Source organism: Acinonyx jubatus, chromosome A1 (assembly GCF_027475565.1).
Source record: "Acinonyx jubatus isolate Ajub_Pintada_27869175 chromosome A1, VMU_Ajub_asm_v1.0, whole genome shotgun sequence".
In the NCBI taxonomy this organism is placed as follows: Eukaryota; Metazoa; Chordata; class Mammalia; order Carnivora; family Felidae; genus Acinonyx; species Acinonyx jubatus.
Window position 1 is genome coordinate 89,317,340 of NC_069380.1, and position 205,552 is coordinate 89,522,891.

Below are 205,552 nucleotides of genomic sequence, written 5' to 3' on the forward strand. Positions count from 1 at the left end.
TAGTGCTCTATTCTAGATAGATAGATAGATAGATAGATAGATAGATAGATAGATAGAGCTAGAGATAGATATAGATATATCACATTTTCTTTACCCATTCATCTTTTGATGGACATGTTGGTTGCTTCCATGTCTTGGATATTGTGAATAATGTTGCAATGAACATGGTGGGGGGCAATGCAGATATCTCTTCAAGATACTGATTCCATTTCCTTCAGATGTATACTCAGAAATGGGATACCTTGATCATTTCTGGTAGCTCTATTTTATCTATCTATCTATCTATCTATCTATCTATCTATCTATAGGGTGTGAGTAGGGAAGCAACAGAGGGAGGTGGGGGGAGAAGATCTCTCCGTGCTGAGCATGGAGTCTGACACTGGGTTTGATCTCATGTACTGTGAGATATTGATCTGAGCCAAAATCAAGAGTTGGACGCTCAACCAACTGAGCCACCCAGGTGACCCTCTGCCCCTCTTTTAAAATTTAATTGCATTTTTTGAAGAACTTCCATACTGTTTTCCACAGTGGCTGTACCAATTCATAGTCCCAGCAGCAGTGCTCCATATCCTCACCCATATTTATCTCTTTCCTTTTTTCACAATAGCCACGATTATAGGTGTGAGTTGATATCCCTTTGTGCTTTGGTTTCCATTTCCCTGATGATTGAATGTTGAGCACATTTTCATGTACCTGTGGGCCATTTGTGTGTCTTTGGGAAAATGTCCATTCAGGTCCTCTGCCCAGTTTTACATTTGAGTATTTGGGGTTCTTTTCTTTTGGTGTTTGTTTTTTTGCTCTGGAATTATATGAGTTCCTCATATATTTTGGATATTAATCCCTTATTAGATGTATGTTTTGCAAATATCTTCTTCCATTCCATAGGATGTGTTCATTTGTTGATTGTTTCTTTTGCTGTGCAGAAGCTTTTAGTTTGATGTAGTCCTACTTACTTATTTTTGCTTTTGTTGCTTGTACTTTTGGTGTCGTATCAAAAATATTGCTTCAAAGACCAATGTCAAGAGGCTTTTTCCCTATGTTTTCTCCTAGGATATACGTAGTTTCAGGTCTTGTATCTGGGTCTTTAATCCATTTCAAGTTAATTTTTATAAATTGTACAAGGGTCCAATTTCATTCTTTTGCATATGAATAACCAGTTTGCCCAACATTTATGGAAGAGTTTATCCTTCCCCATTGAATATTCTTGGTTACCTTATCAAATATTAGTTGACCATATATGAGGGAATTTGTTTTTGGATTCTTGATTCTGTTCCACTGATTTATATGTCTGCTTTTATGCCACTACCGTGTTGTTTTGATCACTATAGCTTTGTAATATAGTTTGAAATCAGGAAGTATGATGCCTCCAGTTTTGTTCTTTCTCAGAATTGCTTTGGCTATTCAGGGTCTTTTGGGTTCCACGCAAATTTTAGGACTGTTTTCCTGTTTCTGTGAAAAATGCCATTGGAATTTTGATAGGGTTTACATTGAATCTATAGATGGCTTTGGGTAGTATGGACATTTTAACAATGTTAGCTCTTACTACAGACATTTTAACAATGTCAGCTCTTCCAATCCATTAACACAGCATTCAAGATTTACTCCCTGTCTTTAGTTTTCCATCAGCTTGATTATGATGTGTTTGAGCAGAGAGGTTTTTTTTTAATGTTTATTTATTTTTGAGAAAGAGAGACAGAATGTGAGTGGGGAAGAGGCAGAAAGAAGGGGAGACACAGAATCTGAGGTAGGCTCCAGGCTCTGAGCTGTCAGCAGAAAGTCCAACACGGGGGTCTAACTATGAGATCATAATCTGGGCTGAAGTTGGACGCTTAACTGACTGAGCCACCTAGGCGTCCCCGAGCGTAGTTTTCTTTGACTTTATCCTACTGCTATTTGCTGTAAATGTTGTCTTTCATCAAATTTGGGAAATTTTCAGCCAAATTTTCTTTAATTTTTTTTCTGTACGAATCACTTTCTCCTCTCTTTCTGAGACTTCAATAGCATGAATCATGAACCTTTTGCTATTGTCCCATGATCCTTGAGGATTCTTTTTTTTCTTCAAGTTCTGTTTCTGTATATTTTTCAAATTGAATCATTTCTTGATGGTTTACCATCAAGTCCACTATTTCCTATGTCATATCCATTTTGGCACATATCCCATTCAGTGAATTTTTTTATTTCTTATTTTTTAAAATTTACATCCAAATTAGTTAGCATATAGTGAAACAGTGATTTCAGGAGTAGATTCCTTAATGCCCCTTACCCATTTAGCCCATCCCCCCTCCCACAACCCCTCCAGCAACTCTCAGTTTGTTCTCCATATTTATGAGTCTCTTCTGTTTTGTCCTCCTCCCTGTTTTTATATTATTTTTGTTTCCCTTCCCTTACGTTCATCTGTTTTGTCTCTACCATTCAGTGAATTTTTAACTCAGATACTGTAATTTTTTGGTTCTGAAATTCCCATTTGTCTGTTTCCATTTCTCTGTTGAGAATATCCATCTTTCCAATTTTTTCTTCCAAATGTGTTCACCTTTCCCTCCTGGAGCATAGTTCTAATAGCTGCTTCAACATATGGGTTATCAGGAGGTTGGCATCTTTTGTGGGTTGTCTTTTTACTTGAGAATTGGTCACATTTTCCTTGTTATTGGTACTTGAACTAATTTTGGGTTGTATTCTGGATGTTTTGAATACCATATTGTGAGATTCCAGGTACTATTAAAATCCTTTGGAGGATGAATTTTGTTGTGTTGGTTTTAGCAGTCAAGCAATCCTGGTTAGGTTCAGACCACAGGTTCTGTCTTCTCTTCTGTCATTGGTAGATCCAATGTCATCTTAGTTTTCAAAGGTTTTGCTTGGTGGGGATGTAAAATGGTACAATGCTCTGGAAAATAGCTTAACAGTTTTTTATAAAAGTAAATATGCACTAACCATATGACCCAGCCATTGCACTCTTGGGCATTTATCTCAGAGAAATGAAAACAATGTTCACACAAAAACTTTTACATGAATGTTCATAGCAGATTTACTTATTTACTTACTTATATGTGTATGTATGCATGTATGTATTTACTTTTTAAGTTTATTTATCTATTCATTTATTTACTGAGAGTGAGAGAGACAAGAGCATGAGCAGGGGAGGGACAGAGAGAGAGAGGGAGACAGCAAATCCCAAGCAGGCTTCACACTGTTATCCCCGAGCCCAACATGAGGCTTGATCCCACAAACCATGAGATTATGACCTGAGCCAAAATCAAGAGCCAGAAGCTTAACCAACTGATGCACCCAGGCACCCCCATAGCAACTTAATTTATAATAGCCCCAAACTGGAAACAATTCAAATTCCTTTCCTAGGGTAAATTATTAAAATGAACTCTGGTGCAACCATACAATAGAATATTACTCAATGAGGAATAAGCTATTGATACGTGTCACAACTTGGATGGATCTCATAGGAATTACACTTAGTGGAAAAAGCCAATCTTGGAAGGCTATATATTGTATGATTCCATTTATACGGCATTCTTGAAATGACAGAACTACAGAAAAGGGAACAGTGTTCGTTGTTGCCAGAGGATAGAGCAGGGGATGGGGGTGGATACAAATATGAAGGGACAGCAGGAGAGGGTCTATTTGCAGAAATGGAGCCATTCTGTGTCTTCATTGTGCTGTTGATTCCACAAATCTATATATAAGATAAAATTGCATAGAACTACACACACACACACACACACACACACACACACACACACACAAGTGCATGTAAAAACTGGTGAAATCTGCATAAGGCCTATGTTGTGCCAATGTCAGTTTCCTGGTTTTGATATTACACTACAATTATTTACGATGTCATCATTGGGGGAGCTGGGTGAAGGGTACAGTCCTATGAATCTGTAATTATTTCAAAATAAAAGCTTTTAAAAAAACTTAGCCATGCTGCTTTGGATCTGTTCTGCACAGCTTGGAGGTGAGCCTGGGGATTTGTGTTGGCTTACCCACAGAATTAGGAATTCCTCCTCCGACTCTCTTCTCTCTGGGATTCACCCCACCTTCTCTGGCTCGCATGGGCTTCCTCTTAGATCTGTAGGTGTTCGTGCTGCTGGTACCAGAGTGTAGGTCTGCAGCTGGGGCTGTCCTCAGGACAGGGGCAGGAGAGAAAAAAAAAGATTAAATAAAGTGAGATCAAGAATTTCTCCCCCTCCCCCATGCTTCATCTTGCAAAGACCCCAGTCCCAGTCCTCTGGCTAGAGAGTTGGTTTCTCTGCACATTCTACCCTGGAGTTGACCTCCATTCAAAACTGGGAGACCAGAGAGAAAAAGAGAAACTGGGAATCTCACCCCCACGATGGGTCATTCTTCAACTTTTGACTCTTCTCTTCAACCTTCCTGCCACTGTTAGCATGTCAGAGTTATGTATTTACTTTGTCTTGAGTTTTTAGTTGTAATCAGTGGGATAGATAGACTGTAGTGGTCTTCATCTTAACCAGCATCAGAACCCAGAAATACAACTTTCAACATTTCCAAGTGCCATGTGAGAGCAATATTAATCCCTTCATTTTAAAGATAAAGAAGTTGAGGCTTAAGGAGGTATAGCCACCTGCCCTGGAGAGGTGCCTGGGGGCTCAGTCAGTTAAGCATCTGATTCTTGACTTTAGCGCAGGTCATGATCTTATGGTTTGTGGGATAGAGCCCCATGTCTGGCTCTGTACTGTCAGCGTGGAGCCTGCTCGGGATTCTCTCTCTCTCTCTCTCTCTCTCTCTCTCAAAATAAATAAATAAACATTTTAAAAAATTACCTTATGGAATAGGCATATGGAATGGAGTTTGCAGGAGAGGGCAAAAAGGAAGCAGGAAGTGGAAGGACAGAGTCGTAGGGAAAGAGAGGACGAAAGGGAAGAGAAACAGAAGAAGAGGCAGAGAAGGAGAGAGTAGGGAAGTCGAGGTGGTCTCTTGCACATGGGTCAGAGCAGCATCAAACAGCAGCAGCTCTGTACTGAGAGTACCTACACACAACTCACCCCCCTTTACATGTATCCCTTTCCTCCGTGAAGTTAGTGCAAGCAAAGCTCCAGCCTAAGCGATGATGTAATCCTAGCTCCCTTTCCGTCAGGGCTCAGACTTAACCCAATGAGCCTTGGCATTTCCTTGTTGACCTTATTTGTCCAGGGGTAACTGGGCAGGTCACCACAATTGGCTGAAGATGAGGATTTTTATTCTACAGTTGAGGGAACGCATTCTGTCTCCCCACCCAACAGGAACAAGGAAATATGTTGTTCCAGTTACTGCTGGCATCCTTCAGCAGCTGTGAGAGATGACAGCCTGGGGATAAAGCCCACACAGGATAGCCTGCCTGGCACCTCCTTTTCCTCCAGATTTCCTTCTCAAGTGAGCCAGTTTAAGTGAAGGCTTTTGTTACTTGCAGCCCAAAGCATCCTAAATGACCCCTCTCAGCCTGAGCTTCTCTTGGATGTGTTCCAGGAGCCACTGTCCCTAGGTTGGTGCCAGAGAACTACCTAACAAGAGCAAGCCTACCTCTGGTCATAGGTAAGGATCCCAAGTGTATCAGTTATTGTCCCTGCCCAGATCTATGTCCTGTAAGCTTGTAAGTGCAACCTTGGGTAACCCCTCTGGTGTGTGTGTGTGTGTGTGTGTGTGTGTGTGTGTGTGTGTGTTTTCCACACCAATAACCAATTCTTCAACTCTCTAGACACCAACTCTGACATCAACTGGGTGTCCTATAATCCAATCCAATTCTGACACTAACTACCTGGAGTTAGCATCAGGCTCCACAGGTCACAGGCTCCACAGGCTCAGTCACACAAGACTGTCCCCACTTCAGATGCCAGAGTCTAAAGTATCAGGTTCCCAGCTCACCTGTGCTTCAGGTCGACTTAGCTACAAAGTCAGGCATTCCCACAACATCCCTCTTTAAGGCTTAATATTTTGCTAGAATGATTCATAGGACTGGGAAAATACTTCACTTATTATTACCAGTTTGTTATAAAGGATACATCCAGGAATGGCCAAATGGGAAAGAAATGCATAGAACAAGATATGGGGAAGTTATGGAACTTTCATGCCCTCTCCAGGTGCACTACCCCTTCTAACACACTACCCCTTCTAACCCACCTGGGAGCTCTCAAAATTCTGTTGCTTAGGAATTTAATGGAGTTCCAGCACATAAGCATGACTGATAAAATCATTTGGCTATTGGTGATTAAGTCAGTCTCCTCCTTGGAGGTTTGGAGGCTGGGGCCAAAAGTTCTAACCCTCTAATCATGCCTTGGTCTTTCTGGCAACCAGCCCCCATTCTGAAGCTGTGTAGCCACCAACTCCCCAACCCCACCCCAGCCATCTCACCTCCTTAGCATCCAAAAGACACTCTACCACTCTGCAGATGCCAATGGTTTTAGGAGCTGTGTGCAGGGAACCAGGGACAAAGACCAAATATTTTTTGTTTTATTATGCCACATCTTCATTCTCAGTTCACAAGGTTGGATCAAGTAGACTCCATCTGCCTCCAGGGGTGAGCATGTGGTAAGGTCTGGCCAGTCAGAGCATTTTATCCACTTGGTCACAGTGGTTGGCTTAGTGCTGAACTCATGACATGAGGCAAATGAATGGGACTCAGAATACGGATTGGAAAGTCCACTGATAAAGAAAAGGACTTTCTTACTGTGCCCTTTTGGGACTCTGAAAGAATAGAACGTAGCCCCCCACCCCAGATCCTGGGGATTATCTTGAATCCATATGGGGAGAGCCCACCTGAGAACGAACCAAGGCAACAGAGAACAAGGTCAAGAGGGGGTCAAAGGAATTCCAACTCTGATTATCACTTGACCTCCTAGATTCACTTGTGCCTGAGGTTAGACTAAACCCTGGACTTTTCATAAGTGACCAAATATAAACTTCTCTTCCACGTTGAGTTGGATTTCTGATAACTGCCACTAACATGGTCCCAATTAGTATATACTGCCCAGTGACTACAGGGCCACCAACCTGCTGCAGGGCCCTCCTCAACTTCCCTTTTCACTCACCCCAAATTCCAAACTCCTTCATCCTTAGAGTTGCATCCCCTCAGTCAGGAGGAGCTCCCTTCTCTAGGCAAGGCTTAATTTAGGAATCTTTTAAAATGAACTGTATGGGGGATGTTTCAGGATGCCAAGACACACAGTACCCAGGAATAAAGTTTTTCTGTGCCCCCTCTTTTCTCTCTCTCTCTCCCTCTCTCTATACCAGTTAGGGCTGCATTCAGATGCAAATAATGGGAAATCTTTCACACAGTGGTTTAAACAAAGAAGTGCAGAAGAATGCAGAGGGTACACACCCATGCTCCTACACCCTTGTTTCTCCAACCACCCTTGGTGTGTGGCTTCAATGCTTATGACCCCGTGTGGGCAGGAGGAAGGGGAAGATGTGGCAACAGCAGACCCTCCATCCCAGCACCCTAGACAGAAAGTCATCCTAGGTGGAATGTGACCTGAGGGTGGGGATATTTGATTATTTGCTTAGGTATTCCAAGTACTTAGAACTGCTGCTCAATAAACATACTGAATGAATGAATGAGTGAGTGGATGGATGAGTGGATGGGTGGATGGATGGATGGATGGATGGATGGATGGATGGATGGATAGGTGGGTGGGTGGGTGGGTGAGTGTGTGGATGGATGGATGGACGGATGGACGGGTGGACGGGTGGATGGGTGGATGGATGTGTGGATGGATGGATGGATGGATGGATGGATAGGTGGATGGTGGGTGGATGGGTGAGTGGATGGATGCTCGTATGGGAAAATTGAGTTTTTATCTCCTTATAGCCCCTACCGTGGAATCAGGCAAAGGAGAAGGGACTGGAATGGTCACCAAGTGATCCCTCACATCATCTGCCCCCATTCCCCACCCTGGCACACAGTATCCTGGCATTCATCATGGGCCTTCATCCCCCACAGGTGAGATCTCTTATAAGATTTCTTTTTTCATATATCTGGGCAGGTCTGGCTGCCTCCACCCCAATTTTTTAGGGGATTCTTACCCACCACAATGTATATGCTTCACTGGGGAGATGTGTTCCCCACTTTTTGTAACTTCTCCTGGGGCAAAAATGAGACCCAACCGTGACTCCAGTGGGGGTAATGGGCTGGCCTCCTCTGCTCTCAGTAAGAACAAGCTGGCACAATTTTTGAACAAGAAATATTGCCATCATTCATATCCCATTATGCTGTAATAAAGTGAGATTTCTCTTTAGCAACAGTGCACACAGTCAATATATCCATTTATATCCATCCCCCCCCCCCCACCAAGGGATGGGGATAGAATCATTAAATGTACAGAGGGTATCAGGACTGTAAAGGAGAATTTGACTGAGGGTCACCAGGAGCCATCACCCCCAATTCTGCTAGCCTGACACCCCATGATACCCCAGTCTCCCTACCCTTGGCTCTACCTGCCACAATCCTACTACCTCAAATAAGCTCCTCAGTGGTCTCCTGATGGATCACCAGAGAAAGCTCTTTTATAATTGCAAAAAGAACACCACATTTTTGAAACTAGGGGAAAAAAAAGCGGAAGGTAAAAACAGTCACCCATAATCCTCCCAAATAAACCAAACTCTTTTCATTTTGCTAGTTCCCTGCTTGGCCTTGTTCACATATGTGGACTTGTTTTACAGAGTGACAGCCAGAGATTTATTTTCTATTCTGCGTCTGCACTCAGCGGTACATCATAAGTGTTCCTCACACTGCTCCAGTTTGTTTGATGTATTAATAGCTTCATAATCATCCTCAAATTTGTTGTACCATAATTTGCTTAACAAATAAATGAGTTTATTTCCAACTCTGTAGCTAATGCTGCAATAAACATCCTTGTGCACATAGCTCATTTTATTTTATTTTCCTTGTTTGGAATGTTGGATTTGTAAAAATTTTTTAAGTTTATTTATTTGGAGGGGGGGGGCAGGAGGGGTACACAGAGAGGAGAGAGAGAATCCCAAGCAAGCTCCACACTGTCAGCACAGAGCCTGATACAGGGCTTGAACTCATGAACCGTGAGATCATGACCTGAGCCAAAACCAAGAGGTGCATGCTTAACCAACTGAGCCACCCAGGTACCCCTAGAATGTTGGTTTAAAAGAGCATGAAGGCTGGTGTCAGCTTTGGGCTGGCAGTTTGTATTGCCTTCTCCACTTGAATCCCTAGTCTTCTGACCATAGAAAAACTGCCAAGCCTCTGCTGTCAGTCTCTAGGCCGGCCACAAATGAACTGGAAGTAGCATGGTCCCCTTGCTGGATGACATGTCTGAACAGAGAGATTTGGAATCTCACCTCTATTTGTGAAAGAAACAAGCAGGGTTCACCTGGCAGGTGGGGGGATCAGGCAGCCTGTCAGTTTCCCTGCAACAGATAGGGCCACCTCTGCCTCTTGTGCTCACCAGGCTATGTCGGCTGTTGGGTGCTATCCTCCTCCCTGGATGTTCCCAGGGCAGGCAGACAGTCAAGGTGCCCTGTGTTTCTAGCATCAACATATGGGCACCTGACTCAAACTAGACAGGTCAGATGCTTTCTTCCCGGAAGAAAGCCACACTGATTCAGCCTAACAGCCAAGCCCTGATGAAGACACTCCTCAGTTCCAGCTGCCCAGATCCCCAGAACCTTCCGGGTGCTATTCTTTCTGAGCCCAGCCCTGTCACCTTGTCTTCACCCTGCAGGGAAGACTCACCTTCCGGAAGAGTTTCTTTCTGTACTCGTCTCTCCTGCCTATGAGCAGAGAGCCCTCCCAGACACACCGAGGCCCCCTGGCAGAGGGGTCTGGAGACCCAAGGGACTACTGCTCCAGGCCAGCCTGAGGGTCAGACACGTGGGCCTGCCTGCCCAGGCCATCTCAGCCCAGCTGGCGTCTCCTCTCTCGGCTTCTGGCTCAGTAATTCATCACTCTGACCAAACAAAAACTGACAAAGGACGAAGTGATGCCTTCGATCCTGCTAAAAGGCAGCCACCCCAGCAGCCTGTGCCCACTCAGCACTGGCCCCAAGTACCACCCGAATTCCTGGACAGAGACTTTGGCTTCCCAGGCTGGCTAGTTGAAGTTCCCAGGCTGGCTAGCTGGAAGTTGAGACGTCGTCTGAATCCTGAGCCTGGTGCCAACAGGCAGGAGGGAAATGAGTGAGGGGCCTGAGGCCAGGGGGGGCTGGGTTTCCATCCCAGCACCACCCCTCACTCCTCATTAGCTGGAACAAGTTCACTGGGCAAAGAGTTCACTTCTCTGAATTTCACTTTCCTCACCTGCAAAATGGGTGCAATAGTCCCTATTCCTGGGGGTCCTCAGGGAGAATTAAATGCCAGCTTCTGGACCATGACCAAACCTGAGCTGGTTTGTCTCTCATTGTGCCTCTCTCGATGGGGATTTTCACAGTACCGCCTCGGTGGACCCCAGGCTCACTCTCACCTAGGTGGCCCCAGGCTGGGCCAGAACCACAGGCCTGTGCTCCCCATGCCCCTGCCACTACTTCCCTAAGGCCACACTGCCAGGAAAAGGGGGGAGGACGTCTGTTTCCTTCCTCTAGTGGACCTAGAGTGGAGAGCAGCCTGGCCACTTTCATTTTCAAGGTTCCCAGTATATTAAAAATGAGGAAAGTTGCAGTAATTTGGATGTAATTTAAATGCCCACACACACAAAATCATGATACAATACTTGTTATTGACAAGATAATCGCAGTACTCAATACATTTTCTGGTGGATCACTAGCGGTGCAGTGTGTGTGGGACACACACTCAAAGTCGCCAGACAGCCATCTACTTCTTGTAATCTTCTGAAGCTGGGGCTGTACCCTCAAAGTCTGAGTTTCTAGAAAAAAAAAAAAAACATAACCAAACACAATGCAGAACAACCTTCACCGGATCCCATTAAAAGCAAAAACAAAAACAAAAACAAAAATGGGGAGTGCCTGGGTGGCTCAGTAGGTTATGTGTCCAACTCTTGATTTCGGCTCAGGTCATGACCTCATGGTTCGTGAGATTGAGCCCTGCATTGGGCTCTGTGCTGACAGCTCAGAGCCTGCTTGGGATTCTCTCCACCCTTCCCCTGCCTCTCTCCCTCTCAAAATAAATAAATAAACTTTAAAAAATTTTAAAAACAATTTTAAGTAGGGACCAGGGGACATTTTTAGATGTTTGGGAATATTTGAATAGGGTAGGATATGGGATTGTTTTACAGAATTACTCTGTATTAACTTTTTCGTCATGATACAGGAGAACAGCCCAAAGGGTCATCAAATGATTCCCCCCAAAAAATCCTTAAAATTAAAGCAATAGATAAGTAAAGGATTCATGACCAAGTGTTAACCACGATTCAACTCAAGTGGTGGGGTGCAAGTGCTCATTGTGTCATTCCTTCAACTTTTTCTTTTTTATTTTAATTTTTTAATGTTTTTTTAATATTATTTTTGAAAGTCAGAGTGCAAACCAGGGAGGGGCAGAGAGAGAGGAAGACACAGAATCCAAAGCAGGCTCCAGGCTCTGAGCTGCCAACACAGAGCCTGACATGGGGCTCGAACCCACAAACTGGGAGATCATGACCTGAGCCAAAGTTGGACGCTTAACCAACTGAGCCACCCAGGCGCCCCCAACTTTTTCTTATACTCAGTTTTCTGTTAAGAAAGATGAAAAGTTTGAACTGCCAATTCAATGTTTTGTACATTTTTCTACATAAGATGCTGTTATGCTGTGTCCCTGCTGGCAGTGGGTCACCTGGTGCCTGAGTTTGCAAGATGCTGGCCAGCCTGGGCATCCACGCATTCAGGACAGCTGGCTCTGGATGATGCCTGGCTGGGGTGGGGAGTGCACGGCAGTCTTCACCCAGGCCACAGGTTCCTGTGCTTCCACTAACAATAACAGGGAAAGGGGGGAGGGATGGTGGTAGCTACAGCTTCCAGGACCCCAACATCCAATTTGCATATCAGAGCTAATGAGGGAGAGGTCACTAGGTCCACTTCACAGAGGAAAACTTACCCCGGAGGGGACAGGGGCTTGGAGCAGTCACACACTTAACATGTGTCCAAGCAGGGACTTGAGCCAGGAGCACTCTGGTAAACCACTCTCTGAAAAATAAGAAAAAGAGAGGGAAAGACAGAGACAGAGAGAGAGACAGAGAGAGGGAAAGGGAGGAAAGGAGGAAGGGAGGAAGGGAGAAAGCCTGGAGTCATAGTGTGCCAATTTCTGTGGTGTAAATATTACCTTCCATCATGGCCAGTTTCAAGGGATCGATAGTTTAACAAGAGGCTTGCAAAATCCCTGAATACTTAACAGTCAGCAGCACTGATGTCAATCCAGTCCTGGGTGTCTGTCTCAGAAGCCCCTACTATTTTCTTTGTCAAGATTTGCTATACATTGGGGTGCCTGGGTGGCTCAGTCAGTTAAGCGCTGACTTCAGCTCAGGTCATGATCTCATTGTTTGTGAGTTCGAGCCCTGCACTGGGGTCTGTGTTGACAGCTCAGAGTCTCAAGCCTGCTTCTGATCCTGGGTCTCCCTGTCTCTCTGCCCCTCCCCCACTCATGCTCTGTCTCTCTCTCTCAAAAAAAATTGACATTTAAAATAAAATTTAAGGGGCACCTGGGTGGCTCAGTCAGTTAAGCGGCCGACTTCGGCTCAGGTCATGATCTCGCAGTCCGTGAGTTCGAGCCCCGCGTCAGGCTCTGTGCTGACAGCTCAGAACCTGGAGCCTGTTTCAGATTCTGTGTCTCCCTCTCTCTCTGACCCTCCCCCGTTCATGCTCTGTCTCTCTCTGTCTCAAAAATAAATAAATGTTAAAAAAAATTAAAAATAAAATAAAATAAAATTTAAAAATATTTGCTATACATTGGTTATCTGCACACCACTTCTACAATTCTGCCACCTCTGTGTTCCACCGATTATAAAATATTTTTCTCTAAGACACTACACTTTGAAAAAACATTTTTTAATGTTTATTTATTTTTTAGTGAGAGACAGAGAGGCAGAGTGCAAGCTGCGGGGAAGCAGAGAGAGAAAGGGAGACACTGAATGCGAAGCAGGCTCCAGGCTCTGAGCTGTCAGCACAGAGCCCGATGTGAGGCTTGAGCCCGTGAACCGTGAGACCATGGCCCAAGCCAAAGCTGGACACTCAACTGACTGAGCCACCCAGGCACCCCAAGACACATCACTTTTCAATGGCAGTTGACATTACTATCATTGAAAAGCAAAATCACTTGCTGAAACAAATATGATAATATTAAAGCAAACATTTAATTATTAAAATAAAAATGTTTTTTGCACTTCCTGAAATACCCTTTCCATGTGCTGGCCCTGGTGACCCAGAGGCTGTACTCTGGGGACCTGGGGACTGTCCTTCCACCATCTTCCTTCACAGCCATTGCCATGGCATGCCACTGGGTCCTTCAAAAGCAGGAGACAGCAAATCTGATATGAATGTGAAAATGCCCAGCCAGTGTTCAAACATGTCTCTTATACAGTCCAGATGTCCCCAGCAGGGCTCTTCCCCTGTAGCATTTCTTCGGACTTCAGGATCACAGTGTGTTCCTTGTGGATACTAGAGGATACTAGAGGATACACTGTGTATCCTCTAGGTTAGCGTGTCCCATGGGGTTGGACTGCGTTTCCACAATTTCATCTGTGGCCATAGTTTGGCAGGAGGGAGGGGACAGGATGTTGATAATCAGTAGCAGTGGCAGGGACAGCCAATATGGACCAAGACCTTCAGGGGACAGAGCCCCAGCAGGGAAACAAAAAGAGAGGCTCATTCAGGGCTAAAGGGAGGACCAAAGCTAACTCCGTGCCTACCCTATGATGCAGTCATTCCACTCCAGAATATACACTTTCAGAGAGGCGTGCACCTGTCCACCAAAAGATACACACATTCTTCAAAACAGCTCTGCTCAGAATAGCCCCAGATGGAAATCAATAGAAATCCCCACCAACAGGAAAACGGACAAATCAATTGCAGAATACTATACAGCAAAGACAGAGAGGCACCTCCTACTACTACATGCAAAAGAAGAAAGAATCTCACAAACATAATGTTAAGAAAAAGAAACCAGACAACAAAGAGTATGCATTGTGTAATCACACATTGTAATCTATTTCAATAAAGTCCAAAAACAGGCAAGCTACCCTATGGTACCAGAAATCAGAATAGTGGGGTGCTAATGACTGAGAAGCCCAGAAAAGCTTCAGCGGTGCTGGTAATGTCCTCCACCTTGATCTTGATGTGGTTACAATGGCATTTTCACTTACTAAATATCTGTTGAGCTGTATATACAGATTTTTTTTTTTGCAAACTTTGGGGCACCTGGGTAGCTCAGTTGGTTGAGCATCTGATTTAGGCTTAGGTCATAATATTGCAGTTCGTGAGTTTGAGCCCCGCATGAGGCTTGCTGCTATCAGTGCAGAGCCCATTTTGGATCCTCTGTCCCCCTCTCTCTCTCCCCTCTCCAGCTCATTCTCTCTATCTCTCTCTCTTAAAATAAATAAAAAGTTAAAAAAGAGATTTTTTGCACTTTAGTAGAGGTATGTTATATTTCAATATAATATTTAATAAATAAGTGTAAGAAAAAGGCATAAAATACCAATATAGTGCTAGATGAAGAGAATGAGAAATAGAATGGCATCTATAACCAGCATTGTTGAATGATTAAGAAGCACATGTACACCAAACAATACCACACATTTGGGGAGAACACAAGAGATCTACATTAAGCGCATTCATATGGTTACCTGTGGGGAGGCAAGGGGAGTGAGGGGTAGTGATAAAGGAAACCATAAATAATAAGTTAAGATCAGGGCCTTACTAGGACCAGAGGGGATCCTGTGCCATTAGAGAAAGAAAAGGAAGAGAGGGGCACCTGGGTGGCTTAGTCTGCTAAGTATCTGACTTCAGTTCAGGTCATGATCTCACAGTTTGTGAGTTTGAGCCCTGCGTTGGGCTCTGTGCTGATAGCTCAGAGCCTGGAGCCTGCTTCGGATTCTGCGTCTCTCTCTTGCTCTCTGCTCTTCCCCTGCTTGTTTTCTGTCTCTCAAAATTAAAAAAAAAAAACAACATTTTTTTAATTAAAAAAGAAAGAAAGAAAGAAAAAGAGAAAGAAAAAGAGAAAGAAAGAAAGAAAGAAAGAAAGAAAGAAAGAAAGAAAGAAAGAAAGAAAGAAAGGAAGAAAGAAAACGAAAGAAAAGGAAGAGGAAGAAAAGATGGGGGAGGAGGAAGAAGAGAAATTTTGGACAATCCTTTGAGGTTTCCAACACTGCCCAGGGAACCCAGCTTGGGCTCTGATCCCTGGAGCTGCCCCCCCACCCCTGCTTTACCCCCCATGCTATGTAGTATGTTTTATACACAGGCTACCCCTGTTTATGGCCCTGGGAAGGTAGACATTGCTCCCAGAGGAGCCAGATACATTTCTAAAGGACTGAAGCTCTTCCTTCCCAGCACCTGGAGATGGAAGGCTGGGAACTGGGCCCGCTGGAACTCTGAGGAGAAGGGGAATTTGAGATGGGGCTTACGGGTGACCTGGGATTTCTTGGGAGATGGGAGCAGAGGGAGGGGAGAGTCATGTGTGGAGCCAAAGAAAGGGCTCCCTCCAGAGGAGGGAGGCCTATGGGTATCTCCCTTCTAGACCCCGGTGGGCCTCAGTCAGACCTCAACACACACTCCTCATGAGATCTGCCATAGCCAAATACCACCTGTGCTTTTATTTACTTGATACTTTTCATCCACTCACTTTTTTTTCACTTAAATGTTTTATTTATTTACTTATTTATTTTTACCTGAATGTTTTAAAAGGTAGTTTTGTCCCAAGTGTTGACGTGGATGTGGAGAAACGTGAGCCCTTGTGTATTGTTGGGGAGACTGTAGATGGTGTAGCCACTACGGAAAAATGGTATGGCAGTTACTCAAAAAATTAAACATAGAATCTGTTATATGATCCAGCAATCCCACTTCTGGGTATTTATGCAAAAGAGTTGAAATCAGGATCTTGAAGAGATATTTACACACCCGTGTTCATAGCAGCATTATTTGCAGTAGCCAAAAGGTGGAAGCAAGCCAAGTGTCCATCAGTGCTTGGATAAACAAAATGTGATGTATACATACAATGGAACATTATTCATCCTTAAAGATGAAAGAAATTCTAACACATGCTACAACATGGATGAACCTGGAGGACACTATGCTGAGTAAAATAATCCAGTCACGAAAGGTCAAATACCAACAAAACAAAACAAAACACTCTAAGGGTCAAATACTGTGTGACTCCATGTATGTGGGTCTATAAATGTCTGTATGTATATGCCCGGAGTAGTGAAATTTTATAGAAACAGAAAATAGAATTGTGGTTCCAATGGGCTGGGGGAGGGGGCAGTGTAAAGTTATTATGTAATGGGGACAGAAATTCAGTTTTACAAGATGAAAAGAGTCTAGAAGATGGATGGTGGTGATCCTTGCACAACAATGTGAATGTACCAAATGCTGCTGAACTGAACACTTACAAATGGTTTAAGATGATTTGGGGGTTTTTTTTGTTTGTTTGTTTTTCATATTTTTACTGCAATTTTAAAAAGGTAGCTTTGTACCACAACTATACATGAAAAGACCCTTTTCCTAAAGGAAACTGTCCATAAAATTAAAAACAATTACACTCCCAAATGAAGGTGGTGTTACCAATGCCCTAGATGTCCATACCTGCTGAGGCTATGCACAGAGACCACCTCATCCCACTCTATTTTAAAGGGCGATTGAAAAGTGCCAGAGAAGTGTTGTAAGTTCTCTAGAAGCAACTCTCTACTTGACAAATTCAAAGTATGGGTACCACATGCTTTAAAAGACCCTTTTAGGGGAGCCTGGGTGGCTCAGTCGGTTAAACGTCTGACTTCAGCTCGGGTCATGATCTCACAGTTTGTGAGTTCGAGCCCTGCATCAGGCTCTGTGCAGACAGCTTGGAGTCTGGAGCCTGCTTCAGATTCTGTGTCTCCCTCTCTCTCTGCCCCTCCCCTGCTCACACTGTCTCTCTTTCTCCCCCAAATAAATAAATATTGACAAAAAAAAATTTAAAGAGAAAGAAAGAAAGAAAGAAAGAAAGAAAGAAAGAAAGAAAGAAAGAAAGAAAGTCCCTTGTAAGGACAAGGGAGTAGAGTGAATGAGCCTGGCAAGCAGAGGCAGGCCAGGGCATGCCAAGTAAGAGCAGAGCCCAGAGACCCCCAGCAGTCCTGGGGCTATCTGGGCAGGGAACTCCCTGTCTCAGGTGCCTGAACATGAGTACCTTGGTCCCAAGAACTCTTTGCTCTGTGAGAAGGGAGTCCAGCTGCTGGAGGGCCAAAGTAGATACCTCTTCAAGCACTAGGCCCAGGGAGGAGGCCTGGTTATTTTGGTCTAGGGGCTGTACATCCTGGAGGCAAGTAAATAAAGCCAGCCTCAATATGGCCAGGACAGACTAGACAGATGATTGCAGTGAGGAAGGAAGGGAAGATTTAGAGGGAGAAATTGTGAAGGACATTGCTAAGAGTCACCCAAGGACATCTGATATTTTAGCCAACACTGCATCCACACCCTTTGCCTGGAAACAGTGCCTCAGTTTTCCTTTGGGAAGTGGCCTCTTTCTGGGATACTCAGTACATTTGGTTGGGCAAGGCTGACTCCACCCCTTCCCACTATAGGACGCAGGGAATCCAGGCAGGGCCAGTCAGAAGATGCTATCCTACTATTAAGTATTGATCCAAAGGATACAAACACACAGATTCAATGGGACATATGCATCCCAATGTTTATAGCAGCATTATCAACAATAGACAAATGATGAAGAGAGCCCAAATGTCCACCAACGGATGAATGGATAAAGAAAATGCGGTATACACACACACACACACACACACACACACACACACACGTAATGGAATATTACTCAGCCATCAAAAACAATGAAATATTGCCATTTGCAACAACGTGGATGGAACTAGCAAAAAGAAGTCAATCAGAGAAAAACAAATACCATATGATTTCACTTATATGTGGAATTTAAGAAACACAACAGATGAGCATGGGGAAAAGAGAGGAGAGGGAAACAAACCACCAGAGACTCTTAATGATAGAGAACAAATTGAGGGTTGACAGAGGAGGTGGGTGGGGGATGGCCTAGATGCGCTATGGGTATCGAGGGCACCTGAACACTGGGTATTGTATGTAAGCGATGAATCACTGAAGTCTACTCCTGAAACCAATATTGCACTGTATGTTAACGAAAACTTAAATTAGAAAAAAAAGATGTTATCCTTCCTCCTCATCAGGGAGCAATAATGAGTACACTGCCTGACATTCTATAAGCTACTGGATTCAGCCACACCTGACTCAAGACCCATCCCACTCTTTCGTTTATGCTTTAGAAGGGTACACAGCTGACAAGATGTGTGTGTGTTGTGGGCTGGGCAGGTCTCACTACAATCTCTTTATCCAGAGAATCTGGAGGTTTCATCTCCTGTAGACAGCCTTCTCAACCCCACAGGTGTTCTTACAGTTCTTACAGTGTTGCGGCCCCCCGAGTGCCATTACAGAGGCACATCCCCTCCCCTGCGTTCCTTGGTGTCAATTATATGTGACTGGTAGTTGACCAGCTGAAATCTGAACTCTTCACAGACATTTAACTTTTAAAATTAATTGTAAAGTTTTAACTGTTTTTCTTTTTGCATTTTCGTCGCAAACTTTTCCACAGGCCTTTATAAAGCTCCCAGGCTCCGCACCCTGTGCCCATCACGCCGAGACTAACGGACATGGCTGTGTAAGCTCCGGCCCTCGTGCAGGCGGGCGGGAGCGAGCAGGGCATCGCACGCAAGCGCGCGGGGGCGGGGCTGAGCCCCAGGCCTGCGCGTTGCCGCTCGGCCCTCCGGGAGGGGGCTGGGCAGAGCGGCGGCGAGCGCGCCGGAGGTGGCAGCCGGGCTAGCGGGACTTTGTGTTTCACAGACCCTGCTTCAGGCGCATCCTCTTGGAGCCGCCTCCCAAACCCCGCCGCTGCCAAGCGAGGCGCCCCCGAGTCGGCGGGACCAGACCCGTGGGATGGAGTGGGCCCGTCCTCACGGCCCTCAGGGGGCCCCGAGGAGACCACCGCGAGCTGCCTGACCCGCCGTCCTCGCCCAGGGGCCCATGGGCGCCTCCCCGCGGGCGGGCCGCAGACGTGAGGGCGGCGAGCGGCGGGGCCGCGGCGCCGAGGAGGACCGTGCTCGTGCCCGGCCCCGCGCAGGCCGCGCGCGCGCGCTCCCGCCGCAGCGCCGGCCGCGCCCGCCCCGCCTCTCCGCGCCGGCCCTGGAGCCCGGTCCGCGAGCGGCGGCGGCGGCGGCCGGAGGGACGATGAGCGGCGCGGCGCGGGCGGGCCCGGCCCGGCTCGCCGCGCTCGCTCTGCTGACCTGCAGCCTGTGGCCGGCGCGGGCGGACAACGCGAGCCAGGAGTACTACACGGCGCTCATCAACGTGACGGTGCAGGAGCCCGGCCGCGGCGCCCCGCTCACGTTCCGCATCGACCGCGGGCGCTACGGGCTCGACTCGCCCAAGGCCGAGGTCCGCGGCCAGGTGCTGGCACCGCTGCCCATCCACGGAGGTGAGTGCCGGGGCGCGGAGAGAAGGAGCCGGCGCGGGGGCGGGCGGCGGCCCCCGGGAGCCGGGGCGCGGGGGCGGCGGGCTCAGCGCCCCCACCCACCCCGGCCGGACTCGCAGCTCCGCTCCGCTCGGCCGGCGGCCCCGGGGTCCAGGTTTCCGTCGTGTGCAGCCCGGCCTGCCCACGGGTGGGAATGAGGCTCCAGACGCTTTTTTGGGGGTGGGGGTGGGGGGTTCCTCTTCTCTTAGGAAGACTTAGAAAACGTTCCTTTTCGTTTAGGTAGCTTGTTTACAGGAGGGCATGGGTCTGCGAGTTTGCAGGGACAGTTCAGACAAAGGAGGTGGTGGAAGAGCGCAAAACTAATTCATGGTGGAGGAGGTCTTAACCTGCATTTCGGAATCGGCAGGTTTGTTCCCGAAATCCCAGACTTAACGCTGAATTAGATCTCGAAGGATGAAGGCCCTTTTCTAACGTAAAAACGTGCCGTTTTTCTTAAGTGGCAAGTGGGAGGAGGTTGGTAGAGGAAAATGGGCATCTTCCCTGTTGCTTTTGGCTCCTGTTCTGCCCCAGTAGTTTTTACTGTAATTTGACGCCTGAAAATCTCACATTATGAAGAATCTGATACCAATTGGAACTAGTAGCCAAGTTTTCAGGGCATGGGTGCTGACCGAAGGGGAAATAGATAAAATTTTCAAGAATTGTCTTTGAAGCCATTTGGCGTATGCTCATGCTTTCCTATAAACACTGGCTCCGTTTAGTTATTTGTATAAAAACGTATATTTATATAAATTACTGGTCATGTTTTAAAGGAACCTTTTTTTCCTTTTGATATTTTTGGGGGGGTTTTGTTTTTTGTTTTTTTGCTCACTGCGAACTTTTTGGAAAATGTCTGCTATCTTCTCCACCCCCGCACTCATCCTGAGAATGCTGAGAGTGGATTTTTTTTTTAAGCTGCTATTCATGTTAAGATGACCTAAACAAGGCAGTCTAAATAAGGTAATGATGTTTGTTTTTATACTCTAAAATATTAAAACATGATGCCTCTTCTGAGATCTGTGTGTGCTAAAGTGCTAAGCTGTCTGTGTACTGAGGAAAAAGAATCACGTGGGTCTTTCACTCTAGTTTGCCCCCAATTTAGAAATGCCTTGTAAAAGTTCATTTTTACACCAACGGTCAGGTGCTTAAAGTGCATTCTCATCTCCACTTTGTTAAAAATGGCAGTTAGGGTCCCAGCTTGCGGGCAGAAACAACTTTGGTCTTTGGTTCATTTAGTAAATATTTGTGTGCCTGTTCTGTGCCAGTCACTGTAGTTGGATCACATAATGTTGCCAAACTATGGCACTAACAATGGTAGCCTATTTTCTGGTGCGGAGAACCGTGAGGGTCACGTGGAAGGGGAGGAAGAGGAAGAGAGAGAGGCAAGCTGTTCTGGAGCAAGAGTTGGCCCCGTGCAGGGTTTTGAAATACTTGGTTTGTCTTTAGGGCTTGGTTCCCTCGGGCACCCCAAATCCACGATATTCACTTTAGATTCTTGCCTCCAAAGGGTCTCATGTTGTAAAACTACGTGTTGCTTGCTTGTCATCCCCAAACAAAAGCCCGGTCTTTGAGAACTCTTGTTGTAGGTGTTTGAACAGAAGAGTATTGGGAACTAACATGCAACTGATGTGTAGAGGAAGGTTAGTCCTGTTTCCGTATTCCTGGGGAGGTAGCATCACTGTACAAGTAAAGGTTCTGAGTTGTGCTGTGCATATGCTATGTGACACCAGGAGAGCATTGCATAACCCTGGGAAAGTAAATTGGCCACATAACCTCAGTATCCTCCACAAAATGGAATGATGACATATTTACCTCGTAAGATTGTTGACAGGTATGAATGGTCCCTGCATTCTTAAAACGAGACTTGTCAACCTGAATGAATGTCTAAATTGGTGAGGTTTTAGACACCCCTCAATGTGAACACGTCAGGGCAGTGTGTGAACGCTGAGTCTGGGGTCGGTTCCCTTCAGTGTCTGTCTTCTCTTCCTATTCTCCATTCTCTAGGAGCTCATTTTCTATTTGCACAACATGAGATTGCTGCATGTTTTCTCATGGTGTGAGTGGTGAGGTCCTACAGGTGGTTTGAGTCTGACTTCCTACTGAGGGGTCTGCACACAGAGGTGCTTTCAGTTCAGCAAATACTAATTGAAATCCTGTGTACCACTGGAGAGGTGGTGGGGCAACAGCAGTGAACAAAACAGATGAAAATTCCTCTTCTTCCTGAAGTGCTAGTTAGGGCCTTTACACATCCGTATACCTGTAAATCATGAAATCCAGGACATTTTCCTACTTTTGCAGCAGGAACTTGGGAATGTATCTTAAAAACAACAATGGTGGTATAAGTCTGTTACAATTACTTGCGTTACATCCATTATACCTCAGTTAAAAAAAAAGTGGCTATTCTTGATTTAGTGAATTTCAAAATTTTATATTTTAATAAAAAATATTACAGTTCTTATGACCTTTTATGCTCTTATAATTTTGAATTGAAGAGAATCTTAGCGTGTTTATTGAGGACTTCCTGTGTGTTGACAGTAAACAAAGTAATGTTCAAATTACAAAGCAAAAAATGTTACGAGACGGGAATTCCTGGCAGAAGTAGCTGGGCCCAATAGATGTGAAAATTTTTTTTCTTTATCTTTTTTTTTTTTTTTTTTTTTTTTGAGCAGGCTCTACACCCAGTGTGGGGCTTGAACTCACAACCCTGGGATCAAGAGTTGCATAATCTACCAACTAAGCCAACCAGGCACCCCTAGATGTGAAATTAACAAACGTGCATTTTTGAGGATAAGTGTTTGGTAGTAATGAATATAAAGACAAAACAATTTCACATTTTCCTAGAGCTTAACATGATGACTCATTTTAAATCACTGACTTGGTTTGTGAAATATTAGAAACCTTTCTTATTTTGTAGTGCTACAAAATTCATACATGTAGACATGTACGAATAACTGAATGAAATTTATTTATTCTACACCTTTAAAGGGCAAATAGACAGCTTTTTCTTTAGATTCTTTGGTGTTTTAAAAGTACATTTTTAGAAAGTGTTAAACTTTATAAAACAATAAGTGTTGTACTTTGAAAACGTATTCTTTGTCACTAAATAGGATGCAGATTGAATAGAATGGAGATTCATTTGTTTGGTGTTAACAGATTTCATATGTTTACTGATAATTCATTTTTAGGAATGGGCCTTTGAAGGAACATATCTTGTATTTATTTGCAGATTACAGTTGCTTACTCAAAGGGTGAGCTTAGAACTAGAAACAAATGTAAACTAGCTAGTACCTACTGGGGAGCAGACATTGTAAATGTGCTCTGTGTTTGTGCACACTAACTTTTTGTCTGAGCCTGGAGTGGGGGTTGGGCAGGAGAAGGACCAGTGTTGATGATGTCATTGTATATGCAGATGTGCTGGTGGGAAGAATCTGGTATCAGCCACTTTTTGCTTTGCATAGAAATTTTGAGGATTGGATGTTATAGCCTTAACAGTTTTACCAAATGATCAACTTTTGTGGGGAAGGGGGAAGGGGGGCATCTTGCTGACCGTATGGATACAAAAAAAAAAAAAAAAAGCAAAACTTAGGTTTTTAGGTTTAAGAAAGTGGTTCTTTTGGATGAATCCATTAAACTTGAACATGGTTTTTTAAATTCTGATAAAGAGTAAAGGATATTGATGTGGAAAAAAGACCTTGGATGAAAGCCATCATGTAATGTTAGAATTCATAATGGCAAAGGCAAGGACTACTAGATATAGAGATTTCAAAATATTCAGAGAAATAGTAGGTATGATTCTGGGAACAGGGACTCTGAAAGGAAAGAGAATTCAAAAGGAGCTGGAGGTTCTAAAAACCAGATCTTAACATAAATAAGCAAGCAGATAAAGGAGATATATACAATATATTTATATTGAATTTTACAATTGAGAAAATGGTTTCACACACTGTATTTTTCCTTCACTTTTGGATGATCCATTGGCATATAAATATTTGAATATTTTTAAAAAAAACATTTGACCTTCCCACCAAATACTCTTCTGCTACCATCCCATCCTCTATTTCTCTTAATGGCAAAGCTTCCCATAAGGGTTGTGTTCATATTTGCTGCCTTCAGTTTTTCCTTCTGCTGTTCTTCACATTGTGAAGATCTTTGATTGCTGTGCCAGTGATTTTGGTAAAGACATGGCATATTTAAATGATCTCTTTGACCTGCTGAATCCATAGGATCTCAGTGTGTAGAATGGTGGGTTGAGACTAAGAAAAAAAGTGAATAGGAATAAATACATAGCCCCGAATTGGGGTGTAAAAAAAAAACCACCTGCATTAAAAGGAGTTGAAGGGAGATAAAGCTTAGCTGCCTGTTGCAGGACAGACCCTCTCTAGTCATCTTGAATTTGGGTGTCTGGTTCCTGGGCAGCACTGGTCCTGCTTCATGAGGCCAGGTACACCTCTCGTTTATGTTTGATTCTGAATGTGAGTTTTAAAAGATGGACAAACCGGGGCGCCTGGGTGGCTTGGTCGGTTAAGCGTCCGACTTCGGCTCGGGTCATGATCTCGCGGCCCGTGAGTTCGAGCCCTGTGTCGGGCTCTGTGCTGACAGCTCAGAGCCTGGAGCCTGTTTCGGATTCTGTGTCTCCCTCTCTCTCTGCTCCTCCCCTGTTCATGCTCTGTCTCTCTCTGTCTCAAAAATAAATAAACGTTAAAAAAAAAAAAGATGGACAAACCACAGAGCACTGTTGAACGTTATAAAAGAAAAATCCTTCATTTGAAGGAAGGTTAGATTAAATGACTTCTAAGTTTCCTCCACCTTGATTGAAGTGTGACTGTAAAGTGGTAGGACAAATCTTATTTTTTTATTTTTAGAGAATGTGCATGAGCAGGGGAGGGGCAGAGGCAGAGAAAGAGAGAAAAACTGAGACTATCCCGAGCTGGCTCTATGCTCTCAGCACAGAGCCCGATGCAGGGCTCCCTCCATCCCACAATCCTGGGATCTTGACCTGAGCCGAAATCAAGTCAGACACTCAACTGACAGAGTCGTCCAGGCACCCAAGGACAGATCTTTTTGAACAAACCTGCCAGAATATACCTATTAAAGAGAGTGGTCGTCTTTTCAAACCAGTCACATCACCGTCTGTTTATCCATTGTGTGTACGTATATGCACACACATATTGTGCAGCAGTGAAAACAAATTGAAATACTTAGCATTTATTTTGTAAGATTTATTTTGTAAGATCTTTTTGATTGATCAATTTTAAAAAGATGTGCAGTGTATCAAATCTTTGTCTTTTCTAGATAGACTTGAATTTTGACCACAATTGAAAGTTCTTTTGAGGCCATTCTTTTTTATGTGCTTGTGAACTCGCCCTTTAGATATTTTTCAAGAGAGAAGTCTAGTAGTGTTTTAGGCCATCTGTGGGATGAATGGGTAGTCCCCAGAGCAGATTCTTTTGAGTATTTAAGTATATGGTAGTCTTGACTTACTTGCAAAATGAAACTGTTTTTCAGGACCATCAATATTTGCTTGTTTTATCATCCTTATATTATGCACTAGACATTTATTATTTTCTATGAATTGTTGCAAATGCAGCTTCGTTTACTGTTGGAAGCAGTTTTAAGTAAAACAAAGGGAGCTCTTCAAATGCAAAGCAGCATAAGTTAAAAAAAAAAAATAGTAAGTACCTACTCTGTGCTTGAGTTGTTGTACAAGTGCTATAGTTTGTGCAGAAGGCGCTGTATGCACTGCCCGCCTAGGAGGGCCTTGTCTGGATGGCACAAACAGAACATACCATTGTAGAAGATGGTGCAGGCTGTTTTGGTGGATGTTGTTCTAAAGCAGGGGTGTGCAGACTACACCCAGGGGGCCAGCCACCTGTTACTTTACACAGTCATGGAATACAGCTATAACCGTTTGTTCACATGTCTTTGGCTGCTTTTGAACTGAGTGGTTGTGACAGAGGAGTCTATGTGGCCTGCAAGCCTAGGCTACTTACTCTCTGGCACTTTAAGAAAATGTTTGACGATCTTTGTGCTAAAAGTTCATTTCTACCTTAGTTTTTCCCCGTTGAAAACTGTGTTATGGATTTATGGCTGAGAGTTTGATTTCTACATTGCCACAAACTGTGAGCTCCTGGCAGTTAGGGACAATGTCTTCCTTGTTTCAGTCCAGCACCTAGGACTGTGCCTGGCACTAGCAAGCCACTGGAATCTGTGATTGCATTCAGTCTAGCGGTGTTGGGTCTGGTAGTGAAACTGATGGCAGGCTTTGTAGGAAGGTGTTGGGGGCGGGGGGGGAGGGGCTTGATGGACAGAGTATACTGTAGGGCCTCTGTTAGTGTGCTGCGTCGTGAATTGCATGAAGACCAGAAAAGTGGAAAATGACTTGGACTTGTAGTCTAGAAGAGTTTCATTGAAAATGTGGAAATTCGAAGTCAAGCTTGGTTAGTTCTGTTTCTAGCCATAATTGAGTAAAAGGGACCAGTTCACTTCCCCACCTTAAATGACTAGAAAACATGACAAAGTTATGAAACAGCAGTTTTAGAAATAGGTCAACAAAGAGTACAGGACAGTGATCCCTGAGAGAAAGGAAATAAACAGTGGAGCTGTATGACTGCCCCAGCTTACTTACGGCCTGGAGAGTTGCCATGTTGCAGTGCAAGGAAGGGGAATCCAGAGGGAACCTGGTGTTGCCGAAACAGAGTTCAGAGCTCTAGGAGGCCAAGGCAGTTGGAACGGACTTGAATATGCAAGGAGGTAAAATACGAGAGAGGAGAGAGTCGCGCAGGGAATGAACTCTGGAGAGCCGTGAGGGGTCCCCACGGGTCTTTGGCCAGAGTACTGATCTGCACATTTTATGAAGAACTGTCAGAAATTAGCAGGGGGAATTCTTGGAGTTCCCACAGGGCTTGGAATAGTTCATACTCTTACTGATCAGTGTAGGGAGACTGCCTAATGCACGCGAGGCCAAATCAGCCCTAAATAAAAACCTGTTCTGGACTCCACTTAACAAAGCTTAGGAGCGAACTTGAAAAGGATCAGACTGATTCCAAGTAACTGGTCCAGAACAAAGCTCGACAATATTGAAAGGGATGCAGTGACATCTGGATCCCAAAAACATAAAATCTAAGACCAACATCCAGTCAGAAATAACTGGGCATGCTAAGAAACAGGAAACTATGACCCATAACCAGGCAAAAATAGGCAGTAGCAACAGGCCCAGAAATGGAACAAATGCTAGAGTTGCAGATAAGGGTGTTAAAACAGCTATTGTAGAGATAGCTTGTTTAAGGAGGTAAAAGAAAATAACATGCTGAGGAGGGAAATGGATATAGAAAAGACCCACATCAGATGTCTAGCCATGAACTCAGACTTGAGAAAGTGTAGGATTTCTGTTGATGAAGGAAAGAAGAACACACTGAGAGAGTGTTTCCTGCTTTGGTGCTCTTGGTTTACCCCAGGCAGTGAGGTACTTAACACATATTGTTTCGCGTATTGTGGGCCGAGAAGGGTGCCAAGTACTGTACTATACATGGACTGTCACTTAATAACAGCCCTGAGTGGTACCGTGTCCTCATTTTGTGGATGTGAATTCAGGCTTCTCCAGTCTCTCACTTAGTGTCTTTTTTCTTGAGAGCCCTCTATACGATTGGAAATTATATATCTGGTTTGTTTGTTTATGAGGGCGGGGATGCTGTTGCTGTGTCTACTCGTGTGTACACAGTGCTTGGCGTGGCACCTGGAACATAGTAGGGTGGCACTGGTTATTAGCGTTGGGTGAATGAAAGTAGGAGAGGTAACCTACCAGCTGTATAGCTGTCGGGATTCAGCAGAGCTGGGATGTGTTGGAGGTCTGTCTGACTGCAGCATCCATACTTTAACCACTTTTTTGTACTGCTTCCTGAGTGGGTTTAATAAATTATGATACATCCACTCAGTGGAAAGTTACACAGCCATTAAAGGGGATTGTGAAAGCAAGGTATATCCTACAAAAATAAACATATAGTGATTGAACTGTGACTGTGTTAAATTTGTTTACAGTGGATTAAGACTCAGAGTAATGTGCAAAAATAAAAATGATTGTGTTCTATTGATTGGATCACTGGGGGACATTTTTCGTTTTCTGTCTCTCTTTTTTTTTTTTTTTTTTTTTGAAATGGTTAATTTTCAGTACACAACCTTCATAGGGGAAAAGTCATACTTCCCGAAGGGAACAAGTAAGTGTGTACAGGTTGGGTGTTTGTTTATTCCCAAAGCTTAAAAAAAAAAAAAAAAATGGAGTGAATTCCAAGCCAAGGTCAGAGCAGCAAACTGGAAGATACTAGACATAAAATTAAAAGGACATGTTTTTCCCTAGTAAGAGAAGAGGAACTCCAAGACCAGGGACAGTTGGTCCAATTGTGAAACAACTAAAATGTGACACAGTTGTGAGCAGTTAGCAGATCCTAGAAAGGGAAGTGGAATCCAAACACAGGCCGTTCTGTAACATTTTTATAATGATGATATTAGTGCTTTAGTGGTTTTGTTGGTTTTCAGTGTTTAAGATCAATCTGTAGTTAAAGTGTGGAAGGCCCTATTGGTTGCAGAAGAAAGAGAAAGCAAACATTTCGACCTAAGCATCTGTAACTATAAATAGATGACAAAGGTAGAGAAATGGAAGAGAGAAAAGACATGTCAGGAGCTGGTAAGGGCCAGTGACTTCATCTCACTGGGTGAGTGTTCAGGAGGTCGGCTGTAGTTGCAGACACTGGGAAGGTTGAACCACAGAGGAAAATAATGAAACAATGAAATCAGGGAAGAGGGAAAATGGAGAAGCCTAAATGAGCAGAACCTTGATTTGTAGCCTCATAAATCTGCAGATAATGTCTTACATTGACAAACCAGGAAACAATGGCGATGAGCCTTTGTGGAACTGTAGAAGGTGACCACTAGAAGAACTAAAAACGGTTGCTTTGGGGGACCTAGGACAATGGAGTGAATGGGACAGGTATACTTCACTGTAAGCCATTGGGTGAAGTTTGTCTTTTCTGTGTGTGTACAGTAAGCTTCCCACTCATTCCCCCATCCACACTGCAAATGAATTCTGTGCCCACCCCTTTCTCTTTTCTGCAGAAGCTCCCTGCTTTCCCAGCATCTGAGGTCTCCTCCAACTATAGTGACTTGCTATAAAATGTAGGGTTCTTTAGAAACTAAGCACTGTCTCCAGAGAGTTCATGCTTAGTAGCCACTGATGGACCACGAAATCAGGAAACGCTACCATTGAATTAACTACTTTTATTTTATAAACAGATCTAAGTCTATAGATCCTAAACTAATTTATGATAGTAGCTACTATGTTGGCTCATAGTGTTTCCCTTTCTTCTGGCAACTACCTTCCTCCTTAGTCAGTTGTGATAAGGCCTCAGCATTAATTGAATTCAGCATAGCATGACCCTGTCCTTTGGCTGATTTTGGATAGAGGAAGCTCTTTCAGCCCCCTCTGGCTTCTCACTTCTCTCCTTATTTGATGTAGAGTCCATGATTCTTCACATTAATCATCCCTTTTTCCTCTGTTCTGTATCACACTCACTTGGCAAAATGTCAGTCCAGGGTGAACCACTACCATCCGTCTCTGTGCTTCCTGTCACCATGCAGTTGAATGTGGCTGGAGAAAATCTGAACAACGCAGCTGACCAGGGTTTGAGAACATAACATTTAAGCAGAAACAAATGGGCACTTAACTATGCTCAGTAATACAAAAATATTTTTTTAAGTTTTTTATTTATTAAGTAATCTCTGCACCCAGCATGGGGCTCAAACCTATGACCCCAAGATCAAGCGTCACATGCTCTTCTGACTGAGCCAGCAGCCAGGTGCACCCCCAAAATACTCCTAAAGAAGTGGGACAACTCTAAGGCAACAGTTTTCTTTTTCTCCAGTGCCTGCTGTTGTGTCTTCCTCTACTTTCAGCCTAGTCTTCCCTTGTGAGCCTAGAGTCACACATTCAACTCTGTCTGCATGGTATCTTCAACCTAAATGTCTCGAGGACATCTCCAGATTTAGAAACCTCAGATGGAGCCTTTGATACATTTTTTTTTGCCTTCCAGCCTGCTACCGCTGCTCCCTGATCCTCCCCATCTCAACAAATGACATCACCGTCCACATTTAGGGTCATCCTTGCTTCTTCTCCTCACATTCCACATCTGATCTTCCCTCCACAGTTTAACTGCAGGATATACATATCTCTGTGTGACTTGTCATTTTCACTCCTGCCTTCTCAGTATGGGCAGCTCTCCCCTCTTACCCTGTCTTGGTCTCTGCTTTTCTCTTAACTTCCATCAGTCTTTTCTCCCTACAGTAGCCAGGATAATCTTGAAGCTTCTACAGGAAATCGTAACACTCCTTGCTTAACCCCCTTCCGGGTCTTCTCATTATCCTCAGAATGGAAATCTGAGCTCCCTCCCTGTGGTCTCCTCCAGTGGCTCCAGCCACTTATCTCACCCCTGCTTACCATGCTGAAGCTATATAGCTTGATCATCAGTGATTCCAAGTCAGCCACCCATCCGAAGCCTCAGCATTCCTATCCGATGATTGTACAGCTTAAGCTTGAACAAATGAATGACAGAAATCTATCACATTCATCTCTGGAAAGCAGTGTTAGAAAGTTTTTCATCTGGGGAAAAAACTTGGTTCAGATATTTGTAGGCAATAGTTAATTTCCTTGTTTGACTCAAGCCCTCTAACCTTTTGGTTTTATATCTCTGTTTCTTTTGATTGCTCTTAAGAATATGGTATCGTAGGGGTGCCTGGGTGGCTCAGTCAGTTAAGTGTCCAACTTCGGCTCGGGTCATGAACTCGCGGTTTGTGAGTTGGAGCCCTGCATTAGGCTCTGTGCTGACAGCTTGGAGCCCGGATTCTGTGTCTCCCTCTCTCTCTTCCCCTCCCCTGCTCATGCTTTGTCTCTCTCTGTCTCTCAAAAATAAATGTTAAAAAAAAAATTAAGAATATGGTATTGTAAACTTCAGAGTGTATTTGTCTGTCAGTATTCCACTTAAAGGATGCAGTGGGTTGAATAATGTCACATAAAAGTTCATGTCCACCTGGAATCTGAGTGTGACCTTATTTGGAAATAGGATCTTGACAAACGTAAGTAGTTGAGGATCAAGATAAGATCATAGTAGTTTAGGATGGGCCCTAAATCCAATGTGGGTGTCCTTATAAGGAGAAGAGAGGACTCAGGCACACAGTGAAAAGAGCCACAGGAAGATAGAGGGAAACAGAGATCAGGGTTACACTGCCACAGCCAGGGAACACCAAGGTTTTCTGGGCCCCAGAAGCTAGGAGAGAGCCATGGGACTGTTTTCCTTTTGGAGCCTACGGAAGGAACCAAGACACCTTGATTTCAACTTCCAGCCTCCAGAACTGTGGGACAGTACATTTTCTGTTGTCTTAAGTCACCCAAGTTTGTGGTCATTTGTTATGGCAGGCTTAGGAAATGAATACAGAAGAAACCCAAAACTGAACACAGTAATGCATTTGGTTTCACCAAAGCAGAAGAGAGTAGAAGTGTTTTTTTTTCCATCATGCTGGACACCTGCCGAGAGTCATATAAGTTATTTTGGTAGCCCTAATTACTGACTCATACTGAGCTTACTGTTGATTAAACCTTCTGAGTCTTTTCCAGAGGCTGCCCTAAGCTGTGTGATTTTATCTTCGCTGGATGTAGCCTGTTCATTCAACCTTTCAGGATGTTTTTGGAATCCTGATTTGTCACTGCAGTCTTTACTCTTTCCAGCAGCTTTGTGTCACCAGTGAATGTGATGAGCATACCTTCTGTATCTTCATTTAAGTCAGGTCATAACCTTCTGGACTTATGGATCCCCTTTAAGACTTTAATGAAGGCCATAGAGCTTTCTGCCAAAAAATAAAAATAAATTAAAAAAATTAAAAAATTATGTAGGTAATAACAACATTTTCAGTAAGGTTTAGAAGGTTCAGATACTTTTTGCAGTCCCAGGTGGTCCATAATCCCAGAGTTAAGAATCCCTGCTCTAAGTTATTGATAAAAGTATTGAAGAATGTTAATGAACAGACCCTTGTAGTGTGTTGCTCAGAATCTTCTAAGATGGCATCGTTCCATTAATCAGCACTTTGGGGGTGTGGGCACTCCACAGAGTTTTCTAATTCACTTCGTTGACTTTGCCTTTGGTGCATATTTTTTAGTGTTATGATATCTTAAATGATGTAATCAAGTGTTTTGGTGGAAAAAACAAAGACATCTTATTTACTCTCTTCCTGATTTGCTAGGTCAGGAGCTATGGCAAGGAAGGAAAAGAAGTGAATCTTCCATGGCTTAGCCATAGTGTGTTAGTTTTCCGTTGCCACTGTAACCAGTTACCACAAACTAGATGGCTTAAAAAAAACACAGATTTATTGTCTTACAGTTCTGCAAGTGCAAAGCCCAAAATGGATCTCATTGGGCTACAATCAAGGCATTGGCAATCCTGCATTCCTTCCGGAGGTTCTATGGGAGAATCCATTTTCTTCACTTTCCCAGCTTCTGGAGGCTGCCTACATTCTTGCCCTTCCTCTGTCTTCAAAACCTGTAGTGAAGCATCTGCAGAGTGCTCTCTATTTGACTTCCTGCCTCTCTCTTCCACACCTAAAACCCCTCTGATTACCTTAGGCCCACTCTCACAGTCCAGGGTAATCTTTATTCTAAAGTCAGCTGAAGAGCAACCTGAATTGCCTCTTGCTGTGTAACCTAAGGAATTCACAGGTCCCAGGGATTAGGATGGGGACATGCGGGGGGGTGGGGAGCATCATTCTGCCTCCCATACATAACCAGCTTGTGCCAGCACCCCATTATTACAGCTTTCTCTTCTCAGTATCTACGTTATTCCTTTAATAATAACGTCTGAAATTTTGCCAAAGATCAGCAGTTTCCTAACACGTCCATAACTTGCACAGTGCATCTTCATCACTTTGCAAACATTGGAGTGCTATTTACACAGGTTACTTTTCTAATATCGTTCTGTGATTTCTCAATGACCACTGTCAGTGATGCTCTTTCTCATTTGTGTGTCACCAAACTGCGATTCATCTCGATCAGAAACCCTAAACTTAGGTGGGACAGCTGCTTCCATACTTACTCAGCAAATAATTATTAAATACCTACTGTGTGGCAGGCAGGACAGGAAGTTCCAGCATGCCGTCTGGTGGGGGAGGCAAGGTAAGTCAGCGCCTGTATATTGCATATATATTGTCTGGTGTATATTGTCTGGTGGTGCAAACAGACACTAAACAGATAATAACCCAAGTAATTGTTAATAATTCTTGGGGAGGGGTGCCTGGGTTGCTCAGTCGGTTAAGCATCTGGCTTTGGCTCAGGTCATGATCTCACAGTTCGTGGGGTTGAGCCCCACGTCAGGCTCTGTGCTGACAGCTCAGAGCCTGGAGCCTGCTTCAGATTCTATGACTCCCTCTCTCTGCCCCTCCCCCACTCATTCATATTCTCTCTCTCTCTCTCTCTCTCACAAATAAATAAAGGCTTAAATAAATTTAGTAATTCTTGGGGAAAGTACCAGGATGTCAAGAGGGCATAAACGAGAGAGCTGACCTGGTCTAGGATACTCTGAAGAAATACTAATGCTGAGACTAAAGCATGAGCAGATATTAAGATGGGCAGAGAAAGGAAGACCATTCCAGGCCAGGGAAGCCTATATGAAGACTAAACGGTACAAAAAAACCCTTAATGTGCTGGAGGAAATGAATGGAGGAATTTTGGAGGATAAGGGGGAGAGTGGTACACAGTAGAGGTGAAAAAGCGGGTCAGTACTTACTAGGCTGTGTTAGGATTTTTGACCGTGTCTCAAGAAGAATAAAACTTTTGAAGGGTTTCCTGGTTTGTTTAATGTTTAGTTATGGTAAAACACATAGAATACAAAAGTTACCATCTTAACCATTTTTAAGTGTACAGTTACATGCACTCACGTTGTTGTACAACCAGATCTCCAGAACTCTTTGTTTTGCAGTGCTGTAACTCCCTGTTTCCCCCTCCACCAGTCCCTGGCAACCACCCTTCTACTTTCTGTCTCTGAATTCGACTGCTCTAGGAATCTCAAAGAAGTGGAACCATACAGTATTTCATTTTGCGACTGACTTGTTTCACTTAGCATGATGTCCTCAAGGTCCATCCATGTTGTAGCATGAGTCAGAATTCTGTTAAAGGGTCTTAACCTGAGGAGTGAGATAACCAGAATTTTTTGAATTAACATTTTCGCTGTAACACACACAGAAAAATACGCAATCGTAAGTCTGCAGCTTGGTGAATTACCGTAGTGCACACACTGATATAACCCCAAACCTCGTCAAGAAAGTGAGTATAACCAGCTTCACAGAGTTCTCCAGAAGCCCCCTTTCAGTCACTCACCTCCTCCCTCCGTCCCCAGATTAACACCACAGATTATGCCTGTTTAACTTTGTGTACCTAGATCATGGTACAATTTTTGTGTATTCTTAAAAAAATTGTTTTTTAATGTTTATTTATTTTAGAGACAGAACAGTAGCAGAGGAGGGGCAGAGGGAACTGGAGACAGAATCTGAAGCAGGCTGCAGGCTCTGAGCTGTCAGCACAGAGCCCAGTGCGGGGCTCGAACCCACAAACCACGAGATCATGACCTGAGCCAAAGTCGGACATTTAACCGACTGAGCCACCCAGACGCCCCTTTCCTTGTATTTCTTGTGACTAGTTTCTTTTGCTCACATCACTGATTTGTGAGGTGAACTCATGTTGCTCTATGTAGCAGTTTTGTCAGTGACCCAGTACATGAATATATCATGGTTTATCCATTCTGTTGATGGACACCAGGTTGCCTGCTTTGTGGCTGTTACAATTACTGCTGACATAAACACCTCCTACAAGTCTGGTTACACGTGTAGCATTTTACTGGGTGTGCTTAGGAAGGGAATTACTACCTCCTGCTCAGTTTTCTTTCAGGCCCCGTTTGTCTAAGACAATTCATCATGGTTTCTCCAAAAATCTGTTCCTCCTCCGACGTTTGCTGTTTGAGTCAACAGCACCACCTTCTACCCAGTGTTATGCCAGAAACTCAGACATCTTCTTTAGACCCCCAGCCACCATACCTAATTACTTACCAACTCTTGTTGATCCAGATTCTTAAACATCTCTAAAATGTGTCCATGTCTCCCCACATCAACTGTAATCTATTCTAGTTTCTCATCTAGACTATGGCTTCCTAACATGCTTCCCTGTGTGCACAATTACCTGCTCTAACCTGTTCCCTATAGTATGGGAGCACAGACTTTCTTGGTTGTGCATATACAGGTACCCCCAATATATGTTTTATACTCATGAATGTTGTACCACATTCTTGATGTTCTTTGACATACTATCTTAAGGCCCAGCACTTGGCCTTCATTAGGCCACCTGCTGTAATAAATCTATTCCTAATAGTCTTCAGGTTAATTTCTAACTTTTTGGCTTTCTCTTATAAATCTGATTAGTTGGGTTTTGGAGTTTGGGGGGGGGGTGTTTTTTGGTGTGTGTGTTTTTGGGTTTTTTGGGGGGTGGCTTTTTTCTTTCTTTCTTTCTTTTTTTTGCCCTTTCAGGGTGGCTAAAAAAAGCTTGTACACCAGTAGAAATGTCAGTTCTGCCCAGTGGCTTTACTTTGCAGTTTTTTTTTTTTAAGGCATTTGTGTTATTTGATGAGGGATGATTTATTTAAAAGTAGATGGTCTCATCTGTAAATCCACATAATGCAGCTATTTGACAATACTGTGAAAGCAAACACACATGTGAGGGGAGTCACGGCTATCCTGTTTTCATTTGTGGGATCCTACTCAGGACACCTTCGGTACCATAGGAGACACACAGCATCTGGACGTGGATTGAGAAAAGCAGCCAGTGTTAATCCATAAGGAAACATCGTAAAGCTTAATTTCTTATTCCCTATAACAGGATGATTTTCTTTTGTTAACTCGAGTAAACTTAGGTCAGTAGATACAAGATCAGTACACATACAAAAAGGTAAATTGTGCTTCTCTATGCCAGGAACAATCAATTAGAAAATAATTTTTAAAAAATAGTATTTAAAATGGCATTGGCATTGAAAACTATAAAACATTGTCACAAGAAACTAAAGATCTAAATAAGTTGAAAGACATCCCATATTCATGGATCCAAAGACTTAATATTGTTCATATGGCAATACTCCCCAAATGACCTACAGGTTCAACATAACCCTAAGAAAATACCAGGGGGATTTTTGCAGAGATTGACAAGCTGATTCCAAAATTCATGTGGACCCTGACTAGTCAACACAGTCTTGAAAAAGAACAAGATTAAAAGGATCACATTTCCTGATTTCAAAACCTAACTACAATACAGTGTAGTACTGGCATAGACCTACAGATTAGTGGAATAGAAGTGAGATCAATTGATTGTTTGCAAAGATGCCAAGACAATTCAGTGGGTGAAAAGAATAGTCTTTTCAGCAAAAGGTGCTGAGAAGACAGACTAGCCAATAGGACTGACAAGGAGAGAAAGGGAGCCAAAGAAATGTCCATTATCTTATAAGTTAAGTGGTTAGCTACCACTGACACTGCTGAGGAGAATGTTATGCCCAGGGCTGGAAAATTTCCTTTGCATTTGATGTAAAGCAAAGTGACGAGAAATTTGGAAGAAAGCAACTATATTATTGTGGGGTTTTTGTTTTTTTTTTAAGTTTATTTATTTTAAGAGAGGGAAAGAGTACACAAGTGAGGGAGGAACAGAGAGAGAGGGAGAGAATCCCAAATAGGTTTCGTCCTGCCAGTGCCGATATGGGGCTCGAACCCACGAACCATGGGATCATGAGCCAAAATCAAGAGTCGGACGCTTAGCCAGCTGAGCCACCCAGGCACCCTGCAACTATATCATTTTTAAGTTTGCAAATCCTAGGGCAAAGAAAGCTGGGTAATTACATCTTAATGGGATGGAAGTTTTCTTGAAGAAACCAGCATGCATGCACAAGATATATTAAACAGCAGATTTACTGAAATGAAATGGAAGTATGTAACAGAGAAACCTGTCTTAAGAATCAGCATATTTGCTTTCTGACAGTCTCCACACCCATTTTCAGTGTCCTTTAGCCTTACTGGGATGGTCTTATTCTCAGGTTGTTCTCCTTAATAGAGGAAACAAAAGCAAAAAGGTTTTGAAAATGTTTTCATCCATTATTTTGTTGACCCTGAGCAGTAGACATACTTCTTTTGTTTCTGTCATTATTTGCAGTCTTTAACTCTGGACTTTTTAATTTTTGAAGATAATTTTCTGAGTCTGTACTGTCATCCTACATTTGCCTTTACAGCCCTTGTGTGAGGCTTTCTTAAACTTTATCTTGTGCATTCTTGCTGGTGTCTTCATTTTCTTTCTCATCAGGATGATTTGTAATTACCCAGCTATCTTTGCCCTGGGTTTTACAAACTCTGTGATAATGGGTTGCTTTCTTCCTAATTACTAGTCCCTTCACGTAATGGGTGTGTGTTAGGTTCTGGGTGGCAGTTTCCCCTGGTTCTCCCTAGCCATTATCGTGTTGGAGATGGAATGAATGCTAAGGCAGATCACGAACTTGTCAGATACTAATTTTAGCGGAACAAGATCTCTGCAGTTCTTTGGGTCGTTGGCACCCGTTTGGCCAGTTGATGTAGGTATATTGCCCCCATCAGAGTTTCTTTCCTGTCTCTTAGACACATTCTTGAGTTCTCTTCAGTTGGATTTCCCTATAGGACATCTGTTATCTTGATATAAAATAATCTGCTTCTCCTTTTTTTCCCCCTCTGAATAATAAATAGTTCCTTAGTAAAATATACTTTTCTATTGTTATGGGCCAGTCTCAGGACCCACTTCAACAAGGCTCATTGATTAGTTGTTATTTAAGGTGAACTTTAAAGATTTTTCTTATTACTTATATTTATTTATGGACATCTCAGATTATGAAAACTTTAAATCTCCTGTTCCCATATGTTTTCTCATGTGAGTAGTCTCCCACAATAGGCTTTTGTTCTTTTTTTCTCTGATTGTCCTCCATAGGGACTGTATGATTTTTTTTCGTGTTTCCTACCTCCTTCCTCAGCAGTTAGCTGTTATAGTCCATCATTTCTTTTTTTTCTATAGGGATGAGTCATTTCTTTTAACTCACATACCATTTATTCCAAGGTTAACAGAATCACACAACTAACACCTGTCAAATGTAAGGAATGGTGGGGAACTGTATGGATGAAACTTGCATAAAACAAGGACCCTAAGATGAAATGTTTTTGCTGTAGGAGTTCTTTATATATCTTGCATATTAGCCCCTTATCAGATATTTTCTCCCATTCGAAAGGTTGCTTTTTCATTTTGTTGATGATGTTCTTAGCTGTGCAGCAGCTTTTTAGTTGGATGTAGTCCCACTTGTGTATGTTTGCTTTTGTCGCCTTTACTTTTGTTGTCAGATCCAAAAACTCATTGCCAAACTGACGTCAAGGAAATTACTGCCTGTGTTTTGTTCTAGTTTTATGGTTTCAGGTCGTATGTTCCAGTCTTCAATCCATTTTGAGTTGCTTTTTGTGTTTGGTATAAGATAGAGTCCAGTTTCATTCTTTCACAAGTCACTATCCAGTTTTCCCAGCACTGTTTATCGAAGACACTGGCCCTCCCCTGTTGAACATTAGAGGCTCCTTTGTTGTAAATTAATTGACCATGTATGTGTGGATTTCCGGGCTCTCTACTCGTTTCTGTTGATCTGTGTGTCTACTTTTATGCCAATACTATGCAGTTTTTATTAGTACAGCTTTATAATATAGTTTGAAATTAGGAAGCATCATACTTATAGCTTTATTTGTCTTTCTCAAGATTGCTTTGGCTATTCATGGCCTTTTATGGTTCCATGCAAATTTTAGGGTTAATTCTATTTTTGTGAAAAATGCCCTTAGAATTTTGATGGAGATTTCACTGAATCTGTAGATTGCTTTGGTTACTATGGACATTTTAATGGTATTCTTCCACTCAGAATATCTTTCCATTTATTTGTTTCTTCTTTAGTTTCTTTTATCCATGTCTTATTAATTTCCAGTATATGGGTCTTTCACCTCCTTGGTTAAATTTATTCTTAGGTATTTCATTCTTTTTGATGCAATTGTGAATGGTATTGTTTTCTTAATTTCTCTTTCTAATAATTCATTATTAGTGTATAGAAACACCACAGATTTATCTGCATTGATTTTGTATACTGTGACTTTACTGAATTTGTGCATTAGTTGTAATAATTTTTTGGTGGGCTCTCCAGGGTTTTCTATATATAATGTCATGAGACCATATTACTTCTGGCTTTCAGATTTGGATGCCTCTTATTTTTTTCTTGTGTAGTTGCTCTGGCTAGGAGTCCTAGTACTATATTGTGAATAAAAGCAGTGAGAGTGGACATCCCCATCTTATTTCTGATCTTAAGGGAAAAGCTTTAGGCTTTTCATTGTTGAATATGATAGTAGCTATGGGCTTGTCATATATGGCCTTCATTATGTTGAAGTACATTCCCTCTATACCAATTTTGTTGAGACTTTTTATCATAGATGTTGAATTTTGTCAAATGCTTATTCTGCATCTATTGAGATGATTATATGATCCTCCATTTCATTAATGTGGGGCATCACACTGAGTTGTGGAGGTGGAACCATTATTGTATCCCTGGAATAAATCCCACTTGATCATGACATGTGTTCCTTTTAATGTATTGTTGAATCCATCATTCCTAAGTTTGAAATTATCTTCCAGATAGTCCAGTCTTTGTTAACATTGCCATTGTGTCTGATGGCACTTACTAGAAGTATTGTACCAGAAGAAAGAAGCAATAAATAAAGCAAAAAAGGGGTGCTCCCACATTCTTTACTTTTTCTGCCCAAGGATTAATAATGCCTTCCAGTGTTGCTAACTTTCAGTTATAAGATGAATAAGTTCTGGGGATCTTATGCACAGCATGGTGACCATACCTAATAATACTATGGTGAATACTTGATATTTGCTGAAAAGTAGATCTTAAGTGTTTTCACCAAACACAAAAAAATTAAAAGTAACTATATGAGGTGATGGATATATGAATTAGCTTGATTGTGGTAATTATTTCTCAGTGTATAGGTATATCAGATCATCATGTTGTACACTTTAAATATATATAGATTTTACTTACTATATCTCAGTAAAGCTGAGGGGGAAATAATGCCTTTGGATACTCCCCAGCCCTTGATGGTGTTCTTCCATCTCTCTGTGCCTCAGCAGTGTTGAGGTATAGTCAGTGGCTTTGCTCAGCCTTGGTGGGCTTTTTGGTGGCAGCCAAGAAAACTTAACACTCCATTTCATTTTGTCTCTTAATTGCCCATTTCCTTGCTTGTCAACGGGGATTTCAGCCTGTGTGTTTAGGTAAATGATGATGCTGTTAGGAATTCCTGGGAAGATCACATTTGAGGGGGGAAGATAATGAGTTTGAGATACTCAGTATTCATGGAGAAATGTCTAGTAAGCCATTCAAAATGACAGAATAAAGCATAAGAGAGAGGTTAGATTTGGACGGTACCCGTGTACACGTGATGGTTGAAGCCATGGGAGTGGATGATATTGCCCCGCTGAGAAAAGAGGGCCTAGGGCTGATTCTTGGTGAAACACCTCCAGCTAAGAGACTAGCAGTGGAAAAATGAGAAAGAGTAGGCAGCGAGGTAAGAGGAAAGTGTGATGGATAGGAGTAAAAAAAGAGAGCCTCAAAAAGACTTGTGCTCAATACTATAATGCTTCTGTGAAATGGGGAGTGATGTAGATTAAATAGTTTACATGTCTTTTATACTGTAGTACCACATCTGTGTGAAGATCTAGCCGCAATTTTTTAGTTATTTCGATTTGTAGCATCTCTCTTCCATGAAGTATTTGTTGTATCAGTTGTAATAGAAATTATTTTTGAATATAACTTTGCAGGTAAAGTGATTTGTATTAGCCATCATTTAAAATTGCTCCTAAGATGCTTTTTATTATGTCATGGAGAACATCCAGCAGATATATTTAAGTTGTGAGGATGTGAAAAATAATCAAAATCCATTTGAGATATACAGTAACTAAGTATAGAAGACAAACGATAATGGATAGCTATTGACAATTAAACTTGCTGACAGTTCAACTATGTATGACCCTTCTTGCAATGTTGATTGATATATCCAGCACTCTAGGTGTACAGAAGATAGCTCGTTGTTGCCTTCTTCTTATGACTTGTTGTAAAAATTTGTTTCTTTAGAGTAAATATAACCAAAGTAAAACTTGCCAATTAGAAGAAAAATAAGAAACGCATTTATTTTATTTTTTAAAGATACTAGATTTGAAAGTAAAAAGTAGACACAATAATAGTTGAGAACCTATACAATTAAAAATTTTTTTAGCTCCTCAATATAAGAAGCAGGAGACAATGGAATAATATCTTCAAAGTGCTGAGAGAAAAGTAACTATCTAGAAATTTTTACTAATTAAACTGTCATTCAAAAATGGGATCATATGAAAGATGTTTTCAGATCTTAAAAGACAGGTTTACTTGAAAACCTGACTTTATCTTTAACAGATCCCCAATAAAAGAATATCAAAAGGATGTGTTCTTACTATTCTAATAAGGAAGAAGGAAATGAAACACACAAGGAATAAGTGAGATGTGAGGAGGACTGTGATGGTTAATTTTAAGTGTTACTTTACTGGGCCACGGGGATGCCCAGATAATTTGGTCAAACATTCTGGGTGTTTCTATGAGGGTGTTTTTAGATGAGATTAATTAACATTTAAGTTGGTAGACTGAATAAAACAGATCAAAGCAGATTTGACGCCCTCCAGTGTGGGTGGGCCTCATCCAGTCAGTTGAAGGCCTGAATGAAACAAAAGGGTTTATTTTCCTTCCAGGAAGAGAGGATTCCTCTTGCCTGACTACTTTCAAATTGGGGACTTGGCTTTTTCCTGCCTTTGGACTCAAACCGAAACATTACCTCTCCCTGGGTCTCAAGCTGCTTGACTTTGAACTGGAACCACATCATCACATCCACTCTCTAGCTTGCTGACTTACCCCGCAGATCTTAGAGGACTTGTCAGCCTCCATAATCACATGAGCTAATTCCTTATAATAAATCTCTTTACAAACACACACACATATCTTACTGGTCTGTTTCTCTGGAGATCCCAAACTAACATAAAGGCTGACAAGTATCTGTAGGTAACATTTAATAAGCATTGACTGTATGAAACATTAAATATTAGGGATGGGATAATTAAAGCAAGGTAGAATTGGATGCTGGGTAATTACTCATAAGATGAAATGGGGTGGTTGGAGCTGCATTCTGTAGTAGGTTGAATGGTGGCCTCCCAGAAGAGTTGTCCATGCCCCCGAACCTGTGAGTGTAGAAACCTTATTTGGAAAAATTACATTTGCAGATGTAATTAAATTAAGATCTTGAGATGAGAGCATCCTGCATCACCCAAGTGGGCCTTAAGTCCAACAATAAGTATCTTTAGGGACAGAAATGAAGACACCATCACAGTAGAAAAGGCCATGTGAAGACAGGCAGAGATTGGAATAATGCGGCTACAAGCCAGAGTCACCCAGGGCCACCAGAAGCTGGGAGAGGCAAGGAAGGTTCTCCGCTAAAGCCCTCGGAGGGAACATGATCCTGCCAGAACCCTGATTTCAGACTTCTGTCCTTCACAACTGTACGAGAATAAATTTCTGCTGTGTAAGCCACCAATTTTGTAGGACTTGGTTGTGGTAGCCCTATGAAATTGTTATTCAGGAAGAAAATAGAGATATTGGTTAAATATAAACTCTTTATCAGGTGTACAAGTTAACATTTTAAGAGTGACCTCTAAAAAGTAGAACTTGAGGGGGGCGCCTGGGTGGCTCAGTTGGTTAATTGTCCGCCTCTTGATTTTGGTTCAGGTCACGATCTCAGGATTCCTGGGTTCAAGCCCCATGTCGGGCTCTGTGCAGACAGTGCAGAGCCTGCTTGGGATTCTATCTCTCTCTCTTCCACCCTCCCTCTCCCTCCCCGTTTCTCTCTTTCTCTTTTAAAAATAAACAAAAATTTTTTAAAAAATAAAAAGCAAAACTTGAATATATAAATGGAGGAAAAGAGGAGGAGCAGAGAAAACATGATCAGTGCATTCAGAAGTAGAGGGGAAAGTATAAAAAAAACTTAGGAATAACAGGATAAATGAGAACAAAGTAAAGTAATAGAAACGGATCCAAGTATATCATATAAGTAATATGAATTCACTAAACTTGGCAGCTGAGACTCCTTTTGCAGCCTAGTGAAAAAGAAAACCTTAGGCTGCTTCTCAGAATAGTGGTAAATGCAAAAGTAAGTAGGATTAAAGGAAACCAAGTCTCCTGAAACAGTACTGGTATTCAAAATACTTGTGTGTTCTTATGATCATATTAAGTAACGGATCTAGTGTTAGGTCTGATCATTTTGATTACTATGTTGGGTCTACTAAGTTTAATCTCTACTATGTTTTTGCAGTAACTAATGTAATTGCTGTTAGTTACAGTTAACAGATGTTTTCTTGTCTACATTCATAGATGAAGAAAACGCTAGATTTCATTCCAAGTGTAGCAAAAATAAAGATGATTTTCCTTCATTCGCATTCCATCAGCCTTTTGCGTTCTGCCCACGTGGATCCTTGTCAAGAATCCTTGCTCGACATGTTAGTCTTCCAACAAAGTTCTCCTTTCCCAGATGGATACCACATCCCTTGAGTGAGGGAAAGTGACAAAGGACTGACCTCCTGGCTGCCTCCCTGTGGCAAAGGACTTTCCCAGGGAAGCCTTCTCCTTAGGTTCAGACTTCTTCTTGGTGGGCTTGAGTAGCCAGGCGTGGATCCTGGTGAACTAAGAGAGCCCCTCAGCAGGGATAAAGCCCCAATCTCAACCACTGCTACTTGACATACACAAGAAGTGTGAATGCTCCAAGCAACAAATGCCTGCTTACACTGCATACAAATAGTGTTCTGTGTCAGAACTGGAAGCTCAAAGCTAGGGCCACTTTGAGGGATTCAACACATAACAGTGTTAGGAGGCATCTTGTTCCTTTTGATCCCTCCCCTTTGCCATCTTAGCTTTAACTTGGTCCTAAGATTGTTCCCTCTTTGTCATAAAATGACTGCCAGCAACAGCTAGAGCCACGTTTCCTTATTCACATCCCATGGGAAACAGAGAAAAGGCCTCTCCTCAAATGTAGTTAAGTTCTTCACTTCTCTGTGGCTCATCTTAGACTGCGTGTCAACTTCCCTCCCCCTGGAGCTGGAGCCCAGGTAGATGTTACTGAAAGCATATGGCTCGGCTAGAGGTGATCTGTAGATGCTCCAATTAACAAAGGTTTCTGTTTTTGTTTGGGGGGGGCGGGCAACTAACAGAATGTACTTTGGACCCCAGGACGATCCCATGGTCCTGCCTGGAAGTGAGGCAGAGTAACCTGGAAACAAACAAATCAGACAGTGACAGACTGTCCACCTGCCTACAGAGACTCCCTCCCGCGTCTCCCTCCATGGGAGCCAGTGGAGACCTTCAAGAATGCCTATTAGCTCATTTTTTTAAGTTTTTTTTTTTATTTTGAGAGAGAGAGAGAGAGAGAGAGAGAGAACACACAGAAGCAGGGGAGGGGCAGAGAAAAAAGGAGAGCGAGAATCCCAAGCAGGCTCCATGCTGTCAGTGCAAAGCCCGACACAGGGCTGAAACTCAGGAACCTCGAGATCATGACCTGAGCCGATGTCAAGAATCAGACAGTTAACCCACTGAGCCACACACGTGCCCCACACACGTCTGTTAAATGCTCATTAAATTTGAGACCAGTTTCTGCTTGGAATGGGAGGGGAATAGATCCCTTCCCTGTGTATAATTTTCCATATTTCTCTCCTGATTCTTAGCATGCTGTTGGCCTGATTTAGTTTATATGCTGGAAACTGTGAATTTATATAAGTAAAAAGTGAAAAATAGTTTCTCAGGAAAGGGCTGATTAGCAGAAGATGTTAGTAAACATCCTTGTTCCAGTAAGAAAAAAGTGTACCATCAGTGTAGAAAGAACCTCTAGCCCTTGCGGGGGAGAGGGGGGTCCTAGACCTACATCCAAGTGGTCTGAGTGCTCAGGAGTGTCCACACTGCAGGTGCAGGTGTAGGGAGAGGAGTGAGGAAAGAAGACCAGGAAGGAAGGCTGTGAAAGAGGAGGAGGAGGGCCCTGGGAGCCAGGGCAGGAGAGCGCTCAGCTGAGCTAGATGTTACTGAGAGTCCGTTTGGAGGAGGGCACTGTGTCCCAAGATAGCAGTGCTGAGGTTATTGGTACCTTTCAGGGCACTTCTCATGGAGTGGCTGGATGAAATGTGAGGAGGAATGAGTAGACACTGAGGAGGTGGGAACAGCAGGACAGGCAGCTCTTGACAGCAGTGGCAGCAAATGGGGGTCTTTCAAGAGGTCTGTTTTCTTCTTTATTTTTAAAATGGAAGGGACCAACCAGCAGGTGTAATTGAGAAGAAAAAGAAAATAGGGAATAATCATTAATGTAAGGCTCCTGAGAAATCAAGAAAGTCTAGGGTCCAGATAATTTTTCCCGGCCATTGTGATAACACATCCTACCAGAAAAGAAAAACACTAACAGAACCGCAAGGGAGTGGGGGGAGGGGATAAGAAAATTAGAGTGGATGCAAGGTTTAGAGAAAACACTGAAACGTACAAGTGAGTTAACAGGAAACTAAGACAAAAGGAAAAGCAAAACATTTCAACGAGACCAAACAACCGCTGAAGATCAGTAATGAAAAGATGCTGGATTTAAGTGGAAGTATAGAAATCGTAAGAAAATAAGTTATATCCATGGAAATGGATGAAGGAATGGAAGCGAGACACTTAAATCCAGTAGCTGAACATTAAAAGTTGAGAAACCGGAAGCACAAATAAAGAATTACATGTTATTCTTTGAATCATAAAATTAGAATTTAACGGGGAAATAAGGAAAGACAGGGTAAGAAGTGGGAAATCTGAAGATTAAAGAGATTATAATCTAATGTGGAAATAGGAAACAACCAGAACATACCTGGCCATGGAAACATCTGTATCTAGGGTAACTAATTAGGCTGATTTTTATTTTTACTTCTTTTGCAGGAAGCAGCTGATTGAACATTACACCAGTCAGAACACATGAAACTGCGGTTCCTGGCACAAACTTGTTCTTTGTATCAGTTCTTGCTCAATCTCCCTTTGTCGTTCCTCCATTTCTGCCTTCACCTAGGAGGGTAAATGTCTGCTCTGTGCCAGACATACTAGAGGAGATGCTAAATCTCATCCTGTAGGAGATACTCAGGATAAACAGCCAGCCACTGGTACAGTAGGATATATGTCCTCTCGGGATGCCATGGAGACACAAATAAAGCACCCAACTCAGCCTTAGGAGGCCGGGAGGCAGTTCCGGAGGAGGAACTTCAGCAGAATCCTGAGGTTAGGAGGTCGTCAGCAAGGAAGTGGCGGGATTGGCATTTCAGACAGAGGAAACCAGACACGCAGGCTCTGAGAGCATGAAGCGCACCGGGGTAACTGTGCTGTGCACCCTCCGTCACGTGCCCCATCCCCGCCTGACTCTTAACCACAGCAGCAGGTTGGTGGTCATCAGGCTTGGGAGGAAGCATTACCCCCACACCATAATGTGATGACCACTCTGTCCTAGATGGGGTGTTTGCATTTTCAGTAGACAAGGTCTTACTGAATCAAATGAACCAGGCTTCCTGGGGAAGAGAGATTTTATTTGTTTATTTATTTATTTACTTACTTATTCACAGAACCCTTTAAATATTTACGTACTCTGTGCCAGAATATTCTTCCTCTTTTCCTGTTTCAGACAGGGTCCTCTTTTCAGAATATCTGAGGTTTGCATAGTATGGTCACTTCAGTTATGTATCATCTTGCTTGATTTTTGGGAGAGTTCAGAAGAAGGGCTTATGTCTTTTCTGTTCTTATGCCGGTCACTCCTGCACCCCTTGTTTCTGCTTAGCAGTTTTCCAGGTTTCCATTCAGGCTCTAACTCCCTCGAAACCTTTACCGTCATGTTGCTTTTTACCTTTCCTGGATTTCTAAGCACCTTCATGCTGCTACTTTATACTACCAACCAGTATTGTTGATATTTCTGTGCCAGGCATGCCTCCCCGGTACCTTTAGAGGTTCCTGTAAATTCAAGACTAAAGTGTTTGGTTCTGTCACATTTCGCTTTGGTACTTAACTATGTTGCTGAGCATTTAAGTTATTGTTCGTTGAGGTGAGGATTCCATGATTGTTCCTGTCAATAATTATTTGGTTTTTGTGAAGGAATAAAGAAAAGTCTCATTATTGTTTTTGGATGCAACAGGAAAGATCATACAAAAAAAAACCCTGAAGTTCCATTTCTCTGTAATATAACATTTTTTCAGGTTTATTGAAGTATGACTGACAAAATTGTAAGATACTGTAATACTGTATTTTATATTCTCTGTAATTTCACATTTTCATGATACCTTCCTAAAAGTTTTTCCTGACACGATAACTAATAAATGCAAAGAAGTCAGAGGTGAAGTCTTCTTGTAAATTTGGCAGTTTTAAAAAAAAAAGAAAGAAAATGATTTTGAATTTGTGCAAATTGCTATTGATAAATTTTAATGGTGCCTAATTGCATAGATATTTTATGCCATACTATGTCTTCACTTAATAAATTGCTTCAAGTATAAACAACAACTGGTATTAAATTGTGAAGCAGGGCCACTTAACCAGTTAGTCCTCAGTCCTGGGAAGATGTTCTAGAGCTGTTAACATTTTCACTGTTGAAGTTATTTTGTAATTACAAGAAGGAATAAATAGATAAAATAAGCATGCTACAGTATTAAGTGATTATGAAAACCTCTTAACCTTCTTCTTCTGAATAATGAAAACTCCTTCCTTGAACAGGAACTTGAATATTTAATTCTTGCTTATTGTTGCATATTCTTGCTGATGTAAATGTTTTCAGAGCCTTTTATGGATGATGGTTTGGGTGAATTTAGAGAACAAGGACATTCTTTTGCTCATACAGTCTGTGTTGGACTTTGTTTGGATTGTGAAGTTGTTGGTAGAATCTCTTCTTAGTAGGGATTCCTTAAGAGAATTTTAAAGTTCTCCTTCAGTATGTTTGCTAGATTTTGCTTTGTGGCTGCACCCTTTCCTCTGTCTTTTCAGCCTTGGAAATGGTGACTGTTATTGAAATGCTGATTTTTTTTTTTTTTTTTTGAGAGAGCAGGAGAGGGGCAGAGGGAGAGGGAGAGAGAGAGAGAGAGAGAGAGAGAGAATGAATCCCAATCAGGCTCCATGCTCAGCAAAGATCCCAAGGTGGGGCTTTATACCACAACCCTGGGATCATGACCTGAGCCAAGAGTCAGATGCCCAACCACCAATTGAGCCACCTAGGTGCCCCGAAGTGCTAATCTTCTAAGCAGACAGTGACGCTGTCAGCACAAAGGGGAGAGAGAATGAGACTTGGGAACAGGAGCTGTTATGAGCCAGGGATGTGAGGCAGACATGTGCTGCTAAGCTGTTTGGATTTCACACACATTGGCACAGAAAATCCCCATGGCACCAAACTGATGGAACACTAGGACCAGATAGGATGACGCCCATAAAACTAAAGGAATTTTTTCAGTACTTAAGAATAGAGGAATTAGTATAGCCTTTTTCACATACATAACTCTTGTGAGACTAAAATTTTATTTTATTTTATTTTTTTGTGAGATTAAAATTTTTTAACTCAATCTTTGTAAATAAGTAAAAGTTGAAGATGAGGGGCGCCTGGGTGGCTCAGTCGGTTAGGCATCTGGCTTCGGCTCACGTCGTGATCTCGCGGTTTGTGAGTTCGAGCCCCGCGTCGAGCTCTGTGCTGACAGCTCAGAGCCGGGAGCCTGCTTCGGATTCTGTGTGTCCCTCTCTCTCTGCCCCTCCCCCGCTCATGCTCTGTCTCTCTGTCTCTCAAAAATAAATAAACATTAAAAAAAAAAAAGTTGAAGATGAGATCATTGAACCTGGGACAGTTGCTCAGCTAGTAAGTAAGCTGATCTAGAATGTGGACCCCACATCTTGCTGATTTCACGACCATCTTGTGTCTTCCTTGTTCCACTGTGAATACGTGTACAATCATAGGGAAGATGGGATAAGCTACAGAAAAGTGAATATTTTGCTGAAGACGGGAATACAGATCTTTTTAGCTATTCCTGATTCTGCACTTCCTTTCAGGGTTTGTGCAGCAGCATGTCTTGAAGCATTATAAATGAAACACTTAAAACCAGGTCTGTTACTGCTCTCTATTTGGATATAGTGTTGGAAGTTATCCCAAGACAGTGAGGTTATCATGGTTATCATAACACATAGCCTAAATGCTTGTGTTTTAAGGCCACATCCTTATCTGGGAAACAGATACCACTGTGGGTAAACAGTCTGTTTCAGGATTTCAGAGTTTCACGATGCCTTGACTGTGCCTCTCAATAGTTAACTACTAAAATTGTGATACAGGCTCTTTTGCATCCACTTAATTTGAGAAAGGACTAAAGTTTCTGAGTACAGAAATTGTCTAAGCAGAAGGGTGGTAGTTGTCAACGATATATATCATGACATCATGAAATCATTGATCTCTCACTGTATTAGGACACCTTTGGTAGCAAGTACACTTTCACTGCGATCCTTCACCATGATAATAAGAGACTTTCAGGAAAGATATTCTGTAAACAGGAATGATAGGTGTACCATTTCTCTGAAGTTAGTGACACCTCTACATTTTACAGCTCAGTGTAAATGTTTCATTTCTTTTGCTAAGTAGTGTGCTTCTGGGGTGTAGAAAGCAAATATTTCCCCACTGTGTCATCTTTTCATACAGTTTATTACTGGTTAATACTGAGTTAATAGTTTTATTACTTATTTGCTTTTAGTGTTACCCTTTTGTCATCTCCCCGCCAGCCAGTGCAATACTGATAGTGACTGACTCCAAGAGGCCTAGGGCCTGCCATCCTCTGGCACTGCGTGTGGTGGTCTGCAAACTTTACCTTTGTGACTTCTTTCCCCTCTCTGGACCACTCTTCCCTTTCACTGTAACCTATTAGAAATGTGAGGATGGGTAGTGGGAAAAGCAGCCAGGGGTGGCTTCTTAAGATTTGCAAAGGGTGGCAGAGCTCTGATGACCAAATTGTGGAGCTCAGCCTGACACGTTCCAGTGTACTTCCAGGTATCTGAAACAAACTCTTCCCCCAAATCCACAACAATGGCCGTGTAATTATAATTAATTAGTCCCAAGTAGTCTTGGTGTCTTCATGTATCTTGTTGGATGGGTGGAGGTAGTAAAGTTAATACAGTAAAACCTTGGTTTGCGAGCATAATTCATTCTGGAAATGTGCTTGTAGTCCAAAGCACTTGCATATCAAAGCGAATTTCCCCATAAGAAATCATGGAAACTCAGATGATTTGCTCCACAACCTAAAAATACTCATATGAAAATTATTGCAGTGCTGTAATATAATGTAAAATAATAAAGAAAATACAAAGTATAAAGAAAAATACATAAATTAACCTGCACTTACCTTTGAAAACCTTCGTGGCTGGTGTGAGGGAGATGAGAGAGGAGGGTTTATTATGTAGGGTGACTTTCACTATCACTCACGGAATCAGTGCTATCTGTTGGCTCAATGGAATCTTTTTCTGCATGGGAGCCATTGTATATGCTTGCACGGATGCTGACTACAAGTACAGTATTAATAAACGCTTGTCATGTACTGTATTTAATCTAACTGGCAATAAGGCAGCAGAAGAAAGGGTCTATATTTGCAGGCAGCCTGACCTAGAATGAAGCAAAGCATTCCTAAGCTTGCTCTTGTATGGAAAAGCAAAGGACTGTCCATAGGTACTTCCTTTGAAGTGACAAAAAATACACTAGGGCCAGTTGTGGGCACCTTGTAACATTCTGAAAAATCACTGATATTTGCCAAACACCGTGGCCTGAGACTGAGCATCCGAGCATGGGAGACCATCACCCACAATCCCTCAGAGCGAGAGAGAGAGAGAGAGAGAGAGAAGAACCAATGGCTCAGGTGTGATCATGTGATATTCAGTATCATGTACTACTCGTTGTGCAAGACATCACCCATTTATCCAGTTAAAATTTATTAGAAATGTTTGCTCATCTTGTGGAACACTCACAGAACAACTTACAATCCAAGGTTTTACTGTATATATATCTTAGTATGGAATTGTAATTTTTACCAGTAAATGTAAGAGGAATAATCTATTCTAGTTTCTAGTTTCATATTATTTTCAAATACAAGCCAAAACTTACTTTTTCTAATTTTCTTAGACACTTATTAAGAAATTTGTTCAAACATGTTTGAATTTTCAACAAGACCACTTGGTAACTGAAACAAAGTTCAGTTTGGCCTCATTTACCTCAAGCAAAATCAGTCTCTCTCTCTGCGGCGTGGAGGTGGTGTGGGGGGAGAGGGTGTAGGGGAGGGGGTGTGGAGTGAAGAGTAGATGTGACGAAAGCAGAATTCGGGGTAGATTAGTCACCTTGGTGTTGGGATTTCTGTGTCTGCTTTTTCTTCCTCCTCTCTTCACCAGCGTACCCTGGGCATTATCAGTCTTTTTTACCTTTGTCAGTCTCTGAAGTTACACAGAATTTTTCAGGGTTTTAATTTGCACCACGGTTAACATCTCAATGGAGCATCTCTCTCCTTGTACAGATACGGATGCAGGTTCATTGTATTGTCCTTCATGGCTATATTCATAGCTCTGTTGACAGTGAGCTGCTTGAAGTGCCTTGGGTATCCAGAAGATTTGGGGGAACAGTTGAGCACTTTGATAAAGATCGATTTTATTTATCCTTACTTGAGAAAAAAATTAATGTTTTTTTTTTTTTTCCTTTTCTGTTTAGTTGCTGATCATCTGGGCTGTGATCCTCAAACACGGTTCTTTGTCCCTCCTAATATCAAACAGTGGATTGCCTTGCTGCAGAGGGGAAATTGCACATTTAAAGAGAAAATATCACGGGCTGCTTTCCACAATGCAGTGGCCGTGGTCATCTACAATAATAAATCCAAAGAGGAGCCTGTTACCATGACTCATCCAGGTAAACAAAACCGGGGGGGTGTGAGTTTTGTTTTTCCTTCTAGATATTAGTGCGTTGTGGGTAAGCATTCTACCACCGCTGAATCCACATCATTTACAACATCATTCTATGGTTATATTCATTTTTTTATGTTCATTTTTGGTATTATTGTTTATTTATTGAGATGCATGTCTTTTTCCTTTAGTTGAATCCTTTTCTTAAATAATGACAACAGAGTCTGTAAAACTTGCACTTACTACGTAACTGGTTGTGACTAAATTCTTAGTCATTTTACATTTCTACATTCCACTTGATAATTTTGAAAAATAACATGTATTCTATTCAGAATCACTTGTCCAGGTTATGTCATGGACTCCCAAGGATTACCTCTTCGAGAAGGATGCTTTTTATCTTACCAGGATAAATGTTGAGACTGATTCAGCGATTAGCATTACTACAGTAGAAACGGTGTTTCTTCGTTTCTAATGTAACTGCTTTAATAACAGTAGTTGCAATTTATTGAGCACTTACTATACATATGCCAGGCAGTGGACTATAAGCTTTGGGGGGCGGGGGGATGTTTTATAATAGACTTTATTCTTTACAGCAGTTTTGTGTTCCCAGCAAAATAGTGGAAAGTACAGAGATTTCCCACACAGCCCCACACGTAAAGAGCCTCCCCCACTATCGACACCCCAGCCAGAACAGTACATTCATTACAGTCAGTGAGCCTGCATTGACTTATTATAATCACCCACAGTTCCTGGTTTACTTTGGGGGTCACTTCGGCTGTTCTCCATTCTGTGGGTTTGGACAGATATGACATGAATCCATCATTATGGTATCATACAGAGTATTTTCACTTCCCTAAAGATCCTCTGTGCTCTCCCTATTCATCCTTCCCCCCATCTTCCTACTTCCCCACCCCTGGAAACCACTGTTTTTTGTGGGTTTTTTTTGTTTTTGTTTTTGTTTTTGTTTTTTTTTACTATTTCCATAGTTTTGCCTTTCCAGAATGTCTTATAGTTGGAATTATACAGTGCATAGCCTTTGCAGACTGGCTTCACTTAGTATTATACATTTAGGTTTCCTCCATGTCTTTTCATGGCTTGATAGTGCATTTTTTGAGTGCTAAATAACATTCCGTTTTCTTTTCTTTATACTTTTTTGTTTAATGGTTTATTTCTGAGAGAGAGACAGAGACAGAGAGCGATTAGGGGAGAAGCAGAGAGAGAGGGAAACAGAATCCAAAGCAGGCTCCGGGCTCCAAGCTGTCAGCACAGAGCTGAACCCATGAACTATTGAGACCATGACCTGAGCCAAAGTCGGACACTTAACTGACTGAGCCACCCAGGCACCCCAATAATATTGCATTTTCTAGATATACCACAGTTTATCTCTTCACCTCCTGAAGAACATCTTGGTTACTTCCAAGTTTTGGCAGTTATGAATTAAGCTGGTATAAACATTTGTGTGCAGATTTTGTGTGAGCCTAAGTTTTCACATCCTTTGGGTAGATAGTAAAGAGTGTGATTGCTGAGCTGTATAGTAGAAGCATGTTTCATTTTGTAAACCGCCAAACCATCTTCCCCAGTGGCTGTACCATTTTGCGCTCCCACCAGCAGTAAATGAGAGCTCCTGCTGTTCCACATTGTTGCCAGCATTTGGTGTGACCAGTGCTCTGGATTTTTTGCCATTCTAATAAGTTGTTTTAATTTGTGTTTCCCTGCTGACATATTATATGGAGCTTTTTAATACATATTTTCTTAGTCCTCACCATAACTGCATGGTGCAGGTACTCTCCCATCTTACACATCAAGAGAATTGGCAACAGGAGGGAGACTGAGCATAGGTCCGCCAGTGGTCTCTGATCTCTTAAAGTTGAAACCTAGATGAAGTTGAGTTCTGTATTCATAAGTATTTTAATTTTTTTTTTATTTTTGAGAGAGAGAAAGAGAGAGAGAGAGAGAAAATGAATGAGTGGGGGAGGGGCAGAGAGAGAGGGAGACACAGAATGTGAAGCAGGCTCCAGGCTGTCAGCACAGAGCCTGACATGAGGCTCGAACTCACGGACCATGAGATCATGAGATCATGACCTGAGCCAAAGTCGGATGCTCAACCAACTGAGCCACTGAGGCGCCACTGTGTTGATAAGTATTTTAAAGGTAAATGACTTAAAGAATTAACTTTTAATCATATCATCATGTAATCAATTTTAGACCATTACCTTTCAAAGGCGTCCTCATCCTCACTGAGAGTCACCTTTTGTGTGTATTTTGATAGAGTAATGAGATGGATTTAAATTTCATTCTGTGATTTTTCTTCCTTTCAGGTTAAACCTTTTAGGACTGTATTTTTTGTAGTTGCAAAACTGACACATGCTCACTGCAGAAAAACTGAAATTGTAGGAAAGCATAAGTAATGAAATCGCAAGAATGAGTGATTTTCACTCTCCAGAGATCTCTGGAGACCTGTAACTTTTAATTTCTTCAGGGAAACCAAAAGGAGATTAAGGGCCAGTCTTATTCAGCTGGCCATCTGTGTGGGAACTCTGGACTAGAGACAGTGGCTTTTCTGCTCTGGGCCTCAGAGCAGGTGCCAGTTTGTTCTCCTTGGCTGTTTCAGAGTCAAGAAAAACTATTTGAAATTTTGGACCTGATCATTCCATACTGACTTCTTACTGAAAACATGGAGAAAAATGGAGAGGGAGAAACTCATCTGAGCAAAATATATTTTTCTTTTCTGGTGATGTTATTTTACATATGCAAAACTGCAGAGAAGTAGCTAGAACAAGTCTTTCTCAAATATGAGATCTGAGGATTATAAGAGAAGAAATTGATACCCTTTTTTATTTTTTAAATGATTTTTGTTTTAAAAAGGAAGGAAGCCTGTATAAATTAGCACAGATTTCCATCTGTGTTCCCTTGAAACGTAAGTTAATTCATATATGTTTGTAGATGACCCATGGCAGAAAAAAGGTAAATGGTAAAATAAATTTAGGAAAATGCTTGAAATGTAGTCTACTTGTAGTGGCTCCTGGTAGACATTCTGAGGCCTCTGAGGAGTGTTAGAGTTAAGAACTTGTTCTACCTAGATTAATCTGTGATTTCCCAAACTTACTTAACCATGTAATCCTTTTATTACAGCTTAGGGTATCATAGCACAGGTAGGGAAATTTAGGGCTAGAGTTTGTGGATATATTCTTAGGAAATGGAACCTTGATGAGGCAAATGGAATAAAAGTAGATGTATGAGCAGTAAGAAATGGCTTCATGTTCTAATTAGACACCTAAAAAATCAGAGTAAGGTGGGAAAGTAAATTGGTACAATACTTCAGAGAGAAATTTGGCATTACGTGATATTGCTAAAGAATGCATATATTGTGATACAGTAATTTCATGCCTATATACATACTCTAGAGTATTTTTCAGTACTTCAGTGTACGATAGACCACCTGGGCATTTCGTTAAAATGCAAATTCTGATTCAGCATATCTGGGGTACAGCCTGACATTCTGTATTTTTAACAAATTTCCAGGTGATGCTAATGCCTCTAGTCCACAGATCTTGCTTTGAGAAACAAGGAAGTGAAAACAGGAAACCTAGGTTTTAGTCCCAAATTTCCCACTGACTTGCTCCGTGACATAGGACAAGTTGCTTCCTGTCTGGGAAGGCCTCTTGTGACTCTAAACCTAGATTCTATGAAAGGCCATGCATCCCCAGTGTGAAGGATAACCACTGTTTATCCTTCTTAGGAGATCTCCCACTTTCTACCTCCAGCCGTGTGGGAGCCAGTGGGAGATTTCACATAGTTACACAAACATTCACAGTCCCTCTCTGTCATCCTCTTGTTACTCTGGATATGTGCATGGGAAACAAACAAGAGTATTCATAGCAGCATTGTAACAGCAAAGTACTGGAAACACCCAGATGTCCATCACAGGAGAACAGTGATTATGGCATATTTGTATAGCAGTTAACTGTCAGTGAATTAAAGCCACATGTATTTATATGTATAAATGCCCAAAACACAATAATGAGCAAAAAAGAGTAAGTTGTAGAATATGTACAAATAGCATTTGAATGTTAAAAAAATGCAAGATAGCAGTTGCCATATACGCATGTATATAGGTATGAAATAGCAAAAACACACATTAGATTAGCAAATACCAAATTTGGGGATCATGGTTCTTTCCGGAGAGGGAAATGTAAGTAGGATCAGGGAGAATAATGAGGTTCAGACATATCTGTAATGTGTCACTTCTTAAGCTGAGGGTTGAGTACAGAGATATTCATTGTATTCTCTATAATTTTTTGGTTTTTGAAATCTGTCACAATAAAATTCCTAAGAAAGAAAAGCTCTATAAAGGATCAAAAGGTAAATAGAAGGGTGGCATTTCTGGCTGTGACCAAGTGAGGAGATCAGCAAATTTTCTTAAAAGAAAGCAAGTATACAACTGAACAGAACTGACAGAAGCATCCACTTCAGTGTTCTGGAAATCAGCCAGAGGCATACAACGATCTGAGGCACGTTTATGTTTTGAAAAACTGCCAAACTTTGGGTAAGAACAATGGGAAGCTGTGGTGTTTGGCCAGGGGCTGCTTCCCACACTCCCCAGGCTATGCTGCATGGAGTTTCTGCCAGAGTGGAGTGAGTGGCAAGATCTGATAGCTTGCTCTGCAGGGACGGAAAGGTGGGTGATACGCATGCCTGACCTGTTGTCCTTGGAAGTGACTTTGTGGGGACAGGGAGATAGAGAAAGGCCAGTATCTGTCTCTCCCAGCCCAAGGTTGTACCTAGCTGTGTTCTTGCCTGAGACCATACGCTCCGTGGTGACCACTGATTTGGAGCTGTTTACACTCCTGTATGACCCTGAGACTATGATGTGCACACACATAGGAGACTCAGAAGGGACCTATAGAAGTAACCCAGGCAGGATTGGAAGTGGCCAGAACTTTGAACTTTCTCTCCTGACAACCAGATCCATTAGCAGATGACAGAAGCCTGACTAATTTGAGATGTTTGAGTACCACCTGTGTCCAGGAACTGGCTGACAGCTAGTTTCTATGAGACACAGTGGCAGTCCTTAGGAAGCTAGTCTAGAGAAGAAGGAAGAAAAGAATATTGAAAAAATATGAAACTGAGCAGAGACATCAGTGGCTGTGCACCAGAGAGGAAGTATATTTCACAGGTGTGGCCCAGTAACGTTACTAAACAAAACGAGCAAACAAGACAACAACAGCAACCTTAAAGGCAAAAAAAGATCAGAATTCAGAGTTGCAACAGTATATTGTCTGAAATGTCTTGTTTCATAATGTTAGCATAAAGATGACAGGCTGTGCAAAGAAGCATGAAACTGCAGTTCATTCTCAGAGTCTGCATAACCTGCCTCTGTGTTCCCAGCTGTGAACTTAGTAGACGCAGACCTCAAAGGGATTAATGTTAAGTATGCTCAAAGAAGTAAAGGAAAACATGATAACAGTGAATGGCACCAATGAGCCAATGCATAGAGACTCTCCATAAAGGATGTAAAACTTACCAAAAAGAGCCACGTAGAAATCATGGAATTGAAGAGTATGATTTTGGAAATGAAAAACCTCACTCGAGGACTTGAGCAGCAGATTCAAAATAGCAGAAGAAAGAATCCGTGAGCTTAAAGATAGAGCAATAGAGATTATCCACTCTGAAGAACAAGTTGTAAAAAAAATTTTGAAGAAAATGAACAGAAGCTCAAAGGCCTGTGGGACCCTCTCCCAGAGGAGAGGAGAGAAAGTGGCAGGAAGAAATATTTCAAGAATTAATAACTGAAAACTTTCCAAATACGATGTTTTGTAGAAATTGTTAAGAGAGTCCTCAAATTCAGAGTCCTTAGGGTAGCCCAGATAATTTTGAAGAACAACAACGATGTTGAAAGGCTTCATGCTACTTGATTTAAAAACTTCAGTAATCCTAGGGCATTGCGGCATTGGTGTAAAGGATAGGCATTTAGACCAATGGATCTGAATTGAAAGTCTAGAAGTAAAATCCTTCTTTTATACTCCATTGCTTTTCAGCAAAGGTGCCATGACATTTTGGTGGGGAAGAGATAGTCTTTTCAGCAGGTGGTGCCAGAACAGTTGTTTGCCAGATGCAAAAGACAAAAAGGAACTAAGACCTTTACCTTATACTGTATAAAAGTTACCTCACAATAGTTATTAGACAAAATGTAAGAAGTAAAACTATATACACTTGTACAAGAAATCATAGGAGAAAGTCTTTGTGATTTGGGACAGAAAGTTCTTACTCAAAAAGCACTATCCATAAAAGACAAAAACAGTGTTAGTCATCAGAAGTAAAATACCTTGTTATTCAGAAGACACCATGAAGAAAATGAAAAGACAAGCCGCAAACTGGGAGAAAAGATTTCTGACTCATAGATCTGATAAATGATTGGTATATGAAGAACTCATAAATTGATAACAAGACAACCTAATTTTACAACAGGCAAAGGATTTAATGATTAACCATTTCATTATTCATTAGAAAACAATCAAAACAACAAACAACAATGAGATGTTATTTCATACCTCTAGAATGACTATAATAAAAAAAGTCAGATATTACCACGTTTTATTGAGGATGTGGGTAAACTGAAACCCTCATGTATTGTTGGTAAGAATGTGAAATAGTACAATCAGTTTGGAAGACAGTTTGTCAGGGTTTTTTTTTTTTTTTAAGTTAAGCATAAATTTACCATATGACTCTGCAGTCCTGCTCCCAGGAATCTACCCAAGAGAAAAGAAAACAATGAAATATCCACACAAAAACTTGTACGTGAATACTCATTGCATTATTTACAATAGCTAAAATAGTGGAAACAATGCTAATGTTCATCAGCTGGTGAGTAGAGAAGCAAAACATGGCATATGCATAGAACAGAATACAGTTCAGCAATTAAATGGCATTAACTACAGATACCTGCAACAACAATAAGTCTCAAAAGCATTATGCCACATGAAATGCATGTATTACGCATATAGCGTGATTTCATTTACGTGAAATGTCTAGAAAAGTCACAAAGAGACAGAAGCTGCACAGGTCAGTGGATGCGTGGGTTGGGGGCTGGGTGTGAAGATTAACCATTTGGGCATGAGGGAACTTTTGGGGATAATAGAAATATACTAGAACTAAGTTGTGGTGGTGGTTGCACACCCCCATAAATTTACTAAAACCATCGAATTTACACTTTACAAAAAGTGGATGTGATGGCATGTAAGTTATACTTCATTCAGCTGTTGTTCAAAAGTTCAGGGGTGCCTGGCTGGCTCAGTCAGTGGAGCGTGTGACTCTTGATCTCAGGGTCATGAGTTTGAGCCCCACATTGGGTGTAGACATTTAAAAAAAAAAAAGTGTAATGCAGGCTAAAGTTCAGAAGCAACACAAAGATTCTTAAACTGGAAGTTTTCTTTGAGTTGTACGCCCTTACGTATTCTTACTTTGAGAAACTTACAGCAAGTATTCATGAGGTGATCTCTTGTGACTTTGGTTCTCATTTTAAGTATTTAGGGTAGGACATTAAAGAGCATATAAGGATAGAATGATATTAAAATGCAAGCAATTAAAATGTGAAAATAAAGACAGTCACTTTGCTTAAGTAGAGACATGCTAAGTGCCTGTGTGTTTGAGACAGAAAGATTAACTCTCAAGTCATGACCTAAACACAGAGGTTAGTTATATATTTTTAGAGTTAGGAAGTCTTTATTGCAACCGAACTGCTCTAGATTGGTGTAGTTTATTTAATCTGAAAAGTTACATAGATTATTTAAATGAAAGCATGTTTGTATTTAAAAGCAGTGGAAGTAAATCCATTCATTGAAAAGATTTCTGAAAAACAATTTTAATTTTTACTTTAAAAAAAATGTTAATTTTTGAGAAAGAGAAAGCACATGCTTGAGCCAAGGGAGGGGCAGGGAGAGAGGGGGAAGGGGAGACAGGATCCAAAGTGGGCTCTAAATTGGCAGCACAAAGGCCAATTTGGGGCTTGAACTCAGGAACCGTGAGATCATGACCTGAGGGGATCAGACGCTTGACTAAGCCACCCAGGCGGCTCCTAATTTTGACTTTCAATTAGAGAAAATTTAAAATGCCATTTTGTGCAAACAAGCTCATTATGGGGTGTGAAAGGGTTTGGGATGTTTCTCGATAAGAGTTTTTGCCCTTTCTTCTTTGAGCCCCTAGGCTTTTATTCTGTCTTCTGTTTTCCAAACAATTCACTCTTGGTTTCAGTCTCTTCTCCAGTGGTGGTGCATTTGTTAACATATTCATCACCTCATAAAAACGCTGTGGGCTATTTTGTCTTACAGATCTCTGTTTCTATAGGAATCCCACTCTTTTATTCATCTTTCAGAATCATATTCAAGGGTGTGTCACTGACCTGTAATTTGCCATGGCATTTATTGCGATAACGAATTTGTTAAATTGTGCTGTTTTTGTTATTCTTTATTCTTGGGCCTTGAGTGAGCACTATTTCTTTTGTAATTATGAGATCAATATGTTTCTCTAAGACTTGTACTTATTTTTTTTAATTTCTGAGTATACTTTCTTCATTCTTGTCTTAGTATAAAATAATTAATCAACAAGTATTAAATTACATTTGTTCTGTGCCAAGCATTCTGTGATGAACACTGTAGGGATCTACAGAAGAAGTATATGCAAGTAAGTACATGCTCTTAAGGAACATTTACTCCAACAGAGAGACAAACATGCAGGAAATAATTGGGACCCACTGAGTGCTGACTTGATAAGACCTAGTGATACCAAGGAAGACTTACTGACTCTGATGGCTGGAAGGAACTTATCAGAGGACTTCACAGTGGAGGCTTTCATTGTGCTGGGCCCTAAATGGTGGTCAGGATTTGACCAAAGACAGTCTGTAGGGTAATCATATGAGTCAGAAACCTGCCTGGAGGGGCAGGAGTGTGAGGATGAATGGTAGAAAATGAGGCTGTGGGCCCACTGACAGCAAGCAGAGGGATTTGGGTTCTATATGCTAATTCATCAGCATAGTTTTTTGAGCTCCTATCAGTTCTCCTGATGTAAACAGGACCCACATGATACCTGCTTTCATGGAGTCAAAATCAAGCAGAGATGATAAACACTGAATTAGAAATCATAATTATGGGGGTGCCTGGGTGGCTAAGTTGGTTAAACGTCTGACTTCGGATTTCGGCTCAGGTTGTGATCTCATGGTTCATGGGTTTGAGCCCCACTCTTTGGTCACAGTGCAAGCCTGCTTGGGTCTCCTTCCTTTTTTGTCTGCCCTTGCACTGTTCGTGTGCGTGCGCTCTCTCTTCTCTCTTTCTTTCTCAAAATAAATAGACATTAAAAAAATTATAATGATGAAAAGTCTTTATGAAGCAGACTTAAATCCACGGAATCAGAGAGGGCCACCCTGAGGAAATGACATTTGAATAGGAAATCACAAGTTGAGGAGAGTCTTCTAGGCAGAAGAATCCTCAGGGGTGAAGGCTCTGAGGTGGGAAAAACACAAAGTTTAGGTACTGGAGGGTGAGGGGAGTTTGGCTGAAGGGGTGGACAGGGTAATAGTGAATTGGGCTAAAAGGCCTCATCCTCAAAGCAGACATGTGCCCAAAGTAAGGACCAGTTATTAGTGATGGCAGGGATTTGGAAAGACAAGGGAAGTGTAGTTCTCAGCCGGCAAGCCTGATGTCACCTAACTCGAGTGCCTCCTCGGTCCCAGCGCTCTGCTAGGGGCCCTGCAGTGTGGCGTCACACACTGGCCAGGCCACAGCACTAGGCAGTTCGAAGCTCTTCTCTGTAGATGGTTGCTGTCTTGAGCAGCTAGAAAGTTCTTCCTGGCTTCTCTGGCACCTAAGTGTGGGCTTGGGAAACCCAGCAGGAGGCATAGAGGGAAGGACTAGTGGGGAAACAGGCCCCACAAAGCATGGGTCGCCTCCCCCTAGGGGAAGAGCCTGGAAGCAGGAAGGCCCTGGGAAACTGGCCCCTGGCTGATTAGCATTTCTCATGGTGTCAGTGAGACAGTGGTTACAGGAAGATCCTGTTTCAGCCCAGAGCCAAGTGAGACTGGGATGGATGGGAAGAGGGTGAGATTAAACAGCACAGGCTCGGCACATACATCATCTCAAACTTTCTCCAGCCTCCGGCATTTCAGCGCAACAATGCTCAACATGCCACAGCTCTCTGCTCTTCTGTTTCTGCTGTACTCCTTACGTGCTGAGAAGCGCTTGCTGTCCTGGCTCATCAGTGTGCCCCTGTCCCTCCACAGACCCCCTTCTCTCCCTGTGGGGTGGCACTGCCCACCTGAAGTTCCAGGACCCTTGCACCAGCGGCACTGGATGCCCCCTGCAACTTATAACCCATAATCTCCTGGAGTGGACCCAAGATCCATGTCTTAGCCCTCCCCTGCTCACACATCAATTCTGCCTACCCTCCAGTTTAGTCAAGAAACCTTAGATTTGTACCCCTCTGTGCTGTGCATTGTAATGTGAACTAATACGAATTGGTAAGAGTCCAAAACCAAAAGACACCTGGATGATGCCCTCAGTGAGTTTACAGTTGAAAGCCTCTGCAGTCTTCAGAGGGCCTTTTTTTGTACCGCTCTGACAGTACCACCCTTCTCCTTTTATGTTGTTGTTTGTGTATTTGATTGGCAGAAGGGAAAAGACTGCTCATTTCTTTATGTGAAAGTGTGCCTTTCCCGTTGTCTGCAGTGGTCAGCAGAATGCCTTGAGCAAAATAAGTGTGTACTGCATTGAAATTATTTTATTAAGATATTTAGTTTTTATTGAGCTTTTCCTTCCATTTAAGGATAGAGTTTATAACTGATTTAAAAATTACAGTGTTAAGTACCAGTATTTTGTTTTCTTCCTGTGTCAATGATGTTTCAAGAGCTTGCTTGTGTTGGTTCTAATGAATGCCCTTCATCTGCGGCCTGAAGGACAACTTTCCCAGTGCAGTGTCCGTGACATCATTGACAGGAAAGACAGCTCAATTTGTGGTTTTATTTGTTACCTCTAGTTAGTAGAATGAGTTCTTTGTAATGTAGTTAGCGGATGTGTGGTAGTATATATAAAAGGGAAGTTATGGGCTCTTGGATAGTTTAAAATAATGTACATTTGTCTCAAAGTTAAGGATTTATTTTCTTGGACTTTAAAAATGTATATAGGCTTTTCTGTTACCGTTTAACAGTCTTAAATTGTGTCAAATCATCAAGTTGGAAATGTCTTACACTTTTATCTGTGTGTCTGTAAGAATCTGTGGATAAATCTGTGGACATTCTTTTCACTGTTAGTAGGAAAATGTAATTTAGATAAAGATGTAACCAAATAATAATGTTGCTTTTCAATCTTATCAATCAGCAGTATCAGGTCCTTCTTACTGTTCCTTTGGCTGGTTGAACAGGATTTGCTGAATGGCCCTTCATCTTTTTTCCCATCATATTCTCTTAAAAAAAAAAAAAACTTACATAGCTCTATGTTTATTGTGTAGCAATAAATTAAAAAATATCACACTTTGTAAAATATCAGAAGTTCACTTTGTGAATATAAAAAAATGACTTTATGAAAGCCAGTAAAGGTATATCTAAACATCCTGCAAAATATCTTTAAATATCAATAATTTGGGTCACTTAGTGTTAATCTAGTATCTTTATCCTTTCAAAAAAAAACCATCAAGAAATAAATGATAGTCATACTGTTATTTTAGTGTTTAAAGTTTTTTGGATCTTACTGAATATGGATTTAATTGCCTCAGAAAAGATGGAGCCTGCAGTTTAAATGCACTGCTGTGGCAGGAAGTAAGTGTTTAAATTGTGTGTATCTTTTTGCCGGAGTTGGCAGATATTTCTCCATGTGATCCATACACTCTTTAGAAAATTCAGAATTAGCAAAAAAAAAAAAAAAAAAAAAAAAAAGGTAAAATTGAAACACTTAATGGAACAGAATAGAAAAACCAGAAATAAACCCACGACCATATAGTCCCTTTATCTTTGGCAAAGCAGGAAAGAATATCCAGTAGGAAAAAGACTGTCTCTTCAACAAATGGTATTGGCAAAACTGGACAGTGACATGTTGGAGAAACTGGACCACTTTCTTACACCATACACAAAAAGAAATTCAAAATGGGTTAAAGAGTTACATGTGAGATCTGAAACCAGAAAAATCCTAGAAGAGTACATAGGCAGTAACCTCTTTGACATTTGGCTGTAGCAGCTCTTTTCTAGATGTGTTTCCTGAGGCAAAGGAAGCAAAAGCAAAAATAAACTATTGGGACTTCATCGAAATAAAAAGCTTCTGCACAGCAAAGGAAACAATCAACAAAACTAAAAGGCAACCTACGGAATGGGAGACGATATTTGCAAATGACAGATCAGATAAAGGGTTGGTATCCAAAATATATAAAGAACTTCTAAATCTCCACACCTAAAATACTAATAATCCAGTTTAAAATGGGCAGAAGACATGAACAGATATGTTTCTAAAGAAGACATCCAAATGGCCAATAAACACATGAAAAGATGTTCATCACCACTCATCATCAGAGAAATGCAAATCAAAACTACAGTGAGATGTCACCTCACACCTGTCAGAATGGCTAAAGTCAGCAACACAAGAAATGAGGTATTGGCGAGGATGCAGAGAAAGAGGAACCCACATGCACTGTTGGTAGGAATGCAAACTGGTGCACCCAGTGTGGAAATCACTATGGAAAATCCTCAAAAAGTTAAAAATAGAACCTTCCCATAATCCAGCAGTCGCACTAGTGGGTATTTACCCAAAAAATACAAAAACACTAACTCAGAGGGATACATGCACCCCTACATTTATAGCAGCATTATTTACAATAGACAAGTTATGTAAGTAGCCCAAATGTCCGTTGATTGATGAATGGATAAAGAAGTGGTATATATACACAATGGAATATTATTCAACCATAAAAAGTAATGGTATCTTGTCATTTTCAATAACATGGATGAAGCTGGAGAGTATAATGCTAAGTGAAATAAGTCAGAGAAAGACAAATACCACATGATTTCAATCGTGTGGAATTTAAGAAACAAATAAGCAAAGGGGAAAAAGAGACACACCAAGAAGCCGACTCTTAACCATAGAGAACTGATGGTTACCAGAGGGGAGGTGGGTGGGGGATGGGGGAAATAGGTGATGGGGATTTAAGGAATATACTTGTCATTGTGAGCACCAGGTGATGTATGGAAGTATTGAATCACTATTTTGTGCTCCTGAAATTGATATAACATTACATATTAACTAACTGGAATTGAAATAAAAACTAAAAAAAAAACAAAAAAAAACTGAAACACTTAAGCAGTAGCTTTTTAAAAATAAAAATCACTTGGGGGCGCCTGGGTGGCGCAGTCGGTTAAGCGTCCGACTTCAGCCAGGTCATGATCTCGCGGTCCGTGAGTTCGAGCCCCGCGTCAGGCTCTGGGCTGATGGCTCAGAGCCTGGAGCCTGTTTCCGATTCTGTGTCTCCCTCTCTCTCTGCCCCTCCCCCGTTCATGCTGTCTCTCTCTGTCCCAAAAATAAATAAACGTTGAAAAAAAAAATTAAAAAAAAAATAATAATAAAAATCACTTGTAAAAGAATAACTGCTGATGATTCCATTCAGAAACTTTTCTAGAAGCTCTGAAGTTTTCCTTTACTTCTCTGAATCTTAATTTACGTGGCCGTGAAGAGCCCCTCCGTCTGCCAGAGACTTGAGACAATGTATCTACTAGCCTTCCTGTCTATCTGACCTTGCAGGCTCTGTATCCCAAGTCGGTTGCTTAAACTCATCACTTGATTTGCCTTTTTACCTTTCTTGTGCTTATCTTTTCCTCACCAGCAGTGAAAGAGAGGAGGAAGCCAGAATCATATAAGGGATTGACAGAGGTTTAGAATAGCAGCGTAGAAATCCATTCCAAAGTTTACAGGATGGAAGACACTTCTTACTTGATAGCTGTTCACATGCTGCTGACCTGGATTTGCAGTTGCAAGCTCAGAGTGAGTCCCACAGGCTAGGCTACTAGGGATGGTGGTGGCATGCCTTTGAGGCCCGATGAGAAGGCCCCAACCCTGACTGATGCCTTACAGTGTTCGTGCTCGTCAGGTCAGGGTTTTTAGGGTGTGGGGAGTGAGGGATATTTGAGGCAGGATAATTCTTTGCTCTGCAGGTTTCCCCTTGGTGTTATATAGCGTTTAGTCTCCCAGGCCCATGCCTCCCAAGTGCCAATGACACCTGTCCGTCTGTGTGGCAGTATAAAACCCTTCCCCAGAGTTTGCGGACTTGTCCCGAGAGGCCTTTTCTGCTCCTCTGAGACCCACTGTCACACTCCCAAGTCTGTGGGATGTGTAGAGGAGGAATGAAAGGGGGTCCCTCAGTGATGGTACAGGGCGGGGAAGATGGGAATGGCAAAATGATGAAAGAAAAACGATAGACTTTTATATTTACCCACAGAGTAGCATGTCTGGTGTCCTTGTTCCTCTCTCTCCCTGGTCCCAGGTTCCGTCTGGTGTCCTTTCCCTGTCAACGTAGGTAGTTTTTACCATTTCTCATAATGCAGAGCTGCTGGGGATGAAGTCTCTCATCGTTTCTCCGAAAGTGCCTTTTCTGACATCATTTTTCAAGAACATGGACACAGAATTCTGAGTTGATGGTATTTTCCTTTCAGCACCTTAAAAACTGTTGCAACTTTGTTTTCCAGCCTCCGTTTTTCCTGATGGAAAGATGTTCTTTTATGTAATGAGTCTTTTTTTTTTAAATAAACTGTATTTTTTTAAGACCTGTTTTACATTTATAAAAAAAATTGCAGAGATAATACAAAGAATTCCCATAGACCTGCACCCAGTATCCTCTATTATGTAACTAACATCTTACATTAGTGTGGTACGTGTGTTATAATTAATGAACCGATCAGTATAGGTACATCATCATCAACTACAGTCTGTACTTGATTCACATTTCCTTAATTTTTACATAATGTCCTCCGCCTGTGCCAGGGTCCTATCCAGGAGGGGATGTCGTTGTATCTCCTTAGTCTTTGGCTGTGACACTTTCATGGACTTCCCTTGTTTTTGATAACCTTGACAGTTTTGGGGAGTGCTGTTAGGTATTTTGAAGGATGTCCTTCAGTTGGGATTTATTTGATCTTTTTTTCATGATTAGACTGAGGACCTGGGTTTTTGAGAGGAAGACCACAGGAGTAAAGTGTCATTCTCAACATCCTATCAAGGATACATATTATCACCATGAATGATCACTGTTGGTGTAGACTTTGGTCACCTGGTGTTTGTCAGGTGTGTTTTCAGCCTTCTCCACTGGAAAGCTCCTCTTCTCTCTCTTCCATAAAGGAGGTCACCATGCACAGCCCACACTTAAGGAGGGGGAAGTTCAGCTTCCCCTCCTTAGGGCAGAATGTTACTTATCTGGAATTATTCTGCATGGATAATTTGTTTCTTCTCTACTTATTAATTTGTTCAGTCATTTATTTATATCAGTTTGGACTCGTGGATATTTATTTTATACTTCGTATTGTAATGTAATACTACTGGGCTTATTTTTGTTGCTCAAATTAAATTATATTTGGCCATTAGGAGCTCTTTCACTTGGCTCCTGCGTCCTTTGACGTGCACCCATTACCATGGGTATTGGTTTTTTGTTTGTCTTGTTTTTGAGCACGTTCTTCCTTTCCGGTGCTGTGAGATGCTCTGGGCTCGTCCTATATATAGTTTCTGTCCCAGCCTGAGAATCAGCCATTTCTCCCAGGAAGCCTGGTTTCTGTTTTTGGAGAATGACACTAGAAGCCAAGCTCTGGGCATTAGATGTGCTCATTACTATGAGGTTCTGTTGCTTCTGGGTCCTCTCAGCTAACAGAGCAAGGAGATCTATGTGTGTATTCCAGCCCTTGTACATACACGTATCCATAAGTACTGTTGTGTGTAACCTTCTGTGTCTGTATTAAGCTAAGAATGCATTCATCCCGATGTCACCAACCCTAATCCATGACCACTTGCATCATGCTAGGCCCTTGCTTACCTTAAACTGCCACTTGAAAAGTGAGAAAGCTGGCTCCCACCTCGCACCATCCGTTTTCTTGTTGATCACAGAGCTCTCAGACTTACAGATTCTTAAACACAAATAACAGCTCTGAAGGCTTTTAGAGTGCCGATGGTCAGCGTGCCAGCTGACGGAGGCTGCTTCCCTTGCAGGTCTTCCCTGGGTGGAACGCCCCACTCAGTACTTAACCTTTCTTTCTCCTCCCATTTAAAATTCTTTTATCAAAAACTTGTAAGAAAATACAAATGTAAGTATCTTGGCTTGAAAATGACACAAAACTAGGTGGATCTTGGAACACATGTAACAACAAAAAGAAAATACTTACTAAGTGAACCTGCAGGTGGGTTCAAAAAATTAGTAACGGGTTCATGGAGACCTGGCTTAGGTAACAGTTCCAAGTGGGAACCTTCCATCCTATAAGCTCTGTGTACACTAACGTGAGCCATGGCTGCCAAAAATATGTTGAAAACTCAGGCCGTATCCTTGTGAACACAATTTTCAGAATGTCATGATATGTAGGGAGAGGTTAACCTCATGCTGCTCTTGATATTGGATGGGTTGTATTCATTTTTAGCATTTTTAGCATTTTATTTTAATAAAAGGCATTGAAAAACTGATGTCCACAAAAGAACAGGATGGGAAAAAAATCTGTAAACAGTGTTTTACCATTTAGAATTTGAGCATCAAAGTGAATAACGCTAGTAATGATTTTAGCCCATTAAGTAAAATAAGAAACATGAGTTCATACTAATCTAAAAAGTAAAAGAGTAAATTGAAATTTTGATGAGGAATGGAATGTTTTACCTAGTCTCAAAATACCTCCTCCCCACAGAATATTTATTAATTCCAAAGGGGGAAAAGAGTGACTTTGCAGTGGAAATGCCTGGAGAACATCACTTGTACAAAACCACATGATCAAAGTGAACTTCATCAGTATTGGGATGTGTCATAACTGTCCACCACCTGGTAGGACACACCGGAAAAAGCACAGCATCGCTTCTTTTGATGTTGCTGCCAGAAGTGCGTGACCTGAATCTAGCCCTGAGGAAACACCAGATAAATCCAGAATGAGGGACATTCTGCAAAGTCACTGGGCTGTATATAATCTTCAAAAGTGTCAAAGTCATGGACATCAAGGAAAGTCTGTACCAGACTGACAGCGAGTCATGAGATGTGATGGCTGAATGCAGTGCGTGGCTCCGATCCGGGTCTGCTCCAAGGGACATTGTTGGGAATTGGGGACACTTGAATGGACTCTGAGATGAGGCAGTAGTAATGTGTCTGTGTTCATTTCCTGGTTTGAGTGGTTGTACTCTGTCCACAAATGGTTTTTGTTTGTAGGAGAGTACACACTAAGTGTTTGGAGGGGATGACCCATCACACCAGTAACTTTCTCTTGAATGGTTTAGGGAAGAGAGATTTTCATACAATACTTCCAGCTTTTCTGTGTCAGGTTCTTTAAAAATATTTTTTAGGGGTGCCTGGCTGGCTCAGTTGGTTAAACATCCAGCTTCAGCTCAGGTCATAATCTCACGGTTTGTGAGTTCGAGCCCCGCTTCAGGCTCTGTGCTGATAGCTCAGAGCCTGGAGCCTGTTTTGGATTCTGTGTCTCCCTCTCTCTCTGCCCCTCCCCTGCTTGCTCTTTCTTTCTTTCTCTTTCTCTCTCTCGAAAATAAACAAACATTAAAAAAGAAATTTTTTAATGAATAATTTGGGATTCTAGGACTAGTTAATATGGGAAAAGTCCGAAGTGGAGTACCCGAGATGTCTTTGACTATCTGAAGGACTGTTGCACGGAAGAGGAATTTTCTTCCATTCCATGATGTACAGCTTCAAGTTGGGGTGTTTCTTACATTTGCCAGCGTCTTCCAACATATTGGCAGGATTTTTTTCATGATATATATGATAATAATACACCTCACAGTTGATATTTTATGCCATCGATAAGTGAAATACAGTTTGTTTATTTGGTGGTGGTTCTTGAAAGAAGAGAACCAAGAGCCACGAATGGGCATTTAGGAATCAAGATTTTAATTAGGGGGAAGACCTTTCTCATACTTAAAACTACCTGTGCATAGAACTAGCTACCTAAAACGGTAAGTTATTTGTATTGTGTTGAAGAGGACCCCTAAGATCTCTCTTAATTAGAAGATTCTTTGACTCTGCTGACCAGTGATTGTCTTCCCAGGTACCCCCTCCCTCCCTTTCTGCCTCTAGATGAAAGAGAAAAGTGGCTTTCTCTTCCATGCCAGGCTTGTTCCTACCATCTTTCCTTTTTTGACTTGGGAAAAACAAACAGATTACATGATGAGTAAACACAGGAGATGGAGTAAGAAAAGAAACTGGCATTTGAGCACTGGGTGTGGAGCCTTTGCTCTACTTGGTGTGAGTCTGAAGAACTTCCTGCTGGAGGAATCAAGGAACGAGGGTTTAGTAGACCCTCATTCTTTCTGAGGATGGACTGCAGCCAAATATCGGTCAGGAATTATCAAGTGACTTTGAAGTCGCTCAGCAGCTCACACATTGAGCCCCTGAATGTCGGCCTCATGGCAGGAGATTCAGGTTCAACTTGAGCACAATAAGAGCTACTTATCAGCATCGTGCAACCATGGGCACCAACTGGATGCCACGACACTAATGTTTTCTCCATTCAGTACAGCTGGTTTCAAACCAGTACACTTTCACAGTGACAGAACTTCACCCTTCATTCTCGTGCCCCACACACTCCTTTCCCCCACTCACAGTGCTGCCGTCATCCTGGCCAGCCGTGGAATCCACATGAAAAGGGCCTAACCTAAAACCCCATTGTCTGGTATGTCCCAGAGGTACATCTCTGGTCTCAGGTCCAGTGTGTCCTGTTCTCCAACCATTGCTTCTTCCCTTCCCCTCCTGTCCTCCTGACCTTTGGTTTTGTGGAAGCTTCCAGTTGAGCCCTAGCTCCGTTTTCTCCCCATTCTCCTCCTCCTCTGGGTGCCGTGCCTTCATTCTGCTTGGGCCACATGAGCCACTCTTTTGGTCCCGTGACCACCAGTTTCATTTGGTCCGTTAAGAGTGCCTATTGTCATGTCCACAAGTGTAGTCACCATCTGTCACCATACAGTATTATCACAATATTACTGGCTGTATTCCCTATGCTGTACTTTTCATCTCTGTGACTTATTTTATCACCGGGACCTTGTACCTCTTCGTCACCTTCACCTATTTCCCCCATCCCCCAGCCCCCCTCCCCTCTGGCAACTACCAGTTCTCTATTTAAGTGTCTGGTTTTTGTTCATTTGTTTTGTTTTTTACATATGGGTGAAATCATAAGGCATTTGTCTTTCTTGATCTGATTTATTTCATGTAGCATAACACCCTCTAGATCCATCCATGTTCTTGCAAATATCAAAGGCTTTGAACAGAGTGGTATGACAAATCAGGTTTTAGAAAAAACACTGACAGATCTCAGCAGGATGTTTGTAATTGCTATAACCTGTCATCTGCCTCTGTCAGATTTATTGATGTATTCATTTCATAAAAGAACGTAGCATATCCTTTTTTTCCCCCTTGAGTTCTTCAAGGGGTCGGAGAAGAATAAGTACTGGGTTTGAAGCAGTGAAATATGGTAGATAAACATTTGAGAAGGACTTAAGTCAGTGAAAGGGAGAGTGAAGAGAAGGCAGACCACTTGCGAGCAGACTCACTGAGGCACAGACACGCCAGGCTTTGCCGATCTGTGCAACTTGACTGAGTTACAAAAAAAATCCCTGAATTATATCTGCCTGTTCCCTCAGCAGCAGCCATTCTAGAACTTAAAAGCAGTTTTAATTTTCACCCAAAGTATGTAGTGTTCTGCTTTACATGTAAAAATAGGTCATTGATTTCTATAGGAGTAACTCTGATGCCATTGATAGTAACCTACCAGAAATTATGAAAGTATCATCGCAAATGCTTTATGTGGGAATACAGCAGCTCCCTGAACTTTTTTTTACGGGAAATTTACTAAAATTATCTAAGAGCATGAAAATTCCTTGAAACCTCGGCAGCTGATTTGAACCTAACAAACATGTTCATCTGTTAAGGTGTAAAACCTCTGCTAAATGGGATTTTGTCCAGGGATGTTGTTTTCTTTAAAAATAAAAAATGGTAAGATTACAGTAAAAAAGTAGAACTGCTTGCTTACGGTAAAAGCACCTCTCTCCACTTGTGGCCTGATGCCCCAGACAGCTCATTTGTGTTTTCTTCCTGCCTCAGCCTTTCTCAGGTGAAAGTCTCAGCTGCCCAGCGGAACTGGGCTTGCCCCAAGGTTCAGTCCCAGGAGAGGGGAAGAAGCCATGTGTCAGTAGGGGGTGGGTTTCTGATACCTCCCAACTGGGGGACTCCCTGAGCTGAAGTACAGATCCCTGTGGAAGCCAGGAGGATTGTGGTGGTCAGCAGGTGCCTGAGTGCTTCCCATGGTGGCTGGAGAGATTAACGAGAGGGAATAGGAGTTCCAAACTTCTGTGGTAGGAGCTCTTTGGTCTCCTCCAGAGGATGCTTTCATGTGCTTTCCATGAAGAAGAATAGTAGAAGTGGGATTAGCTCAGTGAGGTGTAGCATTTCCTGAGCATCTGCCGTGAGTCCTGCAGGTAACATCTCATTTAGAAGAAACTGAAGTTCAGAGAGGTTAAGTTTTATGCTGGGGTTTGAACCTAGACATTCTGACTCCAGGGCCCAATGGAGGTTAATTCTTAGGTTTCTTTGGTCCCGAAAAATTGATTTTGTGGTCAGGATTATAGCAGCATTACCGTATTTTTCTACTTACCGTTTTTTTTTTTTTTTCTCATTAAAGAATAGAATTGCTACAAGTAGGGAGCTCTGTTTTACAAAACATTGCCCACCCAGCAGTTCTGGTTTTTAATGGGGAAAAAAAGTAAGTAGAAAAATATGCTAATGCCTCTGATTATAGAAGCACTTTACAAATGTAGAAGAAATTATACTGTTAGAAAATCACCATTTTGTAAACACTGTTGTAGTAACTGATTCAAGTGAGCTTTAATGGGTGCTGAGAGCTCTGAATAAAAGCTTACTGGAGAGCTAGATAATCTGGAAGCATCACCCCATAGATTGTTTAGTAATCTAAAAAAAATATTTTTCTGCAGTTGAAAAATCTAGCTGATACCAGATTGACCAAGTGTTAAAATTCACCATCACCAGTAAAGGTAAAACTTGACAGGTACATCCCAATGTGAACACTAGAAGGACAGATACAGTATCACCTGTGTGGCATTTCTGCCAAAAAACATTTACTTCAGATATCTAATCACAGTCAGTAATCAGAAACAATCAGACAAATCCAGATTGAGGGACATTTTCAAAACATATGTCCTGGTCTCATTAAAAAGGTCAATGACATGAACGACCAAAAGTGACTGAGGACTGCTTTAGATTATCAGAGACAAAGGAGACAAGACAACACGAGGTGTACAAGGTCTGATTGCGTCCTGGGTACTGCACTGACCTACACTAAGCAATTCTGAAGGTTTCATTAGACTCGGGCAGAGATATTTGACTATGGCCTGTATATTACAGAACAGTGTCCTATCAGAGTTCAGTTTCTCGAATGTGATAAATTAATCGTGTCCTTGTTCTTAGGAAATAATGCTAAAGTATTTAAGGAGGAAATGTCATGATTTGAAACTCTTCTGGGGTTTGAAAATTCTCAAAAGGAGAAAGAATTAAAAAAAAAAAAAGCTGTTTATTAAAGTAGCCAAACTCAAGCAGTGGAAATCTAGATTCACATTAAAAAATAAAAGTGGAGAAAGTTTTAAGCAAATAGGTGAAAGCAGGGATCACCCTAGATTTTTACTTACTTGTCATCCCTGGTAAATTAATCCTGGCTCCTGGGCATGTGAAGTGCTGAGGATTCTGAGGCCATATCCATTAGGATTAGGGTTAGTGGTGGTGGATGTTGTCTCTCCTTGAATGTTTATATCATTGTAGTCTAATTAGTCTTCAACTCTTATCAGTCTCTGCTTGACCCAACCCTGCTTTTATCTCAAAGCTTATACTTTGGCATTAGTATCCTCCTGCAAGCTGGCCAAGACTTCCCAGATCTTTAAAAGTCAAGAGTCAGAGGCATCCTTAAATCAGGGTCTTTCAACCCAGATCATCTCTAGGGGTGGGGAGTGAGGAGATCCACAAATCTCTCCTGAAATTAGTAGAATTGGGACTTCTCTTGTAGGAGGGGTCTCCTACCATCAGGTTCTCTAAGTGATTTACTGTCAGAAGTGGTTAAGAACCGAGTGATTTTGCTAGTATTCTGACATCCTCCTGTGATTCTTCATTTTGCTTGACCTGCACTGCTTTCGCCTTCTTCCCTATCCTGCTAGCAGTCTCTTCCTCTGTACTAACCTGATGAGACTACCTGCACTGGGCTCCTCTCTCCAGCCCCTTTAAGATTCTCCTTTACTCTTTTAAAAAAATAATAATAATAGGTATACCTTTTATTTATCCATTACTTTGTTTAGGCTATTTTTTTTTTTAATTGAAGCATAGTTGGATTCTCCTTTGCTCTTTGAGGGTAAATGCAGTTTTCACAAAATCAAGAGCAGGTATAAAGGAAAAAACACTCCTGTGTCTCCTGTACTGTTCATATAGTGTCACTTCTGTGACACTTCTGGTCACCGAATGTGTGGGGCTTTCCCCTGTACCGAGCAATTCTTAGCCATACCTGCTGGGTGTCCTAGAATTCCGTTGGATTCAGACCCCGTCTGCCTGGAGTTAGCATCACATCCCATAGGTTAAGGGTTCAAACCCATAAGGCTGCCCCCCTCCCTGCCCCACATAAAGCCAGCCACAAGTCCCAGGTTGTCACCTGTACTTCTGACCAACTGGCTGTAAATCAGGGTTCCCAGCAACCCCCACATAGTGTTCAAAACTTTGTTAGAATGGCTCACAGAACTCAAGCAAACATTTGCTTACATTTACTGGTTTATTATGAAAGATACAGAGGAGTGGCCAAAGATGCATAGGGCAAGGTATGTGGGAAGGGGCTTGCTGGCACTCCACCCTCGCAGGACCTGTACATGTTTACCAACCTGGAAGTTCTCCAAACCCCACACTTTTGGGGGTTCTAATGGAAGCTTCATCCCTTAGGTGTGATCAGTCATTAACTCCATTTCAGCTCCTCTCCCCTGCCCAGAGGGTGGCAGGGATGGGCTAAAAGTTCCAAGCTTCTTCTCATGGCTTGGTCTTTCTAAAGCTATCCAGGAGCCCACCAAGAGTCCCCTCATTAGAATAGAAGACTCTTGTCTCACCCAGGAAATTCCATGGGATTTAGAAACCCTGTGTCAGGGTTCAAGGTCAGGGACCAAATAGCAGAACAAAAGATGCTCCTAATGCTCTTATCACTTAGGAAATTGCAAGTGTTTTAGGAGCTTTGTCCCAGGAACCGGGGCAGAAACCAACATATTATGTTTTCTCTTATTTCACAGCAGGTAAATTTTCTGTCTCTAAAAGGTGAACAGGGGTGCTTAGGTGGCATAGTTAGGTTAAGTGTCTGACTTTGATTTCAGCTCAGACCATGATCTCACGGTTCATGAGTTCAAGCCCCGCATCAGGCTCTCTGCTGTCTGCACAGACCCTGTTTCAGATCCCCTGTCCCCTCCCTCCCCCACCACACACACACACACACACACACACACACTCTCTCTCTCTCTCTCTCTCTCTCTCTCTCTCTCTCTCACACACACACACACACAAAAATAAGTAAACATTAAATTTTTTTTAAAGGTAGACATAATTACTTAAAAATAAAATCTTTAAAAAATGTGAACATTTGGGAACCTTGATCATAGTATGTGCTCAATAAATATCGTTGAATGGATGGTTGAAATAATTAAATGCTTCTTTTCCCAAACAGCTTTCCAGTTGAAACTAGGTGGTGTTCATTTATTTAGTGTTCTTTGAATGAATGAAATTACATGGACTGGTTCCCCGGGCTACCTGTGAAGCTTTCCCTGCTCCTTTTCCAGCTTGAGTCTTCAAGAGGAAGCCTCAGAACTGGTTTCTAAAACTGTTTGTACCTGGTGTGATTATAAAGCAATGAGACTGATTGTCATGTGTGGTTTGTGGGATCCGTCTCAGTTACTTTATAGCCATACCTGGTATGTTACACCACAGACCGTTGCCTGTTGACCAACATTTTAAAAGTGCAGACCTAAGTTTTCTAAATGGAAAATTTAAATGGTTTAACCCTGTGTTATGATTTTCTCTAACTTACTGACCATAACTCTTCTTTCACAAAGATAATTAGATGTTAACTCTGTTGCTTTCTTTAATTTCGCAGTTTTTTTTGTTTTGTTTTTGGATTCTTTTAATCAGTATTCTGATAAACTGCTATTCTGATAAAGTGGCTGGCACAATTTTGAATAAGGTAATACAAAAGGTATATGTTCCGTTGGGTTAAATTTTTCAGAAAACTTTTAGTTATTGAATTTCTTTTCAGTTCAACCTGTGTTCTTTTGACTGCACATGATACGGGTAGTTCTTTTAGTCAAATATAATAAACATGTAAACCAAATACTTTAGTAGTAGTATTCATTGAAGAAGCGTTTGCAAGGGCATGTTGTGGGGTGTTTGTTTGGTTTTGGTGGTTTACATTTATCTGCAAACCCTATTCCAGTTTGAATAAGTGGTTATAATTTTCTCTTTCCTGAAATAAAATGTTTATTCTCCTTCCTCCGACCCCCAGAGTCTCAGTCTTTGCTTTGAAGTGTGCTGAAAGTTGCACGTCACCACCGGCAGCTTCAGCTTAGAACAGAGGGTCACTGGCAGCTAGACTGGTGTAGAAAGGAAAGGAAATGGGAAATTACTTCCCTCTGAGGAGGAGGAAAGGAATAGTAATTTCACACTCCCCAGGAGAGAGAGAGTAATTTGCCTTTACTGTATCACTACTCCTGGAAATTACATAAGTGGAAGAAGTAAATGACTAGAATGGTGACTTAAGAACATCCTGTAATTACCTTAAAATAGTTTGTGGCTGTGACAGAACCTCTGGACAGCTGTTAGAAGCTGGAAGGATTCTGATACCAAACTAGTCTAGGGTGTTGAAGTGTGGACTCGAGTCGGGGAGGGTTTCATTTCCAGAAGGGCTCTGGGCTAAATAAGAAAGGAACCTTCCTCTCATCAGGGCTAGACGTGGGACCAAAGTTAGCTTCAGCTGTTATTAATGAAGGTTACCCCCTTTTGGCATTTGACTTTTGCAGCCCTATTACTGGATTTGTGTCATGTCAGTGAGATCATAAAACTGCATGTCCTGTGCTTTCTATTCCTTCTACTAGTTGTACACACAATAGGTGCCCTGTAAAGAACGAGTAGTGCACAAAGTACCAATTTTTGTACTATAAATAATAGTGCTTTTTGTACTATAAATACTAGTGCTATTCTCCTTTTCTTAAGGAGCTGGGACTTTCTAAAGAGCATTTTAAAATGGAAAAAGTTTTACAGTAAAGACCTGCCATATTTTATCACATGACGTTGTTATATAATACCACGTTTAATACTGTCTGTCGTTAACATTTGGCTGATTTAATAATCCATTTTTTAAATGTAGTTGTAAGACAAGTTAATGGGACTCTTAACACTGCAATAATTTTACACTTTGTCTGAGTTTTAAGTACTACACAACAGATTCCTGTTTCCACTTGGTGCCCGCATAGCCAACTGCAGAGATTGATTTCATCTGAAAAGTTGAATCTGCAAACCCTTGCCATTAGCAAAAATTGTAGTGGTTTTTCTAAATAGCGCCTTTGTATGTTTGATGTACCTGTAAATTTTAAAGATCACTTGAGTATATGTATTTATTTTACATTACAGGCACTGGAGATATTATTGCTGTCATGATTACAGAATTGAGGGGTAAGGATATTTTGAGTTATCTGGAGAAAAACATCTCTGTACAAATGACAATAGCTGTTGGAACACGAATGCCGCCAAAGAACTTCAGCCGTGGCTCTCTAGTCTTCGTGTCAATATCCTTTATTGTTTTGATGATTATTTCTTCAGCATGGCTCATATTCTACTTCATTCAGAAGATCAGGTACACGAATGCACGCGACAGGAACCAGGTGAGCTGTCGGTCGTCTGTAATGATTGATGCTTACCAGCCGTAATTCATGGACATCTGTTATGCTCATGTATGGTACCAATAGTTTTTCACGTAAAAAAAAAAAAAAAAAGTTGTGACCCTCAGTCATTTACAGTGTGTTGAAAACCTACTAACACAAATTATTTGAGGGATTTTTTAAATGCCTAAATGGGGAATTTAAATTTACAGTGATCACTTAGAATATTCTATGTAAATGTTTAGCATAGTATCATAATATGATCTAGCTAATTCCTAGTAATTTGAGGAAATATCACAGAGTTGCATTTTTAAGCCAGTAGCATTGATGGTCATTGGGAATGGGTGCTGGGGGGAGATGGCACACGCTTTCATGCTGTGTGAATTTTGAACTGTAGATTACCTATTCAGATAAAATAAATCAATTAAGATTACCTATCCTGTGTAAGCCAAGCCATGGGGGAGACGATGAGGTGGAGAAGGACCCATAGAAGAGCAGTATCTAGTTGTCCCAGAGCCTCCATTAACCAGCATAAACAGTGCTCAGTGGATCTCGGATGAGTGGGTAAAGACACAGGAAAGACAAGACCGTGTGCTGCCCTGTGGTGGATGGCCTGCAGGCAGTGATTTTGTCAGGTTGTTAGTTTGTTTGGTGCACATCGGGGGGCTGGGCTGGAGGTGTTGAGTCCCAGTGCCAGCCCGAGGCTTCTCTAGGAGAAAACCAGCAGGGGAAGTGCTTGGAGAGTGGTTGGTAGCCAGTTTTTATGTAATGCTATCCTCTCCTTAAACAGAGTACATCCAGATCCCTGTGGGGGAGTTGAAATTTTCAGCCTTCCTCATTCTAGCGAAAGAAGGACAGATGCTGCTGTGGAACAGATAGGAGTTCAAATCCCGACCTCACCATCAGTTTGCCATGGTCCTTATAGACCATTTATTTCACTTCTCAACTTGTTTCTTCATCTGAAAATAGGTATAAAATATCTGAAAACTGGAGTTTATTGCACGTTTTTGTGCCAGGCTCTGTGCAGTATCCTGTATACTTTAAAAAAGTTTTAATATGATAATTTTTATTATTTATAATTTCAGTCTTACAGATGCTGCGTAAATAGTATAAAGTATTCCTTTCCCCAGGTTCTTCAACTGTTAACATTTACCCTATTTGCTTTTCTATGTGTACATACCTTTTTTAACCATTTGAGAGTAAATTTGAGATATGATGCTCCTCTACCCTTACTACTTCCTTGTGTATTTTTTTTAAAGCAAGAACATTTTCTTACATAATCACAATGTGATTATCAAAATCAGGAAGTTAACATTGGTACAGTACTATTATCTGATCTAGAGACCTTTCTTTCTAGGTTTTGTAAAATTGTCTTAATAATGTCTTTTCTAGCAGAGCAAACCCTGTATTGATCCAAACAGATTGAATGTTGCATTGAGTTGTCATGTCTATTTTTTTTTTTTTAATTAAGCTCTATGCCCAGCATGGGGCTTGAACTCACACCCCCAAGATCAACAGTTGCACACTCTACTCACCGGACTAGCCAGGCACCCCTGTCATGTCTCTCTCAATCTGTTTCATGGCATTGGCATTTTTTAAAATGTTTTTCTGTTTATTTTTGTGAGAGAGACAGAACGTGAGTGGGGGAGGGGCAGAGTGAGAAGGAAATACAGAATCTGAAGCAGGCTCCAGGCTCTGACCTATCAGCGCAGAGCCCAACACAGGGCTCAAACTCATGAACTGTGAGATCATGACCTGAGCCGAAGCCAGCTGCCTAACCGACTGAGCCACCCAGGCACCCCTGGAATTGGCATTTTTGAAGAGTCCAAGCCAGTTGTTTTGTATTTGAGTTTGTCTGATACCCAGCATTCCCTCATTATTATATCCAGGTATATGCATTTTTTTGGGAATACCAGTCCTTCACATTTGGTAAACTTTTTTTTCTTGTGTGTTTGTTTTTTTTTTTTTTTTATTTAAGATAATCATAGATTCACATGCATTTGTAAGAAATAATACAGGGAGATCCCAGTACTCTTCATCCCCCAAGGGTAAAATCTTGCATAATTATAGTAAATATTATAACTATAGTAAATATGACATTGATATAATCCATTGATCTTACTCAGATTTCTCCAGTTTAACCTGTACTCGTGTGTGTGTGTGTGTGTGTGTGTGTGTGTGTGTGTGTGTGTGTAGTTCTATATGATTTTGAATCACCACTGCCACAATTGAGATACACAACAATTCACCACAAGGATCCCTTGTGCTGTTTTCTTTTATACTCATGGGCACCTCCTTCTTGCCCTCCTGCCTAATTCCTGATAGCACTAATCTGTTCCCCACTCTACAGTTTTGTCATTTCAAGAATGCTGTATGAATGGAATCATATAGTACTTAACTTTTAGAGTTTGGTGTCTTCACCTAATGCAATCCCCTTACGAGTCTCCCAAGTTGTTGTGTGTATTGGTAGTTTATTCTCTTTTATTGCTGAGTAGTGTTCTATAGCTTGGATATACCAGTCCAGTGAACCCAGTTGTTTCAAGGTTTTGGGTATTTTAAAGTGGCTGTGAACATCTGTTATGGATTTTTGTGTTAACATGAGTTTGCATTTGCCTTGGATAAATGTTCGGGAGGGAAATATATGGGCCATTATGGCAAGCGCATACATCATGTTAGAAGAAACTGCCATACCTTTCCCCAAGCAGCTCTATATTCCGTGTTCGCACTAGAAACATATCCTTGAACCATATCCTCTGCACCCTTGATGGTGCATGTTGTCACTAATTTTTATTTTAGCCATTTGATGGCAGCTGTGTAGGCACATCTCTCCTGCGTTCCTCTGATGGCTGCTGATGTGGAGCATCTTTTCATGTGTTTATTTGCCATCTGTATGTCCTCATTACTGAAATGCCTGTTCATGTCTCTTGCCCATTTCCTAGCTAGGTTGTTTTAGGGTTTTTTTTTTTTTTTACTGTTGAGTTTTGGAAGTTTTTACATTCCAGATACAAGCCTTTGTCAGAATTGTGGTCTGCAGATGTTTTATCCCAGTGTCTTATCTGGGAAGAGGTCAGAAGACTTCTTCACAGGGTCTTCTGAACAGCAAAAAGATTTAATTTTGATGAGGTTTAATTTATCCATTTGACTTTTGCCGTCAAGTCTAAAAACTTTTTGCTGAACCCTAGATTCCAAAGATCTTCTCTTTTTTTTAGAAGTTTTATAGTTCTGCCTTTTACATTTAAGTCCATAACCATAATCCATTTTGAGTTCATGTTTTTAATAAATAAGAGGTTTGGGTTAAGGATTTTTTTTTTTTTTAGCCTTATTGCAGTGGCTAGAATTTTCAGTAACATGTTGAATGACAGTGGTAAATGAGAGTGGGCATCCTTGCCTGTACCTAATCTTAGAGGAAAGGATTCAGTCTTTCATCATTGAGTATGTTTTAGCTGTCATATTTTGTAGATGTTTATTACCAGCTTGACAAAGCTCATCTGTATTTCTAGTTTGCTGAGAGCTTTTATCACAAATGGGTGTTCGATTTTGTCAGATGTTTTCCGTGTCCGTTGATGCGATCATACGATTTTTTATTTTCTTCTTTATCCTGTTGACATGGTGGATAGTATTCATTGATTTTCTAATGTTGAACCAGACCTGCATGCCTGTAACAAATCCTGCTTCATCATGGTGTATGATTTTTTTGTGTGTGCATTGCTGAATTTGGCTGGCTGTTGTTTTGTTTAGGATCTTTGTGTCTAAGTTTGTGAGAGATACCGGTCTGTAGTTTTTTTTGCGGGGAGGGGGGGGAGTGGGGAGGGGTTGTTGGAAAAATGTAATTTCTTTGATGGTTAAAAGACTATTCAGGTTGTCTGTATCGCCTTTATTGAAATTTGGTAATTTGTGGTTTTTGAGGAATTGGCCCTTTTTTTAGATGTTGTCAAATCTACAGGTATGATGTTGTTTACAGTATTCCCTTGTTCTTTTAGTGGCTGCAGTGTCTGTCTTCGTTCCTGATTTTAATGATTTATATCTTCTCTTTATTTTTGTCAGTCCTTTAAAGTTTTTTTTTTTTTAAGTTTATTTATTTATTTTGAAAGAGACAGAGACCATGTGAGTGGGAGAGGGGCAGGGAGAGAGGGAGAGAGTAAATCTCAAGCAGGCTCCGTTCTGTCAGCACAGAGCCCTACTCAGGGCCTGGGGCTCAAACTCATGAAACCATGAGATCATGCATGAGTTGAGCCAAAAGCAAGAGTTGGAGGCTTAACCAACTGTGCCATCCAGGCACCCTTATTTTTGTAAGTCTTGATAGAAACTTCTCAGTTTTTTATATTTTCAAAGAACCAGCTTTTTTTGTTTGTTTGTTTGATTTTTAAAGATGGGAACTTATATTATTTATGAAAACTTTTCTCTTTCTAGGGCCCCTGGGTCAGTCAACTCTTGATTTCAGCTCAGGTCATGATCTCATGGTTTGTGAGATCCAGCCCCACATCAGGTTCTGCACTGATAGCGAGGAGCCTACTTGGGATTCCCTCTCCTTCTCTCTCTGCCCCTCCCCTGCTCACGTGTGCCATGTATGCACGCGCTCTCTCTCTCTCTTTCTCAAAATAAATTTTTAAAAAAAGAAATCTTTTGGGGCGCCTGGGTGGCTCAGTCGGTTGAGCGTCCGACTTTGGCTCAGGTCATGATCTCACAGTTTGTGGGTTCGAGCCCTGCATCAGTCTCTGTGCTGACTGCTTGCTCAGAGCTTGGAGCCTGCTTCAGATTCTGTGTCTCCTTCTCTCTCTGTCCCTCCCCCGCTCACACTTTGTCTCATTCTGTTTCTCAAAAATAAATAAATGTTAAAAAAGAAAAAGAAAAAGAAAAATACTAGGCAACAGAAATTAAAAAAAAAAAAGAAAGAAAACTTTTGTCTTTCCCTTGTAAGGATTTTGTGCCATAAATTTCTTAACACTACTGCTTTCACTGTGTCCTGTATTCTTTGATATCCTGTGCTTCCATTTTTGTTCAGTTTTACGTAATTTTTTCTTTGGGGACTTCCTCTTTGACCAATGACTTCACTTTCCAGAGTTCAGAGATTCTGCAGTTACCTTAGTGTTACTGATTACTAGTTTGGTTTCATTATGATGAGATGTATGATTTAAATTCTTCCAGATGTGTTGAGGTTTGTTTTATTACCTGGGATATAGTCTGTCTTAACAAATGTTCTGTGGGTGGTTGGGGAAAAAATGTGTATTCTGCTGTTGGGTGGCGTGTTCTGTGGATGGCAATTAGATCATGCGCTCAGCTTGCCTCTGTGAGGAAGTGGGGTGGAAAGATCCCCTTCCCACTGGGCCCCACTGAAACCATGTGGCAAAGAGGGGTGCGATCTTTCCACAGGTGTTTGGCTAGAGTAGGACAGGTAGGCAGTCCACCCTGTGTTCGTCAAGTCTCCAGGTCCCTCCTCTCCACCTTTTAGAGATTTGCTGTCCTTGCCTGTTGTGGTAGATCCAGGGGGAGGGCTAGGAGGAGGAGGCTTCTGTGTCGTGGCAGAGCTGACGGTCCCCATAGGATCTCCCACACTTGGACTGGGACATAGGTGATGAAAACAATAAAGGAATATTAGATGAAAATGTTAACATATAAAATATGCCACAACCCTAGAAAAGATTATTAGACATAATGTGCGAAATTATACATTTACAGCCTTCAGATTGAAGGCACCGGTTTTATGAAGTTTTTGATAAAATGAAAAGATGTAAAAATCGCGTTGTGATGAAATGGAAGAATAGAGTCACACCTGCACTAACAAAACGACAGCATTTGTGTATTTATCATCGAGGCACCTGGCAAGAAATCTTGTCTGATGATATTTGAGGAAAATAGATGTCAGCTGAAGTTCTTGAGCTTCTTGAAGGACAGTAGCACAGCCCTGAAGTGGTTTTTAACAGCCCACTTTCTTCAGTGATGTAGCCTTCTTTTTTAATTGAAATGTGTCACCGATATAATGCATGAACATGATTCTTAAAAATAAATAGCACCACAAGGCTTGGTTCCTTGCCCAGTCTTTTCCTAATTTTTGTTTCCCAGAGACAAGTGACCTCTTTCAACTCTGCTATCTGTTCCCTCTGTTGTTAACTCCGTATTTACATGTAGCATGTTATACTCCTTTAAAAAAAAATAATGAAGACGTTTGTTAAGTATGTTGTTATGAAACACTAAAAGTGAAGTGATCAAGAGTTGCTCTGAAATGGTGTTCTGGACAGGAGAACCCTACAATTGTGGGTTGAATGTAGTGCATCCCAAGGACTTTTGGAAAAGAGCGAGTGGTCTGGTCGGTCCCAGGAGCCTGGTATTTGATGGTAGCATTTTAATTAGCACCCGGCGTGGGGCCTGTGTGTGATGCAGGCGGCAACGCACCCACCATCTGGTGCAGGGCACAGGCGCTTGCCGTGCGGCCGATTGCGCACAGGCTTCCAAAGCCTTCTCCAGGCGCTGCTGTGGCGGAAAGTGATGTTCTGACCTTTTTTCCTCCTTCCGTTTTTTTCCTAAGGTTGAGAAACGCTTGATGAAATTTTTATGTGGCTTAAAAAGCTTAGCTTATTAAAGTTTAATAAGAAGGTGGCAACAGCCCAACTGGTTGAAACCTTTGGCTATTTTAAATGAGAAGCCAGAAGTATTGGCAAAGGAAAAACAGCGAGTTTAAGGCGAGACCCGTTTTCTCCCACAAACTGTCATCGTGAAGCAGTGCTTTGGACAGCATATGCTGCTAAAGAGAGCCACATAACATAAATAACTTTCTGAGCACAATGTAATGTACACAATTGACACCATTTTGCACGTGCAAAAAGAATCTACTGCTCTGGCTCTTTAGTTTACTGCTAAATTATCTGTGGTTTGCTCTTCCTGAAGGACTGTCAGAATGCATCTGGATACAGTGTTTATGTGCAAATAGCTCAGAGGATTGTTGCCTTCTGATAAGTCAGTGATAGTTCGTTCACACAAGGGGATAGATGTTCAATGTGTTTATATGGAAAGGGAGCCTCCAGTTTTTCTGAGAAATGTAAAACTTTTTCACACTTACATGGTCGGTGGTGCGCCTTTATCCTACAGTAATCCAATTTGATTCCCAAAACAGAACAATAATTTTTTATTTTACTATTGAGGAATAATAGGGCAGATATAAACAAAATTCCACAACCAAACCTGAGTTTAGAATGTCTTTTTATGAAAATTCCCTGTGAAAATTATACAGTTTCTAAGGTATTTAAAACTTGCTAAAGCTCCTTGCCAAAACATGTGTACCTTATTCTTAGTCTTTATAAATATCCCGAGGTTACTGAAACGAAACGGGCTTTTCTTGCCCATTTTCATCCCAGAAGGTAGCTAACTGGAGAGTGCACTTACATGTGAGAGTATGGAAGAACACCAAATGTTCTGCATAGGACAGCGGATACTTATACACAGTTGACCTTGGAAATGTGGTGGGCTCAGAGTCTTCCTTCCACACTGAGCAGGGAGATATTGCACATACTGTCAAGATTTTTTTCCCCTTGGAAAAGATTATGTAGTTGAAAGAGACAGACGGCTTTTGTCATTGTTGGATTGTACACTGAATTTTATCTGCTAGTTTTTTTAGGGATTAATAATTCCAGAAAAACTGAAGAAGGAAAGTAGGTGTCTGAGCTGAGTGTGTACATATTTATCATCTTTCTACCTTCTTTTTCATGTCCTGCCATTATGGTCAGTTTACATAAATAAATACCACCGTCTGTATGCAGAGAGTATATGCCTTCTAAACGTTATACATCGAGAGCTTAAGATTTTTTTTCTAGCACAAAATATCCTGTTGAGAACAGGGTGTTCTGAGGCATTCATTACTACCTCCTCAGGGTTTAGCATGGGGCCTGGCACATCACATTGACTCAGTGAATGCTTAAATTTAATCAAAGAATGAGCTTACATTTTATGAGGAAGGCAGACAGGTGTAATCAGAATACTGCTGTTGTATGGTGTGAGTTACTCTTTTTGGGCAGAGTGATATTACTCTAGGTGAGTCAGGGTACTTCGCAGCGGAGGTAGTGACATTTGAGCTGAATTTTACAGGATGAATAAGACTTTGTCAAATAGGCTGGCAGGAAAGTCAGGCAAAGAGATCATTTTCCACAGAGCTGTGGAGGGATGAAAGGAGGGACAGAGTTGAATGGCATCAGGAATCGTGGGGAGGGGACCTGAACCTGTCAGCCGCTCCCGGACACATGTGTTGACATAACAAGATGAAGGGCTCAAATCTCGCACTGAAGCAGTGAGGAGCCATCAAATGAGGATTTTTAGCAGTGGAGCGATAGAAAATTTTTTTTTGACAGGAGAGGCATAGGGGGAAGGAGCTCTTGGAAATATCAAAGAGCAAAGGAAAGTAATATTAATAAAGCAGGGTTATGTAGCCAACTGGGGGGAGGGGCCAGGACATAGACACACGGTATCTTGGAAAGGCGATGGGGATAGTTCTGTTAGACAAAAGGGACAAAAAGTGGTCTGTGATGAGTGACAGGCTGCAGTCTACCAGGTGGTTTCAGTCCGGGAAAATAGCTTTCATAGCACCTGGATTTCATCAGTGTTTATATCAGTGTTTAGAAGAGAACCCTGCTGCACGTTGATACAAACCTAGCTCTGTGTCTCTGGGAGACTCCTGAGGACTGAAAAGAGAAACCTGAGCTGAGTCTCATTACAGAGACCTGTCCTCGATATGCTGCGGACCAGCTGGCTGTGAACAAATTATTCCTGTTTGAGTAATAAGCAGGATGAGTTGTTTGTTGTTTTTTTTTTTTAAGTGTCGTTGATTTATTTTTAGAGAGAGCCAAGCAGGGGAGGGGCATAGAAAGAGAGAAGAGAGTAAGAATCCCAAGCAGGCTCCGCGCTGTCCGCACAGAGCCCAACATGGGGCTTGAACCCATGAACCATGAGATCATGACCTGAGCCGAAATCAAAGTCGGATGCTTAACCGACTGAGCCACACAGGTACCCAGAATGAGTTGTTTTCTACCAATGTAAAACCTTTGGATACTGTGCATCCACAGAATCATGTGAGAGCACTTCTTTTTTTTTTTTTTTTTTTTTTTGGTGGGGAAGGGGACATTGTAAAACTACAAATTCCCAAAACATCTCCCCCATAGGCTGAATCGGGAAGTCTAGGTAGGACCTACTTACCAGTTCTAATCTCTCTATACCTCAATTTCCTCTTCTGTAAAATGGGAATAATGTAGTTACTTTCTGTTAAAATGATGATGAAGATTACATGAGTCAGTACGTGTGAAACTTACTAGAACAGTACCTAGAATGTGGTATGTACCGAATAAGTCTTAGTTACTATAAATATCATCATTTCATATTATTATTATTAAGCCCCCAAGGTAGATTTAAAGCATTTGCCCCACAGACCATACCTTGAAAAACAGTGACTTAATGGCATGGTGGTCAGGTATAAGTAAGGGAATTTAATAAAAAATGATCTTCACAAAGGGATTTGTGCTCCATCTTAAGTTGTGAGTCAGCAGAACACAAATAGTATTAAAACCAAGAGGGGAAAAAGCAATGGCTTTTAGACAGATTCAAGTAAAAGACCAAAACCATAGCGGAAGCATACCTGTCACAGAGTGATTGGAAATGTTGAAGGAGGGGTCAAGAAGTATGTAGTAACATAAGCCAAGTCCCATGAAAAATACTACAGTGAAGACATTTGACGTTAATATCAAATACAGAGAAGAGATTTTTTTTTTCCTTTTGCCAGAGGAGATTTTGGAAGTTGAGAAGTGGAAGGGGTGATACATCCAAATATTCGTGGGCACTCCCTCAGACACCCTGCGTGCATTGTTACCAGCGTGCTAAAGGCTGAACCCCTTCTCCCGCCAGCACTGGCTCCTCTTTTTCTGGAATTCCTTAATGGGGTACCATTCCCACAGAGCCTGTCACCCAGCTAGAGAGCTGAGCCAGCCATCTTTAACACCCACTGTTTTCATGCCACCTCCCCCCCCCCCCCATCCCATGTCAGTCAGTCATTAGGTTCTGCCAGTTTTACCTTCTAAATCTTTCTGGATTCTGTCCTCTCCTCTTCCCCTGCACCCAATGGCCTGATTCGGGCCCTTCCTAACTCTCCGAAGCCCTAGATCCTACCAGGTCTCAGTGCCTCCAGTCTTCCCTGTGTCACAGACCTTCTCAGGAGGCCAGGCCTGAATTCTCCAAAACCCAGATCTCTTTTGTTTAAAATTCTTCAGCAGAATTCTGATCTGAGCAAGATGGAAGTAGTAGGGTATTTCTTTTTAATATCCCTAAAAGCCTTTTTAAAAAAATAGAGAGCAAGCAGGATAAAACAAGGAAAAATCCTCAGATAGCATCTTCGATGCTACCAGGCCACAGGTGCCTCCAAGAACTCCAGAGAAAGGAGTGACTCAGCCAGACAGCCAGCAGCAGCAGCACCTACACAGTAGCTCCAAAGAAGGTAGCCAGGGGAAGAAAGGGGGTAGTTCTGGTGATCCTAAGAATCAGAAGTCACAGCAACAGGGCTCCGCTCTGAGGCGCAAGCCCCAGCAGACATGTCTGAGAACCGCTGGTGAAAGCACAGGCTGTGATTTATCAACAGCCAACACAGAGACCTGAGAAGCCTGTGCAGGAGCTTCAGAGAGCACAGTAGGTGATGGGGCAGCTCAGCCCCGAGGCTTCAGTAGCACACATGTGCACACACACTCAGCCTGGAAGCCCGCATCTTACTTAACAGATAAATGTGAAGACGGAGCAGAGCTGCCCTATTTAAAGTCATGCTGCAGGTATTGGCCCAAGCAGTTTGATAAGAAAAAGCAGTATGATGAATAAGACTTGGAAAAGTAGGTCTGTTTTCAGTTGATAGGACTGTCTATCAGAAAATCCCAAAAGGATCAATGGAACCCTACTAAAACAAGGGAACAACCTAGTAAAGGAGCAGGATATAAAATGCATGTACAGAAGAAAAATCAAAAAATATAATGGGATGGAAGGCAGTGTTTATGGCTGGATGGGTAGGTGGGTGGCTCAATCCTGGTATGAGCATAACTAACAAGTACTGTGTAAAACCCACAAGAAGAAACATACAAAACGCTCCTGACATACCTTGTTCTTGTTGAAGATAAACATTCAGTACAATGAAGCTGTCAGTTCTCCCAAAGGTCATTCATACATTTAACTGCATCTAAATAAAATTACCTTCAGATATTTTTTCTGGGATTAAATATAAGGTAATTATAAAAATCACATGGAAGAATAAGTAAGGATAACCAGGGGGAAAAAAACCCTTAAAAAGAAAAGCAGCGATGGGTGCCTAGCCACACCAAGTTTTATAATACATATTAAAGCCTCTTATTTAAAAGAATGTTTAGGGACACCTGGGTGATTCAGTTGGTTAAGCGCCTGACTCTTGATCTCAGCTCAGGTCTTGGTCTCAGGGCCGCAAGTTCAAGCCCTGTGTTGGGCTGTACTCTGGGTATGAAACCTATTTAAAAAAATAATAAAAGTTAGCCTACCAATAAACACACCAATAGAACAAAATGCAAAACCCAAAAATAAACACACAACTGCATGTAGAAATTTAAGCACAGTATACAATAAAAAGCATCATCTCAAATCAATGGGGAAGGATGAACATTTTTAATAAATGGTTGTGGGGCAACTGGAAAAAAAGACAAAATCACATCGATTTCTTACATTGTACAGCAGAATAAATTTCTGATGAATCAGAGATCTAATTGTAAACGGTAAAACTACAAAGATTAGAAGAAAATGTGGGCTAAATTTTCCTTTATGGTGGGGCACATGGAAAAGTTTGAATTATGGCTCAGAATACAGTACAATAAAAAAATGATAAATTTGGCTCTATGTTTTAATTTTTTAAAGGAAAAATGAATGACAAACTAAAATGAGACATTTGTGACTTATATTACAAAGGGTTTAGCAGCCCTGATATATATAAAGAAGACTGAAATCCCAATAGAAAAAAAAAATGGACAAATAAAAAAATGGATAGTTCACTTAGAAAAATGCAAATGGTACTTAAATTTGGCAAAAAAAAAAAAAAAATTCTGAGATTTGACCACGTTCTCTCTTGACTAGGTGGTGGGGAAACCAGCATTCTCATACACTGATGATGACAATGCAAAACAGTTCCAGGCAGGGGAGGGGCGTGGGCGAGGGGGCTGGAATTTGTAATATCCAGCAGAAATGCATATGTGCTTACCAGTTGTCTTAGTAACCTCACTTGTAGCAATGTAGCCTTACAAAAGTGAAAAAAGACATCTATACAGTACTATCCATCTTGATATTCTTTATACTATCAAGACAAACCACCCAAATGTCCATCCGTAGGAGTCTGCTTGAATAAACTAGAACTCTCCACCGTGAAATAACTCTGAATGCACTGAAGTAGTAGGTAGCTGTAGAAGAGAAGGGGAATTCTGAAGGTCTTGGTTTGCTGCCTCTGGAGTGACCTCTTGGTACAGAACAGTTTTAGTGTACCAGCTGATGGTAAGAAAGAGCTTTGAAAATACATCCATATAAATGGATATTCATATCACGTATGTACACACATGCATATGCGTTTCCTTTTATTTCCAAAAGGAAACAATATGAGGAAAAAGCAGAATTATCCTAAAGAGCTCTTACGTTAGGGGGAAGAGAACTAGGAGGAACTAGGGATGGAAATGAGACTTCCCTGTACCTGGTTTTATAGTTTTGACTCTGGAACCACGTGACTGTTTAAAATAATTTAAACAGAAGACAAAATTATCAAAATTGAAAATAAATGGGAACAAATGAAGCTAAATATATTTCAAGAGGCATACCCATATGGAGAAAGGAGTTATTTCAGGGGACTGTTTTTGGACAGTCCATGTCACTGGAATATAGTCTGAGGATTCAAAAAAAAAAACAGCTGCATTTAATAGTCTTACTGTTGTATTGATTGTTATTTGAAATTATCATATATATATGTATATATGTATAGCAGGATAAAGCAAATAAGTAATTATGTTGATGATATTAGGAACCAAGATTTTCAGAGTTAGAAAATATTAAAATTAAAAACATTGGGCGCCTGGGTGGCGCAGTCGGTTAAGCGTCCGACTTCAGCCAGGTCACGATCTCGCGGTCCGGGAGTTCGAGCCCCGCGTCAGGCTCTGGGCTGATGGCTCAGAGCCTGGAGCCTGTTTCCAATTCTGTGTCTCCCTCTCTCTCTGCCCCTCCCCCGTTCATGCTCTGTCTCTCTCTGTCCCCAAAATAAAAAAATAAACGTTGAAAAAAAAATTCTTAAAAAAAAAAATTAAAAACATTAAGTGATGACACTGTAATCTTATTTTTGAATTGGAAATAGTGTGAACTCCTTCCTGGCTTATTTTCCTTTTCCTAAAAACTACAGAGCTCCTCTGTCCATGTAATGACAACCCAGTAACAGTACCTGTTTATAGAAGAATTCCAACTAATAAATGTATAAGGAATGGCAAAGTTAGAAAATTAACTAGAAATTAATTAGAAAATTAACTGAGCCTGGGTGGCTCAGTCAGTTAAATGTCTGACTTCAGCTCAGGTCATGATCTTGCGGTCCGTGAGTTCGAGCCCCGCGTTGGGCTCTGTGCTGACAGCTCAGAGCCTGGAGCCTGCTTCGGATTGTGTGTCTCCCTCTCTCTGCCCCTCCCCCACTCATGCTTGCGCGCGCTCTCTGTCTCTCTCTCTCTCTCTCTCTCTCTCTCTCAAAAATAAGAAAAAACCATTTTAGGGGCACCTGGGTAGCTCAGTTGAGTGTCCAACTTTGGTTCAGGTCGTGGTCTCACGGTTCGTGAGTTTGAGCCCCACATCAGGCTCACTGCTGTCAGCCTGTCAGCGCAGAACCTGCTTCAGATCTTCTGTCTCCCTCTCTCTATCCCTCCCCCGCTTGCGCTTTCCTAGAAAGTAAATAACTATTTAAAAATAAAGAAAATTAACCATTTTACATCCTTAATAAAACAATGAGCCTCTGTCCCATTCCATTCCATCCCATCCCCAGACTGCTCTGGAATTATCTTTTTTTTTTTTTTTTTAAGATTTTATTTTTAAGTACTCTCTACACCCAACATTGGGTTCAATCAAACTCCCAATCCCAAGATCATAAGTCACACATTCTTCCTACTGAGCTAGCCAGACACCTCTAAAGTTACCTTTAAATGCCATTTCCCTCTCAAAGGAACCAGGAATCCTTGGAGAAATGGGTTATTCCAGATTTAGGGCAGCAAATGTATAAGATGAATGTTGTGCCAGAAAACAAGGAAGACTACTGAGGTGGTGTCAAAAGGACCTGGGTGCCTTCTCAGAGGAACTCTCCATATTCAAAAGTGAGACAGAAGCACCAGGGAATAAATACAGCAGTTGATGGAAACTGGAGGCTGTTAGAGAACCAACTTGCTATTCTGAAAATCAAGTTTTAAAAACGATTCATCCTGTGTCTTCTGTACACATTATGTTATTACATCATAACCAACTAGTTGGTGAGAGGAGGTTCATTATAGAAGAACGCCAACTAATCAATGAATTAGAAAATCACCATTTTGTAACCTTTGGTGAAATGACAGCCTGAGGCAGTGATCATCAGTGGACGCTATAAAATCTGCTGAAAGACTTAGGGAGCTTTTTCTGAACTGACAGAGTCTGAACCCACTGATTGTGCTTGATGTCAGTGAGGGCAGGGAAGCCTAACCCTATGTCCTCACGTTGGGATACGTTGGGAAGCACACAGCACCACCCAGGACATACTCTGGCCAGAGCAGTTGAACCTAAATCTAGCTACTGTTTCATAAGAAATGGACCAAGTAAAGTGACACCAGGAAGAAACAAGCAGTCAAATTTAGAATGTGGGACATTCTATTAGAAAAATAACCCAGTTTTGCCGTTTTAAAATGGCATTAAAAAGAAAAAAAGTATGGTGGAGACTTCTGGTTTTGGCCAAAATAGAATCAGATAATGAACTTGGTTTACCCTCCTGCCTGAAACAGCAGTTAGGAAGGAAAAAGACAACAGCAGAAATACATGAAATCATGTTTTCAAGAGACTAGACAACAAACGAGGGTCAGTGATCCCTGAGCAATGGCAGACAAGAGATGAGGATTATCCAGCTTCATGTGTTTAAGAGTTTCCAGGCCACAGTGCACAGAGGGGAAACTAAGGCAGAGCTGAGTGGACTGCCTTATTTGAAAGTCATTACTGAGAATCCAAGAAGAACAGAGTAGCTAGCATTCATGGAACACAGTCCTGGGAAGGATGGAAATGCACAGAGAAGACAAAGCCCCAGCATCTGTAAAAGGTCCATGCACCTTGAGTATTCAGCAGAGTACTGAGCAGCCAGTGCTGTGAGCAAAGTCTCCAAAGCTGGGGAAGACCATCCAAAGGGACTGGAAGGAACAGTACCCAGCAGACAGTGCCTCCTCATGGGGTTCACGGGACTAAAAACCAACATGTTGTCAGGGCCACATTCCTTTCTGTAGGCTCTGGGGGAGAATCTCTCCCAACTCTTCCTAGTCTTCAGAAGCCACCCACATTCCTTGGCTCATGTCCCTGTTTTTCCGTCTTCAAAGCCAGCAGTGTCAGCTGAGCCCTTACACTACCATCTCTCTGTTTCTATTCCCTTTTCCATTTTTAAGAACCCTCTGATCACAGTGGTCCCACTGGGTAATTCAGACTCCCTGTTTTATTTATTTATTTTTTTAATGTTTATTTAATTTTTGAGAGAGAGACAGAGTGCTCCAGGGCCTGAGCTGTCAGCATGGAGCCCAACGTGGGGCTCCAACTCACGGACCACGAGATCATGACCTGAGCTGTAGTCAGATGCTTAACTGACTGAGCCACCCAGGCGCCCCTCAGGCTCCCTGTTCTAAAGTCAGCTACCTAAGTTGTCCCTTGCCATGTAACAGAACATATTCATAGGTTCCAGGGCTTAGGATCTGGCCATCTTTGGGGGACCCAGTACTCTGCCTACCACACCTGTATCCAGATAATTAAGTGGAGACATGTAAGATAATTACTCCCCCTCAAAAAGCCCAAATCAAAATTGTAGAGATAAAAATTGTAATACCTGAAATGAAAAATAAACCGACTGGGATTAATGGCATGGCAGATTAGATATTATGGAAGAAAAAATTAGCAAACTATAGGCGTAGCAATAGAAGCCACCCAATGAAATGCAGAGAGAGAATTAGCCTCCAAAAGAGCAGACCCCAGTGAAATGTGGAACAGTTTCCAGCAGCCCAGTATACATGTGTTTGGGTTCCCCAAGAATATGCGCTAAGAGGGCTGTCAGACAAAAAACATACAAAGAAATAAAGAGAGTAATAGCAGTTGTCTCATTGGAAACTGTACAAGGGAGAAAACAGGGGAGCAATATCTTTAATTTTATGTGCACCCAAACATCTTTCAAAAATGGTGAAATTCACATACACAAAGCTGAAAGAATTACAGTTAATCTCCAGCAGACCTACACTACAAGAAATGTTTTAAAAAGGTCCCTCAGGGGGCACCTGGGTGGTTCAGTGGGGTAAGGATCCAGCTTCGACTCCGGTCATAATCTCATGGTTTGTGAGTTTGAGCCCCTTATCAGGCTCTTTGCTATCAGCATGGAGCCCACTTCGGATCCTGTGTCCATTCCACCACCACCATCCCCTGCTCACGCTCTCTGTCTGAAAAGTAAATACACATTTATAACAAACAAATAGGTCCTTCAGGCAGAAGGAAGATGGCATCAGTGGATATATGAAAGTACATAGAAGCAGGGAAGAAAGCCAGAAATGTATTTATTAAGTGCATAAATATCTGATGTTTTTCTTAATTTAAATTTCTTTAAAAGGTAATTATTGCCAATCACATACCTCCTAACAGGCATATATCAGAATGTATAAAGAACTCCTACAGCTCAACAACAAAACATTGTTGTGCTTTTCATTGTCTGTTGAAGGCTAATTGGTTCATGTTTCTCCCTATGATACCTTTGTATGAGATGTGATCATAATCTTCTGTTCCTTATGTTAAATGATGTAACTTCTGTACTTGGGAGGAGAATGTCATACGTGTTGGGGAGACGTAGGTCCGGGTAGCTTTCTGCACTGAGCAGTTGGGGGGTCCGTCTTGTGCTGCACCTCTCTGTGGAGCCCCCTCCCCTCAGGACTTCCTGATCCATCTCCTCTAGTATCAGAAGCTTCTCTCTGTGTTACCCCCAGGTTCCTGCCCTGCTCAGTCCCAGGTCTGGTTTTCCTCAAGGAGGGCTCTTTCTTCTTGGGAGTTGTTGGTGTTTCAGGTCCTCAGGGGAATGGGCTGCCCTGGATGATCTGATCTTACCTCTTAGTGCGTTCCCGTGTTATGTTCTGTTTGCTTCTCTGTAAACGGGGAGCCTGAGAAATCTCCCCATGTCCCTGGGTGTATCTCAGTTACTTGCTGAGGCTTCTGTCTAGTGAGTAGTCTCTTTCAGGGGTATGGGGAGGTGTTTTATGGTGATTTCTGAGTTCCCTGGCTCTTAAGACTGTCAGAACCCTTTTTCTCTTCCCTTTACTGCCTCAGCACAGCTGCTGACTCTATATCCGGTTAGAATAATGCTACCGTTAGTGGTTTGACCCCACCTACTTATAGCTAACCCTTCCACCTGCTTTTGTTGAAAACAAAACTTCCACTCTTAAACTTGGTCTGGGCCTTTTCCTGAGGAAACTTGGTAAGATTTAGAAGTGACCCTGCTCCCGCCACCTTGTGCCAGTTAAAGGCCACTCCAGTCAGGCTTTTCTTCCTTTCCACTGAGCAACTCTCATCAAGGCCACTATGACCTCTGTTTGTTCTCTTCAGTAGTCCGTTCTTGGTGTTCGTTATGCTTGACGTCACACTTCATACACCCTAAACTGAATTCTTCCAATTTTGCTCTTCCTGCATCTTCCCCAGGTCCTTAAATGGTGGCTTTATTCTCTAAGCTGCACAGTCAAAATCATCTTCAAGAAGAATTAAGTTGGAAGTCTCATATTTCTTGATTTAGTAACTTAGTACAAAGCTACTATAATCGAAACAGTGTGGTGTGGGCATAAAGACAGACCCAGACCAACAGAATAGCACAGAGAAATAAACCCTCATGTATATATATGGTCAAATGATTTTCAACAAGGGTGCCAAGACCATTCAGTGGGAAAAGCACAGTCTTTTCCACAGATGGTTCTGGGGAAACCGGATATCCACATGCCAAAAAATGAAACTGGACACTTACCTTATACTATATACAAAAATTAACTCAAAATGAATCAGAGACCTCCACATAAGAGCTAACACTGCAACTTTTAGAATAAAACATAGGGGGAAGGCTTCAACATTGGATTTGGCAGTGGTTTCTTGGATATGACACCAATAGCACAAGTAATTTTTAAAAAAATAGGTAAGTTGGGCAATATCAAAATTAAAAACTTATGTGCATTAAAGGACACAATCAACACAATGTAAAGGCGACCCACAGAATGGGAGAAAATATTTGCAAATCCTATTATCTCTGAGTAGGGGTTAATCACCAGAATATATAAAGAACTCTTAAAACTCAAGTAAACACCTCAATTTAAAAACAGGCAAAGGATGTAAAGAGACATTTCTCCAAAGATGTACAAATGGCCATGGAAATTAGCACGTGGAAAGATGTTCCACATCACTGATCATTATGGAAATGAAAATCAAAACTACAATGAGATACCACCTCATATCCATTATGATGGTTACTGTCAAAAAAACAGAAAACAAGAAAGACTCTTAACTATAGAGAACAAACTGATAGTTTACCAGAGGGGTAGTGGCCAGGAGAATGGGTTAAGGAGTGGGGATTAAGGAGTGCACTTGTGATGAGCACTAAGGGTCATATGTAAGTGTTAAGTCACTAAATTGTACACACAACTAATACTGCAGTTAGCAAATTTAAATAAAACAAAAACATGGAGCTCCTGGGTGGATCAGTCAGTTAAGCATCCAACTCTTGAACTCAGCTCAGGTCTTGATCTCAGGGTCATGAGTTCAAGCCCTATGTTGGGCTCTACACCCAGCATGGAGCCTGCTTTAAACAAACACACAAAAAACAAAATAAATGTTGTGAGGATATGGAGAAAATCAAGCCCTTGTGCACTGTTGGTGGGAATATAAATGGTACAAGTACTATGGAAAGAAGTATGAAGTTCCTTAAAAAATTAAAAGTAGAATTACCCCATGACCCAGCATTCCACTTCTGGGTATCCCCCCCCCCAAAAAAATGAAAGCAGGGTCTGTAAGAGATATTTGTACACCCATATTTATAGCATCATTCTTCACAATAGCTGAAACATGGAAGCAACCCAAGTGTCCATTGACAGATGAATGGATAAACAAATGTGGTATATGCATACAACAGAATATCATTAGCGTTAAAAAGGAAAATATGCTACAACATGGGTGAACCTGGAAGACATAAGGCTAAATGAAACAAACCAGTCACAGAAAGACAAATACTGTATGGTTCCACTAATATGAGGTACTTAGAATAGGCAAAATTGTAAAGACAAAAAGTAGAATAGCAGCTCCCAATGGCTGGGAGGGAGTGGTGAACATAGAGTTATTTCATGGTTGTAGAGTTTCAGATTCACAAGAGTTATGGGAATGGGTGGTGGTGGTGGCTGCACAACAGCATAAATGTATTTAGTACCACTGAGCTATACACTTAAAAGGTGCAAATTTTATGCCATATGTACGTGTGTGTGTGATGTTTATTGAGAGAGTGTGAGCGGGAAAGTAGCAGAGAGAGGAGGGGAGAGAATCCCAAGCAGGCTCCACACTCAGCACAGAGCCTGACACAGGGCTTGAACTCACATACCGTGACATCGTGACCTGAACCAAAACCAACAGTCAGACACTTAACCAAGTGAGCCACCCAGGCACCCCTATGTTATATACATTTTAACGCAATTTTCAAAAAGAAAAGTATACTCGATCCAAAAGAAGACTGAAAAAAGGAATAAAGAACAGATGGGACAAAAGAAATACCAAGATGATGGACTTAATCATAACCATAACAATAATCGCATTAAACGTATGTGGTCTAAACACCTCCATTAAAAGCAGAGATTAACAGATTGGATAAAAAAAAAGTAGGACCTAACCATATGATGCCTACAAGTAACCTACTTCAAATATAAAAATACAAATAGGTCAAAAGAATGAAAAACAGATCACAAATCAAGATAAAGTAGATTAGTATTTCAGAGCAAAGCTACTGCCAGGGATAAAAGTCACTTCTTAATCATAAATCAGTCGATTGGTAAGAAGACATGGCCCCCAAACACTGGTGCTCCTACTGAGAAAGCTTCAGAATAACATGGAGTGAAAACTAACAGGATGCTGCAGTGAGAAGTAGACAGACCTGCAGTTATAGTCCGAATTTCAGCACCCCTCCCTCAGTAATTAAAGGAACAAGTGGATAGAAAATCAGTGCGCATATAAAAGATTTAAACATAACTAATTCAGCCTGGTTGACATTTAAAGAACAATCCATCCAACAAAAGCAAAATACACATTCTTTTGACGTGTACTCTAAGCCATAAAACAAGTCTCAATAGATTTAACAGGATTCGAGTCCAACAAAATATGCTCTCCGACCACTTGGAATTAAATGGAGACATCAATAACAGAAAAATCTTTGAAAAACTCAAATATTTAGAAACTAACTTACTTTTAAATAACCCATGAGATAAAAGAGAAATTCGAGAATCATTTGAACTGAATGAAAATGAAAACGCAGAATATCAGAATTTTGAAAGTTCCACTAAAGCTGTACTTTATATTAGAGAAGACGAAAGTTCTGAAATTAATACTCTCAGCTGATGCCTTAAGAAACTGGGGGAGGGGCACCTGAGTGGCTGTCAGTTAAGCATCTTGGTTTCAGCTCAGATCATGATCTCACAGTTTAAGCCCCACGTTGGGCTCTGCACTGGCAGCATGGGGCTTGCTTGGGATTCTCTGTCTCCTCTCCCTCTGCCTCTCCCCAACTCATGCTGTCTCTGTCTCTCTCAAAATAAATAAACTTTTAAAAATTAAAAAAAAAAACTGGGGGGAAAGGAGCAAATTAAATCCAAAGTAAGCAGAAGAAAGGAAGTAACAAAAGATCAGAGCAGCAGTCAGTGAATTAGAAAACAGAAAATAATGGCTCTAAGAGAAAATCAATAAAATTGATAAGCCTCTGGCCAAATTGATCAGGAGGAAAAGAGAGAAGGCACAAATTAGCAATATCAAAAATGAGAGCAGTGACATCACTACAGATTATAAGGATAACCAGTGAATGTTATGAATATTTCTATGGCAATAAATTTGACACCTTCTATGAAATGGACAAATTGCATGAAAGACACTAATGACCAGAGCACATGTGAGATAAAAAGATAAATAGCCCTGTGTCTATCAGGAAAGTGCACTTGTGCGCTTAAAACCTTTAAAAAAAAGTGCGATTAAAACCTTAAAAAAAAAAATCTCCAGGCAGGTGGTTTCTGGTAAGTTCTGTCAGACATTTAAGGAAGAAATATATAAACTCTAGAAAATTGAAAAGGCAGGAACTCCATATTTTAAATATAGCCAGCATCTTCCTGATACCAAAACAAGATAAACACATTACAAAACAGAAAACTACAGACCAGAATCCCTCTTGAACAAAAATGTAAAAATTCTAAAGAAATTTTAGCAAATCATACCCAATAATGGGTAAACAGGATAATTCATCATGACCAGGTGGTATTGATCCCAAGAATGCAAGGCTGTTTTAACATTAAGAAATTAACCAATGTAATTTACCATTTTAACAAACAAACAAAAGAATAAGAAAAGAAAACCATATGTTTCAGTAGATGGAGGAAAATACATTTGCCAAAATCAAACATCCCTTCCCAATTATAAAACTTTTTGCAAACGGGGCATTAAAGGTAACTTCTTAAACTGGTGAGGGCATCCAAGGAAAACTAGCAGCTATACCATCATACTAAATGATGAAAGATCAAATGCTTTTTAAGATTAGGAACAATAGAGAGATTTGTGCTCTGATGAATTTTATTTCCACATTGTACCAGAAGTTCTAACCAGTACAGCAAGGAATAAAGAAAAGAAATAAAAGGTACCTGTATTAGAAATGAAAAGTAGGGGCACCTGGCTGGCTCAGTCGGTTAAGCATCTGACTTCGGCTCAGGTCGTGATCTCACAGTTCATGAGTTCAAGCCCCATGTTGGGCTCTGTGCTGACAGCTCAGACCCTGGAGCCTGCTTCAGATTCTGTCTCCCCCTCTCTCTTTCTGCCCTTCCCCTGCTCAATCTCTCTCTCTCTCAAAAATAAACATTAAAAAAATTAAAAATGAATAAGTAAAGCCATCTTCATTCACAAAGCACATTAGTGTCTGTAAAAAATTTGATAGAGTCTGTAAAAAGGTTTCTGGAACTAATAAATGGGTGTTAGCAAGGTTGAGAGGTACAATATCAATATACAAAAATCAACTTTATTTCTCTACAAGCAGTAAATGAGAATTGAATTTTTTTAAGTACAATTTTCATTAGCATTAAACACAATAGAATCAACAGGAAATTATTAGAGATCTGACAAAAGATGTGCAAGACCTGTACAGGGAATACTATAAAATATTGCTGAGAGAAATTAAGTAAGAACTAAGTAGATGGAGAGAGATACATTGTTCAAGGGAAGACTCAATACTATTAAGATGTCACTTCTTTCCATATTGATCTGTGCATTCAGTGCAGTCAATCATAATGTAAATCCCAAATAACTTTTTTTATAGAAATTGACAAGCTTAACCTAAAATTCTTATGGGAGTGCCCTGGGTCAAGAACAACCAAAAGGAAGTTGGAAAAGAAGTTGGAAGTGTAACACCACGTGATTTCAAATTTGTTCTCACAAAGCACTACAAGAAATTAATGATTGTGATATTTACTTAATGATAGATAAATGATACAAAATAGTGTTCAGACACAGTCCCACACATTTATGGGCAGGTGGTTTTTGCCAGATGTACAAAGGCAATTTTGTGGAGAAAGAGCAGCCCTTTCAACAATTGGTGCTGGAAGAACTGGGTAGCATATGCAAAAAAAAACCCAAAAACCACCATGATCAGTACCTCACACCATATACAGAATTAACTCAATATGGATCAGAGGCTTACATACAAAACCTAAAACAATAAAACTTGTAGAAAAGAAAATAAGGGAAAGTCTTATAACCTTGGCTTAGACAAAAATTGCTTAGATATGACACCAGAATATAGTCCACAAATGAAAAATTGATAAACTGACCATCAAAATTAAAAACTTATGCCACAGGAACACCTGTGTGGCTCAGTCAGTTAAGTGTCTGACTTCTCAGCTCAGGTTGTGATCTCACAGTTCATGAGTTCAAGCCCCATGTTGGGCTCTGTGCTGACAGCTCAGAGCCTAGAGCCTGCTTCGGATTCTGTGTCTCCCTCTCTTCCTGCCCCTCCCCTGCTCGCACTCTATCTCTCAAAAATAAATAAACATTTTTTAAAAAATGAAACATATGCCACAGAGTGACAGAAGATATATACAAACGGAATTGTGATTAGAATATGCAAAATACTCTCTCAAGTCAATAAGAGAGCAACTCAGTAGAAAAATGGGCAAAAGATTCAGACACTTCACCAGAGAAGATATGCACATGGCAAAGAGGTACCTGAAAAAATGCTCTCTGCCATTAGTCTTAGGGAAATGCAAATTTAAACCACATTGAGATAACCACTACACACCTCTTAGAGTGATCACAATCAAATGAAAAAAACTGGCCATACCAAGTGTTGGTGAGGATGTGGAGGAACCGGGATTTTCATACACAACTTACGGAAACATAAAATGGTCCACTCACATTGGAAAGCACTTTGGCAGCCTGTTGAAAAGCCAAACACACCCACCATACTAGCTGGTCTTCCCTCCTTTGTAAGTATTTACCCCAGAGAAAAGAAAGCACAGGTCTTTACAAAGATTTGTACAAGTAAATAAAGTGGTTTTCAGCTTTGTTCATTGAAGCCAAAAGCTGGGAAACAATACAAAAGTTCCATCAACAGGTAAAAAAATAAATACATGGTGGTATAATCTGTGTAATGGGATACTTCATGGCCTAAGAAAGCAATGAACTATTGATACATGCAACAATATGCATTAATTTGTTACTTATTTTTGAGAGTGCGTGCACTTGCAAACAAGTCCGGGGAGGGGCTGAGAGGGTGGTGGAGAGAGAATCCCAAGCCAGCTCTGCACTATCAACATGGAGCCCACTGTGGGGCTTGCACTCACAAACTGTGAGATCATAACCTGAGCCAAAACCAAGAGTCGGACGCTTAAATGACTGAGCCACCCAGGTGCCTCAACATCACGGCTTAGTCTTAAGATAATTGTGCCTAGTAAAAGAAACTTCGTGCAGAATAGTACATGCTGTAATACTGTATTGTGTTTGTGTAAAACTCTGAAAAAAGCAAAAAGTGGATGGGTGGAATGGTGGCAGGAAGAAGGGATTAGGAAGAGGCATAAAGAAATTGGGGGATGAGGGATGCTGTCTTGATGGTAGTGATGCTTTCAAGGGCCATGTCAAAACCTCAAATTGTACACTTTAAACATGCAGTTTTGGGCGCCTGAGTGGCTTGGTTAAGTGTCTGACATTGGCTCAGGTCATGATCTCTCAGTTTGTGGGTTTGAGCCCCACATCGGGTTCTGTGCTGACAGCTCAGAGCCTAGAGCTTGCTTCAGATTGTGTCTCCCTCTCTCTCTGACCCTCCCCAGCTCGCACTCTCTGTGTCTTTCAAAAATTAATAAACATTAAACATGCGGTTTAAGTCAGTTCTGTTTCCATAATGCTAAAGATACATACATTATACAGATTAGGAAAGACTTGAGGGGAACAGCAACCAAATGCAATGTTTGGACTTTGTATTCCGAGTCAGACAAGCCAACTATATAAAGACATCCTGGAAACAACTGGGGATATTGTAGTAAGGTCTGAGTATTTGATAATGTTGATTAATTAGTGTTAATTTTGTTAGGTAAGACAGTGGCACCAAACGAAAGTCCTGTCAGAGTGAAGATGTTGTGGGGGAAATGATACCATGCTTGTGATAGGCTTTGAAGTCCCCTAGCACAGTAAAGAGGAGGGGACAGATGAAGAATATAGGTAAAATATTGATCATTGAAGCTACATGTGGATACATAATGCATATGGTTCATTGAATTCTTTTGTGTGTTTTTTTTAATTTCCCTAAATTTTTTATGTTTCTAATATTTTTTTGTAATCCTCCGGATATAAAATCAGGGTCCTCTCTTCTAGCTCCCACCAACCTCCTTCACCCTCAGCATCTGCCTCTTCCCACAGTTCAGGATTTGCTTGTGTGTAGTGGCCACCTATCCCCGTGTGCCTGTCTGTACCTCCTATCCCCAGGTGATTATTGGTAGGGCCCTCTGACTCTCAAAACATTCTCATTTGCACAATAAAATATATGCTCCTCCTAGTCCTAGCAAATGATAATTTCCTTCACCTTCCTGTGTTTCACACCTCTTTATCTTTATTAGATCATTCCTTTGTCTAGGAGTTCCCCCTCCTACCCCTGTGCTTTTTCTTATCAAATTACTTCCCATGAGTGTTCCAAGTCTCAGCTCAGGCATCCTGTCCTCAAGCCCTTCCCTGACCTGCCTCCCCTGCCCTGTCCCACCCACCTGCGTTAGGCTGCCCCCGCCCCCACCCCCCTTTGTGCTGCCTCCCTACTCGGGCATGCCCTGCTGTACAACATTCAGTTAAAATGTGTTGACTGGTCTGTTCCTCAGTTCGGTTAACTTTTCAAGATTAGGAGTGCACAGTCTTTCCACCTGTAGGTCCTTGGTATCTAGCAGGGCTAGCAGCGTCTGGCAAAATGTTGGCTAAATCCAGCCTTTGAGATTCCGTAACTTAACCTGTTCAGACAACCCAAACCTGGAAAGATAAACACACCTTCCTAAGATCATGGAGCATTGTAGTAGCAGAGACAGAAGGAGAGCCCGTGACCACCTCTCTTCCACTGTGCCTGACAACGTGATAAGCATTTTCGGGCGCATCGGAGGTTCCTTTTACTAAGACAGCTTATGTATACATCTAATCGTCCTTGAAGCTGAATAGGAAAGCTGTTAGAACAGTAGTAGTGCTGTGACCTGTACAAGAAGTAGATTTCAATAATGCTGTAATATTGCAAAGGTTTATTAAATATAGAATACAGTAGTGAGTAGGACACCTGGTTTTTTTCATTATTACACACTTTTTTCATTATTCAACCAGAATAATTCATTAATTCAATTCAGAATGCTGAATCTGTGAGGAAAATGCCAGTTTTTTACATTTTTTAACTGCCTTTTTAGAATCCATTTCCTATGATATGACATGGAGAATGTTCTAAGATAACAGGGACTGTATATTTAATTATTTTAAAATCAAGAACGTAATCCAGAGGGGCGCCTGAGTGGCTCAGTTGGTTGAGTGTCCAACTTCGGCTCAGGTCAATCTCGCCGTTCATGAGTTCAAGCCCCACATCAGGTTCCATGCTGACAGTGCAGAGCCTGCTTCAGATCCTCTGTCCCTCTCTCTGCCCTTGCCCCACTTGCACACTGTCAAAAATGTATGTATTTTGTTTAACATTTATTCATTTTTGAGAGACAGTACAGGCAGGAGAGGGACTGGGGTGGGGCGGGGACTGGTGGGGGGGGAGCGGGGAAGACACAGAATCTGAAGCAGGCTCCAGGCTCTGAGCTGTTAGCACAGAGCCTGACGTGGAGTTTGAACCCACAAACTGTGAGATCATGATCTGAATTAAGTCGGAAGCTTAACTGACTGAGCCACCCCGGTGCCCCAGACACTCAAAATAAATAAAACCTTTAAAAAAAAAACAAAGAACACCTTATCCAGAGATCTTGCATTTAAAGTCTGTTTCTCTTTGTAATTTTCATAGCGTCGTCTTGGAGATGCCGCTAAGAAAGCCATCAGCAAATTGACAACAAGAACAGTAAAAAAGGGTGACAAGGTATAGTAGTGAAATAACCTTAATACTGTGAAAATAATAAAGTAGTTTTGCTTTCGATTGGTGGGAGAGAATACATCCTAATCATCTGTGTCTCGTTTGTTAGGTGATTCCTTTTCTCCAGGTAAACCCCTGCTTTATTTTAAACTAACCTCCCCTTGAATTCTTACACTTAGCATGCCTCCTTTGAAGGCCCTCCATGCTGTTTTCGACTTTCCTGGACTTTTCGGTGCTCCTGCCATTATCAGCTTCCTTGGTCTACTTACAATTAGTTACCCCAGCTGTAGTGTTCCACGGAGCTTTCTCCTGCCGCAACCAGGGATACTTTCGGGAAGAATGCTAATTAATGGGTCCGTTGGTACACTCAGTGGCCAAGAATAAACATTCTCCTCCCTATGCTTCCTGAAACCTGGCCGCACCTCCTTTGCTTAGCCCTTCGCCAGTTAAACAGAGAGCTGGAGGCCCACATCTCGAAGGAGTGTCATTCGCAAGGTGCTTTCTGTATGGCAGGCTAGACTGGTGGAAGGAAGACCACAGTGTGTCAGGGTTGAGCCCTCGGCTTGGGGACTGAATGAGAAGAGCAGTGACTGAGGCTGTGGCTGAGAGCTGCTGACAACAATTCCCCAGTCAGGTCTCCAGTTACGTGGAGCCCGCTTCTGCTCTATAAGGACAAAGTAGCAACCTGGTGTTAGACCCTACATCCAATGTACTCAGTTATCTAAAATGAAAAAGTTGCATCTCTAAAGGCGTAAATCCCAAACTGTTTTCTGCCCTACCCCCTGGCACATTTTAGCAAACAGCTCTGGGAGGATAATTTCAGATGAGTTTCCATCCTCCTTAGTTTCACTACTTTCTGGACTTCACTCATTTTTATTCCCACCACCTTGACATCACCATATCCAGTTTTTCATTGCAGAAAATAACAGCAGCATCAAAACAGCTGCCCTCCAACCCCAGAGGAGTGGTCACCCCTATGAATGCTTTCTTGGCCCAGCAGCCACATTAATCTAAAATTCCCTGGAGCTGGTGTAGCCTGTCCCTCCCTACTGTGTCCTTCAGGCTAACACAAAACAATCTTTCCTTATTCAGAACAACACCTCTTCCTAGTTTGTACCTCCTAGACCTACCAAGTGTTGTCCCACTGAGTTTCAGTCCAAGTGGCCACGACACAGCAAAGTGTCTCACCCTTCCTGGCTTGGGCTCCTGGAAATGCTAACTCAGGGGAATCCATTTTCCAGCACAGATGAGGAAGGAAGCCAGTTAACCTCATGACCAGACACCTGCTGACTCTTCCTGACCCTTAATAAAGACCCAGTAATGAGTTGGGCCATGACCATGCTCTACCCCAAATCTGTGACCAGCTCCCGTCCTTGGGGCTTTGTCTTTTGGGGGCTCACTGTCCTTTCTGCCTGTACTTAGACATGTGGTCACACGACCCTTCTGATGAAGATGCACATTGTGGAAGGTGTGCAGTGACCTGGACCAGAACAGTGCTGCAGCAGTGGGAGGAGGGGGAGTAAGAGGATGGTCCAAGGTAATAGTGGATTTGAACCTTGTTTTTTTTGACTTCTGAGACACTTCACAAACAGAAGTAGTATTAACTGTTACAACATAGTTTAAAAACAAAGAGTGGTTGAGATGCAATTTGGGTCAATACAGGTAAGCAAATGAAAACACATTAAAATTGTTCATAACTTTTCACAATCACTTGCTTACCATAGTTGCCACAGGAGAGTTCTTAGTGGGATTGTATCTCCTCTATTTAGGTGTATCTTTAGTTTTAGCATGTGACTTTTGTGCCTGTGCTTTTCATTGCAGGAAACAGACCCAGACTTTGATCACTGCGCAGTCTGCATTGAGAGCTATAAGCAGAATGATGTTGTCCGGATTCTCCCCTGCAAGTATGTCAGGTTTCTTGGCTTAAAAAGGACTAATCCTAACGTGGTTTGCATGTGTCCCTTTCAGAGTGGTTATCCTACTGGCTTTTGAGAGCCACCTTACCCATGGCTCTTGTGGCCGGCAGCAGGCCGTGCTGCCTCAGCACAGACTGCACGGACTTCTCTGCCTTGAGAAACACAAGGGGAAAAAACATCTGGACACATCATAGCCTAAGAGCATTAAGGTCAAGAATTTTTAAAGTATGTTTTTAAGTCTGTTTGTTTATTTTGAGAGAGACAGAGACAGTGCAAGTCGGGGAGGAGCAGAGAGAGGGTGAGAGAGAGAATCCCAAGCAGGCTCCACGCTGCCAGCACAGAGCCTAACACGGGACTCAAACGCACAAAACTGAGATCATGACGTAAGCTGAAACAAAGAGCCAGACCCTTAACCCACTGAGCACCCAGGTGCCCCAGGGTCAAGAATTTTTAACTCTGTGACTTTTATGGGTTTCAAAACCAGCCACTTGTTCCTCTCCCTATTAAATGTGAGCACATCACTAGGCCCTCCGACGAAGGCTCAGTGACGCTCACTTGGCGGTGGAAACCAGAACTGTGGGGCTTGGACAGATGCTTCCCCCAAGCAGTGGGGGACTGCTGGGTGCTGTGTGCCTGCTCCAGGCCAGTCACTCTGCTCTGTGCTCTCAGAATTTGCTGTCCTGGGAGAGGGTCAGTGCTTTTCTCCCCATCATACAGTGAAGGACAGTGACGTTCCTAGTGGATGCCAAGGCCACACAATCCAGAAATGGCAGAGTCCAAGTAAAGGTCAGCCTTGAATGTTGGCACTCCACACCTGGGGCCACATACCTCCCTCCAGAAAGAGGCCTGTATTGTGGCACTCTCTAAAAAGAGCAGATGTTCTTTGGAAGCATGTTGATTTTTGCCACAGCGCCATCTCAAGCTAGGGATTGTAAAACAGTAAGACGCACAATTCTGAGTGTTGATTGGAAAAATACAAAATCGCTGAAAATCGAGGACTTTTCCTCTTCCTTCTCCCTTCTCTTAAAACACACGCTACTTGACCCTGACCTTCTAATAACACGGAACATGGGAGCAAATAAGATAAATGTCAGTATTTGTCTCCATGAGGCTATTTTGAACCCAGAAAGATCTGTGGGTTTGTTTGTTTTTTTTTAATCCTAAACTCAAGAATAATTCCATATGCTGAAACAGAAAACCAGAGTCTGGAAGTCAGGTCAGTCTAGTTTACATACAAAGGATAATCTACAAAACTGTCCTATAGAAAACTAAATTGTGTAATTATATAATTAGATTTCCTTCACCTGTCATCATTGGTCACATGAGGCTGAAGGAAAGACACATCCAAGTACAAACCAGGAAAAAGATTAGTAGGTACATTATAAAACATTATCATCTCTCAGCTGCTTTTTAAAAATGTTTTTACATGCACAGATTTCTTCTGACACTAGAATCACCAGGAAGAAGCCAAATTCCATCTTCATATTTCAGGCCAGGGTCCCTCCTCCAGAGGAACCATCTGGACGTAAGCACAAAAGGCCTCTAAAGCCATTCATGCTTATTACTGATGAGAGGGTGTCTTCCTCAGGGGAGCCTTGGCCAAAGATGGATTACTCCAGAAACTTGCTCCCCATGCCCCCCCCGCCCCCTTAAGCATTGGCTTTTCCAGCATTTTGTTCTTAGTCCTCCTTTTTCTTAACTTCATTCAGTGCTTTCCAGACCTGACTCTGTGTTGGAATCAGTGGGGAACATTTAGAAACATCACGGAGCCCAGGTGTGTGGTTTTGAATAGGTGCCTGAGCAATGCTGAAACTGCATGCCCTCCATCAGAGTCTAGAGCTCGGCCTGCTCTTAGCCATCCCTGTGGCTGCTCCTGCCACCAGAGAACTGGTTCTCACCCTTTGTGTCCATGGTCTGCTTTTGAGTATTAAAATTTTGGCAACGGTTAGCAACACTTCCCTGTACACGTAGTTAGGGCACTGCTCCCTCAGTCAGCTGTCTTCCATGCTGGGTCCTTGTCTGGACTAGACATGCCCACTGCCTGTATATCAGAGCTCCCCTTTTGCCTTGGAGCAGGTTGGTGTCTGTACCGCTTACTTCTTAAGCCTCAATAAGTTGTAGCTTTCTCTAAGCTGTGTCACACAACATGCTTGGCAGAACCATTCACCTTACCAAAACGGTAACAATAGCATAATTCTCATGTACAGTAAAAATCAACTTTGCACATTGAGCAACGTTTTGTGGGACCAGAATTGACAACTTTTCACCTGGAGCCAGGTTTCCGAGCCTTGGCACTGTTGACATTTGGGGCTGGTGTGGAGGGGTGGGGGAGGCTGCCCTGTGCATTGTGGGATATTTAGCAGGATCCCAGGCTCCACCCACTAGATGCCGGTAGCACCCCACACACAGTTGTGACAACCACAGATGTCAGCAGTTGAGAACCACGGACCTTACAGGATGACCTCGCTCACATACCCATCTTCACTTCAAATCTTGTCTAAGCTTCTGGTTTCCGGTGGGCTCCTCTAGAGTACTTTCAAGTTGCTTCTGGCCTGTGCCCCTGCCTACTCTGTTCCCTCAGCCTGGGACGCCCTGCCCTTCCTCTCTCACCTGTAGGTCTTTGAGACCGAGCATCTCCCTTGAGCCCTCGTTGCCAAGTGGCACTGGTACCTCCCTGCCTCCTGTGGGACTCCAGGCAGACCCCCAACTGGGCCCAGGGTGCTGCCTAGAGCCTTTCCCTTTCCCGGTCAGCTCTTCTCATTCCTCACAGCCACACTTCTAAGTGTGTTCTGTCTCCTTTAAACACCTCAGCTCATCCCTTTGTTCCTCACTCTTGCTGGAGAGCTTCCTCATCACCTCCACGGAAGAAATAATGGTTGTTAGATACTGAAATTCTCAGCTGCCTGACAGCAAGCTTTCATGTGCACCTGCCTCCCAGCCACGCCTGCAGCGTCCCCTCCTGTCTGGGTGGAGGAGGACCCCCTTGTTCCGATGTGCCCCTTCCCTTCCTCAGGGACCTTGCTCTGTAGACTGTCTGCTCCTGCCAGGTTTTGTTCTTTCTATCCCTGGCATCTCGACATAAGCAAGCACTTCCTGCAGCAGTTTCTTAATCTGTCTCCAAATACCGCCCTGCAGCCCCTCCCCTCACCCCCAGATTTAGGGAAGGATCTGTGCTCGCTGTAACCTTCTTCACCTGAGTAAGGGAAAAAGAAAACCTAGGTGCCTTTGTTTCTGTCCATCCTTGATTTTCAACCAGCCTGTCTGCAGACTGAACTTTCTGTCTGTCGATAGCAGTGCCCTCATGGATTGCTGGCTTTTTGGTGCATGACCTTTACTTTTCGTCCTCTGTCACGTTCATTTACTGCGAACAGATGGTGGTTGGCATTGCTCTGGGGCCTCCTGCTTGTGTCAGTTGATTACGGCTGATCATCTAGGATGTTCGCCAGCATGCCCTAGAGACTACCGCCTTATTTAGACCTCTGATTTAAAGGTCAGCCACAAAATTTTTTAGTGGTTAAAAATACTTTTCAGAAGTGGAGTGCTGCAGCTTGGATAAACATGTGTCCGAGATGCCACTTTGGGTGCTAAGAGGGGTGCATCGCTGTGGTGCCCCACCTCGAAGGAGCGCCTGTTTGCATAGCGTCTGCTGCCAGGCCCAGCGAGGGGGGAGAGTTCTCATCTCTGACCTTTAGTAATCCCAGGTCCTTTTATATTTGTCAGGTTCTTACATGGCACCAAGAGTCTGCAGAGCTGTGCAAACAACTCCCCTTTAGTGTGCACTCCTCACCCCACCCCTAGCCATCGTTCTACTCTCTCTAGTTTGTGTTGGTTCGGGAAGGAGGAAAGGGGGCGGACACCGTATGCAGTGCAGTTCTGCTGGTTTTGTTCCTTTCGTGTTCCATAAATTCTGCATTCTGTACCCCAAGGTATTTCTTCTAAGAATAGAAGCATGTCCTTCCCATGGTTCCCTATTCCTCAGCCCATTACCTGCCTTCCATCCCTGTCCCTATCCACCTCTCTGTCCTGAATGCTTCTGTGTGTGTGTACTTTGACTACTCGAGTCTCTCAAAGGGCTTCTTCTCAAAGTCTGGTTGGCCCCAGCTGCCGCCCGGTGAGACGTCCGTGGTACACGTGCAAGCTAGTCCGAGGTCACAGGTGCTGGGCGTGCCAGCACCTGAGGCCCACTCACTCGTTCTGTCATGTGAAATGTTACCATTAACTTTGCCTGAGTGTATGTTTAATAGTACCTTTCCTTTGCACGCCATTGGTGCTTTTCTAAGTATTCCACAACAGTTTGTTGCATACTGCTCCAAACAGCCTCACAAGGTAGAGCTTGCCTTCCTTCCCTGCCCCCCTCCCTACTCCACCTCTGTGGCTTGCTGGCCACACAGCGGAGTCAGGAAGGCTCCACACACTGTAGCAGCAGAACTGTGTCTGGGAAGAAGGGGGAGGCCACCAGGCTGAGCTTGGTGCAGCAGTGAAGCAAGAGGGTAAGGACATGGGTGATGAGGGAAAGAAGGAGCACAGGTCAGTTACTCACTGAGATTCCAGCAGCGACCCCAAGGGGGTTGGGGTCAGGGGGCCCCAGGGGAACAGGAAAGCTGCCCGGCTGTGTTCAGATGAGAGGGAAATGCTGAGGGAACCAGGCTGGCCATCTCCCCATCTCGCTCCAGGGGAGGTACAGGAACTCAGCTGTTGGGAAATCTGTCAAAGGAGGGAGGGGGCAGGTGGCGGACTGGGGTGGGGGTCAAGAGTAGGAGAGCCATGGGTTAGACACATAGTCAAAAGGAAAAGTTTTTTGTTTGTTTTAAGAAAAAAAATTTTTTTTTCGGATTTTGAGTTAGCTAGGAAAGGGAGACATTCTCAGTTTGTCCCTGAAGACCCAGTTAGTCTTTGTTGTCCATTACAGTACCCAAGGGGGGCTGGAGAGACACTTTCTTTTGCATCTACAAACCTGTAAGGTCCAACATAAGAAAAAAAATGCATAAGAAAATGCATTTATAACTAAAGGAACAGATAAGCAGAGAATACTCAGCTCATGGAGCCTTAAAAATTAAATATGGGATTATAACTTTTATTCTTTCTGAACAACCAGTGATAAAAAAGAAAGGCAGTAGGTTAAGAAAAACGGAAAGAAGGGGGGTGACAGTAGGTTAAGAAAAAGGTGACAGGGAGGTGACAGGGAAGAGGGAGAGCAAACCACCATTTGCCCCCAGGCCTCTGCTGCTTGCTGAAACCAAGGTCCCCACAAACAGCTGGCTAAAGTCAGCGCCCTCCCCCCACGGAGGTCACACAACCTCAGCTCTCCTGTCACCTGCCAACTGCCCAAAGTCCATCGCAGAACTGGCCTCAAGCACCGCTCCCAGCCACCCACCTCTACCCAATGCTAACCAAACCCTCAGAGGTCTGTAGGCCAGGGGTTAGGCAGATGCACCCTTGTAAGGGGGAGGATCTGTCACTTAGCCAACCTGAAGGGATCTGAATCCCCAGAAAGATTAGAACCCTTGTTCTAGTCTCTGCCAGACTACAGCAAACACCAGCTCTTAAAACACCCACCTGGGGGGGCCCTGTGGGTGGGAGCACTCTTGGAGCATTCTCACATGAGAATAAAAGGAACAAGAAGCAGACATGACAAGGCCTTGTGTGTTGTAAATGAATTTCAAGCTCCCCTATGGTTTGGTGACTTTAACCCCTTAAGTAGAAACCTGCAGGTTTAAATAAAAGCCTCCAGGGATGATGAGGTTCTAGTTCATTGCTTTATCTGCAGGCTTCCCACGAGATGGATAAATTCAGACTTCATGATCATTATTCTTACCCAAAGTAATTGAGTGCACGGTCACCAAGTGGCAGCAGGTGGGCACACACATGTTGTTCATATTGAAGCTGTAGGTATGAATGTTTCTTCCAAATCCCAGTTAAAGCAGTGAGTTCTTTAGACCTCTTTTTTTTTTAATCAAAACTGCAATTTTTTGAACAGCTATATATAACTATAAGCCACATATAAATTGACAAAGTTTTAAAGGCATACCATGTTTCAATTTGATATCTTTCTTAACATTTCTTTTATCCCAAGACTCCACGTATAGTTACTCCAAAGGTGCTTGAATCTGCCTCTTTCAAGGTGCTGGGCAGAGGTCCCAACATCTGCCTCTTTCCCTGTTTGGCCAGGACTCTGGGACTTCTGTGTGGCTTCATTTCAACCTCTGAGAGCTGCCATGGGGAGTACTTGAACTTGAGAAATGATTTCCACAGCTCCCTCAAAGTGTTCTCTCACTTCCAAAAGGTGCAACGTCCCTTTTCTAAGAATGCTAAACTCTCCACAACTGACTTAGCTTCAGTTGCTAGGATGTGACTTCCACCCTCCTGAGCAAGAGCAAATCACCCATCCTCTCTCTCCCCAAAACATTTCCACTGAAAACTTCTGGCTCAGTGTTACCTAATTCTTAGGTGCAGTTGTCCCCAGAATATTCCCAGCCACCCTTCAGCCTTTACATACATTTAGCATAGATTGCTTAGAAGTCTTTTTAAATAATGTTTTAGGGGCACCTGGATAGCTCAGTGTGTTGAGCATCCAGCTCTTGATTTGGGCTCAGGTCATGATCCCATGGTCATGCGATCAAGCCCCATGTCTGGCTCTTTGCTGAGTGTGGAGCCTGCTTGAGAATCTGTCTCTTTCTCCCCACCTCCCTCTGTTCCTCTCCCCTGGTGCGTACATCTCTCTCTAAAAAAAAAAAAAAAAAAAAAAAATTAAAGGGGCTCCTGGGTGGCTGAGTCAGTTAAGCATCTTGACTCTTGGTTTCAGCTCAGGTTGTGATCCCAAAATTGTGGAATCGAGCCCTGTGTCGGGCCTCGCACTGACAGCCCAGAGCCTGCTTGGGATTCCCTCCCCCTTTCTGCACCTCCCCCACTTGCTCTTTCAAAAAATGAACATTTAAAAAGAATTTTTAATTTAAAAAACAAGTAAAAATGTTTTAAGTGACATTTAAACTGAGTTCCATGAAACTAATTCATAGTTTTGCAGAAAACTTCATATGACTCTTGTTTCATATCTTCTTGAGTTTGCGTTTTTCTACTTTAGCTGTTACAGAAAACATAACTGATTAATAAAGTATAGTTTGTCTTCTTCATTCATAATAAATATCCTAAGTTTCCTCAAATGGTGAAATAAAAAGACCGAACTGCCAAATACTACTTACAGTTCTCGTCATCCAGATTGGATTCAGGAGATTTTCTGCCAGCCGTGTATTAGTACATCCCCAATATTTGTCTCTTGGGACTTGCCAATGTGTCGGAAAAGGAGGAGAAACTGACTAAAAATTCCATTTCTTTTGGTCTAATAGTTGTTTAGCATGTAATTTGTGATACAAGTCTCCCATTTTTTCCAGGCATGTTTTCCACAAATCCTGCGTGGATCCCTGGCTTAGTGAACACTGTACCTGTCCAATGTGCAAACTTAATATTTTGAAAGCCCTGGGAATTGTGGTATGTTTCTTATTTTGTTACTGCGTCCATGTGGTGTCCTCTCCAAGTGCAGCCTAACGTAGCACAAGCGGGATGGTCACATCTCACGAGAGAACCCCGGCTTGCAGTGCCTTTCTCCCAGAGTACTTAAAGTCCAGGCCACCTTGGGGAAGTCCCAGAAAAGATGATAAAGGACTGAGCTAGTCCACTGGCAAGCGTGCTTTTCTGTGGGTGCTGGATTGTGGTAAAGTACCGCCATAGGAGAGATGGATGGGGTTTTCTTGCACTCCACTATTTTGTTTTAAGGAGTAGAATATAGACTATGCAGTAATTTTTTCTTCATTCAGCATCACATGTCCTCACTTACATTCCTTCCCCTTGGATCTGGCTTTGCTCCCCTGCGTGCCTTGGTCAGTTGCCAGTAGTGGTGGTGGGCGGTGCCGGTTCTGTGCAGACAACTTCAGCACTGACTGAGGATCGTGGAGACTGCCTTAAGAGAAGTATATGTCCACAATTAATGCTTTTTGGAGGAAAACAAAGTACTCTCTGGTCTCAGGAAAGAGTGGATGAGTGATTTCCTTAAGAACCAAAAGTTGAGTTTGGCCCACCGAAAGAATTCCTCATGGTAGCCTTGCAGCCCAAAGCACATCCAAGCAGTCGTATTCAAAATCCGCTATCAGATGACAGCTTAACAGTCCCGTTGGGCAGTGATGACCCCTTGTATCTTCCCATCTGCAGCGATCACATCAGTGACATCGTTTAACATAGGGTTCCTCTACCTCAGCACCACCAGATAATTCCATCAGTGGGGGTTCGTCCTGTGCACTGTTCGGTTCCTAGCAGCCCCTCTGGCTATGCCTGAATGCTAGTGGCACAACACACCGGTCACGTGATCAGAATGTCTCCAGACGTCGCCAGACGTCTCCTGGGGAACAAAACCCACTCCTTTTGAGGAGTTTAACATAGAGCATCTTCCACAATACCTGACATGTGGCAGATACTTTGGGAAGGATTAACTTAATCTCCTTTCATTGCCTCTAGCCTTGGTGGTGGTTTGGTTTGGTTTTTCTTTTAAGTCCTATTTTTTGAAGTACTAATATTTTCCCTTCTGTTTTTTAATGAAACCCTTCTAAAATCTATTACAGGCTACCATGGTTTTAAATATAAAGGCCGTAATAAACCTCTTCTGAGTGGGTATCATTATAAGCATCAGTTATTGCACTGTGCTGTCATTTTTTGTACTTAGGCTCTGGGGTGATCTAGAACAGCGTTCTCCTGGCTGAGAAGCCATTGTTCTGGGTTTGGTCAGCTGTCACTTCTCTATACTTCAGCTTCTCTCAGCCATCCTTCCCAGCTCTGCCTCTGACGTGCTATCTGCTACAAGAACTGAAGGTTGCTAGGGAAACCGAGTATCCGTATTGTTACATCAGAAGATTCTCATATCCATGTTTTAGTTGGTAGGCTTTGGCCCCAAGGCAGCTCTGTAACTCTCCTTCAGGGTTAGATTCTTAGATTGTGAAACAGATCCCTTACTCACGATTCAAGGTCTTTTCAGGGTTGATCTGCTCTTGGTTGGATGCTTTCCTTGTGTTTAAAGGTAGGAGACGTTTAAAAACTGACTGCCAGATAAATGCCATTACAGAGAAGTTAATAGGATGAAAGCAGTATTTTATGTCATTTGCTCTCACTCCACATTGATGGAAGAGCCAAAGCGACACATTTTAAATGTTTGTCAGCTTTGTAGCGTATTGAACAACCCCTGTGCCCGTGAGCCATGTCCACCAAAGGTTGTCATTTCTTCATAAAGATGAAGTATCTGGTTTTCTCGGTTCTTCAGTGGATTTTAGTTTTCTTTTTCACCAATTTCTGGGAAGAAATCTGTTTCTTTTACAGAAAAACTTGTGGGTGAGAAAGGGTAAGTGGAGAAAGAAATGAGAGGAAACCACACGGAAAAAAAACTTGAAGTCTTTTCAACAGGGTATCAAACATTTAGAATTTTCTAAAAGATTTGTTATTCTTATAAGTACTTTTAATCTGGAAATGTTTTGCAGCCAAATTTGCCATGTACTGATAACGTAGCATTTGATATGGAAAGGCTCACCAGAACCCAAGCAGTTAACCGAAGATCAGCCCTAGGTGACCTCGCCAGTGACAACTCCCTTGGCCTGGAGCCACTTCGAACTTCCGGGATCTCGCCTCTTCCTCAGGATGGGGAGCTCACTCCGAGAACGGGAGAGATCAACATTGCAGTAACAAGTAAGTGGGGCCCTGTGCCCGGGTGCAGAGCAGATTTGCTGCTGTTTGGTGTGCACTGATTGCTCTGGAGGACAGTTGAGGCAATCTCCTGGGCCGGTTGGTTAGTCTGTAACCGAGAAAGAAACAGGTATTTGGAAGGACAAAAGTTTGTTTATAATAAGGAGCTTGTGTATTTGTGTATAATAAATGGGAATCGCTTCCATTTGACAAGTAGTTGTTCAGAGGTTTGTCTTAGTAGCCAGTTTCAAAATGGTTGCTTTGCAGATGGGCAGTTTCAAGGGTCATGCTGGGATGTGACCTCGGGCGTCACCTTGGGTGTGTTGTGTGACCGTGAGCACCAGTGCTCTCTGGTTCCTAGGTTGCAGGCAGCTGAGTGAAACACTAGTGCAGATTTGAACACACAAATGAACCACTCTAGGGCAACTTGAGCCGGCTGCCGCTTACTTTATTTTACACTTTCTATGACATTTGGTGTCTTGGCACTTACCTCTTTGGTGTCATGGTACATGAGGTGGGAGAAAAGCCAAAGGGTAATATGCCTTTAAAAACGCTCTTGCTCATTATGAACGTCTTGACTGTTGTGCCGTTGATGGGAAGAAAAGCAGTGCTCCGAGTGTTCTGATGGCCGTGCCTCAGTACGGTGTGAGTGGGCTGGCAGGCGTGTGTGTGGGCCTTGCGGACATTCACCCTGTAACAAGCCAGCTGTCTCCTCCAGTTCCATCCTCTACGTGATCTTTCCATCTAACAGCCCTTCGCCATTCCTTGCCACCACTCTGGTGCTGCCTTTTCCAGTACGTGCTGTTGCTTGCCTGTAGCTTTGAGCCCTAAAGCTGATGGGGCCCTGCTTAACTCAGGGGGTCCATAGCCCAGATAAAGCTGTTGCAAAAGATTTGCCCTTGACATAGCAAGCCTCGTGTGGTCTCTTCAAGTGAAGGACACATGTTTTTAACCAACCAAAACTTAGTAGTAGCAAATGACTCCCCAGGTTTTGTTCTAGCATCTGTCTAAACTTAGGGAGACTTCATTCAGTTACAAAATAAGGAAAACTATTCTTTGATACAGCTTGACTCATTTCTTACCATTTCCCCCGTGATGTGTTTCAACAGCTTTTCGTGTTTTCAGGTTTTATAGTGTAGATTTTTGAAAACTGATCTAGTAGCAATAAAGGAAACAAAGGTTCCTTGTTTATTAATGAGTTTTTGTAGGTCCTTCATTGATCGACATTTATTGAGCACCTACTACTACATTAAGTTCTGATCCTGCTATATTTTATGCAGAACTGTCCTTTCAGAATCTCCCATTTTGATGATAAAAAATGTTACTTCATATATCATATCAATCCCCATTAGTGGAATTTACACATGTGAATAAATAAACTCATGTGGTTAAACGAAACCAAAGCTCCCTCTCCTTTGCCTTCAAAGCTCTGTAGTGTCGTACCAGCTACAGTGCGCCCGCTCAGCACCCACTGTGCAAGGCACTGTGCTAAATACACACTGGGGTTCCGGCCTCAGCAGACTGCTGGACCTACCGGGCATTGTGATGGGGTCTGCTTCATTTTGGTTACTAGTTTTTATAACTGAAATGCCACACATCTATGGATGGTATGTTCAGTATGCAGAAACACAGACATCACTGAAGTTCCAAAAGTTAGTCTGCTTATCATGTACAAAGGTCTCTAAGAAGAAAAAAATAACTCTGTGTTAAGCTTCTTGGTACTGATGACCAGTCATCTCTGAATTTTTTTAAATGCCAGGACACATTTTTCCTAACTTAAAATACATGCAGGTAAAGATGGTGCATTTTGTGTGGGTTCTTAAATGTTCATTTGGACTAAAATTAAAACCTTATAAATTTACTGTACTGATGAAGAATTTGTAATCCAGGAAGCAGTGGCTGCACTGTTAACCAAAAACCAAAGAGTTTGCTAAGCATTGTAACAATACAGATCAAGATGGCCAAGAAACGCTTCTAGAACAAACTCATCATCCTGGCAATCCTGAAGACCAGTTCTTAACGTTTTGAAGATCACCACCTTTAAAATCCAGTGAAAGTATAATAACCTTTTTCTAGAAAAATCCCTAGGCACACACAATTTTGTACATATGTAGGATTCATGGAAACCAGACTGAGAAACCCTCACATTCTACACAGCTTTTACATACCCAACTTTGGCATTCCAAGTATAAATGTCTTCTCTCTGCCTTATTGTAGATACATAGGGGACTTTGCTGTGTACCACCTTGTTAAACCAGCCCTAGTTAGTGTATATACTAGGAAATATTTTATAGATTGGTTCTCAGGTTATTTTCAAGGTTAGCAGTAAATAGTACTTCGGGGACGTTACCTTGACATACAGACTTTGAAAAGAAGGGAAAATATTAACTGACTTCCCGGATCTAGAGAAAGACTAGAAAAAAACCCTAGAGTTCTGTGTTTCAGAGGTTTTTTTCCAACTCTTTGATGGGCCAGGTACCTTGTGAGTCACCTTCCCTTCCTACTTGTGCTCGACACAGCCAAAGCAGCCAGTGCTTGCTTCCCGCCGGCGGGAGTATGAAGGGTAGTTCTTCCCAGGAGAGAACCAATAAGATGTCCTTTGTAAATAAAGACTGTAAGTAAACCTGTGCCTAAGAGAAAAGAAGGTAGACCTGAATGCCACGGAAGGCCAGCCCGCGGACTGCGTGGAGTACCCACAGGACCTTTGGGACCTCTACTCCGTATGAGTGGCACAACCATGCAGAAGTGACAGAATGAAGAAGGAAAGGTTATAGAAGTATGGCTGGTCCACTTTATTGTCATCTAAAGTAGCCATTTAAAACTCTGTGTCCACGTGCAATTTTATATGCATTATTTCTGCTGCACACTTTTTGGTGGCCACACTCTTCACAAACCTCAGGACCTTAACTGGAAGAAATGTTTGGGCCATGCTTTCCTTTCTCCCTTGCAGCTTTTCAACACTACTTCCACTAACCTTCTCCAGTTAGTAGCTCTCTGGCAAACCTCCTGCTTCACTTCCTTGGGCCAGTCTTGGCTTACACCTCCGTTGACGTCTGCTTCGTTGCATTTGAGGGAAATGTTGACATCGATTTGACTTAAGCCTTCTCCCCAGAGTGATTTCCTCCCTTTCCTTTGTCAACAGAAGAATGGTTTATTATTGCCAGTTTTGGCCTCCTCAGTGCTCTCACACTCTGCTACATGATCATCAGAGCCACAGCTAGCTTGAATGCTAATGAGTAAGTAACAAATTATTTTTTGGATTGCATGTGCCAGATGATCCCAAGAAACCCTGTAATTTTCATAAAGATGGTGAAATTTGGCTTCCACTAGTTTCACATCCTGATGACGCCATACCTAGCAAAATAAGTGTATTTCTTGACCATATATTTTTAGTCAGTAACACAGATCGGGAGGTCACCTTGCTCAGCAACAACAGCTCACTCGAGAAAAGATCCAAGGGCTTTTGTTAGCCACATGCTTAGAGTACAGCAGCGGTGTAATGCAAACTCCAGGGGAACCAGCACAGTCATAGGGTGCAAAGAATGTTTATGTCCTGATCATTGACGGGAAAATCCCACTTTACTGTGTGCTCACCAGACTTGATCTGGATTCTTACATACTTAGCTTTTGGTGGAACACTGGCACCCTGGCCTACAGTCAAGGGACAGTGACTTGGATGTTTAGCCTCTAAGAAAGAAGCAATCGGGAAGACCCACTGTTACCAAAGAGTAGGAAGATTGTCAGGGGGGCAAAGAAAATAAGCTTATACGGTATTTCCATGGGGCAAAATGAGGACCAAAGGGGTAGGTCACAGGAAGGCAAATTTCATCTCTGTAAGAGGAAGAACAGTTGTCAGTGAGGCTACTTACCCCGTGAGCTGGTTTGCCATGGGGAGTGCCCAGGACAAGGAACGCAGGAAGAAGCTGCATGTTACTTGTCGGGGCTGCTAGAGGTTGTTCAGAGTTAGGCAAAATTAGGCTAGATTACTCTTAAGTCCCATTTGGATCCAGTGATTTTCCAAGTAGCTTTCCATGGGGATAAGATAAAACAAAGGTTTATTTTATTATTATTATTATTTTATTTTTGGTTTTGTTGGTTTTGTTTTAAATTTAGGGCATTGTAAAGTATTCTTTAGTCCTTTCTTTTACCAGTATCCATGAAAAAAATTTTTGAAATGAGAGTAGCCCTAGGACACAGCCCAAGTAGGAACCTAAAGTAGTACAGGTGGCATTCACGTGCTCTCCACACTCACTTATGTCCTGGCATTTTAACTGATTCATAACCAGCCAAGCTCACGTAATTGATTTAATTGAACACTCCTTGTCCAACTGTAGAAACAAATGGGCAAGTAACCTGCACTTACCATGACATCATTTTATTATCTCTAACCTGATCTATTGCCTGGATACTTGTAAGAAGGGCCCTTTGGCATCCCTGACACGTTGGGAGGATGCCATGGTTGGTTGGCATTCTTCAGCCTTCAGGCAAGTAGTTGTGGCCAGTCATCCAATAGGCCAACCCACCTGATGCAGTTTTACTTCAACATAGCACAGTGTGAATTGCTCAGGCTCTAGAGTGAGACATAACCTGGATTTGACTCCTTGCTCTTCCATTTTTTGCTTGGGAGACCTGGGCAGCTGTATTTATCTGAGGCTCATTTTAGTCATGGAGAAAACAAGAATAATGGTAGGAGCATACCCTAGGTTGTGTGAATTCGCATGTAAAGTGCTTAGCACAGTGCCTGGTACATAATAAGTGCTCAATAAATGTTAGCTTAATGGTTCCACCAAGATTCTTTCAAAGTTCTGTGAATGAGATGACCATCTGCCTTTATCATTTGGCAAATGATTTTAATTTTCTTCCATGAAACAGTATAGAATCATAGGAGCTCAGTAAGTGCCTATGATTCAGACCTGTGTGGAGGGAAGAGTTATTTCACCTACAATCACCTCTTTTGCTTACTCTCATACTGACCCCATCAGAGTCCATGGTAGTGTAAGTCCACTTCTTAAAACTTTCACAAATGAGCAAAAACCAGTCACAGCATATAGAGGCACTCTGGGCACTTTTAGAGAATCATGATGTGATTTAATGGTCACCTTGCTGCCACTCAGGATCTGCCAGGTGCTCAGTTCATGCATCAGATATTTTAGAGAAGGCTCACTAGATGTGTTACCTTTTAGAAATCAAAGTACCTGGGGCCATGATACTTCAGTTCCATGCATAAAAGCCTGCATGACTCAGTCTAAGCATAGATCTTAGATCCATGTCTTAGGCCGACCCTTCTCCCATTAGCCTTTGTAGAAGGTTGATACTGCAGTTGTTCATTTGAGTATTATTTCTGTGCCTTCAGTCAGAACTACTCTGAAGGACAATTTTCATGATCCCATTGAGAGAGAGAGAGAGAGAGAGAGAGAGAGAGAGAGAGAGAACATATGGATGTATGAAAGAATGGCCACCAAAATATTAATGGTGATTATCTTAATTTGGTAGAATTGTGGGTGATGTTTTTCTCTCCTGTTGTGCTTTTATATGTTGATTTTTTAATACAACATGAAGTACTTAATATTTTAAAGGCCATTTTAATTGTGGAAGATAACGGAAAGATGATAGTCACTCTCACTCAATGTCTCCTTCCCAAGAATGTTGATTAAAAAAATTCCTATGCAACTTTAATTCCAGAGAAAAGTTTCTAGCAAATAAATTTATAATTATTCTTCATTAATGAATTCTTTGAAATCTGTCCTATTTCCCTTTTGCATTTACCAAAAACTTACAGCCAAAATGAGATTGTCTTCATTTTAATTGCTGTTTCTAATTTTCTAGGTAACTTCATCCATTTGTAAGATAGTCTTCTGTATAAATAGATTTCCATCTTTTTACATGTGATTTGTCTGGAAGTTGATAGTAAAATTCACCTCTACGCGTACTACCTACTATTATAGTTTACTCTTTTGACAGTGTCACACTGAACTTGTATATAGTGATTTCAGCAAGACTTTGACCCAGTCTAGTCACTGGTGAAACCCTGTGGGCGAGATGAAGCCACGTGGGCCACGTGTAAGGGCAGGCACGTGGAACCCACACAGGCCCAGGCATGGCTGCCGAGCACCGATTCCTGCCCTGCTAGGGGCAAAAGCACTCCCGCCTCCCTCACCATGTTCTGCACAGTGACCCAGGGCTTGTACTATTGCCTGAACTCTGAGGTCAGTCAGAAGTCCACAGATCTGAGGTCACCCCCCTTCTATTGTATGAAATACTGTTTAAATACTCAACCGTGACTAATTGTGCCTTAATTTTTTAACACTGCAAACAAATCTAGTGAATGTTGAGGCTTTGCAAATATAAACAGGTTGGTAGTCAAAGAAGCAAATAAATGCAAGACAAATATATTTGTACATATGATCTTCTCATACCCCTGTTTCGTAGTACCTCAGTGAGCTAGGGTAGTGAACTTCAGTTCCCAAAGGAGGTTTACCGCTCTGCTTCATTATTCAGAAAACCTCGTTATATCCCAACATTTACCAGCTTTTATCTGTACCAGCCTATTTGTCCCTCAACATAAGAAAAGACAGTGTTTTTCATTGTTGTTCGAGGAGCAAGTTGTGAGATAAGGTAGATGATGCAGGAGGATTTGAGCCAAATGGGAGGTCCAGCTAAATATCCTCCACAGCTCCTAGATTCGGATTCATAGAACTCGTGCCCAAGGATCTGCCCGGGAGTGTAGTCCAGACGTTCAAGATTCAAAACCATCTGAACCGGAGGAAGTGTGGTAAAATAGCTGGAACAAGTATAGAATCCTGTAGCACAGCCCAAGACCAGGAAGCCTGGCTCTGCAGCAGGCCCGAGTTGTCCCCACCAATATTCCTGGTGAGCTGGTGGCCTCTGAGGTGCAGTGATAGACATTTATGAGCCAGATCAGAGGAATTGATGTTTTTATTTGACCCTCTTTTCAGTATTTCTGAGTTATCTACACACACTCTTTAAGAGGAACATTGACGTATTTCAATATAAAAGGATCTGAAAATGTAATCATCTTTATGTCTTGGGGGTGCTTGGCTCAGAAGAGCAAAGATGAGGGTGATGTGAGGGATGTATTTGAAGGGCTCCCACAGATGAGACTAGCTGCTGTTTACTGAGTGCTTCCCAAGAACTTACTCCTGTGTGGAACTCTGTTTCTACCCAGGTTGCCCCTGTAACACTCACAATAGTCTCATGATGACTAACCAGTGCATATGGAGGGGGCTTACTGTGTAGTTCAGGAGCTCTGGAGACATCCACAGAGGAGAGGTAGAGTAACACCTAATATAGGAAAGAACTTAACTGCCGATCAACAGTGTCCATCCATGACATGGGATACCTTGAGAGCTGGTGAATTACCAGAACCTGCTTATGTGACAGAAACCACAAGGCCGGCACTGTTCAGAGGCAGACCCTGTGTCAGGTGCAAGTCTGAGGCTCCTTCCAGTTCTGAGAGTCCCTCTTCAGTTGTCTGTCCTTTCCTAGGAGGGATCAGAGCCCAAGAAGAGGTATTGCATGCCCTGCTGGCTGGCTGCCTCTTTTAGAACCTTAACTATCAAAACTATTTTAAAACTTTTTTTTTTTTTTACCACCTGCCACTGTAAGAACTACATGTTGTATTGTGACATATTCACATGTGTATAACTGAAACAAGTTTCACAAACACCTCCCTTACTACATCCTTATTCTCGGATCTCCTCTCTGTACCTTGTTGTTGTTAATACTGGTCATGAATTCCCACATAGATTTTTACAGTCCAGTAATAGTCTTCAGCCTGCAGTTTGAGAAACACAGATCTAAAGAATTTTGGATTTCTGGTTCTCAACAGAATACCTTTTGCTTAGTTACACTGGAATCCATCTTCGATTGTTTATTTTTCCGAGACAGCCTTCCTTATAGCAATGCCAGCAAAGATTTGAACTTGCCCCCAGTTTGATAATGAATCCACCTCTTTCTCCTCTCAGCCACTCTGAGCCTGAGATATGTACACAAAATAACCTAAGTGAGGCCCAGAGGAGCTGCGTGACGCCTGAGAAATGCCATAGGAAGAGGGCCTGGGGTTCAAGCCCAGCATTTCTGGGCCCACCTCTTTCTTTACACTGCTGGTCTTTGCCTGCTCCAGTAAGCCATTTAAGGGCTAGAAATAATGTAGTGGAAGAGGACACAGTGGGCTTTTTAGAAATGTGATAGCACAAAGAAAGTTAAAGGCAGTGGGGACCCCTGATTGGACTCCCTCGCTGTCTTTTTTTTCCCCCACAAGTACCTTTAACCTTCTTATAGCTACATTAGCTTATAGTTTCTTAGAAGAGCAAAATTAAGTTTAAAAATCTTGACTCACCCATCGAAAGTTCTCCTACCTAATACTTCGCTTTTCTGAGGAAATTTTATAAAATAGGTATGTGATCTTCAAGTGGTGAGCGGCCTTCCTGCTGCGCCCCGCCAACCCTCCCCAGGCACGAGGCCCTGCCCTGCAGGGGCGCTGTGGGAATGGGGCTGTGCTGCACAGTGCTCAGGCTTAGGCACCAGTGGGAGTGATGGCAGAGCCTCTCAGTGTCACACAGACACAGGGGACCTGCTGCCCCCACCCTGGGGAGTTAACAGAGGCTTCCTGGAGAGAGTCACTCAGGAACCAGGCCAGGCATAATTTAGGACACAAAGAGGAAAAAGCAGAGCTGGTTCAGGGAGTGGTGGGCTTGATGTGTGTGCTGGAGGCAGTAGGCCGACTACAGAATCTGGACTGTGCCCTTATAAGCAGTAGGTAATATCTGAGGCCTTTTGGCACAAAGATGATTCCTTAGAAGTTGTCTTGGCCTGGGAGAGACTGGAGGTGGGAGGTTAAGTGACTACAGAGCTGAGGAAGGAAATCCAGAGATGCTGGAGAGTTGTGTGGTGTCCAGAGATTAAGTGGTTTGAAGTGTGGGTCTAGAACTGAGCAGAGAGAAAAGAGCACCACTAGAGACCAGAATCGTGGTACCAAGGAAGCGAACCAGCTGCATGAAGCTTCAGGAAGCTAGGGCCGTCCCACAGAGCCAGGCTGTGGAGGGGTGGTGTCCGCCCCAGGGCAGAGCAGGGGGCTTCCCAAGACCCCGGGCACCATCAGACACCAGATTTAGGGACACGTGCACATACAGTCTGGGGAAGTCCCATAAGAGAGCCACACGTCCCAGAAGTCTACATTTCACAAATTTTATTTCAAAATAAACATAGATACTCTTGTCCCAGGTATAAAGGGGGATCCTATTTTAAAGAAATAGCTGCAGATTTCAGGACACTCAGCACCGAGAACTTGCATTCAAACCAGGAAAAGTTGTGAATTGTATGATAATCGTTCCTGCATTTTTAAGCAGGATGCTGGTTAGCCTGTGCTTTTCCCTGCGTTCCTTTTGGGGGGACTAACACATTTCTAAGGTGACTGAGCCACTTGACCACAGATCTGAAGCTGCTGAGTTCAGGAAAATGCTAATGGCTTACTGACTTTCCCAAATGGGGCTGGGAAATGGTGGGGGACAGCCCCAGCCCACTTTTCAGTTAAGATCACTTTCTCCGTTGTTTTAAAATATTGGCCACTCCCTTTTAACTAATTCTTGACCTCTTTTTTTCCCTTCTATTCCACAGGGTAGAGTGGTTTTGAAGAAGAAAAAAAAAACTGCTTTCTGACTGATTGCCTTGAAGGAAAAAAGAACCTATTTTTGTGCATCATTTACCAATCATGCCACACAAGCGTTTATTTTTAGTACATTTTATTTTTTCATAAAATTGCTAATGCCAAAGCTTTGTATTAAAATAAATAAGTAATAAAATAAAAAGACCGTGCCATTGAGTATTTTTCACCCACCTGTGATTGATCGGAAGGCTGACCTGGAGATCACATACCCCAGTTTCATTTATGTGTGTTTCAGAGACAAACTGTGCTCATGACTCCCCCACAGGAGGAGCAGTGATGCTGCTCCTGTTGGTATTTTCACACTGGTTCCTCCTGGTGCCCAAATACGACCAGAGCGTGAGCACGTCCTGTGCAGTAATGCCCACTCAAGCACCCAGTGAGTTACTCCAGTAGACTTGCTTCAAGGTCACCATCCTCTCTGATAATCTCTTGCTCCACCAGAAGAACATGGTTGATCTGCCTCCACTGGAACATCAGCCCCACAGCAACAGGGACATTTAGCTGTGTCGCTTGCCTCTATATCCCCCCGTGCCTAGTAGAGTGCTTTTTGCACATAGTAAGTGCTCAATAAATACTTGTGGGATGAAGGAATGAGTCTATGGAAAATTTTCCAAAATACACACCGATGTGTAATAAATTATATCTGTCCAAGGTGTTTTTCTCCCTAGTTTGTACAGTATTTTTTTTAAAGCAGCAAATTCTAAAAAGTTGGAGGAGAGCAGTTTTACAAGTGGAAATCTTTTTTGCTATATTGACAAGAAGAATGTTAAAATAGTTTATGTTCTATTGAATCATATGCTTGAAGGATTATCAGTATGTGTAAACATTCTAAGCAGTGAATCTTCAACCTTTTGCATCAGTATGCCTGAGGGATGAGAATTTACTCCCAAATTCCCATCTGAATTTGATCCCATCAGTAATGGGTTCACTACAGCAGTCATTCTCAAATTGGTAAGGGGTTGAAGATTTTTATCTATTTTGTTGAGATTTAATTCACATACCATAAAATTTGCCCTTTTAAAGGATAAGCCATGTCAGTGGTTTTCAGTATATTCACAAGGGTGTGCAACCATCACAACTGTCTAATTCTAGAACATTTTCATCACCCCTAAGAGAAGCCCTATACCCATTAACAGTCACCGCTCACCCTGCCAGCCTGGAAACCACAAATCCACTCTCTGTGGATTTACCCATTCTGGACATTTCATATAAATAGAACTGTTCAATGTGTAGCCTTTTGTGTCTGCCTTCTTTCACTTAATGTAACATTTGCAAGTTCTTCCATATTGTAGCATGAATCAGTACTTATCCTTTCTGGCTGAATAATAATTCCATTGTGTGGATAAATATACCACATCTTGTTCATCCAGTAATGGACATGTGGGTTGCTTCTACCTTTTGTACAAGTTTCTGTGTGAATGTATCTTTTCAGTTCTCTTGGGTGTGTCCCTGGGAGTGGAATTGCTGGGTCATATGGCAACTCTAGAACTTGTTGAAAGACTGCCAAGCTGTTATCCATAGCAGTGGATAGCCCACCAGCAGTGTACAAGAGTTCCAATTTCTCTTCTTCCTCACTAACACATTATTTAACTTTTTAAAAAATTCTAGCCATTTCTAGTGGGTACAAAATGTCACCTTATTATTTGCATTTTGACTTGGTTTTAATTTGCATTTCCCTAGTGACTACTGATGTTGGGCAGCTTTTCATGTGCTTGTTGGCCACTGGAATGTCTTTAGAGAAAGATCTGCTTGACTCCTTTGCCTGTTTTTTCATTTGGATTGTCTTTTTGTGGTTAACTTATAAGAGTTCTTTATGTATTCCAGATTACTAGACTCTTATCTATGATTTGCAAATATTTTATCCTATTCTTTAAGTTGTTCACTTTCTCAGTGGTAACTTTCAAAATACAGGTGTTTCATTTTGTTGGAGTCCAGTTTGTCTGGCTTTTTCTTTGGTTTGTGTTTTAGGTATCATGTGTGTAAAATCATTGCCTGATTCAAGATGACAGGAAATTTAACAAGTTTTTAACAAAATTTAACATGAGTTTTATAGGTTATTTCTTATATTTAGGTCTTTGACTCGTTTTGAGTTAAAATTTGTATATGGTGTGAGGTAGGGGACCAACTTCATTCTTTTGCATGTGGCTATCCATTTGTCCCAGTACCGTTTGTTGGAAAAAATTATTCTTTCCCCCATGGAGGTCTTGGTACCCTTGTCAAAAACCAGTTAAGCATAATATATGAGTTTATGTCTGGGCTCTCAATTCTATTCCATTGGTGTCCATTTCTGTCCTTGTGTCAGTATCACATGATACTGATTGCTGTTGCTTTATACTAAGTTTTTAAAATTGGGAAGTGTGAGTCCTCCAACTTTGTTATTTTTCAAGAGTGTTTTGGCCCTCCAAGGCCCCTTGCATTTCCATATGAATTTTAGGATCAGTTTCTCAATCTCTGCAAAAATGCCAGCTGGGATTTTGATCAGGATTATGCTGAATCTGCAGATCGTTTTAGGTAGTAGTGTCGTAACAGTATTAAGTCTTTAATCCATGAACAGAGGATGCCTTTTTATTTATTTAATTTTTGTAGAAATATGATGGATTTTTTATTCTTGCAACCTTGCTGAGCTCATTTACTAGCTCTAATAGCCTTTTAGTGGATGCCTTTGAATTTTCTATATAAGAGGTCATATCATCTGCAAATAGAGATAATTTAATGTTCTTTCTGATCTGAATGCGTTTTACTTCATTTTCTTGCTTAATTGTCCCTGGCTAGACCCTCCATTAGTGGAATGTTGAATAGAAGTGGTGCAAGCAGCATCCATGTGTTGTTCCTTATCTTGGGGGGAAAGCTTTCAGACTATCACCATTGAGTATGATGTTAGCTGTGGGATTGTCATAGATGCCCTTTGTCAGATTGAAAAAGTTCCTCTCTATTTCTAACTTGTTGAGTGTTTTTATCATGAGTTTTGGATTTTGTCAAATGCTTTTTCTGTGCCTATTGTGATTATTTTGTAGGTTTTGTCCTTTTTTGCATTAATGTATTACATTGATCAATTTTCATGTGTTGAGCCAACCTTGCCTTCCTGGGATAAATCCCCAGGCAAGTGGTCACAGTGGGATTATGTTTTTATATGTTGCAGAATTTAGTTTGGTAGTATTTGCTGAGGGTTTATGCATCTGTATTCATAAGAGGTATGGGTCTATAATTTTGTGATTTCTTTCTCTGGCTTTAGTATCTGTACTGCTGGCCTCATATAATGATTATGAAGTGTTTCCTCCTCTGCTGTTTTTTGAAAGAGTTTGAGAAGGATTGGTGTTAATTCTCATTTGTTTGGTAAAACTCACCAGTGAAGCCATCTGGCTCTGAACTTTTCCTTGTGGGAAGTTTTTTGACTACTGGCTCACTGTCTTTAGTTTTTATGGGTCTTTTCTATTTCTAGTTAAGTCAGTTCCTATAGTTTGCATCTCTGTAGGTAATTGTCCATTTCATCAAGTTTATTTTATTCATTGGCACATGATTGTCTATAAGGTTCCCTTGTAATCCTTTTTTATTCCTGCAGTGTAGGTAGTAATGTCCCCTCTTTCATCCCTGATTTTAGTAACTTGAGTCTTCTTTCTTTTTTGCTTGGTCAATTCAGCTAAAGGTTTGCAAATTTTGACCTTGTCAAAGAACTAACTTTTGGTTTCATTAATTTGCCAATTTTTCTATTTTGTATTTAATTAATTTTTACTCAGATCTTTGTTACTTTCTTCTGCTGCTTGGTTTGGGCCTAGTTTTTTCTTTCTCTTTTTTTCTCAAAGTGGAAAAACTTCAGCTCTTTCTCCTTTGTTAATATAATTATTTACAGCTATAAGTTTTCATTTAAGCACAGTTTTGCTCATCAATAGGGTTTTGGTATATTGTGGGTTTTATATCAGTTATCCCAATTTTTTTTTTCTAGTTTCCCTGTGATTTCTCTTTTGACCCATTTGTTGTTGAGGGGAGTATGTTGCTTAAATGCCACATCTTTGTGAATTGCCCAAATTTCCTTCTCTTACAGATTCCTAATTTCATTACATTGTGGTTGGAAATATGCTTTGTATGATTTCAATCATTTTAAATGTATTGAGGCTTGTTTTATTACCTAACATATGGTCTATCTTGGAGAATGTTCCATGTTCACTTGAGAGAAATACATATTCTGCTATAGGGTGGAGTGCTCCGTAGATGTCTGTTAGCTCTAGTTGTTTAATAGTGTTGTTCAATTTTCTTGTTCCTCTTTTATCTTCGATCTAGCTGTTCTGTTATTGAAAGTGGAGTACTGAAGATTCCAATGATTATTGTTGAATCTATTATTGTTTCTCCCTTCAATTATGTCAGTTTTTGCTTTATGTATTCTAGGGCCCTGTTGTTAGGTGCATGAGTAAGTTAAAGGATTTTCAGAAGCCGCAGAGGTTATTTAGTACATCTTTATCCCTTGAGATTCACTGGTTCAGTGGCTCTTCTGATATTTCCAGCCGACTCTGTATGCTAGAGAATTCACCTGAGTGTTTAACTTTATTCTCTAGAGCAGGCTGTGTTGAGGTTGGCTTCTTCCTCAATACCTACAAAATATTTTTTTCTTCTAGCAGTATTTCATAAATTAGTAAGATAGTTCCTCCCCACCTCACTTTATTCCAGTAAAAATTAACCTAGTTTGTTCCCTTTGCTCTCCTTCCCATTTATGGTGAGTTGTGATTTTCCTTCATAAGCAGGAGATGTAAGAGTGTTTAATGACAATGCTACTGTCTCTATTAATGTGCTTTTGCCTTTTCACATTGTTTCAAGCCCTAGCAGAGAGTAAGACTTTTTTAAAATAGTAAGTGCTTTTCAGAGCCAAATACAAAATTTTTACAAGAGCTAAGAAATGAAATGAGTGAATTAACAGGATGGAGCTTTCCATCAGTCTTAGGAAAGATTTGTCATCTGCCATTGAAATTTGAACCTACCATTTTATGGCTTTGAAGTTTAACTGGCACCATTAAGTTTTTATGTTTCAATTAGTCTTGGTCTCTGTTAACTGTGAAGGCGGTATGTTGTATATGTGTGCACGTGTTTGCACGTGTTATCCTTTACATGGGCTTTGGTTCCTTAGAATCAGAGTTGAAATTATCATCCAAAGGCAGTTGCTTATTTCTTCACAGTCATAGTGCTACCAACAGTGAAGTCAGCTTTATGAATAGAAGAAATGTATGAAGTTGAGTTTACTTGTTTACTTGTTTACTACTTTAAAAATTGTTTACTACTTGTTTACTTGTTTACTACTTTAAAAATTAGAAGATGACCAGAAATTAGTCTGGAACAGATTGATATTTCACTTTGAAGCCCTTACTGGAAAACTTTGTAATCCTGAAGAATTAGGTGGTTTTTGCTTTTTGTTTTCTACACATACCAAAAGTAAAAAGTGTTTCTCAAGAGTTTTATTTCAAGGAAGACTCAGTGTTTACAACAGACAAAAGGTAGGTAAGAATACGGTCTACAGTCCAAAGAGCCTCCATAGGAAAGCAGTTCCCTGATCATCTACCTGATGGCTTCAGACATTTATAGCCACTAAAGCCCCATGGGATTAAATCTAATTTCTCTTCAGCCAGCTGGGTTGTAACTGTAGACTTTTTTTTTTAACTGTAGACTTTTTAAATAGTTGAGAAAAGATCCTGATGGTTCTTTTGACTTTTTATCTACAAAAATATTCGGTTATGTTAAATTCCTTATCAGGACAGTTTAAGAATAGAACCTAATGGCAACAAATAGAACAAAGAATCCAGTCGAGATAGAAACTGCCATTCCAGAACTCTGCTGTGAAGCTGGGCAGGAAAAAACTAGCAGCCCCAGATCTCCCAGGATGTGGCAGGCACTATGCTGAGTGGTTTACATACATGATAATCTTTATCTTGGCAACATCCCAATCAGAGAAGGGATAGTTCTTTCTTCTTTTGCAAATGAAGAAACTTAGAGAATATCCAGAAACTTGGCCAGAGATTGCTCACCTATTAAGTGGCAAAGTCAGAAACAGAAGCAGCCCAGGGATAACGTTCCTGACCACCAGCCACCCTCCAGCCCTGAGACCATTGGGCCAGCATTTGGAAAGTGTGCATGGTTCTCACTCTTAAGGAATTCTTAGGTTCAGGGAAGAAACAGGACCATGAACAGAGGGAACTATTTGAGGGCTGAGCTAGTGCATGCATGCGTGTACTCTTTCTGTGTACATGTGTGTATATACACACACTTTTTAAAGTTAATGATTAATCACAATAATAGCTAACATCTAGTGCTTACTATGTGGTAGGCACTCACTCTTTTAAGCATTTCACACATTAACTCATTTAATCCTTGCAACAACCCTTTTGTTAACCCCCATGTTACAGACAAGGAAACAGATGTAGAGAAATCCAGTAACTTACCACGGCTGTGTTCTTAAACCCCATTCTGTTTTGCACCTCAGAGAAGCTCATCAAGTGGCAGGGCAGATCATGCCACGGGCCCTGTGTGCACAATGCTCGGTGGTAGGAAAGGCTGAGAAGTATGATGGCTGGGGTCAAGGACACAAGCAGGTGAGAGGTGTCCTGGGCTGTTACAGACCGTGGCTTTTCCAGTGGGGAGCCTTAAGGAGGCTCATGCGTTTTTGGAAAGTGTGAAATAGATGCAGACTGGAACCTAAAATTAAATAAATGGAGTCACTAAAGAAAGTAGGTAGAGGTGCCGGCTTAGAACAGCACGGCTCAGAAGCTGCTTTAGCACACAAGCTAGCAAGCAAGAAATAGGCTGGAAACAGGGCCTATGATGAGAAGATTCTAGAAACCCATGGGTAAGAAGACATCTAGGGAGAATTCACCCAGCACAGGAGAGCATCCGTACAGGAGAGCTGCACCAGTGCACCTGCAGACAGCTCAGAGAGGGGAAGCATTGTCTTTTCTGAGGAGTGGAAAAGGCAGGTAGAGGTCACAAGAGCGAGGGTGGCTGCCAAACCCCAGCACAGGCTGAGAAGGAGGGGTAAAAGCACACCCCAGTGATGAAAAGATGCGCAGGATGGGTGTGTAAAATTGGAGGCAAGAGCCTGGCCAGTCTCTGAGGGGGCTCCAGGAAACTGAAGAGAAATCTAGTAAGTCTGCAAAACATATCCAGTTCCCTTACTCTTGTTTCCTTTACCTTCAAGGTTTTCATACAAGTTCCTTTTGAGGAAAATACACGTTGGTCTTGCTGACCGAAGGGAAAGGGGTTCTCTCACCCTGAGTCTCTGCCCTCTGCCTCAAGATGGCGCCCTTCCCTGCGGAGGCCACCCCTAAGCTCAGGGTGCAGAGGCAGAAGTGGAGCGCTCAGCCCGAAGTGGCCCTGACGTGACCTCTCCTTCCGAGAGGCTTCTTTACTCATGATCCCCACACCCCGCCACCACACACCACACACCACACATGGCTGAAACAAGACCAGCCTAAACAGGTGGACGGTGAAGGGTCTTACAGAATTCAAAGGCACAATTTACTTTTTTTCAGACCCAGAAAGGCCGAATTTCTAGCACCTAGCTTCTGGTGACTTGTGTAACCTAACTACAGTAGAGGAGAGCTGCATCTTAGGGGTTGGGGAGGTTTATAGAGGCAAAAACGAAAGCGTAATCCCAATGGCATTTGAAACATCATTCAGATCCCGGTGCAGTGCCAACAAGTGGGACCCGAGACTGCAAATAGCTACAAAACATCAGAGTCCTGTCTCCACAGGGCAGGCGCTCCTGCTGCCGGGCAACAGGCAGAGTCACCTACACTCTTTAAACATCATTTACTGCTAGGCAGGTATAAATGCCCCTTGGAACTCAGGCTCCCACATGGAACTGGGGTTCGGAGTGGAGTCCTCCTTAGCTGGGAGTCAGCACAAACAGCCAGAGACAGGTGAGGAGGTTCACAGCCACAGCACAGAGAATTTAGCTTCCCATGGAGGCCTGGCCCTGCTAAGCCTGGAGCAAGACACTGAATTTCCATTGCCTCTCTGCATACCTCACCTACTCTGCCAGCTCAATGAATGGACACACAAAGCAGGCAACCCCTGGGTGTTGAGGTTGACGTGATCTGCACCACGTTCAAATGGGCGGTCCAGCAGCTGGGCTATGAGCCTGGACCAGCCCCCTTCCTGGCTGGGTCAGTCACATAGCCTCCTCCAGCCTCAACGTCTTGCCCCTGAGTTCAAGTCACAGTAGCAGCCATACAGAGTTGGGAGAGTGAGGACGGGGCTTGTGCAAGTGCCTGGCACATAGTATTCTCCAGTAGTATCTGTTGCTTCCTTCCGTATATGAAAAGCACTGACTGATCCCTAAAAAGTGCCTCTGGGTGTTGGTGATGGGAAAGCCTTGCACAGGCGTCCTCCAGCCCAGGGAAGGCCCCGCCCTGCTGAGGTTTTGCAACTGGTCTTCTGTTCGATGTTCTGTCCACTGGGCACCACTGCCTTTCCCCCCTGTTCAGCCAGCACGCACTCATCTTCCTGGAGGCTACAGAGGTCCCAGGCCCAGGTGAGAACTCTAGCAGCCTTTTGAAAAGACTCTTGGAAAGGCTGTCTTGCCTCAAGCACCAATTCCTGATTTATAAGAAGAAAGCTTTATGTGAAAATTCTAGTCATTTATCACTTTCAATAGGCTGCAGCCACCAGTAAGCCTAAGGCATAGTGATAAAACAAAGCTGCGCCAAGTAGGAGCAAATATATCTGCCTGATCTGGAGATAGGGCCTGCAGCAGGGGACTAGAAATAAGGAGAAAATAGAACACGAGGGCTCTGGGAAGGGGGATAGGAGACCCCCTCCCGCCCTCTGGAGCCTCACTCCAAGGGAATTCTTGATGCCTCAGGATAAAGAAGACTTGAGCATGGTCTAATTTCTATAAGAAGGCACAAGGTACAGTTGTGTAGATTATACTGTAACATTAATTATAGGAACACGGGGAGGATTCTGTAGTGAGAGCAATCCTTATAATTTGCCGGGTCCTTCAGTTATCAAGCTGGTCTGTTGGTAATAGCATTCAAGTTGACTTGTCTGTCTTCACTGGTGTAATAATCTTTTTGGAATTTCTGGAAAAGAAAGAGAAGCAGTAGCAACGTTGTGATTTTTTTTTTTAATCAAAGTTGTTACCAACACCTTTGTAAAGTCCTTGGAAAGTTTTTAAATTTTAATTGAATGTTGATTGCCTTAGAAAAAGTATACCTTCTCATTTATTGTAGCCATTTCTTATACGGAATAGAAAGCTTAAATTGGTCAGGTTCCTGAGTGGCTCAGTTGGTTAAGTGTCCAACTTCAGCTCAGGTCATGATCTCACAGCTTGTGAGTTCAAGTCCTGCATCGGGCGCTGTGCTGACAGCTCAGAGCCTGGAGCCTGCTTTGGATTCTGTGACTCCTTCTCTCTCTGCTCCTCTCTCTCTCTCTCTCTCTCTCTCCCTCTCCCTCCCTCCCTCTCTCCCAAAAAATAAATAAACGTTAAAGAAAAAAAACTTCAGTCGGTCAATAGTATTGCATCTAAGGAATTTGAATTGTACTAATTAATTAAATATATCGACTAAATGTAATTATATTGGTTTTTTTTTTTTTTTTTTTGCAGTTTGATCATAACTACCATCTAAGGTATTTATGTGTTAAGAGTATAAAATTGTGGGGCACCTGGGTGGCTCAGTCAGTTAAGCATCTGACTTTTGATTTTGACTCAGGTCAAGATCTCATGGTTCATGGGATTGAGCCCCGCATCAGGCTCTGCGCTGAGCATCAAGCCTGCTTGGGATTTTATCTCACTCTGTCTCTGCCTCCTCGTACTCTTTCTCTCTCCCTCTCTCTCTCTCTCTCTCTCTCTCTCTCTCAGCACATATAAATAAACATTTAAGAGTACAAAACTGAAAGATGCCTTTGCTTTGGATTCTGCTTTACCTGGATTTCAGCTCTAGCTCTATGATTTTGAGGTAGTTATTTCACCTCTGAGCATCCATTTTCCTCTCTCTGAAATAAGAATAACACATCTGTCTTGCAGTATTGTTGTGAAATTATACATAAATTTAAAATTTCCCCCTTCAACCCTTTTTCTTGTACTTAAAAATCATCTTATTTTCCTGAATAAAATGCAAATGGTAAAAAAAAAAAAATGTCAAAATAGTACAAAAGGGTATAAGGTGAAGGTACATCTTCCTCCCACTCTGATGCAGTCCTCAGTCTTCTCCCAGCAATCTCTGTTGCCTAAGTTTTACGTGTGCACTTGCAGAGAGATTTTGTGCATATATAAGCATATTTTTTCATACATACCTTTATAATTGTTAGCTTAATCTACATATTGTCCTTCCCCAACAAGATCTCTTCTGCGCATAGTTTTAGAACAAGTTATCAATTGGTCACTGATCTATTAAATTTCCTTTAGCCCAAAGGTAAAAAAAAAAAAGACATTTTTCAGCCTTTCTGCCAAACAAAAGAATCCCTACCTTATAGCTACAGAAGAGGGCCACAGATGACAGTGGGAATACGGTTATCCATAGCAACAAATTAGCATCAGGTATTTTTTTTTTAATTTTTTAATGTTTATTTTAGAGAGAGACAGAGTGCAAGCAGGGGAGGGGCAGAGAGAGAGGGAGTCACAGAATCTGAAGTAGGATCCAGGCTCCAAGCTGTCAGCACAGAACCTAACGTAGGGTTTGAACTCACAAACCATGAGATCATGACCTGAGCCAAAGTCGGATGCTTAACAGACTGAGCCACCCAGGTGCCCCTAGCATCAGGTAATTTAAGAATGAATGTAACATCATTGAAGAAAACTTTATACCATTTAAGTCCAGAGGTCTCCAGACCTCACACTGTCGCAAGATGCTCTAACATTTACATTTGTAAGCAGTTAGGACTTGTGCTTTTGTGAATGCTTTCTGTCTTCAGCTTAACCTTGCAAGGTTCTCCTAAATGGCTCTACTCTACAGTTTTCTGTTCCCTTTTTGCAACTACATCAACAACTCCCTTAAGTTTGCCTAAAATTTCTTCTCACAAAAGCTTGCAGTTTCAAAGCAGAGACAGGCTTCTTTGCTAGAACGGAATCAGAAAACAAGTACTTAACACAGTTTGAGACCAAGAATACAGGAAGCAATCAATAGGTTTGCCAAAAAAAGAACACATAGACTATAATTTTCTTCTTGCCCAGTATTTGGAGATTATTCCATATCAGTGCCTGTGGATCTGTCTGCCTCATTCTCTTTAATATTGACAGATGCTTTGTATATTGAATCAATTCTCAATTGATGAATATTTCAGTTGTTTTAAGTCTTTATAATCTTTACAAAGGCTGTATAACAACTAAAATCAATGATACACAGAAATAGCAATTGGTGGTTAATTTCTAGCTTCTTTTCTGTTTCCTTTTTTTCTTTAAGTTTATATACCACTTTTAGTAATCTCTGCACTCAGCATGGGGCTCAACCTCATGACTTCCAGATCAAGAATCATGCTTTTCCGGCTGAGCCAGCCAGGCACCCCTCTTGTCTGTTTCTTAGTGCAAAATCCCTCTTTATGTCATGCTAGGGGAGTTCCAAATTAAAACTATCTGGACACAAATTAGTGATGTGATTGGGTTAGTGTGCATCCTAATCAATTCAATTCTGTAGAGTATTTGCTGGCATAATGTGAAAAGACAGAGATAAAATCCATCTGAATTGTACTCATAAGTTTATGGTCTAATTGGGGAAGAAAGATGTAAGACAGCAAATAGAAAAACACCATAATAATTAAAGTACTTACATTTTTCAGGGAATTACAAAGTCTCTTATTTTTTAATGGCATTAATCAATTTCAGGATTCTGAAGAAAACTTCTGAAAGATTGTAAGCCACATGAGTGGGGGCTCTAAGTCATCAATAATAAGTTGATCACATTTCTGCTTCTGCTAATGTCATACTAGCTTGTACTTCCAACATCATACCAAGCACAACAGAGAATCTGGAAAAAGCATCTTTTTAATGTTCTATTTTAAGGCATTGAAGAGCTATCAGTGTGGTGAGAACTTGAGGAGCCAAGAACACAGAGGAAAGGGAAGTATGGCAATATGAACCCAATGTTCAACACTGCTTTTCTTTTTGAAGCATTTTCCAGTTGGTAAACAATGGCTGAGAAGTGACCAGAATGTGGGGGTGAATGACTGAGGAGAGCTCAGGCAGTCTTACTGGACTTGTGAGACAGTAACTTGGAGTTCAGAGCACACCTAGAACAAGGAGCCCTGATAAGCACCCTAGGCTTTCCACTGGGATCCCCAAAGGGCTATACCCTTGAACTAGATACAGGTTGAACCAGAATTTGACTAACCCTCTCAAAGATTGAAGCCTGACTTTGAATCTGCTTAATTTCTAATTGGATGGAAGGATATGCCCATAGCCTAAGTGATATGTCCCTTCCCAATAGAAGATCCTCCAGAGGAGGATACCACCAGCAGCAGCCTCAGATTATCTCTACAGTTTTCATATGTACTGTCCAACAAGCCATCAAAAATACCAGACATCCTGTAGTTGATGAGTGCTATATATATGTCAATTACATCCTTGTTAATGGTGTTGTTCAAATCTAGATCCTTGACAAGTATTTGCTTGTTAAAAACAGATGTGTATAAACTTCCCAATATATGATGTTGGAAGTGCATATAAATCACTTACTAAAATAGACCATGTACTGGGAGATAAAGCAAATTTCAACAAACATATAAGATTGAAATCATATAGAGTATGTTTTCTAACCAGTGAAATTAAGTTAAAAATCAATAATGAAACGGTAATTAGAATGATCCCTAGACGTTTGGAATCAAGTAATATACTACCTTTTTTTAAGATTTGATTTTTTTAATCTCTACACCCAATATGAGGCTCAAACCCACAACCCCAAGATCAAGAGTGTATGCTCCACCCACTGAACACACCAAGCCCCCTCAATTAATATATTTCTAGGGGCGCCTGGGTGCCTCAGTAGGTTGAGTGTCCGACTTCGGCTCAGGTCGTGATCTCACAGTTTGTGAGTTCAAGCCCCACATGTGAGGGTCACTGTTGTCAGCATGGAGCCTGCTTCGGATCCTCTGTCCCCCTCTCTCTGCCCCTTCCCCACTCAAGCGCTCTTTCTCTCAAAAATAAATAAATATTAAAATAGATATGTATATATATATTTCTATATATATATATGTTTCTATATATATATTTCTAAAAAGCTTATAAGTCAGAGAAAAAATTGCAGTGGAAATCATTTTAAAATGTTTAATTGAATATGGATATAAATATGACATATCAAAATTTGTGTGATACCAGTAAAGTTGTTTAGAGGAAAATCTGTGACCTAAAATGCATATATTAGAACAGAAAAAAGCTAGAACTCAGTGTTCTAAGCATTCCTCCCAAATAAAAACCAGCAAACTAAATCAAGTGAAGAAAATAATAAAGATCATAGATGAGTTCAATGGAAAACAAATCTACAATAGAAAAAAATCAACCAAGCACAAAGTTGTTTCTTTAAAAAGGCTAGTAATAAAACTAACAAAACTCTGCTATCAAGATAAAAGACCCAAATGACCAATGTAAGGGATGAAAAGGGGGCATCACTATAGAGCCTATGCATGAAAATAAATAATAATAAAGTTTATAAAAATAGAAGATAGAATGGTGGTTACCAGGGCTGGTGGGAGGAGGGAAAAGGAAGTTGTTTAATGGATACAGAGTTTCAGATTTGCGAGATGAAAAGTTCTGGAAATATGTTTCACAGCAATGTGAATACACTCAACACTATTGAACTATATACTTAAAAATAGTTAAGATGGCAAATTTCATATTCTGTGTTTTTTACAATAAAAAATTATAAAAGGATATTATGACAACTTTATGTTAGTAAATTCTGAAATTTAAATGAAACAGACAAACCCCTGAAAAAAATGCAAAGTACCAAAATTGACACAAGAAAAAATTGGAAATTTGAATTCTGTATCTAGGCAATAAATTAAATCAGGAGTTTAAAAATCTTCCCCCAGAGAAAAGCTCTAGGCTTACATGGTGTCAGTGGTGAATTCTCTCTAACATTTCAGGAGGAAATGACACCAATCTTACACAGATTTATCCAGAGAAGAGAAAAAGAAGAAAACTTCCCAAGACTTTCATTGAGACTAGTATACCATTACTACCAAATTATAAAAAAGGATATTACCAAAAAAAGGAAAAATTACAGGTTAATTTCTTTTATGATTACAGATGCAAATACACTAAATAAAATATTAGCTCAATGAATCTGACAATATATAAATAGGAAAAAATTGCAACCAAGTTGGATTCATTAAAAACTGCAAGGTTAGGAGAGCCTGAGCAGCTCAGTTGGTTGAGCATCTGACTCTTGATTTCTGCTCAGATCATAATCTCACTGTTCATGAGTTGGAGGCCCACGTCAGTCTTAGCACTGATAGTGCAGAACCTGCTTGGGATTCTTCCTCTCCCCCTCTCTCTCTCTCTCTGACCCTCCCCACCTCAAAATAAATAAATAAACAAAATTTTTTAAAAACTGCAAGGTTGAAAATCAGTGTGATTCAACACATTAACAGAATAAAAGTGGAAAGTCATGTTTAATAGATATAGACAGAGCACTTGTTAAAAATTCAACATTCATTCCTGATTTTAAAAGAACGTTTAGGGCACCTGGCTGGCACAGTCTGAAGAGCATGATCTCAGGGTTGTGAGTTCAAGCCTCACATTGGGTGTAGAGATTACTTAAAATTAAAAAAGAAAGGAAGGAAAGGGAAGGGAAGAAAGGGAGGGAGGAAGGAAGGGAGGGAAGGAGCGAGGGAGAGAGCAAGCAGAGAGGGAGAAAGGGAGGGACAAGCGAAGAAAGGAAGAACATTCAGCAAACTAGAAAAAGAACACTTCCTTAACCTAATAATGTGTATTTTCAAAACTACAGCAAGCATCATATTTAATGATGAAATATTAAAAACTTTTCCCTAAGATTGGAAATCAGGATACCTGTTGTGACTATCTCTTTCAATATCATATTAGCAGTCTTAGCCATTATGCTAAAGTAACCAAAAATATAAAAGATGTGAGGATTGGAAAGGAACAAATAAAACTCACTACTTATAGACAACATAGTAGTATATATAGAAAATCCAAAAGATTCCACAAATAAACTCTTAAAATGAATAAGTAAATTTAGCAAGGTTAATTGTGCTTCTGTATACCAACAATAAGCAAATAAAATGAAAATTTTTAAAAGGTACCATTTACCAAGGCATCAAATAAACATCAAATACTGATGAATAAATCTAAAAGAAAATGTGCAAGCCTTCTACACACAAAAAAGTATTAAGCATTATAGAGAGAAGTAAATGAGTATACCAGGTTGATAGTGTGTAAGACTCAATGTTGTAAAGATGTTAATTCTTCCCAAATTGATCTATAGATTCACTGAAGGTTTTTTTTTTTAAGTTTACTTATTTATTTTGAGAGAGAGAGCATGTGCTCAAGCTGGGAAGGGACAGAGGGAGTGGGAGAGGGAGAATCCCAAGCAGTCTCCTCTCGGAGCTTGGTCTCAGGAACTACGAGATCATGACCTGAGCTGAAATCAAGAGTTAGTTGCTTAACCAGCTGAGCCACCCAGGTGCCCCTAGATTCACTGCAGTTTTCATCAGATCCCAGTAGGGGTGTGTATGTGTGTGTGTGCATGTAACTTGGCAAACTGATTTATAAAATTTATGTGGAAATGAAAAGAGCCAAGAATAGCAAGACAATCGTAAAGAATGATAAAGTGAGAGGACTTATAGAAATGATGTTAAGACTTTTTATAAAGGTATGGTAATTAAGACTGAGTTATTATTGATGGAAGGATGGACAATAGCTTAGCAGAGCAGTATATAGTCCCAAACAACCATGCATTTTATCGACACCTGATTCACATCAAAGGTAGCACTGTATAGCAGTAAAGATAAAAACAGGCTTTTCAATAAATGGTGCTGGGTCAACTGAATATCTATAAAGAAAAAATGAATCTTGATTCCAACTTCATACCACACTCAAAAATTAATTTGAAATGGAGCATAGACTTAAGTGTGAACGGCAAAACAATGAAGCTTCTAAACAATCTTCAAAACCTTAGGATAGGCAAAGATTTCTTAAACAGGACTCAAAAAGCCATAAAATAAAAGTGTGGTCCACACTAAAATGAAGAAATTCTGTTAATCAGAATACATTATTTTGGAAGAAGACACTTGCAGTGCTTATATCTGACAAAGGATGTCTATTCAGAAAAAAAAAAAGAAAAGAAAAAATGACTGACTACCTGATGGGGAAATTAGCAAAATAAACATACAGGCATTCTGCACAGCAAAGGAAACCATCAACAAAATGAAAAGGTTACCTACTAGAGACCTCAGGAAGACGGTGGAGGAGGAGGATGCTGTGCTCACCCCCTTCCATAGACAGGTCCAGGCACTGACAGAACAGCTCTTCCATAGATAAAGACATAAGGAGATCACATTGAGGATAGGAGGGACAGAGCATGGGTAGGGAGCCAGACTCCAGCAGAGCAAGCCACAAGCAGGAGGGATATAATAGGCACAGAGGTCCTCCCTGAAGAGTGAGGTGATCACTCCCCACATCCGGCACCCCTGGGTCTGAGGGCCCACACTGGGAAGATGAGCCCCCATAACATGTGGCTATGAAAATCAGTGGAGACTTGGCAACACCCGGGACCCCAGGACACCTGGAGGACTATAGGAATTTGAGACTGCTCTTAAAAGGCCGGCATGCTATGTACCTCAGCCCAAGACCCAGCACAGAGGCAGCAGTTTGAAAAGCACCTAGGTTATATGTGAAGATTTACTAACTAATTTTAGGGCATGTGCCAGAGGGGCAGGGATCTGCAGAAACTTTCTTTGGGAACAGAAGTGTTTTGGGGCACCATTTTTCATGCCCTCCTTCAGCCTAGCTAGCCAGACACTTGTGGGAGCTCGTTCTCTCCACCTACCTTGCTAGCAGCACTCACCCCACCTGGTTTTCACCTGTAGAGCTGCCCCATCCAACCCTCCTGCCCTAGCAGGCACTCCGCCAAGGCAGATCTCACCCTGCCACACCTGGCAGGCAGCCTCAGTTCAGACTAGGGTCCCCCACAAAGCGACCACTGCCACACCACACCTGGTGAAAAACAGTGCCCCCCAGCAAAGCAGCTCCTGCCCCAAGAAAGGGAAAAGCCAGCCCCACCCACCAGCACTGTGCCAGAAGCTGTGGCTGGACCCCTGAGCCAGCTGCACTGGGAGCTAATCACACCCACCAGCACGCCCTCAGAAGCTACCACTGACCTCTCAGCCAGCCACACTGGGAGCCAGTCCTGCCCAGCAGTGTGTCCTCAGTAATTGCAACCAGTCATTGCAGACAGCTGGGCTGAGGGCCAGCCGTGCCCACCAGTGTGCTTGCAGCAGCTGCAGCCTCCCACACCAGGGGCCAGCCTCACCCATCAGTACACCCACAGCAGTTGTGACCTAGCCACAGCAGGAGGGTGCTCACAACCAACTCAGAGGACATCCCGGAAGTGCCTGGCTCTGCTAACCCGGGAAATTGCACTACTGGGCACAACAGGATGCCTTCAATGCAAGGCCACTGCTTTCACGACCAAGAGACTTTGGCTGACCTACGTAATACATAGAAACAAACACAGAGAGTCAAACAAAATGAGAAAACAGAGGGATATGTTAAAAAAAAAAAAGGCAAAACATCAGAAAAAGAACTACATGAAACAGAGATAAGTAACTTACTTGATAAAAAGTTCAAAGTAATAGTCATAAAGATGGTCACCAAACTTGAGAGCTGAGTTGATGAACTCAGTGAGAACTTCAACAAAGGCATATTTTTTTCATAGTTATTTATTTTGAAAGAGAGAGCACAGGCTGGGGAGGAGCAAAGAGAGAAAGAGAGAGAGAATCCCAAGTAGGCTCCACACTATCAACATGGAGCCAGACGCAGGGCTCGAACTCAAGAACCATTGAGATCATGACCCAAGCCAAAATTAAGAGTCAATGGCTTAACCAACTAAGCCACCCAGGTGCCTCAGGCATAGAAAGTATTTTTCAAGGGGTGCCTGGGTGGCTCAGTCAGTTAAGCTTCCAACTTCGGCTCAGGTCATGATCTCATGGTTCGTAAGTTTGAGCCCCATGTCAGGCTCTGTTCTGACAACTCAGAGCCTGGAGCCTGCTTCAGATTCTGTGTCTCCCTCTCTCTCTCTACCCCTGCCCCACTCACACTCTGTCTGTCTCTCTCAAAAATAAATAAACATTAAAAAAAATTTATATTAATATATTTTTTAAAAGGAACCATCAAGAGGCACCTGGATAGCTCAGTCAGTTAAGTGTCTAACTTTGGCTCAGGTCATGATCTAGAGATTTGTGGGTTCAAACCCCACATCATGCTCTGCACTGACAGCATGAAGCTTGCTTGGGATTCTCCCTCTCTCTCTGCACCTCCCCTGCTTGCATTCTCTCTGTCTCAAAATAAATATATAAAAACTTAAAAAAAAAGAACCATCAAAGCTAAAGAACACAATAACTGAGATGAAAAATACACTAGAGGGAATCAATAGCAGATTAGAGGATGCAGAAGAATGGACTGTTGATGTGGAAAGTAACCAAGCTGAAAAGCAAAAATAATAAAGAATTTTTAAAAATAAGGATAGGTTAAGGAACCTCTGGGACAACACCAGGCATATGAACACCCACATTATAAGGGGTCCCAGAAGGAAAGGGTGGATACAGAAAACTTATTCAAAGAAATATTAGCTGAAGACTTTCTCTTTTTTTTTTAATGTTCATTTATTTTTGAGAGGGAGGGAGAGCATAAGTGGGGGAGGGACAGAGAGAGAGAGAGGGGCAGCGGGGGAGAGAGAGAATCCAAAGCAGGCTCCAGGATCTGAGCTGTCAGCCCAGAACCCAACACAGGACTCAAACCCACCAACTGTGAGATCATGACCTGAGCCAAAGTCAGATGCTTAACCAGTTGAGCCACTCAGGCACCCCTGAAGACTTTCTTAACTTGGGAAAGGAAACAGACATCCAGGTCCAGAATACAGAGAGCCCCAAACAAGCTGAAACCATAGAGGTCCATGACAAGACACATAATAATTAAGATGTCAAAGATTAAAGTTAGAGAATTTTTAAAACAGCAAAAGCAAATAGTTATGTACAAGGGAAACCCCTAAGGCCATGAGCAGATTTTTCAACAGAACCTTTGCAGGCCAGAAGGGAGTGGCATGACATATTCAAAGTCCTGAAAGAAAAAAACCAAAAAAACCTACAACCAAGAATACTCTATCTGGCAAAATTATTCAGACTTGGAGGAGATACAAAAAGTTTCCCAAACAAACAAAAGTTAAAAGAGTTTATCACCACTATACTGGCCTTATAAGAAATATTAAAGGGATTTTTTTTTATTTTTTTTTCAACGTTTATTTATTTTTGGGACAGAGAGAGACAGAGCATGAATGGGGGAGGGGCAGAGAGAGAGGGAGACACAGAATTGGAAACGGGCTCCAGGCTCCGAGCCATCATCCCAGAGCCTGACGCGGGGCTCGAACTCCCGGACCGCGAGATCGTGACCTGGCTGAAGTCGGACGCTTAACCAACTGCGCCACCCAGGCGCCCCTGGGATTTTTTTTTTTAAGCAGGAAAGAAAAGGCCAGAATTAGAAGAAAACACGAAAGGAAAAAGAATTCACTAGTAAAAGCAAGCATATAGTAAAAGTAGTAGATCGATCTCTTATAATGCTAGTATGAAGGTCAAAAGACAGAGTAATAAAATCAATTATATCTCCAAAGATTAGTTAAGAGATACACAGAATAGAAAGATGTATAAAATGTGACATCATGTATATCAAATGTGGAGTGGAGGGGAAACATGTAGTGCTTCTAGAAGCATACACACAGAACATGCGCACACACACAGAACATGCGCATACACACACACACACACACGGAACACACAGACACACATACCAGGCTCCTCCCTGAACAGGTATTCAGGTGGAAGGTACAGAAGGAGGCCTCTACAGATTGCAAGGCCCTGGGTAGAAACCTTCATATTTGCAAGGCACCAGGCAGCTTTTGCTTTCAAAAGCTCCAAGGGTTAATCTCATAGGGACCCGAACATTGGGATTTACATGTTTCTAATGAGCTCAAACTAACGGATGCCCAAATCCTTTCCATTTCTCTCATGGTAAGATCCCCAAATGGAGATTCCTAGAAAATATGATGCTTTGAAGGTAATGTGTCTTCTTTCCTCCGAGCTACATGGGAAATGGAGGCCTGATGACCTATTAAGTCTGTTTCCTGTTCCTTTTCCAGGTGGTCACTTCTTTCATCGAAACTCCTTGTCTCCTCGGAGTCTGGTGTATGAAAGTGAATTCTCCACAATCGAACCCTCTTTGGACATGTATGATGAAAACAAAACCTGATTTTTCTAAATGGGCTCTGGGGGGTCACCTCTTTTGTGATTTGATTTATGATCACCTTTCTTATTTTGTATTCTTCTGTCAGTGTCCATTGTGGAAGAATGGCAGGGCTTTCCAAGCACAGATTGGGGCTCAGGGTTAAACTGCAAGGTTCCCCCAAGGTGAGGCTTTGAGGACAGTGTTATTGTCCAGGTGACCTTGGAGCACTGAAAACCTGTCCAAAGCTGGGCCAGGAACATGGGTCCCAACAAGCCTGGCTGTTCCCGGAGAAGAGCAGGGGCCCAGGGGTCAATGTTGCATTGCAAACATGTCTCTGAGTAATTACATGCATATTCTGTGTCAGGGTGATGTTGGGGTTTTTAAAATACCTTTTGTGCTCCCCACTTACAGTGCGTACTTAAGCTTGCAGGTGACACTCCTCACTGACGTGGGGCACAAGTTGCTGCTACGTGGCCCACTCTCTATCTTCCTGTCTCTTCTCCTACTTTCTGTTGAGGAGCCTCTTGCCAAAGGTTCCTGAGAGAAAGACTTGCCTTTCGTCCCTCCTCTGAGACTACCACCCAGCACACCACGGTGGGGCTGCCGGCTGTGCAGAGCGGGCAGTCTTGCTCGTTGCCATTTCCAGCCCCCCTTCTAGAGCATGACACAGGGGGCCGAGTGCTTTTGTGACCACCGAAGCCCTGAAGGCCCTGACCCCGAGGCCTGTGGACTTGTCTGCTTGGCATCTGCTGAGGTGTGAGGAGAGGTGGGCCCCACGAGGACAGCCTGGCAGTCTTCTCTGGATGACCTTGGAGTGATGGCCAATGGGTGTCAAGCCCAGAACAACTCTGAGTGTTTTCTTGAGATCAGACCACCTCCTTGCTGTTAGATACCAGATGAGCACCCCTCTTCAGTCTTACTAGTCTGACCTAGTTGCCTCCTACCAGCCTTGGCATGAAGAAGGCACAGGGACTTACAGAAAAAGACACGGTGGCCAGCATGGTGGACATCAGGGACACACGTGCTCGCCCCACACGCCTGGGGATGACATCGAGTTAATGTCACAAGAAACATGTACGTGAAGAGTAATCCCAGCACAGAACCACGACAAGCAAATCTGTAAAATTGACGCCTCCTTTTTGCTCAAGGACACACTGCAGATCAGCCTGTTTCTCCTATCAGTAGGAGCCATACAGAGATGTAAATGTGTTCAGGTCCTAGATCCTTCTTATGAGAATGGAAACTTCAGCCTCCATATGCTTACATCTGGCAGCAAACCACTCAGACCTGTGACCCCCCCCTCAACCCTGTGATTTTTATTAACTCTGTAAAACAGAAATTCAAGGTGGACACTTGCCATTTTTCCCTGTGCAGCTGGCTTCTCCCCTTTAAGTGTCTGTTCTCATCACATGTTGCTAGGATGCCTCGAAACACAGTTGCGCCCCCGAGCAAAACCCCTCAGAGAACCAGGGTGGTGATAGCCATTGGGAACGTCACCTCCCAGTGACCAGTGGCGTTATGTCCATAATCATTTGAGGCTAGAACAGTGCAGGATTTTTAAGGTCTTAGCAGCTTTTTCTTTTTACCTTTAACCAAGGGCTTCTATTTGGTTCTTTTTTTTTTTTTCCTTTTTATTGTCTTTGTAGTACAAAAAAATTTTTGATAAACAGTTTCAAGAAAGCACTGTTCAGAAAGACAGGTTTGCCCCACTGGCTCTGTAGTGAGGGAATGAGTCTCAAGGAGATTAGAACTCAGTGTTCCAGACACACACCCAAGTTTGTGTTTGCTTTGGCTCATCCAACAGGGAAGATGGCTCAATTCTGACCGTGTTGTCTGTACCATGACCTTGTTTTCCTGCACCAGAACTGAGATCCCAGCAGGGCACTCTCTTCTGATTTGTATGGTCTCACAAAAGCATAGACATTAAATTTTACTCAAGACATTCCTTTACTGAAAAGGAATGAAGTGACCTGAGAAAAAATTAAAAACTCAGACCCCTAAATATCTACATATTAAAACATATTTGAATTTCTGGTAAATCTAGGACACGCCTTCACTGTCAAATAACCAAGGAGGCATTTCTTACAGGGGAATTCACTCAGAATAGTGCTCTGGGTCCCAGCTTGACACCTTTTCCCTAAAAATTGAGGCCACTTTTCTGCTCGGCTACAGAACGTCCTGCCTTTGTCAGGAGAGACAGTAACTTCTATGTGGAGGTCATACACTCCGGGAATAGCAATATTTGTCCCAAATAACAGCCTCTTTGCTGGCAGCGGTGCTGGAGACTTCTCTGTGGAGCCACTCCAGGGACCCCAGAGAGCGGGGTAGGGGTCTGGGTGAGACATCCTTCTCAGCACCCCTACCTCTGCGAAGTTCGAGGTTTAGAAGCAGTTTATTGGCCATACAGGCCTGGTTGGGGTTATGGAGAGACCAGACCCTCTTCCCCAGCATATGAGGATCTCAGTTGTTCCAAGTCTTACAGCCACAGTGGTTATTAGCCAGGAAGTGTAGATAGCTTCTGAACGTTTTTTTTGTGGGGCAGGGAAGGTTACTATTTGAAGAACAGAAGGGACAGAGGAACAAGTCGCTTACACCGCAAACCCTCTGTCCCTCCTGCGGACTGCTCTGAGCTGGGCCTGGCTCCCACCTCTTCCTCCCAGCATGGCCTCCACCCCGTCCCCAGGCCGTGCCCGGTGCAGACCTCTCAGCATGCACCGCAGGATACTTGTGGAGTGGGGTCTGGGGTAGCCATAACCATCACCTGATCAGCCAGGAATTGGGTCGTTACAGTTAAAATGCAAACACTTAGGATTTGGTTGTGTTTCACTTCCGGAGTGAGCAACTGCCCATAGCCCTCTTTTGCTGATCCGTCAGGGAGAGGGAAGAGGCCACTGGCCAGGAAACAACAGAAGGGCCAGGCATGGCATCACCCAGTGGTGGGTGGGTAGTGTGTCTGTCCAGGGCTCCCGGCCTCTGCCCCCTCAGGGGAAGACCAGCTCTACTCCTGGGTGGTTAAAGACACCTCACCAAGTCTGGTGAGGCCGGCTTTTGAAGGAAGGCTCCATTCCCCAGCCCCTCCTCAGGCCTGACTCAGAGGAACTGCCAAGGGGCGCGCTTCCCTGAACACCCATTTGGACTGTACTGCCAGCTGCCCTGCTGCACCCAGCAGCCCAGCTTCCAAAACACGCAGTTGCTAAGGGTTTAAACAAAATAAGGTTACTGAATTTGACTGACCTGAAATTTCCTATGGGCTTTGTAAACTCTTCTCATATTCTTATTACCCCTCACACCCCATTCTTTCCATGATCTCCCATTAAATGAAACTGGTTCCCAAAATGCTGTCTCCCCATTAACCTTTATCACTTAGGCTGTGGTTCTGCTATAGGCAAACAAGGAGGTGGTGTTAATGTCAGGTCGACCTGACAAGCGGTTGCTGTTCCTAAATGTCATGGAACAAAAACACTGGTTTCCAGGAAGTAGAATTTATAAGGAAAAGAGTAGGATTACGAGGCTAATTTCCTCAACAGACCTTTATTCAGTTCTCACTATTTGCTACACTCAGAGTTGAGGGGGCTCCGGGGATCATGAAGACTTAGGCTGTTCTAGAACACTGGCCAACCGCGCTGTGAGGCAAAATACGATGACGGTGAGTCATGGAGAGGGGGGTTTCCCCGGGGTGCAGAAGGAGGGGCACCAGGCAGCCATGAGAAGGCAGGATGGGAATGCACACTGCCCCGCCCCATGAAGACGAGGGATGAGGAGCAGGAGACTGGCAAGGGCATGGGTCTCACTCCCGGGGCTGTGGGGAGGGCCCACATCTCTGGGAAAGAGCGAGAGTGGGGAGGGTATGGACCAGAGAGGCACTGCAATGCCCAGGTGCTGAGGCCTGCCCCAGGGCCGAGGGCTTCACTGTTAGGCCCGAGCCCGGGGTCCCACCAGCCTGAAGAGGAAGTCCAGGTGACCAGTCTTGGTGACCCGGTAGGTGTTGGTGGGACCCAGGGAGAGCCCCTGTGGGGACACTTTCCACCTCCCTCTAGTGGGAGGCCTGGAGGTGTAGCTCTGGATCTCAGGCAGCCTGAGGTAAGGAAAGGGCGGTCAGAATTCCTGGGAAGCTGTGTTTGAAAGGAATAGGTCACCTAGACCTACCAAAGTAGCCCCCATGTAATCCCTGCCCCTCAGATGCCCCAAACCTTCTCCCTCCTCTCCCCTTCTCCTTCTTTCTCCCCCTCCTTCCCTCCCTACACCCTACACCCCTACACATACACACAGGTGTGTACACAAGACACATGCACTCACACACATATACACTCACAACAGTTAGACTCCCCAGAGAGGCTGTCCAGCCAGGCCTGGTGTTCCCTTCATTCAGATGATGGTGGGAGCCAGAGTGGGGCTGAAATTGCCCAGTGACATGAGAGCCAGGCTTGGGAAAAAGCCCTGGGGACACCAACATTTAAGGGATGAGCAGAAGGAGCAGGTGTCGGCAACCAATTTAGTTTAAACCAGTGGGTGGGACTTCCCTCTTCAAGAAAGGAGGTGATGGCTTGAGGGGCAGAGGAGTTGGCCCTCACTCACTCCCCGAGACAGAGTTTGGACTGATTGACCTGAGCACTACTCCCAACACCCGAGGAAAGGATCATTATCACAGGGCAACTGTTAGGACACCCACAGCTTGAAAGAAGTGTCTTCCCTGCTAAGGGCACTTGTCACAAGGGAGGTGCGTCTGCTTGTGCCTTGTGGCCTCGTTGGTAAATCATTCCAAAACCTAGTGGGAAAAGGAGAAAATGAGCGCATATGTTCACATGACATCCATGGATGTTTCGCAAGACTGGGAAACTTACACATTTTAAGTCTTGTAACATCAGAGGAAATCCAGAAAGAAGGATACAGAGGTAAGGTGTCTGTGTTGGCTGCATGGAACTGTGCTTTGCTTACCATCCTGCGAAACAGCAGCAAGAGCCAAGTGTGGCAGAAGGGGGAAAGGTTTCCCCTCCCCTCCATGTCCTACTCCGAGACGAGACGGAGACCCTAACTAGCTGGCGTCTTCCCCGCCCCCTCTCTAGGGCTCCACCGGGGTGCTGGTGGAGTCAGAAAGGTTGCCTTCTTTCTTAGGCATATCCTGAAAGATCCCCACTGACTGAGCCTTGACAAGGAGGGCCCAGTTGGCACCCTAGTAGGCAGGGGGTGATATCAGTCCCCTGTGATCTCGAGAGCTGCATCCCACCAGCCAGCCTCCAGTGACTGTGGAGGGGAAGGGGTGCCGGCAGCCTCAGCTACTTAGAAGAATGACATGTCTGCACCCAAGACTTGGCTCTCACTGTCTCACGGTCTAACAAGGCCCCATGGGGGCCCCCAGCCCACAACCCAGGACTTACCTGGGATTTGCCCTCTGGCAGTTCACTCTAGCTCAAGCCTTTTTTTTTTTTTTTTTTTTTTTTTTTTCTGTTTTCTTCACTCTGACTTGGGGGAGAAGGAAGATACTTTGTGACAAAAAAAAAAAAAAAAAAAAAAAAACAAATTTTCAAAATTTTGAATTTCATGCAAACTTGAGTATTAAACTTTCAGAAGGATTCAGTGCTGCTGGAATCCCTCAGACCTTCTTCCTGGGCTTTCCTAGTTCCTCCCATTGAATCTTCTACATGCATATACCACAAAAGACCAAGGTTCGAGGTGGCACCAACCGGCCTGGCATCCTGAAAGGAAAGAGTTTCTCTGAAACGGCAGGCCCAAGGAGCGTTGCCAGGGGCCCAGAGACAGCTGCCAGAGCCCCGGTGCTCAAGCCAAGGGTGGTGTTGAGAATCAGCGGAAGCGCCTTTATAAACCACACACATTCTCCTTTGGTGGAAAAGCCAAGAGCTGGAGGAAGTCATTGGCACCCTTTTCTTTGCCGCAGTGGATCTTGAATCTCCTGGGACACAACCTTGAGGATCCCCGGCCCAGTCGAATGCTGGCCTGAAACGGCTCATTTCCCACCAGTCCACTGTCATCCGCTTGCGTGGGCATATGTGTAGGGAAGACGCATGTCGGTTGGTCATCTGGCAACCCTGGCTGGCCTTCATCAGCTCCTTACCCCCTCCACAATCACCCTCTCTCCAGCTCTCTTTAGGACTCTCAGCAACTGTCAAAAGCCCCAGATGATCGTTCTGAGCTATATTTTTACAAATTTAACCCAGCACAAAGTGGATCCTAATTTGTTTTCAGAATTACCCTTCATCCACAATTAAGTCCAAGTGTATTTACACTGTGTGATATTAAAGGACCATTCTAGTGACTGGTAGGTACTGAGCTGAGATGGCTGTAAAGACAAAAGGTGGGGTGGGGGATAAGTAGACTCTAATATCCAGGCCATTTCTTTCCCTTCACTCAAGTAAGCTGTTGCTAAGCAGGTTACCTGCCTGCTGACTGTATGCTGTGTGGACAAAGTCAACTAGCTGTGGCTAGTGTCTGCGTCCCCAGTACCTTTACTGGGTACCCAGCCTGAAATGACACATGCCTTCCTAGAGAGAGCACTGTGTCCTACATCCCCCTGGCTTGCTGAGCCAACTGGAGTAGGGGTGCCCTTGGCTGGTGCTTGGGGCCAGAATCTAAAGCCAAGTCTAAAGCTGAGAACGAGAAGCAGGGTCCACTCCCAAGTGGCTGTGGCTCTGCCTAAGGAAACCTGACTGGTGTGATCACAGAAGCAAAGGACTCCAAGCTATGAAATGCTATTTGGGGTATGGGGAACAGCGTCACCTACTAGAATAGTCTTCTTCCTGTACAAGAGAAGGAGTTGGTCCAAACTGAAGGCTACATATGTCACAATTGTTTTTGACCCTCAGTAGCTTTTGTACTCATATAAAATATTAAAGTTACCCCTTTCATATTTGGGTCATTCACAGAGCTCTCTTATTCTGGGTTCCTGCTAACTATGCACAACATCTCAGAGGATGGCATACAAAACTATTTTTCTAACTGTAGCACAGGTAATTTGGGGTGGGGGAGGCTTGGGATATACCTAAATGTGGCAAATGACTTATCTTCCACCTTGAGGGATGAAAGGGAAACTATGCACTTGAATTTTAACTCACCAATGGATAGCTTGTGCCAGAAAAAACATACATCAAATAGCCCAAAAGCAAAATCGATCATTTGCTTCATTTGGGGGCTCACTGTAGGGGGAGTTACTTTGTCTAGAACACAGATTACCTGCGAGTAAAATGTGAGCTGATTATTGGCAATCAGATCTTATAAGCCCTTTGAAATGTCCTGGGCAGCACAATGGCCTAGGTCCATATGGTTAATGTAAGTATAATTAAGTAGTGAAATGGTATGGTATATACCTATATGCTGATAGTGTATACCTGTATGTGTGGGATTTGCTAATATAACCATTTCAATAAAAACCTACTGAAAAAGCTGCTTTGTCCACATTGAGTGCTGTTGGTGGTAACCTGCATCAGTGAGGGACTCTTGGGTGAAGTGGCAGAAACCCCAGACAAAACTGGCTTAAGCAAAAGGGGAATTTAGCAGAGCTAACGTGCCAGGGGGAACCTTGTGCATGGTCTGACCCTCATACATGGACACCAGTTCTCATTTGCTAGCCTGCTTCCTGCAGGGAGACTCCAGGCTCAGGCTCAGGGTGGTGGTAGCCCCATCAGCACCAGAGCTGGCCCACTTTCCCAGGAGGTAATCCAGAGAAAAATGGGACCTCTTTGAGGCTGACTGGCTTGGTTGGAGGCCCATGGCCATCACTGATCCAGGTGGTGTGTTACAGATAGTATGTGCCAACAGCCGAGGCCATCATGGGCTCCACTTCTGCAGCCCCGGAGTGCACGTGGCCTCACCTGAAAGGCAGGAGCTGAGAGTTCTAAGGTGTGGTTTCCTCAGCAAAATCACAATGCTGCACGGGAAGAAGTGGATGTTGGGGCAGAAGCCTGGGTGCCTGGGCAGCTCAGTCGGTTAAACATCTGACTCTTGATTTCGGCTCAGGTCATGAGCTCACAGTTGGTGAGATGGAGCCCCACATCAGGCTCCAGGCCAACAGCACAGAGCCTGCTAAGGATTCTCTCTCTCCATCTCTCTCTGCCCCTCCCCTGCGTGTTCTCTCTCTCTCTCTCTCTCTCTCTCTCTCTCTCTCTCTCTCTGTCTAGAATAAGTGGATAAGCTTTAAAAAAAATTAAAATGGGCAAAGGATATAAATAGACATTTGTCCAACAAAGATGCTCAAATGACCATCAAGCACATGAAAAAATGCTCAACATTGTAAGTCGTTGGGGAAACACAGATCCAAACCACATGATATACTACTTCATACCCACTAGGGTGGCTGTCATAAACAAGACAGTAACGGGTGCCTGGGTGGCTCAGTCGGCTAAGCATCCAACTTCGGCTTAGGTCATGATCTCACACTCTGTGAGTTCGAGCCCTGCATCAGGCTCTGTGCTGGCAGCTCAGAGCCTGGAGCCTGCTTCGGATTCTGTGTCTCCCTCTCTCTCTGCCCCTCACCCGCTCACACTCTGTCTCTCTCCCAGAAATAAACATTAAAAAAATTTGTTTAATAAAAAAAAAAGACAATAACAAATGTTGACCAGATATGGAGAAATTGCAACCTCCACACATCACTGGTGGGAATGTGAGGTGGTACGGCTGTTTTGGAGAACAGTGTGGTGGTTCCTCAAAAGGTTCAACATAGGTTTACCATAGGACCCAACAATTCCACTTCTAGAAACATGTCCAAGAGAACTGAAAACATGTTCACCCAAAAGCTCGTACACAGATGTTCACAGCAGCATTATTCATAACAGCCTAAAAGGGGAAACAACCCAAATATCCAACTGAGGAGTGGATAAGGAAAATGGGGCATATTAAAACAATGGGATATTACCCATAAAAAGGAATGAAGTACTGATACATGCTACAACATGAACCTTGAACACATGACAGTAAGTGAAAGAAGCAAAACACAAAGGCCACATAGTGTATGAGTTCATTTATATGAAATATCCACAATGGGCAAACCCAGAGGGACAGAAATAGATTAGTGGTCGCCAGGGGTGGAGGGGGTTGGGGAACGGAGAGTGATACGTAAGAAGTTTCTAATACGTAAGAAGTTTCTTTCTGGAGTGATAGAGTTAGTGGTAATGATTGCACAACTTTGTGAATGTACTAACACCAAACTGTGCACTTTAAAAGGGTGACTTTTGGGGCGCCTGGGTGGCTCAATTAAGGGTCAGACTTCGGCTCAGGTCATGATCTTACGGTTCATGAGACCCTGCATCGGGATCTGTGCTGACAGCTCAGAGCCTGGAGCCTGCTTCAGATTCTTTGTCTCCCACTCTCTCTGCTCCTCACCTGCTCATACTCTGTCTCTGTCTCTCAAAAATAAACATTTTTTTAAAAAAAGAAAGAAATGCAAACACTCTGAGGTGGGGCCCACCAATCTGTGTTTTAACAAGCCTTGCAGGTGATTCTGATGTATGCTCAAGCTTGAGAACCACTGGCATGAAGGAACAAAATAACCCTTTACCTCCTCCTAAGGTGTTAACAAGTACTCCAAATTCCTGAGGGTAGATTACTCCCCAGAGAGCACATTATCAGTTCAAGCTTACAAGGTCTTAAAGAAAAATGGCCTCTGCACCTTGATAAGGTCTCAAGCAATACTTCAGAAGACTTTTGATCACTCTGGCTGTCAACCATAAAACTGCCTATTTTACTTCCTTCTATCATATTAGATTTCTGAATGCTGGTGACAGAAACCCAATTGGCAACCAGCTAAAGCCTCCCGAGATGATCCCAAAGTGCCCCGATGGGTTTGCCCGCCTGCCGGTTCCTGGGTGGGCTCAGGCCAGCAGCATGATCCTGCAACCGAACTGGACCTGGACTTTCTGGATTGCCCCAGACATAATTAACAGCCCCCTCTTTCACTCAAAAGGGTCGGTGTTTGTGAGGGGGTGGACCCTTACAGGCCAGCACTGGGAAAGCAGGGGGTCCACATCCTCTACCCATGCTTATGCAGAAACCCCTAATGTCCCAGGGCCAGCCCCGTCCTGACCCTTGGACCACCAAGTCCCAGGGTCCCTCTCTCTCATGTGTGGGGACTGCACGTATTCTATGTACCCTGCCAGCTTCGAGGCTCCCTGACAACCCGTCCTCAGCTCCTGGAGGTTTTCCTAGTCTTAGGTCCCAGCGTCCGAATTCTGAAAATGGTGGCAATCGTCTAACCCCTTCCAGAAGCCCTTTGCAAAGTTAATATGCCTTGGGGTGCACAGCACAATTAGCCGGACGTGTATTTGCAAATGCTATTTCTTTACATTTCCCCCACAAACCCTGGACAGGTTTTCACAGAACGCCAGGGCCCCGGCTCTCTGCGCGACCAGTTCCTTTGGCCTGTGCACTCGGCCATTCTGGCCAGAAGCCCATGGCCCCGGGGCTGGGCCGTCGCTCCTTAGATGAGACTACAGTGCCGGGACTTGGGCGAGAGGGAGGCGGACCCGGCCGGGTCAGGCCGGCCTGCGGCGGGAGGCCGGGGGCAGTGGGGCGGGGCGGGGCCCGGGGAGACGCGCGCGCCCCGCGGGCCCCGAGCCGGCGTTTGCTGGTCCGCGCGCCCGCCAGGGGGCGCCGCCCGGTCAGCTCGCCCGCCCCGCCCCGCCCCGCCCCGCCCGCTCGGCTCCGGCGCGGCGGAGACGGCGGCGGCGCTTCCGCCTGGCCGGCCTCGGCCCGGTGCGAGCGGTCCCACGATGTGGTTGGGCCCGGAGGAGGTGCTGGTGGCCAACGCGCTTTGGGTGACGGAGCGGGCCAACCCCTTCTTCGTGCTGCAGCGGCGCCGCGGCCACGGCAAGGGCGGCGGCCTCACGGGTGAGAGGCGCGCGGCGGCCGGGCCTATGGACGCGGCCGCGGGCCGGGCGGGGAGGGCGCGCCGGCGGCGGGGGCCGGGCCGGGGCGGGGGCGCGAGGGGAGGGCGGGGGGTCGGGGAGGCGAAGAGGGTGTCCGGGGCGGGAGGTGGGGACGGGGCCCGGGGGCGGGGGGCGCGCGGTGAGGACGGGCCTAGGACGGGGGAAAGGCAAAGGGGCTGGCGTTGGGAGGCTGGTCGGCGACTTCAGCCAACCCCGGGAGGTCAGGCGAAGGCTGGCAGCGGCCTCTGGCCGATCGCGGTGCCCGTGAGCTTCCCGGGGCTTAGCCAGGCGTGTGCAGCCTCCTGGAGTGAGATTTCACAGCTGAAAGTCAGCGACATCTCCTGGTCCTCTGCGTCTGCCTCAGTTTCCCCCAGGACGTCAGAGGCGCCAAGTGACACAAGCACACGTTTTCTTTTGCGTCTTTCCTTCCGCCCAGATTTGCCCTTTTAGCGAGATCAGAGGCCCCCCGAGCTGCTGCTGGCCTCAGCCCCCATCCCTCCAGCTTTTTGTCCACCTTTCTTGCTTGGTGGTGCCCTGGAGCCGCAGACGGAGGCTTTGCCTAATTACCAGTGTAGGCTGTTCTGGCAAGCCAGCCAAGGTGCCCCTTTGTCCATCTGGGCAGCACCGCTAATGGTGGGCAGGCACCTCCAGGAGTTGTGTGGCACGTGGGATCCAGAGAAAGTGCCCTGGGCCTTCCCTCTCTCTGCAGGTTGTCCGAGGTCCCTCATGCTCCAAGCCTGTGTGGGCACTACCAGTGCAGAGCTGGGGCAGGCTCATTGTCTATGCTTCCAGGTGGCCCTTTGTTGCCATACCAGACTGCAGGCCCAGTGTTGCCAGATCTTACGGTTATCAACAGAAATTTCTGTGAAACATTGTGATTTTAAACATTAGCAGCAAATAGTCGTGCGAGATGCATCTAGGAGTTTCCCACAGACCTTCTCTGCCACTTTTCCTGGCCATACCTCCTAATGTGGAAGAGACTGTACCGTTCTTTTTTTTTTTTTCTTAATGTTTACTTATTTTGAGAGAGAGAGTGCCCACACACATGCTCGAGCATGGAAAGGGCAGAGAGAGAGGTAAACAGAGGATTGGAAGCAGGCTCCATTATGACAGAGCCTGATGCGGGGCTCAAACTCACGAACTGTGACATCATGACCTGAGCCGAAGTCAGACCCTTAACTAACTGAGCCACCCCAGGCTCCCCGGACTGTGCCTTCCTAAGAAAACTGTGTTCCCTTCAGTGCCTAAGCTGCCTCCCAGCAGCCTCAAGAATCACAGGAGCCAGTGCTGGACCTGTGTCCTAGACTAGGATGTTCAGTGGATGTTAGACAGCAGCTCCTCTGGAGAGTCTGAACAGTGGTCAACCTCAAAAGCCCATTTAGGAAAGCCAGACATGGTGCTCAGTACCTTGTGTAGCACCAGTGTGCTTCCAGCACTCGTTCTGTGCTCTGTGCATCTAAAGATCATCTCAGAGGGTGGGTGGGACCCTCTGTGCTCCACCTTCCTGGGCACAGAAGGTGCTTTCCACTTCACTCCTGTCTCTGTGCCCCCCCCCCCCAGAGTGTGTCCACCCCCCAACCAGGAACCACTCCTTCAGCTCCCTGTTCAGCTAGGTGTGATGAGTCCTGCCGTGGCCTCTGCCATGGCCTTCCTTGTGCCATCATAGACATCCTGGCTTCCTGAACCCTGTATCTCCAAGTGAGGAACAGTTAGCGATGTGGTTTTGTTCAGGCTGGCCTTTAAAAACAGATGCCAGCCCTGGGGCCCCTGGGTGGCTCAGTCAGTTAAGCATCCGACTAGGGTCATGATCTCATGGTTTGTGGGTTCAAGCCCCACATCTGGCTCTCTGCTGTCAGTGCAGAGCCCACTTCAGATCCTCTGTCCCTCTCTCTCTCTCTGCCCCTCCCCTGCTCACTCTCTCCCTCTCAAAAATAAATAAACATTAAAAAAAAAAACAAACAAACATGCTAGCCTGGATTCCTCATTGAAGAGTCTGAGTGTGACGAATGTTCTGCCCATGAAAAAGCTTTCAGGTCTTGAAACAAGGCTATGCCAACAGTATAAGGATTAAAATAAAATCTCCAAGACCCAAAGAGAAACCCTAGCAGAAACCATGGGGAAAAAAAAGTTTATTCCAAATCCTGATGAAGTTTTAATATGCCAATTTAACTGCAATTTAGAGAGGTGGTTTAGAACATTCCAATAAAACAAGCGAGAGATTCCAGACTCCTAAATTGGATGTGGGTGATGAGTATCTTCTTTTGTAATCAGTAATTTTATTTGTTAAGATTTAGGAGGGAAAAAAAATAGTTAAAAATGGAATATGACCCAAAAGTGTTAAAGTCGAGTTAATAAAATCATTCTGACATCAACAGGAAAATGGTAACAGAATATTTCCAGATCATACCAAAAACAGCACTTCATGAAAAGGAAAAAATAAATTCCAAATAGGAACAGTGAACAGATTTTCAGATAGCTTAATAATTCAATTTAACAAAGAGAAGTGAATCAAACACGGGTCAAAGGCATTTCTTCTAATTTGTCAGGGAAACAACAACATTGATAAAGGATATATGTGATGAAAAGGGAAATTTGAAATGTCCTAAAATGCTTCAGTTCAGAGATGGAAACAACTAGATCAGTGTTTTCCCAAATTGGACAGTTCTAAAAATTGCCATTTCTTCTTCAGTCATGACTTCTGAAGCCACAAGGAACCTCCTTAAACTTTCCAGAATAAAAATGTGTGATTACTTTGCGGAGGAAAGACTACATTATCTTCCTGTTGTTGATAATGGAAAGTGATATTACAAAGTCATTGTCTTATATTTGAAAAAGCCATCAGAGTACATGGCCAAAAATGTCAGGGCAAAAACAAAAATGTATCTTAATGAGATGTGTCTGGCAGTTAATAAAACACATTGTACTTTTTGTCTGGATTTTGTGATATCCATGGTATTGTTTTTGTTTTTAATTTGAGACTTGTCCTTTCTCGTTCTAAAGAAATGCTTGTTTTCAAACCTAATTTTGTATTTTTCCTAAAGAGGGCCCCCCAGAATTGTTTAAGCTTATAAAAAGGGCCCCTTAAATCCTGAGTCTGCCCCTGCCTGCAAGCATTTGTGAGTCAGGAGAATAAGCAGAAGCTTCCAGGAAGAAGTGGGAGGGGAGTTTTTGATAGGGATCAGATACAGCTGAAGGCCTTTGAGGAAAAAGAAGTTATTTGGTGGACGAGGGTGATGCCAGACCTGTCATCGCCTCATGGCATTGAGGACAGTGCTACTGTTCTGGCTGCCTCCGGGCTCGGCTGCCGGTGTGGCTCTCCCTCACCCTCACTCTCTGCCCTGCTCCCAGGTCTTCTTGTGGGCACCCTGGACGTGGTGTTGGACTCCAGTGCCCGCGTGGCCCCTTATCGAATCCTGCACCAGACCCAGGACTCCCAGGTCTACTGGACAGTGGCATGTGGTAGGTGCCTTGAATCACAAGGGATGCTGGACAGGGCCTGCCCTAGATAAGCAAGGTGGGCCCCCCGGCAGGGAGGGGACCCAGCCTGCATTCCTGGACTGGATATTGCCTCCAGAGAACCTGGTGCTACCCTTCGTTCAGACCACACAGCCCAGGCCTGCGTCCAGCTTAGGAAGGCAGCTCAGAGGTTCACAGGTGCCCTGTAGTGCTTTGAGATTGTGGACATTGGTGGGAACGTGCATGTGCGGAGCAGTGAAAAATTGAAGTTACCCAACACACAGGTTGCCTGCTGAGGGGGAACAAGAACAAGCCATCTTTCTTTTTTTTAATTTTTTTTTAACGTGTATTCATTTTTGAGAGAGAAAGACAGAGCATGAGTGGGGAAGGGGCAGAGAGGGGGAGACAAAGAATCTGAAGCAGGCTCCAGGCTCTGAGCTGTCAGCACAGAGCCCGACTCGGGGCTCGAACTCATCAACTGCGAGATCGTGACCTGAGCTGAAGTCGGACACCCAACCGACTGAGTCACCCGGGCACCCCCATCTTTCTATCTTCTTGTGTCAGCTGTCAAACTGTAAACGAATATCCTTTCTGTAGTCTAAGCACCATACTTTGGGCTTTTTTGTGTTGTTTGTTGGTGACTTTGTTTCAAATGGCCCCCTGGGACACCTGGGTGGCTCTTTGGTTGAGCATCAATTCTTGCTTCCTGCTCCGATCATGATCTCACAGTTCCTGGGATCAAGCCCTGCTTGGGATTCTCTCTTTCTCCCTCTCTCACTGCCCCTCCCCTGCATGGGTGTGCTCTCTCGCTCAAAATAAATAAACTTTAAAAGTAAATAAATTGGGGTGCCTGGGTGGCTCAGTCAGTGAAGTGTCCAACTTCAGCTCAAGTCATGATCTCAGTTTGTGGGTTCGAGCCCGCATTGGGCTCTGTGCTGACAGCTCGGAGCCTGGAGCCTGCTTCAGAGTTTGTGTCTCCTTTTCTTTCCCTGCTCGTGCTCTGTCTCTCTCTCTCTGTCTCTCTCTCAAAAATTAATAAACATAAAAAATTGTTTGAATAAATAAAATACAAATAAATAAAGTAGACCCAAATGTAATGCCAAGGTACTGGCTGGGTTCCTAAGCACAAAAAGTGTGATGTGCCTCATAGAGAAAGTAGGTGTGTTAGAGAAGTTTCATTCAGGCATGTGTTACAGACAGAGCTGCTAGCCATGAGTTCCACGTTAGGGAATTAATATATATTATATATATATATATAATATATATATATATATTATATATATATATTATATAATATAATATATATTAAATATATATATTAATCAGAGAGCCACATAAAACAAAGTCATGTATTGATTGGTTGATGAAAATGTTGTGACCACAGGTTTACAGGAGCTTAGCCTTCCCTGTAGCTCCCCTGGGGTCAGTATTGTTCATGAGACTTTACAGAAGTAGCTGCCGTGAATAATGGGACGGGCAGTAGTCATCCACCTAGGAGGAGACACGCTCAGCCCTCCCAAGAGTCTGGGAGGAGGTCCTCTTTCAGTGGGTACCAACCCAGCTGAGGTCACTGGGATACATTAACGGTCACAGCCAGCACTCAGACAACACATGCAGCAGGCCAGGCACTTATGTGAACCTCCCGAAAACTCGAGAAGGTGAAACTGTTTTTTGTGAGTTTTTTTTTCCTTTATTTTGAAGATGAGGAAACTGTGGCACAGTGAGGGTTAGGAGGCCTGAGAAAGGATAAGAGCGTTCACAGCTGAGACCCCTTCTTCCAAAGTCATCTTCCTCCCTGGCACCTGAACAGAGGTGCCCTTTCCCCTGTGTAGGAATCAACAAAGGCTTCAAAGTCTGGGATTGCCCAAGGCCAGGTGGGGGCGAATTGGGACCCCTGCTCTCCTGGTTCCAGAGTCTGCCTGAGAGAGGGGCTTCCTATGGGGTGGGACCCAGGGAGGTTGTCCTGTGCCTGAGCTGCAAGGAGACACGTTACTCTAAAATGGGCCTTTGTGGAGGCCTCTGGGTTAAGCATCTGACTCTTGATTTCAGCTCAGGTCATGATCTCACGGTTGGTGGGTTTGAGCCCTGAATTGGTCTCTGTTTTGAGGATACAGAGCCTGACTGGGATTCTCTCTCCCTCTGTCTGCCCCTCCCCTCCGTCCCCCCCCCCCCCACACACACACTCTCTCTCTCTCTCTCTTTCAAATAAATAAAACTTTAAATAAATAAAACTTTAAAATAAAGAAATGAAATGGGTCCTTTGGGCCCCTGGTTGGCCCAGTCAGTTAAGTGTCCAACTTCGGCTCAGGTCATGATCTCTCAGTTTATGAGTCGGAGCCCCACGTCAGTCTCTGTGCTGACAGCTCAGAGCCTGGAGCCTGCTTCTGATTCTGTATCTCCCTGTCTCTCTGCCCCTCTCCTGCTCATGCTCTCTCTCTCTCTTTCTCAAAAATAAATAAATACTTTAAAAGAATTTTTTAGGGGCACCTGGGTGGCTCAGTCATTTGAGCGTCCAACTTCGGCTCAGGTCATGATCTCACGGTCCGTGAGTTCCAGCCCCGCGTTGGGCTCTGTGCTGACAGCTTAAAGCCTGAAGCCTGTTTCACATTCTGTGTCTCCCTCTCTCTCTCTGATCCTCCCCTGTTCATGCTCTGTCTCTCTCTGTCTCAAAAATAAATAAATGTTAAGAAAAAAAATTTTTTTTTAATTTTTTTAATAAAATGGGCCCTTGAGATTTTCCCTTGTCTCAGCAATGTTCCTTCTCAGCAGATGAGGAAGAGACAATCCATGGCAGTGAGAGGAAGGCCATGCTTGTGGCAGTGTCGGAACTAGCAGGGCCTGGTGCTGGGGAGCCTTAGTCTTTAGCCTCAGGCCACACACTGACCTACTCCTGCTTCTACCACACCCCCCAAGCCTGCCCTGACCTCTGCTGTGCCTCCCTCCTTCCCCTTCAGCTCTGCAAAACCAGACACGGTCATGCTGACACCTGCCCAGTGAATCCTGACTCCTTAGCTTTCCATTAAAGGACTTTTGGGGCCAGCCTGCCTCCATTTCTGTCCTTCCCTCATCTCACAACTGGCCTTCAGCCAGACCAGACACACCTGTCCTGGCCAATGTGTAGTGTCCCCCCCACATCCACCTAACCTTGCACTCTGTTGAGAACCCGCCCAGTGTCAGCTCCTATGGAAAACCAGATTCCCCAGACCCAGGTATCCACTTTTTCCTTCTTGCTACTCCAGACTCACCATGTTTGGGGTACTTTTACCAGCACTTTTATACTAAGGGCTCACTGGCTCTTACCCTAGACTGGCAGCTCCCTAAGGGCAAGGGTAGAGTCTGAGCAACCAGTCAGCCTGGGCTAGGACCATGGTTTGGTCACATCTCAGCTGTGTGACACTGGGCAACTCACTTAACCTCTCTGTGCCTCACCTCCATCCTATAAAACAAAAATAATGGTACTGTCTCCAAGGTTCTCTAAGAAGAAAATAAGATATTCCATGAGAAGTTCTGAAAACAGAAGTAGCACTTAATAATGATTAGCTATCTTTTTTATTCTCTGAACCTAACATAAAGATGGCATAGTTTGTGTTTACTTAGTGCTAAGGGAAGATTGAGTTACTTCTAACTGATAATTCTTTTGAATGCACATAGGTAAATATTTATACTCAAAGTGCAGACAGATCCACACAGTGGACAGTGTGGACAAGATTTCTTCTGTTTGAGGTTGCCAGGAATGTGTGCATGAAAGACAATGACTCTAGAGCTGTATCACTTGCAAATTTAACTTCAAAATTCAAATGCAGGTTCTTGGCAAAAAGAGAGAGAGAGAGAAAGAGAAATCCCTTCTACCAACAAGACCTTGGCCTCTGTGCACCAGGGAAAGGAGGCCATAAAAGAAGTCCAAAGGAAAAACGGGGGGAGAAGAAGGAAATTGTGGGTGGAATTATGCCTGTAATTTTGATTGTCTGTTGTGACTCACTGACAGTTGTATGAATCTGGGTTTAATTGCCTTCACGTGGGCATCTTCACACTGGCCCACGGGAGAGGGGAAGGGTCTTAACTCAGTATTGATTGCTAGAGTAGTGAACTCCTTGGGTAAATGTAAAGGAACAATCAACCTTAACCAAGACCAGCTGGGTTGTGACATGTCCCAGAGCAATCAGTGAGCGAGATGCCTGGGACAGAGTTGATGGTAGGGACCAACTTGGCCTGGCCAGGGCAGGGTCAGGATTGAGTCTTCAGCTGGTGGAAGGTTGTTGATAGGTAGGGAAGGATGGGGTGGCAGAGAATCAGGCACCCAGCAAAAATTGGACTTGGGTCTTTACTCAGGCTCCCTCCATGCCTAATCTGTGGGCCTTACCACGGGCACTCACAGTCCATAAACTGATCAGCTGAGAAGGATGCAGGGCTTTCACTCTTCTGGTGTTCATTCGTTCAGGAAACGGTTCCTGAGGGGCGCCTGGGTGGCTCAGTCAGTTAAGCATCCAACCCTTGGTTTCAGCTCAGGTCATGATCTCACAGTTTCATGAGTTTGAGCCCCGTGTCAGGCTCTGTACCAACAGTGCAGAGCCTGCTTGGGATTCTCTCTCTCCCTCCCTCTCTGACCCTTCTCTGCTTGCACACGTGCCCCTCTCTCTTTCTCCAAATAAATCAAATTTAAAATCTTAAAAAAAGAAAAGAGAAAGAAAACAGTTCTTGAGTGAAATTTGCCAGGCACAGGCAAAATCCCAAAGAGGTAGGGGAAGCCAGGCAGAGACTCCTGTCATCCCTTTGCTTCCCCTCCCAGTTCCTTCAGTTGGGGAGAGGGGGCAGAGAAAACAGCTGCCCCACCCTTCAGGAGCGGCATTAAAACTGCCCTAAGTTTTTCCATTACCACTGGAGCTGCTGTGCCCTCCAGAACCCTTCCCTGAGGAGAGAAGGGACTACCTCCTAGGCGGGCTGAAACTGGGGACTAGCCAGAAGCTGCAGGGGTCAGGAGGGGGCAGGAGAAGGGCTTGGGTGTGAACAGCGGTGGTGAGGAGGACCTTGCAGGCAAAGGCCTGGGTGGGTGCCTCTGGCTTCAGAGAGAGCAGGCGAGAGCCTCTGGCTTGCCCCACAGAAGACCAGCTGGCCAGGGGCCTGGAGTCCTACAGGAAGCTCCATCCAGCTGCCATCTGTGGACACCTGAATGCTCCTGAAACTGCTGGCACTTACAAGTCTGACTGTCTGGTCAATCACCTATATATCAAAGACCACATCAAGTCCTTTTATCTGGAAGGGAAATCTTTACAACTAAGCAAACCTGCAGATCTATAAACTATTTCTGGAAGGGCATGTAGGAAGCTAGTGGTGACTCTTACTTGGTGTTAGGGGAAATGGAGGCTTTATGTTCCACATGACTCTCTACAATTCTGCCTGAACCATTTTTCGTGTTCATGACTACTGTTGTGTATGTAAAGTTGTGGTTTTTTTTTAATGTTTATTTAATTTTGAGAGAGAGACAGAGTGAGGACAGGGGAAGGGTAGAGAGAGAGGGAGACACAGAATCCAAAGCAGGCTTCAGTCTCTGAGCTGTCAGCCCAGAGCCTAATGTGGGGCTCAAACTCACGACCCACGAGATCATGACTTAAGCCAAAGTCGGGCACTTAACTGACTGAGCCACCCAGGCACCCTTGTACATAAAGTTTAAGTAGGAAAAGAGTTAGCAGCCTGAAGATTGGAGTCTTTTGGATATAGCAAATTAGGTCATCTGTTTTAGTCTCTGAATTTATGGTTAAGGCCTGGTGGTTTTAATGATTTTCCTCTTTTTTACTCCACCAAACCTTCCTTAGGTTCTTCCCGCAAAGAGATCACAAAGCACTGGGAATGGCTGGAAAATAACTTACTCCAGACGCTGTCCATCTTTGACAATGAGGAAGATATCACCACCTTCGTCAAGGGCAAGATACACGTAAGGTTCAACTTCCACCACTGGCTCCTGCTCCTGCTCTGGGCTGGCAGGTTCACCTGTATCATCTTATTTAACCTCCAAACAGTGTGGTTAGGTCTTCTCTCTGTTTACTAGAAATGGAAGGCAGTGTTCACTCCCGTTCTCTCAGTCTTGAAAGGGGCATTTGAACTTGCCACACAGGTCCCTGCTTCTCCCGGCCAGCTGCAGGAGTCTGACCAAGCTTAGCTGGGAGTTTCCATTCCCCACAAAGGAGCAGCTCTCATGGCCAATGCCTTGGCCACCATAACAGGAAGAAGATGGAAGTGATAGAATAGTTGGAGGCATGTCTCATTTACAAAACGAACACTACTTAAAAATGTGTGCACCCTCTGACCCAGTGATTCCCTTCCTTGGAATTTACCATATGGTGTCGTCATACGTGCAGAATAACACATACTCTGCAGCACTGTCAGCAGAAAGACTGGAAACGGCACCTTCCAGCCTATGGTAGGAGGGGAAGCAGCTGCTATCTGTTCTGCAAAATGAGAGCGGTACTTCTTGCTAGCGTAGCATTTATGGAGTACCGTACTGAGCGCTTTATGTCAGGGGACTGGTTAGGTCATATATGTTATACTTAGTGGAATATGCATAAAAACTGATGCAGTGATTGTTGGGTTGTTTCCTTTTCCAGGGGGGCAGTTAGCACTGTAAGGAACATCTACCTAAGCGCATGCTCATGTGTGTCTTCTTTTTGTTCAGTTATTTTGCCTTCAGTTAGATTTCTTGGGGGTTCTTACTGAGTCAGAGTTTCGCGGTGCATAGTTGCTTTGAGCAGGCCCTGTGACTTCTTTATGCCAGAACTTTCCAGACCTGGGCAGATGACACCAATAGTTCCTCGGCTCTTCCCCGTGTGCTTTGGGGTTCAGAGTAAGACCTGCATTGCCTTTCTAGCTGCACGAAGAAAGGCAAGGAGGGCAGAGGCAAGTCTCTATTCTCCTAATGAGCAAGCTGGGCAATAATAATAATAATAATAATAATAATAATGACTGGCTCAGTCGGTAGAGCACCCGACTCTTGATCCCTTGGGGATGTGAGTTCAAGCTCTACATTGTGAGTGGAGCTTAACTTAATAATAATAATGGAGGCACCTGGGTGGCTCTTGTTGGCTAAGCATCCAGCTCTTGGTTTCATCTCACATCATGATCTCTCAGCTTCGTGGGTTTGAGCCCTGTATTAGACTCTGTGCTGGCAGTGCAGAGCCTGCTTGGGATTCTCTCTCTCCCTCCCTGTCTCTCTGCCCCTTCCCAACTCATGCTATCTCTGTATCTCTCAAAAGTAAATAAATAAGCTTAAAAATAAGAATATTGATGATGATGAAGCAGCAACATTATTAAATGTTTCCTCCATGCCAGACCCAAACAAACTAACCAACAAAACAGAACAAAATTTCTCAATGACTCATGGGTTAAAGAAGAAATGCATATTAAAAAATATTTAGAACTCGGGTGCCTGGGTGGCTCAGCCGATTAAGCATCAGATTCTTCATCTCAGCTCAGGTCTTGATCTCAGAGTGGTGAGTTCAGGCCCCCACACTGGACTTCACACTGGGTATGGAGCCTACTTAAGAAATTTTTTAAAAAAGAAAATACTTAGAACTGAATGATTGTCAAAATACTGCATATCCGAATTTGTGGACTGCAGCAAAAACAGTACACAGAACATCTGAAGCCTTAAATCTTATGAGAAGAAAAAGAAAAGATGGAAACTAATGAGCCAGGCATCCAGTTCAGTAAGTTAGCATTTCTGACTCCAGAAATCAGGAAATTTGAAGGAAATCACAAAGGGCAGAAGTTAACTGCATAGGAAACAAAGGAACAATGCAGAAAGGCAACACTTCCTGAAAACCAGCTAAGACATAAACCTGTGGCAAAAGGGATCCAGGACCAAAGCTAGAAACCTCAAATAAGCAATGAAAAGAATGAAATATGAGAACCATCTATAAAAAAGCAGAGTTGGTTTTTTTTATTTTTTGTAATGTTTATTTTTAAGAGAGAGACAGCACGAGTAGGGGAGCAGCACACACACACACACACACACATACACACACACAATCTAAAGCAGGCTCTAGGCTCTGAGCTGTCAGCACAGAGCCCAATGCAGTCTTGAACTCACAAATCATGAGGTCATGACCTGAGCCAAAGTTGGACAGACACTCAACCGACTGAGCCATCCAGGTGCCCCTAAAAAAGCAGAGTTTTAAAAAGGAGAGAGAAATACCCTAAAAAGCTTTAAGCCAACCAATTCAGGAGTTTAGGGGTGTCTGGGTAGCTCAGTCAGTTGAGCGTCTGACTCTTGGTTTCAGCTCAGGTCATGATCCCAGGGTCATGGGATTGAGCCCCCCCCCCCCCCCCCCCCCGCCATATCGGGCTCTGTACTGACAGCACCAAGCCTGCTTGGGATTCTCCCCCTCCCTGTTCCCGTGCACGTGCACACATGCGCACGCTCTCTCTCTCTCTCTCTCAAAAAATAAAAAAAGAAGAAGAAATGTTTATCTTTAAAGTCACTACTTCAAGCCAGCCATGCTAGAAGTATTATTAGCTCAGGGAGTTGAGGGCATCTGCCTGGGGTCTGTCTGTCCAACTGTGTGCCCCAGCCTTGCCCACTGGGCCTCCCGTGCTTGTGGCCCTGGGGCCAGTGAATGAGAGTCCTGGGTCCCACTGCCTGGGTTCCCTGGGGCCACAGAAACCCCTGGGCAGGACAGGAGTCAGTTCCCTTGTCCTCCTCCAGGGCATCATCGCAGAAGAGAACAAGAACCTGCAGCCCCAGGGAGACGAGGACCCCGGAAAGTTCAAGGAGGCCGAGCTGAAGATGCGGAAGCAGTTCGGGATGCCAGAGGGGGAGAAGTTGGTCAACTACTACTCCTGCAGCTACTGGAAAGGTCGCGTGCCCCGGCAGGGCTGGCTCTACCTGACCGTCAACCACCTGTGCTTCTACTCGTTCCTGCTGGGGAAGGAAGGTGAGTGCGGCAGGCAGGCCCGTCATCCTCAGCTTCTCTCCCCACTGCCTCCCCACCCCAGAAAACTCACCACCTCTCCAGACCGCTCGGGTTCCTGAGTGCCTTCCTTCCTCTCGGCCCCCAGATACTCTGTCCCCACACACATACCAGAGGATCTCCCCGAAACCCAGTGCACCTCACTGGCTCTCGGTAGGGAGGCCCAGACTCGAGCTAGGTCTGCACCTGGCTCTTGGGGGCTCCCCATCCCACCTCCATCCATCGACGTGGTTCCTCACAGAGTGACTGCACGGGGGCTCCCTTCTCTCCTTTAAGTGGAATATCCAAGGGCACCTGCCATCCTTGAGTGGCTCTGGGTTATGGGTGCCTTGTTGCTGCAGGACCCTCCCTGCCTCCGGACACAAGGCTGGCGCCCTCTGCTGCTACATCACCCCAGGAAAGAGCTCCCAGGGCTCCAGCCCTCCTGAGCCCAGCAAGGCCTTGTCCCACCAGGCACACATCTGACACACCCTTCCACCTGCCCTTCTTCCCTCTCCACCCCGCCCCTCCCACCTCCTCACCAGGCAGGGGTCAACGTCCCCTCTGTCAGCACACTCCCACTAGGTGGGCTTCTCTGGACCACAGTCTCAGCTCACTTCCCATGTTCATCTGTGTTACCCTTCAATCATTTGTGGGACACATAGTCACCCCAGATATTCTTGGGGCCGGTCCCTCCATGTGGATCACATGTCCCAGCACAACCAGGCTCAGGCATGGGGGACACACAGTTAGTGATTCCCTCGGGGACACACAGTCAGTGATTCCCTGGGGAGCGGCTGTCCCAGTGGGTGCACGTGCTGTCCAGCCCTCCGGCCCGTCTGACCCACTGGTGTATCTGTCCTGCGGGCATGCAGTGAGCCTTGTGGTGCAATGGGTAGACGTCACAAGGCTGGAGAAGAATGCCACACTGCTCTTCCCCGAGAGCATCCGTGTGGACACCCGGGACCAGGAGCTCTTCTTTTCCATGTTCCTGAACATCGGTGAGACCTTCAAGCTCATGGAGCAGCTGGCCAACCTGGCCATGCGGCAGCTGCTGGACAGTGAGGGCTTCCTGGAGGACAAGGCACTGCCCCGGCCTTCCCGGCCACACAGGAACATCTCGGCTCTGAAGCGGTGAGTGGCCCTCTGGGGTGGGAGGGACCCGCCCCCCTCTCGGGGTGTATTTGGGACAGAAGGACACCATGAGGTCCACAGAGGTGCCATCCAAAAATAGCTACTACTAACCACACAGAGTTACTTCTCAAAGCCCTGTGAGGTGGAGGGGCTCGTATGCTGGCGATTGGTAGACAGTAATGATGGCTGGCCCTCCTCCCCGGAGCACTACCGTTGTGTTCCTCAATTGTAGCTGCGAACCCGCATGACTGGCCGGGAGCTCAGGGGTTCCCGGATTCATACCTGTGTACCAAGACCTCATCCCCGCCTGGCTGTTTCCTGGGTTGCCCCCAGAGACCATGGCCTTGGCCCAGACCGTGAGGTACACCTTCAGGACCAGCATGTCCATCCAAGGATGTCACTCTCCATATGTGAGTGATGGGGTTGCTGCTGGAACCTTCCAGAAAGGAAACAAGCAGGGCCAGGACTTGACACTGTCCATCAGGGTATGCCTGCCAGGCCTTGCTCAGGCTGCTGGCAGCCCCCTCTCCCCCGGGGGGCTCAGGAGAAAGATATTTCCAAGGAAAGAGCCACCAAAGGGGCCAGGACCAGGGTGCCAGGCAGCCACTTCACATGGCCATCAGATAAGTGAGCATACCCTTGCATTCATCAATAGGACATCTTGGGGAGTCCTCCTCTGGGTGTTTGGGTGGGGCTGGGTGTTCCCTGGCAGAAGTAGCAGCCTTGGGGCAGAGGCATGCAGGGCAGGTGTGGGGAACCCCCGGGCACTGGGGCCCTGTCCATCCTCAGCACTAAGCAAGCAACGTGTGAAGCCCTGTCAAGCTGTGGGTGTCCTCCAGAGCCCTTGCGGCCCAAAGGCACACTGTGTGCTGCGTACATGTCCTCTGCTGGTCGTGCAGATGTCTCCCGTGGTACATGGCCATCTGCTGTGTGTGTTTTATTGAATTCCAAGTTCCCTGGGGCATGACCCCAAAGAGCCCAATCCCGTGTGGAAACCAAGGCTCTGAGGTCCCCTTGCGGGCATATTGTGTCCTCACTCTTATCTCCTTTCCTCCACCCCACCTTGGTTTCCCAGAGACCTGGATGCCCGAGCCAAGAACGAGTGCTACCGGGCCATGTTCCGGCTGCCCAGGGACGAGCGCCTGGATGGCCACACAGGCTGTACGCTGTGGACCCCGTTCAACAAACTGCACATCCCTGGCCAGATGTTCATCTCCAGCAACTACATCTGCTTTGCCAGCAAAGAGGAGGACGCATGCCACCTCATCATACCCCTCCGGGAGGTGAGCCCCCAGTGCCATGCCAGCTCCACGACATCTGGTGGCGGGCCTGCAGAGGGTACAGAGCAAGTCAGCAACTTCCCTGAGCCCCTGCACTGGGGCCAGGCCCCTCCACCTGCCAGGTTCCCTCAGGGATCCCCTTGACTGCTGGGGAGCAGGGTGGGGTTTGGCATGCCAGAAGCACTCACACTGGGACATGAGGTAACTTCAGGAAAGTCCTGTGCCTCTCCAGTCAAATCCCAGTGGTGTCCAGCAGGTGAGTGTCCCCAAGTCCTGCCTTCCTGGCCCTGCACTTGGACTTGAGCAAAGTCCTGTCTTGGCTGGGCTTGGAGGACTCTGGACCCTCACCAGCCCCACCATGTCACTCTTGGAGGCCATCTCACTGTTCCTCTCCCAACACTTGCCTTGGCTGTGACTCTGGCTCCAGCAGGGCTGGAAGTCCACTGTCACCTGTCAGGGATGGGGGCAGCTCTCACCTGTCACAGATAAGGGTCAGCTTTCACCTGTCAGGGACGGGACAGCTCTCACCTGTCGGAAGTGTTTTTTCTCAGGTCTCTTAGGCTTCCACAGGGACCTTGAAGGCAAGGCCATTTGTTCTGTGCTGCTGTGAAGGGTGTAGAAAGTGAGGGAGAGGGCCCCTGCCCAGATGGAAAGCACTGACCCCACAGTCACAGCAGGTTCCCAGGCCTCCTCTTCCTCATGGCCCAGCAGAACAGGCGGGCTGTTCAACTCTATGAAGCCCAGTAAGGTTCTTCAGTTATAACCCAAATCACAGTATCTTGATTTTATTAAAAACCCAGAACAGTGACACCTCCCTGCATTTGTACAACGCACTCAAACTGTAGATGCAGCTATGAGCAGGGGTGGGGGGTTCTATGTGCTGCCTCGTTTCCCCAAGGGAAGTCAGAGGCAAAGGACTCAAAAGAGCCAGAAGCTCAAGGCTCAGGTAGCCCCTAACCCGATGTTCCCTTTTTGCACTGGGCCCATGAGGCTATCCTGGGCGCTGTGCTGACCTGGCCCTGAGACCTGGGGTGGGTGCAGAGGTCTCCTTAGGCCTCAGCTCTATTTCTCCTGATGATCCTACCTTTTTTTTCTTTTTTAAGTTTTACTTTTTATTTTGAAAGAGAGAAACAGAATCCCAAGCAGGTTCCACTCTGTCAGTGCAGAGCCTGAGGTGGGCCTCAAAATCATGAGCTATGAAATCATGACCTGAGCCAAAACTGAGAATTGGTCTATTAACTGAGCCACCCAGACACCCCTGATCCTGCCATTTCTGATGGCAGAGAGCTCTGGCTGAGGCGGGGGCAGACTGTCTGGGGCTCTTGGGATGGGACTGGCCCCGCAGCTAGTCTGGACAGACCCGGCCTGGTGCTGATGATCCTCCTTGCACCCACCAGGGCACTTCACAGGGCCTTCCACTCAGAGCATGCTGTGTGCCCACACCCAGTAGGCTCTTGACTCTGCACCCACCCTCCAAACATGCTCTTCCTGTTGCAGCCTTGGGAAGCAGCATTCCGTCCGTCCGTCCATCTGCTCAGCTCAGAAGCAGGAGCCGTCCTTGCTCCTGACCTGGCCTTGTTCCCGCATCCCAACCATAGCACGTCCCTTCCTCTCCACAGCCACCTCCTCAGGAGGGTGCTGCCTGCACTGAACCCCATTAGTCCCCTCCTCCCACAGCATGTCAGTGCCCTGCCCCGGCTCGTCCAGCATCTCCTGTGATTAGAAGAGTCCCCAGCTGGCTGCTGTGACCTGTGGACCTTTAGTGAACCATTCACTCCTTTTTAGGTCTTAGCTTACATGCATGCAGATGTGCTCACACACACAAACACACACTCATATGCATCTGCACACATACTTATCCACATATACACACACCATACACACACCCACATGCATCTGCACATATACCACACACACGCACATGCTCACACACATCTTGCACGCATGTAGATACATGTACACATTACCACCCCTATATGCATTCATGCACATACATACACATACATAAATACACACCATAACACATGTGTGCACTCCTACACGTACATTTGCACACATACATACACATGCACACATAATACACACTCACACATCCCTCTCGTCCTCACTCTTGCCCCAGCTTCTCCAGCCTTTCCTTGTTTGTCAAGCTGGTCCCATCCCTTCCTCAGGGTGTTCGCTGGGAATTCTGCCCTGATGTCTGCCCCAATTCCTCCCCTGGCTCTACCAGTTCTCAACCTCAGTTGCTACCTCCCTGTACCTCCCTGGAGGTGCCTTCGGCATGAAGCAGCCTGATGGAGTCCTAGCTCACCCTTTGGTCCCTACTCACCTGTGAGAACTATGCTTCACCTACATGTCCATAGTCCAGCCCCTGGGCTGCAGGCTCTGCAGAGGCATCCCTTCAAAGTCCTTTTTGCACCTTCCACACCTGTGATACTCTGTCCACACGCCTCAAGGTCAGAGCTGGACCCAGGACACACTGTCAGCAAGTGCAAGCAGGGCCACTCACTGTGCTTTAGAGTAAGAGAGTAACCGGACATCTTTGGGAAATCAAATGGACCAGCAGCTGGGCTGAGCACCTTTCATTCTGCATCATCATTCTCATGACAGCCCTGCAAGGCTGATATGCTCGCGTCCGCATCAACTGGGGGAAACAAGGCTTAGATGTGCACGTAACTTGCTCAGAGTCACATGTTAGCAAGCAGCAGAGTCCACATATGGATGCAGTGGGGCCCAGAGAGTTCCCCTGACCCCTCACAGCGCCCTGGCCAGGAGAGAACTATGTGAGGCCGCTGTGTCTCAGACGTACAAAACTGTTCAGCTTTCTATCCCAAGACACAGATGCCTAATAGGTTGGGGTTTGTTTTTTTTTTTTGCCTTCTCAGGTGACTATTGTTGAAAAAGCTGACAGCTCCAGTGTCCTGCCCAGTCCTCTGTCCATTAGCACCAAGAGCAAAATGACCTTCTTGTTCGCCAACCTGAAAGACCGTGATTTTTTAGTTCAGAGGATCTCTGACTTCCTCCAGAAGATGCCATCCAAGCAGCCGGGCGGCAGTGGAGTGGGAAGAAAAGCCAGCACTGTGGAGCCGGCCCCAGAGGTAAGAGGGCCCCTTGGGAGCTGTGAGGTGGGGATCGGGGCCAGGGCCAGGGCCTCCATGCTGGAGTCTGATCTTATGGTGCCTGTTGTGGCCTCAGGTGGGGAGGGCACCCTCTGGGTGCAGGATGGAGAGCCTAATCTACCACCCATCCCGGTATCCCAGCCACACACTGCCTGATCTCACAGGCCTCTCTGCACCCCACCACACCCCCCAGTCCTCTGAGCCTCACCTGTCTGCGCCAAGTCCCATTCCACATAAGAAACCTTCCCTGGCTTGACCAGCCAACCTCATTTCCATCCGTGAGGAACTTTCGCTACACTATCAAGGCCTATCCAGCATGGGTTTATTTACTGGTATTTCTTCTGTCAATCTTTCAGGGATTTTTACAGGGAGAGACCTCCTTTTCATCTATTTTTATTTTTTTAAGTTTATTTATTTTGAGAGAGATTGCGAGTGGGGGAGAGGCAGAGAGTGGGGGAAAGAGAGAATCCCAAGCAGGTGCCATGCTGTCAGCACAGAGCATGATGTGGGGCTCAAACTCACAAACCATGAGATCATGACCTGAGCCAAAATCAAGAGTCAGGTGCTTAACCAACTGAGCCACCCAGGTGCCCAAGGCCTCCTTTTTAAAGACTTACCTTCAATATCACTATTACACCAACAAAATTAACAATAATTCCTTAATATCAAAGACAGTTGAGGGGCGCCTGAGTTGCTCAGTTGGTTGAGTGTCCCAACTTCGGCTCAGGTCATGATCTCATGGTCCGTGGGGTCAGGCCCCATATCAGGCTCACTGCTGTCAGTGCAGAGCCTGCTTCGGATCCTCTGTCCCCGTCTCTCTCTCTCTGGCACTCTCTTGAAAATAAATAAACATAAAAAAAAAAAACCAAAGACAGTTGAACCTTGAACAATGCAAAGGTTAGGGGCATCGACCCCTCACACAGTCAGAAATCCACGTATAACCTTTGACTCCTCAAAAACTTAACTACTAACAGCCTATTGTTGACTAGATGCCTTACAAATAACATAAACAGTTGATTAACATATGCTTTGTATGTTATCTACATATGTATTATATACTGCATTTTTACAATAACATAAGAGAAAAGAAAGTGTCATTAAGATCATAAGGAGGGGCGCCTGGCTGGCCCAGTTGTTGGAGCATGCAATTTGATCTCAGGGTTGTGAGTTTGAGCCCCACGTTGGGATAGAGATTATTTAAAAGTAAAACCTTTAAAAAAAAAAAAAAGAGGAAGACGAGGAGGATCATAAGGAAAGGAGAATACATTTACAATACTGTATTTATCCAAAAGATCCATGTGTGAGTGAGGCCGTGCAGTTGGAACTCGTGTTGCTCAGTGGTCAACTGCATTTGTATTCACGTTTCCCCAAACTTTTTACTATTCGATCGTTTGCGTTGAAGTACAGATAGGTCACATGCGATCAATTGATACGTCTCTTAAATTCCTTTTTATCTGTAGACTTCTGCTCTCTCATTTTTCTTGCAGTGTTTTGTTGAAGGAATTGGGTCATTTGTGCTTTTCCTGATGTGTCCCTTTGTCCCCTATTTTCTGTCAGTTGGTAGTTGGATAGTGAGATCCAGATCAGATTCAGGTTCAGTTGTTTGTGTGTTTAGGGGGCAGATCTACTTGTATGTGGGGTGATTGAGGAGCTACGTACTTCCACCAAGAGCTATATTAATACCTGATCATTGTGTTATGTGCCATTATCAGTCACTGTCGAGCCCTGTATAGATCTGGTAACTCATCAGGGATTGCAAGATGGTGGCACTCTACTACTACCATTCCTTCTGTTTATTAGCTGGAATACTTCCATATTGAGAGGGGCCCCCTCATCAACTACCTAGTTACCTGAGGCACAGTTCGCATAGGAAAGGCAGAGTAAACCTTGTAGCCTTCCTTTTTTTTATTCACCAGTTTTTCAAATGATGAGTCAGTTCCTTAGCATCCTCCAGATGTGATCATGTCATTTGTTATGTCTATTTTGTAGTGTAATTATGAACTTACAGATTTGGGCGCCTTGATATGTTTCAATCCATGACAGTTATTATCCTCAGTCCATCTGTGACCAGAGAGAGCCCACTGAGGTTCACATTTGCGCCCTTTTGACACAAAAGGCCTGCTTCCTGGTCATTTTTGCCTGCTTCCTGGTATGACAAGATGTGTGTGCTGTGGGTCAATCTGAGTTTGTGAAAACACTTCAAGACTAGAAGAGTCCATATAAAAATCCACATATTTGGCTTCTTTGGAAAAATCTGCGGCCCTGGTGTGACAGCGCTCACATTCCCACCAGGTGGCATTGGAGCCAAGAGGTAGCACATGGCCTTCAGCTCCCTAGAGCCCCCACCTGGTCTGGCCCACAGAGACCTTTAAATTTTCCACCCCTGTAATCAATGCTCAGTAAGTTATTAAGCAGGTAAGGAATGGATGGGAAGGGGCCAGACAGAACCTGTTCATTAGAAACATTCAGAAAGGTTTCTTAGAGGAAGTTGGGCTTGATCTGGGATTTCAAGGGAAGAGTAAGTTTAGGTTGAGTGGAAAGGGACATGAGCAAGCATGTTGAGCTGCCTTCATGAGGCCCAGCACCACAAAGGACAGGGCTGCCGGGCCAGAGTAAGCACAGGCTCCTGGCCCCTTCTAAATGGTCATCATTCACCCAACACATTTTTATTGCATTTCTATCAGGTGCCAGGTGCTATTCTATGCACTGGGAATAGAGCAGTGAACAGATTAGACAGAGTTCATATTCTAGTGAGAGAAACAGACAATAAGCAAACAAAGGAGGGGCTCCAGTCACATGGCATTTAAGCAGAAGCTTGAAAGAAGGGAACAAGCCATGAAGTATCTGGGGAAAGAGTGATGGAGGCAGAGGACATAGCAGGTGCAAAGACCCGGAAGTGGGATTGAGCTTGGCACAGGCTACAGAGACAAGCGAAGACCAGTGTGGAAAGTGAGGTTAGAGAGGAGGCAGGAAGCCAGAGCATGGAAGCCTGTAGACCTTGTAAGCACGTTAGCATTGACTCAGTAATACGGGAAGCTGTCAGCACGTTCTGACCAGAGGAGCGACACAATCTGTGCATGCTTTCACAGAACTACTGTGGCGCCTTGTGTTGGGAACAGGTTAGAGGTGCAGCTCCTCAGTACAGAAGCCACACGTGGCTCTTGAGCCCTTAAAATGCGGCTAGTCCAAATCCAAACGTGCCATGAGCATAAACTAGACACCAGAGGTTGAAGATATGCAATGAAAAGAGATCTCAGTAACTTTTTCTATGAATTCTGTGTTGGAATAATCATATATTGGCTATATTGGATCAAATAAAATATGTTGCTAACACTTATCTCACCAATTTCTCTCAGGCTTTTTAATATGGCTCCTAGACTGTGTTAAATTACCCACACTGCTCTCATTCTGTGTCTCCTGGACTAGAGAGTGGCGAAAACAGAAGCGGAGTTGGAAGGCTGTTACAGTAGGCAGGACGTGGGACAATAGAGCCATGGTCGAGGGAGGTAGCAGTGGAGCTGGTAAGAGGTGGTCAAATTCAGGGTGTACTTTTTTGTTTTTCAATTGTGGTAAAAGACACATCACCTAAAAATCACCATGTTAACCATTTTTTAAAAAAATTTTTTTAATGTTTATTTTTGAGAGAGAGAGCACAAGCTGGGGAGGGGCAGAGAGAGAGGGAGACACAGAATCCAAAGCAAACTCCAGACTCCAAGCTGTCCACACAGAGCCTGACATGGGGCTTGAACTTGTGAACTGTGAGATCATGACCTGAGCCAGAGTTGGCCACTTAACCGACTGAGCCACCCTGGCACCCCTTACCCATTTTTTTAAGTTTATTTATTTATTTTGAGAGAGACAAAGATAGTGTGAGTGGGGGAGGGGCAGAGAGAGCGGGAGACAAAGAATCCCAATCAGGCTCCAAGCTGTCACTGCAGAACCTGACTTGGGGCTTGAACTCACGAACTGTGAGATCATGACCTGAGCTGAAGTTGGACATTTAACTGATTGAGATACCCAGGCACCCCACCATCTTAACCATTTTTAAGTGTACAGTTCAGTGGTGTGAAGTACATTCACATCTTGTGTAACCATCACCACCACCCCCATCTGTCCATCAACTCTTTCCGTCTTGCAGAACTGAAACACTCACTCCCTATCCCCCTTCCCTGCCACCTCTGGGAACTACCACTCCCCTTTCTGTTCCTACGAACTTGACTGCCCAAGGTGCGTCTTATAAGAGTTCCTTTTGTGACTGGCTGATCTTATTAATATAATGTCCTCAAGGTTCATCCTCATGGTAGCATAGCACATGTCAGAATTTCCTTCCTCTTTAAGGCTGAATAATATCCCATTGTATGTTTATACCATGGTTGCTTAGCCATTCATCTTTTGATGGACACTTGGTTTCCTTCCACCCTTTGGCTATTGTGTAATGCTGCTGTGAATGTGGGTGTGCAAATATTTCTTCAAGACCCTGCTTTCAGTTCATACGGATATACCCAGAAGTTGAATTGCTGGGAAGAAGTCAATGGGTAATTCAGTGTTTAATGTTTTGAGGACTTGCCATACCTTTTTCCACAATGACTCTACCATTTTACATTCCCACCAGCAATGCCCAAGGGCTCCAGTTTCTCCCCATCCATGCCAATGCTTGTTATTTTCTGAGTTTTCTAATGGATGTGAAGTGGTATCTCATTGAACTTTGGGTTTGCATTTCCCCAGTGATTAGTGATACCGAGCATCTTTTCATGTCTTACTGGCCATTTGTTTAGCCTCTATGAAAAATGTCTATTCAAGCCCTTCTTCACCTTTTTTAAAATTGGGCTGTTTGTAGTCAAGTTAGAGAAGTTATCTATATATTCTGCATATTGACCCATCAGATACATAATTTGCAAACATTTTCTCTCATTCCATGGGTTGTTTTCTCATTTTGATTATTATGCCTTTTGATACACAGAAGTTCTAAATTTTTATGTAGTCCAGTTTATTTTTCATTTATTTCTTGCACTTTTGATGTCATATCCAAAAAATAATTGCCAATCCAATGTCATGAAGCTTTTTCTGTGTTTTGTTCTAAGAGTTTTTTGGCTTAGCTCTTGCATTTAGGTCTGTGCTCCAGTTTTTAGTGAATTTTCATGTATGGTGTGAGGTAAGGGTCCAGCTTCATCATTTTGCATGTGAATATCCAGTTCTCAGCACCATTTGCAATAAAAACTTAACCTGTTCCCCTTGAACAGTCTTGGCACCCTTGTCACACATCATTTGACCATATATTCGAGGGTTCAGTTCTGGGCTTTCAGTTCTGTTCCATTAATCTATATGTCTTTATGCCAGTACCACATTGTTTTAACTATTGCTTTATAGTAATTTTTTTAATGTTTATTTATTTTGAAAGAGAGGATGCAGAAGCAGAGTAAGCGGGAAAGAGAGGATCCCAAGCAGGCTCTGCACTGTCAACACAGAGCCTGACCCGAGGCTCCATCCCACAACTGTGAGATCATGACCTGAGCCGATATCAAGAGTCAGATGCTTAACCAACTGAGCTACCCAGGTGCCCCTGCTTTATAGTAAATTTTTCAATCAGGAAGTATGAAACCTCCAACTTCATTTTCTTTGGCTATTGTTATGGCTTTTTGTGGTCCTGCCCTTGAGATTCCATATGAATTTTAATAGATTTTTTTTTTCTGCATAAAAGTCATTGGGGGAGGGTGGCACCTGGGTGGCTCAGTCGGTTAAGCGGCCGACTTCGGCTCAGGTCATGATCTTGCGGTTTGTGGGTTTGAGCCCCACGTTGGGCTCTGTGCTGACAGCTCAGAGCCTGGAGCCTGCTTCAGATTCTGTGTCTCTGTCGCTCTCTGCCCCTTCCCTGCTTGCGCTCTGTCTCTCTCTGTCTCTCAAAAAATGGATAAAAATCTTTAAAAAAATTAAAAATTAAAAAAAAAAGTCATTGGGGTTTTGATGAGGATTGCACTGAATCTGTAGATCACTTTGGGGAGTATTGACATCTTAATCTTATTTCCCCTAATCCACGACCACAAAATGTCTTTGTTTATTTTATGCCTTCTTTAATTTCTTTCAGCAAGATTTTGTAGTTTTCAGCCAACAAGTCTTTCACCTCCTTGACTAGGTTTATCCCTAAGCACTTTATTCTTTTCCATGTTGTCAGAAATGGAATTGTTTTCTTGATTTCCTTTTTGGATTGTTCAGTGTTTGTATATCACATACGTTTTGGAAGTAGATCTGAGGTTAAACTTTTGGGTTTGATACTGGGTATGGGAGAAAGAGGGGGGGTTACAAAGAAATGATGCTGTAGCGTTGACTGTGCAGCTTAGAGAATAAAGCCACCATTTAAGGACCTGGGGAAGATGCAGGAAGAGCAAAATTGGAAGAATTCAGTTTAGGGTGTATGAAGTGTGACGTCAAGCATAACGAACACTAAGAACAGACTACTGAAGAGAACAAACAGAGGTCATAGTGGCCTTGACGAGAGTTGCTCAGTGGAAAGACAGGATGAAAAGCCTGACTGGAGTGGCCTTTAACTGGCACAAGGTGACGGGAGCAGGGTCACTTCTAAATCTTACCAAGTTTCCTCAGGAAAAGGCCCAGACCAACTTTAAGAGTGGAAGTTTTGTTTTCAACAAAAGCAGGTGGAAGGGTTAGCTACAAGTAGATGGGGTCAAACCACCAACGGTAGCATTATTCTAACTGGATATAGAGTCAGCAGCTGTGCTGAGGCAGTAAAGGATCTGAAACACCAATGATAACTCCCAAGAAGAAAGAGCCCTCCCTCAGACCTGGGACAGAGCAGGGCAGGAACCCAGGGGGTAAAACAGAGAGAAGCCTCTGACAGTAGCGGAGATGGATCAGGAAGTCCTAAAGGGAGAGGGCTCCACAGAGAGGTACAGCAGAAGATGGACCCCACTAACGGCTCAGTGCAGAAAGCTACCCGGACCCACATCTCCCTGACATGTATGACATCCTCCTGAAAGTGCAGAAGAATCTATATCATTTAAACACAAGCAACAGAAGATTGTGATTGCACTCCATACAAAGGTATAATTGGGGGGGAAATGAACCAAATAACCTTCCACAGACAATGAAAACACATCAGAACAGTATCCCTCCAAGGCAGATGAAAACTGTACCCTAATATTTCAAAATGATCTAAAAAGAATTAGAGGGGCGCCTGGGTGGCTCAGTCGGTTAGGCGTCTGACTTCGGCTCAGGTCATGATCTCATGGTCCGTGAGTTCGAGCCCCGCGTCGGGCTCTGTGCTGACAGCTCAGAGCCTGGAGCCCGTTTCAGATTCTTTGTCTCCCTCTGTCTCTGCCCCTCCCCTATTCATGCTCTGTCTCTCTGTGTCTCAAAAATAAATAAACGTTAAAAAAAATTTTTTTTAAAGAATTAGAAATGACAGAAGCTACTGAAGAATGGTATAAATAGAACTTTTAGAAAGCTCAGAAACAAAGTGACCAGTCAAAAGAAAAGAGAGTTGACAAGAGTCAGAAAAGAATTAGAAAAAAACTACAGAAATATTTCAGAAATAGTGTCACATACAAAAAGACAGGGGCGTCTGGGTGGCTCAGTTAAGTGTCTGACTCTTGAGCTCAGCTCAGGTCTTGATCTTAGGGTCATGAGTTCAAGCCCTGCATCAGGCTCCATGCTGGGTGTGGAGCCTACTTAAAAAAAGAAAGGAAGCATAAGAGTCTCTTAAAAACTGAGAACAAACTGAAGGTTGATGGGGGGTGGGAGGGAGGGGAGGGTGGGTGATGGGTATTGAGGAGGGCACCTTTTGGGATGAGCACTGGGTGTTGTATGGAAACCAATTTGACAATAAATTTCATATATTGAATAAATAAATAAATAAATAAATAAATAAATAAATAAAATTTAAAAAATAAATAAAAAAGAAAGGAAGAAAAATAAGTATTGCACAAGGAGAACACAACAATGAATAGATATCAAAGGATAAGGGAGGGTTGGGGGTCAGAGGAGGGCAAAACAAGTGAAGAAAGAGAAAAAAATAGCCAAAAGCCATAGTATAGAAGTCAGGCAAAGAAGATCCAACTTATGTTTAATGTAGGTCCCTGGAACTGAAAACCAAAGAGCGTAGATAAAATAACAACTGATAGAAACTACCAGTCACGAAAACTTTTCTGAGTATAAAAAGACTTGAATGTGCACAGTGGAAGGGCCTGTTGTACGACTGGGAAAACCAGTACAGAATAGCCAATAATTGTTACAGAACATGGTAAAAACTAAAGATTTGAGGGGCACGTGAGTGGCGCAGTCAGTTAAGCTCCTGACTTTGGCTCAGGTCTTCGTGTCATGGCTCATGAGTTAAAGCTCTATGTCAGGCTCTGTGCGGACAGCTCAGAGCCTGGAGCCCGCTTCAGATTCTGTGTCTCCCCCTCTCTCTGCTGTTACCCTGTGCTCGCTCTCTCTCTCTCTCTCTCTCTCTCTCTCTCTCTCAAAAATAAATAAACATTAATAAAAAATAAAGATTTGAAAAAATTGGGAGGACAACCAATCCAAAAAGACCAAGTCATTTATGAAAGAATAAAATCAGACTGGGATCAGACTTTTATTTCTTTTTTTAATGTTCATTTATTTTGAGGGAAAGAAAAAGAGCGTGAGCGGGGGGCAGTGGCAGAAAGAGAGAGAGAGAGAGAATCCCAAGCAGGCTTCTCACTCTCAGTGCAGAGCACGATGCAGGGCTTGATCTCACGAACTGTAAAATCATGACCTGAGCCAAAATCAAAAGTCAGAAGGATGCTTAACTGACTGAGCCACCCAAGTGCCCCTGGGATCAGACTTTCAGATAACATTTTATACAAACAGTAACACCTCTAAGATATACAATTTTTAATAAAAATTATGCCTCACAGATTTTCTATCTGGCAAACTGAGGTTCAGGCAGTAAGTAAAGAATATGTAGGAATTTAAGAAATATACCAGCTCTTGAAGAATCTAATTAAGAACAATGTTCAGACAACCCAGAGACGTTTGGAGAAGCTTTGACTGAAAGTCTGGTGGGCACGTTGAATGTATTTGTAGAAACCAGACTAGCAAATGAGAATGAAATTGACAGACACTGTGTACATTTTCTATGCTCTGACAAGAAACAGTACAATGAAAACATGAGGTAAGAAGGCCTGGAAAGTAGAAAAAGCTCATTGCTTGCCTCGTTAACTAAGAGTGAAAGTAAATCACTGTATGTTGGCAGTGAAAGAGAGGAGGGAGGGGAGGAAAGGGTTACTCACTAATTTCAGTATTGCCCATAGCAGGGAGTCAACAGGGTCTAGAAAGAAAGGACCAGGGTACTAGATAAAGATATTATTATAAAGGTGGATATTAGAACATAAAGGCACACTTTCTAGGAAAAAAAAAAAAAAACTTGAGGGGGAAAGGATACAGTGAGTTTAAACAACTCTTTTGAGAATTTTGTATAAAAGCTAAGAATAAGAGGTCACTTTTCAGTTGGAGCATAACACATATACTCTAAAAAGCGCAGATCGTAAGTGATAGCTCAGTGAACACAACGTGTGAGCACCACCCAGTTGAGGCACATAGGAGGGTCTGTGGGGCCAGCTCTGGCTACATCCAGTTGCCTAGAGGAAGGTCCTGGAGGTGGAGGGGTGAGATTCGGAGCCAGAATGGAGGGGGCCAGACCTGGCCTGCCTGTGAGGCCACACATGCAGGAAGGCTGGCTGGTAGGCGTGGCTGTAATGGACTTCAGATTGCTCCTCGGTCAGTTAAACAGGAGGCCAGAGGTTTGAGATTTGATTCAGCAGGAAGTGAGGCGGGCAGGTGGCTCCCGAGATTTGCACTGGAATGTGTGAGGTGGTCAGCTGCAGGAAGGGGAGGGACTAGCCTAGGAAAACACAGGACTCCCAGGCATCACGGCCTGTGAGCTCACTGTGGCTCTGGTGACTGTCACACAGGACGGTCATTGCCAAGACCACATCCTTGAGTCCGTCTCTTTTTCTGGCACTGAGAGTTTGATCCTCTGAGGTGCTCTGTGGCCTACAAGTCCATTCGCAGTCCTGGTCCCTTTGGGGAACCTCAGGCAGGAAGCAGAATCTCTATATTAGGGCTCTGTTGGTCTGGACTGGGGTTGTACCCTGTGGTTTGAGCGATTTGTCATGAAAGTTTATTTCTGAATTTCTTTTTATTTTTTTAAGTTTATTTATTTTGAGACAGAGCGCAAGTGGGGGAGGGGTGGAGAGAGAGGAAGAGAGAGAATCCCAAGCAGGCTCTGTGCTGCGATGTGGAGCTCAAACCCACGAAGCTGTGAGATCATGACCTGAGCTGAAACCACAAGTCAGACACTTAACCAGCTGAGCCACCCAGGTGCCCCTATTTCTGAATTTCTGAAATCAGCCAGGGGCAGAAGGATGCACTGTGGATGGGAACCTGGCAGAGTTCTCTTCCTTTTTTTTTTTTTTTCCTTTTTTCCGTCTTTATTAAAAACAGCACCTCTGGGGTAAAATTAACATACAACATGCCATATGTATCCAAAGAATACAGTTTGGTGAGTTTAACATGTATTCCTTGTGAAACCATCACCACAGCCAAGAAGAGGGTTTTCTTACAGGGAACACAGAGACAGTGAGGTACTGCAGGAAGCCATCCAGCACCCCTACCCCTGCCACTTGGTGGATGGGACCATGGCAGGGGGGTCACAGACAACAGGACCCAGACTGGAGCATGACACACAGAGGAGGAGCTTACTGGCTCACAAGCCAAGAAGTCCATGCAGTCAGCCGCCTATCCCCAGAGAGGCCTCTCCCCATTGGACTGGGCTTTCTGCCAAGAGGGCAATGTTCCCAGGTGGTGTATAGACCAGGATGCTGGCAGCAGCCCTGCATCCTCCTTGGCTCCTCCTGACATTCCCTGTGGTCACCACAGCATTTCCTTGGTGGCGCCTGGGTGATGCAGTGCCTTCAACCCACCCTGAGCCCAGGGGCAGGAAATGCTGATTAGTTCAGGGCCATCATCCCAGTTCTTGGTGGAGCCCATTGGGTGTGGGGCCCAGAGGGAAGAGAGATGTGCCCCCCACATGCTGGGGTGCCTGGGTGGCTCAGTTGGTTAAGTGTCCGACTTCAGCTCAGGTCATGATCTCAGGGTTCATGGGTTCGAGCCCCGCATTGGACTCCGTGCTAACAGCTCGGAGACTGGAACCTGCTTCAGATTCTGTGTCTCCCTCTGTCTCTGCCCCTCCCCAACTCATGCTCTGTCTGTCTCTTTCTCTCTCAAAAACGAATAAACATTTTTAAAAAAATTTTTAATGGGGAGCTGCTACTGGCAAGAGGGGAGCCAGTGACATGTGTCCACCTAAGAGCAGTGTTGTTCCCACCAGCAGGTGCTCAGGGAGGAAGCTGAGGGGAGAATAGACAGAATGGGCGCCAGCTCTGGACCACCTGACCCCCTGGGCCAGGGGACAAGATAAGCACAGGCCATTACATCAAGCTCACCTGGAATTCAGGTCCCTGCAGGCTGAACAGTGGACAAGCAGGGGGCAGATGTCAGGTGTCACCCGCTGCCGGTGCTTCCCTGAGGAGATAGGTTTGCCTGGGGAGGGGTTCCAGAAAACCAGGGGAAGAGCTCTGAAGGTTAGGGTTCTCCTGCAGACCTTCATCCCCGATGCCTCCCTTCCCTGCTGCCAGCCCCACGTTGCCCTCCACCCTGGGACGTTCCCAGAACCACACCAGGGTCCATTTCTCTTGCCCTTTGGCTCTCTGTGCAGTGGGAAAGTGGATTGCCAGGCTCCTACATGGAGGAGGCCCTCTTCTAACATAAGGCCCTGTTCCTGGTTAGCCCCTGTGGGGGGTGTACCCCGTGGCAGAGATCGGGACTCCTCCTCACACACACCCAGTCCTAGTGTGCTGGAAGCCACTGCATACCGGTGAGGAGAACCCAGCCTCAAGCTGGCATAGGTGTCCAGAGCAAAGAGGTGGTGTGGCCACTGAAGACTGCACCACACGCTAGACATGTGGACCAGAGGAAGACAGAAGCAGGGAGCTTTGGGGGCAATAACCAGCCCTCCAGAAGCCCCTTCTTCTTTGAGGGGACCTTGAGGGCACAGTGGACAGGTCGCCTGAGGGAGAGAGGACAGGAGAGGGCTCCTTCCCTCAATTGGCAGTCATCAAGGGCACACGCAGAAGGGATGGCCTCAATCAGGACTCTGGCGATCTGGAAAGGGCAGGCCGGGCCATCAGGTCAGGACTGTGCTGGCCGACCTGGCCCCAGTGTCGCCCTGTCTCTGCTCCACTTTCCCTGTATGACTCCTCGCCTGGGCTCCATGGGACCCACTGCACTTTCTTGACAGTCCCAGTGTGAGCTGATCCCTGTGACCAGGGGCCGTGTGCTCAAACGTCGGGCAGCACTACTATGGGACAATCTGGGCAGATGTACTTACCCCTTCAGCAGGGTCTGTACCCCAGAGGCTGGAGTGAGGAAGGTGCCCCAGGGAGCAATGAGCACCACCAACCAGGCCCTTGAGGGGCACACAGGGGCTCCGGGCCCTGACCTCAGAGAAGGCCTGGCAGCATGGGCCTTAGGACCCTTCCCCTAAGAGATCAGCCACTGTGAAAGGGCTTGGTGAAGGGAAGACAGCGTGGATGTCCTGCTGGGCCACAGCATGGCCTCCTGCCTGGCCAGACCTGGTGCTTCTCTGCCCATACTTCCCACCCACCTCAGTCCAGCAGCCAGCACTTGTGACTGACGTGCAAGTCAGAGGCCCCACAAGGGGCTCACTCACTGGGTGCCTTCCCTTCTGTGTTGTGTTTTTCAGCTTTGCCCAGCTCCTCCAAAGGCGTCAGATCAGCTCACCAGCCCCTCCACACCCCTTGGTGGCCGCCAAAGCTCCAGCGTGCAGGATGCACCGACCTCTTCCCAGGGTCTGCTCAAACTCTTCCAGAGAAATTCGCCCATGGAGGACCTGGGGGCCAAGGGGGTGAGCCAGAGCATGGACTCCACTGCCATGTAGGACCCAGGCCTGGGAGGAAGCCAGGGACATCCTGCCTAACCCAAGGGGCACAGCTGGTCACCACAGTCTCTAGGCCTCTGCAGGGAGGTTCATTTCCCTGATGCCTGTGGCTGGTGCTGTGCCAAGCCCAGCCTGGGCCCTCGGCATTTTTATCAGGAGCCCTTGTAAATCTTCATTCTAGATGGAGGAGGGCCCAACACCTGCACCTCAGCCCCCGGCTGACTGGTGCTCACAGACCCCATCTGCTTCTCCCCCAGGCTAAGGAGAAGATGAAAGAGGAGTCGTGGAACATTCACTTCTTTGAGTACGGGCGTGGTATGTGCATGTACCGCACGGCCAGAACGCGGGAGCTGGTGCTGAAAGGCATCCCCGAGAGCCTCCGGGGAGAGCTGTGGCTCCTCTTCTCTGGTGAGCTGCCCCAGCTTCGGCCCGGATCCTCGGGGGCCCCTGCACGAGAGCTCCACTGAGTCAGCCAGGCGGGAACGGCCAGCCCTTTACAAGGCCGAAAGGGGGCTCTCGTCTGTGAGGGGCCCACGTCAGGAAAGCCACCGTGGGGAGCAGACACCAAGGACAGGGTGCCGTCTCCCGGCTGGTACCTTCCCACTTGCAGTGAGAGGCAGGTCCCCTGAGGCCTCCTTTCCTTGGGACAGGCCCTGACAGCATACACTCTCCTTGGCCACTTGGACAGTTTCATGAGAATGCTGTTTAAACTCTGGTGGGGATAACCCCTCCCAGGAGCAGTCACAAGGGAACCTTTGTCTCACCCCTCTTAACGGACCCCAGAGTTCCACTTCTCTTCTGTGGTGCATTGACATCTCCAGCCTGCCCTGTCACTGCCCCCACGGTCTCAGGAGGGGAGGAGGAGGAGAGAGAGACAGCTGGCAGCTGTGTCTCCACAGGGGCCTGGAATGAGATGGTGACTCACCCTGGCTACTACGAGGAGCTGGTGGAGAAGTCTACAGGGAAGTACAGCCTGGCCACAGAGGAGATTGAGCGAGATCTCCACCGCTCCATGCCTGAGCACCCCGCCTTCCAGAACGAGCTCGGGATCGCTGCTCTCCGGCGGGTGCTGACCGCCTACGCTTTCCGAAACCCCACCATCGGCTACTGTCAGGTAAAGGGGATTGGCCAGGCCCAGAGACCACATCTCTCACCAGCAGCTCCTACAAGCAGAGCCTGGCGCCCTGGGCCTTAGCAATGGCCTCACAGACTGTGACTGTGCCCCCTGACCCCCCGGGAAAAGCCCGATCACAGATAGAGGTGTAATTAGAAACAGTATTAATTGCTCGCTCTCCTGTGTGTGTGCCCTGGCCTGGGTCCTGGAGCATTTGACTGTTTAGTGTTTGTGGTAAAATGTAAACAACGTGTCAGGCGTATGCTTCAGTGGCGTGAAGTGTGTCATTGTACAACCATCCCTACCATCCATCTCCAAAACTCTTCTCATCTTGCAAAACTGAAGCTGTGTACTCCTGAAAACAACCTCCCTGGCAGCCCCCCTTCTTCTTTACATCTCGATGGATTTGCCCTCTCTAAGTGCCTCATCTGAATGCAGTCACACGCTGTTTGTCGTTCCGTGGCTGGCTTCGTTCGCACAGGGTCCTCAAGGTTCATCTGTGTTGTATCACATGTCAGAATTTCCTTCCTTTTGGAGGCTGAATAATATTCATTCTGTGTATATATCGTACTTGGTCCATCCATCCATCTGTACACAGACGCTGGGTTTGCTTCTGCCTTCTGGCTATTGTGAATAATGTGCCATGAGCATGCGTGTGCAGTATCTGTTCCTGTCCCTGCTTTCATTTCTTTTGTGTGTATACCCAGAAGTGAAATTGCTGGATCGAATGGTAATTCTACCTTTAATTTTTTTTTTTAGGGATTGCCATAGTGTTTCCCAGCAGCTGCACCATTTTACATTCCCACCAGCAGTGCACGAGAGTTCCAGTAACCCCACATCCTCACCAAACTTGTTTTCTGGTCTTTTGATAAGAGTTGTCCTAATGGCATGAGTGTGGTGGCATCTCATGGTGGTTTTGATTTGCATTTCTGGTGGCATTTGATTTCACATACAGGGGACATTTTCCTGGCCCAGTCACATGGCTTTCTGTTTCCCTGAGACTGCCATCTGGATTTCAGGGAGCATGCCACCTCCTCAAAGGTCACTTTCTATAAAACCAGTGTTCTGCATGACGTGTCGCCGGTTCACGGAAAGTCAGGGTGCTGGCTTTAAAGAATTTTTAAGATAATCACCACCACCAAAGCGTTCTTCTTACAAGCCTGTCCATCAGCTCAGGCCGTGTACGGTCCCATTTGGCCTCGGCCGCCCTACTGCCATGTAGCTGTCATGGGCGGCTCACTTACACATCTTTCTGGCCCGTGTCACACCTCCGACACTAAAAACCACTCTGAAGAAGTAGCATCACATGCTCATATCCTCCTCAGCTTTCCAAGTGCCCACTGGCTCGACTTGAGGGACTTGGCAGATGGTTTTTGTCCAATCGATTTCCTGCAAATTGCCTTTTGGCAAGTTGCCTGGAGTTGGGTGGGAGGCCATGCAGGACACTGGGTGGGGGAACGGTCAGTTAGTTATATGCAGTGGCCAGCTCCGGGAGCCTCCCTTGCTGTCTCTGTGCTCACAGGCCATGAACATCGTCACCTCAGTGCTCCTGCTCTATGGCAGCGAGGAGGAGGCCTTCTGGCTGCTGGTGGCCCTCTGTGAGCGCATGCTGCCCGACTACTACAACACCAGAGTGGTGGGTGAGTGCCTGCGGCCCGGCTTTCCCTGCGGGGGTAGCGGCCTCCCTGTGCCAGGCTCTCCACTGAGCACACAGCACAAGTGAGTGGAGGCCTCACAGACGTGCAACAGGCTGCAGACAGTCATGGCTCCCTTTCTACGGATGAAGAGGCTGGAAAGTGGAGACCCAAACACAGACCCCCTACCATCTCACTGAGCCTTTACACATTGCCCTCGGAGTGGCTGGCAATGAGAAGATACTACACAGTCAGTGGTTTTTAAAGGAGAGCCTGGGGCCTAAATTCTCATCCATCCAACTCTTCCTAAGCCTTTTTTTTAAGTTTATTTTTATTTATTTTTGATAGAGAGCAAGTAGGGAAGGGGCAGAGAGAGAATCCTAAGCAGGCTCCGCGCTGTCAGCACAGAGTCCGATGCAGGGTTCTAACTCATGAACCACAAGATCGTGACCTGAGCCAAAATCAAGAGTTGGACACTTAACTGACTGAGCCATTCAGGCACCCCTTAAGTCTTTTTATTGTACAAAATTTCCAGTATCACAGCCAGAGCATGTAGTACATCCCCATGCACCTGTAAACCCAGCTTCAACTATTATGAGCACAGCCAGTAGAATCAGTGCTATTAAATGAAAATGCACTGGCAAATGTGTTTAATTACATTATATAATTAAGTCTGTTATTCTAAGATGTCCTTCCTCTACCATTTGGTTTTGGGGGTCTCCCCTCTTGGGGTCCATTATAAGCACATCTGTTCACAAGCTTCAGAGCAGAACACACAGAAGCCCCCAAAAGCCCCTGTTTACTTCTGACACTTCTAGAAGGGAGAAATCTGTATTTACCCAAAAGAAAATCCAACTGCAGTGGAAGAAATTATTCTTTTCACATGGTGGTTTGGAAGCTGTAGAAAGGAACCCCGCAGCGTGTTTTTCTTTCCTGTTTTCTCCACTCCACCCCCTCCAGCCCTCCGTGTAAGCGGAATTGGCCAAGGATCAGACGGACTTCCTGCATCTCACCCTGGCACCCCCCCCCACCGCCCCTGTGAGGACCTGCCTGAGCCAGGAACAGGCTTATCATTCAGACCCCTTCGTCCTCTCCCCAGGGGCCCTGGTGGATCAAGGCATCTTTGAAGAGCTGACGAGAGACTTCCTGCCCCAGCTCTCCGAGAAGATGCAGGACCTGGGGGTGATTTCCAGCATCTCACTCTCCTGGTTCCTGACCCTCTTCCTCAGCGTCATGCCCTTCGAGAGCGCTGTGGTCATTGTTGACTGCTTCTTCTACGAGGGCATCAAGGTGATCCTGCAGGTGGCCTTGGCCATCCTGGACGCCAACATGGAGCAGCTACTGGGCTGCAGCGACGAGGGCGAGGCCATGACCGTCCTGGGCAGGTGACCGAGCCGGACTCCCTCCTCCTGCGGGGTTGCTGGCCGGCACCCCCACGGGTGGCAGAACCTGACCCCTCAGCAGCCCTGGGCATGCCTCACTCAGCGTTCAGTGATGTGCCCACCAAGCACACTCCAGGTGGCAGGGGACAGCCTCTTTTCTGATGGGAGACAGAATGGCACTGGGCAGTGATAGCTCTGGGAGCAGATAAAATGGGTGGTGGACCAGAGCACACTGGGCTGGAGGACCTGGGGGGCAAAAGGCAGCTGGAACAGCATGGCCTCCAGCCTCTAGCAAAGGCTGAGCATCTGCTCTTCTCTCAAAGCAGTCCTGATGGTGCCTTCCCCAGCTCAGCAACCTCACTCCCCATCACCTTCACCTAGATGGAGGGTCCCATGCTGGGCTTGCTCTAACCACTGTCACTTAAGGCCCAGAGTCATCCTGGCCACCACCTCCTCCCGCAGCCCCTGCAGCCCATCCTCGTAGACTCTCTGTGATCCAGCCCCTCTTCTCCACCCGTACCGTCTCCATGCACGCGCACAGTACCCCTGCCCTGGGCCCTGGGCCCTGGGCCTGCTTCGTTACTGTTTTCCCTGCTCCAGCCCCACCCACCAGCACCCACAGGGCTCTCCTCAGAGTCTGACCTTGTGGCTCCCCATGCCACTATAGTAGTTGACCTCTGGACAAAGGAGCTGAGTCCCCCAGCCTGGCCTTCAAGCCCTTTAAACCCAGAACCCCCCGCCCCCAGCCCTGGCCTCACACCGGCCCGGGCCCACATGCTGGCCATGTGTCTGTGTCCATCCTGGAACACTCCTGGCCACCCAGGCCTGCCAAGGACGCCGCCACCTGCCCACTGAGCCAGCCCAGGAAGATGTCATCCCTCCATCTGGGACAAACCTTTCTCCTAGTGTGCTAGGATCTGGGCTTAAAAAGGGCCCCCATGCAGGGGACCCCCAGAGGACAGCCTGGCTTCCCAGAATTAGTGCTCAGGCCCCACGAGAGGCGAGAGGCGAGGCCTCTCTGCCGCCTCCAGGGGGATCCTGGATTTGCCAGGACATCCTCTGGGACATGGCTCTCCCCTCCCCTGCTGCAGAGTCATTGGCTCATCTCTTGCCCTCCTGGAGGCTGCCCCCTCCTCAGCACACTTGTTTATTAATTGGGAGTCTAGGCAAATTAGGTCCCTCCACATCACTTAGTAGGTAAGACATCCCTGTTGCCTGTGGGTGGTCCAACTTCTGTTCTTTAATCCTTACAGATACCTGGATAATGTGGTTAATAAGCAGAGTGTTTCTCCTCCTATCCCACACCTCCACGCCCTGCTGACTAGTGGAGATGACCCTCCCACAGAGGTGGACATCTTCGACCTCCTGAAGGTGTCATATGAGGTCAGCACCCTCCAGGGCTGTCTGGCCAGCCTGCCCTACCCGGGCATGTGGGTGTGGGCGGCCGTGGCTGGTGGCAGTTCTCTGCTCTGTGGTTCTGCCTCGTCTCACCGAATCACCTTTGGCCGGTAGAAATTCAGCAGCCTGAGGGCCGACGACATTGAACAGATGCGGTTTAAGCAGAGGCTGAAAGTGATCCAGTCCCTGGAGGATACGGCCAAGAGGAGCGTGGTACGGATCGACTGGGCTCCAGTGGCCACAGGTTGCTGGCAGGGGTGGGGGCAGTGATCTAGGTGGGCTGCTCCTGCCCTGCTATCTCCTCACCTGCCCACAGGGCCAGGTGCAGAGCCCCCTAGTGCTGCCCTGTATGAGTCTGGATTCCAGGAGTGAAGGTGCAGATCTGGGGAGGTGGGAGAGGACTGGTCACTGTTCTGTGGTCACGGTGTTCTGCTCCCAGGTTGATCACTGCAAAGCTCTGACACCTCAGAGCCTAAAGGCCAAGTGTCATCCTACTGTGGGCTGAGCCCTCCAGCCTGGGCTTGCACCTGCCCCTGGGTAGCAACACTCAGCCACCCTCCACCCACCCAGCCCCCTGTGCCTCCCCTACAAGCCTTTGTCCTCCCCAGCTCTGGCGAGAGAATTTACTGGCAGGTTCTAGGACACCTGCCAAAAAGCCAGGGCCAGAGTCTTTCCAGAGATTCAGATAGCAGTCACTAAATGACTGCCCCTCACCCTGTGTACCTGACTGGGCATCAGGACAGACAGGCCTCCCTCCCGCCACCATGCTCAGCACAGAGCTTGGAAAGCGTAGACTGAATAACAGGATAGGTGACCAGGGATACTCGTGTGGTCCACACCTTCTTTCCTGAATGGGCTGCCATTGTGTGCTTGGCCAGCTGGCAACATTAAGAGGGTGGTCTGTGTCTTAACCTTCATCCACATGGGAATTCTGTCAAAGAGCTAGAATTTGAGAATCCATCAGTACATCCTGTTTCTCTTTCCTTCTAGGTCCGAGCTATACCTGGGGACATTGGTTTCTCAATTGAAGAGCTGGAGGACCTTTACATGGTGTTTAAGGTGACAGCCTAGAGCAAGGGCAGAACCAGTACCCCATCCCAGTCCCCTAAATGTGTCCTCAGTGCAGCAACCTCCTGCCAGAAGAGACATCGATTTAAAAATGTCCTCAAATGCAGTTACCACAAACCTCACATGGTAGAATTTAATTCTCCATGGAGTTTAGGCAGGACGCTTTCTTAAAGTGGCAGAAAGCCCACTCTAGTCAGCTTACACAAGAGGGAAAGCATTGGCTCATGTTACTGGAAAGTCTGGGAAATTCACAGCTTCAGGCATGGCTGGATCCAGGTGCTTAAACATGCAGGCAGGTTTAAGAATGGCAGGACTGTCCTCAGAAGCTCCAGGGTCATCCTGTTCTCTCAAGGGAAAAAGCTTTTTCTTTCCAAGTAGTTTTAGCAAAAAGTCCAGAGTGAATTGTTGGACTCAAGTTAGGTGCTGTGGCTATAGGAGGGTTATTACTATTGAGCCAAAAGTAACTAGGCCATGTGCCTGTCCCACGCCCTGACGATGGGACAGGAGGCGGTCTCCAAAAAGATTTCAGGTGCTGTTACCAGAAGGGGAAAAGTTGTGATGAGCAGGCAGAAACAACACAGTCCACACTTCTTGTTATTGGTTCCCATCTGCCTCTGGTTTACCAGCCAGGGTGGCCACTGTGATGAGCCTTCCAGTCAGAATGGCCCAGTCAGTGCTACCTCTCACCCACTATGTCTCAGTTCCTGCATGTGTGAACAAGAGGCTGGTGGTACCAATGTGGGAGGTTCCCTGCCATGTCTGGCCTAGTGCTTCCCACCCCAGTGCCCTTCAGACTCAGACAGAAGAGGAGGGTGGACTCGCTGGCCAGCCTGGCGGTCCTAACCGCCCAGGCTCTGGGAGGCCAGGCCATCTCACCAGGCCGTGCCCTCCACAGGCCAAGCACCTGGCAAGTCAGTACTGGGGGAGCAGCCGCCCCACAGCTGTGCGTCGGGACCCCAGCCTGCCATACCTGGAACAGTACCGTATCGATGCAGGCCAGTTCCGGGAACTCTTCGCCAGCCTGACACCCTGGGCCTGCGGCTCCCACACGCCTGTACTGGCGGGGCGCATGTTCCGGCTCCTGGATGAAAACAAGGACTCTCTGATCAACTTCAAGGAGTTTGTGACAGGAATGAGTGAGTAGCTCCAGGGCCCTTCCTCAAGAAGCCTCCAAATGCCAGCCCAGCCAGTCTTCCCATTGCAGCAAGATCCTTGATATAGAAAGGGCAGTTTTCCCATGGGGATCACGTAGGAGTCTAGTGGGGTCGTCTCCTCCACCCCTCCCTCAGGCCAGGGCTGCACAGGGTGGGTCCACAGAGCCTGAGAAGGGGAAAGCCCAGGGACAGTGGGAGACCTGGGGCTTGCTCCAGGGACCTCTCCAGGAGGGAGTCAGGGTATGAGGAGGGACACACCAGAACCCACTGGAAGGGGAGGTGCTCCAGTGTGGACTGGCCGTGGGGCTTTGGTGCCCTGTAGCCAGCATGCCTCCTCACTGGCCTTCCTCTGCAGGCGGGATGTACCATGGGGACCTGACCGAGAAGCTCAAGGCACTCTACAAGCTGCACCTGCCCCCAGGTGAGAGTCACCAGTGAGGGCCTCTCATGCATACAGGGTTGGGGCTGCAGTGTCCCAGGGCACAGGCCTCTGTGCGGTGCTGGGCCTAGGGGGCCTAGGCATCATAGAGGTTCCACATCCTGACAGTGGGAGGAGGAGGCCGGAGCACTGGGGTAGGGCCAAAACCTGAGAGGGACTGTCTCAGAGGACTCAGACCATGGGCAAGGACCCAGGTAAGACACAGGGAAGCTCCTGTCTGTCCCCTGAGGGTCAGCCTGGGGGCACTGCCAAGGCCCTCAGAATGGCCTGGGTAGCCCTGCTGTGCAGCCACGAGCAGGAGCTGCTCTCCCTTGGCTCCCGGGCCTGAGCCTGCCGGAGATGCTGACAGGCTGGGATGGGATGAAGGGTGCCCAGCAGCCAGTCCTAAGCCAGGCCGGATCCCACGGTCTCTGGGTTCCCACTGTGCAGGTAGAGCTCACCCAGCTCAGCAAAGGTAGCCACATGGAGAGTTCTCCAAGATGGGGAAATTGAGACTTGGGCAGGTGAGAATTCTAGCCCTGGGCCCTCTACCCTGGGGTAGAGCTACCTTGGGCCCCTGCTGTTGTTCATTACCCGCCCTGGGGAGTCTGCGGCTGCCTCCGAGTAGGCCGAATGGTTTTTAGAACACTGTGCTGTACTCACCCTAGAGGCTGTCACTTAATTGGCCCAGAATACGGGTTTAAATCTCTCCCCCCTCAACCGGCAGGGGCGGGGGTGTTCTGAGCAGCCAGAGCTGGAAGGCCCTGCTCTTGACACAGGTATTCTCACCTGTGGCTGGTTTTCCCTGTAATTCAAAGAACAGTGGCCTCAGGGATGCCTCCGGGAAGGTTGATAGCAGCCAGCTCTGCCTCTACTGAGGGAAAGGCCTGGGCTGGGCAGACCCCACGGGGCCGGGATCCTACAGGTAGCACATGGGGCCACCTTCGCCAACTCCTGAGCCACCTCTGCCTGCCCTGCTCCGTCCAGAGTTCCTGTGGACCTCGGTCCACACCCTGCCACCTCCCCCAAGTGCCACCTTTTCAACCCCCATCATCACATCCCCGTCCATACAGTGGGGAGGATGAGACTCCTCCCCCAAGAACCATGTGAATCGGAAACCCAGGGGACTGCTTACTCACAAAGTAGTGGATGCTGACGTGGAACGATGCTGACATGGAACGAAGCCTGAGGTGCATCAGAGGGAAGAGCAAGTCGCTCATGCGTGGCTGGTCCTTGCACTTGTGTCTGAAGGATCCTCAGCACCGCACCATCAGGGCAGGAAGAGGGTTGGCCTTTCTCCAGACTCCCAGCTGCACTGCTGGGGTTTTTAGATGGGATATGTGTGACATTTTCAAACACAACATACAAGTCAAGAAAGGAACAACAACCGTGATCAGTGGTCGCCATTAGCGCTACGACCACACCCCACATCATGGGCACCTGGTGCCCTGCGGGGAGCCAGGCCTCCTTCCAGGACTTGGGAGGTTTGCTTTGGTGAGTGCCATTGTTTTCTCCTGCCCTCACCTGCCTCTCTCTTTGAGTGCAGCCCTGAGCCCAGAGGACGCAGAGTCAGCCCTGGAAGCGACCCATTACTTCACAGAGGACAGCTCCTCAGAAGGTGAGAGCTGCTGGCCCCGTGCTGTGGCCTTGGGCCTCGTAGCTGTGCAGCCTTGCTGTGGGGCCCACACAGGCGGCCTGCAGCCCTCAGTGGGCTCGGGGAGCGCCCTGTGTTGGGCAGGTCCCCGGGGGTGTTCTCACTCCTGTTTCTCTTGTCTCTGCCTTCCTGGACCTTGGCCTATTCCTCCCTCTCTCCTCCATCTCTCCTCCGCTGTCCCTTCCAGCATCTCCTCTGGCCTCAGATCTGGACATTTTCCTGCCCTGGGAGGCTCAAGGTCAGTCCCTGGGGGGGTCAGGGGCACCTGCTTTGTGCTGGGCTGTGTCTTCCTAACACTCTGCTGCATGGTCAGGAGGCCTGGACACGTTTGGTCCCGCTGAGGAGGACCCAGAACGAAGCTGCTGCTTACCGGGGGAGTTGAGGGGCAGTCTCCATGCTTGTCGAGGGGAGTAGTAAATGATGACACACAGCACAGTGGGCAGTGCACAGACACCAGGGCATCAGCTCCACAGCCACGTGCAGACAGTATTCATTCCATCATCACATTCATAGGAAAAAGTATAGATGCCATCATCACAACAGTGTGAAACGGATCAGCAGAGGTAGAGGGTGGTGGACGCTTTCCCTGGAAAACGTTCTCTTGCTCTACACAACTTTTTCATTAAGGAGACATACATTTGTTGAGTGCCTTTTTGAAGTCATTCCTGTTGCTACAGTTAGAGCCCATTCTGGAGCATCAGATCCAGGGTGAAGGGGGCATTCTGGGCTTGGGATTTGGCAGTGAGGCTGGTGGTACATAACGGATTTACAAAACCGACCAAAACCCCATCCTATAAGTTCCCATGGGAGACAATCCACGCCTAAGAGAAATTAAAAACAGTGGGTATCAAGATGCCCAAGGCAGTCCTGCTGGCGGTGTCAAAAGGCTTAATTTGAACTTGAAATGAAGCTTGAGAACCTGAATTTCAAATACACAGACTAAATAAGCAGATGTGTCTTCTGTTAGAATCTGAAAAATCAGGGGCACTTTAGGCTTTTCCCAGGTGCTTCCAATTAAGGCCAGGGACTGAGGGTTCAGAGCCCTGTCCTCAGACTGCACATAGCCCCAGGCAGTGGGTCTCCATTCCGCAGTGAGAAGCCTGAGCCCAGAGAGGTGCACCCTTCCCCCCCACCACACAGCACTGGGATGCTGCCGCCCACCAGTAGGTCCCCGGCGGCCGTGCTGCCCTCAGGTCTGGGAGACTCCCCACATTCATGGTCCCCATAGGAAGCACAGTGCAGGCTGACTCCAGCAAATGTGTCACTTTAAGAAATACAGCGCAAGGGGCACCTGTGTGGCTCAGTCAGTTGAGCATCCGACTTCAGCTCAGGTCATGATCTTGCGGTTCGTGAGTTCGAGCCTTGCATCATTGGGCTGGCTGCTGTCAGCCTGTAAGGGCAGAGCCCACTTTGGATCCTCTGTCCCACACTCTCCGCCCCTCCCCCACTTGCACTGTATCAAAAATAAATAAATATTAGAAAGAAAGAGAAAAAAAGAAAAAGAAAAGAAGGAAAAAGAAAGAAAGAAATACAGCGCCAGGTACAGAACTCATGTCCATAAAATTCCTCATCAGCCGGTGTGGCAGTTGGTCATGGGTTGAACTGATAATCAGGACTGCCCTCCGTTCGACCTTTTTCAACAGTAACTACAGAAATTAATTCTCGGGCTTTAACTCCGTAACGTGCATCATTGTTCACTTAAACACTTTGTGCATAGACCTGTATTCCTTTCGTAGAGAGGAAGGAGGGTTTGGAGGTGCTTTGGTTCTGCAGGAGAACAGACCAGACTACTCACAGGCCGCCGTGGTCCACAGTCATAACTGCAAAACATTCTCTGCGTACTTTTTCTTTTCTGGTTGTCCAGAAGCACTACGGCAGGAAGAGCAAGAGGGAGGTGGAAATGAGGACGTCCAAGACAAAAAAGGAGGTATGTGCTAGCCAGTCTTCGCCAGTACTGGTGCAGATCCCAGGGTCAGTGGGATCTGGGGGGCCCTCCCTGCAGGAGAGGCCCCCACCCAGGGAAACGGCAAACTCATGCCCAGCACCGCAGCCCTTCCTGTGGAAAGGTGAATACTTGGCCATTAGGTGCCAGGGGAGGCTATTCTCGTCAGCCCCAGGCCTGTCTTGTAGCTGTGAATACCCCTCCCCCTCCCCTGCTGTCACCACCTTCCTCTGGGGTGCCTGCTTTCTACCAGGATCCCTCTAGATGCCTAGCATCTCTCCCCCTTCTGCTTCCACGGGCTTCTGTCCCCATCTCAGGGAAGACAGGTGGAGGCCCTCTTCAGCTCAGGCCAAACCTAATGTAGCAGAATAACTTAGGGGAGACACTTGGGTGTTCTGGAGTGTTCTTCCTATCCCTACCTCCCCAAATACCAGGGGGGTTGGTAAAAGGGCCCAGATAACCCTATGCCAGATGACACCAAAACCCACCCACTACCTGCTACCAGCCCCCAGCTGTTTCTCGAATTTGACAGATTTATTTTCTTCCAACTCACAGAAGAGAAGGGGATCAGTCCTCCAGACTATCGCCACTACCTTCGCATGTGGGCCAAAGAGAAGGAGGTTCAGAAGGAGACGATTAAGGATCTTCCCAAGATGAACCAGGTAGGCCCATTCAGAGCCCACAACAGACATTTCCAGGGCTGCCTCCCCACACACACCTGGCAGCTCCCCACCCTCCCTCCCAGCACTCTCTGTAGGGTGGAAATTCTCCTGCCAACGTCCAGCACCTGCTAGTCAGACAGCAGTCAGGGACAATTCCAGAAGGATAAGAGGCCAGTTGTTTCAGGGCCTTGTCCTGGGTGGTGTTTCCTGGTGATGAATTGCTCACATTTGATCAGTATCCGTGTACCAGAAAAGCAGTAAGGAAGGTTAGCCTCTGACACGCAGAGACTCACACAATCCCGACTACGAGACAGCCTCATGGCACCCCTGCTTCTCCCAGGCCCCTCACAGGTGCCATGCACACGCAGGCCTGCTCCACCCATGGCCCACTGTTCCTCTGCTGGTCTCTGGGTCGGGAACCCGGCATCTTGCCAAGGGTCTCGCTGCCAGGGCCGCAGACATCTAACAAAAGGCAGCCTGACCACAGCCCTGCTCTTCCCAGAGGCATACCCTGCGATCTGGGCACTCTCTCACCCGCAGCCTGAAGAATAGGGTGCCCCGTAGAGATAGTAGAGGCACTATCCCGTTCTCAGGCAGGAGGCCTGAGTGTGTGGTGTGAGCCACCTGGAATCAGACCTCCCTACCCCCTCAACTGACCCAGGCTGTACTTGCCTTGTCCCCACCCTCTACTTTGATCAAAGATATAAAAAACTCAAAGTGACTCCAAAACACACTGAAGAAGTCCCTGTAGCCACTGGGTTTGGAGTCACAATAAAAGTCAACCTGTCTCTGCTAGCAGAGTAGATGTAGGGACAGAGAAAGACTCCCACTCCCTCTCTGAGCTGAAAGAAAGGCAGCTAGAAAAGAAAGCTATTCGAAGGCTGTGTGATACTGGTCAAGTCACTTTCCCTCTCTGAGTCTCAATGTCCCAGTCTGTGAAATGGGCGTGACAAGGCACAGGTATGGAGACACCTAACAAGACAGCACAGCATGGGCAGTCTGGCTAACCCGAGGCCAGCCCAGCCCATCCTTTACCATCTCCCTGACCTTTTTCTCTGTCTCCCCTGAAAAGGAACAGTTCATTGAGCTGTGCAAGACGCTTTATAACATGTTCAGTGAGGACCCCATGGAGCAGGACTTGTACCATGCCATTGCCACGGTGGCGAGCCTCCTACTCCGCATCGGCGAGGTGGGGAAGAAGTTTTCTGTGCAGCCGGGCAGGAAGCCCCAGGACGGTGCACCCGAGGAGGATGAGCTGCCCACCCCAGACCCCCCGCAGGACCTGGCCCCAGAGCTTCAGCCTCCAGCTGCGGGCGACCCCCAGGCCAAAGCCGGGGGAGACACCCACCTTGGGAAAGCTCCCCAGGAGAGCCAAGTGGTGGGCGAAGGGGGCGGCGGCGAGGGGAGGGGCTCCCCCCCCCAGCTTCTGTCCGACGATGAAACCAAAGACGACATGTCCATGTCCTCCTACTCGGTGGTCAGCACAGGCTCCCTGCAGTGTGAGGACCTGGCCGACGACACGGTGCTGGTAGGCGGGGAGGCCCAAAGCCCCCCAGCCATTGCCCGCTGTGGGGGCACCGTGGACACCGACTGGTGCATTTCCTTCGAGCAGATCTTAGCCTCCATCCTGACGGAGTCCGTTCTGGTGAACTTCTTTGAGAAGAGGGTGGACATTGGACTCAAGATCAAGGACCAAAAGAAGGTGGAGAGACAGTTCAGCACCTCCAGTGACCTCGAACAGTCTGGACTTTCAGGCTGACGGGGACCTGGCTTGTCTCTCCTCCCCTCCTCCTCCTCCTCCTCCCTCCTGTTCTCTTTTCTCCTTAAGGACACACCCCTCCTGTTCTCCCCAGATGCAGTGAGTTGTAATCAAGGGGAAAACAAGGCTGAACAGCCACAGTTGGGCCCAGACAGAGGCTCCCAGCCCCTTCTTCCTGCCTGCCTAGTGGGACCCGCCTTGGTCCCCATGTAGTGTCAGAGGCTGTCCGTCCTGGCCTGCTCGCCCAGAGCCTCTGTGCCCCATGCTGTGGCCAGGCCACACCACGCCCTCCACCCCTGGGGAGGGTGGGGGTTCCCAAAGCTGTGTATTGGGGGGGGGGGGCTTTCCTGCCATTTGGCACCAGGCAGGAGGTCACATGTCTATTGGGCATCAAAGTGGTGGGAACTTCAAGGTACTCTCTAGGAGCTCCTGAGCCCAAGCCCCTGCTGAGGGACCCAGACAGAAAGTGTCTACCACACCAGGGCGAGTGCTGCACCGGCGTCACTCCGAATGCTCTTTCAGCACGTCAGCCTCACCATTAACCTTAAAAGCACATCCCTCAGGTCCTGATATATTTCCTTGTATTCATTTCAGTTGGCTGGAAATCACACTGTGCTCAATGCCTTAATAAATCCCTGAAAGAACTCAATACCATACTGTGTACAGAGCCTTCATGTAGCCTCAGCTACTGCTTGGGCTCCTGGCTTCTTCTCAGGCAGGTGAGGGGCCAGCCCGTGTTCAGAGGCTCTGGGCACTTAGACCCCCACAGGGATAGGGGTTCAAGGCTCCCAGGGAGATTGGGGACACAGAAGGTGTCTGACCTGGGCCAACAGGGTAAGCCCCGAGCTTCCTAGGTATAAGCAGCCTGAGTCCTGTGGGTGTAGGTGTGTGCACAGGCCTGGGCTGCAGCAAGCACTTGGGTTCAGGAAGCTGTTGTGGGGCCACAGGTGACAGGCTGAGCCATGAGCATCTCCTAGCTTTGCAGCAAGAGCTGATCATCAGTGTCTAGTGTCAGCCCTCCCCTACACGGAACAGCTCTCCGTGGTTGTTTTGGTTTTTTTGTAATAGTTTTATTGAGGCATAATTTGCATACCATAAAATTCACTTGTTTTCAAGTTCTAGTTCGATGATTTTTAGTAAATTTACAGAGTTGTGAACTATCATCACAATGCAATTTTAGAATATTTCCATCAGCCCAAAAAGACCCCTCCTACCCATGTGCAGCCAATCCCTGTTCCCACCCCCAGCTCCAAGCAACCACTAATCTACTTCCTATCTATAGCTTTTATGGCTGGTATTTTAAATAACAGTCTCTGTGATTTTACCTTGTTCACAGCTGCCGGGTCACACATCTCAATAAATGCAGCAAAACATCAAGGAAAATGAATAATTGTTTGCTTTCTTAACAAGAAAATGTCATTAATCAGTGTCATTTCCTTTCTTTTTTTTTTTAATTTTTTTTAACATTTATTTATTTTTGAGACAGAGAGAGACAAAGCATGAACGGGGGAGGGTCAGAGAGAGAGGGAGACACAGAATCTGAAACAGGCTCCAGGCTCTGAGCTGTCAGCACAGAGCCCGACGCGGGGCTTGAACTCACGGACTGCGAGATTGTGACCTGAGCCGAAGTCGGACACTTAACCGACTGAGCCACCCAGGCGCCCCATCCTTTCTACTATTTACACAAACAGGCCACATTGCCATAAAGAAATTTCAAAGGGCTCATACCAGAAAGACCGTGTTCTTGGCCATAATGAAATTAGGTAAAGATCTACATAAAAATCCCACAAGGTTGGCAGTTTAAAGTATTAAATTGATTGTAATCAATTAGATTGAAATGAAATGAAATTTGGGTAAATGTTTTATATCATGTAGAAGTCTAAATGTGAGAATATACCAAAGAAATTAAACAGAAGACTATAAAACAAGAATCTAGCCTTTCCTATGATAAAAGAATACACAAAAATGTACAATAGTACTTTCGTCTACTATTCAACCTGTGATGATATTCAAAATATTTAACAACCAGAACAGTTAACACAAAATATATGAATACAAGTAAAGCTTTAAAAATATTTTTATCCTGTAAGTAAACACAATTGTGTAGTTTTTAAGGGCTTACCAAGTGATGTACCAATCCAAGTCATTTTTTTAATTCCCAAGAAAATGAATTTTTTTAATGTTTATTTTTGAGAGAGAGTATGCAGGGGGAGGGGCAAAGAGCAAGGAGAGAATCCCAAGCAGATAGCTTAAAGCCCTACACAGAGCTCCATCTCACAAACCATGAGATCATGACCTGAACCAAAACAAGAGTCACTTAACTGAGCCACCCAAGGCGCCCCAAAATATATATGAGTTTTAAAGATTACATATTTATTACAGGAGGAAAACATACAGAAAAGTAGAAAAACAATTTTTCCTAGTTTTAAGATTATTCAGTATTTTTGTGTGTTTGTTTTTCAATGTTTATTTATTTTGAGACTGAGAGTGTGAGTGGAAGAGGGGCAGAGAGCGAGAGAATCCCAAGCAGTCAGCTTGAAGCCCACGCAGGGCTCCACCTCACCAACCGTGAAATCACAACCTGAGCCAAAATCAAGAGTCAGACACTCAACTGACTGAGCCACCCAGGCGCCCTGTGTTTTTTTCTCTTTTTCAAAGTTGAACCCGTACCATATATGAAATTTTTATTCTTTTTATTGAACATGAAACATTCTTTTCAGATACCTTCCGTTCTCAGCCACAATAACTCAAACGTGGGAATAAACAAAGACCACTCAAATGAGAACAGGAACTATTTATCTACAGTTTGTTGTAGAAAAGGAGTCAGCCGTCATCACTTGG

At 44.4% G+C, this 205,552-nt stretch overlaps 2 protein-coding genes across 5 annotated transcripts; both read left to right on the forward strand.

Moving 5' to 3' along the window:
* Positions 1 to 18,875: 18,875 nt before the first annotated feature.
* RNF130 (ring finger protein 130) lies at positions 18,876 to 154,130 on the forward strand. Of its 3 annotated transcripts, XM_027076943.2 has the most exons (9): positions 18,877 to 19,590; positions 51,595 to 51,789; positions 77,679 to 77,929; positions 104,934 to 105,005; positions 106,821 to 106,903; positions 114,301 to 114,397; positions 116,428 to 116,632; positions 119,772 to 119,865; positions 126,266 to 126,456. In XM_027076943.2, exons 1-9 carry the CDS (start codon positions 19,140 to 19,142, stop codon positions 126,279 to 126,281), a joined length of 1,464 nt encoding a protein of 487 aa, XP_026932744.2. In that variant the 5' UTR covers positions 18,877 to 19,139; the 3' UTR covers positions 126,282 to 126,456. The 3 variants fall into 3 exon arrangements, with proteins under 3 accessions (XP_026932745.2, XP_026932744.2, XP_026932746.2); XM_027076944.2 differs by lacking the exons at positions 119,772 to 119,865; positions 126,266 to 126,456 and adding an exon at positions 146,651 to 154,130 and having other exon boundaries at positions 18,876 to 19,590; XM_027076945.2 differs by lacking the exon at positions 119,772 to 119,865.
* Positions 154,131 to 157,365: 3,235 nt separating this feature from the next.
* TBC1D9B (TBC1 domain family member 9B) lies at positions 157,366 to 203,358 on the forward strand. Of its 2 annotated transcripts, XM_027076941.2 has the most exons (22): positions 157,366 to 157,569; positions 160,956 to 161,066; positions 166,874 to 166,992; positions 169,759 to 169,987; positions 170,878 to 171,136; positions 172,212 to 172,419; positions 175,299 to 175,511; positions 188,332 to 188,493; positions 188,784 to 188,934; positions 189,426 to 189,640; positions 191,163 to 191,280; positions 192,374 to 192,659; positions 193,910 to 194,039; positions 194,169 to 194,267; positions 195,045 to 195,113; positions 196,018 to 196,258; positions 196,632 to 196,697; positions 198,241 to 198,312; positions 198,536 to 198,586; positions 200,213 to 200,275; positions 200,846 to 200,952; positions 202,025 to 203,358. In XM_027076941.2, the coding sequence occupies exons 1-22, from the start codon at positions 157,452 to 157,454 to the stop codon at positions 202,709 to 202,711; spliced, it is 3,774 nt and encodes a 1,257-aa protein (XP_026932742.1). In that variant the 5' UTR covers positions 157,366 to 157,451; the 3' UTR covers positions 202,712 to 203,358. The 2 variants fall into 2 exon arrangements, with proteins under 2 accessions (XP_026932742.1, XP_026932743.1); XM_027076942.2 differs by lacking the exon at positions 198,536 to 198,586 and having other exon boundaries at positions 157,367 to 157,569.
* The last annotated feature ends 2,194 nt before the right edge of the window (positions 203,359 to 205,552 follow it).

Bases quoted from the DNA above. Each gene is read 5' to 3' on its own strand.
- RNF130 (XM_027076944.2), top strand. From the start codon at position 19,140: ATGGGCGCCTCCCCGCGGGCGGGCCGCAGACGTGAGGGCGGCGAGCGG. The intron at 105,006-106,820 runs GTATAGTAGTGA...TTTTCATTGCAG, and splicing joins CAGTAAAAAAGGGTGACAAG to GAAACAGACCCAGACTTTGA. The intron at 114,398-116,427 runs GTATGTTTCTTA...AATGTTTTGCAG, and splicing joins TGAAAGCCCTGGGAATTGTG to CCAAATTTGCCATGTACTGA.
- TBC1D9B (XM_027076941.2), top strand. From the start codon at position 157,452: ATGTGGTTGGGCCCGGAGGAGGTGCTGGTGGCCAACGCGCTTTGGGTG. The intron at 157,570-160,955 runs GTGAGAGGCGCG...CCCTGCTCCCAG, and splicing joins CAAGGGCGGCGGCCTCACGG to GTCTTCTTGTGGGCACCCTG. The intron at 194,040-194,168 runs GTCAGCACCCTC...TTTGGCCGGTAG, and splicing joins TCCTGAAGGTGTCATATGAG to AAATTCAGCAGCCTGAGGGC.